This window comes from Molothrus aeneus, chromosome Z (genome assembly GCF_037042795.1).
Source record: "Molothrus aeneus isolate 106 chromosome Z, BPBGC_Maene_1.0, whole genome shotgun sequence".
In the NCBI taxonomy this organism is placed as follows: Eukaryota; Metazoa; Chordata; class Aves; order Passeriformes; family Icteridae; genus Molothrus; species Molothrus aeneus.
This window is the reverse complement of record NC_089680.1, coordinates 11,457,395-11,745,752: the sequence shown is the minus strand read 5'-3', so window position 1 is coordinate 11,745,752 and position 288,358 is coordinate 11,457,395. Positions and strand designations below refer to the sequence as shown.

General features: G+C 39.0%; 3 protein-coding genes across 4 annotated transcripts; 2 read left to right on the top strand and 1 right to left on the bottom strand.

Moving 5' to 3' along the window:
- Positions 1-74,244: 74,244 nt before the first annotated feature.
- Positions 74,245-93,953, top strand: GDNF (glial cell derived neurotrophic factor). The gene is made up of 3 exons (XM_066569329.1): positions 74,245-74,343; positions 75,635-75,733; positions 91,285-93,953. Exons 2-3 carry the CDS (start codon positions 75,661-75,663, stop codon positions 91,767-91,769), a joined length of 558 nt encoding a protein of 185 aa, XP_066425426.1. The 5' UTR covers positions 74,245-74,343; positions 75,635-75,660; the 3' UTR covers positions 91,770-93,953.
- Positions 93,954-120,094: 26,141 nt separating this feature from the next.
- On the bottom strand, positions 120,095-246,676 carry WDR70 (WD repeat domain 70). Its single transcript, XM_066568864.1, has 18 exons — positions 246,636-246,676; positions 246,483-246,545; positions 246,283-246,366; positions 244,132-244,246; positions 240,112-240,340; positions 215,500-215,559; positions 210,092-210,225; positions 204,837-204,990; positions 203,406-203,482; positions 175,414-175,588; positions 154,869-154,968; positions 148,862-148,946; positions 147,709-147,847; positions 133,000-133,100; positions 131,521-131,600; positions 128,708-128,824; positions 128,207-128,369; positions 120,095-120,568 (listed from the first exon to the last, which is right to left on the bottom strand). The coding sequence occupies exons 1-18, from the start codon at positions 246,655-246,657 to the stop codon at positions 120,484-120,486; spliced, it is 1,983 nt and encodes a 660-aa protein (XP_066424961.1). The 5' UTR covers positions 246,658-246,676; the 3' UTR covers positions 120,095-120,483.
- Positions 246,677-257,834: 11,158 nt separating this feature from the next.
- Positions 257,835-287,985, top strand: NUP155 (nucleoporin 155). 2 transcript variants are annotated; one of them, XM_066568870.1, is made up of 36 exons: positions 257,835-257,922; positions 258,910-259,047; positions 259,364-259,460; positions 260,475-260,545; positions 261,383-261,475; positions 262,252-262,418; positions 262,843-262,948; positions 264,909-264,982; positions 265,288-265,379; positions 265,507-265,604; positions 265,689-265,841; positions 266,127-266,227; positions 267,610-267,780; positions 268,814-268,924; positions 269,798-269,892; positions 271,604-271,692; positions 272,963-273,025; positions 273,982-274,041; positions 274,139-274,289; positions 275,119-275,185; positions 275,963-276,081; positions 276,287-276,390; positions 277,638-277,771; positions 279,507-279,698; positions 280,326-280,464; positions 281,135-281,270; positions 281,694-281,847; positions 282,108-282,212; positions 282,309-282,463; positions 282,891-283,020; positions 283,283-283,396; positions 283,851-283,971; positions 284,426-284,536; positions 285,325-285,461; positions 286,095-286,195; positions 287,416-287,985. In XM_066568870.1, exons 2-36 carry the CDS (start codon positions 258,930-258,932, stop codon positions 287,552-287,554), a joined length of 4,068 nt encoding a protein of 1,355 aa, XP_066424967.1. In that variant the 5' UTR covers positions 257,835-257,922; positions 258,910-258,929; the 3' UTR covers positions 287,555-287,985. The 2 variants fall into 2 exon arrangements, with proteins under 2 accessions (XP_066424967.1, XP_066424968.1); XM_066568871.1 differs by lacking the exon at positions 272,963-273,025.
- Positions 287,986-288,358: the final 373 nt, after the last annotated feature.

Sequence of the window (288,358 nt, the reverse complement as noted above, 5' to 3'; positions counted from 1 at the left end):
TTTGTGTCAGACCCGTGACCAAGGGGTCAGTAGGACTGTTTCACCCAGATACCTATAAAACATGTATAGAGAAATAAAAACATGAGATTGGGTTGGCACAGTACCAGCCCATTGTTAGAAAATACACTGCATTACCTTATTGAAAAGGCAGAGCACTAAAAAGCTTCAGTGTGATTTACTCTTTTACTTTTTTTTCCCCAAACTGACAGCATCAGTCTTTTTAAAGCAAATCCTTTTCTATTCAGAATTACATACTTATTTTCTGCTTCATCAAAGCAGTAGGGAGCAAACAAATCTTTAACAACATTCCTCTGAGTGTCATAGATTGTTCTTATGAATTTGACATGTCATTTGGCTTCAGGGACTGATTGAAGGGCACATAAAAATGGAAACAAAACCACCAAACCCCAAAACAACAACCCCTAAGGAATCTGTGTTACGATTTTATGCTGCCCAGTATTTTGATAGAAACTAACTCACTGAAATTTTGTCAACAAATTAAAATTGCTTCCTCCGTCAGGGCTCAGCATATTTGACACATTCTATACCCACCTTTTTTGATCCTTATATCGTTTCCTTCCTTCTCATTAGCTACTTACATACATACATATATATATATATATATATATATATATATATATATATATATATAAAGTCACAACTGTGAGTTTTCTCACAGATTGATTCATTAGGCCATTTTTTTGTCTTTCCATCTCCTACCCACAAGTTTATTGCCACAAGTGTAGTTCCTTCCTTGGCGAGTGCCTTTGGAGGCCTGAGTGTGCTATCACATCAGCACACCGTGTTGAGAGCAGGAGCCCCACTGACTCAGAAGCCCATAAGAGGAAGCCCAACATGACAGAATGAAGGCCTCTGACACACTTCCCTGCTTGTTCAAAGAACAGCTAGAAGTGCTGTGAAAGGCTGCTCAAGGATATCCACACCCCCAGACTGGCCAAACTACCATGTCTTAAATAATTGATCCTATGTCCACCAAAGAGTTTTGTTTCAATACTTTGAAAGAATATTACTTCTCATGAAAATAACAGGTGTCTCTGCACCCTCATCATGCCTGCTCTGTAGCTAAAGTTTCTGCACATTTGTGCCCATTCTGCATGGGCTTTCACATGCAGAATGGAGTGAGTAGAACTTAGTAACCTGTTCTTAAAAACTTCACTGAAAGACCTAACAAAAGAATAGAAAGAGTTTTGTCTTGCAAATCCCTGATGCTCCCTCTAGCAAAACCTTTAAGCAAATTCGCCTATCAATTTTCCAAAATCAATTTATTTATTCCCATGCCTGAGATTAAGTAAGTACTTTAAAATCCAGCAAGGTTGGGTGCTTGGAGGGTAGAGTTTTGAACATGTTTTGCAAAGCTAAGCTTAAAGCAGGCACTTCTCTCCCCTGAATTTGCAATTTTTTCATATTAGAAAGACAAAACTATTTGGGCTTGCATCTCTAATTATTGCACGAATTTGGCATGAACTACTCATAGAAAATCTGATACAATTGTTATTCATTATTCTAGAAATCCTGAATGCTGATGTAATGTAGCAATGTACATGTTTTTTCATGGGGAGGGGATGTGAAAGGGGGAAGAGGGCTTAACCTCGCAATATTTAAAACCAAGGCTGACTTCTAGTTCTGTAGGGAATTTAAAGGATGTCTTTGCTAAAAGCAGATGCGTACATACATATGTGTTTACACATATGTTCACACAGAGTCAAGCTTGCTGCAGGACCTAAAGGAATAGGATTGAATTTGGATAAGAGTCATCCCATAATTATTGAGGAACTGGTCACTCAGGCAGGAGTGTCAAAGGTGCTGACTGTGGTCCAAACCACATGGCTGTGCTTGGTTCTCTGTGGAAACCAAAAAAAAGATTAATAACCACATTAGTCAAAAGGATTCTTAGGTCAAGACAGAATAACCTTTGTAAATCCTAAAAGCAGAGGATGTCCTTTCCAGTTTGGTTACTGGAGAATGTTTTATAACTATTTGGTCATAGGATCAAAGAATGGTTTAGGTTGGAAGGGACGTAAAGATCACCTTGTTCCAACTTCCCTGCCGCCATGAGCAGGGACAACTTCCACTAGATCAGGTTGCTCAATGACCCACTCAACCTGGCCTTGAGCACTTCATATGCTATTTCTCTTGGCAACTGTGCCAGTGCCTCACCTCCCTTCTAGTGAAGAATTTCCTCCTAATATATAATACAAACCTACCCTCATTCTGTTTGAAATTGTTACCCCTCCATGAAATCTTAGACCACCATGCCCTTGTAAAAAGCCCTTCTCCAGCTATTTTTTAGAACCCCTTCAGATACTGGAAGGTGCAATGTGATCTCCCCAGAGTCTTCTCCCAGCTGAACAGCCCCAACACTTTAAGCCTGTCCGCATAGGAGAAGTGCTCCAGTCCTGATCATCTTCATGGCCTCCCCTGTGTCCTTCTCATGCTGTGGATCCCAGAGCTGGATGCAGTGCTCCAGGTGGGATATCGTCAGAGCACAGCAGAGAGGTAGGATCACCTTCCTCATGGTCACACTGCTTTGGATGCAGCCCAGCACTCAGCTAGCTTTCTGGACTGCAAACACACATTGTTGGGTGTCAGCTGTATTCCTTAAAAAGCAATCTCCTCTCTGCTCCTATGTATCTGCATTTTATAAAAATGTGTGGCCAGAGTTAAATATGTTCTCATTCGAAGAAAGCAAATATTAGGTCCCAGTATTATGTTCTCAGAATACTTTAAAAGATTATATAAACTTATTTCAGTTCCCCCCCCAAAAAAGTATCAATTTTAAAATCTGCAGTTTGTACCGTACAGACACACATAAAATTTCTCACAAGTGCTATCAAATATTGAGGCTTCTAAACAGTCAATGGAACTTTAATATTTGCATTTATCTCTGCTTTTCGTAATGCATTCCTTCTTTAGAGGTGCTTGAAGCTGCCTTCCCAACATCCCAGAAGTCAGATTTACAAGCACAGCTACAAAAGATGCACCTGCAAAATCAGTCTTTACTGAGCTCTATGGCAATTCAGTTTTTACCAGCCTGGAGTGAGAAAGACAGCTCTGATTAGATACACAGATATGGATTTGTTCCGGAAGCCAGAGAGCCTTTATATTCAACATCTTTTAGTCTTTATGCAATACTTGCTGAACAAACAAGTAATGAGTTCACTGGAGGGGAAGAATATGGTAACAGATTTCTGGAAATGTTCTGTCAAATGCTGTATAAATTAAGGACTTTAGACTAAGGCCAAAGAGAGATGCCAATGGAAGAAATTCAAAAGGAGCAGGTGCAAGTCAGAAGTGACAGAAGAAATAAATTTACTACTTATACAACTAGAACTAACCAAACAATAAGAGCAGACATACTAAGATAATCCAAATTTCAAAAAAAACCTCAAACAACTATGGCAAAAGCCTTAACCAAGTATGCCTATAAACAGGCTGATAAATTAAGTGCATGCTCTTTCTGTATTTTATAGAAGGAATTTTACATTCGAGATAACAAAGGGTGATATGTTCCCATTTAATGTTGATATTCTGCTGCCCTCCTGGATATGCCCTCTCTTCCCATCTATTCCATCAGTTTCATATCTAAAGACCCCATGCTAGGAATTTGCCTTTCTTTTTTTTCAGCATCATAACACATCCAGGAATTTCAATATTCAGACTATTGTATCAAATAGAATAATTCACAGAAATCAGCAACTTCAGTAAACTTCTTATAAAACCTTGGAGTACTTTGCTTCTCTAACCAGTGTCTTGAATATTTCTGTTCCCAACTCACGTCTGATGATCTATAGCTTTGCTTCCCAATCCCACTGTCTGCTCTGGCATTTGGTACACCAGCTTCCAATGTGCTCACAGCTGCCCAGCATCTGCCACAGACTCTGCTACTGACCAAAAGAGTTGGAGGGAGGTCTGGGCCACAACTTGACTGTTCACAAACTTGCCACCAGACTTCAGTCAAACTGTAATTATTCTGTTCCTGACTTTCAGCTGTGCCATCTAGTTATTTTTCAGCATCTCTTGAAGGAACTCAGATGCAAAACAGAAAGGTATTTTTGCCTTCTATCCCAAAGAAGTTAAGAGTATCAAGCATCACTTAGGATTTTTCAGCTGTAAGTTATCTGTATGGTTTGGAGCTACTGGACTTAGTTGGTGTCTCTTTTTCCTCTGTTCAGTCTGTGGTAGTCATACAGGCAACTCACCTAGGTAGCTAAACACACAGATCCAAAAGATACTTATCTCCTCCTAAGGAAAGTATCTGCTAGTGACTATAGAGGGAGCCTAACTACTGCCTAAGCCTGAATGCCTCACTTCTGTGTAGCTCTTAGGTGAGAACATGAAGCCACACATAGTTCCTATATGCAGTTAGAGGCATAACTTGAACTGGAGGTTTCAAAAACAGAGAATAGCTCGTATATGATGATTTTCAGAAAAATAAAATGACATAGATTAAGGAGCATGTAAGAATTCACAGCCAGTGATGCTTTAGCTGAAGTGGTGTCTAACCAATCTGCCATACAGCTGCTGTGAATGGTACTGATAGTCAGTAGTAATGCAAAGAAAACTGAAAACTGTAGATCAAGACAGACCCTGGTATTCAGACAGAAAGAGGTTTGCACATCACAAGATTGTTCCTTTCAACAAAAAGGTTGGGGCCATGTTCATGGCAATCATCATCGGTGGGAGACAGATATCAAGGTATCTCTGAATGAAGGAACTTCTATAAGTGGGAAGATCTGGATTTTTAGCCTGGCATCAAACAACTGCATAAATGGACCTTCTAAACCTGTAGTGACTCATGTTTTGCTGATTTGTGATCATCTCATGGAGGATTAAGCAGTTGTGCTGAAAATAAAAGATCTTGGATTATAGCTTGCCAAAAGATAGTTTGGGGTCTGGGTGATCCTATCATAATTTAAAACACAGGTCAAGCTAAACTCTCATTTGCATCACAGCAACTAATTTACACCAGAACACGTACAGTCTGAGGATTACTGGGGCAGTTCAGCCAATACAGGTCTTCAGACTAAAGGGAGACACAGGGGATGCATAACATTTCTAAGAGTTGGACATTCTGTGTCAAATAGCTGCATCCCAACCACTGCAAGTCTGCTGATCACAAGCAGCCTGTTATCATTTCCACCAGTACTACCACAGTGTTATGCTCCTGAGGTACTCAGTCCTACAATGTGCTCTCTGTCTCAGTAACAGACTCAGCTCAGAATGCCTTGTGGCGCAAAATTGTTTTAGCCTGTCACCATCTCTTAATTCTCAATAACTGACAGAAGAGCTAAGACAAAAGATAATTAAGTTCCTGATCCCTTGAAATTTCCAGTTCAACATTGCCCAGAGATCATTTGTGAAATGTTGCCACCTTGATAGACTGAGCATATTCACAGTCCCACAGGACTACCCATATTTGTGCAGCGCAGTTTGCAAATTGCATGGCAGAAACAAAAATTATATTCTAATACAAATAAAACAATATTCTAGGACTCCCTCCAGGGCTGTTAGGACTTCCTCTGCTCAGTTAGTTTTGGCTTTGGAAAATTACAATAAAAATACATGCTAACTACAGTTCCACTACTTTCTCAAGTGTGGGAATTCCAGGGAGTACAAATCTAAAAGGGGAAAAAATGTTATTTAAAATTCTTCATGTACCTACATACATATGACATTCAAAGTAAGTTTTAATGTATTTTTAATTACATACTGGTCTGTCTATTGAGATACATATTAATAAACTTCACAATAAACCAAAGATGCAGACACTTGAAATCTTTTTCACCACCACATCCCTGGTACTCAAAAGTCCCCTGCCTGCCTGTTTCAGGCCTGAGACAACAGCTCCATCAGAAATTCCTCTGATGTACCACAGCTAGATCAATGGGCTACATCTGTAAGAGTAATTAAAAGTTCCATGATCAAAGCTGAGACCAGCTAACATGTAATGGCACAAATAAGTTTGCTATCAAACTCACACTGCCTGCAGATTGCCACTGGAGTTACCTTGCTCTTGAACAAGCTGCCAAACCTTTCAGAGTTTGGGAGAGGTAACAGAGGTAAAAGATCAAGGTCCAGGGCCCAGCACTCTTTAATCTTCTATAAAAAACAATGGTCAGATCTCACAGAAACATTAAGTCTATACCACTGTCAATTTATTACTCAAATTTCTGTAGCAATACCAACTCTTCATTGTCATTACCCTGGTTTTACTATCAGAGTAAGATCTGATTTTCTGTACCACCTCCACTGGTGCATTCCTTGGCCTGAGCCCCACTGATTAGAGATAACAAAAAGCTCTGTGGTTTCAACCCGGGTGAAGTGAGTACCCAGAGCAAAGGAGGGCCTCCTAGTCTCCAACCCTATTTCTGAATGTAAGCTTCCAATTTCTGTCATAGAGACTTGGTCCTTTCTTTGGTGCCCAGGTCAAACCAGAACACACCACCAATATGCCCTAGCTAAGCTACATATCCTAAGGCCTATTTTTTAAGTTCTTTTTTCCTTTTTGGCAGTCAGATGCAGAGAACTTCTAACCACACTTTTAGAGCTGGAACACTGCTGAAATAAAAGGACCCAGTGTGTTGAACTATGAGTAAGATCCAGTCCAGGTCTCATTAATGGTGCTGTTAGGTTCTGGTCTTGCTTATGACCCACTAGAAGGGAGACCAGAAGTTCCATTCTTAAAAGCCTGCCAATTCTTTTACTCTTAATGGCAGTTCCTCTGCAAGCAAAAAAAAAAAAAAAAGCTACAGGCATGGAGACAGACAAATCTGTGAGTCGTTCACTGACTGGACTTTCTTTGGAGGGACATGGCACTGGAAATTGGGATCTGAACAGCAGTGAGATCACGCAGTCAAGCTTCTGATCAGGGGCCACCGCGATGCAGTACCTAACCCTGCACATTGCATGCACAGCCTGGCTCAGACACAGAGGACCTGGGAGTGGGCTCTCTGTCCTGCAGCAACTGCTGCCCTGATTCAAACTCACCCAGAGGGGTCACTCACCCAGGGAAGCCACTGCTGCAAAGAAATTATGTAGTGCTTGAAAGGGGGTGCAGATTAATTGGGTTTTTTCCCATTAGCACTGGGCAATGTCTTATGCTGCCATGCACCAGATGATCATTATAGAAAAGACTTCAGAGATCTGTGGTAACAGATATCCCCAGATACCAGACCATGAGCACTACAACACAGAATCGTGCTGCCTGTTGGCAATGAGCAGTGAGTACTTGAATCTATTTTAAAGAAGCAAACCAGAGATGAAATCAGCTGCAGGCTCTGGAGAACTGGAAGAAAAAGCTTCCCAAACACAGTCCATGAATAGATAAGTCCCCAGAAGTCAAGGGCAATCCATTCACCACTAAGAAATGCATCCCAGGAACATTAACTTCCTGAGAAAATTAAATATGGGGAATATTTTTGGCACATACTAGAAAGCTAAATATATTTCCTTAACTGCAAACAATCATTTAACATAGTAGGTTATACAAATAGATAAAAATTTCATAACTTGTTTTATCTGTGCTTTCAAAAATGTTTCAGTATAATGTAGGACTTCCTTGCCAGTGCACAGGGTTTTAAGGCACCTGCATTGCCTTTAACCACTTCAGCAACTGACAGTGCTGTGCCATATATGTAGGAAAGACAGCCTTTCCTGTTGAGGCCATTTCAGTGCAATTTATTTCTGTACAATGCTGAGCATTGTAGGGATAGTTTCAGAGGAGTGCAAATGCAGTACTAGTGCTGCAGAGATATTACTTGCTACACTAAACTATATTTGACTACTGACAAAAATCCTCCTAAAGTCAAAAAATCAACCCCTTCAACATCAGCAGGAAGTCTAGTGCAGCTGGAGCCATTCCCTTGCATTTTAAAGATATCTAATTGAAAAAATATAAAAATCAGATGAAACCTTACATTTAATAATAATGCTTGATTCACTCCTGATAAGTTTCCTTCAAATTGTATCTCAACCTGAGAGGGAAAAATCCAAGACATACTATTTCTAGACACACTGAAGCTCCAAACCTCCCTGTGTCTCTTTGATTTTGTGCCATTAATGAAGATCTACTTAAGGAACTAATGCTTCCTTATGTTGTAAAACACTTTCTTTCACTGTAACCAAGGCTGGTGACATCTTATTGCACCAAGTACCAAGTACTGGCAAATTCAGTTGCTTTTACTTCAGTTAGTGAACTGTACCACTGTGCAGTCCACCTGCAAATGCTGTCTGCATTTACCTGCTTGATTATGATCTCCATAGCACAGAATATTTGTCCCAAACCAAAGATCTAAGTTGTGACCCAAAAAAAAAGGTCCTGAGGTAGAAATCCTACACTGAAGGTGAGAGAAAGCCCCCCAGAACTGCACTTTTACTGCATTTGATTCTACTTTAGTACATAGAATACAACTTTTCAAACCTCTGGCACTCTTCTGTCCTTCAGGAAGAAGCAACAATGATGGCAATGATGGAATCTTTAGCAACCAAAAAAAAAGTTTGTACGTGAAGGGCTGCAAATCATGTTCACGTTTTGGGAGGATATGTAAGGAATGCACCCAAAATACTGTCTATTTATGGCACCCCAGAGGTTTTCATGGCAGTCAGGGTTTTCCCCATTTTCTATTCCCTCTTTCACTTTTGGCAAAGAGCAGTAATTCTACTGCCAAAACAAGTCTCAACTCATAACCTATTGTCTTGAGAAAAAAAAGCAGCACAGTTGACAGCAGCTTTTCTCCAATTCAGATGTTCTTCTTCAGTTTCTGAAGAGCCAGAAAATATGGTAATTTGGACTATTGAGATCCTTTTTTTTCCCATGGAGATACTGACATTGATTTTAACACCTTATTGATTTATTCCTGAGGATATGAACCAAAGAGAATTGCAGCTTCTGAGTATCAAAAAAAACCCAAAAAACAAAAAAAAAAAAATCAAAACAAACAAAAAAGCCCAAAAAGAACCAAAAAAAACCAACCAAAAGAAATCCCATATAACAACAAAAGAAAACAAAAACCATGAAATGAAATAACCTCTACCCTTAACACACTATGTTGAACACAGAAGTTCAGTTCATTGTGTCCTTTCAAATGTTTTAGAATGAAAAACTAAAACATTAGAAGATATCATGAGTCAGAGGAAGAGACAAAGTATTAGTTGTCATAGGAGACCCACAGTGCTTCCTCTTTGCTGTTTCGCTACTTTAAATCATTTTATGGCTCTCTTCCATACTAGGATTGTTCTTTTGGAAGTTCATTCTATTCCTAATTCCATCTTCAAATGCAGCTGGCTAATGCTGTGTGGATGTTCAGCTGTCTCCTCTGGGAGGGACTCCTCTCTCTAACCAAGTCATGCAAAAGTTTGACAGAAAACATGAAACAAAATTCCACCTAGTTTGTTACCACAATGGTTATGCGATGTTGTCTGAAACTAACAACAAAGATGCAATTAGGGTATTAAGTGTGGATGCTTGCATTTCAACCTGTAAATAAATGGGAAAAAAATCTCAGGGAGAATTTGTTTTGATTTAAGAAATGAGATTCTGCAAGGAAAAAAGCATTATCAGAGATTTTCACTGTGTTTCAAAAGATTGTATTGCACAGGGCACACCTGATGGTAAGGCCAATGTGCCACAAAACACAGAGGTTTCTCAGCCACCTTTTGAATAGAAACCTACACTCAGATACATACACTGCTATCAGGAAACAGAAGTGAACAATGAGAGAAGAATACAAAAAAAAAAAAGGTAATGTACATTTGGACCTCTTAAATATTTACATTTCAGTTATAGATAATTCTTCAAGGTTCATGCTGAAAAACCATGTTTCAAAGGAAGTGATATTTTCAAACTGGCATTCCCACCCTTCTTTTTTACTCACTGGCTAACACTCCCTAACCAGATTTTTAAATTAGAAAAATAAAATTAATACAAAATTTAAAAGCTAAAAATTCATATAAATAGGATAATATTTATCTCTGCTGTGGTGTTTTGCTTTTCTATTTGTCCATCTCCCATCTCAAATTTTAGGCAGTAAATTGTCTCTGCCTCCTGCTCTGCTTGTTCAAGGCATAACACAATCTGAATTAACAATACATAAGGGTTTGCTTTTTAACATTTCAGACTGTATTTGACCTATATTTCACCAGGCTGTGCTTTGCATCAGAAAAGCCCTTGTGAAAAGAGACAAGCAACAGAAAGTTATGCTGTAATGAACAGCATTAGAAAATAACCATTTATTTCGGGAGAGAATAGAGCCATTGCTGCTCTCTTCAAATGCCAAAAAAATGGTGGACATGTAAACAAAAATGTTTTGAATTTGTTTTGTTTGATCTTATCTACAAATTAAAATGTATTGTGATACATAACAAGGTTTTTGGCTTCTGTTAATCTGCTACAGTCTGCTTGTGTAGGAAAGAGAGAGACAGTAAGGGCAACAAGGTCAGTTGGGTTTTACAGTCTATCCTCATGCTTCACTTGCACCTATTTCCAGAGATGTCTGTATCCTTCTGGCTGTCTTAAATGCCTTCCCAGTCCCTGGTGCTCCTCACGTCTATTTAAACACCAAGACTGGAGCTACAATCAATGAGATGGAAGACCAAAAGTCAATACAACCAATACTTCAAGGTAAGAATCAAAAATCAAAATGATGTATAGCTAATTAAGGCTTGACATTTATAGAGAAGAACTATGACCTTTTGATGGCAGGATTTAGAACCTCATCACATATGAATTTTCTCCACTGAAAGAAATATTGACTATACACATTAGCAACAAAATTATGTAACAATATTCAAAACCAATATGTTTTGTGATAGGTACTTTTTGTTTTCCCCAAGAGTGGAAAAGATTGAAGATCTTAAAAATTTACTTAGTTAACACAGCTAATAGAAATGGTCAAAATAATGGTGTACATTGTGTTTTTGTAACAGATGGAATTGTTGGGCAGGATGTGTTTCATTGACAAAGTAAACTGATAAGCCTGTTTTTATTTAAAAAAAATAAAATTAAAAATGTATTTAGTTAAATCTAGTATAATTCACAACAGCAACAAAATACTTTGCATTTGTTTTCAGTTCCATCAGAAAACAGCTGATCATATTGTACAATTAATCTGCGATGTTGGAAGTCCTAAAAAACCTTCTTGTTCTCAAATGCCCAGCTATTAGCTCTCTATTGTAAAGAGCACATAGAGTCACAGAAACACAGAAACACAGAATATCCTGAGTTGGAAAGGACCCATAAGGATCATCAAAGTCCAGGTCCTGGCCCTGCACAGAACCATCCCCAAGAGTGACACCAGGAAGCTGCCTCAGAGCATTGTCCAAAACACCCCTTGAACTCTCTCAGGCTTGGAGCTGTGACTGCTTTCCTAGGGAGCCTGCTTCAATCCCCAACCACCAGGATGAAGAACTTTTTCTTGATATCCAGCCTAAACCTCCCCTGACACAGCTTCAGACCATTCCCTTGGGCCCTGTCACTGGTCACCACAGAGAAGAGATCAGTGCCTGCCCCTCCTCTTCCCTTCATGAAGATGTTGTAGACTGTGACTTCTAAGTTCTGCCTTTAGTCTGCTCTCCTCCAGGCCGAACCGACCAAGTGACCTCTCCTCAACAGCTTCCTTTCCAAGCCCTTTATCGTGCTAGTGCTCTCCTTTGGATGCTCTCTAATAGTTTTAAATCTCTTTTATATTGTGGCACCCAAAGCTGCCCCCAGCACTCGAGGTGAGGCTGCCCCAGGGGCCTGATGCCCCCAGGACAGGGTTGGCCCTCCTGGTTGCCAGGGCACTGCTGGCTCGTGTTCAGCTCACCACTGACCAGGAGCCCCAGGTCCCTTTCCATGGCTTTGCTTTCCATGGCAGTGCTTTCCCAGCATCTCCTTCCCCAGTCTGTCTGTTCATCCAGGGCTGTCCTGGCCCAGGTGCAGAATCCAGCCCTTCCCCTTGCTGAGCTTCATGCAGTTGGTGATTGCTCATCTCTCCAATTTGTGAAGGTGTCGCTGCAGGGCCTTGCTGTCTTTGAGGGAGCCAACAGCTCCTCCCAGTTTTGTATCTTTTGTGAACTTACTCAGTGCCCCGTCCAGTCCTACATCCAAGTCATTTATGAAGATGTTGAAGAGAGCTCAGAGCTGAGGATGGAGCCCTCAGGAACCCCACTAGTGACAGGTCACCAGTCTGCTGTCACCCCATCCACTCTTTGTAGGCCACCCATGAGCCAGCCGCTCACCAATCACAGGATGCTTGTGTAGGTTTATCCAGCTGGGGACTGGACATTTGTCTGACAAGAGTGTGGGAGAGAAAGAGTCAAAAGCTCTGCTAAAGTCCAAAAAGATATTATCAGCTGGCTTTCCTAGATCAGCCACGTAGGTTACCTTGTCTGAAAGGAAATCAGGTTTGATAAGCAGGACTTTTCCCTCAAGAAGCCATGCTGGCTGATGACTCTGTTGTCCATCAGGTGCTTTTCAATACCTCCCAGAACAATCTTCCTCACAACTGTCAAACCACTATGGCCTTGCAGCCTGAGGTAGGGAAGTGCACATTCCTGAAAACAGAAACAGATCCATCTGAAAAGGACACTGAACAAAAAAGCAAGGTTTTATAGCAGCAGATCCAGCCCTAAAATAACTTCCTGTTCACAAAAAAGTGAAGTAACATAACATTGCCTTCACCTCAGCTCCCCAGTCTTGATATGGAGACAACAAAACCCATTTATTTTTACATGCAGCCCCCCTAATTCTCAAGGTTAAAGGTCCCAGAAGAGGCCTTCCTACGATTCCCTTCTTACTAACGCAGAAAGGTTCACTTTCATCCTGGTTCCTAGCTCTGTAACTGCAAATGCATGAAGAACTGCTGTTACGTATGCAGAGCTGCTGACAAGGCTGGGTGTTATAACAGCCTTGTGTAGTGAGCACTTGCACTTGAAATAGGGCCCATGCTCATAAAGAAGATGGCATAAAGAATGAAACACCTGTTTTCCATGTTCAGAGCATTGGATACATAGAAAAATGTTCACCCACTGTAATTGATGTTGCTGTGTAGAGAAAGTAGAAAATATCATGATTCATATTGTGATTTAGGATATGTATACAAGTTGCACAGACCTGAACATACAGGACTTAAATTAATTCTCCATTGCGTATGGTAGGAAATTCATATTTTCAAAAGATGGGCTAATAATAAATAAATTAATTAATTTAATAAAACTAAGCTCAGAAACTTGAGGAAGTTTCAGCTGTCAGATTTCATGTATAATTTGGCTGCCTGTTCTGGCAGAGGAGGAAGCTTCAAATGAGATCCTTGTACTGTGGCAGTGAGGCTATGGTTTGTCTTTGCTTTGGACAGGGTGAGGACAGGCCCTGCCCAAAACGCCCTGCCTGAAAATAATCTCCAAGACAAACAAACCATCAAAACAGAAACAAACAAACAAACCTTGCCCAGACAGTGCACACATGGAATTCATATCCATTATAGTACATTAAAGCCAGTGGAAGGCCAGCAAACTCCCTGAAATTAATGGGAAAACCAGACCTAGTGACAGCAGCCAAACCAAAGCTGACTGACCACACTTTTCTACACCAACTGAAATGACTGTGCAAGATTTCCTTCCAGCTCAGGGTAACATAGCTGATAATAAAGAAGATGATTTTTCTTCAAACAATAAACACCTCCAGAGGTTCAGAAGGCAAATATACTTTCAAGACAGCTGTAATATGGAAGACAACCTCTCCCCTCCCTTTAGTCACTTTTCTCAGTGCCATTTTACTGCATAGACCAAGCATCATTCACACTCCTATTTAAAGGACACTCAACAAGCAGGATGCAGGAAAACCAGTGTGAAAGTTTGAGACCTGTTTTGTACATGCTACAGGCCCTGCTGTGGGAGAGGATCATGCCAAGCACAGGATCTCTAAGTTATTGTATAGCTTGGTTTCCCTGGAAGCTCCTGACAGTCTCATGTTTTAAATCAGCTTCCTACATTTGTCATTGTCTTGTCTCTTCCCTGAGATGCTCAAGGCTGTCGCTGACACAGGAAGAGATCTCTGAGCAGTGGATGGATTTTCACCTTCAAGTTCTCTGCCACTTCTCCCTTCAGCTTGTAACAAGCGGAATAAACCAATTAAAAAGCCATCCTACCCTCAAAGCAACTCACTGTTGATACAGAAGACACCCTGGTCAGCTTCAGCCTGGACACAAATCTGTCCTTTGAAATTGGAGCCTCTTCTTTTAGGAAAAGGGGATATTTATATGTATGTCTGCATTAAACATTACTTTATTAATTATTACCCATTTTTTACATACACAAAATCAAGCAATAGTGAATACAGAGAGACTGTCAGAGTAAGCAGAAGACTAAAAAGGCCATGGCACACCTGGAATTAAATATGGCCAAGAGGGTCAAGGATAGCAAAAAACACCACCAGCAAAATACACCAATAATAAAAGGAATACAAAGGATTATGTGGGCTCATTGCTAAATGGAGAGGGAAGCCTGGTAACAGAAGACAGAGAGAAGGCATAGTTATTGGATGACTTCTTTGCATTGGTCTTCACTGATAAGACCAGCCCTCAGTGATTTCCAACCCAGGAGATCAGGGTAAAGGAATCTTAGAAGGAAGACTTTCCAGTGTTAAAGCACTGGGTCAGAGAACACCTAAACAAAGTTGACATCCACAAGTCCATGGGCCCTGACAGGATGCATCCAGAAATGCTGAGGGAACTGGCAGACGTCACAGCCAGTGGAGTCATGATCAGGTTTGAAAGCCCATGGAGATCAGGAGAGGTGCCTGAGGACTGGAAGAAAGCAAATGTCACCCTGGTCTTCACATCAGAAAAGAAGGAGGACACAGGGAACTATCAGTCAGTCAGCTTCACTTCAATCCCTGGAAAGGTGATGAAGCACATCATTCTGGAGATCATCTCTATTCACATGGAAAACAAGAAGCTGATCAGGAGTAGTCAGCATGGATTCACTAAAGGTAAGCCATGTTTGACCTGCATGATTGCTTTCTACAATGAAACAGCTACCTGGGAGCTGGGACGTGAGGGGAGAGCAGGGCAGAGAGCAGTTGTCTATTTCAACTTCAGCAAGGCTTTCTGTGCTGTCTCTCGCAACATCCTCATAGACAAACTCAGGAAGTGTGTCATTGGATGAGTGGCCAGTGACATGGATTGAGGAATGGCTGAGTGCCATACCCTAGAAGGGTGTAATCAGTGGCACAGGGTCTAGTTAAAGACATGTCAGTATTGGTGTCACCCAGGGTTCAATTCTGGGCCCAATCCTGTTTAATTTGTTCATCAATGTCAAGTTCACTGACAACACAAAGCTGGGAGGAGTGGCCAATAACCGAGAGAGCTGTGCAGGCCTTCAGAGGGATTTTGAAAGGCTGGAGAGATGGGCAGAGATGAATGTGCTGAAATTCAACAAGGAAAAATGCAGGGTCCTGCGCCTGGAGAAGAATAACTCCAGGCATCATACAGACTGGGGACCAATCTGCTGGAAAGCAGCTCTGTGGAGAAGGACCTGGAGGTCCTGGTGGACAACAAACTGTGCATGAGTCAATTCTACCATGATGATTTTGTTAGCTAATCTTTTCAGGAACATTTATACTGTGGATGTTTTTCTCCTCTGCTCTGAAGACATTTGTGATGTACAGCAAGAGTTCCCTGAATTTGTTAGAGGACAGTGCTAATAGTTAGAAGTCCATGAGTTTCCATGCAATGGAGAAACTTGTCAAACTTCAAGATGTTTTTCAGTGCAATTAATTTATTATGTTTCATTTTTCTTAGGTGACATGGAACAAATACATAAAGACCATAAACTTTTTTCGCCTTCTGGGAGCGCAGCCAACAAAGAAAAGAGATAACTGATATTTGTCACTCCTGTTTTCTTTTGGATAAATTTCTAGCCCTTGTTTTCTCTTTGGAAGAACTCCCTAAGATCATCTTCCAATGCAGAGTTGAAACACATCTATAATCCCACAAACAGTTCCTCACGTTCCCAGCTTGCTCCATAACCAGCTGCAATCCAGATACCATGTGACAACATCAGTGTAAAGTTGAGTCCAGACTATAAATTCTGCCTTCCCATGAGCAGACATGCAGCTGTCTGCACCATGCATGAGCGTCCTTGATGTCTCAGGACTAGCTTGCCAGTAAGCCAAGGACACTGAGGGATCCAGCGGGTGTCAGCTCAGACAGACCTGCCAGGCAAGGGAGATAACATTACAGACAGGGTTATCATCATGCCAGCAGTGCAGTTTTCCCCCAAATTCAGATATTCCCTGGACACAGATGCCCCTCTGTGCACAGCCTGACCACTGCTGCTAGCCCAGGATGTGGTGTGTACACCAGGTGAGGTGGAAGGGGGGGAGACTAACACCCCTGAGATGTGTTTGAGCACAGCACACTTCAGCCTGCTGCTTTCTCTAGACCTCCTTGAGTAGCATGACTGGATCATGTCTGGGCTTACAGTTCTTCATATCCTTTGACCGAAGAAGCTTATTTAAGTTACAAAGCCCAGACCTTCTATAATTATCCTTAAGTGTTCCAATTCTGTATATATTAAGTCCAGAAATATTAATGGCATCACAGACTGAGCTTGAGTGTATTTGAACACTTGGTTAATTGGAGGACTTGGTCTCTCACTGCTCTGTATCTCACAGGTACATGGGAATTGCCACAGCCACATCATCTGATTCACTTCTAGTGTGTAACAAGCTTAACTTCAACGGTTAATTTCTTTAATAATAACCTTCAATATTTTTTTTCTGTTACTAGACAGAGAGAGAATTGACATAATTGGCTCTTTGCCTTCCTTTGGCCCACACTTGTTATTTCTCACAGATCTGTCCCTTTCCACCAGCATGCATTTGTGCCATTACAGAAAATTCAGAATTCATCTCAGCTCTGCTAAGGCTATAATATTTATCTGTGTCTCTATTAGAAATGCATTTCATTGCTTTGTTAGCAGACATCAGATAATCTCACTTGTATCAGGATAGTATAAAATCTTATCAGTCTGGCTATCTAAGACACAGTACTTCTGCTGTCCAATGTTCTGTCTAATAAATGTACAGCTGCCTTAAACTGAGCTGCCTTAAACTTGCAGCAATTTAGGTTTTGAGAGCTGTTTTAGACTAACAATAATGAGTTTAGAAAGACATTTTCAGCTGTTCCCCAAAGATGTGCAAACTACCAAGATCAAATAAAACTCTGTTACAATACAGGCACAATAGATTAAACATGTTTTTTGGGTTTAAATCTTTTTCCAGCGGTGACGTTGTAATCTGCAAGCCAGAGCTATATGAAGATCATACACTGAAATATTCCCAACGGGAAACAAAAGAAAAGTACGCAAAAAACTCACTGGAGCCTATTGCAATCTCACAGTCCTGAAATAAGTATTTCCCTCAGAAGTCAAATAACTGTGCAGTGGTGGTAGGGTTATTCTACGTTTTAGTTACAGCTGTGCTTCATTGCCTGTATAATTGTAGAACATAAAAAGGAAGGAAGCAGGGGAGGCATTAAAGTCTCTGAATGTTTTTGATGGGATCTTTTTCTGTCCCAAGCGTGGGAGGTGAGAAAACATCAGAACTTTGGGTGTAGTAAAGGCAGCTAATGACACTCAAATGGATGTGAAAAGTCTTTCATGGCGAGTGTAGAAATATGGCCAGGGCAAACTGGTTTATGGGCAGATGGGCAAAAATTTCTTGGAAAAAGTCCATGGCAGCAGAGTCATCCTTTAAAAATAGCACTAGTGGGGTTTAGTTTTCATTTTAGCATTAGCTCCTTCTCCATCCAGTTTGTCATTGCAGCAAAATCTCTGGGAATACCAACATCAGTGCATAGAAAGGTAAGAGGAGGTTTTCTGTACTTTTTCAAAGGCTACTGAGGTGATTGGGAGTTTTCTCTTGGATTTCTGAAACTTCTATGAGACCCCAAGGAGAAAAGGGGGCTTTTCTACAGAAGTACATCATACTTATGCTATATTGCAAACATTGATTTATTGGACAGCAAATGAATACCTATGTTTCTCTGTCCACAGCATCACAAAGGACTTCAAATTTTCACTGACAGGCTCCTCTCTTCTATCTTTATATGAAGCGTGTTCAATTTTTTTGGCAGGGTTGCATTTACTCCTGCCATTTCTATTTCTTATCCTACCATTATCACGAGTTCAGTAGATTATGATTGTTATCATTTTTATAATTTATTCAAGCAATTTATACTAGTAATCAAGTAGATGTCTGAATAACCTAGCTCATAATATAGTGCTGCCTTTTTGCCATAAGGAAATTATGTTTATGTTGCCATTATATCTGTATGAACATCTATGCATCTCCCATATCCCCCCTAACGGTGCTCAAATCCCTTTACCAATTTCAGTTGAATTTAACTGAAAGTTCAGCACCTGCCATTCAGCGAGGGAAATAAAGACAGATTTGCCACTACTGCCTCTGCTGATGGTAAGACAAGGTGCTCTCATTCCTTATCCACTCAGTCCTGCTGGGCAGGGTGGGCTGGGCCACTGAGCAGGCACGAACCCCTCAGACAGCACACAAGGTCACTGACCCATCAGTGAGATGGCTCTCAGGCCATAAAGATGGAGATGGGAGAGGGTCCTGAGGACATTGGTTGTGATGAGGATCTGAGAGGGGCTCAAAGAAGTAAAGGGCCAGGGCTGTGGGTATTAAAGGAGGAGGTAGTGGGGAACTGGGCAAAACTGAGGGCATGACAGTAATGTTGTACAAAGCAGACAAGGAGAGAGACAGATGTGGCAGGGAGAGGAAAACAGGGGTCCTGCAGGACAGCCTGCATTGTATGGATGACAGATCAGGAATCCATAGGTACCCTCAATTTCTCTGTTCAGGGAACAACTTGTTATGATCATGCCTGATAGGATATTTGGTGTAAGTCTGTTTACATTGGCACCATACCAAGTCTGTGGGTTTGCTGGTATTCTCTGAATTCAAGGGTAGGGTGACCTTCTATGTCCTGTGTTTTCCTTTGTATAAATTGAGATGTACCAACAACCAAGTTCACAGGAAAAAGTTCGTCTTTTCAGTGAAACCAGAGATTCTAGTATAAAGGTTAAAAATGACTTCAAAAAACCTGCTTCTTATATTTTCTTAGAAATCCTGCTTTTTTACAACTAATAATACCTTCTCTTCATTTTCTGGACATATAAACAAATTATTTTTTTAATTATAGAAACATTGAAGACCTAATCTCAAGTTTTTTGAGGGGTTTTATTTGAAAACTTATGATTTTGTAAGCCTAGGTCAAAGGTTTTCTTTTAAAATGGTTGCTCTTGTCACTACTTAGAAGCAGTTGCTGGGGAGAGATTCTGTTCTCAGCTCTGCCAGTGCTTCCTCATGGGACCATGACATTTAAATTTCATGCTTTCTCACCCTAATCCATCTGTAAAATGAATGTAATAGGCAACTCCATGAAGTTGTTGGGAAGCCTCTTTAATGCTTGACAAGCATTTTCATGTCACCCTACAGTTGCTTGTATAAGCAGAGTATGGTAATTGTAAGTGCCTTATAATTCCTATTTCCTTTTCTCAGCCTAGTCTTGTGTCTTTTTGCTGCAACCTTGTCACAAAATACTCTGATTTCATCCAGTGGAATTTATCTAATATGTGCTAGATAAGGACAACCCAAACAAATGGGTTTGTCTTTTACAACACAGATACAGTACTGTGTGTTTTCTAAGAATGTATCTCCTCCACAATTAACTTCTTCTGGCATCTTAGCAGACTTTAATGCTGTAAAATTTAAAGAAACTGTAATCCACATTGTACATGTATACAAATTTCATCTAATTAAATGGAAATTACACTGTACTGACTATTTTTCTCTTAAAAAATATTGTTGGTCCAAGTTTTGAAAAACACATGAAAAACCAGTCTTGAGGTAGATGGAAAGCAGGATCCTGTATTTCAGGAACCCTTTTCTGTGCAACTTCAACTCTGTATAATTGACCCATCTTCATTAAATTAAATTTTAAATAAAAACCAAACCATACAGTATAAGCGTAGCTGAACATGGTGTAATTCCACATTTTGATACCAAGAATAAAAGTAATTTTCCTGTCACAGACAACACAAAAGCTATCCTGGCTAATGATACATCTGTGACAATCAGAGAAATCCAAGAAAATATGAAGTTAATGCTGACATTTTCTTCTCAGTGCTTTTCAACACATCATTCTCCTAGGAAATTATTCTTTGACTTCCATGGAAAGATTTCCAGGTGTCAGGGTGAAATGAAACCTAAAACATTCAGTGAGACCAGCTTCTTCCTTCTTTCTATGCAAGTCAGAGTGCAGGTTACAGCCATGAGCCTTATCAGAAGGACAGAACCTTTGCCTGTTCAGAGCACAGCTGATACAGATTAGAACAGAGAACTGTGATTTAAAGCATTAATAAAGTGGTGGGAAGCACATGCCCTTTCCTCCAGATCTGGGATTTCTACTCCCTTTGGGAGCAAGGCAAAGTAATATACTTTACATTATTTGCTCCTTGTACAATATGCTGACTTTAAAGCATCCTATCTTAAGTCTCAAAAGTTATGTACTAATGGAATAACTTAATATCTATTGTACAGTCACTTTAGATACTATACAACCACTTCTGATTTTATTTGTTTTTAATGGTTTTGTACTGAGGCAAATGGAACAAGAACAAGAGATCAATACTAAAAATGTCATTTAGTATCTCTAAAGTACCATCTCCTTCACTATCAACACATCAGTATCTACCTCCAAATTGCCCATATTGTCTGCCAGAATGTTTTGTTAACATTTCTAATGTCTTTGGTATTTCCCTGGTAGTGCATTTCACACAGACTGTAAGCACCAGCCAAATAACCCATTTTTCCTACCTCAATTCACTGTATATTTTATATATTCTGCCAAAAGTTTGATAATAACAGGGCTTAGGGTAACTGGTGTTCTAGGACCATAATTACCAGCTTGTTCTTTGTTTTCATTCTATATTTAAATTTCAGGTTTCTTTGGTACAGAGAGGTTATTTCCTGCTTCTGCAGCATGTAACAAAATAAAATCCTACTGACTGACTAGGGATTCTAGCTCTTGAAGCTTAATAACACCAAGCCCTACTCTTATGTCCTCTAAGAAATGTGTCAGAACCATGGAACTCACAACATTACAACACATTCATGTTCACACTCAAATGAATTAGAGATGGGTATCTACACGCAAAATTTAGGCCTTCTGTCCTCTGTTTACCATCTGAAAGTATTCTCCTTTTGGCTCAAAAACAAAGCATGTTGCTGCAACTAGGGCATTAGCCATATCAACTACCATGCCTGGGCACAGGAGAGATGCATGTCTGTACTGGCCTGTGTATGCTTAACCTTAATTTTTTCACCAAAATATCTCTTAGGTAAATTCATTTTTGCTGCTGGCCACAAAGCTGTAGAGATCATGACCTGTACTGTTCAGCTCAGTTCCTGCCCCAGGCTTAAACCATGGTTTAAGGTTTCATCAAGGGCTTTCTGCATTTTAAGGAAGAAAAATTCCTGTAAGTAGTTCACCATTCCCAAAATGGCAGACTTCATACCAGAACCACCTTCTTATTTTTTCTTGGAAGCCTAAAGATTTACAATCGACCAAAGCACTCCCTAACTGAAATACAGGCGTATAAATGAGCCAAATTCGAGGCCATGTAAGGTACAAATTGGAGCAGAGATCTGAAGATGACTTCCAAGAAAATGCTTTAGCTACCAGGCTATTGAGCTTTTCAAGGAATCTCCTCTCTCCTGTTGAAGAGGTTGTGATGAAACAAGTGAGAACTGTGCAAATACCTGATTTGGGATGGTTTACTGAACTGAAAGACCACCAGACTAAAGCTATTTAATTACCTATTTTTGCATAGATAACTAAATAATCACTGGAGCAAGAGCTTGAACTTAACGCTTCTTTATTTCAAACTGATCTCTGCTGACTGAGCTGTTGGCCAGAAGTGAAAATGCACCACACGTTCTTTCCCCTCCTCCTATTCCAGCTGCACTTTATGTGAGAAAGTCCTGGCTTCCCACCTACTTGCAGAAGAGGATTCATGGTTGTCAATGCTAAGAAGAAACAGAGGCCCCTTCCTTCAGAATTAGCTGCCTGAGCCTCTTTGAGAGACAGAGTAGGATGAAAGGTTTCCCACATCCCCAGGTTCTCTGGTCAGTCCCTTTCTTGGTGTCCCAAGAGAGGATTTCTGTCCTTTCCCAGTGCTAGGCAGACATCCCTAGCTGCCTGCATCAGGACTGAAAATTCTGCCATTCAGGACAATGACTGAAAGCTCAACCCAATGACTGACAATGACTGGAACCTGAACCCAAACCCAAACAGGTTGACGTTGCCCTCAGAGATTTCTCACCAGTGCAAATTTCTGATCTTATTTTATTTGAGTGATGCACACAAATGAGAAAATTTTGATGACTTCCAGACATATTTGAGACTTGTGCTGAACAAAGCTAAGTGTGTAATATTAAATAATTCTTACATGCGGCTCCAATGCTCCATTTTGGCCAGGCATTATTAAATTAGAATAGTTTATTACCAAATGGACATTGAGATTACGGAATTACAATCCACTCATAAAATCATTTTGCAACACTTATTCAAGCCACCCTTCACTAATTAAATTCCTATCAGAGAAAAACAATAGGAAATAAAAAACAGACTAACGAATCAAGATAACCTGCTCTTTAACAGTTGTCTTTTTCTTATTTTGGCCAAAATCTCTGACCTAAGTTATGGACCTGTTATAGATCTTGCAAGCCCTTAATCAAAACCAAAAGGATTTGTGTGATATCAAAATTAAAATCAGGCTGAAAATAAGTAATGTTCACATTGATATTGTTTTTCATTAAAGAAATATAACTGATTATCCAGAATTAATTGTAACAGGTGTTCCAAACAGAAAATGTGTTCGCTATTGATTTATGCATTTTTGCCCTGAACCATGAAAAATTCATATTTATAATGCAATATGACATTTGTTATCCATCAATTTTATTGCACATTGTTTCACACGCACTCAGCAGACCAGGCACTGCGCAAGCCACAGTCAATGCCTCTACATTCACTTTTAAAGATCTGTTGGGGAACAGGAGGGTATTGCAGGGTCTCTAAAGTGTATCCAAATACAGACCCACAGTCAGCCTATGGACTGCCTCCAAGCTGCCCATCTGAGGGTACCCATCTTTCATTTTCCAGACAGCATTTCCAGTTACACATTCACCTTACAGAGCTTGCTTTCGTTTACTTTCACTTGCTTTCAGTCAGGTCCTGGAAACGGCTGCAGATACCCTGTAAAAGCTAACCTAGAGCACCTTAGAGAAAGATAACCTTAGCTATGAAAACACAAGGACATGATGCTTGCTTCTGCAAGGACAGCATGCACACATCTCTGTGGCATGTTACTGCAGTAGGGCTTCAGTGCAGATGGATGCATCTGCCTTTCCCAGAGTGCAGCAGCAGGACCTGTGACAATTGTGACAAAAGTGAATAGATCAGACTGAATAACTGACTTAGGAGAGATGAGTAAACCAAAACCCCCAACACCCTGAGAAAAACCTTCTACTTTTATCCAGCAAAACAAGCAAAAACATCTCTCACATGATGCATTCCATTGGCAAGAGCAGGGAAAGCTACCTTAGAGAGGGTTTCAGTAAATCCATGCACATTACTGAAAGAAATACACCTCACTGCTGATTATTTTTTCTGCTTAAAGATACCAGACTGCAGCATTTCAATCTTTTTTTTCTCTCTAAAATACTTCTTTTTATATATTAAAAAAATTGTTGAATTCTAAACAAATTCATAAATAATTTCCAGAAAACTGAAATTTGATCTTAAAAATGAATTTGATAAACAACTATCAATGATGGTGAAAAGCTACCAGGCACTGCACCATAGGATCCTAAAGCTGTTGAGTACCTCCCAAGAGGCATTTGGTTCTGTACAGACTCAGGTTTTTACAGAGGCAGCCTGAACTTGATGTCTCCATGGATGAACTTGTTCCACAGCACAAAAAAGAGATCAGTGACTAAAACATCCAGTTCCCTTTCAGGTAATGTGGCAAATACCCATGTGACCCACTGAAGAAAACAAATAAAGGCTGGCTTGGGCACTGAGAATCATGCCTAAAGTGTGCAAAGTTATAACCAAGTTCAACCATCTTTTGTACATTTTTACCATATTGTGCTAAAATTGTGCATTCCTATTATTATAATATTTAATATTGTTGCTTATTTGGAAGGATACAAAAACTAATTTTCTAGAAAAAATACTGTTTTCAAATATGAAGAGATTGAAAATGAGACCTTATCCTTTATTCATGAGAGACAGATGTTATTTTTGGCTTCATGGTATAATGAATACCATATCATGTTCTTTATAACCTTACACCAGAAATAACATACTTCTAGTGCTCATGAACTTCGAACCATTATCAGTAAAAGCTTCTATTAAAATCCAGAACTTCTCTCAGTTTTCACTGCAAATGCTTTAAGCTGTCAGCTACAGTCCCTATTATGGCAGGATTTTTTACCCTGAAAAGACATAATCCTTAGCAGTGAGCTAGTTGAGATTGAAAGCTGCAATATTATTCCTATAGTCTTTACTGTATTTAATTTACTTATTTAATGCCTTGACGTATTTTTGTGTTTGCATTTTGGTTTATGGTCTTCTGAAAGTAAAAATACTGCATCCTTTTAAAAATGCTGTTACACTTCTGTTTACTTTCACTGATTTGGAGCAATGCCTGCCAGTAAGTATGAGCTGAAACTAATTACCATCAGCACAAAATCTCCAAGCTGAACTGGGATGCTGTCAAAAATGCAACCAGAAAATGAATAAAATGCTTCTTGGGAAGCACAGATCAGTTTCACCAGCCAGTGACTACAATGAAAAATAAAACCCTGCATACAGTTATTCTTAGCATTTCATTTCTGTATGGATAACTTTCTTCATACAGTAAAGGTTGTGGCTAAATCTGCTTGGTTTAAGCCAGTTACAAAAGATTTTGTAATGCCTGTGTCAGTGTGTACAATAGGATTTTTCCCACTGCATCTAATACAATGGCTTGAAACAAATAAGGCTGTTCTAAGAAAGATCCTTAAAATCTAAAGTTTCAGGCATCTGTCTCACCTGCATATGCCAGAATACAGCAGTATATCTCCCAAACAGGTAACCACAAAGCCACCCCAAGCTTCCTGGGCCTGAAGTACAAATCAACATAGCTCAGGATTCAGGGCATGGAAAGGTAAAATACCCTTGTGGCCTAACACAAACTCAGGCTTTGTGAACAGATCATCTTTGGAGGCGTTCAAATTATCACTTATGTTCTCACAGCCACAATAAAGCCATTCTAGCAATTGCAGATCCTGAACACTACAGCTTTCAGCTACAGCAACCTGCTGCTTAGGCTTCACACAGGAACCCACCAAGATTGTTGAGGTCAAATGCTGATTCAAAAGCTTTACTAGGAAATATCAAGCTGTCAAGGGACATCAAGAAACAGGAGCAACACAGGATTAAACCAAAAATCAAACTTATGAGCAGACCATGCCTCATATTGCACAACTGGGCAGAGCAGCATTTCCACGGCAGGGGAAGACAACTATCTGGCACTCCAGCTCATGATCAGCCTGGTTACAGCACAAGTCAGCACGTCACAGAGCAAAAGGGACATGATGAGAGTAGATCCCATGTTGTTGCTGTTCCCACAGAAGCCAACGCTGTTGAAATAAAAAAAAAGATTACCCAAAACCACATTTCTTCACAGGGCAAACAGAGCTGCTAGATGTGTGGAGCACACCCAGTGACAAAAGCCATCTGCAAAGACTCACAGCAGCCCACATGTACCAAATTCTGGGAACAGTAAGGAGAGCCTCAATTTACACAGACAAATATAAATTTATGGCCTAGTGCAGGATGACCATTTCTGCTGGGCACCTTACCCTCCTTTACTTTTTTTCTGAACAAAGGAACTGCCACAACTTTAGCCAAAAGTTCCTGCTGCTCTGTATCTTGTCTCTGATGATAGCCCAGCAATCAAGAAAAACAGAGTAGCAGTAATACCAGTAATTATTTGCATTTGCTGTACTATCAGTGTGAAAAGGGAGTCAAATGTAAAGTCCGACTTACCTTTAGGAAATCCAGACACTTAGAATAATTGTTTGGCAAAAGAACGTATCTCTGAATGCATACATGAAACCCATCAAAGGAAACGAAAGTATTACTGGCAGCAAAAAACACAGGTTAAAGCTGCAGTCAAGTGACTTTAATGCGGCTGAAGAGAAGACAATTTATGATGTTTAGACTACACCAGTGCTGGCATTGACAAATTGTCTAAGTAGGCCAAAAAAACACTCAAAACTTGGGTAAATTTAAATATATCTCCACATGCACATGAACGACTTCGAATGTTTTATTATAATTCCTTTCTTTCCTTTTTTGATATATCATACATAATATAATTCATCCTTCCTGACCACTGACCTGGAAATTTAAATAATGAAATACCACAAAATGCTTTGAAGTTTTAACATCAGTGAGAAGTGCTCATAAAATATCTTCAACTTTTATTATTGTTTGTGCTCTTTCATCTTAAAATCATCAAACTGACTTTTTCAGATACCTTGAGATTTCCTTGTGTTTCCTGCACTCTGTTCCTGATCGTCAAGTTTTATCTGAAAAAAAAAAAACAACACTTTTACGGTTCCATTAAAATTAGATAAAAGTCAGAAGCATTGGGTAAGGTATGCTGATACAGAAAAAATTCAAGTCTCATAAAAGGGAAAAACAACATATTTCTGTAGATACTGACAAGGAAGAGCAAGATACTGAACAGGCAACACCAGTATTGTTCCTTCACAGCGCTGATTTGCATCAGATGATCATTTGTCCCCCAGGTTTTTTTCCTATTACATATTTTCCTTTTATCATAGTGCTCAGAATGTTTGCTGGAAAAATGCAAGGTGCAGGAGCCAAAATACTGTCTGGAGAGCTGGCGATTCCTTAAAACATTTCATCACACTGTCTCCACTTGGGAGACTTGGGATAAAATTCTTCCCTGGTTGATTGAGCTGATGCAAGGATTAATCTATCAGTAGTTTAGGTATTTTCAAAAGGACAAGTTCCATACAGAGTACAGTCCTCCAGAAATCCAATTCCAGAGCCTGTGGCTTTTACTTTTTAGGCTATATTTTGTAAATAGTATAATAGAGCTGCTCTGTAGACTTAGATAACTACATATTAGCAAGCCCTATTGTGTGGGGCAAAAACTTGTTATGAATCAGTGGGAGGGAGCCCTGCTCCTTCAGGACCAGGCTCTAACAGATGGGAGAACAGCTTCAGCACAGAGAGATTCTGCACACAGCTAGGCACTTAATTCTCAGTCGATTCAGGAAAATGGGGATTACATTCACATGGTACCATAGAGAGTGAGGCAGAGAGCTCAGAGTTAGAGCCAAATGTGCTAGCATGTATTCACAGAAAGGAGCGAAGCTGTGCAGAAACCTTGGACCCTCAAACCAGACATGTCCTCAGCATATCATGGGCCTGATACTAATTAGACTGGCTGTGAGGCTCATAGCCAGAATGTGCTGCATTATGCCAGCCATATTGCTTCTGACTGCAAAGTTTCACAGTTCACTGCCTGAGGCAGAACTTTAAAAGATTCTACAAGTGCCTCTCAACATCTCTAAGCCACATACCCAGGCTTAAGTAAAGGGTAGTTCCAGGACCTCTACTAATGCTGCTCCTTGAACTTAAGTCACTCCAACAATCTGATACAAAACAGCTGGAGCAAGGACTGAGGCTGAAAGGAGAGGTAAGGATGGAAGATGACAGACAAAAGGGGGAAAGCCAAGTCAGTTTTAGGATCTGGAAGGAATTGGGAACTGTATATCTCAGCCACCTGCATCTTTGAAGCAAAAGTTCTAAACCCAGAAGCTGTCCTTGATGGATGGACAGCTACGGTGACTGGAAATGCATCCCACAACAGCAGTTTCATACTCTCCCTTGGCAGCTGTCTTTTTTGTTCTATTCCTCTAACAAACCCTCCCTGCTCAATTCATATGTTTGTTCCTGCTCCACCAATAATTACTTCTACCATCCTCATGGATTAACATGAACAATTATGCTGCTTCTACTTGTAAGACTGTTTTGATGTGAGATAGTCAGGTCCCATGTTCCCATCAGTCATCTCTGCATTACATATTCTCACTTCTTTTCCTCACAGGTCTTCATTTCCAAAACATCTATCACATTAGCTGTTTTCCTTTGATCTCTCTCCAGCTTGTCTGGGGCTTTTTTAAAACACATTGCCCAGAATTGAACACAGGATTATAAATCATGTGTTGACTACAGCAAGCTAGGAACACTTGCCTCACATGTAATACTCTTGGTAGTTCAATGAAGTACAAGAGTAGCTATTTTTCTCATTAGTACTGCACTGTTTACCTATTCAAATCACCATCCGCTATAACCCCCAGATACTCCTCTATGGGTTAAATACATATCCCAAAAGATCTCCCTGATTCTATATTTATCTTTTCTTATGTGAAACGTGCTATTGTTTGCATTTAAAACTTCACTTGATTGATTTCAGTCTGCTTCTACTGTTTTCTTTGACCTGTGTTCTACTGCATTCATGACTCTTTTCAGACTATTTTTTTGAAAAGGTAATCATGAAGACTCTGAGAAACATTTAAACCTCCGTGAGTACAGAGTCCTCACACATCAGCATATCCTGGCAATGAATAAATAGCAATTACTGGTTATATTTGTCTAAACTAACTTTAGTCAGAACAGACTAGAGTCTCATTATGACAGCTATAGCTCTGCCACATACCTGAGCTTTTCAGAGGAAAACTTCACACAAGAAAGATAACCACCAAACACATAATTTAACGGGTCGTGAGTGATTCATAACAAACCCACATTATCTTCTCTTCATTGTCTTACTTTCCTCTGTTAAGATTTCCCTGTTCTCTCTGTAACTGTAGTATTTAAGGACACCAGTGAGAGAGAAAAAAAAAAATAGTTTTTTTTTTATTCTGTACAAATCAACAGGAAGTGGGTTCATTAACCCAAAACTTGGTGTGTTTCAGTACCTGAGCTAACATATGCAAAGCTACCTCCAATCTCTACATTGCAGTCAAGCCTGGAACACACAAGAGGAGCTCTTGTTATCCTTAAGTACAGTCACAGAACACAGAATAAAGCAGATTTCTGGCAATCACTGATAGATAACTGAGCACTCCTAAATTAAACATACCTCCTGCTTCTCTCTCCTTTCATTATGATCACTGCAAATTTAAAGCCTCCTTAAAATAAGAAATTTTGTAAAACATTTATAGTGTTTCATTCTGTATCTGCCAGCAGAGAGGTCCAGCAAAAGAGAGGCTTTGGAGTCCAGACTCTTCTAAAGCATTTGTTGTGTTCATCAATTTTCATTTAATTCTGGCAGAGAAAGCTAACTATGAAACAAAGCTTAAAAAGTGGAAGGAGTACTAGCAGATAAAAACAAACATGACAGATGTCTGCTGAAACAAAGTGTGGAAAGAAGGCCAACTGATTGAAGAGTTTGGGAGTGATGTAAAACTGAAGGACAAAATACTCATATAGACAAACCAAGAGGAGAAAGGAAAACAAGCTGGGTCAGTAACACAAACCAGACCTTCATAGGATCAAAGTCCAAAGCTCTAGGAGACAGATTAAAACCTTTGACAAATAACCCTTAACAATGCTGGTATGACCTGCAATTTGAACAAAACTGTTCATTCTGGAATGAGGTGGATATGGCTATTGAACAAGAGACATGATTGAACAAAGATACTACAGCTGAACAGAGTCTGCACATCAAATTAGATGAGTATGCTTGAGGTTCACCATGGTAGAAAACAAGATCACTAGCAAGCAACACATCCTCATCAAGGTTTTGTGTTTTCAGCCCAGACAGGCATATGCTACTAGAGTTTAGGCAATATGCTGTTCACATCTTCAAATAAAGAAAGCACCAAAAATCTTGTTTTGTCCAAGTTGTCAGGCATAACATTGGTCATTAGAGACAAGAGAGTCTCAGGATACAACATAATTCTCACAAATAAACTCCTTGTTTTCGAAAACCAGCAGTGCTGGGTGATTACATGTGTACTTCAGTCATATCCCATAAGAACCTAACTAGATTACAGGATGCTCTTTATAAAGTTCGGGAAGAGTGAGAAATACTGAATTAATCTAATATACTGGCCTGAAAATGCTACCAAAGAGCTGCATCAAAAAAAATGCTAGGAAAAAAATGTGGGAATTGGACTAGAAATAAGTAAGCCCAAAAGGATGCACTGGAAGTAATTAGTGATGAATGAAATTACTGACTATTCAAACCCTATCTCTTTAGAAACCTTCCAGAAGAAAAGTCTTTGGCATCGAAGAATAACTGGAACTGCCAGAACACATAACTTCCTTAATCTTCAAATGGCAGGAAGAGGGACCTCTGGGCATTACAGCTTTCAGTGACAGAAAAACCCTAGACCTCAACTTAGATATGACATTTTCTTTCCTATTGTTACATTTACCCTGCCTACCATTCTCTTGACTACCTCTCCTTCACACCTTGCTATGATTCACACCCTTTGCTACGTCTCATTTTTTAGCCATTTGTTTTGGAAAAGTCCAATTTAGATAGCCCAGAGTTGTGTCTTAACAATTTAGATGGCCTCATCCAGTATCTTCAGAGGAAAATAAAAGCTGTGATGAGTGAAATATTGAGTTTGCCAAGTTCTGTAGTGACTGTAGCTCCGTTCCTCTGAGAGTCAGAAACTCAAGAGTCCATGTTTGTTATTTCTATGCTCGTTTCTGCCTCCTTCACTTGATTATCTTTCTTTGCTTTCGGAAACAAAATCAGGTTTTAATAACGGCAGAAGCATCAGGTCTGACCACAGAACCATATTGTGTGTTCTTTTTCCCAAAGTGGAAAGGTATTACATGTCAGATTTGAAAGATTATTGAACAGAAGATTTCCTTATCAATCATCCTTATCAACCAAATTCAATCATCCACAGTTTGAGGAGGAAATAATCTCAAGGAAACAAAGCTTTCTTCTACTTTTAAGTAATCTATCTGTATCCTTTTCTATCTTTTAAGGTTAAAAGGATTTTGAGAGGCTCTAAGGGATAGCATCCTCACACGACAGCCTCATGGATTTTAGGAATCTCCATCCTCAGCAGTGAAATACAGATCTGCCATGGATCCACATTGGTATAGGCTAAAGGTAAGTGCAGCACCAGTTATGCTAGCTCAGTCCAAGCACCCCAGGGTGCTGCTGCTCCACAGCTAACCAGCCCTGACTGTCAGCAGCATCAGGCTAACATGCTAGCGTGGGTTCACATTAACCCAGTGCTGTAATTGTGGTCTGTCTCCTCAGAGCTGTCTCCTGGGTGTCCCTGCAGTAGTTGCAGATCTCTGCAGAACAGAGGTGTATAAATTTCTTCCACATACCTGATGCTATTCAGAACCAGCTGCTGCTGTACCAAGAAAAGATCATTTTGCAAACATTGAGAAAGGAGAAAACGTGGGTATTTGCTGATGGGTCATCATGATTGCTACAAATAAAACTCAGCTCTGCTCTGTCTCTTCTTTGGATAAATTAGATTTTTATGTAAACAAGAGATTGATTCTCTGAGGCTGTCTCCACTTTAAGTTAACCTTTAGTTCTGATCCTGTGGTCTTATGTAGTGGTTTTATCCCTGTAATGAAGGGAGCTGCTCAGAGAGGTAGAGTGCAGAATCCTGATCCCCTTTTTAAACTAAAATTTTATTTCAAAGTATTAATCAATTTCTGACTATCAGAAAACCAGAAATTTTCATTTTTACTGCCCTGACATCTTCTTTTACCAGTAGCATTTCCTAGGTAAATTCAAAATCCTTCCCTCCTACTTACTCCAAAATCATCTGGAATCAGGCCTCAGAATTAATATCTCAAAATCACAATGTAGATCAGTGTTCTGCAACACAAGCAACTTTTAGCTGTCACGTATCCTGTGCCCAGCTCAAAATTCTGAACACCTTCTGACAACCAGGGCAGTTAATATGAAGAAAAAATCTTTGCAAATGAGTTTATTGCTATATTACATATATCTTCAATAGAAATACATTGTAACTGTTGCAACCAAGTTATCTCCTGATTTTTTCACTACAATATCTCATCTACTGCCATGGATCAGTAGTCCAGAGGTTGTTACTGATGGTTTTATGTTTGTGTCTAAAGACTGGAATGGATACAGATCCTAATCGAAACCTCACTGAAGTTAAAGAGATTCTTTCCTTTTTTGCATTATTTCTGGAGCAGTGTCATTACTGTGGCTTTTATGCTAAGATTTCATCTTTATACAATAGGCCAACAATAAATCTGCTGCAAATAAGTATAATTCTTATGATTTTATGTTGGCAACAAGATTTAAAGCATTCCTTAACATCACAATAATCACTGAATATGATGCAAGCAAATGTGTTTATTGGTCAGGTTGAGTTTCCACAAACTTGTGAGATCCATGTTTTCCAACTTGTGAATCCTTTATCTTTTAAAATGAAAGGAACAGGGGAAATTGCAGTTCAAGAAAAAAAGATTAGCAGAACAGCTTGTGCAACTGTTTCTATGATGCACTTCAACCTCCTGAAGAAAGGTTTAGATAGCCATCATTATCCAACTTCAGGAAATAAATCTAAATAGAAACTCAATAATTATATTGTATAATGAGTTGTACCATAAACTCTAAGCTAATCAGAAGATTTGGTTTCTAATGGAAAACATTCCACTGCTGCTTAGGATGTGAATAAAACCACGTGAAAAAAATAATCTCTTAGATGTCACATAAAGAGTAAATGGTCTAACATAGGAGATGGAAGAGTGAGTGAAGATTTCAGACTCTACATGACAGTATCCATGTTGTGAAACCTAAAAAAATAGTTACCCACTTAAATAAAAAATTCAGTAAAAGTCAAGGAACTTCTGTGACATGCTCCCCAAATGGCTGAATATGAAATCAAAACCTCTCTTCTTTATTTCTTATCATCTGCATTACAACTCCTGACATTATTGCTCTAGCAGACATTTAAAAAAAATATGAAAGATAGATATGTAGATAGATAGATAGATAGATAGATAGATAGATAGATAGATAGATAGATAGATAGATAGATAGATACTTATTTTGGAAAACAGCAGAATAATTATAAGCTTCAGTTATGAATCCTTATGCAGTTACTTTGTTGGTATCCTGACTACGAGGAGAACAAAAAGAAGAGAAAGAATTCAATTCCTTGATCATCTTTGTGTAATACTGAATATTTCTATAATGACATTCGTTTGAGGCTTCTTCTAGCTGCCTGAAATGGTCATGAAAGTACTAGCTTCCACTTTTTTATAAAATTTGACATATTTATTCTTTTCCCTTAAGTGTCTCAAAAAAATAATATAGACCAAGGCATTTGAAAGTGGTATTGATTTTGTACTGTTACAAGATCTAAATTCAGTACAGGGTGTGTGCCTTGTGGTCTCTGATAGAGACAGACACACGGACTAAAAAATCTTCTGGGCTAACCATTTCAGATGTGGTTCCCCAGCCCTGTGGAAGTCAAGAATCAATGATACAACCAGTGCCTTTTGTCCATTCTGTATTCATGTCCTCCTGTATCTGAGGATACTGAAGGACTTGTATTAATATAATAGAATCACGGAATCATAGAATACACTGAATTGAAAGACACTGATCAGGATCATAGATTTTAACACCTGATCCTCCCCAGGACACTCCAACAATCACACCATGTGCCTGAGAGTGTTGTCCAAATGCTTCTTAAACCATTTCTGTGGGGAGCCTGTTCCAAGGGCTCCCAAAAACCCTCTGAGTGAAGAGCCTTTTTTGATATCCACTCTAAACCTGCCTTGATTCAGCTTCATGCCATTCCCTTGAGTCCTGTCACTGGTGTTAAAAGCAACAAAATGCAAAATGGAGGAAAGAGGTAAATGTAGTGAAAATAGTATTTAAAAAAGCCTACTGGCTATGTGTGTATGTCCTGTGCAAGGCAGAACCTGATGGTGCAAAACCAGTTCCAAATAATTTGGCCTGAGTTACAAATCCCATTCTGGTGCAGTTATATATAGCTTATTAGAAACCACAGTAGGCAAAGCAAATCTGGGTACCTATTGCATGGTCCAGTACAGCTATAATCTGAAAATCATTGTGCTGAACTTCACAAATAGCACTCACCCAACCAAAGATAATATTAAGAAACACAAAAAAAGGAGTGGAAAATAGTGCTGAGTATATTGTAATGCTGTAACATTTTAGTATGACATGCCCCTAGCTGGAGTACTGTCTCACAGATTTATGTCTTTGGCTCAAAAGGATACCCAGGATTTTATAGCCCTAGAGTTCAGCTAATGAGACCTAGGTGACCTGGCTAACAAAACAAATCAGACAGTTCATTGCCCCACAGTCTGACACAGCCTCTCACACTCCTCCTTTGTTTGGGGTTGGAGGGTCGCAAACTGAGACTCCCATACCATCCATTTTATCACATCTACAAGCCTTAAAGTTGTTTCCAGAAGGCCTTAATCACAGTACATTTCAAACGTTTAACCAAATGCTGCTTTACATTAAGATAAACTTGTGAATCACTTCAGTCATTTCATAACATCTCGCCTTGAAAAATAGATGCTGCAAATTGACACCATGTCTAAGTTTTAGATAGAAATAATAATGGCAACCTCTACATTTGTCAAGTCAAATCTCTTAGTCAGAAAAGCTCAGTGTTCCCTGTTGAAAAAGTGAAGATCCTGTCTGTCTACCAAGAACAGAACTCCTGGGAACTCAAATTTCCTCTTTCCCAGGTGGTTCCTCTGGACCCACCCAAAAGCCTAGGAAAATTTGTCCAAGACTGTCACTACAACTGCCTTATCTGACCTGGGCAGCAGATTTTGCATTGAGCATGAGGTGCTCAAGCAAGGTGTTCCTTAATCAACACCACAAGTGAGAAAGGAGGTTTCCAGGGATAGGACATCCACTGTATATATGGGCAAGCTGTGTCAGGTTTTACCACACTCATTGTAAAAAACTTCTAATGAATAGCTAATGTAAATCGACAATCCATCAGTTTAAAGCCCTTACTTCTTATCCTAACACCACAAGCCCTGCTAAAAAATTATCCTTGTCTTTCTTATCGGCCCCCTTCAAGGTGCTATCCAGTCTCCCCAGAATCTTCTCTTGAAGGTGCTATCCAGTCTCCCCAAAATCTTCTCTCTAGAAGGTGCTATCTAGTCTCCCCATAATCTTCTCTTCTCCAGGCAGAACAACCTCAGTGCTCTCAGCCTGTCCCCAGAGAAGAGGTGCTCCAGCCCCCTGATCATCTTTGTAGCCCTGGACTCACTGCAAAAGGACCACGTCCTTCTTATGTTAGGTGCACCAGACCTCAATGCCGTGCTCCAGGTGGGGTCTCACAAGGGCAGAGCAGAATGGGAGAATCACTTCCTTCAGCGCTGCTCTGGGAGCAACCCAGGACACGTCTGCTTTCTAGGCAGCAAGTTCACACTGCAAGTTCATATCCTCTCATCCACCATAGCCCCAAATTCATCTCCTCAGGACAGCTCTTCAAACATTCACCCCCTGGTCTGCATGGATACCAGGGGATCCTCAAGTGTTCCACGGTGTCCTCCACAGGACGACTTTACTTCTTTTGATGTGCTGTAGCCCAGATCAGCTCGTGCCTGGCCCTGTGCCTGGCATGGAGCCCTGCACATTTGTCAGTACCACAAATCCCAGCCCAGCACATGTGTCAGGGGGGTGGTTTGCACAGCTCAGAGTGGTGATGGTGACGGGAGGGCCTGTGCAGCCCTGCCCACTCTGTGTGTGCCTCCTGTGTCAAGGACACTCTGGTGCAGGCTGTGCATTCCTTGGTGCCCTGGATGGGCGATCACTAAGTGGCCTCGGGTGACCTCAACAGGCTGTCTGCAGGCCCCAGAGAGCACTCAGGCACTGTCCTCTCACCTCTCAGCCCCCAGTGAGAGGCTGGGGGGTTCCTCCACAGGGAAGTATCAGTGGGACATTTTCTAACACCTCTAAGAGTATTAAAAAGCCACCACATGGCTACATGCCTTTCTAGTGGGAATGGGACTTCTCGACCATTCTTCATGTTCATGTGGGTTTCCTGCAGCAAAATCCACATCTCTCTTCCTCCCAGCAGTGAGGCAGAAATTCTATTTCTGTTTCCTATCAACCTTGGAAAAGGCCTCAGGCCACAACCTCCCTTCACTTTGGAAGGGGGCTTACAGAAAAATCAAAACTATCAGCCCCAGTAACAGAGAGGAAACAGCACTCTGCCAAGTGCAAAAATGAGGAGCAATTTGACAGACTCTCATTTCTACAGTTGCCTCCAGGTGTGGGTGGATGAGCAGAAAACCACGTGGTGATGTGAAGATTTTGCTGTTCTTCTCTCCCTATTAAAGTCACATTCTGTCAGCCCAATCATCAGCTCCTGGGAAAAAGTCTCATTAATTTCATTTTCAGAATATAAAAGAGCAGATAATCACAAAGCAAAACTCATTAGTGAAGTTTAAAAAGGGAGCTAATTTAAGCTGCATTTACTTCTTCACTATGCAACACAGTTCTTAGTCTTACTTGGTTCAGAATTAGGGACAAATGAAGAAAATATTTCCAGTGGTGAAGAGGAGTTTGCAGCATACCATTAAATTTGCCTGTGGCATTCCAAACCAAAACCTTTTGCTTGATGTATACAGCTTGCTGAGGGCTTATCACAGGAATCCCCATGCATGCCTGCACAAAGAATTGCCGTGGACCTATATACGTAACTATTTAAAAATGCATGCGAGGGGGTTGTGCAGTTTTCCATTTCCTACACCATCTAATTGGAGCTGTGATCCTCGAGGTCAAATTATTGTAGGTAGATCCAATAAGAGAGTTAACCCCCGCAGATCAGGCATCAAATACCTGGCCTCTTAGCATCTGGCTCCTTCTGTGAAATTCAAAACCCAGAGCTGGGTGCTAAGCCTCCTTTCATTGAGCACATGCAGAGTTAGACCTCTCAGAAGGGCCATCCAAGAAAGCACATGTAGAGCGGGAGCCACTTGGAGCTGGAAATGTTAATTGCAGGAGCGTGGCCCGAATTCTTGTACCCTCTCCAGGGCTGTGGCATCCGCCCATGTCAGAGCTCCAAATAGAGCCTGACCCTGCTCCCTCCCACCAGCAGGCAGCTCTCATCAGGGTTCTGTTTTCTTTCTAAAACCCAGGCAGAACACTCAAGCAGTGTGGGCATATGTCACGCCCTGGAGCTGGTAGCAGGGTACCAGAGGGAGGCACGTGAGTGCATGGGCTCCTCTATTAGCTGGGGGAACATCTTCGGCCTCCCAGCAAAGCTGCTTCATTGCAGGTGTCTTGGATCACGTGAATTGCACTTCCAGAGCTTTCCCTGGAAATCCCAGCCTCTATGAGGACTCTAGCAGCAGGCCTTCGCACTTTGGGTGTCTACGATGAATATGGGTGGAGTTTTAGCACTTCACAAGGACTGATTTCCTGTTTAAAAATGTATGCAAGGGGGTTGTGCAGTTTTCCATTTCCTACGCCATCTAATTGGAGCTGTGATCCTCAAGGTCAAATTACTGTAGATAGATCCAATAAGAGAGTTATCCTGATATTATCCGAGACTACTGCAAAATTTCATTTATTCCTTTGGATATCAGATAGGCCATCCTTGCAAAGAGCTCTCTACCTGTATTGCAGGTTTCCCCTGCTTGAAATCAAGTGCCCTCTCTTTGAATTTTGTTGCATGAAGGAATAGCATTTATTGATGATTTGGGACAATTCATCCAAACACATTGTGATTCTTTTCAATCTTCTCTTGCCAGTTGTACAATTTTCCCTTTTGATCACACACACACACACACCTGTGCAATAATTGTCACTGTTTTTAAACAGGAATATATTTTATTACATGTAACAGAGTTGAGTTACAGCTAACCTGTCATAAGATCTGAGTTAAAAAAAGAAAGATATATTTTATAGTGATATTTGATGTTAAATGTATGTCCTTAAAACATATCACTTCTTGTGAATAAATGTTTCTTATAGCAGTGAAATTAATTTTCATCAATATTATCTCTGAATCTGAAATAAATAATAAAAGGACATGGTAATCTTTTTGCAAAAAGTGAACTACATGTCTATCAGAATTGATGACCACAGACATTAGTGGTAAAATACTGCTCTGAATTGTGACTCCAACATGCATGTATGGTGACATCATATTTCTGTTTTTTACGTTTACTTTGAGCACCTGCACCCAAATTCCCTATTGTGAAATCAGCTGAAGTTGATATAACATAACAGATAATTATATTTAGGCTTAGAAGAAAAATACTGAGATTCAGATTACATGGCAGAAAATAAGAACTCCCATTAGATCTAAATAATTTTTAAAAAAAGTTGACTTCTAAAGTCTTAGGGCATGAAAGTGGATTACTGAGAGACCTTTTTTGCATCTGAAAATACTACTTAAATTTTTTAAGTGTTGCTTCACTGGAAAAGAATCCTGGAAAGTTAGTGATGATTTACACCCTGCAGCATTTCTATAAATGAATAGTTCAAGAAGTTCCACAGAAACCCCAGATGCATAATTCTGAAATAAATTGCATTGAAATGGAATTTAGCAATATATGTTCCCTGACATGTGACAGGAGAGAGCACACTCCTTTAAACTCCATGCTACTTGCAAGTGAAGAGTCTTACTTCTCACAGAGAGGTACTGCAACCCCTTGCTATTAAACAAAAAGAAAAAAAAGCTAAATTAAAACCAGGGGCAGAACGTGAAGAAAGATATCCTTGTTCAATTTGCCATAGCAAACCCAAAAGGAAAATGCTGGAAAAATCCTGAAAACTTTGCAGTACACTGAAAAGACACTGCTGGGGCATGGACGCAATAACCCTTTAGGCAGAGCAGCCATCTAGAGAGTGTTCCCTGCCACCAAAATGTGGCACTATGGCTGGGGAAAGATAGGAGACAGGAGACAAAAGTTTTGGTTTTTTCCATGAAATGGCATAAAAACAAGCTTATAACAGTGGAGCAAATGAAACCATTACAACCAGCACATCTTCCAGAATAGAAGAGCCCATTTTGCCATTGTTCAATCCTTATGCCACTATGAAAAAATATCCAAGTCCTCTTTGCTAGGCAGCTTCCTGCTGAAGTCCTATCAATTTAATGCTTTCCACTACTCATGTCTGCTAGACTTTCCTTATCTGAAGGCCCCCTTTGACTGAAATGGAATGAAAGAAGAAAGCCAAGACACACACAGGATGTTTCTATCTGAAAAAGTAGGAGCAGGTAGATAACTTCTATCACATATCCAGGCACTGAGCCAAATTTTCAATGCATGTAAACAAGCATAGCTTCACTGAAGCTTGTGGAATGCTGCCAGTAGAAAACTCACTTGACTCTGTCATTCTCTTTACCACTGCACCAAATAGATATCCTAGGATGAAACTTGAATTGCTTTAGCCAAAAATAGATTTTTAAAAAAATCACAGAAAGCAAAGCTGTTGAATCAATAAGTGCCTGAAAGAAAATCAGATACCTGAAAGTGTAAGCTTTCATTTTAACTGTGATGTAATCTATTTAATGAATATTACATTTACCTCCAGAAGTTTTAGACAAGGTAACAGGCGATGTTTCTGTGCCTGTTAACAAAGTCACAATACTGTTAACAGTCACAGTACTTTTTTCACTCTGGATGAACTAAATGATTGATTTCTTAAAAGTAGGGTTGAATTTCTCAGGACAGCATGGCTAATTCATTAAAATCACACTCGTGCACTTAAGACTCACTTCAAATAAATGAGGACAGATCTTGAGTTGAAGTAAATTGACCCTGCATCTTATTTCCAGAAAATGTAAGCACTTATGCAACTCAAGCTTAAATATTGTATGTCAAATGATCACATATGCTGACAAGATTGCTAAATAGCAAATAGATAAATATACTCGTAATAGAAAGGAAAACCTGTTGCATGACTGTAAGCACACAAAGCTTAAAAACAAAAGAAGATTACAAAACTTTGTATATATACTAAGTTTTACATATAAAATATGTAACTACCGTAATTTCAAATATTTGGAATTTAAGTCCAGCAGGTCATGAATCTCAGTAAGAAATTTCAATGTGAGGATTAATGGTATATATTATTTAGTAATCCACTGTGAATCAGGGCGGGAAAATTATATTTCTGGCTATATTATTATAAATTCTTTCAGCATTCATGGGAGCTTCTATTAAAAGAAATTAAATATTTGAGGTCTCAGTCTGAATAGACTTTGAAGAACTGCAGTGGATAAACTGAAATATACTTTATGTTAGGTAAGATTTTGGGTTTTCCAGGGCATAGAATTCTGAATACACCTCATCACTTATTATATATTGTTGCCCCTATTGCAAATATTAAAACTTGACTTAGAGCTAATCAGTGTGGGAAAACACAAATCAACTTGTAATGAACTTAAACTATCTTTTTTCATGTACAAGAATACTATCTGAGCAACATTCATTAGCATCCCTTTCATCTATCTGATATCTGCCTGTTGAAGGTGCAGAAATAGATGCCTAATGGTCTAGCTCACCAGGTCTCCCAACAACTTCCATTCTGGCACAGGGAAGTTTATATGAGCAAAGGCCTCATGTGTCTTTAGGTTTTGAGTCAGATTTCCAATACAAGGCAGTCCAGCCTTGTATTGGAAATGCAATTTTGAGAAATTTGTCCTTTTTTTTGTCCTCTTACATTGTTATTATTATTTTCATCATAGCAAATGTAACACTTTTTAATAATTTGTGGAATTAATGACACTTTAATTTACATCTCTCCAATCTCCTAAGTACAAAATAATGATCATACTCAGGCATAAAGCACAGGACTTTTCTGACTCTCCCTCCAAGTCCATTTATACGGGTTTTTGTTTCTACTAATATTTTTCACAGAAAGAAAAATAAATTCTACCGAATAACGATTGATACTGCAGTTTCCTAGAATAATCTTCAAAAAGGAAAAGGCATTTCCTCCCTCACAAATCCCCTCACTCCATGCACACACAACAGTGTGCTCTGGATAGGATGAAGAAAAATTAGAGAGGATATGATTACTTTACTAGAGAAAGCTTATTCCTGCCGTGCCAACAAGATATTATAGGTCAAGTCAAGTAAGGTCAAGTGAGTTCTTATCATAGCCAAGATCCCTGATTTATTCTGTCAGCTGTTCACTGTCATGCAGAACGATGGGTTGAGTGTCAATATTGAGATAGTGCAAAGCGACTGGGCAGGTTGATTTAGACTCGGTGGCTGATGTTAGCTTGAAACACACAATGAGCCCTGCTGGGTGATTATGGACATCATGGGGAGTGTGGGATGAACAGTGTATTAGTACACATAATTTATGTGTGGGGCTTTCTTTGCCTTTAAGAGCACAGTTCCTGGGACAGAGAAGTCCCATGGATTCCTCCGAGTTCCGCTATATCCTAACAGGTGAGGAAACATTAAGGAAGTAAATGAGGAAGAGCTGCAGCCAAACCCCCCATTTCTCTCAGCAAACCCAGTCAGGTCTGTCAAAAATACATCTAGGATCCAAAACCATGAGTTCCTGTTTGCCAGCTTGATAGGTTGTCTTACTAGCTCTTTGAGGTTATATTTCCAAGGGCTGAATTTCAGCATTTCCATTGAAAAAGCAGACTGTATATGCAGCTTATAGTGGTGGTGTTATGCAAGTGAATGATAGCATCAAACCTGCAACTTTTTTCTTTATACTTTACCTTAATTGGTAGGCTTTTATTTTGTCAGTACTATTATTACAGGTTAGGCATATTTGTTTATGCTGATCTTTCTCACTCCTTTTTTATTAATACACATTTTCTGTAAGCAGAATATAAAGTAGAACAGTTGCCGAAACAGATGTGATGATTATTGGAACATCCTGATCTTTCTTGGAATCACTAGTTTTTGATAGCCTCAGACTTTATGGGCATGGGTTTCAACATTGCAGGAGTCAAGGGCCTCTCATTGAGAGGCAGCTGCTGATGAATGCAGTCATTCATCAGATATGGAGGCAGAGGTACCACAGTTAGATGCAATAGCTGTATTGCTGTCCAAAATTTCAATTCATTATAGCATATGAGTACTGGATGTAGACACTTATGTATACATAATGCCTTAGATTATGCAAAACCAGAATCTTCTACAGAGTTTCTTTAATAAATGTGGTTGCACTATACTGTAAACCACCCATAAACTAGATTATGTAGAAGTCAGGTTATGAAGAAACCTTATCTATTGTGGGCAAAACCGTACCTCAGATGAATTAATTGGCAAAACTTCATTGACACCACTGTATGTAACATTCCTCACTGTGAAAATGTTATGAAGCAGGACTTAAACAACAGCAGTATGAAACAATCAACTGCTGTCAGTCATATGCCACACTTTTTTCTTAATGACTCTGGTCTGGAGCAATCCATAGCCTATTATGTTTCCACTTCCCACAGTGAATGCCTTTTTCACCAACCCCTCAATGCCAAAGTTTACAGTTCTGCATGACTTTCCTTGGTAGCCGTGACAAGCCATGAGGCTGGGCTGATGCTTTGATAAACACACCGAAAAAGCATCTGCTCTGTGGACCAAGGGAAAGGGAGAGGAGGTTAAAATAACAGGAAACAGTATGAAAAATTACTTTTCTTTATAGACCTTAGTACTATTGGAGCCAAAGGAGCTGAATACTGTCAGGTAAAGCAGATAGGACTCCACAGTCATGCTATGTCTTTGGAGCCCTGGAAGTATTTCCACTAATTTCTCTTCAAAGAACTCAATTTCATTTTTAATTTCTGGTTTGCGAAAGAATTTCCAGTTTCTATTTCTATTCACTTCCTGAAATGTCCCACAATTCATTTTTTTTCTGATATAAAACCTATGAAATAATCATGGAAATCCCTGTTTCCAGACCTGCTTTTATTGGTTAGGATTCTGAACAACAGAACATCAGGCACACACATAACTTCAAGCAAGTGAGTAATCCCAGCACTTTGGGCTACACCACTGAAGGGAGTGGGAGTCTTGCCATTGAATTTTATAGGAGCATTATCAGACTGTAAGTGCTTTGCTGGTTGAAGGCCAATATTTTCTCAGACTTTAGAGGAAGCCAGATTGGGCCCAAACTCTACACAGCTTCTCCCAGAAAGACCAAAATAAAAACAAATGATACTAAGCAACAGGAATGCACATTGCATAGAAGAAAGGAGTGTGGAACACAAGACAAGACAAAGGAGCATTACTCATTGTATAGGAGAGAGTGGTGGCAGGCTGTTTGATTCACAATGTCCTTCCCTCCCAGTTTTGCAGACAGAGAGTTTATCCATTTAGCAAACAAGCATCTGTCCAACTGAGATCCAGAGAGACAAATAAGCCTGCCGCAGAGCCAGGGATGCTGCATTGGTTAGAGAACAGGCTGTGCAAAACACTGTGTGCACTGATCATCTGTTTCACACACCTATGGCAGCAGTGAATAGCACAGACCCCAGCTACAGGCAGAGCAGACAGCTGACTGCACCCTCCAGCAGAACAAGAATGGCCTTTTTGCTACTTTAATCTGTACCTGCAGATCTGAGAGCAAGAGGGGCAGCCACTGCCCTGTGGTCAGGCTGTCTCCTCACAGCCAGCACCCTCACATCACTGCCACAGCAACCTAAACCACAGTCCAGAAACGTCCACATGTGCCACTGGCAGGAACAGCCTTTCTGGAGCAGCAGCAGCCAAGCTCTGAGCCAGTCATGCTCCAACACCTCTGTAACATTATTTCAGTGAAGTCACTGCTTCCTTATTGCAGAGCCATTTGGCCTAATATAGCACTGTTCAAACCATGCTGGTGCTATGACACTCCCTTCACATTAAGAATTTCTTCCATTTTAAGAGCTGTGTAGACACCTATTTTGTCCAATGTGTTTATCATTTATGTGCACTCAGAGATGGAGATATTATGTGCATGACCCACTGTATGTTGTAATGTGTCCTCCACCACATGGACACACAGCCATGGCCAGTGATCACATGGCTTCTCTAAACCAGCAGAATCCTGCAAGAACAGTCTCTCAGGTCAGACTCTTGAATTTGGAATAAAGCAACTTCAGGGGGTATTTTTTGTTCTAAGAAGTGAGGGGCTTTTTCCCCTCCTGTGGCTGCATTAGAGAATGCCTCCTTAAGGAAAACTAGCAGGTACGCCCTTTGGTTCTGATTCTCTTACTCTTTTAGGAATAATTCAGTGACGTGCTATTACTCCCAATGAAGTCTGTGTGATTATTTTTGTGGGTAAGATTTATTCTTCTAAAGCCACAAAACCTAGACTCTTGGTTTTCTGCTATATTTTCTTCAGTAGGAGAACATTTATTTACTCCACTCATTCCATTCAACCACACAATTAGTCAACTCTTTCAGGCATGTGTATCTTTTTATGAAATAGAAACCAACTACCAAATGCTGTGTTGTTCCAAGCCAACTGAAATCTATGCTCTACAGAGCACATGAACAACTCAGCTTCATTAAAGGCACATACCTCGAATCGCTAACCAGCTCTGGTTAGACCAGAGCATTTTAAATGACAATGTCACATGCAACTTGTGAGTGAGTAAGAAGCTATGCCACTGTGATGTCTCTGGAAATAAGTGCTACTGTTTTCCCTAGGCACTTCATGACCTTGTGCGTGTTGATCTGAGTCCATTTTCCAGGACTGTAAATAAGAGCACTTGGAAAAGCTTTTCTGTTCACACATTTGTAGTTACGAGGGAGAACTCCTGAATGGAAGCATGGCATCCATCAGGCAGGCACAGCAGGTGGCACAGGACAGACTGCATTAAGCAGATGCTACAACTGGGACTTTGACAGAATTTTATTATGGCAACAACTGAATATATATTTATCAAAAAAAAATTAAAAAGAAAAAAGTCATTCCCTTGCACAGAAGTAATCTGGCAAGCTTCCAGTTGGCAGTTTTACTGTTGGCAACACAAAGAAGTCACTTGCTGGGGTCACCAAACTTCTGGAAGTCTGCAATTAGTTTTATCATATTATGTCATATATGTTATTTTATCATATTATTATATATTATATTATATCATATTATTATAAGGAACTTTGTTTAAGCTCCTATATACATCTGGAATAACCCTTATTTGATGAAAATATTTAAGCTGAACAGCTTCATTCATACTATTGTAAATGCTATAAAAGTTACTTTCTCCCCTTTTTGAGTTTCACAGGCGGTGATATTTTCTGCTATCTCTATTAGTTTCTATTTGTATTATTCTGTTCAGGGCTATCCATACTGAATGATTAAGCAGCAAGTAAGACTACAAATTGGCTTTTATATTGTCCATCCTAGAACGCATAGGAAAAATGTTGCCAGCAAAGCATCTGGGTGCTGATATGAACTGGCTTTAACCCTAAAGTCAGAAAAGAAGCCTGGGGAAACTCAGGAAACCACAGCCATTCTACCACTTTCACACAAGGAAAAGAAAACCCCAAGATGGAAAATGACATCTGCAGGATAGCATATGTGCTAAACATGCTGCCAAAATGAGGAAGTACTAAGTCATCAACACCTGTACTTACCAAAAACACGAATGCAATTACAGTGAGTGCCTCACTATTTTAAAAGAAAAACCTCTAGTCTCTCATTTCCCAGAATCACCTTTAGTAATTTCAGACACATAGAAAAGAAGAAAAAATAGAAGCAGAAATAAGTAAATGGGAGACAGCCATGGTTACTGGCAGCTTCTGCTGCTTCCATCCTGTCATCTTTATGGATTACATCACCTACACATTGTTCTCTATATGTTCTATATATAGAACATATACTATAGATATCTGCACTTGCAAGGCCAAACACTGACTGGCACAATCTGCCTGGGGAGCTCCCACCCAATATTTGAGAGGACAAATGAAACACAGGAGATGGGCCCATTTCAATGGCCCCATTTCCAGCTGCAATAATCTATTACTAGATTTTCAAACAAATACCTTCTGTTTTTACCAAGTTGGTGCTTGCACTTGGGAGCAACTACAAAGACTGTTGTCTTTCAAATTCCTTCTTAAAATTTACTTTGCTAGTGATGTCAACCAAGAGCTGACAACAGCAAAGTGCTAAAATTACTGTCAGAGTAAAGCTATCGTTGAAGAGGAGTAGTATAAAAGTACAGAGGACAAAATCCGGCTGCACCTCTTCACTCTCCAGGTGCAGCCAGATTTTGTCCTCTGTACTTTTATACTACTCCTCTTCAACGATGGCTTTACTCTGACAGTCAGTAGAACTGAGAAATTTGGATATCTCTTCCTTTCACAATATCCATTTCTCTTCACACAATATTCAAGGGTTTAATTAAACAGATTCTAGCCTGTCAATGGCTTTTATAATTGCAGAAAGCTCCCTGACTACCAGAGCCCTTACAAAAGGGAGAAAACTTCTCATACAGGAATAAGGAGAATAGGACTGAAAACACAGCTTTTTGACCTGCTAAACAGAGTACCAAAAAGTGCATGTACTAAACTATCAGGTCTTCAAATAACAAAAAGTAAATTTCATTTAATGCAATATGCATTAAATATATTTTATAATATTCCTTCTTATTAAAAAAAAAAGAAAGAAAAAATATCAGAGGTTTTACCAGTAATTACTCATTCTCTGAAGTTGAAGAAGAGAATCTGTGCCAGAAAGAGAAGGAGGAGGAAGAGAAATTGCAGAGATAAGCCAGAGAAAGTCTTGAAAAAAAATGCAAAGGAAGTGGTAAAGAAAGAGTTTTCAAAAGGATCCTTACACACTTCCCTGTAAACATCTTCCTCTTTGTTATTATTGGCTAAAAACTGACCCCAGCCCTGTAGTGCAGCATGAAAAGATGATGAAGAATTATAAGACAAAAATTGCAATGAAGAAAATGCAGAATTTCAAGTAGGATTCAGTCTAAATAGAAACATTTTCCTCTCTGATAGGTTTAAAATTTTATCATTCCATGGCCTTACTAACACTTCAGCAATGTGGCAATTTGTGCCATACTTAGTAACAGGGCAGGAGGAAGGAGGCTGCCAGTAACAACACTGAAGAAAGGACATGTCTTTTCTCAAAGCATCTGGTGCTCAGAGTTTGTTTAGGACCTCCAGCCAAAGTCACTTGTGGCACTGAGGTCCTGTCTATCAATGCCATTAGGTTTCTGATCTCTTTGGGGAAGGGAGACTGGCAGTCATTTCTAATCCCTACCAAAGACATGTTTTCCTATGCAGCCTTTTGAGCTGTCAAACCCTGAGCCAGACCTCAGACCTTTCTATAGCAACAAAGCACAGTAGGAGTCATGCCTTCTGGAAGCTTGGAAGGGCAGGAAGAGAGATATGCCAGTGTCTCTCTATTTATACCTTTAAAGCCTATGAGGAGACTGGCGGGGCACGAGGACCACGGCCAGCTAGGGATTCCTTGCAGAGCTAGATTGCTAGCAACTCTGGACCTAGATTTCTCTGCCTAAGCTAACTGCTGCTCTGTGGAAACTGCAACTTGTGTACTTTGCCAATATTTTAAGGCAGATAAATTAAGATATACGGGAAGCTAAGGGATCATGTGTTTTGTTAATCAATACAGACTACATGGTATTTTCAATGGCTTAGTTAAGCAACACAAAATAATCCAATAATTGTGCAGTTTAAAAAATTCCACATGTTCCAGCCTGAAACTGCCGGAAACCCATTGAAGAGGCTACCAAAACTGCCCACAGAAATGGACAACTAAAGGATGACCAGCTGTGTGCAATAAAGGCATGTATTTTATACTAACAAAAGCAATTTATTATACAAGGGAAAATATTTATTTGATCTAGATCTGCATAACATCTGATAAATATTTCTTTGTACATCAAGTTTTTCCCAAATGAGTCAATGTTAAGTGTTATTAATGTGCATAAATACCATTTAAAAAATCAGATTTGTTTCTGGAAGCCAGGAAGGGAAAAAAACCAAAACAAGAACAATCCTTTATAAAGAGAAGAACAACCTGTTTAAAGCATGGCTCAAGATCCAAGAAAAAGAAAATATATTTAATGACAGGGCAAATCTGTTAGCATTTTATTGAGATAAAGCAAAATTTACTTCTATACCTTCCAAAATGTGAATATCTCTTAGGTAGGTCACTAGAAACACTGAAAAGTAGTTCTAACTTTACTTTTGGGGCATTTCTTAATTTTTCCCATGGAAAAATATATCCTTTCAGTTTCTGAGATGTTTTCAGCAGGTTATTTAATTTATATTTCTCTTCTTTAATGAAGCCCAAAGCAGTCAAACCTAATTTTGCGCTCTCCCATTTCTGGGAGCTTGACTCAAAGAGCTCTGCAGCACCTCAGAACCACTGTATTGCCACACCTCAAAACAGTCATGGATCATGCCCTCATCCTAGACTGCCCTCTGGAGAAAGGCAGGGTAGTGAAAGGTTAAGTCAAAGCTGGGTTTACGCCTTTGTATTGACAAATTTCAGAGAGCTCTGAATTAAGCTCTCAACTGAAATATATTTCTGATTAATTATTACTAACTTACATTCTTCCTTCATGTGCTCATTTTTTAGATATTCTCTGGCAAAAACTCGGTATCTCTGATCTGTGGATTCACGAAGTTCATTTTAGTTTTCATTTTTCAAATCTGGCTGACGGCTGTAGAGTTTTTCCTAGGAAAGAAAAAAAAAAAAGGATTGTCTTTAAAGAGGACCTGGAAAAGTTGCCAATGGATGAGTATGTTGGCCCCATGAGCAGCCATTATCCTCATGAATGGCTCTTGAAGTTTGGTCCTACCCATCATGTTCCCTGCTCTGCCTTGAACAAGTCCAGAACTACTTGCTGTAAATGCAAGAGTAATAGCACAGCAGTAGACAGATGGAGGCATGATCTACTCCTTATGAGAGGTCTTATTCCAGTCCATAATTGTTAGCAGAAATAATAAATATGAGGCTATTTATTACACAATGTAGCATTTTGTCAACCTAAATCTTTTTCTTTCTTTTTTTTTCCTGCTTCATCTTAATTAGTACCTGGCCTTTACCATCTGCTGAAGAGAGATATGACAGCAAACACCAGATTATCTTCACAAGTATCTGATACAGCTAACTGCTTCATGTCAGAATTGCCTAAAATGTTTTTTCTCTGAAGGAAATGATAAATCACAGCTCCTCATTTTTCAGTACACGTTCCAAGGCAATGGTTTCCAAACTGTTTTGGACCTTGCCCCATTGTTAACTCTCAGCATTACTTACACGCCATCAATCGCCATTACTGTCAAACACTCCACCGAGCTCCCAGGGGAGCGTGCCTCCGTGTGCCAGCTACACTCCATGCCCTCACAGGCCACCACGGGGACAACCTCCCACAAACCTGCTAGGAAACAGGTTTACATGCACAGGCCACAGAACAGACAGAATCAAGCCTCCCCTCACCTCCTAAGAGGGAGATCTGAGGCACAAGAAAATTTCTGTCTACCCTTAAGTCCCAAAAGAAGACAAGGAATAAATGACAGCCCAGCATTCAGAGAAGCTCATTGACACTTCCTCTTCTCATGCTGAAAGATTAATGACAAAATGCTTTTGTTCCTGCAGACCACAGTACAGAATCATAGAATTATCAAGGTTGGAAAAGCCCTATATTATCAGTGAACCATTAACCTATCAGTGCCAGGGCCACCACTAAACTGTTCCCCACCTAGACATTTTTCGAACACTTCCAGGAATGGTGATTCCACTGGCCTGTTCCAATGTCTGACCACCCTCTCAGTGAAAAAAATTTTCATAACATCCAATCTAAACCTCCTCTAGTACAGCTTGAGACCATTTTCTCTCAACCTTCCCCTTGTTATCTGGGAGGAGAGATTGACCCCCACCTCACTACACCCTCCTTTCAGTGAGTTATTGATTGATAAGGTCTCTCCTGAGCCTCCTCTTCTCCAGGCTAAATACCCCCAGCTCCCTCATCTCCTCACCAGACTTGGTCTCCAGACCCTTCCCCAGCTCCATTGTCCTTCTCTGGACTCTCTCGAGCCCCTCAGTGTCTTTCTTGCAGTGAGGGACAGAACTGGACAGGGCTCAAGGTGTGACCTCACCAGGCCTGAGTACAGGGGGACAATCACTGCCCTGGCCCTGCTGGCCACACTATTGCTGATCCAGGCCAGGTGCCTTTGGCTTTCTTGGCCACCTGGGCACACCCTGGCTCATGCTCAGCCACTCTCAGCCAGCACTCCCAGGTCCTTTTCCAAGTGGCTGCTTTCCAATTGCTCTGGCTGAAGCCTTTAGCATTGCATGGAGTTGTTGTGACCCACAACAAGCAAAAGTTCAAAAATTAGAAAGCCTCTGGTAGGAGGAGTCTACCAAGGTAGTCAAAACAAGGGTTGAGGTGCATGGAAGGGACATAAAGAGTACATGTTTATACACCTTTCTCGCATCTCCCTGCATGCTTGCAAAGCTCATGCAGAATGTGTACTTTTTTTAACCAACAGGAAGTTTCCAAAGTTGCTGGTTTGTCCCAGACACTCAGCCACTTTGATGAAGCATCATCCCCATCACAGCACTGGCCCCAGCTGTCCCACTCCTGCACACTGTCCCTTCTAGGACTGCACTTTCCCTTCATGGGTCAGTGCCAGCAGCTACAAGGAGGCAAACAAGACATTTGATTCCCTTGATTCAGTGACCATGAATGTCCTCAAACTCCTGGACCCTACCCTCCTGTCACGGAAGTCAAGGGGTTGGTGTTTGAATTCTGTGAAAACACTGAAGTCTGCTCAAGAGTCTCAAACCCTCCTGACTGGACTCGTGGAAAGATGAAGCGTTTGCATTATGTGCCTGCTTTATGGCTAAAACCCCAAATTTTGTTTCTACCAAGCTTTCCCTAACAGGTCAATGTCAAAACTTGAAAATTATGTATACGCTCAAAGAGAGGAGACACAGGGAGTTTCTTTACAGCTGGCTGACTGAGGATTTTAACTTTCTGGCCTGCAGTCAACAGAGCATCTACCCGTCCTTGTGAAGCTATAAGTGTGTCATCAGGATACCACATGCTTTGATAATTACTCTAGTGGGTATTAAAGTTAATCCTGGGCTGTATAGATCACTTACAAAACACAATAACTGAACCAGAAATCCTTATGTGAGACAGTAATGAAATCAACGTCTCAAAGTGCCAGCACGTCTTTGACACGTCCGGCATAAACTGGAACCCTAAATTCCTGCCTAGAGCAGCCAGTCAGGAATCCAACTGTTCTGCGATTATGAAATCTGAGGCATGGCAGAGCAGCTTATGTCAGATCTACTGCGTACCCATAAGCCTTAAACCAAGACTTGTGAATATAACCCGTGCCTTTCCAGGATTGTGAGAAGGGTCATGAGCAACTGGTGAAATTTCAGACTGAAATAGCTAATGCATCATTCAGTGGATCCAGCTCTTCTTCCTTTAAAGACCAGACACTCATCCCAGATGCACTGGTCCTACTCAGTTATTTTCCCAGCATGAAATCTCCTGTTCTGCAGAAAGCCTAGCGAAAAAACGTTTTAGGTTTTCTGAAACTTGTCTCAAGGAAGGCACAAAGTTAAAGCCATCTCTATGAGAATGGTGCAGAGGAAAAGATATCTATCCTTCACACCTTGCTGCTCTCCTTTGCTCCGTCCCTGCAACAGCTGACATATCATTGTGTTCTCACAATAACTTCTCACTATATTTTCCCTGTTTTACTGTGAAAGTCCCAAGTGAACTAAATAGTAGTTCTCAGTTTAGTCCTCAGTCAACTTAGTCCACAGTGAACTAAATAATAATAGCAAACAGCATGTCCCTTTAACACCTCCCTTGGATCAGTATTTTCTCTATCTTCCCTACATCTGTGTATTATTCTGCACTGGATATTATACTTAATACAGAAGCTGACCTCTAGCACTGAGTAACAGAAGGCACCAAGTATCAATACTAGATATGAGCACCTACTGCCACCACAGCTGTCATGTGCTTGGACAACACTGGCTTAAAAGCGAAGAACTGTAATAACTAGGTAGCAATGCTAGAAGGTAGCTTTATGCATCCTGAGTCATCTGCAGACATGTAATTATCATCTTTGCTTAAAGATTCCCAAGCAGCTGCCTCTGCTGTGCTGGATTCACCATGTGCTCTGAAAACAGTAGTCAGTAATAATCCTTTCTGTATCCCTGGTTAGGCGCAAGAACCTTCCCTTATTTTCAGATGAAAACTTCAGCTTTTAAGTAACAGTCTGTAGCCCAAAGTAGCACAAGATGTTTGGAGGGTATCAGTTCTATCTGTGTTTAAATTGGCTCAAATCAGCCCCAACGTCTTGACCACTGTCTTTGAGACGTTAATTTTGCCTAAGTCCAGGAAATATAAAATGCTATGAGTTAAAGGTAGGTAGGAAAAATTTCCTCAAAGACCAGAAGTAAAATCCTGGGTACCTCAATACTCCCTACTCCACATATATGGCTCTTTCTCTGGTCTTATTCTCCCCATAATTAAACACACAGAAGTATCCACACCTTAAAAAAAATATATTTCCTTGCTAAAATAAGGTATTTTACAGGAAGAGTGTCTCATCAAACAAATAAAGAAAACATAGCAGAATCTAATTTCAGACAAATTATGAGACTCCCTGCGTAACACAAGATGGAACAGAGTTCACCTAACCCTAAACTCTCTTAGAACCACAGGAGGCAAAGGTCAAGCCCAAGCCCAGACTGTGGAGAAGGTGAAGATATGGAGAGGACACAGCTGTCTTAGCAGCAGCTGGGGTAGCTGAAGCATGCAGTGCCTTTGGGAGCAGAAGAGGAGATGCATTATCCCAGTGGTGCAGCCTGTTGCTGTAGGAGCTAGTAAGGAACTACAATTTCCACCCTAGGTTATATACAATGTGTACATCCACCCTTATCTAGCAAGCAAAAGTTGTGTCCTTTCAAAAGTGATCCATTCAATATGCACCCAAGAAGGTAGACCTCTGTTTTTAATATTTAAATTCTTTTTAAAAAGAAGTGTGATTCCCAATTTCATACATGGCTCCAAGAATTTAGAAGGTTTGGAGTTTTATTTCTTCTATTTCATATGCAAACAGGGGTTGGAACAGGTTTAAAATTTTCTGTTTGGTTAAGCCTAAGAGTCTTTTAAACCATGTCCCCTGACAGTGTTATTTCCACTGCCTTTAATAATTTTAATCAGGCTGATTATCCTATTCTTCAGATTTGAAGGGGAGGTAATTCTCAGTGATCTCTGAGTTTCAGTGCCACTAAGACTAAACAGTTATTAATATTAATCCAAACAAGCCCTAAAGCCCCTTCAAACTAAGCTTAAATCCACAGCAAATAGACAAATTAGCAGGAACATTGAAATTAAATGGCTATTTTGATTAGAATGTCAAACTGAGAGGACAGGAAATAAATCTTCATAAATCCTTAAACAGGAAGTTAAAAGAGTTATGTAGGTAGTTACAAATCATATGAGCAATTTTTTGCCTGCAGCAGTAAAATCAAATTTCAGTTGGATATACATTTTAGTACTGAAGCAAATTACTGTTTATGTCTAGATCACAATCTCAAGGCTAGCAAAGGCTTCCTCCCTACATTTCTGTTGCATGAACACTAATCTGTTTCCTTCTGCCTCCCCACAGAAATTATAGACTCCAACAAGTCAATCTTTGAGAGAAATGTCTAGCAGTTTGCTCTCCCAATTGTACATGTATGTGTGTGCATATATATATATATATATATATATATCACAGCTTAATTTCTCTGAAACCTGTCAGAAAATGGAACATGAAAATTTCAGTCTGAAATTAAGCCTGTAGAAACTAAAGAGATTAACCTTGCTGCCCATGCAAGGTTTTTGCAGGAATTTGTAGGCTCAGAACAGCATCAAGCCAGATAGCTTTATTTCCCTTCCCAAGAAAATATATTGTCCTAAATATCAGGCCTTCAGCCTGTTTGCCCTCAGCTGTCCTCTCTACAGTATCTCTGTTGGAGGCTCCTGGAAGTGTGAAATATACCTTGGATTTGTACAAGAATTGTACAATCCAGGCAGTTTCCTAAAAACTGCTGAGCCAGAAGTTACCCTTAAATAGTACATGTGATCACAATAAATGCAGTCAAAGCAATAGAAAGGAATTTGTGAAGGCATCTCTGAATCCTCCCCTCTGGAACAGGTGAACAGAGCATACATTTGCTATTACCAACAACTGGTAGAATTTCTAAAAATCCATAATCCACAATTCTCTTGGCAACCGCATTCACACATCCACTTTCTCTGGGCTACCTGTGCCAGTGTCTCACCAGCCCCACTGCAACAATTTGTTCCATATGTCCAATCCAAATCTACCCTCTTTCACTTTAAAACTATCGGACCTTGTGCTGTCACTTCAGGCCCTGATAAAAGTCTATCTTTCTTATATGCCCACTGTGTTGGCTGAAGAGCCTCTCAGCCTGCCCACCTTTGCCCTTGCCTGTGCACCCTTAGATTACTTTGAGGAAATGATTATTCCCCTCCTAGCTACAACTGTTCTCCTGTGTAGATGTGACTACGTATATCCCATCCCTCTCACGCACCACCCCAAAAGTCAAACTCTGATTCATATCCTTTCCCAGGGGCTACTTTAAAAATTCCTGGCCATGATTGCCATGGGAAGACTGTTTGCCTTCAGGCCATGAAAAAAAGCTTTGTTACCCTGTGTATTTTTACATGGTATGCCTGCCTGACTTTTGGAAATAATAGCAATCATTCACTTTGGGGCTGCTTCACAGGAAAATAGTTTGGCAAAAGTAAGTACCAAGTGGAAAACAGATGCTAAAATTGGTTGGCTGGTTCCCCAGCCACCTATGTCTCCATTAAAAGGTGCACATAGCTGGTGTGGTCATCCTTGTAGCACTGGGGCTCTGTATCAGTCCAGCGTAGCCAGCTGCTTCCCTATTTTCTACACTTGTCAAATCAGAGTGCAAATTTGTCTCTCTCAGGGCTAAATAGACAGTGTCCTGAGTCACTGATGACTGAGACCTTTCTCCAGCTTACTGTAAAGTGATGAGTTGTAAAGATCCAAGCAAGATTATTGGAGCATTATTACTGTATGCAGATTATTTCATAAAAGTGAAATCACACTTAAAAGTACAGCTACTCATGTCCTCCTTTGCCAGCTCTCACTCCATTCAGTTGAGTTTTGCATACAGCAGGAAGTGATTCAGAAAATAATGATTTTCTGTGGTAACGTGATCTGGAAAAGCATCAACTAAATTATACCACATCAGTCAGTGCTCATTTACAACCTCCCCAAAGCAGATGCAGGCAGAGGCAAAGCACTCTGCTCTGGAGGAGTTCCTGGTACAAGACTTCATAGGAAAGCAGCAGCATTGATTCCATGGTCTGAAGCCATCTACTCTGGACAATTTTAGTTTTATCCTCTTTATTTAGTGAGGGAGAAAAGACACCCAGCTGACCTCTCAGTAAGCCAGGAGAGGCTCTTTCTTACCCCTGCAGGAAGGATAAAGCTTTGCAGCATGAGAAACACTGCTTTACTTATGTCCTTCTGCATAAATTAAAAGAAAAATGTTATGCAAATACATCCTACACTACCACAGATATAACCAAAATATAACTTACTATTGGAAGATATAATTTTAGGTCTTGTACTCAGCATATATTAGAACATACAGTTCTGCATATTTTCATCATTTTCTTGATTCACAGATGAACAGCAAACTTCAGAAATGTTATTTTTAGGGGGAAGAGAAGCAGACAGACAATTTCACATTGATCTGTAGAAGACAAAAATACATTCATGGCTTTTAAAATAATTATCTAAGTATTACATCTGCTCTAAGTCCACAGTTAGGAGTTAAGGGACAGAATCGCAGTTACCAGCGACTTCCTAGTAACTGAGGTGACTTACACTGCTTATGCAGGGGGAAGAACTTACATTTCTTTGTGTTTAGATATAAGGAAGGAAGGATGCAGGCTCTGGCAGTTCTTTGTACTCATCTACTGCTAAGATCTAACCCAACAGCCAGCAGCTAGAGCAGACAAGGTAAAAAATCTTCAAGAGTGCCACACATGCAAGCACTGGGTGCCCAGACTGGGATAACATGAGAAAATTACTTTTTCAGCTCATACAGGTCTTTCGTCTGTCTTTGCTTCTCAAGCTAGTCTTGGCTGCAATCTTAAAGATTATGTCATTGTAGATTCTCATGGAGTTGTCTTTTTCCTCCCAGCTCATTTTTTCATTAGCCTTGTTCGTTATCTACCATCTGTCTCTTCTTTTTCCTCCTGATCTGACTGATGTGGTTATTACTAGAAAACTTCTTCATTCCATAACAGGCATTTGAACAATTGTCTGCATTATTTACTTTGGGAATGCCAGTAGTCCAAAAATAAAAGGATCAGATTCTGATACTGGCTAAGCTTATGTAAGCCTGGAATAACTCCACTGATTTGAGGAGAATTTGCCTGGATTTACATTGGTATGAGTAAGATCAAAACCTGGCCCAGAGTTTCTATTTCTTCAGTCACATTAGAATTCAACAATCAGGCAACCCTGGATGCTAATAGTTTGACTAAAACTGGAGACAGGGTTTTTCACAGAGGCTGACACTTTATGGTCTTTTCCAGCTATGGAATATCAGCTGTCTCTCCCAGGACACTTCTGTTGTGTGAAGAAATTTAAACTTCCAGCTTAAATTCCAATTCAAAAGTTAAAGCTGCTACTAAAGTGCTGCTATAATTTTTTAATCAGCAGCCTACTACTGGTTTGGGCTCCAAATGTCTTTTGTAACAGCTATACACCGGCTGTAAGTTTTGCTGAACTTGCTCTTTGAGGAACACTTGCAACCACCCAGGGGGTGTTTATATTCCAAGGGCCACAAACTGGCTTTGCCATAAATAAGAATTGGGCACTTCACATGCAGCATTTATTTTGCTGTTTATTGTCAGCAATTCTCTGCAGCACACTGATTTCATCTTCTGGATGAGCTGCATGCAGTTTCTGGCTTCTGCTATTGAGACTTTTGTCCTCTGCTGACTTTACTTGTCTCAGGGCATGCTACTGTGGCAGTGGCACCAGGGGTGCATCACCAGCCTTGCCTTGTGGTTCCTCGTCACACACAATTTCCCTCAGGGCAGCAGAAATTTTCCTGCAGTGCTGGCTGTGGACATCAAGGGCTTTCACACTGCGGGGTCACTATCCACCGCAGACTCTAACACTGCACAATTGAATGCCACTGGAGCCACTGGAGCACCATCAGACTGTAGGTCAGCAGAGTTTGGGTAGCAGCTCATTCATCCCATTGCATTATGTAAGGCATGGTGGCTGCCCATCATTGTTGCACTGGGTGATAGACCCTGTAAGAAAATTATTTTACTCCCTGCTGATTTATTCAAAGCACTTTGAAATCAGTGGAAAACCAATGACACCCTGCAATTTTTATTTTAGCTAACTGGCACAGCCATCTCCAGAGTTTAAATCAAGAAACTTACTGTAGCTGAAACTAACTAAACCGAGATCTATCAACATGGTAATATCATTTTTAGCTTGCTGCCTGAGGGCACATAACTGACATTTTGTCTATATAAAGTATTGGCGTTCCTCATATGTCAGAGTTTAAACCACAGAAAGAATCTTCTGGCAGATTCTAACAGAAGTTCCCAGAGGCAGCTGAAACAGTCTATTATCTGTGCGTGCCTGTGTTGACTAAAAGTTACACATAGGCTGCACTCCACTGTCCAGCAAGCAAGACACAATGCCAGCCTTATCCCTGCAGCACTACAGAACAGGAGCATCAGGGCTGCTTTCCCACATCCATCACAGGAACAGCTGCCCTCTGCCAAGCCCAGCAGGAGCTGCACAGGGAGCATACCCTCACCACAGCTCTGGAAGTTCACCACACTGCTCCAGCCACTTGACAAAAGGAGCTAGGATTGTATGGAGATGGGAGAACAGCGTGACAGGTCACCTAACAAATTATTTTAAAATGTTAGGGACTAGTAGAAAGTCCATGAAGCAGCTTGTGCTGGAAGTACCAAGTATGCTCCTAACATTTTACACTTGATTTTTTTTTTTCCATTCAAAGATAGCTCAAGGCCTGGGAGGAGCGGAATTTTTCATCTATACTGGTTTCTTAGGGCTGCTTGAATGAGCTCTTTTTAGAGTTTGGAGCTTGTTTTTCAAATCCTCACTTTCATACTTGTAAAGTTAGGATGTAAATAATAAAAGCCATGCTCTGCTCTCACCAGAGAGAGCAGTGTTTATCCTTGCGCTAGTTTTTATAGAAAGAGCTTGAATGTCTGTTTGCACTAGTAAGTTCTGTGATTTTAATTATGAGAAAACTAGTCAATGTAATGGCTCATTTTGGCTCTTCCATTTAGAACCCCATGAAATTAAAATGAGCAAAAAGTGTCTGTTTAATTAAGCCTTTTCCCCAAGTCAAAACAGCAATGTTTTAGAACAAATGGATCTCTGTTATTAAGACCAGAGTTTCATTAAGGTTTTTTGTGTACAACATTTTAAGTCATACCAGAGCTCTAGCTACTGTTCTTCTGGCATTAAAAACAAACAACAAAACAGTCTTACAGTTACCCTGAATTTAATTTAGATACAATATAAATTATATTTGTGTTTTCAGTGAGGTTTAATGCCAAGAAAGGTTTGCCACCACTTAGTCCCTGGCTCATGGTTGCAATCAGTCCCTACAGATAAAGCAGTTAAGAATGTGGAAAGCTTAGCCATAGTCATTGGGAGGAGACGAATGCTTGTTTGTGCTTTGCTCTATTTCTTTAATATTCATCAGATTCATACTTCTTAGTAGATATCTTGTTTCAAGTTTTAGGCGAACTTGGCACTGAGAAATTTCTATTTTACCAGGTAGTTTTCCATATTCTGGTCAAACACACAAAACAGTGTGATAACTTTTTCTGTAGGTGTATATCTTCATGTGCAATAAAATACTTAGTTGAGATGCACAGCATTTTTCCCATTGTTCAAAGCTGTGGTTCTGTTTTCTGCCTGTTCCAGTACTACATAGCTGCTGCCCTTCCTCCGCAAACATTAAGTTCATCTTGAGGGTAGGCTCAAGTGGTTGACCTATAACAAAGTAAACACACGTAGCTCAATCAGATGAGCTCAACGCATGCTTGTGTGAGGTTGCTTGACAGTCTGGGGTCTGTGAAACAAAATGTGTAGCTGCAGCAGTGCAAGCTGCTCCAGAGGAGAATAGTTTACATGAAGGCAAAGCAGAATTTAGATTAATATCCTCCGGGGTACATTGATGTTGCAACCTTGTCCGGGATCACTCACCTCGCAGAGCTTCATTTCACAGCCCCCAGGGTGGTGAAAACCACACTGTCTGCTCGCTTGAGCACTCCTTCCTTGCTCATCTTTAGGAACTATCCTGGGCTATTTCCTGCTATAGACAGGTTCTCAGCAGCACCAAGGCTGGGCACATAAGAGAGGGAAGAAATAAAAGTTCTAGAGGCTGTCCGCAGCATCACTCCTTACTTCCACAATAACGGGGAGGACATCTCCCAGGGTCTACTAGGAAATATTCAAGTGTAGTTCCACTTTTCTCTCCAAAGTCATTGGCTCAGGAGCAAAAACACAAATATAAAAAACTGTAGTATAATGGATCCACACAAACAGTTCTGTGGCTAGGCTGGAAGTCCCCTGCCCAACCCAGTTTGGCCCTGCGCTCTAGTCCCACCTCACACCCATTCCAGCTATACCAACCATGTGCCTCTTCTCAGCCATTCCCTTCTCCCCCTCCCAGACACTCCAGGTCTGGCTTTGCTCCTGCCACAGGGACTGAACACCACGGTTATTTGCAGCCATGGTAGTGTTCTCCCCACTCCTTTATCCTCTCCTTTTTCCCTTTCTACCTGTATTCACCTGTAGCATCTGTGCCATGTTGCAAAACTCAGTATTCATTTTGGCGCTTTTAGCATATGAAAGTAAAAAAAAAATTCTGCACACACAATGGGACAGTTTGAAGAGACAAAATTCAAATTGCACCTGCATTTCATAAAGAGCCAAATTTTCAAGTATCAGTTTCCTCTGCCATTTCTTGGGTAGGAAACCAAGTACACAAGTCACTGTCTGCAAGGCAGCACATGTCTAAGCACATCAAGCTTAGATGCAGATAAGAATTTACTCCAAGATAGTTGCAAATTAAAGTGGAAATCTCTCATGACAAAACTAACTCCATTTCTTATATGGCATAAATGATCACATCAGACTCAAAATTTGTTTACAGTAATTCAACATCCTACATACTGAGTGATGACTGTACCTCTGGTAAACTTGAAAAGGAAAAGGTCAGTAACTTGTATGAAATAATTATTCCCTGCATACAGAAAACAGCTGTTTTCACCATCTAGAGTCAATACATGTCACCGGTCCCTTGTCTGCAGAAGGCTTTTTTCTGTATATGGAATTGATCAAAATGCAGATGTGAACACCATTCATATCTAAATGGAGCTTCTTTTTATTTTCATTTCTCTTTTCCTTCAAGAATTTCTCATCACAATTTAAAATTACTACGATATGATTTCTGGTGGTATAGTATTTCAAACCCACCAGAAGTTAAGATTCCAGCTCAAAAGAGAATCTAAGTTAATGCATTTTTGAAACAGAGCTTTTCTGACAGGAAACCTTGGGGTAAACCACGGGCTAATGACCACAGCCAATAATCAAGGACTCCAGTTTCTCTAGCACACTTTTCAGGGCTAGCATTCAAAGTCTGACTGGAACTCCTAAAAGAGAACGAGTTCTCTATTCAAACACACAAAACATATTGTTAAGTTAAATACATAAAAGTCGACAATATCCTAACAGCAGCTATATTGTCTGTCTCATCTGCTTCCTATGTCTTCATGTAGTAAGAGAAGCCTGGCCCAGGATGAGAACTCCAGTGCTCATCCTGCACAGGGAACAGAGAGTCCTGCTCCCACAGCAGTGGGGCAGAGCAGTGCCCTTCAGGTGCTGTTTACTCCTGCTGTCAACAGCAGCAGTGGCACGCTGACAGTGTTACCAAAACTGTTTTGACTTGCTGCAGAAGGAATAAACAAATTCACTGGATTGGGAACTACACCTCTCAACAAAATCCATCCTGCAACTCCTATGGCATTACCAGGCTCCTCTCTGCACTCCTCTGTATTTTAGAGGGAGGGGGGGGAACACGTGTGTGAGCATGTGCATTATTCTGGAATTTAGGTTCAGAACACTCAGCAATTCACATTGTCACTGGAAACATAACTGTTGAATTTCTAACAGCTTGAAATCAACTGAGCGTTAAAGGTCAGTTCGTATCAGGTTTTCTCTTTAATGAGTAAAACTTAAGTGCTCAAAAATATGTCTCATCCAAATGAATGTATTAAATCCAGCAGGTTTATTTCAGAGCAGTGATGCTTTGAAAGCTATAAGCATGATAGTTACTGTCCTATCATAAGGAAAACAAAACCCAAGTGCTGTCCTGAGAGGTTTTCAGGATTTTATCACCTACACATAAGTCAAACATTCTTTTAAAGGAATTGCCTTAAAAATAGAAAAGTTATTTTAATCAAACTCCTGGACTGCATTATCTTGTCACCTGTGCCCAGCAATAGAACTCTTTTTTCCTTTAATAGCTATTTTTTCTTAAAACATCCTGATCACAAATGACCTTTGGTTTTTTAAGTAAAACACAACGGAACAACTTAGTCCTGTTCCTCTTCAGGTCAGTGGGAAACCTGCCACTCCTTGCAGCACAGAGCATCTCAGCCTGTGACATGCACAGGCTCTACCCTGCAAAGCCATTCATTTCACCCCCCCAAATGGAGTTCATGGACAAGGGGGGGCTCTTAGTCCCTCCGAGGACCAGGGCCAAGAGATGCTTTCCAAATGATCCACAATAGAATAGCTCGGCATGCAGCAGCCAGCTGACAGACGAGAGTCCTGTGGGAGCGAAGCTCTGGGTTCTGATTTACAGAGTGAAAGGGCAGCAGTATCTCTGGCATCTTTGGGCAGGGACTTTCAGGGATGAGGTAGCAGCTGCCCAGTCTGCATAAATTTATGAACGGGTGAGACAAGCAGGCTACTATCTGCTGGCCCTTTGGAGAATGAAAGGTGTGACCAGATTGCACAGAGAGAAAGAGCTCAGGTTCACACCCTGAAGGGCTGCATAGAGTCTGTGGAAAGCAAATTACCTCAAAGGATATACTGAAACCTAATGTAAGCAAAGATGTACAGTAGTATTCAGTAGTGGCTGGTGGAGCCCTGGAAGCATGTGCAAAACAAATTATGGCCATTTTTTTCTATGCAATAAACCAGCATGAAAGGCATTACAGTTTAAAGTGTCTATAAACAAACTGTTGTCAGGGAAATGTACACAGGCAAAATAGCTTTTTGTTAACTCACCTTAGTCTAGAGAATATATCAACTAGATGTTAACAATATCTCAAAGAAGTCTAAAGATACTTTGTGTCAATAGCTATGAGAACCCTATACTTTTGGAGTTTATTTTACTTGCTTTGATATTTATGTTTTACCATGACACTTTTGCACAAAAACTACTAATTAAATCTCCTAATGCAGTAGCTAGGAGATGCAACACTTACTTAACTTGCAGAAATTATCAGATACTGAATATAATTTAAAAACATCTAATCAAAGAATTTACAATTGTATTGTAAGGAAGACACTTCAGCTAGCTCAATTTATTACAAGATAACCAGACAAAATAAATGTGCAATCTAGTGTTTCAAATGGCAGAGCTGCAGGTCCAGGAAAGGCAGTGCTGATACTTCTGAAAAAAAGTTAAAGGTTAAAGTTAGAGCTCATCCCAGGAAAAAACAATGACATTAGTTTTTCAGTGGTTTTCATTGGTTTTTCAATGGTTTCATTGGTTTTCTCAAACATTCACTCTTGCCCCTGCAACTATGCTTCTCTGGCAAAGTTTTCTTAAGAAACACAACCTAAGAGAGAAGATGGGCAAAAGAGTGAAGATTCTCAAGCAATTGCTGAAAGTGTAATCAAGAGTAAGTTTCCAGATCATCTAGTCACTGATACAGCATAGAGGAAGAATAAGAATTTAAAAACAAAGCACAAAACACAAAATATTCCTGTGAAAAGCAAGAAGAGATGTAAAAGCAGAAGCCCAAAAGACACACAATAATCTGAAGTGTGACCCCCAAAGGAGATCTTGAAAGGCATCAAGGGGATGAAGGGGCTCAGGTGAGCAAGGATCCTTGAGCAAGTCAAGGGGCTTCAAGATTTTCCACATTCAGGGTAGCAAAAAAATTACGTTCCAACCCAGAGGAAGTCCTAGACCACAGAGAAATAAATGTAACTCACAACAAACAGGAGGCAGCTCTTCTGAACACTGTCCCAGGGCCCTTGTGCTGTCTGTCTAAACTGAGTCATTAGAGACTTAACAATTTTCTACATTTCAGGGACTTAATTACAGTCTTATTCTCTATGCAGAAGGCTAGGATTAGGTGTTTTCCCAAGTAAAATACCATGAATACAGCTGCTTACCATGTTTTACACTAGGGTTTAATATTATCATTAATGACCACAGATGACAGTAAAAACTTGCCTATTAACCAAACTTTCAGATAATTTCCTGAAAATAATCAGCCATTTCAGACAGATCATTATCTTTGCAGTCACTCTCCCTCTTCACAGATTGCAAGTCACAGAAAAACTCTTGCATGGAGGACTGCTCAAAATGTGTGTGCCAAGTTAACTCTAAATCTTTCAGGAAAACAGATATAGCTGTGATGAAGCCAAGGGGGTGAACTACTCCCATGTGTTTCTCATTTCCTAGTCAGCACAATCTGCAGTAGAAACACAGAGAACAGACAGAAAAATGCAGAGTTTGTTTCAGCTTTGGTGCTTGTACAGACACTTATTGGGAGTGCAGCTGCTGAAAAATGAAGGCATTTCTCTTCCCTTTGCCTGTCAGACAGGTGATGACATCCCAAGGAACCTTACCTGAGAGATTGCACACTCATAACACCACTATTAGCATTTGTCTTCTCTGGTGTCATCGGCTTTGCAATAATTCATTAAACTTGGTGATCATTAAAAGCTTTCTGCTATGCTCAGGGCCTTTGCTCTTGCCTTTTCCCATGCACCTGTGCTGCCTTTCCCCTGGAGCCAGGGAGCAAGCCAAGATCCACGTTTCTCCTTAGGCTATATCTTCTTCTGTGAGAAGCTGCCTGTAAATTTCTGCCAAGAAAACCTGGCAGAACTGAGACCAGAAGAAGCACAACTAAGTCGCTCAAGCCTTTGTACTGTGGGGAACTACGGAGGAAGGAATATCTGTGTATATGCTGCATATGTGTGTGCAGGGTAGGCACAGAGCAAGGGCTGGACAAGAGGAGCATTTATCCCAGGCCACTGCTCAGAGGCAAACACTTAGGCCAGAAATACCTCAGAAATTAGGACAGTAAGTCATTCCCAGCAGTGGAAGTTTTGGGGAGGGAGGGGCTTTCTGAACCACAGGGCACTGAGAGTCAAGTGTGTGTGTTTCTACAGGGATGCAAGTGTTTATAGCAGACAGCCCAGAATGCAGAACCAATGCTGTGTGTGAAAAACAAGCCTCTGAGGACTCTGCCAACGTCTATCCAAGCATGGGAAAACAGGTCCTCTCTATCCTGCCTTCATCCAAGCCTGCTTAGCAGAGATGACTCCTTCATGAGGCAGCTGAGGTCACCTCTGGTTTCCTCCAACACCAGTGATGACACACAAAGCTGGTGCTCCTCTCTTGGGTAGGCCAGATTGCTCTCTGGAGAAGCTGTACCCTTCATGAAATACTAAAAAGGCATCTGGCAAACTGGTTTCTCACTTGGGCATCTAAACTCCCTGACAAAACTTAGGTGGAGGGGGATTAGCTCAGAGTACATTTCCTAATGTGTTTCAGTGGGAATTTCCCAAAATAAAGCAACATCAAAGGGGTAAGAGGGTTCAAGAGGATCAGTGTTAAGCATCTGTGTGTATTTACCCTAATTCCATTCCTCTGGTCCCTCTCTCTCACACACACACAAAAAAACAAAACAAAACAAAAAAAACCTCATTAAGCCCTATAGCCACCTTGCTACAAAGTGGGGAATGTGCTAAGGACTATTGGAATTTCCATAAAGGAAACAGAGATGAAATTATGCGTTCAGGAGATTCAGTACCAAACAGTTATTTGAGTTTGGGGCTTCTTTTTCATGCCTTTTTGTTTTGGAGCAACACGTAAACGTCACAGATTTGTCTTTTTATTTGAAAGGTGGGGGAGGGCAATAGTGAGGGTGTTGGGGTTTTGTTTTTGTTTAAATTAGTGCTTTGTCTTACATTGCCAGCACAGAGGTAAGTGCTGGAGCTGTGAGCAGAGAAGAGTGGTGCCTGCACCTCCCATTCCCGTGATCCAAGGAGCAGGAGCCCCCAGCAACAGCCCTGCTGGCACCCAGACACAAGCCCTTCCTGTCTCTGATGAAGGCATCATTGAAGACCAAAGGCTGGCAGAGGAGGGGACAGCAGGTTTTAAGCACAGCAGAGAAGCTACAGAGTGAGAGGTGAGAAGCAGTGGATGGAAGGGGCACTCAGAGTGGGTGGCAGGGGCTGCTTGCAGCACATGGAGAGAGTGAAACAGGGAAAGCTGCAGTATGGAAAAGTGAGAGCTGCTGTGGCCATCCTGACACAGTCAAGTGTCAAGGAGCATTGAAAGAGCAAAACATCACTGAAATTTTGACAAGGTACTGGGACCAGAATTGGGCTTGTGTCCTGGGTTGTCAGGAAGAGAAGGTTCCTTCACTTCAGGAGCAGATGGTTTGGTACCCTGGGATTGTTTCTGAATTAAGGATTCTGTTGATGTTTTGGGATGAACTGGCATGATGTCAAAAACTACCTTGATCAAATCTTCCCCAGATTTTCCTCATCTGTTATACTGTTCTGACACAAGACCCCCATTCCTATAGCAAAAGATGATTCTGAGTTTTTTCCCTAAACAAACAAAGCAAGTGTTCATTTCCACTTTAAAAATTCAAGTCTGGCCTTGAAAATTCCAAGAAAAGAAACTAATGGATCTGAACAAACAGCCTTTAACAGCCCCCACCATAATGTCACACATTCTCCCTGAGGAGACCTGCCAGTTTTTCCCCAGGTCCTTTCTAAAGGTCCTAGAAGAAAAATGAAAAGGGAAACATAATTAAAGAAAGCTGTGGGGAAATTACCCTTTTACCAATTTCCATCAAAATTAATTCCTTGGCCTAATAATTAGTGACCTAATAATTATATAATCTTTATTCCTGCACTGGAGTGAACATATTCTTATAAAAATAAAGTATTTATCTTTGTTTCCATGTCTCATTTCCATTCCCCCAAGCAAACCATAAGTTCTGAAAAGCCTGATACAGACTCTCAGGTGAGATTCTTTATGGAAAGAGTGATGTTGGGAGAGGATCTGAAAACAGGCATTTGGGAAGAAAGGGGTTGATTTGACCAAAGGCAATAATAATTTTGCACAGGAAATAGTTTGTGTACAAACTGGAGCTATCTCTCATCCAGCAGCACACACTGGCTCTGGAAGCAACCAATCACTCAGGAAATTGACTCAATGAAGTCAAGGAAGTACTGCTGGAGTAAGAATAGCAGACAGAGCTCCCAATATTGATTTTGTATTAACTTTTATGGGAGAAGATACTGCAAAAACTTAGAGGGAAATTTACCAACAGTTATCCAAGAAACCTTGTAGCATCCTATCATCCCAAGACAGATAATATAATTTTGGGGCTTCTTGCAAATTTTAATGTTTCTGCCAGTTTTTTGGACTGACCATATCTTACTGGTAAAAATGGCTAATCATACTTGGGATTCTTTCATACCTTCCCTCATTTTCCACCTTCCATCATGACTCACCTCTACATTTCTCTATTTCAGTTTGCTGATTAGTACTGTCTGTTCTTTTCACTTCCCCTGCACAAAAGCAGTGAAAATCTAACTTCACGCTGAGACACACAAAGATTCAGGAACCAATCCTGCAAGAAGCTTCAATGTGTCTAAGTATGCATGCTAGCCATCCTTGGCTCAAAGTCAACATTTCACTTCAATGCTGAACTGAGATCCTAACCCTAATCTTCAGATTGACTTCTTTGAAGCTCATACACACCATTGCAGTTCTGACTCTCACTAACTGTGGGGAGCTCAGGGGTGTAGGCAAGATCATGTAGGTGCAGTTCCCCCATGCTCTTCCTTGCTACGGGAGAGAGAGGTCTATGCACAATTCATGCAGAGATTTCATGAAAAACAAGGCAAGAGTGCTCTTACTGAGTGATTGTAAAAGTAGCCTGGTATAAATAAAATGTGCCAGTTTGCATTTTCATCCCAGACTACAGCCCCAAGAACTTAAGGACTTTTTTTGCTAGCTGCTGAAGATTTTCATATGGGTAAGTTCACAAATTCATAAATCATTGTTATGCTTATTTTGCCTGTGAGCTATTTTCTCAGAATTTGTAACAAGACATAAAGTTTCTGCTCTGTTGAAGTGTAATCATAAATGTATCTTTCCAAACACAGAGACCAAATAAGTGCTTCTAGTTTCAGCAGTAGCGAAGTTTTCCCAATATAAGCCAGTATGGTAAAGCAATACAAGCTCATAACTAGCACACAATATAACCAGTTTATTTAAAAAATAAAACAAACACTGCCATAACTCCACATTTGCAAGGAGAAGAAAAAGTATCTGTTAATTGTCACTACATGATGATTTACATATAAGCAAGAAGCTGGAGATTTATAGCCCAGTTGTTCTCATAACCAACCCCAGTGACAGTGTCTCTCTGCTCATCCTAACAGAAACATCTGCCTAGCCACCAGAGCTAGGGACAACCACGGCTATCTGACATTCCAGTGGTTTACAAGGACAACGCACTCACAGCTGCAAAACTGCTACAAGCAAACAGCTAAATAGTCTGCTGAATGCATCACAGCCATTCAGACTACTCAGATGTTTCCTTCTATCCTTAGTAACAAGCTAACATGGATCTTGATCCAAAAGGATCAAGCTTCTGCTCCTTATCTCATAAATTTGATGGGGTTTGGTGTATGGGTTTCTGAGGCTTTTTTTTTAACAGCTTTTCCTGGCAGAACTTACTAGCTAACGAATATTTCTAAAAGACCTTCCTTGTGCCTTGTGCCAACACCTGACAGCAGAACTCAAATTCAGAAATACAGAAAAAGCCCTTGGGAGAGAGAATCCAAAGAGTAAAGCTCACCACTTTTGCAAAGTGTCGCTGCTGGTTCCACTTCTCCCTCTGCATGGTTTGCTCCTCTTGGCTGCTTTCAGCACAGATTAGTAACCTTCAACCCTGACAAATATGTTGCCCTCATGCTTTTATGATCTCATAATCTCTCAGAAGGTGCCACATTCTGAGATTAAATACACCAGAGTCCCAGTGGCAGCATAATAGAGATGCAGCTGTGATTAATGCCAATTAAAACAGTAGCAGCATGTGACAGCTGTTACAATTACTGTTAATTAGCAAGTTTTAAACCCTCTCTTATCAGGCTCCACTTCAAAGCATGCGACTAGAATAGGTCATGAGTTCATGATTCCTTAGTCCTTTGAATGACTTTCTGCTAAAGAACTACTACATGAAAGGCTTTACCAGAAAAGCTTTGCATGATCTGTTGGTATTTCCCTGGAAAATGGCTCGTAAAGAATAAAGGAACTTCAGCTATGGGGCGAATTTGGGCACAGGACACTGCCCAGATGAACCCTTAAGCAGTTTGCTTACAGTGTTCCCCACAGCATGTTAAATTCCACCTATAAATACACAAGTTAAACAATCTAAGCAGGACTCTACAATAAAGTTGCTCAAATATCAATAGAAAGAGAAGGTTGCTCTTAAACCCTACTTGCCACATCTCACACCAATTTTAGAAACAGGGTATCTTCTCCCCTTCTCCCACCACAGCAAGAAGTGAGCCCCTGCTTAGGATTTGTTTCTATTGCACTGGGAGGTCTCCCTGAAGCACGTGCAGACACGCTGGCTGCACCTATCCCAGGAAAATAAACACTGCAGGGATGCTGCCAGGCCCAAACATTGATGCTATCACCCTGGTAGAACAGTCACTGGCATGCTGGGACCAGGAAACATCATCCCACATGGGTGCACGAGTACACAGGGGCCAGGAGCCACACCCTGCAGCCAGCCCCTCTGGCAGGAGTGAGTAGGATGTGGTCAAAAGGCAGCAGTTAGCCCCCAGGCTAAAGAACAGACCTTGGCACTGGCTCACAATAATTCTAATAAATACAGCAATTAGGGATAGCTTTAACTATATTGCATGAGCAGGTTATCTGGGCTCCAGCACAAGGTGGGCACATCTTAGGCCCCAGCAAATCTGCCCTAGCTGGGCAGCTGCCACATTTCCACTCAAGTTGTTACCTAAATCAGTGTCTCACCTCTTGTCTACCAGTTAAGTCATGATAATACATGTCCCATGGGATGCAGGAAAGGCAGGTACAGTGTTGGATGTCAGTGCAGACCAGAACAGCCACCCATGTCCCCAGAACGATGAATTCACTACAAACCTTAATCATCTTAAATAAAGAAAGGTAATTAATCCTCAAAGCTCTTTCAGGCAATGGCCAAATGCTGCAGGGATCTCCTGCAGGCCTAGGGATGACCAAGGGCATTTAACATCACACCGGAGCAGGCAGCTGTGGCCCACAGCACAGCTGCTTCCTCAGGCCTGCAGCCACTTGGTGCCTATTCCTGGCACTTAGATGACTTCCGAGGGCACTTGCTTCAACAACAGCATGGTCTCCTCTGTTACCAATACCAAAGAAACCACCACTTACTGCCTGAGCAGTCATACTGTGACTAGGAAATCATGTTTCATACTTCAAAGGTAACTTAGAAATTACAGTATGGAGCGCTTGACATCCTAAGAGATCTATACATCATGTTGACACATATAAACAAAAAATGAGACCATACTGCATAATGTCAAGCAGCTTTTTAGCTTGTTTTAAAAGAGGGAACCTTTACAATGTAAAGACACACTTTATTTCAGTCTGAATGGGTCATTTTTCTCTTCCTGTTTTTTTTTTTTTCCTGACAGCAGACATTCTTTTTTTTTTCTTCACCAAAAAGAGTTTTATCTCAAGCAGCTCCAAAGCTCATGATCTGTATAGAAAAAAAAATAATCAATTCTGAAGTTTTTGTAGTTTTTGTTATCTTTTAATAGAACTATGGAAATCTTTCAGCAGCTACTCTACTTTCCATCAAGAAAGAATGCACAGGGCTCTCAGTAACACTTCTTACCAAGAGATTTGTGCCGGCAGCACAGGGAGAGGCAGGTACATTATTTTGTGATTAAGAACTAGCAGGTTTGCTCTCCATTTATTTCAACCATCCTATTAGTGCAGCTAAGACATCTGCCTAACATTTCCTTTCACTCTGGTTCACATGAGCTAAATAACACATAAGCTAAAAAATGGGCTTTCAGCAGCCTTTAATAGCAAGGAAAAATAAACTCCTGCAGTATTATAGATGGACAATCTCTGTCTTGGTTTCATTACCTTCTGTTATTTAAAGAAAATTAGTGGCTTTGCACTGACAAAACGCATGCAAAAGAATAATGTGTTGAGCTCATTTTGTCCAATATGTGCAGTAAAGTTTCAGTTAATGATCTTCCACTTAAAATACTAGGACTCTGTGTCACCACAAACGGCATAACCAAGGCGTTCGTTTCAGCATGCCAAAGTCCCCAACCTTTAATGGAGGCATCACATTGTATCCATCCCTCTGCTCTGCTCAGGGTGGGAGCCAGGAAAAGCTTTTTGTGCACAGAGCAATCGGTGTATGCAGTGCTTCCATCCAGCACCCATCTCACAACCACACGTCAATAATTTTGTGAGGGAGGTAGCACAACCTGAAACAGTATCACTGAGCCAAACCAAGCACTGCTTCTTGTAACGCTTTCTCCCATCCCCTCTGGGGTGCACACACACAGAAACAGATGCATTTATCAGATGCCTGTGTCTTTATTGTACAGATACCATATACCCTTTTCAATCTGTTTCTTCTCAACAGACTGTTCTCCCATTGTCCCTTTGCTGCCTGCAAAGAGGCTGTACTTCAGGAACTTTTATTCCAGGCACCTCTTACTAGATTGTCTGTACTTAAAAAAGTCAAAATTACTTTTAAGCGAACATTTACATTTATGTATAATGCTGTTTAATATTTCTAAAGCAGATCACTTTGGGGAGTATTTTACTCTCCTATACTAAGAAGAAATCTCTTTCATGCAAATTACTCTTTCTTCAAGTGGCACAATTAGGAAAAAAAAATATCCTGAAGTTAAAACAAAATCTAATTCTTTCAGACATTATTTCTGAGTCACAAATCTGTTGCTTCTGCAGATATGGGGACATGGTCCCAAGAAAGGCTGACCACTTCATCACAAATGCCTCATTTAGCAGAAGATAGTTGTGAAATTTCCCCTCAGCAGACAGATGACTGCAGTGATGGAAAAGCCATGCTGCCCAAAGGGCTTCACAAGAAATTTTGTGTTTGTCTCTCTGTCTTGGCATCCAACAGAAATTTAGAAGATGCCTTCTTCAGAAATATTTGTCCTGGCAGCCCATCCAGACAACATTCAGCAGACCCCTCCAAATTTCCAATGAACATCTCAAAAACCTTCACTAGTCCCCTTGACGTCACAGGGATTGATTCTCATTCCCATTCTACCTAGTGAGTTGATTGTGACCCCCTCTACTGCGGTACAGCCCCTGGCCTGAGATCTCCTTCAACACTAAGAGCTTGGAGGGTTATGTACATTTCAGACTGATGGAGAGCAAACAAGGGTTGTTGGCGTGCCCGCACTTGGCTCTGGAGCCCACACACACGGTCCTCACCCCATTGCCTAGACAAGGACAGCAGGGAGGGTGCAAGTGGCGCGGGATGGGCTGTGCACAAAGCCTAGGGCATGCACCAGGAGCTGGTCTCACTTGCCTCCTGCATCCTCTCCCTGCAGGGCCTGGGACTTAGGCGGGGGAATGGGAAGAGGGAGAGTCGCGTGCAGCAGACGAGGTGGCGCAGGCGATTGGGCAGAGCCGGGATAGGCAGCCCACGGTGCCGCTGACGGTGGCAGTGTCCGGACGGGGCTCGGCGCCCCTTTCCCCCCTTTCCCCGCCCTGCCGGACCTTCCCTCGCCCGGGGGTGCCGCCCTGGCCGCCGTCGCTGCATCAGGCAGCCGTGCCCGCGGGGTCTGGGACGGGCGGCGGTCACCGAAGGGACGGCCTGGGGGCTGCTGCCCTTCCCCGGGGGAGAGAGACGAGCCGGTGCGCACACGTATGAACGCACAGCCGCACTCACACACATACGCACACCTGGGCTGGAGGGCGTACGAAACAAACCCGCAGCCAGGTGTCAGCTTTAGGGGCGGCCCGGCCCGGCCATGCCCAGCGCGGGTCCCTCCGTCCCGCAGCTCCGCTGCTCGGCGCGGGGGCTCCGGGACCGACCTGGTCTCCTGCGGGTTTCCCTTCTCCATCCCATACCCGAGTGCCTTCCCTCCACAACAATTAAATATCCAGAAGCAAAGACTATTTTTAAAGAGAAGCCGCGCGAGGCGGAGGCAGCGGTCTCCGGACCGCCCGCACAAACCCTGCGCTGCCCAGCCGCCCGCCGCGCTAATTCCGCAGCACCGGAGACATGAGGATCTCATACCTCCGGACAACTGCGTGAGTCATAAATACACGGCGCAGGGCTGAAAGTCGACACTGTTTACAGCGACTTTGCCGCGGCCTTCGGCGAGTCAAACCAGCACCACCACCCCCCGCGCCGGGGCCGGGCTGCGCGGAGGTTCCGCATCCCGCGCCCCGCACTGCGGCTTCCGCGGGGGACTCGCGGCGCTGGCGGCACCTGCGGCCGGCGAGGGGCGAGGAGGGGGCGGCCTCCCCGCCGCCGCCAGCCGTCGGTCGGTCCGTCAGTCCGTCCGTCCGTCCGCGCGAGCGCGGCGAGCGGCGCTGGGGAGGGACGCGGTGTTGGGTTACCCCGGCCCGGCCCCGCCGCCGCCGCGGGGCCAGCGGGTGCCGCGGGGCTGCGCCGGCGGCCGCGCAGCCCACGGTATGTCGGGCCGGTGACTTCAGCCGGGAGATATTTGGAGGCTCCGCGGGGTCCGGTGCGGGGGGCCAGCGTGTGTTTGGGTCTGAAAGCGAATCAGCGGAGGGCGCGTCACTGCCAAAGGGCCCTATAAATCCATCTGCGGCGCCGAGTCGCCCTGGCAAAGCCCCCGCGTCCGCACGTCCGGCTCCGCGCTCACTCCGTCCGCGGGTGCGGCGCCCCCCGCGCCTCGCCCAGCCCCGCGCCCCCACCCAGCCCCGCCGGCGCCCGGGGAGCCCGGCGCGCCCAGGCCCAGCCGGAGCGGGCGCTCCCGACACCGGCCCAGCTTCCCGCCGCGCTCCCGCTTGGATCTAAGCTTTTGCCGCGACGGGACCCCGCTCTGGAGGAGGAAGCCTCACTGCTGCTGCTGCTGCTGCTGCTACCGGCTCTACAAATCCCAGTGCCGGCCTCTGATTCTCACAGCAGGCTGAGGGGGGGTGGTTCGATTTTTATTTTTTAATCGTTTTCCCCTTCCTTCCTCCGCTGGGGTGGGGTTTTTCTTGGTTTTCTTTTTTTCTTTTTTTTTTTTTTTCTTTTTCTCCCGCCGTGGTGTGCGTGTCCGAGCGGTGCGCGGCTCCCGGCAGTGCTGGACGCGCTGGCGTTACAGGAGCGCTGATGTCTTCATCTGACTCCCCGCAGTTGTTGATGGAGTGTCTTTCTCAGATTTCCAGGCAGGGTCCCAAGCGCAGCACCCAGCGCCAGCTCCCGCTGCCAGGCGGCGCTCCCCGCGGCTCGGGCCGCTCCCGCCGCTGCTGAGCGCGGCCCCGGGGCCGGGGCGGGCAGAGAGCCCCGCGGCGCCGCTCCTGCCGCGGGCACAGCACCTGCGGCGGCGGCGGCGGGGGAGGCCGCCGGGGACTGTGCTGCCGGCTCCCCGCTGCCTCCATCCAGACCTGCGACCTTACACCCCCTCCTCCTCCGTACGAGTCCCCCTTCCCCCCTCCTCTGAGCAAAGAGGGTGCCGGCAGTCGGACCCCGAGCTGCCCACATGAATCGTCCGGCCGGCTGGTTGACTCCGCGGCGTTAATGTCCATCTCGGGTCCGACGAGACCAGCTCAGAGGTGAGGGCGAGGATGGGTGCGCGGGGGCAGGGCGGGGCGGGCGGGCACTGTCTCCGGGGGCGCCCCGCAGCTCCCCGAACACGGCGAGGTGCGAAGGCAGCGGCCGGCGGAGAAGGCGCGCACCGAGCGGCAGCCGCGCCCTAAGCCCCGCCGCTGGACCGGGACCTCCGCGGGTCCTCCCGGCGGGGCTGCTCCTCCCGGGCCGGACACTGCCCTGTGCCGCTGCCCGGGCCAGCCGAACCGGGCCGCGGGCAGCTGCTACCCCGGGCGGCGGGCAGAGGGCAGCGGGTACGTGCCGTGGCAGACTTCGGGCAGGGCGGCCGCGGAACGAGGAGAAGAAAAGGAAAAGACACAAGGGAAGGGAAGGGAAGGGAAGGGAAGGGAAGGGAAGGGAAGGGAAGGGAAGGGAAGGGAAGGGGAGAAGGCAAGAGAACGGAAAAGAATGAGGATCGGTGAAAAAAAAGAAAAAGAGAGAGAATGAAAGAAAGACTAGGGGAGGAGAAGAATACAAGGAGTGGGAAATGGGAAGGGAAGAGGAAAATTAAAGGGAGATGGAAACAAAGAGGAAAGGAAAAATGAAAGTGGAAGGAAAAAAAGGAAATCTTGAAGTAAGGGGGAAGGGAAATAGGAAGAAAAGAGGAAGACAATAGGGAGAGAGGAAAGAATGGGGAAAAGGAGGAGTATAAGGAAAAAAGGTGACAAGTGAAGATGAACGGAAAAAGGACAGAAAAAATTAAGAGCAAGGGGAGGACTGGATAGTGGAAGGGAAAGGGTGGGGGGAAGAAGAAAGGGAATAAGAGAGAGAAAAGAGGGAAGGGGAAGAGAGGGAAAAGGAAAGGAAGGTTTGCTTGTAGCACATCAAGTCTGCACAGACCAGCACCCCAGATCAGCCCAGTCCTCCCCGGGCCAGCCTGAGAACAAGTGCCCTGGTGCTGCCCAGGTGCTCAACAAGCACAAGGTGACCCTGCCTGCCAGTGAGCACACGGCCATGGTCACACTTTCTGTCAGATAGACTCGTGGGGCCTGCATGCCTGCCTTCCCCAGTGCAGCTTTCTCAGGCATAAAGGGACTGGAGGCCATCCTGTGCCTCCCTCTCCCACACCACTTACTGGCTGGGGAGAGCCCACCTCACTCCTCTGGCTGCACGAAGAGCAGTTGTTGTTCCATCCAGGCCTGGCCTGGGTGACCCAGTGTGATCTGGGGTGCAAGACTGCTCCGCTTTGTCTCAGGGCTGAGGCAGGACTGGGGAACATAGCAGCTGGGAGCTAACCCTGCCTCTCCTTTCTGCCAGGGGCCCGTGTTGGAAGGAGATCTAAGATGAAGTTATGGGATGTTGTGGCTGTCTGCGTGGTGCTGCTCAACACGGTGTCCACCTTGCCCCTGCCCACCGGTAAGACGCCTCCCAAGGGGTCCCCTTCAGTGGTAGAGGGACCTGAAGATGATCTCTCCCCCATCAGCCTGCTGCCTCCCTATGCTGTGCACAGTGACTGTAAGAAACATTCCCCTTTGTAGCAACTGCTGTCTGTCTTGCTAAACTCGCTTCCCTTTGCTCAGGCATCAGGGTGAGGAGAGGATCCTCCCATTTTGTGCCCCTGTTTCTCCACATGCAGTGTCATTGGCTTTGGTCTTGCTTGAGCAGCTCCAAGCTTAGTCATTCTCCAAAGCTGGGGGTTGACAATTGCAGTTGCAATGCCCCCTGCTCACTCCAGCCCTGCCTTCCTGGCAGTCTTAGGATCCCTCTGGTTGAAGAACGTGGGGAGGCGGGTGGTACAAGTTTGTTGTATGCAGAGGAGCCGAGAGGAGGATCTGGTTCACACCCCTCGCAGCGCAGGCACTGAAACTCCTTCTCCAGCGCCTCAGCCTCCTCTCCCTGCTCAGACCTGCCAATGCAATTATTCTCTGCCTGTAGTGGGCGCAAGTCCTGATGGAGGTTTGGCTCCGTGATGGGAGGCACTGTACACATCCTGGAGTACTGCTGAGCTTCATTAAATCCTCCTTGGATTCTGATCTCGAAATTAGTGTGTCCACATGGAAATTTACGGAAGAGTAGCTGTGGCAGGGTTAGGAGCTTGATGCAGAGCAATCCACATGAGCTAGCTCACAGTAAGACAGTTTACAATCCAAATGACAGATAATAATGCCTTGCTAATAATAGGTCCTGTACCTACAATAGCAGGTACAGGATTTTCACAGTGGTATGTGAGCGCTATGTTAACTCTGGTGGCTTTTTAAAGAGAGAGGTAATATGACTCAGTAAGGAGTGGCGAATACTCACATGAATAGTGGAGACGTTCGCTTAGCAAAGGCGCAGACACAGTTTGAAGGTTGCTTCTTTTGCCCTTGCTCATCCCCCTCTCTGTTTAGCTCGTTACAGGATACAGACAGTATCCAGTAATTGGGATTCATTTCTATCTCCTTTTCTGGAGGCATGTCCTTTCCCTGCGCCTGCCACCGCTCCAGTCACAGGCAGCCACACTCTGGTTTCTCTGGGAGCAGCCAGGCTAACGCAGTGAGGAGGCACCAAGCATTTGCTGTGACTTCACTTTGACCCCTCCCGAACACCCGTCTCTTCCATACACACGCATTTATGCCCTTGCCTGTTTAGTCTTCTCTCTTCCCTTCTCTTGCTAGTGTTTCCCCCCTGCTGGAATCTTGCCTGGGCTCCCGCCTCCGTGTGTCCCAGCCTGGGCTCCTGCTGCTCACAGACTGGCAACCCTAACATCCTTTCAGCCCCTCCACAGAGGGAGATTGGCCAAAAGTGTTTCCTCAGAGGGCTACAGCCTGCCAGGATCATGGGGCTATCACACAGGGTGATCTTCTTCTCCATGGCAAGCCATGTGGTGGATAAGTGCTGTCCTGCAAAAGGCAGTGATCAGCTTTTCAGGCCACTGTGCTGTTCCCCTCTGCACAGGCTGGCTGAGGTGCTGGTGCAAGGAGAGCATTAGGGAGAAAGAATCATTAGCCAGTTTGTGGCTCTCGCATAAGCTTCAGGGTGGGAGAACATTAATGCTCCATCTTTCCAGAGTGATAGTATTTGTACAATGCCTCCTTTTATCTTGAAACTGCCTTCTGGGAATATGGTCCCTGGTAAACTGATTCCTCTACAGCAGCTCAAGGGGATAGGCAGAAGTTGTGGTTCTCTCAGTTCCTAGTATCCAAAACTTCTCATCATTGCATCTTCTTTTTTTTCTTTCCTGTGGATTGGATAAACAAGAAGCAGGAAGAAAGACAACCTGTGTTTTACCTGAGCTGTGGGAGTATCAATATTATCTCTGTTTCCAGGATACAGACATGGGCTTAGCCATGCAGAGCTGGGTGGAAGGTTATTGCCCAGGATAGTCATTTGAAAATGGACTGATAGTTTGGTCTCGATTTTTTAACTCTGTGTATCACTAACAAATGGTCCTGGCTGCAAGAGCAAAGGAAGCAGTACTGTTCTTCACATCAGAAATTGAGGGAAACCCAGGGCATTCCTGTGATCTTTGTAGGGCAGCACTTAACACAACAATCGAGTCTGAAAGTTAGAAATTAATCTCTGTGTTGCCAAGTCAGATGAGTCAGAGGAGACCTGCAGAAAGGTGACTGTAAGAGAGCAGTGAAATACTCTGGTGCACTTTTATGCTCTTTGTTGATTTAAAAGTGTGCAGTGTCTGGCAAACAGTCTGCAAACAGGCTGTGAGGCTGATCCTTCCCAGGCACATCACTGCCTTCCTGCCACAGCAGCCTTTTGCTTAAGTCACCCTCATCAGTGCCTTTGACACATTTGTTCTCTCCGCTTACAATTTGGTGGCATGCACCCTTCAGCACAGGAAAGACAGAGAACTAAGTACACAATAGGAATCAGTGTCTACACCATGTACATTTCCCTTTCCACTTGAAGGCTTCTCTTGCCATCAGAGCACAATGTGCCACAAGCACAGAGGTGTGCTTGCAGCTCCCATGTATTCCCTTCTCTGTGGGTGCTGTTGGTCAGCTGCTTTGCTAAGGGCTTTGGCAGGAGACAGCTCACAAAGTGGTGGGAGCACCATCATTGCCTGTGTTGCCTCATATGCACAGGGCAGTGTGTGGGCCCTGGGTGCTGTGTGCATTCAGAGAGGTGCACTGCTGTCCTCTAAAGCAATCCCTTTGTAGCCATTTTGCTCCAAGGTCCACTACTCTTACTCCAGGGAAGTTGTGTCTCCCATACACCACTTGCATCAGGGCTTAGTAGGATTGTGAGATCAAGTCCAGTCCTAAGGGCAGGCCAAACAGCTTGCCTGTTTCCCAGGCCCTTGACACCTTTTTGTGTTCTTGTTTGATGGAATTGCTTTCTCTGCAAAGTACTCTGAGGTCACCTGATGTTACCCCATCCCTTTCAGGTTGGTTTGAAACCTCCCTTCATTTCAGGCTCCGGGCAGGGTTCTAACCTCCTGGGCTGATCAGGTGTAATGTGCTGACCTTTGCTGTTCAGGGCAGTAATCAGAGATGGCAGAGGGTGCTAGCAATTGCAATCTTCTGCATTTTTAATTGGACTGGAGGCTGGAGTATCCTCCACAAATGCAGTGCATTGGAGATGAATCCAGTATTTGTAGGTGTTTTAGCATCAATATTCATGGGATAGCTTATTTCACACCCACAAAAACCAGAATAGATGTAGAGTTTGTAACTGTTTCATTGTTTCCCTTATGCTACAATCCTCTGGAGGAAGAACACTATTAGCTTAAATGCCAAATGCAAGTAGAACAAATATAAACCACATTATTATAAACTAAATACTAAGTCAGCAGCCTCAAAAGCATGACAGTGCAGAGGGAGCCAAACGCTTGTTTGCATTATACACAGTCGCCAGTGAATACGTCTTGTAACTGCTTGCTGTTGGATGCACATCATCAACATGTACGTGAGGACTGGAGTGTCCTAAAATCCATGGTATGATAGGTATCCTCTTGATCAAGTGAGAATGTTTACAAAGAGCTAGTGGTGAGCAGGTAGAATTAAATGAAACATCTCCCCATGGGATTTTCCCCCCTAGTAAGAGGAAAAGATAGATTTTGCATCATGGTGTCTGGGTTACTCTACAGCTACTGAATGGTCATTCACTGTGGGAGCTCCTTTGGTACGTGCTGTGACACACCATGGTGTGTATTTGTGTTATATCTCTGTTAAAAATTTTTCTTACTCCTTCGAAGGTGTATTTCATGTTGAGTTACTGGTTTTAGATGCAACTTTATTAACTAATATGGAAAGTATCTAGAAAAAAATAGTGGTATTGTAGGGCTCTTTAAGGCAAAACCAGTATTTAATTATGCTTCTAGCTGAATGCATTTCCTTCCCTACAATATTTATTAGGCCCATTCAATGTCACAAACTGCAACTCTCATGTTTCTGCCCAGGCTTTCCTGCTCAGCACACCTACAGTGTGGCGTATGTGCTTTGGACACCCAGGAGCTGCAGGGGTAACCTGCCCTGCACAGTAAACCCAGTGCCTCAGGGAGGTATCAGCCACCCCGAGCAGGTGCCACCTTGTGCCATCTGGTCTGTGTGTGCCCAGCACAGCCAGTGCATCCAGCACAGCCAGTGCATCCCGCCAGTGCCCATCCTGGGTGCCCAAGCCAGCACGTGTATGTATGTCCTAAAGTTTGTTTGCACAGGGACACCCAGGTTATCTAGGCTTTCAGAAATCCCAAGCATTCAGATTGGTCCATTCATGGGCAAAATTCTAGAAAAATAAAGAAACCAGTCAGATGTGGTTAAATCCACAGGCATGTAGCCCTAAAAGCAAATTCCTCTGCAGTCTCAGGTATAAATGCTGAATATACTCCAGTGAAGAACACTCTGTGACTTAAGGAAAAAAAAGTTCTGAATTACAGGATAATAAAGTTCTGTTTCTCATTTTGAGTTATCCTTTGCTGAAAGTGTTAGTTCTTTGCTGCTTTTCAATTTAGGGACCTCAAAAGATTGCCAGTGAAACTGTGGATGCTGTTGGATGTTTTGCAGGTGTTTATTGACAGATAACATACCTGGACATACTTTTCTATGTTATCTTTCATAAGACTCTTCAATATATTTTAGAAATATCCATGTTCAGAATTTGCAGATGAAGAGCTTCAAAACATTCCTTGAAAAGCTGAAGAATTTGGTTGTGTTAAATATTCATTAGACTGTCACTGAATTCAGTGAAGGAGTCATTGTCCACCAGTAGAAGATCCTCTGACTGATAGGTTGTAATGTCTTTGTAAATTATACAAAGACATTGCAACCTATGGTTAGTTCCTGGTTAGTACTGCAAAAAGCAGTTTTAAAATAATTAAAGTTACAAAGGCTTTGAGAAGCCATTTGGGTCATCAAGTTCCACTGTGCCACAATTGCAGGTGTTCAGAGGTGAACATCTAGTGCAAATACCCAGCTTTCCTCCCTCCCCCCACCATTATCTAGAGATTACACCATAAAACTTGCAGTACATAGGCCAAACCCTACATAACTACATTTGTTGTGGATTCCCATATTTCTGAGGCAGTAAGAAATAATTAGAAATAAGTAGAAATAAACAAGCAATACAAAATACTGCAGCATAACCATGTCCAGGATCATCAGACATCTAAATAGGCCACTGACACATTAGTGATGGTAGAGTGGTTAGCACTGCAGAGTGGTCATTTTTTACAAAACCAGCTCAGTTTCTGATCAAGAAATACCCTTTGGTAAAGAGAACCACAGGAAAGATTTCAGTTCTTGGAATTTCAATCATGATTGCAAAGAGATGAAAGAAAATAGGATCAAAAACACAGCTGCAAATAAAATATTAAGACAAAACTGTATGTTAGAATATGTTTTAAGATCAAGGACTTAAAATTAATTTTGTGAGGTATTTCATGTAGCAGCATTTTTTTTTTTAAGGAATAAAGCCATTCGTATGACCTAGCAGAAGTTTAGGCTCCATTATACATCACTTAAACTGAAACCTGCAGGTACATTTCTTTGAAGTCTTTAGAACTTGTGCAAATACTTTAAAGATTATTGCACAGGAATATTCTTTAAAATAAGCAAACACTGAAATCCATGTATTTATTTTCCTGTGTTGTGACTGGGCAGTGTTATAGCAGTATGCCAAAACTTCTCTGGTGGCCACGCTTTTAGAGGCAAGCTGGTCATATCCCCTTTGAATAAACTGTGTACAAACATCTGGACTATCTCTGCTTCCATCCAAAGCATTTGTGATTTCTTTGGCAAAATCAGCCATTACTTGGGAAATTTCTGAAGGGATGTAGCACCCAGTGTAGCAGTTAGGAAGGACCTTGCTCTTCTGAGCACACACCAGCTCTATCTGGCAAAGTGCCACTCCACACTTCCCAGCAGAGCCCTTCTGCAGTGGAGCACATGCACCTGCCCTAGAGCCAGGGACTGATTACTATAGCAATAACAATTTTCAACTAGCAATATTAAAACCTTCCATATTGTTTCTTTTGTAAACACATTGAAATGCAGGCAATTGAAAGGCAACAATGAAAGATCATGTGTTATTTATAGATCAGATCACATCTGATAGCAGCAGAGATTCCTACAAGAGAAACATCAGCCAAGATTTTGCCCAGACTGCTCTGCCAGTCTACAGCCACAGGAAAGAGACTGGGTTAGGGTCCCTTTGGAGTCTGTTCTTCCTGCTTTGCTGCATGTCTTTGTTCCTTGGGGATGCTCTAAAACCCAAAGGGAGATGCAGCATAAGAGCACAGGCATTGTAGTAATAGCTGATGTTATTGATTTAAGCGTGTTCTTTCCCTTCAGTGAACTGTTACTAAAGAGGGGCTGGGTTAGCATCGTGGGCTTTTACTGATGTCATAAGAGAGCGGGGCTGCATCAGGGATGGTGAAGAAAATACCATCAGTGTTTCCTCCATTAAAACCTGAATGCTTGCCTATTAGCTGGCTGCATGTGTTCATGCTAACAGAGGTTGCAGGTTTCGGGTCTCCCTCATATATACTCATCCAAGGCTCTCACAGGATTTGAGGTTCTAGCTTAACAAAATATTGGGAGTAAACCTAGGTTTTACTGGGAAGCTGGGTATTTACTCAGCATGGTATGGATGTGGGAGAATACTAGGTCTTAGGGAGGAGTCAACAGGTATGTGTCTTGTCCTTATGTTTGGCTCCTACTTGGTTGGTGGCTTCAGCCAGGATACTGGCACTTTTTCTATCTTCCCCTTTTACACTCTTCGTGCTGTAACTTCTTCTGATGCAGGGATGCTCTGAGGGTGCTCACGTACCCACCATCCCTTAGGATAAGGTCCTAGCGCAGATGGGCTCCTGGCAGCATCTGCAGGAGATGCCACAAAATCTCAGGTGCGACTGCTGAAAAGCCGACTGCTCTGTGGTGCTCAGAGCTGGTGATTCAAAGCTCTGTGCCAGAGGCAAGATTGCATCCTCCTGTTGCTCCTCTGCTGCTTGACTGCTGGGTGAGATGTTCCTCTGCCCACCCCAGAGAGGCCAGAGGTGGGGGTGAGCAAAGGAGGGCAGCCCAGCATTGGGCACTGTGAGCAACCTGCCTGGACCAGGTGAAGAACAATAAACTCCCGTGAGCAGGTCAGCTCATGACTTCCCCTGCTTCACACAGCCCATCTGACCTGGCTGTTTCCCCCCCATGCTCAGGGACTTCCCACACTGGCAACAGCTGTGGTGGTCCTATTGTCTCCCCACTTTCTTCCTCTGTTGAGAACCAGCATTTCTACCTGCAAGAACGCAAGCAAAGTACAGAAAGGGAGGCACTGCCGAGCATGGCAGAGTGAAAATACAAAGGACTCTGTAGAAAGGACTCAAATCCACAGACAAATCTGTGGATTTGTCCTGATCAACACGTGGGAAGCTGCAGGGTTAGTGAGTTAGTTAAATAGCTAGTGAGCTACAAACACAGAATTGACTGCTCCATCAGGAGCAAGAACACCAGGAAGGTCAATCCTGTGCCTTTTACCAGCGTTGCCTCATTGTACCTGAGTGGTGTGAGTGGCCCTGACACCGCCCACCAGGTTATTTAGCACTTGCCTTGATGAGAGACAAGTGACACCAGGAAGAGGCTCCATTTCTAAGGGCTCTCTGAGTCTGAGGGGAGCCACAGGATGGGCTGGGAGTGAGGTGATACAGAACTGTATTAAACATTTAAGGATGAGCTGACCCTGGTTTGTTTGATGCTCTATTTCCTAATGGATGCAACCAATGAGTTTCCATTTCACTCTTGGTCCCATGGATTTTCAGGCAAGGCATGATAGCAAAGTCATGCCTCAGAGAGGTGGTATTTTAATTGTTTAATTACCAAAACCATTTCAGCATACTATTTTTAACACCCAGCTTCACTTAGATGTGTGATATAATATTGTCTTTTTATACCAAATATTTCATTTTCAATAAAACAAATGTTTTATCCCCAACACAGTTGTTACTTTCTCAGTTTGTAAAGCAGAATGATCATCACATTGGTATTTTTAACCTGAATAAGGTTGCACTTCCACAAACAAATTGCTCCAAATCTCTCTTAAATACATCCCTGTGGTGTGAGATGGAGGCATTCTGTGCTCAGACAGGCCATGACCTCTCTAATAAGCACCTGAAAACAGTACTGCAAAGCAAGTTAAATATTTTTTAAAAAATTAAATCATGATTATGAAGTCAAGTAATCATTTTTTATTTGGTTGATTTGGTTTGATTATGAAGGTCCCAGATTAAATACCAGAACTGTTTTTGAAAACGGGCCATTTAATACTTATGCAGATCTAGATGTAAATTTTCTAAATATTCCTTACCATTACAATGAGCTGGACCAAATCCCTAGAACTTTGAAATCATCCTTCAGGGTCTGATCCTGTTGTTTGAAATTCTTTAATTGAAAGATTGTGCTCAAGTGAAATAATTCAGTTAAGTGTTTTGTCCAATGTTTTTATGTGATGGCTATACACACTGTCACAAAAGCAGGCATAAAAACTGCAATCTAAAAGCAAAACCTAATTTTGTAATGTTTAATATGCCTTTTGTGACTTCTGTTACATCACTTCAGCTCAGGGTTTGTAAAGTGCCTAATAATGTGGCAGTTTTATGAGGCTGAAAAAAAAAAGGAAAACCCACCTATATAAATCATTCTTCTGCAATATACAAGGTTTAATCTAAACCATCAGTTTGTAATCAGGTACAAGCTGAGGATTTCTTGCTTTATCATGCCAGGTTGCTTCCACTGCACATAGGGGACTATTCAGCTTTAAATGAATCTGTTGATAGCAAAATCAAATTAATAGATTTTTTAAGTGTAATTGTGATCACATTTGAACAGATAGAAATAAATTGTGCCTTTTTACTTAACGGAGACTGGTTTTTTGATAATGGGGTGTATTTGGTGTGAGTATCCATTTAGACCTGTTTCATGTAGAGGTCTATCAGAAAACTTTATAATTTATCCTTCTAGGAAGCACAGGGACCAGATCCCAGTCCTGGTGTCACATGGTGTCTCTAATTAAATAAAAATGAAAGGACAGGTTTGCAGTGGGGTTGCAGTGGGGAAGATGCCCGCAGGAAGGCACATTTCCCTGCACTCCCAAAGCAGAACTGAGGACTGGATTTCCCCAGGGGCTAATGGGGAGTGCCATGGCTGTTTGGCTGCAGGACCCTTCACTTGTGTGTGCCGCCAGCTTTCTTGTGCCCAGGGGACAGAGAGTGTGCTTGGGGACAGGCAGGTCAAAACTTCAGGTTCCAGAGAACATCAGTGAGGCAAGAATTTCAGTTTGCATTACAGAAGGATGTTCCAAACCTAGGAGTCTGGGTCAAAGCTATGATCTGACTGTGCCCTAAGTGTTTAGGAAACAAGCAAACAGCTTGCAAAGAGCAAGCAGATGATGCAAATATTCTTTGTGTTTGGGGTTTTTTGAATTTTTTTTTCTTGGTTGGTTGGTTGGTTGGTTGGTTTGGTTTTTAAATTAGTATTTTAAGTGAGTCTCACTCTGTTGAAGGTGTTCACCAGCTGTGTCGTCAGCCTGATCACTCTGCTAGATTTCTATTTGCATCAGTCTTGTGACATTTCATTCTTTCTTTCTTGCTTTGCTTTTTTATTCATTTTTCTGGTTATGTGAGAAAATCTCCACAGATCAAGAGCCCTTGTTCAGCTGGACAAGGGATACAGAGAAGGTGCTCAGAGGCACAGTGGCACATGGACTGCCATCAATACCCAACAAACTTGTACTCTTGTTGCAACCATAGGAAAAGGCTCTGCCTGTTCCTGCCTGGGTGGCATGGTGATGAAAGAGGGAGCATGGAAAGGAGCTGCAGGAGAGTGAGCTGAGCACAGCAGGACACACGTGGTGGATGCAGTTCCCTGCTGCCTCCCCAGGCTCCTGCTGCAGGGACACCAGGCAGGGGTGATGCAAAAACACCTGCAGGTGCCTGCACACAGACTGCCTCCAAGAGACTTCCTCAGGGAGCTGGACAGTCAGGAAACAGCTTTGAGAACTGTGACATAAAACCCAAACAAAACCCAAACATAAAACCCAAACAAAACCTCATGACTTCACACCAGTGTATGGCACCATAGTTTAAGTGGTGGGGCTCAGCCCATCACACCCAACCAAAGGGGTCTGTGAGCCTTTCTCCCACACTCTGAGCAAGACATAGAGAGATCCCGTGTTCCCTAAGGGAGGATTTTACTTTTGTAGGACATACATTCCTTTCCTTTGGGAAATACATGTTTTAAGGTGCATCACACATGCAAGAAAACCTTTGCAAACCTGTATTGAGCACATGCTGCTCTGGCTGTCCTATCCTATCCTATCCTATCCTATCCTATCCTATCCTATCCTATCCTATCCTATCCTATCCTATCCTATCCTATCTTGTCCTCTCCTAGGTGGCTTTCAATTTTTAAATTCTAATTCCTTCACACCCTGGAGCTTGAGACTGGGATCTCCTCAGAGATCTTTGCTGCTTTAATGCCATTATCCCAGCATTTTCTGCTGGCACATTGCACAACGTGACAGGCATCTGTCATGTGTTTGTTCTCTCAGCTTTTCCAGCAGAAGGCAAGTGTTGTCAGTAAACTAGTTTGTTTTGAAAAAATGTGTGCATGTGTGTGTATAATTAGTTGTGTTTGTGTGTGTCTATGTGTAAATGAAGCACATATACACACACATGCAAAATGTGTATCTGCTCCTGGCAGGGGTGTGAAACCCCCCCAGCAAACTCTGCTGCACAGTCAAGTCAGCGCAGTCCATGCAGTGTGAGAGAAGCTAAGATGCTGTGAGACTATAAACATTTTCTAAACAACGTTGCAGGCAGAAGGGTAAAAAAGTACCCCTCTACCAAAAAGCTTTATTCATCTTACAAACCATGGCTGCTCGCTAAGGCAGCCCCCATGAGTGCGCTGATGTTCCCAGGCCACAGCTCTGCTCAGCACCCCCACTGCCCCCAGCAGAACTTAAAACAGTGCACAGACCAAACAAGCACTCAGCACGTGATGTCTGTGGTGCAGAGAAGTCTCAGCATCCCTGGAGCACATCTACCACGTGCCCACCAGGATGGGGACATCCTGCAGTCAGTCTTCTCCACCTCCCCTTCTGTCTATTAGCCTTTTACGGAGTTTAGTCACAGAGCTTATTGCTTATCCATGTATGATGTCTGATGGAAGCTTCCTCAGCATTCACCTCTGGTTTCAACGCATCATGCCTGGTGTCAGTGCTGGTGTTTCCACTGGATTGCTCTGGGTCCTATTTCAGCAGTTTTTCAGAGTTTTGTTTCAGGCTCTAGGTCTTCACACCCATGCTTGTTGGAAAGCTGAATATCCCTATGGAGCCATGGCTGGCACCTCAGCACAGCGCTAACACAAGTCTCCCTTCACTCCTGGTTGTCAATCTTTCTTCCAGACCCCTGTGATCCATTCCTAGTGACTGCTTGTAGTCACACTGATGACTGATTTATTAAGCAGTAGAAAATTGGCTGATTGCAGGGATTGGAGCTGTTGCTAAGACTGTTAAATTATGGAAGCAAACCTGGGGTACCTTGGCACTGCGTTGGAAGCTGCCAAAAGAGCATTGCTGCATTGCTCACAACCAGTTTGGGGCTCCTCAGGCAGAGAAGAGTGTTGCTTACAGAAACTCGCAGGGTCTCACTGAGTAGCCCAGTAATGCAGCTGCCACTGTGTTGATTTGATGTACTCATATAGCCTGTACCAGCACATGTAGTTTAGGTGGGCAGACAGTGACCAGGATGACCTGCACATTTTCTCAAGGGGAGCTCTGTGCCCACTGTTCCCACCAGCTTCCTATTATCACCCACAGGCCTTTTGTCTCCTCCAGTGATGTAATCTCCAAATATTGTGGGCCACTGCAGGAGTCTTACTGGTAGATTTAGATAACTGCATGGGATAGTTTCCAGTTGCCTGGGCTGAAGAGAAAGTCCACACTGGAGGCAGGAAATTGGAATTCATCTTACAAACAGTACTGGCATTCCTCCCAGTGAGTCTCTAAAATATACCCTGGTGTTGCAGTAGGGCATGAGCAGAGCAGGGATCCTCAGCTCCATTAGGCACTTGGAACACTTCTTGAAAAGTTCATGTTAGAGCCTAAATGACATTACCAGGACCAGTCTTGCTGCCAGTGACCCCATTTTCTGGGTGCAGCTTGTCTGTGTATATAAGTAGGACTTCTCTAGTTGAATGCTGCTGGTTTGATTATTTGATCTACTTTTTGCCCTACTGCTCGCACCTTCTGCAGGGTTGACAGTGCATGACTGCATCACCAGCATTGCATGGGGCTCTTTAGTGGCATTTAGTTTCCTCAGCCTGAAATATCACAGGCCACTCGCAGTGCAGAAAGCTTTCAGTGGCATTACCTCCCTTGGTGCAGCTGGGGTAGGAATCACACATGAACCAGGATAGATCTCAGTGTGCACTTTTATCAGGAACACAGTCCACCACATGGGTCTGCCCTCCTCCTATCTACTACCCTCCAGGATATAGTTGCCAGAACAGTGCTTGAACCCTGTAGCTGTCTGATTGGTATTTAGCCAAAGAACACTCCTGCCTATAGCACTCTCACAGGGCTAGGTGGTATTTTTGCCCCTCAATTGCAAGCCATTTACAAGTGATGTGCCAAGCTGGATTATCTCTTCAGTTAATCCATAGTTTTCTTTCTCCCCTCTTAGGAGAAGGAGCTCTCACTGCCCTGTCAGTGTGCCACGCTTGAGATAAGCATAAGGCTGAATGTTGCAAGCAATAATCTCTACATATAGGTTGGCTTTTACTATAGCTGTCTCTTGTCCCCTTCTTGATGGTTGATCACTGCATTAATTTTGTTAAGCCCTCGTATGTTTCCCTACAGTTGTGTTTCACTCTCCATAGCCAAGGTCTCGTTGCATCATACTGTTGGTACAAAGGTTGTGCTAAAGAATACATGAAGGGGGTGTGGGCTGGGGTAGTCACAGTGGTATGAGAGGAGGGCAGTTGGAGTTCAAGGTGAGAAGGGCACTTCTAGAGCCATCTCCTCAGGGCTACATCCTTCTCTAATTTGGTTATAGACTAAGAAAACTAGTTTCTGTGTAGGAAATCTAGAAACTACTCAGTCCCGAGCAACAAGTGCCTTCTTCCAGCTACTTTCCATCTGTATCTGTGTCAAGGCCAAATTTGTACTTCAGCAATGGGGGTTATGTGAGCTCCATGTGGGTCATCTTTTTTAACTGAGTCTAGAAAGATGTCTAGCCCTTGTTGCTTTAAAGGAACATAGCCCACCTATTGCCTGGACCTGGTTCTTGCTTGGTTGGGCAATACTTGTACAGACTAGGCAGACCAGTCTGTTCTGCAAGGGAGCTGGTTGGTGCATCCAGTGGACACATCCATCCAAGCAACCCTCCTCACAGTGTGTATTTTGTTACCTGCTACAGAGATAGAGGAATGCAAGAAAAGTGTACTTACCATTGGTGTTGCAGAGACATGGGACTGGGTCCTACCTTGTTCAGGCTCCAACTAGCTGTATAGATAGCAGCCATCCCTCTTTTGTGTCTTGGAACATGAATACTGCTCTCTGGCATTGTTGTTTTTAGCATGGATAAAACAAAGTGTAATTCACTTTTTTCAGTTCCAGACTCTACAGTTTATAGCACCCTGTTTGCCTTGTATCACCCTCATTATGTGGAGGTACAAGGTTTCCAGCCTCCATTACTCTTTTTTCAAGCTAAACTGTTTTGCTGGGTCCATCCATCAGAAAACATATACCTGTCACTATTGATGGATGGAGGCCTCTAGGATGTGGCTACTTCAGGCAGCAGTCCCCATTCCTGATCATGTGCAGATGCTCTCTGTTTCAGCAGGTTTTTGCACTGGCAGAGTTAGGATCCCGCTGCCCCCCCTCTCCTCTGTTTTTGGTGTTTCTACTGAGGATATGAGCATGCACTTTTGCTAGGTAGTGGGGATAGCCTCATGCCTTCCTGCCTCCTGTTAACAGAGTCAATGCTACCCTGTCTGAGCTGGGTACCTGTTCTCAGTCACTCATTGGGATTCCTATCCTACTGTGCTCGTTAGGGAAATGTGAGTAAATGGAAATGGAAGTAATGGAGTGGAGTAAGTGGAAATGCTGAGCTTTTGCCTAAGGAACCATTCCAATCTCAGCACCTCACTGAGTGGGAGCCTTTGTGTAGGTACCAGCTCCTGACCAGGTGCACTGCGCTGGATATTGCCTCTCCCAATGTCTGGCATTCCTGCAGTACTTGTAGGAGTATTGGAGATGGATATTCCCATATATGCAAGACTGGTGTAACACAGTCTGTTGTGTGTTGGGTTTTAGGAGTTAAGTACAGAGAGGAGCATTCTCTTATGACTTAATGGAAAGCAAGAAGTCTGAATTTTTGGGGCAATAAATCAGAAAAAAAGATCTTGATATTGCAATATAGTTTAAGATATGGTCATTAATAATGCAAGGTAAGGGCATCCACACACAGGGTCCTGGAAGCTGTACCCTCTGTTAGTTCTCTGAATTCACTAAAGCAGGTAATTTTGAGGGATTTAGTCCATGGGAAGATTAAGGATCTTAAAATGCTTTTTTTTTTTTCCAAATCATGATGAAATGGCAAAATTTATAAGAATTTCAGAACACATTTAATTTCACCCTTCCTGAAGAGGTTCATTCTGCTAGTATCAAAACATTTCATTGACTTTGTAGTGCAATTTACTTGAGTAATTCATCTCAATGATATACCAAGTGATAAATCAAATAGAATAAAAATCAAATTTTTGTAAAAGGAAAATGCATTCATAACATTTCCCTAAAAAATTAACATAATACTTCTATTCTGACCTATTTTTACTCAGTGTGATCAGCATCTTGTGATACAAAACACTTACATGAGAAATTTTTCAAAAGCTATGAAAATAATTATCCCCTAGAAGCAGTAAAAACCCAGGCATTCATCCAGGAATAATTTCTCAGTCTGGTACCCCAGGAAATCCTCCTTCTGTCATGCCCAAAAACCTTATTGACAGGTGGCTTTGGCAATACTAACTGCTGCTGGTGTGAAAAGAAAATAATTAACAACTATAATGGAAAAATTGCTTTAAAGAAACCTCTTCCTGTTGCTACTTTGCTGGGAAGAGTCTGTATAACCTCTTTACTGGTGGCTTCATCCACCTCTTAACTAATATTCATACCCTGATATGTTTTTCCTTCCTTCTATTTCCACAGGGCTCATTCAGTATTAAAAGATGTGCTGAAATGATACCAAGCATCAGCAGACACACACAGAAATACAAATATGTCTCATTTATCTTTCCCCAAATGAGTTTCTGCGATGACCTAAACCATTCCAAATTCTCCTTGATTTCTGAGGGTCCTGGGCATGTGTTCTGAAGTGATGGGCAGAAAAGCTTGCATGTGCATAATATCTTTGAGCTGTGAATGGACAAACTTTGTGATAAGTGATGTGTGACAAAGCCTTTTCTCTCTTTCCCAAACAGCTAATATGCCAGAGGATTATCCAGATCAGTTTGATGAGGTAGTGGACTTTATTCAAGCCACTATTAAAAGACTGAGGAGGTCACCAGATAAACAGACTCCGATTTTCTCTAGGCGGGAGAGAAACCGTCAAAATGCAGCCACAAACATAGAGAATTCCAACAAAAAAGGAAGAAGGAATCAAAAGGGCAAAAATCGAGGATGTGTCTTAACAGAAATACATTTAAATGTGACCGACTTGGATTTGGGATATGAAACCAAAGAAGAGCTAATTTTCCGGTATTGCAGTGGATCTTGTGATGCAGCTGAGACCACCTATGACAAAATTTTAAAAAACCTAACCAAAAAGAAAAAACTGGTCACTGACAAAGTGAGGCAAGCCTGTTGCAGACCCACAGCCTTTGATGACGACTTGTCCTTTTTGGATGATAACCTGGTTTACCACATACTGAAAAAACATTCCGCAAAAAGGTGTGGATGCGTCTGACGGCTGCATGTCGAGGCGGCACCAGTTTTCCATTCCTGCTATGCTGCAAAGAGAGGGACCAAGGTTCCCAGGGAAGTGTCTGCTCCAAGTGAGGAAAAAGGACCAAGAACACAGACTAGGGAGCCATGAGAGCCTGGGGATAAGGAGGCATGCGGCAGAGTAGAAGGATGGAGACTTCTGGCGTCCTATGGGGATTTAGATAAAAGCTCAGGTGGAGATGACGATGGATGGATGATGTGCACGCTACCTTTCCTGTTTGACTCAATCCACCATCAGTGAGACTCAATCCATGAGGAACGTGCTTAAAAACACAACCCTGCCATACCACGCTGTGTTGTAGTTATGCCATGATATACCAGTTATACCAAGAAGCTTAGCTAAGAAGTAGCTTAGGAGTCCCTTACTAATCCCCTGTGCCCTCAGCTCTACTGAAAGACACATTGTGCTACTGCTCACTGGAGGGCAGTTCCTGAGTGCTTAGGACAGCTCCTAGGCTATAAGATTACCCTTGTAAGTAAGATGATATTGGGCAAATATCAAAATGACCAGGCTCAAGTTCTTATGAAGCAAAACAGATCCGCTTACTGGCTAAGTTTGGTTATTTCCATCTTTTGTTTCTTCAAATTGAGTGCAGGATTTTGTTCTTCTGCTACCTGTGAAAACAAGTTGAGTTTTTAAGCACTTCTTCCTAGTATAGTAAGAGAAATAACAAGCCCAGCCTACACAAAATGCGTTTCTTTAGGTTTACAAAGGACTAATGTCACTTGCATAACTACATTTCTATTTGGTCATTGTGATTGAAAGAGACTACTTGATGCAATGCATCCCTTCAGAGACATAAGTATACAGAAGATATTTATTGAGATTAAGTTATTGTTATTTATTACAGTTCAGTAATGAGTCTCCTTATTTATTAAAGTGTCTTTCAAAGGTGCCAAAGTAGATGGCACTTGGGGATATAGAGAGACAAAGACGTTGGGAACAACGGTCCATGCTTTTGATTGAAGGTGTTAACTTGAATGCAAAAAATCACTTACTTTACCTTTTTTACTTTTAAACAAAATCTTGATTATCTTCACAAAAGGTAGTGCTGAAGCCTGCAGCCCTTATTCCTGACACTAAGCCTTTTGAAAATTACTGCAGTCGTGCATGTGCAGGAGCAGCAATGGCTCTGGACGAGTGAGGGTCGCAGGACTTGGCTCAACATTAGCAATTTGTTAGAAAAACTAATTTTAGTCATATTTTAAATGTAGCCACATTTTTTTCTCACACTTTATGCCAACTGACCTCATATAACCATTGACAAATGGAAAATAATCACATTTAGCCTTATAATTTCTAGTTATATTTATTTAAGCTTTTCCTTCCATACTTCCGTATAGAAGAGGTTAAATCCCTCTTACTAGTTTTTAGCCCTGGATTTAATATAGCCTGCAAGTAAACAGTTGTGTTAAATAACCAGAGTGTTTTGTATAATTTGCTGAAACATTACAGGATCATACCCATGCACCAGAACAGTCCAAGTTTCCTTAGGAGGAGGGAGGTTGTACAGCAAAGGTGTTTGTACGTGACCGCTAACACAAGCTCTCATTCTGGAGACATTTTTCCCAAAAGAGCAGGAGTGCAGGTCACTAGACATACCTGACAACCAGTGAAGCATCAACTCCCACAAAAGCAACATGAAAAAAAAATCCTTATTGAAAACCATGGTCCAACCTTTTATCTCATGCATGTAATGGCTCTCCATACTCATTTTGCCCTGGGCCCCTTGGGGCACCACTGAAGAAGGGTCTAGAGGTCAAGAAGGACCAGACCAGGCATAGAAAGGTGTTCCAGGTGTATGGCATGTAACCCATCCCCGGCTTCCGCCGCTTTCCCGGGCGGATAGGCCTGGAGAACCAGCCTCAGGGTCTGTTCTCACACTGCCACGGGGACACTGCCAGCCCCTCCGTGCTGCTCGGGGGTGGTGACACCACCACGGTGGCAGAGGTGGCACCGAGCGCCGGCCGGGCACCGAGGCTCAGCTGCGCTGCCGGAGCTGATCGGCGACAGCGCTCAGAGCTGAGCTTTCTCCTGCCCCAGCTGATGAAAACTTGCCTCAAAGCATTTTCTGTGCAGCTTGAAGGGGCTGCAACCAAAGCAAATCTCTATGTTCAAAATACAAAAGGGTAAAGTTTGTGATTTTTTTTTTTTTAGGTTTTTGGTTGGTTTTTTTTTTTTTTTAGTTTTTAGACCTTACTGAAGACAGGAGTGTGCTTCTCTGGATTTTTTTACTTCACCTGCAATTATATGTCTCAGTCATTTGTGTTAATCAACCAAAGTTCTCTACAGACTTTATTTTTGTACAATATTCATTTTATAACTTTTTACAAAATAAAATTCATTTCTATTGTTACATGGTTGTTGTTTGTGCTTCCCCACCATACAGTTTCTAAGTTACAGTGTTGCCCAGTTTCCCAATCTGCATGAGACAATGCTGCAGGGCCAGAAGATCCTCCATGGAGTGGAGCCCTCCTCTCCTGTCTCACCAACACCTTTAATGTGGATCAGAGGTGTCTGTAGCTTCTTCGTGAAACATAACTGAGTCACTGCAATAACTGACTTGAAAATGCATGGTGAACGGTGACAGTAGTCTACACAGGGGCAGGCTTCCAGCCTGGGGTTACTGAAGCTGCCCCTGGGGTTACTGAAGCTGTCCATGTGGCCTTGGCCATTCATGACCACAATTCCTGCACTCAGAGGAGATTGCATTTTGATTTTCTAATCCAGGTGTCACATCAGTTGGACTAAATTCCATCTACCTTGTCAGTTCTTTTTTTTTTCATCTTCAAACAGGAAAATAAAACTCAAGGAATTTTCTTTTCCACCATGATTATGGAACAGATGAGGACAGGTTTTGTGGCTGTGGCCAGCCTGTTTCGTGTTAAGCTTTGCAGTTCCCATCACAGGGCCCATAAACACACGCAGACTTACAGGTTTCACCGCCGCACTCTGCACTGCTGCAGAGAGGAAGAGGGAGCGTCTGACGGCGAGCCAGAGTGCAGGAGATCAAACACTCCTAATGCACAGCATATGGATGCCTTGGTTTCATTTGTGCTGGCGGGGACCCTGCACGCAGCCCTGCCCCAGCTGCTGGAGCGCACAGCAGAGCTCACAGGCCCGGCTTTGGAAGCGCACACCACCAAAGGCATTCCTCCTCACATGGCACTGCCTCCACAAGCCCATCCGTCACATGCAAAAGCTGGACACATTAAGTGTTTGGCATGGGAATGACCTGCAGGTCCACATTCAGAGGAGATTGTGCGCTTTCCCAAGAGCTGGAGGGAGTGTCTATGTCAGACACAGCTGTGAGGTGCTCCAAAGTTTAATCTCTGTTCTTACAGGCCTTCTGTCTGCTATTACAGGGATGGAGAAGCAGAAGGTCAATGCAAATGCCTTCCTTGGTCCTATCAGGCTCTGAGTGGGCCAGCTGGCAGGAGCAGTATTGCTTGCATGGAGCTGTTTCACCCTTCATCCCCAGCTTTCCTGGTGAAGACAATTTGGAGAGAACTAAAGAGGTTCTGCTACTGCAAGAGCCAGGCTTACCATGGCTGGGCTGGCAGCTGCAGGCTCCTTTCCTGGTTAAAGTGAGGCTTGAAGTAGTTTGCTGGCACCCTGTATGTGTTAAAGCAGTTTGAAACCTTCAGCTGACAGGTTGTGTAAAAGATTTCAAGAAAGGACTTAGATTTTCATTTGTACCTGGGAAGAGCCAGTTCTGGGCTAGACATTATGTTGCTGCTTGAGTAGCAGACGGCGCTGGATCACTTCTAGAAGATAAAACATGGCCCAAGATAGATAAAATTTTTAAAAGGGAGAGGATAAGGCAAGCATCATAACTATTTACACTTACTGAAAATCAGGATGTTAAAAGCTTTACTACCCAATATCTTGATTTTTTTTTTCCTTTTTCAATTTTGTGTTGAATTTTCTTGGATCAGTTAGCATAGTGCTGCCAAACAAGAATGATTGGCTAGACACTTAGGACAAACTATGGCTGTCTAAGGAAAAGGCAGGTATTTTGCAAGGAGGGCTTATTTACTGATGCAGCTTGGAAGTCTGTCCCTCAGTGAGACCCCCTCCAGCAGAAGGGATTGCAGCCGTGTGCTTCCCACAAGCAGGACATCAGGAGAGAAGCTGTCATCACAGCAGGTCCTTCTGCCATCTCTCCATCCCACAGCAGCCTGGTGCTGCTGGTCTCAGTACAAAGAGGATGAAGTAGGCAGAACTGTGTCTGATTTTGGATTGTTTCACCTCTATCCACAAAAGTGGAGAAAGACAAAGGCAGCCAGTGCCTCAGTCTGGGGAAGCACAGGAGGAAACCAGAAGCAACCTCATTCATTGCAATCTGGATGGCAAACTAAAAATACAGAGGAAAATATCAGGATGAAGAAAACAAATGGAGCTGACACATTGTATAAATAGGTCTCCAAATGTCATGCCTGGCTGGAACAAAGATGTTTTGTTTCAAAGCAAGAGACAACTTGAAATGGCTCAGTAATACACATTGAGAAGTTTGCTTATTTGGAACAGAGCTCTTCTAATGAAAAGGTTAATTGTGTTGCAATGGAAAAGAAAAAAGGCAAAGCAGAGGCCAGGCCTGCACTCCTCACCCTGACAAAATTTCCCACTGGCTCAAAGTGAAGATTTTTCTATCACAAACATCACAGGACTGAACCACTAACACTCCAATAAATTATAGAGTAGGTATATTCATGGTCAGTAGGTATATTCATGGGTCAGTAAGAATAGCTAAATAAACCATATATTCCAGCAGCATAAATCCCACTGGCTTTCAGACAAGTTGCAGCAGAAGCCAGTGAGGGAAACATGGTGCTCAGCTCAGCCTGATGAAGGGAAGTTGCTTTGTCAGGCACTGAGCTCCAGTACTCAAGGTCAGCACTGAGATGTCTTCACTTGCCATTGTTTCTTTCACTGCTGAAAATGTAGCATTTTATTCACTTTTCCCCAAAATGTTCACTCACAAGTGAAGAAGTGAAGAAAAAACAATGGGCTTTTGAAGGCTGAAAAGGGCTGCTGTAATTATCCAAAGAGCTGATGTTTTGTCCGCAACTTCTCCAGCTTTTTGACAGCAATCTGAGCTCTACCACATGCACAGGTTTCCTCCTTCTGCCCCAAACCTTTGGGTTTTTTTCTGCTGGCACTCTTGATGAGGAAAGCTTCCTTCTCTGTAACCTTAGGAAAGGCACAAATATTAGTCCCTGGTCCAGACTTGCACACATTATCCCCAGGTGGTCCTGGCAGGACTAAAGCCACGAACATCCTCACCAGCACTACTCCATCAGCTGTTGTGGAGTTACTCCAGCTTCATAGGAGTCTGAAGAAGCATATCAAAGCTGGATACTCTCTTAGCAATATTCACATACAAATAGAAAAAGTTTATCCTTGTACAATCCCCCTACTCCTTCTATTTCTGTTTCATAAAATCATAGAATGGCTTGGCTTGGAAGCAACCTTGAAAGTGACCTCATTTCAACCCTCCAGCCACAGGCAAGGACACCTCCCACTAGACCAGGTTGCTCAGAGCCCCACCCAGTCTGTCCTTGAGCACTCACTGGGATGGGGCATCCCCAGCTTCTCTGGGCAATCTGTTCCAGTGCCTCACCACCCCCACAGTTAAGAATTTCTTCTTAATATCCAACCTAAGTCTACCATATTTCAGTTTGAAGTCCTTCCACCTTTTCCTATCACTACATGCAATTACAAAAAGTCCCTCTCCAACTTCTCTGTAAGCCTTTATTTACAGGAAGACTGCTATAAGATTTCTCTGAAGCCTTCTCTTCTCCAGGCTGAACAACCCCAGTGTTCAGCCTGTCCTCAAAGGAGACGTGCTCCAGCCCCCGATCATCTTCATGTCTTTTGAGATTTCCAGACCTTTACCACATTTCACTCTGCTCTGATCATGTTGCTAACTCCTCGGGTTTTTTTCCCACTGGCACTCACCCACAGTTTTCTCTTCCTGGAGAGCCTCATGACTCATACATTTAATCTCTGGCTTCACACATGCTGTAAACGTGTCCCATAATTCTTATTTCAGGTTAATATCATTTTCCTCTGATCCAAACAGGGTCAACAGGCACTTCTTGTTAACATTCAGTATTATTTCTAACACAAGTTTCTATCTGAAAATGAATTTTTTCTTTAAAAAACTCACAGCTTAGAGATCAATTTTGAATTACTATATTTTGAAAGATACAGAGACTCCTTTCCATTTTTTTGCACAGGACTAGGCAGGATCTCTGAGGGTGAAAGTGACTGTACAATCAGGGTAGGATGAAGATCTCAGCACCCCATTTCTTACAGTGGCCCTCAGCTGAGAAAGGAGCAGAACAAAAAAGCAAACTGGGAGTGGTATTTTCCCTAAGAATCCCATCTCAGACCCAACAGTTCACAGTTCAGAACATTCTGAGCCATATGTTTTATTGGTGTCCAACAATCCTTGGCAGGTCTGTGTTGCTGAGAACCTGCCCAATGTGAATTAGAGCTCCCCTGTACTCTGGGGCAACTTAATTCTGTGCAATGCAAGCAAGAGTTCCTCTGCTGCCACTGAAACTCCATTTCATCAGATACCTACCCACTTTGGTGTCCCACTGAGTTGCCTTCATAGTCCATGTGGATCTGTCCAACCTGAGGATCCCTCATATCTCTCACCACCCAGTCTTTTTCTCTATCTTCCATCTGGACCACAGGGAATAAAATGCTGCCTTCAGGATACCGTGCAGGAGCAAACCCTGGATTTCCACAGAGGCACATCAATATTTTCTTTTCTGTTTTCCATTCTGGTTCAAAAATTCCTTTCAGGTGCTGGGTGAGGAACTCATTAGCAACACATTACATCTATTTGGGAATCCCCTTTATTTAACACAGAACTTTTTGCCAACTATCAGGTCTGAACCTGACTAACTCCAATTGTGTTCACTCCAGTTGTGAGCCTGACTAACTCCAATGATACCTATACAAGTTATCATGTGCCAGCCAAACTAAGGCTTTTTTATGCTGCGGTGAAAGCAGCGTGAGCAGTGACCAGGTGCTGCTGCACAAAAGGGGCTCAGAGAGAAGGGGGCACAAGCCACCCACCCCCACACTGAGACAATCAGTGGAACAGGGTTTCTGCTATGCCAGGAAACAAGAGGGTAAATGCAAAAATGTATCCAAAAAGGAAAGTTTCTATGGCTCACGCATGGACAGGGTGCCTACCAAAAGAAAAAAATGAAGCCAGTCCAAGGGGCTGTTTGGGAGGAGCTGAAGAAAACCCTGCAGCAGATTTTTTTGTGTTTATCTAGGACATCAAATTCTGCTTACAGCACATGTTTTCCTGTCAAGGATATCTGGTTTCATTTCAGCTACAAATGTGAATCTCATTTTAAAAGCCAGAGCAAGTCAGCGATAATGAGACATTTTTGCAAGGAGTACAGAAACCTCCCTTTCTGATTCTGACAACAGTTCTCTTGGAACTTTTTCTGCTAATATATTAAGAAGGGCTTGGTCACACCCTAGGCTGATTTCTTTGTGTCAGTAACAAGTGACCAGTGCAGGACAATGCAGGTAAATCTCAGTAGCAGACTGTGTTTGTATTTGACTGTGAATGTGTATCACGTGCTAGTAGGAACCAGCGAAGCACCTCTCTTTCATGTCATCTCTTTAAGATAATTACTCTGGGAAGATTGTTTTAAATACCTTTGCATTTTTGTCTGTTCTTTTACAGTAGATGTGATATTGGCCATATTTAATGTAAAAAGATCTCACAGTTTTTTCTTACGTGACATTGGTAACATGGTGTGATATTGCCCTACATAACATGCCCTTTAGCAGAAGGTAAAATATTGCACAGCCTAAAATTGTTTCATCATCCTCTGAAGGATAAATGAAAAACATGAGTGTCCAGAGTCAAGGCCACAGTAGTGTTATTGTATTTAGGTCAAGGAAGTTAACTAGAAGTTAATATACTGGTTTAACCTGTCTCATGATAAAGCATAGATCTCCCCTATATTCTCTGATAACTCCAAACTCAGAAGTGTACTTTAAAATTACTCTGCGTGAAGACTTTAAAATAATAATGATAAAGCCTTGCTTTAAAAACAGGAAAATCCCACATGGACTTATTCATGTTTATGCACCTCTTCCAGTGTTATAACTCAGTAAATAGGACAGCCATTAAATGTATAGTTTTATGGCTCAGTCTACTCTCCGGCGCTCATTAAATCATGTGTTTTATTGTCAGCCCTTCTCAGACTGTCAAGAGTTGTTCCTTATATGCTTTCTGTAACACATATTCCCCTAGTCCCACTCATCATTTGGTACTATTGCCTTTTCTTTAGCCTGTTGATGACATTTATAGCTGTTTTTTGGTTTGGTTTTTTTTTTCCCAAGAAATAGCATATTTTTACAGCAGAGCCTCTTTTTCACTTTTTAGTGCTTTGGCTCAGTAATTTCTCACACACTAGAAGTAGTACAGTTGATGTCTTGATTTTTATATCCATCGCCATCCAAGAAACATAAGTAGCAGTGAAAACTCAGTGTGGTGATTCTGCCTTCCTTTGAGAGGTCGCATGGAAAATCTCTTTCCTGCTCTGCTTAGTAACACAAACTCAGAAGCTGCATCTGCTGTGGTCCATGGCACTGAGCTCTGCCACCCTCCCTGGGCACAGACCTGTAACCAAGGGCAACCAGTGCAGAGCAGAAATACAAACATTTGTCCACATTCACACCCAACAGAGCACCACAGTGGCATGGCACTGCCAACTGGTGCTGTGCAAACATGTATTGGCCTCCACTGTGCACGGGATTTACTGATGCTGTGGGGCTCTGTCCATACAGAGACTAGAATAGAATAGAAGAGTGTTTTCTGTTGGAAGGGAGATAAAAGGATCATGTAGTCCAACTGACTGACCACTTCAGGGCAGACAAAGTTAAGTCTGAGTCACATCCAAGGAATAGCACATAAGGATCAAGGAGAGTGATGCTGCTTTGGTGGTTACCAACATCATTTATACTTACACGGTTTCACATGGATAACTGTTTATTAAGGGGGAAAAAGCAAATACTCTTCTCCTTGGGCTTTTATGCATTTCCAAACACAAATATTTTAAGAAGAACAGTAAAGATTGGCTGTTTGTCCTAGGCTTTTTCAAACTCAGCAGTTTCTCCACCAGAAGAAGTCAGCTCAGCAAAACGGAAACCTTTTGTGACAACTCATCCGTTCAGCCAATGCTTCCTATGGCAAGCCACAAAGGGAGCTCAGCTCACCTCTTCATGGACCCCACACAGCTCATCAGGTGGTCCAACTAAGTGCTCTGGCATTGCAGGGACAATATATCCCACCAGGTTTTGAAAGAAATCCTTAGCTACCAGCTCCTGGCACTTCATTTCCAGCACTGGTCTGCAAGTATATCTGTCCATCCTGACAAATCCCATGAACAGCCAGACAATGGGATGGTAATCAGGGTAAACACACACACTTTATGGGACATGGTGAAACTAAAAGCCAATAAAAGCTACTCCTTTCTGAAAACTCACCACCACAAAACCCTCCCCATGAAGGCAATGGAAGATAGCAACAATCCTCACATCATTAGCTTTACAGGAAAAAAAATCCCTGGAAGAGATAGTCCTAAGACTGCATTAAGTCACACAATTTTAATCTCATGTCCCATGTGTTTTCTAAGTGTTCCCCAAAGGCTCTTGCTGCAGGCTGCTTGTGTTGCCAAAAGTGGTCAGCAAACAGGATGAAGAGAATGCAGGGAGAAAGCAGAAAGGTGCTTGGAGTTGGGAGGCTGGGCTGCAGCACCACTATTTCCATCCAGCTGAAGAGAGCCTTCTTTTTGAGATCTCACAGAGAGCAAAGCATGTGTGTTTCCTGACCTCGGCAGGGGTCTGGCTGAGAGGAGCCATTTCAGTTGCTGGCGCAGTTCACATCAGCTTTGCAGATTTGCCAGCACTCCCTGCAAGATGGCCAGGAACATGTGTACACATGGTATCTGGCAACAATAATTCAGCAAAAATGAAAAATGCTTTTCATTCATTGCAAACAAATGGGTACAGTGCAATCTCAGGCAAACTTTCCCAAAGCAGGCAGCTTTCTGGGTTAAAAAAAAACAGAGTAAGAAAAGAGTTTGGGGGCCTGGAGGGCCCTGGCAGGAAACGCGTGGGAACGGTTACTTCAAAGAGTAGAGTAGATATATAGGAAAAGAACAAGTTTCCAAATGCAGCCTTTGCTTTCTGGTCTGGGAAAGCAGAGCTCTTGCCAGGTACAGCATGGGCAGTCACAGTTGTACTGCCAGGGCTGCAAACTTGGCCACCATCAGTGCCCTGACCATTGCTCATCACCAAGCTATCCCAAAAATAGCTGCTTCTGGCACTTTAAAACCCTGTGACTCTGCAGGCCTGGGCACCTTCTGAAAAATAAACAAGGCTTCATTTCCTGACAGGTTTCTTCCTTGCAGAGGCCTTGCATGCCAGGACTTGTGATACCAGCACTCAAGACCACTGGAAGTGAAAAACTCAAGGCGAAACTCTAGGGGACAGTTCCAAAGCTTATCCTAACAGGCATGTTCCAGATGAAGGCATCAGTGCCTTCATCACAGTGAGAAACAACTCAGATCAGGGCAACACGGTCACACAAAATTTGAGGAAACCAACCTGCATGTTCACCTTTATATCCTCCTCAATCTTTGCTGACATAAAATGGGCAACTATTCAGAAAAAGGCTCTACAACTATGTGGAGAAATGTGTGGCATATATATCACTACTAAACATGGAAAACAGTACCTAACTGCAGTACCTAACATAAGTGAGCAAATAAATCACTTGTAAGAAGAATACTACAGGAAAATTAATTTGGATTGTATCTGGTGAGAAAGTTAAGGTACATTACTACACATAGATAAAATTTAATTCTCTCTTTACTTTTGGCGTACCTGCATTTATTTTCACATGTCAACAATGTATAGAGTACAGCATTCATTGATTGTCTCAGTGATGGGACCTCAACACAAAAATGACTAATTTCATAGCCAGCAGTTAAAATGCTTAGACCAATAGCTCATATGATCTCTCCGAATCAATCATAAACTGATAGATTCATTATGGACTTTCTATTATCATTGGTTCAAAAGCTAAAAAAGTCTTTCCTGAAGATTTACAGGGAATAACAGCTGGCAGCAATGTCACCTGGGACTCTGGATGGGAGACCTCTGGTTGAGAATTGCTTTGCTTCCCCTCATAAAACCTCTGATGTGTTTACTTCATTCAAGTTTAATCACTGGCTATGATTTCATGGCTGCTGAATTCATGGTGCCTCTTGGCCAAGCCATAGCATAGTGACTCAATAAAGATGAGTGACATCATTAACCCAATACAGTAGCTATTCAGATGTATGCTGTGGTCTCCTTACATAACCACCTAATTTTAGCTACTGAGAGAGCTGCATACAGTACCACAGTGTATTATGAACTCTGAATAACTGTCTGATATCCAGATGCTTTTTCCAACGTTATTTTATTTTCCTGGTTTAAAATCTCTAGGTGCGATTTTATTCTCCTTGCACAAATCTCTAGGTGCTATTTTCCCTTAAACAAAACCCCTCTTCAAAACAAGTTCAAGCTTCTGCTGCTCCTGATCACCTTGACACCTCGTTAGCTGGTCATTATGGTTGTAATGTGCTCATGGCACTACTATATGGCCAGGACCTTGGGACTTCGTAATGACTGTCAACATGAACAGCTCTAGAAAACAGTAAGTTGATACAAGCCTTAATTCAAGCTCCAGACACACACACACTTAACTAAAAGCACTTGGTTTGCTAAAAGTGGCTGTTTCTTGTCGTTTTACAAAACATGTATGAAACTACTTCTTAAACCAGAAATTTTTTTGGGCCAAGGACTTGTTTTTGCTACAGGCTACAACAGGACCATATTGAAGTCCTATTCTCTGCAATGATTTCACAGCAAATGTGCATATTTGATACTATTTATTGGTCCAAATTCCAGATACAAGTTTAACGTGATAGCTTAGACATGCTAGCAGCAGGATTGGAATTCCCAAGGATGGAGGCTTCACTTCAGAAGACCAAGAAAACAGAGCTCTCCTTGCAGGAATCCCAGGCATAATGTGCGCCCAGGCAGTGTGTGTGCCTCCCAGATATGTTGGGTATTGTGTGCTGCAGGTGCAGGCTCGACTGATCCCACCACATACAAACCCAATGGTTTTATTTCATCCAATTTACCTTTCTTCAGCCTTTTGTCTGATATTTTTACACAACTGTGCTCAAGCAATGAGAATTGTAGCTTCAAAATTCTCCCTATTTTTGCAACGTTTGTCATCTAAATGACTTAAAACACTAAATCTCAGAACCTGTAATTCATAATTGCTCAGACATTCCTCTGCCTGTAGGAACGTATTAAAAAGAGTTGATAGATTACTTTGCACTTACTTACATAAAATAAAAGACAGAAGACTCGCAGCAGTGCTTATAACAAGATATTCTCATATGGAGTGTGCAGAAGGAGATGCTGACTCACGGGTTACAATTCCTAGACCACAGCTCTGCTAATCCCCACCACCCTGGGACCAGACACTTGACTTTCCCTCTCAGCACACATCACTGCTGCCTGGAGCTGTTCTCCAGCCAGGATTGCTGGCAGCTGGCTCCTGTCCCTTGTGTAACCAACTAGCTCACCTCAGAGATATGCTTGTATTGTGCTGGTGCAGACTCACTTCTTCCACTTTGCAACACTATGATCTGCAGATAGAACTCTGGGCTGGCTTTCTGTCCAGTTAAAACTAGTGTCTTTGTGGCAATTTCTGGAAAAACAAGCAGGCTAAAACTTGCTGGCAACATCCTCTGCTGGCTCAAGTCACAGCAGCTCCTTAGTGCTCATTCCCATTGGCAGAGGTGCTGGCTCCTGAATTCCATTTCGCTCTGTGCTACTGGCACAATATTTTTGATTGTGGAGTCCAACAAATCATGTTACTCTTGGAAGATGAATGTTAAGCTGCAGAGGGCGATAGCTGAGCACAGCTCCTCCCCACCCCCCACCACCCTCAACATTGATACCATGTCTAATGATACCATGTTCATTAACAATAAAAATTATCTATGTGGTAAATATTGACTATAAAAATCCCTGGTAAAATAAAAGAATGCATTTCATCACTAGATTAAACCAAATCCCTACTGTGCAAAAGTGCTGAGTGAAGCAAATGGGAATGCTGATCTTGCCTTGTGACAAGGAAGAGCCTAGCTGTCCCACTGGGGTCCTGTTTGTTGGTTTAGGCATTTATAAACAGCATAAGTGAAACAGCAAGGTTTGATTCTGCCCAGGACTGTTGGAGTGCAGCCCCTGCATTCATTCTGGCAGGCAGAGGGCCCTATGTTTGAGATTCCAAACATTTTTGATTTTAAAACCCCCTGGCTCGCAAGCAGTGTAGTGTGATTCAGTAATAAACATAATCAATGCCGAGACTGGGCTGTTGAGACCCAGTGCAGCATCCTTGCTTCCCAAAGGAAGTGCAGCATTCCTCGGCTGAGCACACGGAGCAGCGCACCAGGAGTGAGTCAAGGAGCAGAGTAGAGGCAGACACACACAAAACATGAGCTAAGAGGAATTCCCTGGTTCAGAAAGCTGGCTTACAGACTTTGCTGCAGCAGAGATATGCTATTAAAGAGCACCAGAGGGACGCTGAAGTAGTAGTAGAACTATATTCCTAGATCTGCCACTAACTTGACTTTGTTTAGCTCTCCCCATCTTGTACTTCTATTCTTCAATCCTGCTGCAATGGTTGTTTTTGCCATTTAGATACTTAAAGTAAATGATACCATCTCCAGGTGGATACCAGCAGGTGACATGCAAGAGGATTAGAGTTTGAACCATTGGGTTAAGTCATATAATTTTTTGTCAGTGTTACACAGAACATTCCTTTCAGAGTAATTTTCTAGACAATCCTTTATGTCCAAGGATTATCTGTCTCGTGGTAGTCTCTGCAGGAGGAAGAGGAAGAGCCTCCTGTGAATCAGGAGCCTACTGCACTCATACTGTGCAAACACCAAATTTTACAAGGATCACAGACCTGGAAATCAATCATAAGTTTGAGAAGAACTTAACAGGCTAAAAGTCTGAACCTGAAAGAGTTCTTGTAGCAAAGCAAGAATTCAACTAAATTACTTCCCTCCCTGTTCAAAGAAAAGCAACTTCTCTTACAGACCTGTTTAAACTCTGTTGCATGCCAGAGTAGAACACTATTCTGACAGTAAAACAAGTGGTTAAAAGACACAGAAAAAATATATACCACCGTGGTACCTATATAATTTCCAGAACTATTTGTTTTTGTGCAAATGTGAGCTAGTAGAAATTAACAAAGGAATCATACAAATTGGCATTTCACAGAGCCTGAACAAACAAAAAAATTATCACCTTGTGAACAGCAAAATCTACCATTGTGCTTGGGAATGTGATAATTATCTTTATTGAAAGCTTCTTTTTCTATCATCTTTCTTATTAAAGGATGATTTTGCAACATTTTTTGATTATTTAATGGAGTCTTTGAAAGTTGACTCAATTTTCCAACGATCATGGGTGTGATGTATGGGTGTGCACCATATTCATCCCCCACCTTCATCCTACAGCTCACCTGGAGTGTCCATCTGTCAGTCCCATCACTCCTGGAAAGGTTTCCTAAGGCAGTGGCAGTGCAATGGCATCCCACAAGCCTGAATTTCACAGCAGAGGGTAATTCCCTAATGCCCCAGCACTAGGAAAAATCTCATCAAGAAGAAAATTTTCAGCGCAATATAAATCTTCTTTTGGGATTTTTAGTTTGTTTGTTTGTTGGTTTTTGTATGTTTGTTGGCTGTTGTTTTGTCTTGTTTTGTGTTTTGTGTTTTGTATTTTGTTTTGTTTTGTTCTGTTCTAAGAGCTACTCCAGTACACTGTTCTGTTCTGCAAAGGGTTAATATCAGCATTTTGCCTAAGCATATTCCAATGGCCAGAGGTTCACATCTCTCAGACTGAGACTTAATGCAGATTCTTCCACTTGTTCCTACAAGCTGTACCTTTCATTGATTACATGCCCAGCTTCAGTTCCCCCGGCCCTCTACATTTCATACAAGACACTGCCTCAGTTAAGGTGAGTATCCCCCTAGACAACTGCTTGTCCCCATAAATAAAAGAAATAATATATATACACACCCATTTGCCACATTAAACACAACTTGATCTCAGGTACTTTAGCAGGTGACATGCAAGAGGATTAGAGTTTGAACCATTGGGTTAAGTCATATAATTTTTTGTCAGTGTTACACAGAACATTCCTTTCAGAGTAATTTTCTAGACAATCCTTTATGTCCAAGGATTATCTGTCTCGTGGTAGTCTCTGCAGGAGGAAGAGGAAGAGCCTCCTGTGAATCAGGAGCCTACTGCACTCATACTGTGCAAACACCAAATTTTACAAGGATCACGGACCTGGAAATCAAGCATGGGCTGTTTTGTAAATTAAAAATGCAGGAACTATTTTCCACCTGACTACATATGGACAATTTATAATGGGCTAGTGTGCTGGTTTTGGCTGGAGTAAATTTTCTTGACAGTGACTAGTATGAGGCTGTGTTTTGGATTTGTGCTGAACACAGTGTTGATAATGTAATAAATAAAATAAATAAAAGGGTTTTTTATTGTTGAACAGACGTTACCCAGAGCCTTTTCTGCATGTCAGACTGCCACACTTGCAGAGAAGTTGGGAGTGGTTGGAAGACTGGGAGGAGAAACAGCCAGGACAGGTGACCCAAACTGACCAAAGGGGTATTCCAGACCTGTGACATCCTGCTCAGGATATAAACTGTGGAGAAAAGGATAAGGAGTGGGATGTTTGGCATAATGACATTTATCTTCCTAAGTAACCATTACAACTGATGGGGGCCTGCTGTCCTGGGGATGACTGGACATCTGCCTGCACATGGGAAGTGGTGAGTTAATTCCCTGTTTTGCTTTGTTGTGCGCACGGCTTTTGCTTTCTCTATTAAAGTGTCTTTATCTCAACCCGTGAGTTCTCTTTCTTTTACTCCTCCTATTTTCTCCCCCTGGTGGGGGAGTGAGTGAGCTTGGGGCTTGGGGCTGAATGGGGCTTGGCTGCTGGCTGGGCTTAAACCATAACAGCTGTCAAGTCCAATATTAGGCTTAATTTTTTTCATTATTGTGTTTCCTTCAAATCCCTATACTTTTTTTACATGGGGGGGGGAGGATGGGGGGGGGAGGGAGGGAAGAGATCAAATCTCAAAATGTTTTAAGATTGATCTTTAAGGAGAAAAGGGAAGAACGTGCTCCCCAGTCTGACAATCACAAGAAACACTAAAACAGAGAACCTGAAGCACATGCATTTGGGTAACAGCATGACTGGGAAAAGATCAGCAGAATTGCTTTCTGAAATGTGAAAATTTCAACTAGAAAGAGTCTCTTCCTGCAATTTCCCTTGAAATCCCTAGGAATTTGAAGATGCAAATAACTGTAATTACAGGCAGGAGAAAGAAAGCAGTTCTTTAAAGCTGATGGGAGACAAGAGTTTGCCTCTCAGACAGCTGAATTTGCAAGGCTGCAAACACAAAGAAGCACTTTTAATTTGCAGTACATATGACATCAGCACCTGGTGCTCACAGAAAGAGATGCCTCTGTACTGGATTTACCAGGCTGATTTTCAGAGGAAAGCCATCCCAACCACCTTTGTACTCCTCAGTGGCTGTGAGACAGAAGGTGCAATGTTCCCAGCCTGGGTGTCACTCTAGCTGCTCAGTCAGGAGCAATCCTTTTGGCAAAAGCTGCTCATGCATTTTTTTTGTCTGCCTTGTCGGAGGAAACTCAGACACACAAACTGCCATCCACTATCTCTGGTGTAGCTGAGAGTCATCCCACCAGAGAAGAAAAAACAATCTGCCTTTTGAATAATCATTTTCCAGATGTACTATCTTGCGTTTGTCAGAGTGGCTTCTTGTTATTTCCTGCTTCTCTTTTTTCAATGGCATTTTCAGTATTCTTCTGTATCATCTGTTAATTTCATTAACACACTGTTTGATGATTTTGAAGGGGGTAACCTAAAATTATGTTACATAAAACCAGACACAAACTCCCTTTTCCTGCAGCATCCCACCACTTACCTCCCACGCATCTCTGTGCCCTATTACTTAGCATGACCTCTTTCCTCGCCTTCTGCAAGAGCTCACATTTTGTTCATACAGCATAAAATTTTCAGGTGAAAATTCCTGAGCTACTGGGCATTGGTTTCTTAGTCTGGAATGACTTCTGTTTTTCCTTTGACTGCTACATGGTGAATTTAAAGACTGAATTAAATTTCTCTGAACCTTTGCAATAGCAACAGTTTTGCACCAGTTCTGAGATGCTCTAGTAAAATATGGGGACATGCCTACAGACACTTCTTTATTACAAATTATAGTGGTATTACTGTAACAAAGTAGATACTTCATATTCTCCCAAAAATGTTAAATTTTCTCACTATTAACTTTGTTAATTAATATATAAATACATATGTATATACACATTGAAATTATTTTATGACTAATCAAGGAGATTGTACTGGAAAAATCTTACCATGAAACCATAGAGCTATTGATGATAACCCTGCCTGCAAAGGCTATTTTGAAGACACTGGTCTCTCTGTTTGGAACATTCCTGATATTTGTTTAGTCAGGTAATTTTAGATTAAGAGTCAGCTGCAAACCATATATAAACTTACTTACAGAGGGGATTCCTTGTTGATGTTCAAAGTCATAGTTTTGAAATTTATTGTTAAGACATATACTGCATTAGAATTACACAAAGTCTTTTGTTTGCATAACCATTGCAAACTTAGAGTTCACTGCATTAGGGACATGTCAAGTGGCAATGGACAGGAACAAGACAGGAAGAGGATAATCCTCAACTGGCTTGGCATGGCTGCTCTCCCACTTGTGTAGTTTATGTGGGATGGAGAAGTGTGCCTATATGTGGGAAGAGATGGGATGGAGTTGAGCTGTGGGCTGTGGGATGTGCCTGCAGAAGCACATGGCAGCACAGAGAGGCTGTCTCTGCAGGACCCTGGGGGAAGGAGGTGCCACATGCAGACTCTGGGTGATGGTAAACTATTTAGGCAGCTAAAGATATTACCTTGCTTATTTTTGCTTGGTAGTGCTTGTTTTATTAGATGCAGTGTTTCACTGGGTTGAAAAATGTCCATGTTAGACGTGGACAAAAAAAAAAAGAGTGTAGAAATGGGATATACACTCCACAAAAGTCTTATATGTTCTTAATATTTTGAATCATATTCAGAGTGACCTAACTCCCATCCAACGGCATTTTTGTAAATTTCAAGCTCACTTAGACTTACTAAGAATCTTGAAAATGGGAAATGGGAAAAACCCTTTTCATTGATAATCCAGAGCTGAAGATACACTTGTGTTTCCACAGATCCCAGTCCATGATGGGTACCTGCAAGAATGATCCAACCAGCTCTATCATCAGCCTGTGGGGAAGCTGAGGGAACAAGATGAACGGAGCTTGTTTGGTTCAGGCAGTGGGCTAAACATGTTCTGACATTAGAAGTGTTTTGTTTCATGATTCTTGTTTATATAAAACAAAAAAGGGGGAGTTGTGGGAAGAGATGGGATGAAATTGAGCTGCAGGCCATGGGATGCACCTACAGAAGCACATGGCAGCACAAAGAAGCACACAGGTGGCACAAAGGAGCACATGGCAGCACACAGAGGCACATGGCAGCAGAAAGAGGCACACGGCAGCACAAAGGAGCACATGGCAGCACAGAGAGGCTGTCTCTGCAGGACCCTGGGGGAAGGAGGTGCCACATGGCAGACCCCTATGGGAACTGGAAGCTGACAGGTGGGTTTACAGGATGTGATCACCCCACAGAAGGACATTCAGAGGCACCTTGCTGAGGTGGCAACATGGGATAGGTTACGTAGTGAGAGTTACCATGCAAGGAAATACTGCGCTTGAAGAAGTGTACAAAACCAGCTTGTTTCTCTGAATAAATGGTTCAGATTCCTCGCTGGTCTGGGCCCCGTGCTGCAGTTGTTACGCCCAGACAGAATGCTGCAAAAATAAATACTTCAAATAAACAGATATGGCAGCAAGAGCAGCTCAGGCAAAGGTGCTGGCAACCCAAGACAGGTGTGGTGGTCTTCTCTGGAGGTTGTATAAAGCAAGTGCTTCCAAAACCGAGTGTCACGTTCCTGACCCTGTTACTTGCACTGGTGCAGTTATTTCATGTGTAACTGCAGTTGAGTGTTGTGAAAACTTTCAGTGTCGATCCTGCTCCCAGCAAGGTCAAAACTGAATGTCTGGTCCAGTTTCTGCAGAGGCACCTATGAAGTTTTCTGTAAAAAGTTTTCACTATCCAGCTTGTTTGAGCCTTGTATTGCAAATGTCACTAATCCTTGTTTTATAGGTCCTAATCCCACTAAATCCAGAACCCCCACTGCAGAGCTGCTGCCTACTCAATTCACTATCTAGTCCTTATGTATTATTCTTTGAATTTTGTTCTTTGTGCTGAACTTCACAGTGAAGACTCAGGCAAAGAATTCATTGAGCACCTCAGCCTACTCTGTATCAGTTGTTATCAGTTCATTCTTTTTGTTTACCAGCAGGGATACAATTTATTTGGCCTATCTCTTCTGATTTATATTCTTACAGAATTCCTTCTTGTTATTCTTTGCATCCCTTTCCAAGCCCAGTTCCATCTGTGCCTTGGCTTTCCTCATGCTGTCCCTATACACCTGAATCATATCCCAGTACTCTTCCAAAGTCACCTGTCCCTCCTCCACTGGCTGTGCATTTTCTTCTTTCTTCTCAATTTGAGGAGCAGATCCTTGCTCAGCCATGCCATTTTCTTGCCTGCCTGGCAAGATTTTCTACACATCATGATGGTGAGCTCTTGCACTCTAAGAAAAATGGCCTGAGAGTGCTGCCGGCTCGGGTCAGTCCCCATGTCCTTAAGGACAGTTTCCCAAGGCATCTCATTCACCAACTCCTTAAACAGTAAAAGTTTTCTCTTCTAACCTTCAGGGTCCTGACCATTCTCCTTGCCAGGCCCACGCTCCATGAGATCACACATTTCACCAGGGCATGGTCACCACAGCCCAGGCTGTGTCCAGACTTGAACCCTCAAATGAGCTCATCCGCATCAGTGAGCACCAGGCCCAGCCATGCTTCTCTTCAGCTGGTCTGGCCAATACCTGGACTCAAAGTTGTCCTCTGCACACTCCAGGAGCGTGCTGGATTGCTTACAGCCGGCTGTATTGCTCTCCCAGCAGATGTCTGGGTGGTTGGACCCTCCCATCAGGATGAGAGGTGGTGAGGATGATGTGCCCTGCAGCCAAACCAAGAAGGCCTCATCAACAGGCTTCTCCAGATTAGCCTGTAGTAACCTCCACCACCAGGTATCGTTTCTTGGTCCTGACCCTGTTTTTTAGCCATAGACACTCAACCTGTCCGTGGCTGTTTCCCAGACACAGCTCTTCACAACCTATCCCTTCCTTGATATAGAGGGCAACATTCCTGCTCCTCCTTTCCAGCCTATCTTTTCTGAAAAGCTTGTACCCTTAATTACAATGCTCCAGTTATGTAACTTGTCCCACCATTTCCATGATAACAATTGAGCTACAGTTTGCCAATTGCATAATGGTTTTCAGCTCCTCTTACTTGTTATGCATGCTGTGTGCATGGGGGTAGAGGCCTTCAGCTGGGCTATTGACCTCTTCAGCCTTTGGCAGGGGTCCTCATCCTTCCTTTTCCTTTGGGAAAATTTACAGGTACTTTGCTGCTGTTCCTTAAAGTCCTACTGTTTCCTGTTTCCTCACTGATACTTGCTAGAGCATAATTTTCCCCACTAAATCTAGTTTAAAGCTTGGCTGGAAATCTTGTGAACGTGGTCCCCAGGCCACCCTTACCCTGGTTGGTGAGGTACTCCACACCTGGTGCCCAGTCTCTCCAAGGCACATTCCAGACCACATCCTCAAAATCCTAAGCACAGCATTGTCTTGCAGCCAGTCGTTCACCCCATCCACTTGTTTCACTCTGCCAGAGTCCCTCTGCCTTACCAGGAAGGTAGAGGAGAACGCTACCTGTGCTTCCAATCCTTTCAACTTCTGTCTGAGGGACATGAAGTCCCTTCCAATATTTTGGAATCTCTTTGTCCCAGCATCATTCAGTCCTACCAGAAGGAGTAGAGGCAGATTACAGTCCTCAGCTTCCAGGCTAGGTAGCCTCTTTTCAATGTCCTGAATATGGGCCCATGGTAAGGCAATTCCATTGTGTTTTCTCAGAATGTGTCATTGTTTAGGTCAGATTATTTTGAATTTTCTCTTGCATCTAAAGTGCTGCAAATTTTTACAGCTTCCAGTTGTAAATGGATGTAATAAATGTAGTCCTTGTTCATTCAAGTAAGCTGTTACTGAAGTTGGTGGTTAGTAGCAGATCCAAGAGGCTTCCCATATGTGTGGGAGGGAAATGTTTCATATATGTTAATTTTCTTAAGGGTTCATAAACTTTTAGTTAATGTACTCGGAAATTTTTGAGGAAACAGTTGGCTTTCCTAGAAATTACTGGATAATTCCCTTAAAGTTATTTCATTTCAGGATTTCCCAGTTTGTGTCTAGTGGGAATCCTTCTGACATTATGAGTGTTTGATGTGGAAGACCACAAGGCGTCCTTGTGCTCAGCATTTCAAAACTTATCATTCTAAATATATATCCAGCCTGTGTCAGATGTTTTGATCCTGAATTCTCCCTTACTTTGATTTTCCCAAAATAAAAAATGCTATAATTTCATGTAATTTGTGAATCAACAGTAGGGCCAGTCACACCCCCACAGGTGTGCACGTGTTCTGGTCTATGATAGGACTGTCTGTTTTCCTACATCCATGCCTGGCAAGAGCTGTGATACTGCAGGGAGATCTGCAGTTGCCTTTTTTTGTGGGGATTGTGTTGCATGCACATGGACTTTCCAAAACATTTTACTGAAAATCATCATCTTTAGGCTTTCTTTTAGCCTTGGCAAATGCTTGTCAATATCACCAGGACTGCAGTGCAGCTGATTTAAGAAGGTAGGAATGTACATGACAGCTAAGAGCTTGTTGGTGTTGGGTGACCCTTGGTGTGCAGGTGTCCCTAGTGTGCAAATGCTGAGGATCATGGAGTTAGAGATTTCTGGAAGTCTGTCTCCAGGCACTGTCTGTACTGCTATTCCTTGCATGCTACTGACCACCTAGTATCCCTGTTTCTCTCATTCTCAGAGGCAGCATTGTTCCTAGACTGAATATTATCTTTTGTTGTTGCTCCTTGATTTCTGCAGTGTGCACCTGCCTCTGAAATCTGCATTTCTGGTCCATCCCTGTGCTGCGTTACTACTCTGTGCAGCTTGGGATGGCCTTTAATACAGAGTTGGCATTGCTAGTAACAGGTCAAGGTACATGTTAAGCTAAAGGCCTCAGGACGCACCTGGATCAACACTGAAAGTTTTCACAACACTCAACTGCAGTTACACATGAAATAACTGCACCAGTGCAAGTAACAGGGTCAGAAATGTGACACTCGATTTTGGAGGTACTTGCTTTGTACAACCTCTAGAGAAGACCACCACACCAAGAAGCCCAGGGCAGTGAAGGACCAAAGATCCTTCCACTGCATCCACAGTGGTGACCATCTTCTGCTTGCACTATTTATCTCCTTCCCTTTACACTTAAATGTTACCAAATAAAGTCAGTGTTGTTGAATAGGCATTTGGTCTTGTTTGCACTTCACTTTGGCCAGAGGATTTTAAAACTGAACACGTCCTGAACACAAATCTGTTTGGCCAAACTGAAAAAAAAAAAAAAAGCAACTATAATGAGACATGCAAACATTTTTCCTGTTTACTTAGTAGCGCTAAAAAAGAAGCTTAATTTAAAACACTGTATAAATTATGGGCAGTGCACTTCAGGAAATATGGGCAATCAGAACAAGGCAGAGAAAAGTAAATAACTGATGATAGGCCAGGAGACATAAATAATAAAGTAAAACTGAAAGAATAAGAGAGGACACGAGAAGATAATAAAGTTCAAACATAATAAAAAAGCTGCAGCAAAGAGGATCATCATAAACTGTGTTCAATGACTGCTGGGAACAGGATAGGAAATAATAGTCTTAAATTGTTGCAACAATGTTTTTCTTAGAGACAATTAAAAATTTTCTAGTGCTAAGAATGAAGCATTGGAACAGATTGCTTAGGGTGATTGTGCAGGGTCTATCATGGCAGCAATTAAAGGTCCAGTATACATTCCAGACCTTGTTCAGGTACAGATGAGTTGAGTCAAGGATGGACTACAGAACTTCTCAAGGACCCATCTAGCCCTTGTTTATCTACTGTAGGTATTAATCTGTTGCATCTTCTATTTCATGACAGAACAAGGAAATAGTTCAGTGCCCACAGGAATACTTTGAAAGAGCAACAAAAACTGCACTAGCCTGACACACAACAGCCTCACGGGACAGCTAAGACAAAAAAAAACCTGAGATACATACTGGCTGTGCTTTCTCAATCATTCTTGTTTTAAGTCCTCTACCACAGAACAATATGAACTGTCTGATCATCAGCCATTAAAAAAATCACAAACTATTGCCAAAGGTGCTGTAGTTTTTTGACACCAAGGTTGTGAAGATTCTAAGAAGCTGATCTAAGACTCTGCTGCCAAAGTGGGAGCCAATACCTTCACATGTAGGATGGGAAGCAAGGAGTTATATGCTACAGACAAATATCTACATTTCAGAGCTATCCAGATTGCATGAAGCAATTAGGTGCTGAAGTCCCAGTGGATGAAGTGCATATTGAGTGCATATTGTATCCAAAATTGAGTTTAAATGGGATTAGCTAAAAATCCTAGGAGATTTAAAAACTGATGTAATAAGATACATCTATGCTTTAATTCCAGGCAAGCGTGAGGACATCTCTGCTAGCCAACTATCCAACTCTTTATTCATGTGCATGCATGAAAGTCTGACAAATGAGAAGAGCCCAGGGATTAACAACAGTGGACAGAACCTCCTGAACTCCCAGACTGCCCATGGTAATAAGTCAAAACAAAACTGCTAATTTTTAATGGGATAACTGTAGGACTTCCAGTAAATTCCCATTGCTGAGATACAGGCTTAGAAGGGCATACAGGCATTTAACATGACAAAAAACATAAGAAGGATTCTGCAATACTATTGCGACTAACAGGTCACATCAAAATTCCTATGATTCAGTATTAAAGGAAGATGTGAACTACAAATGTCTCAAGCTGAATACCCCTGAAGTCATCAGAGTCCAAAGAAACTGGATAAACAGCTAACCAAGAGGATGGTGCTTCAGCTCAGCAATGCAGAACACTCGTCAGGGTCCAGCAGAGATGGAAGTGATAGGAGAAGGGATCATAGTTTCTTTTCCCATAATACATAGTTTTCCACAACACAGAAAATGCAGTTGGGAAAAGGAACATGAAATTAGGCATGAATTCATGAGAAAGGAGCCAACAACTGGACCCTCTGAGGACAAATTCACATTTCTTGCTATCAATCACAAAAACTAGAGGCAAAAGCATCGTCTTCAGTAAGTTATAAGTCATAGGAAGGAGACCAGAGAGGAACTTAAAACAGTCACCAAATAGTTGCAATCAGAGGAGGCAGAGGAAAGTGCCAGGATTTGTCAATCTTTTCACCTGCTGCAGAGGACTTAAATAATAAGATAGGAAAATAAATAAGGAGGATAGGACAAGGCAAAGGACTACAGTTAAATTCAGATCTCTGTAACAGTGCAGCAACACCAACAAGGAGTGGAAAATGGGGCTGACTGATAGCTGGTGGGCTGCAATGGTCTGGAGGGAAATGCCTTGGCCCTGAGGACAGGTAAGAGGTACCTAATAGCTGGTCTTCAACTGTCATTAGCACAAAGGGATAAAGACCATAAATTACTATAAAGAATCATCCAGAAGCAGCACAGAAAAATCCAGGTTTGGAGAAAGCACCATGGAAGCCTTTATCCATGCAGTGACTGTGGTAGTGATGCCTTGAGAGGCTACCTAGAATAGAGGCTGGACAGTGTTAAAGGAATAAAGTAGGTATTTATTAGAAAGGCCTTCAAAGGATACCCCTTGGGCAGTACAAGGGCCTGGCCAAGGCTACACCCAAGATGGACAATGGGTCACAAGTTTTCATTTTTATAAGTTTTGGTCCATTTACATATTGGGGTTAATTGTCCCATTACAGCCTCAGGTTATGAAGTCCCATTCTCCAAGATTGCTCCCTTTAATTTGCTGTTGTTTGTACTTTTTGGGCCGGAAGCTGCAACAGTGTCCTTGGCTCTCAGGCTGAAAAATGATTGTTTTGTCTAAGTAAACTGTGAAGAGAACTTGCTAACACTTTATGTGAAATTCAGAGTTAAGTAGTAATGCAGGACAGACTCTGGATAATACGAAAGCTAAAACTGAAGGCATCACTACATCCGTAAACAATTCTAAGGAAACAAACAAAATAAGCCCACCTTGTTTCAGTAATGCAGAAACAAACTCCCCTCTGGACTCTGACCACTTTTACACTAAATACAAACACATAGAGGATTATAGCTTGGCAATTTCTAAAAGCTTTGAGAAGCTTATAAGAAAATTAGATTTTTTAAAAATTAGTATGATAGAGTTCTCATGTTCTAGTTTGCACCTAGAGTTCCATCTGTCATAGCAAATATTTATTTGTGTTGATATTTTTAATGTTAAAGATGTTTCCCAAGACAACCTTTGTTGGTGAACATCCCAGGAAATCCAGTTTATGGGCTATGCCAAATGAACCAATCCAAGAGTTGAAGTATAAATAAAACTTAAGTTATTTTTAAATACTTTTAATACATATCTGCACAGGCACTGCTTTAAATTCTAGGCTGCTAGAACAATCATTCCAGACAATTACTGTAAGTAACGATGATGAACACTTAAGAGAAATTTCAACTGAATTTTTCCAGAACTAATTATTTTAAGAATTAGGAAACAAGATCTAGCTGATATGAATAACAACATAAAAGGAGAAATTCCTCTCATTCTCAGAGAACAGCTGCAGCATTTTTCCTCATCTGCCTTTCCCTGCAGCCCTGCTGCCTAAGACACACTGCCTCAGTTAACAACTAACAAAGGAAAAGATAAAATGCTAATATTCAGACTAAAATGAAGAACATACTAATTCTTTAAAATTATTAATTGAGATTTTAGAGAAATTTCTTTGAAAATACTTTATTTTGTAGGGCTATAGTTGGATGAAACATAAGACAAAAAATAGCCTTAAAGGAAACAATGCCATCTTATGATTTCTTTTGTTGCAGAAGTGCTGTATAGGGAGGTCTTTAGCAGGTTTTGTTAACAACTCCTTCTCTCCATCTGGAATTTCCCTCCTCCACTTACTCTCCACCCATCTACTCAGTCCCTCATTCTACATATTACAGCTGCAATTTTAAATTAAACATTAATTTGCTATTATACACAAGTAAGTATTAAAATAATTTTGCAAGGGTCAAAGACAAGCTGTTGACTATGTACCTGAAGTTCTTCTCTCACCAAAAGACTACAGTACTGAAAGCAGTGGAAACATTTTGTAGTGGGTATTTCATGCTTCTCATTATACCTTTGAAAGTCAGACTTAGTTTTCACTCAAGTATAAAAATAATAATTGAAAAAGAATGATAAGCTTGGAAGAGGAAATAATATAAAGAAACAGTGATGTAGAACAATGCTTAAATAAAAAGTCTAAGCTCTGTTGACTATCAGGACCACCGTCTTGAGGTTAGGAAAGTGATTAAGGGCTTTGCTAAATATAGTCTTAAAATATGCCTCCAGGTTCTATTCATAAATAAGAAAGCCTGATTGCTTATCATGTCCATTACTCTCTACTCTTAGTGGAAATGCAGACTGCTTGTTATATTGTGTATTATTATAATCACAATCCTTAGCATACTGTGTATTATTATAATCACACCATAAAGGCCTAAAACTAACTTGGGTTCTTTATTCTCCTCTAAAGGACATTCATTCGTTTTAAATCTGTCCTTCCATTTATGACACTCAGAACTGCAATTCTGTGTTAAAAAATGAGAATCTTCCATATTTAGACAAGCTATTTTATAAAGAATAGTATCAGAAAATAGTATCAGAAAATGTGAGGCAGGATATACATCATTCAGGTATACAACAAAGTCAATACACACAAAGACCCGGTATTAAATACATGTATCTGCTCTATCCTAAAACTTATCCATACAAACTAAGAGGGATAACAAACTTCAACGAAATTTTGCATCAACTTGGCAATAAGCACAGTATTTTTACTACACTAAATTACGTAGCTGTCCATTGCAATTTCACATTTTTTAAAAAATATAAGCTGTATACTGTTGCAGTGTGATGCCATTTCCTGTTTCAGCTATCCCAGTAGTTTCCCAGGTGTGGCAATACCTTCTCCCTTCCCCTCCCCCTTGCCTCCTTGCTAAGTGCTGTCAGTCAATCTTATCATTCCAGCAGGGGCATGGTGTGATTGGCAAAAGTTCAAAAGATGCCCCTCAGCCCTGGGGTCATTGGCTTGTCCAAGTGTCATTGTCCCCTGAGCCTTCCCCCCTCCCACCTGGTTGGGGGCTCACCTGTCCCTTCCCTCCCCCTGCCCCCAAGCTTAAAAGGAGACGAGACCATGTGGTTGGGATTCTGTGGAGCTGTTACAAGATTCAGACATATGTGACTTTGGAATAAACTCTGGATTAAACCCCCTGCAGAATCTGTCTCCTTTTCCTCTTCACCTAGCCTGGAGCCTTTCCACCAGAGGTAAACTGAGTTTCTACCATGCCTGGACTTGTTCCGAGTGCCAGCTGCAACTCTCAGCCAGCCAAAGGTGTCTCTGGGGTGAAACACCACAGCTGCCGCCTTTGGCCCAGCAGCAAGGGTCAGACGAGCCCAGGCACGTCCCACCTGGAAATATTGGGATTTTATTCCAAGAGTATACAATGCTACTGTAGATACTACACATACTGAAAAGGAACATCATGCAATGAAGTACAGACATTAGAAAGCATGTTTTCTAAGATTCACACAGAGTGTGAACTGAATTGTAACTCATGTGAGCAAACAAAATTAACTGAATTTGAATATACACAATAACTAAATCTAAACTTTGTTTCACTTGCAAAGCAGTAATCTGTTAGCTCTTAACTGGAAAAAAAATAAAAAGGAGTCTGAGAAATTGTACTGTTTTATTTGGATGTTTATATTAATTGAACATTGTCATGACATGGCATTTGTAAAGTTGGCAGTAATGAAAAAAACCCCAACATTTGGCAATATAATGAATTCACTATATATAAAGAAATATTTTTCACTTAACTCACAAAGCTAAGTAACTGACATACAGAAGTTATTTGCACAATATAAGTAATTCCTTATTACAAAATTCAGATGTGGGATTAAGCCACTGTAATTCAACAATCCCTTTTTATACTGCAGCAAGTTTTATAAATGGAAGTAATATCTGCTTTCAAATTTTGACCCACTATCTCAAAAAAAGAAATAAATGTTTCATCTTGTTTCAAATGCTCCAAAATGATTCTTTAAACAAATTATTTTTCAAATTTTACGTTTTTTCCACTCTGGCTTGTCTGTTTCATCATCTTCTGGTTCCACTTCTGCAAAAACTGTTTTTGGCTGCGTTCTAGAAAACATTAAAACGATTAAAATAATGGTCAGACTACAATACTTCATCAGAAACTGTGTTAGACAGGCACTAGACACCAACAAAATAGATACATATAGACACTTTCAAAAAAGAGCATACTAGGCTTAACCATTTTTTATTTTTGACAATAACCTTCTCAGAACTGAAGAAACCTGCAGCTCACAGACAAACAAGCACAACAAACACACGTCTTACAAGTATTATGTCCTCGTTAGCTTACAATCAGTATCTGTATATCCCATGAACAAAATTAAGACAGAACTGAGGAACAAATGCATTTAATTCCACGCTAGAAAAGCAGAGCCACTGGCCTCCTCAATCCATTACTTTTTGAAAAGAAACTTCCATTTTGATACACTGTAGAACAACAACAGCTAGTAAGTGAAAACAGAACAGCTGAACCAGGTTTCTGGCTAAGGCTATGCATGAAAAAACAGCTTCTTCCCCAGAGACACTATCTAACACTACTGTAACATAAAAAATGTAATGATCTTCATATGAGAACACAGTGTATCTGCCAGTCAAGCTTGAAAGTATCAATTCCTCCACTCTTTGTGCGAACTTTAAATACCACTTAAACATTACAAAAGTAATTACTGATTACTTTCTAAACGAACACAGTGTTAAGTATCAATTCAATAAATTGTTTGGACATTCAGTTCCCTTGTTTTATAGTTTAACAACTGCCTGGTCCCTTTTTCCAACTTAATTCTCAGCAGTCACTGCAGAGCTGAAACTATCAGATTTCTGATGCTGGTTGTGCTCAACTTCTCAACATGACAATGTATAAAATGCACCCAAGGCAGTCATCATCTCATTACTATATTAACTAATGTTTTCATATCAGTCTAAAGATGTGAAGCGTTATTATTATAACAACTGTTATTTGGCAAGCTCTACAAAAAGCATAAAGCTTACCAAGACTGTGCCTGCCTTATGCAGCACAATAGGCAAAATCCCATGTTGCCTCTGACTTGTAATAGCAAGGCATCAGCTCTTATGGAGCAGGTTCTCCACTTGTTAAATATGTGACACAAATAGGTTCAAAAATCACCAAAACTAGTTAAAGACAAGTCCCCTTACATGCACAATCTTTCTATTGCCCTGCCTCCCCTCCATCCTCCAAGCTTGCCATGGAGGAAAGGGTCATGCTGGTAATTCCAGAGATGGCCCTACTGAAGAACTCCGACTGGCACATGGTCCCTGGGTACAGGCTGTAGCAGACCTTGCACCCAGATGAGGACCTATCCTGTGGAAGTTACATGAGTCCTTCTACTGCCCATGGAAAGCATAAATGAGATTAAAAATATTTTCCAGTTTTGAAATTTCATTATAAAATACCTATATAAACTCTACTTAACCATTGCTGAAGAAAGAAGTTAGGGGGAAAAAAAAATCAACATTGAATCTGAAACAGACACCAGGGATGAAGGCCTTCTTGGCTGAATACTGGATTTTGCTAGCCTCTGAAAAGGAAGAATGTATGGAATCTTCTCTTTTTTTCCGACAAACACATACTGACAAAGGTTTATTTAGCCCATTTTAGCAAAGGACCTTCCTTTCACCACAATAGATGAAAAGCATCTAAATGTCCTCTAGGATGACCTCTGTATTAAGTGTTTCATTAGTAAAGCACGATAATCAAGTGGAAGCCCATAATTTCTGACCACAAACCTGCAACTGTCATAATTCAGATAAACATTTCCAACTTAGAGGAATGAATAAATTTGTGAAACAAGCAGCAAAATTTAAGTTTTTTCCAAAATATGAGTGGCACTGAAAAATGTGCAGACTTCAGAAAACGTCATCTGAGTACAGGAAAGCTGAGGAAGGGGAAGAAGGAAAAAAAAGGGAAAAAAAAAAAGAGAGAAAAACCGTACCATAATCCAGAGCTATTCAGCTAAAGCAAAAATATGCAGAGGAAGCCAAGTTTGCTTGCTACCTCACTTTTAAAAATTACCATGAAATAGCTATAGCCTTAACTGAAATGTAAACTGTTCCAGCTCCACAATCTACATAGCAGTAACTGAGGCACCTAGGGTTATTCATATGCCTGACCATTTTAAAACACTGTTTTTGTTATTGCTTTATCAGCAGTGATCATTTAATCTAATTTAAACACAAATTTTTTTTCTGCTTAGTTACTACAGTAAATGTAGGAGTTTGCTGTATGATTAAAATTCTTACAAAAAATTATCAAAACAAGTTTCCTTCTATTAAGTATTCTTATTTCTGAGGGCTGTGTTCTTTTTCCCCACCGAATTTCTCAGTTTTATTTATACTTGGTCTGGGGGTTGATTTCAGTTTGTTAGGGATCTGTTTGGTAGATCCCATGCCAGAATACTATAGAGAGCAAAAGGGCCCAAGGAAAGCTGGTTGATATTTGAGGAAATCTCCTCAAAACAGATTACATTTCATCTGCAGAAAGTACAGCCTGGCTGTAGCCTGGCCTGGATGCATATGGATCTGACTGTGGTAAATCACAAACTCCAAAAGGGAAGAACACAAAGGAGGCAAGGGTACCCTCAACTAAAAGGAACAGAGGCATTCCCTGAACACAGAGGAACAGAGTCAGGGGAGCCAAAGCTTAGATGGAACTGAAACAGAAAAGAAATGTGAGAGGCAAGAACAAAGGATTTCTACAGCGACACTGACAGCCAAAGGAATGTGAAGGAAAATGTGCTTTATTGAGCAGGTAAACCACTAACATAGCATATGGAAAAAGCCAAGATACTAGTTGCTTTTTTTGGCTCCATTTTCCCTAAAAAGGTCTGTCCTCAGGCCTGCAAGCACTCCTACACTATAGCAGAGTCTTTGGTAGGGACTGAGACATTTCCAACGGGAAGAGGAAGACACAGTTTGTAGCTCACAGGACATTTAAAAATCCGTATCAGATGGGTGGATTCAGAGGTACTAGGGGAGCTGGCTCGTCATTGCAAGGGCACTCTGTCATCACTGAGATGAAATGGTGACTGGGAGAGGGTCTCAATGGCTAGAAAAAGTAATTATCATCTTTGTGAAGGGCAAAAGGAGGATTTGGAGAATTACACAACCTATGTTTGTAGGAAAGCTATGTAATTAATCCCAGTGGAAGGCATTTCCAGATATATGAAGGATATGAGGTGGCAGGGAGCAGCCAGCATGGACTTACCAAGGGCATACTGTGCCTGGCAACCAAATTGCAAGAATGGGCTGCCCAGGTGTGGGAATTTCCATCCTTGAGGATATTTAACCTTGGTTGAGCAAACCCCTAAACAACCCAAATCTAACTGGATCTGAGCAGTGAACACACTTTAAGCAGGAGCTTGGACTAGATGACTTCAGGCATTCCCTTCCTACCTAAATTGTTCTATGATCCTGTGTTTCCACATGACTGTCAGCTGAAACCAGTATCTCATACACTGAAAAATGCATTCCTTTTGTGGGTTATGGTAACAGGCTGCAAACAAAAATAGGAAAACAAACTAGCATGATTTACTTATACTATGTGCTTCTCTTTACTTCAGTGGTTTTCAAGATATTCAGATATGCAGACCTCTAGAAAATTTCCAGGGGCCATGAAGACTGCTTTAGTCACCATAATCCCTCTGGTTGTGGGTGGTTTTTCTTAATTGCTTTTCAGGGATCCAGTAAAAGTAGCTCATTGACATGTGAGGATAATAGACTAGCAGATAAATAACACTGCAGCAGCACAACCAGCTGGACATGACAACTGCATATCACAACATGTGACTCATGTCAAAGTAACTTCTGAAATTTGTGTTTATATTGCACTGAAACAAAGAAAAAAGATTTTCAAGTATGCATGGAAACCAGAATAATGTCATAAAGGTCACTTCCAGACAGAAAAGTTAAGGTTTCACATCATCAGGTTTTTCGTTCTTCATCCCACCAACCAGCTTGACTCTTTTCTAAATCTCAGGGGCTTCCCTCTCAAAATTACCAATTTACAAAATAATATTTAGGATAAATATAACAATGCATGCCAACAAGGCTGCTATTACAAGACAATCTGCTTAGTCCTGATTTTTCATCTAACGATACTCGAGCCGTTACATGACTAACACTTCACAGACCGGCAATGCCCTTGAGAAAAGGTTCAGAGAACAAAACACAGCTATAGACTCTTGCTTCAAGTCATTCCCTTTTGACAGTGACAAACAGCAATGAAAAAGACTGCAAAATAGGGGTAACATGCAAGGTATTTTCCCTAACTCCAGTTTACCTTGTTGAGGAGGGAAATTTCACCCTTACTTTCTCTCTGGTACAGAAGAAAGCTGCATCTGATTAGGCATTCAGCTACAATGCTAAGTAATTCCTGCTGATCCTTCAGAGGGACATCTGAAGTCATTATAGTATATCTGTACAGCTGTGTTAAAACAAACAGCTCACAAGGAATGTAATTTTCAAACATTTACAACTGATGCCTCAAGTTCCTTTCCTGTAGTTCTTTACTTGAAATCTTCAATCTGTCCTTCCTTTCCTTTCACTCCAGTGGAATGGCTCTTGCCAAGGACTCTAACAGGCCTTTTCCTGAGAAATCTCAAGATCTTTTCCTTATCCTCATCCATTATGACTTTTCTGCTGGGTTGATCATATCTTATTTGACACTTTATTCACATTGGGCTTCTGTGACATGTCATCTCCTGATTCAGCATGTACTTCTTATCACCCCAGTATCCTTTTCAGCAGCATCTGTTTTTCACCAATTCTTTTGCCTCTTACGTACTTCCCCCTCTTATTTGGCTCAAATGTCAGGGGGAGCAGAAAGGTCAAGCTAATGATAACAAGCTTAAAACATTTTTCAAGTCATAAATAATACAAATGAATATTCAGCTTCAAGAGTAAATTATGCACCTTTAACTCCAAAAAAAAGATATATTTTTACATAGAATGCATAAAACTAACAGAAGTCATGCATTTCTTAGAAAATTTATTGAAGTGAAAATCATAGAATGGTTTGGGTCAGAAGGACCCTAAAGATCACCCAGTTGCAACTCCCCTGCCATGGGCAGGGACACCTTCCACCAGACCAGGCTGCTCAGAGCCTCATCCAGCCTGACCTTGAACACTTCCAGGGATGGTGCATTCACAACTTCTCTGGGCAACTTGTTCTGTGCCTCACTACACTCTGAATAAAGAGTTTCTTTCTAACATCTAATCTAAATCTCTCTTTTTTTAGTTTAAAACTTGTCCAGTCACTACCCCCCCATGCACAAAAGTCACTCTCCCTTATATACAATTTAAAAAGCATTACATCTATTAGCTGATTGAGAATGATGTAGCCACTATGGATCAGGAACAAGCAAATCAATCCAGTCATCATATTCCAAATGATGAAAATGGATTAACCAGAAAAGAGCATTTCTTAATCTTCTCAGTCTAAAACTATTCAGTAACTATCACTGGAGAAAATGAAGCAACAATAGTTTCCTTACACATTTTCTGAAGAAGGAGAGTGAAAACTTTATGTGCATAGACAGCACAGGACCAAAAGCCTTGTCAAACAAAAGATATATCAAGTGGATAGTTTTATACCATGTTTAAGTAAGAATTTACTACAAGAAATGTGGAAAAACTGGTAGCAGAAGAATAAAGTAGTAAAAGAATAAACACTATTTAAAGAAATGAAACATACTGGATGTACGGCTTTTAGGTCTTAAGACAGTGTATGATTTTTAAAATGTATCAGAATATCACCTTTCCTAAATCTATAGTGTAACTAAATCTACAGTGTAACTAATGCTATAGCTAAAGCACCTGTCCTGTATACAAACCAGTACCGCATGATAATTTGGATCAATTACTTCCAATTTGCATATTTTATTAAATCTAAGTCTGTAAGTACATCTGTAAAATGCATTTTATGTACAGGTTAAATATCCATGCTTCATAAAATCAGATGCAGGATATAATTATAATAGCATATTATATTGTATTGTATATATTATAATAGCACAGCTTTATTTGGCTGTGCTATTATATAGTCCTGAATATAGTCCTGAATTTCTGAAAACTAAGAACACGACACAATCAAGTTTCTGCATTTCATTGTATTAGATATTATTAGCATTATTATTAGTGCTGGTATTATTATTATTATTATTAGTAGTAGTAGTAGTAGTAGTAGTAGTAGTATGCTATTGTTGTTATTGTTAAAATGTTACTATTGTTTGGGAGTTTTTTAATGCTCTTTGCAGAGAGTGTATCTGAAATTGAAACTTTTAAAGCAAGGATAGTGGCTTGAGGCTCTCATCCTCACCAGGATGAGAATTATCAGCTGACAAAGCCATCAAGGCAGCGTGCTGCTGGCTGCAGTCCAATTCCCCCACATACACATCACCGTCTGGTGTGTAAGTTAATAGCAGTCTGGATTTGCATCCTGCCCACTTCTCAGCCAGCTCTCCTCTTCCCCTGCAGCCACATCTTTAACAAGGAACTGTAATGAGATCTGGCCACCTGACACAGTAGGCCTCCTCTAACATAGCTTTGTTTTAAAACTTTCATGTTTACTACATTGCAGGTGTTAGGGATGAAACTTAATATACAATCAATGAAGTTAGTAAGCAAAAAATATGCAGAAGTATCTATCTACCTGATGGAATGTGTGGTTGTACTTACTTTTGAGGATGGATTCCTCAAATAAAGCCAGATGCCTACATACTCCAATAATATTTCCTCTCTTGCAATCAAACAATTAAAAATCAATATTTAACATATTTATTACAACAACTGCTACAGAATTAGGCTTTCAAATATCCCATCTTTGGTACCAAGAGTGATGCTCTATAATGCATTGGGTTTGATGTATAACACCAAATGCCATACTTATCAATTACCAGTGTACCATACTTATTAAATTACCTGCCCAAAGCCAGGCTGTGTCGCTGACATTCTCAAGCTGCTTTAGAATTGCTATTTAGTTATCTTTGTGAACATGTGGGTCAAGTCAGAAAACAAATATCATCATCCAAAAACTGAGGTTATGTGGATTTACCAAGGTTTTACCACAAAAATCATGATAAGGCGTTACTTATGTAACACCTGAAAACTTATTTATTTATGTTGAATTTTTGGTAGGAGATTTTATCAGCTTTTAATTTTTATCAGCTGCAATTTTTAATATTGCTGTACCAAGTTAATTCAGACAGTTACTTGGGTCCTCATGTAGGAAAAATTCAGATAAAAACTTATGATAGTTGAGAAATCATCTTATCATAACACCACATAAATATTTTGAAGGTTTAACCTAAGAATCAGTCAGAACTAGAGAGTGTGTTGGAAAATCATCTCAATATACCAATGGGACAGTACCCTATTAAAAGGTATACTGCAGTTTAAGACACTGATTTGGAGAAGATTCTAAACTCAAATCAACTTTGAAGGCTTTAAAATAACTTCTAGCACTGGCAGGTATATTTTAGAAGCGGAAATGAGAAATTTCAAAAATTTAACCTCCTGGAAACTTGTATCTTTATAAAAGAGTATATTCTTGGTTCAGATATTTGTGGCAGCAATCCAAAAAAGGCAAAGTATAGCATTAAAAACATCTATTTTAACTAAACTCCTACTGGCCTCCAGAAATATGACTTGTACTCCTAATTGTTTCCTTACTTAGCATATGCTGGAGCCACCCAGTATGGATTTTCCTCCGCTTCCTTCGCGTGACGTAGAATGGCCTCTCGAGGATTGCTGTCATCTGTCTTGTCCAGGGCAATGTTCTTGACTATATATGATGACAGGGTGACCCCGTGAGTCCCAACACGGCCACCACGACCTGTGGCATGAAGAGAAAAATAGTTAAGAAATATGCAGAGCCTGCAATGGTGACCTGATACAAAGAGGTTATTTAATGCTATAGAAAGGTTTTAACTTACGGCTGCATTCAGGTGGGTGTTTTACTGACTATGTAACTCAAAGCAAGCCATTGTAATTACTGATTTTTTGCAGGCAAGCACTCCAATGAGACATCAATGTCTTAAAAGTGCTGGACACTGCCCATACATCTACGGAGTAGAGTCACCACCCAAAAAATGCAAATCCAAATGAGTGTAGAACCAAAACATGATGGCCCCTTTATCATACAACAGTTCAAAATGATTATGCCTAGATTACCTGCTCCTGCTACTGGAGGTTCAGGTTTGTGAGACTTCATGGGGTCCAACCTATCCTTCTCCAGCTGTTTCCTCGTGCTTCGCTGTCGTGGTTCACGGAACATTGGAAGTGCATGGGCTGAAGGGTCACAGTTTGGACAAAATGAAATGTTAGAAATTCCATTTCCTTTTTAACATTTTAAATACAAAGAGTTGGATTCTTCCTTGCAATAGAAGAGGTGTCAGGAGCAGTAATCTCATATCCAAACAGTGGTTTACTGAGTTATATTTTCAGGCATTTCTTTCTGCTGAATTTTTAGCAGATGAAAACAGTCAGATATCAGGGTTCCTTCAAGCAGGAGCCTCTCATCTGAAATACTGTTTGCACAGTTTATGCATATTTCATTCATACCCCTGTCAACATTAGCATTGTGTGACCAATCAGTTACTCTCTTCTGAACTTCCCATGTTTCTTCAGCTTTCTCATATTCTAAGAGCATGACAAGGCTCTTGATACATTCTTGGATATGAGAAAGAGTGGAGCAGAAGCCCCTCAATGATTCCAAACGTAACTTTATGCACATGAAGTCACAATCATGTTCTTTCTTAAATAATACAATTAATCACAATTGGAAAAATATCATAACTGTGAAAGCCTGGCTAAATTGTCAGGATTTAGATCTATTTCCTCATAAAAGATCTATTTCCTCATATCTTGAGTCACAGTAATGGCTTTGATCCACTCAGACAAGAGAGTAATTTGTCAGCAACAAAGAAACACCACGTGAATGGGCATGGCTTTCTTGCAGAGTGGCTTAGATGTCACATGCAGGTAGGTGTGCTCATTGCTGTTGTTTCCCCAAACCTGGGAAATTATGTAGCAGTCAAATGATCCAATAAAGACAAAAAATAACCAAACAAATCATATATTTAGGAAGATCATCTCTATACTGAATTTAAAAAAACCATCAGGGAGCATTCAGGCACTTATCAGCTTGAGTTTTCAGCTTATTTCTGTAAGCCTGTTCAATTTATTAGACTGAATGAAGTCACAGCCTGATGACACAGAACAGATCTTTGGAAACAAATGTTTAAGTTTTATTTTTGCAGATTTCATTAAGTATGAAATGCCAGGGACAATTTTCTGGCAGGCACTAAGTTTGATCAGTTTCCACAGAGCATCTGAGGTGACTAACACACAGATCCAAGCCTTTGCCATTTGTGGAGTCAAGGTTGTCTAAGGGAAAACCATGCTGTGTATTCCTATGTTTTAAAAGTGACACTTAATCCCTTAAAACAACATTCCTGCATTTTAAGTAGCCATTATAGGCAATTCTGATATTAAAGAGCAACAAGAAATCTGATCGGGAAAAAAAAGCTAAAAGAAAAAAGAGGGGAAAAAAAGAGAAGAAAAAAGGGGTCAGTTCACTTTGCAAAAGCACTTCAGAGATCTTCAGGTCTTCCCAGTTCTATCTGTAACCTTAAAAGACAGATAGCTAACCTCTGAAAAGTTTCCAAAATATGGAAAAAAAATTAAAAAATTGCTGAGCAAATCCTTACAACGTTTTTCTGCATTGATGCATATGGAAGCATCTTTGTTTAGTTTCAAAATTATGTGGAAGAAACAGCTAATCAGCTAAAACTCAGTGATAAAATCCCAAAAATTTGCATAACTGGGACCTACATATTTCAATGACATTTATAAATGCCACAGAACACACAAGTTCCACTGGATTTTAAGCAGACTTTGCTTTTAAAAATTATAGAAATTCTTAGAATATAAACACTAATGACAGTGCACACAAAGCATTACAATGAAGGATGCATTAAAAGCACTCAATGAGGATAAACACCCCTGATCTTTGGTAGTTGCTACTTAAATTTAAGGTCCCAAAAACTGTAGCAGTAAGGTAGGTTGGAGACAGCTGTGGATAGAAAGTGCCCAAGATGGGAACCTGGAACCAAAGTACCTTGATATGTGTCTAGTTACCAAGACTGCCCAAACTTCCTCATTCTAAATCTCATTATGTTTATTATGCTGCCAAACAACTTGTTTGTTTTATAGAGAAATGGTTTTAGTATGTGTAAAACCAAGACTACTAGAAATCAGAACTGAACACCCTGAAACTGGAGGAGGATGAAGAGAAGCAGGACACCACAACCACATGACTGCTCTCATTTCACATGAGGAAACACTTCACAGGGCAATGCTAATGGGGACAGCCAAGATCTCTCAGTTAATTCCCTCATTCCATTGTAAAAACTGTCATTGGGAAAAGGCAGATCATTGAACATTTTATACTAGCAATGATAACTATTTCTTATCTGTCAGTGATCCCTACTGCAAACATAAGTGCTAAAAAATCCCCAAAGCTAGGGATTGTTAAGCTATTTTAAACCCTGTATAACTTCAGTAAATTATAGATTTTGAAAAATCATTTGTTATTTTTTCAAGACCTATCTCCCATCTCTGATTTTGTCACTGGTATTGCAAAGAGGCAAAATTCTTCCTAAACCCATCTGCATTGCACCATTAAGTTATGGAAAACTAAAGCTGTAAAAATGCTCCAAAATTTTTGAGGTTTTCAGGAGCATCGCAACCAAGAAACCAACCATTACTAACAACTTTACAGAGCATACAGATTAGATATACCTTTCTGTTTGTGCAATGCTATAAACATTTGTATGAAGCACCAATATATGACACCAGTGATCAATGCTTAATGAAAGACTGGTTTTTAGAGGAAAAAAAATAAAGCTAAACAATCTGAAAATAATTTGAAACCTAAGAATGAGCTAAGGATTCTACTACAAAGATATGTTTAAATTTCTTACGTGTTATAATGTAATCCTGCGTGAGAGTCTCTGCTTGTCTCTCTTTTCGTTTTGTTTTGACCACACATAATTTTGCTCCCCTAGGAGGAAACAGAACAGTTCAGTTAGTCTGTTTATACCAAACAGAAACCAGTTTTTATTCAAGATAGTCTCAACAAAATTATACAGCACTCTAAATATTCATGAATGTGTGTATCTTTGCCTGTTCACGCTCATGTGAAGGAGGGTAGGGAGATTACAGTGTTTCTGTTATAGAGCAGTTTATATGACATGCAGAAATAAGGGTGGAAGATTCATTTCACACTTCATTTGTCCACAGTACTTTAGTGTGCACATTGGAAGTGCTGCTCTCCAAACTTGGGCACTCATTTGCTCCTGATATAATTCTTCCTAGGCAGCAGAGCTGGCCATTATCTAACCAGAGGCGCCTGTAACACTGAGGCAGGAAAGACTGCATAGCCTGGCTGCATCAAGATTGATTTAAACCAGTGGTATTTACCTCCTCATGGTAAATACCAGGAAATAAACCAGGCACAATACTGTGCTAGGACTCTGTGGTCCAAAAAATGATGACCAACTCCCATGTTCTCTAAACAGCCAAAATCAGAAAAATAAAATTTCTGATAATCTTGTAAACCAGAGTTTATTTTCACACGGAAGTGCCCAGGTAACATTAAGTACCCAGAAAACATGAACTCAGTTTGGTTTAGGATGGCAGCAAACCACATACATAGGAAGAACATCTTATTTATGCCAGTCAGTATCAATGAATTGTACATTTCCTCCTGGCTGACAAGAAAGAAGAATGCCCCACTTCTCCAGCCAATCCAGATGGCAAAAGAAAATTAATCACAAAACAAGTATTTATAGGCCCTCTACTTAGGCCCTCTTTGTCCTAGGTTGGCAAGTCACTGTCTGATAAATCAGTACCGCCTTTCCCTTAGATGTACAGACAAAATCCTCATGTGATAAATGAGGGTGGTGAAGAAGACTAAAAGAAAGGTGGGGATGTGTTTCCTTGCTTTGCACATTGTCAAATTGGGTCTTCCAGCATTAATTCATTTGCACTGAAGTCTGATGCTTCTAAACAAGATTTTTACCTCAGGATGAAAACATGCATTAAGAAACCTGAATACAATACAAAAACCTAAATACAATAAATACCGACTCAGTACCACTTCCTTGGCAACCTCCAACAGACAGGATGAAAGGTTCATGCAATTAAAAAATGAAAGCACTTGTAAATTCAGGTAGAACAGCCGGCATACTGCAAAAGGAAAAGCCCAGTGGAAAAAGTGCCACTCTTCATAAGCAAATATTTTAGGATATTTTTTTCTCTTTCTACTGCTGCTGAATAAGTAGAACTCTGCAAAACAAATGTTACCAAACCAGTTCTACTCATTTCTTAATATAATCATTGAATCACAGAATCAGGCTAAATTTGAGGAAAAAACCCCATAATAAATCATAATTACATACCTCTGGCTTTTGACAGGATCATAGTACACTTTGGCTAAACCATTTCCAGTACCAACCATGATCTGGTTCAGCTTGGGATGCCAAAGGCAACGCACAACACTCTGAAATAAAGTGAGATATTGACAGTTAGTTGGTCACTCATCTGGATCTTAGAATTAATATTCACATTGTCAAAGAAAGCATCACACTGGAGCAGGACCAAGCTTAAACATATGAATGAACATGTGAATACGTGAATGAATAACTCCTGAGTAGAATACAATGTAAAAGGAGTGACAACACCAGCATGTAGGCAGGGAAGGAAGTAAAAATTGGTGACAGTGTGATAACCAGTGGTTTCTACAGACTATTTGCTGCCAGGATCTTCATGGGCAAAATAAAAATGGAAAGTTAAAGAGGGATTTGAAGGAGAACAAATAAGTGCTTCAGATAAGATATAGCGATTCAGGCCCTCATGACTTTTGTACTCTTACTTTTAATTCTTAATTCTTCCACTTCATTCATCACTTTATCCATTTTTTCCCTTTTTGTCATACACTGTTGACCTTTTCACTTGCTGACTGCAGAAACAGAAGAGATGCTGATTTTCACTTACACTTCTTTCTTCCCCACAACACTAAGAACTTGGTATTTGAAGCCAGTGTCTCACAGTACTGTCACCCTTCTGTCAGCAGGGAAACTCATTTTCAGACATTAAGAGTATTGTTCTACATGTGACTTTGAATCTCCATGTGAGTACTGTTCCCAGTCTGATTCAGCAGGACAGCACAGAAACTCTAAGACTCAAACTTCTGACTCCAGAGAGCCAAAGTGGGAACAATCTGCCACAAAGGACAACATATCTCATCAAAAACACAAAAGAAAGTATCTATTTTTGACACACAGTAATGCCTTAAATGGATATTGTCCAAGGCTGAAGTTGGTTTGCTCCACTTATGTAACAAATGTATCCAGAGCTAGCAAGATGCGTTATCTTGTTAGTATTTCAGGGAACAACGCTCCCTTTTCTAGCCTTCCCTTTCTTCTCCCTCCAACTTCCCAGTGTATGTCCCATACTATTTCTGGTTTGGTCCAGCCTCCACTTTTTTGATGCTAGCAGACACATAACATTAAAAATATTAAAAAAATTCTGAAGCCCATTCAGCCATCATGAATCAGAACTTCATTTTACCACAAGATAATGCATGACACTCTCCTAAGCTGTTTTTTCTGCTTTGTATTCTCTTTTAGGAAGAAAAACTGAGTGAGACAAAGTTTCATTAATCAAACAGCCATTCTTTACAAGGCTCCCCAGCAAGGCATCCTCCTACATATACACAACACACAACATTACACTTTCCCATTTACTTACAGATACAAATAAACTTGGTTTGCTTATTACAAGAAAACTCCAGAACAACATTTTTAGAGGTAAACCCGAAGTACACAATACAGAGTTGCTAATAAGTTGTTGGATTTAAGTAAGAGTCTTACATATTGTTATGTAATGCTCAAAATGCTAAAGTAACTCTAAAACACCAGAGCTAGTAACAAATATTGAAGGTCAAAGGTGGGTGGCCTTTTCTTTTATTAATATTTATTGCATGTGGTTAGCCAGCCTTTTTAAACTCTGTAGTTAATGTGGTTCTCCACTTTCTTCTGTCAAGTAAATGTATTTTATAGCATGGTAGTGGATACCAGCCAACAAAAACAAGCCTGAGACAGTGTGGCTCAGTACTGATGGGGTTTGCTGAGTTTTTAACTTGTCAAACATGCACAGCACACTTAAAACCACCACGGCACGTGCTACAGAGCAGGCAAAAGAAACTGCCATTAAATGTAGTCCTGTAAATCTTTCAAAACCATACAACGTTCCCAGAATATAATTTGTTAAAAACTAAACAAACTCAAGTTCTGAACATGCAAGTAATTTTATCAATCCACTGGTATATAAACCTACTTTATAAGAAATAATAAAAATTACTTCTGTGTTTTTTAGATTATTTTAGAAACTGACAATTCTTCAAAAATACCAAAATACTGAATCCCTGAACTATATCCTAAAAAAATTTTCCAATCATTTAATCCTAAAGAAGTCAAAATTCTAATTAACTGTACAACAAAGGAATGATTGTAGGCTAGGTCTTAATACTGAGAGAGAAGGGTAAGGAGAATCTTTATCACATAAAAATAATTAACACTTAAAGAGCATTTATTCTTTGATGCCTCTAACTTCTCAACTGCTTCCACCTAGAGTAACTCAGGTAGACATCTTTATCACTGGAAATGCTAAATATCAAATTCCATCTCAAAGAAGGTCCTACCTACACCAGGCAAGTGAGTATGTTAATTGCAGATAAAGAACTGTTTTCCTGCCTTTGCCTACGTGCACATGTAGGTAGGTACCCATCTACTGATAATGAATTTTTCACAACTCTAGAATGGTTGTGCTTGGAAGAGAGCTCTGGAGATGATGAATTCAACCATCCTTCTCCAAACATGGTCAGGTACTACAGACAGCTCAGGATACCACCCTGTTTGTTTTTTAACACTTCCCAGGATGGAAATTTGAGAGTCTCTTTCAGCAACCTGTTTCAATGTACAACCAGCCCTACTATAAAAAAAACTAAAAACCCATCCACAAACTGCAAATAATTTTCTTCCATTTAAAACAAGAAAAACCTATGTAGATTCTGAAAGGAATAAAATGTCAGGTCATAGCTTAGCAAATGGAAAATGTCTTGCAACAAAGAAGAATGATAAAATGCAGAATGCATCATCACACAAACATCTTCAACATTTGAAAAAATGACTTCTGTGATGGCTGAATGTTTTGGACACTATGCTTTTGGAGCATGAAGTCCTGGAAGCCTGTCACAAAAAATCCTGAAAATAATTTTTCCACAGACTGATGTGGCCAGCTTTGTGATTATAAGAAAATTACAAAAGATAATTACTAGTAATGATTTAAAAGTTGTTTTGCATTTTTGCTATGGCAAAAGCATTAAGTTCTTCAAATTAAATAACTCTGAAAAGCTTTTGGCAATGTCTATGCATATACAAACACAGTAGCTTGCATTGGGAAATACTGGGAAAACACTGTGAAAGTATTTTTGTGAAGACAGACAGGGAAAATATTAAAAATATTACCCAAAAGAGAAACACTGCAAGTTTACCCTCTTGATTCTCACTGTGAAAGAGGTTAGAACAGATTCAGTGGGTGGGTGTCACTATCTGTAGGCAGTTCTGGGGTGTTTCCCAAATAGGCTCATCCCTGTCAGTCTGTTCTCAGCTCTGTACTTTGAGTCACATGAACAGAGCTGTTGCTGCAGGTAAACAGTAAACAGCACCAAATAACTTTTCTGTCAGGTTATTCTCCATCTAGGTGAGCTCACTAGGCAACTACACATACAGCTTTTCTGGTACTGAACAAGTAATAGTGCTTTGACAAGACTTAACAGCAGTGTCTCTAAATGAGAAACTGAAGCCTCATTTTCTGTAACACAGAATGGGACACATGCTGGCCTAGGAATACAGCCCTGTGTTTAACAGGCACTGTGAAGAATAACTAAAGCAGATTTGTCAGCAAGCAAGAGCTAATTACCTCAACTGAAACTTTCCAGAGTACTTGGGCAACACCCTGACAGGAGTAAACAACACAGAGAGGGCATTTTACAAGGTCAGCAAGAAAGGATTTAAATGATTTGTGGCATAGGAGTGGAAAATTTACCCCCTAAGATGAAACTATGAAGCTGGTAAGGTCGTGAAAACTACAGACTGATGTCAAGGACTGGAAGAATTTTCCTGGATCTTTGCTTATAAAGGTGGTTTGAGACTGCAGCAGAAAAGGCAAAATTCAGTGACCACACTTCAGATAAAAACACACAGTTTTAGAGAGTGGATAGAGCTGATCCAGGAAGGGAAGTAGAGTCTCAGAGGGGTCAGTACAGGTCAGGCAGGAAGGTTAATTACTTCTAGTAAGAGGTACTATGAATGGTTAGAGATCACACACTGGCAGTGATTATCCGGATGGTGAAAAGCTTCGGAGAGGATGCGCTGTGATAAAACATAAAAAGAGAAAAACCGTAAGTGCATTAATTAATGCTGCATCATGCAGCAAGTATTCCTAGTTCCTGTGAATTACAGAGTATATACAGTCTTCACATAAATGTTACATCTCAAACCTAAAAGATTTTTCTGAAGCATTTCAGAGCCTGAGCAGTCACTTAATCTTATTAGGATCTTTTGAATCTACCAAAACGGTTGCTTATAATGAGGTTGCTCATTATGTAACAAAATAACAAGAACATATATAAAGAATGTCACTTGAAAGCATTATTCACCTCTATCCTCCTTCACTCTGCTGCAAAAGATTAAAGGAAGATTCAGGTTTCTGTCTATCACTGCCTTCTTGAATTCCTATACTGACATTTTACATGTCTGTGAGCTGATCTTGTATAAAAGCATTGAATTGGTTTTTATTTGGTGCATTTCAGCTGAGATTCAACATCTCACTTTTTATGCAAACAAGCCCCATGATAACAGTTAATCTTTTTCTGTTAGCAAAATTTTATTAAACAGACATGTATGCTTGTACGCATATGGGGGCCATAATTGCAATAAGACTGGCATGATAATAATTTCACAATTTTCCAAAAAATTCCAAGAACGTTCATATTTTGGACATAAATAGGAATCACCATACACTTCTAGAGCACTTAGGTTAATAGGACTATATTCTCTCCTTGCTACTGCAAAATGAAAAATAAATTAGAGGGGCCATATTTTACAGTGATGTTTTAACTTCTTTTCCCTCCTTCAGGAGGTCTTAGTGCTTCTCAGTCAGGCACTGTTTTCTTTGGAAACTACCCTTTCTCCCTAAAGGCAGTTAAGTTTTAATGTTAAGTACCATGCAGTTATCTTTGAAAATGAACATTTCATGTAAAGTGTATTTTCAGATAACTCATGATAATGTATCAGCTTTTTCAAGTTCATTACTAAATCTTCTCCTGTCATGCAGGTAAGAGGGAAGAAAAACGTGCTTCCATATCAGTTATGCACTCTTGGAATAAGCATTTTCCATTTTTCTTTCTTTTCACTTCAGGTACACATTTTCACTCTTCTCTGGCTGTTCTTGACTTTCAACTGGCTTATACATTTGCTCCAAAACACCAGATATGACTAATCAGTTAAGAGCAGCTATCAGATGTTTAGGCAAAATCCACTGAATTAATGTCTCCTCCTATGGCTGTTAGTGCAACTATTTAAATGAAATCACTGACAACAAATCTGCTTTGCCGACTACATCTATCTACTTGCATCCCTACACTAAACTACCCTGAGAAACTGGAAATCTCTACTGAATGATCTGACGTACAGCTAATATTCATACTTTCCCTGTGCTGAATGTGCAGTCAACATTCTACCTATAAACAGAAAATCAAAAGTGATCTTCCAATAGCCACTAGGAAAAAATACTCCTAATTTAAGATAAATACTGAAAATGGAAAGGAAACATGCTAATCCTAGATTTTCACACATCTCTAACCTATGAGACAAGAATTCATGAGCATTTGATGTTTCTTTAAAAGCCTTACACTTTAGATGAAGTTCAGTAACTCCAAGGTGAAGCTGCTGATGTTTTGACAGTTGTTAGGAAATCAGGAGCAAGTAAGAGAGCGTAGGCTTCACTCTCAGCTAGCACAAGCCTTTCATAGACTGGCAGGCTTTTCTCCTGTGAAATGCCTACAGTCAAAAATTCTTAAATCAACAGAAATGAATGCAAAAGTAACCAATTATCTCCTACTTTGCTATTGGCAAGGTCAGAAAACAAGAGATTAAATGTTCCAGCACGTTAGTAGAAGACAATAAACACCCACGGAGGGAAGTGAAGAGTTTAGGTGGGACTTGTTTCATCAAACTTAACATGTCTACACTTTTAATCATTGGAGATCTATTCTTTAAATCTCTACAAATGTCTCCCTTTAAAGTTAACAGAGAGAAATAAGCATTTTACAGTGGACTTCAGCTAACCTATTTGAGAGATCTATTTTAGGACGGGATAAAATCACAGTCTGAATATGTTTATTTTTCTCTGTTGATTAGAAAAGGAGCCTAGGGTGACTGGATCAGCTGTAGACATCTATATTTGGTCAGGTGAATCCCTACAGCCTACAGTGGCCAAAACAGCTATAAAAGAAAAACAGAAAACTAAAGAGGATCTATATTAGAGCCTGTTGTGCTACTTAGATGAAACTCCATAGTTAAAGATAAAGAATCCTGGTACCCATATTGAATAGTCCTAGTGCAGAAAGGATACACCAGACACAAACTTCTAAAACTGCCCAACAAATCTTGAAAACCTTAGCTTCAAAGATCAGGTGTAGCTCTGGAGATATTTAAAAACTGAATAGGGGTTAAACAGAAAAAATTGTATATTTGCCCTTGTTGCTTACCCCTTCCCTAACCTACAATCTAATAAATAATTCCTCAGAATCTGTTCTGAAGCTACATAATAAAAAAGTGAAAGCAGGAGCTGCTGACCTAAGAAAATATTTTCCATCAGAAGAAAAACCTAAACAAACCTTCTCTCTTTCCCATGTGAAAGCTTTGCTTCAGTGGCTGTGACGGTATTTGATGGGCTCTGTTTGAACAGCACTGCTTGGATTCACTGCACTTGGCTGTCCAGGCAGTCAGATGAGGGACATGTCAGCAGGGAAGATAGCAAACATGTAAAATGACATTCTGACCGTGGTCGAGGATTCCATAAGGACAGGTGACCCCAGCTGTTGCTAAGTGGGGCTTTTCTGACTGAACTGAGTCTTTATCTTAAATGCAATCACTACAAATTCCAGTCTTTCTGAAAAAAGCCCTGTCTGTCAAAATCAGTGCAAGTATGCATGCAACTAGTTTATTTAGCACATCTATTCTGTCCTTTCTCCTACAAAAATGTCCTACATACTTAGAGTGAAGAACCACTTGCAGTATCTTTTGCGCTTGCAGCACAGGAGCTCAAGTACTACTTAGGAAGCTTATAATAAATTACCTTCCAAATTAACATAATCTGTTACCTAAGCTTATATTATATTTGTATTTGAGAGGGGTAAGCAATTTCAAACTTGGGCTGGATAGAGGGATGAAATCTCAGTGTAGCCTTCCACCTTTATCTTCCACAGTTCTAGGACTTGTATATTAAGTCCTTCTGACTTTAGCAATATGTCTCCCCATAACAGAAGGGAAATGTACAAACTTATTTCAGGAAAACACCTCCATTTATTTAATACAGTTTCGATGTCTTTGAATAAAACATCAAATGTTAAGATGCCAACTGCTGAAGAGCTTCCCACTACCACAAGATTGTTCCCCATTCCTGTTTGGTTACTACTGCTTTTAAACAACTTCTGTAATTAGGAAAGATATTAAAGCAGGGGCTCTCAAGCTTTTCCATTTTACAAAAAGGTGTGGAACTATTTAGAAACTTCAAATATTTAGACTGCTGTGCAGTGGATATGAATCTAGTCTTTGTACAAACTTTCACAGACATGTTTTATGTGGCTCACAGTTTTCACAAACCAAAAAAAACCTCTGTCATGTTTTATTTTATACATCTCAGCAAGAATGCATACACTACTTAAGAAAAGAGAGGAAAATTAATCAAAATATGTGAAAAGTCTCATGATGAGGAAAGATCCATATGCATTCTAACATAGAGGCAGTGGAAAAGATCTGTCTCAAAGATCTCAATGCTTTAAAAGAAAACACTTCTCTCACACATACTCCATGAAGTTCAGAAGCAGGCCCTACAGACTTTTAAGCAAGTGTTTCAACACATTTTCATCCACATTAACAAATAATATTTTTCCAGCTCTAAGCAATTGGAATTTAAATGAAAAATTTTTTAAAAAATCAGAAACTTTAAATTCTAATCCGTAGATAATAGCAATTTTATCTGCAGAAATACCATCATTTCTATACAATTATCAAAGATCATTGACAATGATGCCAATTCCTACTGCACACTCTATAATCTCTTTCCACTGGTGTCTTAGAGCAGAGTGGTGATACAACAGCCATCTACCTGGCTTGCCATGCTGCTCCACCTGGAAACACCTGGTCAGCCTCCTGGAAGCACCAGAAGAGAGGATAAAACAGTGTAACTCTTATAAAACTGCTGAGTTTTAAACAATAATAAAGAAGTTAAGTAACAGATTTAGAAGTATGCCATTTTCAAATGCCTGCCAAGCTGAATAACAAATGCTTCCATCTTGTTTCTTCTTTTGAGCAAAAATACGGTTAACATATGTTCATACTATGTATGCTCTGATTTAAAAAAAGGCTGCTCACATAATAGAAATGTACTAATATTATATTTTTAAATCTACTGTAAACCTCAATTGCAAAAATCTTCACATTCAAGATTCCCCTGGAGCACTTCCAAGGAAAAGAGCCAACTACAATAAATAAGGTGGGAAGCTAGGGAGTATCTACAATGTAGTGACCTGCTATCATTAGATTCAAAATACTCTTGAGAATACAGTAGTGGAGGAAAGAATACTAATGTTTTTCCCTTGTGAAACATGACTTAGAAAATGTGTGGAAATATTCAATAGAAAATGGACCAGAAATGGATAAAACTTACAATTCTGTATGTAGAAACCAGAAATACCCTAAAAATATTTTCAGAGGCCATTATTTTAAAGAAGGATTTCAATACAGAAAACATGGATAACAATGCTCTACCACTCAACTTTCAAGGTACAACTATAAAATATATTTTTACAAGAGCATGGAGCCACTGGACAATATTTTACTCTTTTCATGAATAAAAAAGTAACTTAATCAAGGTGGCAACCTGTTTCCCTTGTAACTGCAATGTCAGGATTGTCAAACACTTGGTCTGTTAAAATTACAGCCACACTTTCATATATCATAAAATTAAGGAAGACAACCTTCATGTCCACTCCCACTCCCTGTTACAGGGACAAAACCCTCACAGTTTATTACTTTGCATACCTCAAACCTCTAGTGACATCTCCCCTAAAACAAAGTACATGCTGCTCCAGGATACACAAAAGGAAGGACCACATTGTTCTTATATATATGGAAGCAGAAAATAAAAATTGACAGGTTACCACACTATAAAAGAAAACACATTCTTGTGATTCACCTCATATACTGGAGGGTGTTTTTGTTCACTTAAAAAAACACATAAATTTACTGGGCCTTAAATATTGTATTAACTTACATATTGTGGAAAATATGGATTTTCCATAAACATAAAACAAATGGCTTTAAAAACAGAAACAAAACAGAAGTTGCATGATGATTTCTTGCAGAAGTTAAAAGAATTTATTTTTCTTAAATAAAGAAAAGCTTTAAATCTCAGTGAAATGGGCCACAGTGGAAAAGCCCTTTACTATATTACTGCACCTTATAAATAGTAAATGATATTGTTTAAGGTCAAGGAAAGAAATACTGCAATCCTAAAGCAACCACACATAAAGGATGCTGGAAGGTTCATATTCCTTATTCTTTCTTTCCTTTTCATTATTTCATCTAAAAAGAAGCTTTATTTATAGCTTGTCTCAGAAGACCTTCCTGAAACATCCCTTAGAGGTATTTTCAGAAGTATTTAATAATTTAACTTTTGCTTATATTTGAGAAACTAAGAAAATATTGCAGAGTCCTCCTAACAGAAACAGGTTTCCCAAAACAACCATAAATCTATAGTTTTGGACTGCTGCTTATCTACAATATTCTGTGGGATATTTAAAAAACTTGTGCATCTCATTTTTATAATGAACACAAACTCAGAATCTTGGCTCACTCTTATATTAAATTATTACTTCAATTTACATTAAAAATCAGCAATTCCTGCAACTATACAACTACTTTTTTTTTCTTTCTTTTTTTTTTTCTTTCTTTTTTTTTCTTTTTTTTTTTTTCTTTCTTTCTTTCTCAGTGCCCATTCTTGCTTGGCAGTAATGGGGTGTAATACTTGTCCCTTCCATATGGGGAAAATGAGTACTCTACTCCTGCCAAGATCAATCTTGTCTGTAATAAGGATAACTACCGGGTGATCTGCTGGAAGTAGCCAAATGAATGACAGACATGTGAGAGTGATTCAAGTGCCTATCCACAGCTATTTAAAATTAAACTGACACTGGGGGAAATGTTGTGTACCCATTTCTTTTTCCCATACAATAGGTATTTTTAACTCGTTCCCATGAAGATCTCATGCTTACATAACCAAAGCAAGAATTAGGAATAAGACCTCCCTGGCCTTCATCTGGCAATGAAATCTCCCTTCCATTCCAGACTGCATATCCCAAAGGTGGGACCTCATTCCACAGCAGCTACAAGTCTTCCTGCCTCTCACACTACCTGACAAAAAGAAAGGGAAACAGCCCCTGAGTTTCTGGACTTAAGCTCTGTACCCCCATATTCTGGCAGTATTGTTTCCTGCCATCAGTTTGTCTCTTTAACCATGTAAACCGAGTAAAGAAAGGCTCTGTGCGCAATTAATATTTCAGATTAAATAAGCCTCTAATACTCAAATTGATAAAGTTTAATAAACCTATTTTATTATGAACATTTGACAGGGAGCAGAAGAACCTTTCATAAATAATACTGTCAAGATAGAAGAGAAAGAGACAGAAAAACTATGAAAACATTCATAACAGAATATTTTCAAATTCCATTAAAAAGACAGAATTCTCTACAGTTTAGTAAACATGATCACTGTCACAGTACAAAGCCCTCAAAATCTCCAATTTTACTTGTATACACCAAGCCAGAGCAAGGCTGGGGCACTGCATACACAGCATCAGCTTTCTTATGAGAGTACAGAGGCAGGAGTTCCAACCCTGATGTTATTTTGATGTAACCTGCAGTAAGTAAAGGACCCTGCCATAACCTGCAGAATGGGTGATTTCTCTCCTTGATAAACTCAGGGAAAGAAAGAAAGAATTCACTGTGTGCTATTAACTGCAAAATTCCACTATCTGCATCAAGATACCACGAAAACAGCAGTCACTGAAGTAGAAATGATGGTCAGAGAAGAACCAACAATTTTGTCTTTGTCCTGTTCACACCTCCTCCAGCTACTGGCCCAGAGACAGAGCCTGTGGTCTCCAGCTCTTCTGACATTAGTTTTCTTCAAAAAGCATTGCTATTCATCTAAGGAGCTTGAATTCTACAGAAGTCCAAATGCCTATATGGTGGGATGGCATTCACAAGTGTTTGATGTTTGATGTTTTATTCAAACAGCTGTTTAAGCATAGATTGTGGCTGAGAAACAAAAAACCCAAAACACTAATATACGAGGAAAAAAGCAAATTAATATTCTGTACCCAGCCACAACAGCAGAAACTAATCAGACTGTTAGCCCATTAGTAAAACCACAAGTTTCACTCCAGCAGCTCTGAAACAGTAATGGATTTTCCCATGAAAACTTGAAAGAAAAGGTGAAAAAAGGTTTGTGTGGTATGATGGAAAGGAATGCCAAACAGCTTTGGTCAAACATTCCCATTAAATATTTCCTCATTACCCACCAAGTTCACTCACAGGCCAATTTCACTGGCTATTTACCAAGGAGGTTTAAGAAAATGTTTACTGCCCCTTACTGCTTTTCAATTTTCTAGGCTTGCTGGCATTTCCCTTTAAAAAATCCTTGTGGAATTAAAAAAGTAACACGTGAATAGTTTATACTATACTGAGAAAATCTCAGTAGATTTTCTGTTATTCTGATTTTATACATTCTACCACTAAACTTCTATACTATTACCTTCAAAAAGTTACTAAAGATGCCTTTTTTCTTTGGCAATATGGACTAAATCTCACTGAAATGATTTCATTAGAAATGAGAGCACATCAGGCTCTTTGCAGAGACAGACACTGGTGCACTTGTGCTTTTATTACACATATAGCATAGCATAACTTCAACTCTGTAATGCCTAAAAAAACCCAAAACAGAAAGAGTAAAATTATGTATTTCAGCACTAGGTAATATGGAAAATGTAAAGAAGTATAACACTTAATTGCAGAAAACAAACTAAAGTCTTGCATAACATTATGTGTTTATCTTTAATTACACTAATGATAAATGCTAACTGCTATTTTTGAGAGTATAAGGAAAAAAATGGAAACTAGGAAAGCAGCCGGCAGAAAGAAAGTAACTACTGCACTGCTGAAAAAAATACTTTGATAAACTACACACAAGATATTAATCTCCCAGTTTACAGACCAATGATCTTTTCAACAAACAGCATTTACTGCTTACAGAACATAAAAGCCAGCTTCTTGAACATTCATTTGCTTTTAGCATGCCTTTATGCGTTTATATTCCATTAAACACAGTAATTTGAGAAGAACAAGTAAAGAACACTAATGAAAAGGCCAAAATCTACAAACAGTAGAAAGACCTTGAAAAAATATACTGCTTTTATTTTGTACGACCGCTTATAGGAATTTTTCTTCTTTTAGATTGAGATTGATATGCTAAACTGTGTTTTCCTTAGATGTGTAGAGTTAAAGGTATAAGCTAGACAGACTTGTACAGGTATTGGTAGTGCTGACTCACTGAAAATTATGTCATAAGATCAGTATTTGTCTAAATTCTTCACCTTTTAGTTCCATTATTTTCACTTCCACTGTGCAAAGCAGAAGAATGACAGTCTTAAATTTTATAACTACAAATGAAGAAAGCCAGCAGCACTAAAGCTCTATAGACCAAAGTGATTTACTACAGTCTTAAAAAGTACTATATAAATATCAGCACCTATACAAATTTATAGTATAAAATTATGAACCTGCTTAGACTTGTACACATACTTAAAATTTTACTGTATTAGTGGCCCCAATGAAATTGTTTATTGACAGTTTCTTACTGTTGGGTCTCCGTTTCATGTCTCTTTTGCATTTTTAAACATAAAACAGAAATTTAGCTGTTGATTCTAAGAGAGACTGAGAGCAAAGGAATCTTTTGTGGACTCCCCTGTAGCACGATATATCTTGGCAGGTAAACAGACCCTTAATTTTCAAGACTTAGAAGACAAAGTTACCAAATGAAAACAAAAATTTCTTTGAATGCAAAAAAAAAAGACTGCTGAGCAGTATTTCTCAATATTTAAATGGTTTTGGAGATACAGGATCCACCATTGACAAACTTTTCCCTCTTGCAGCCTCAGAGCTTAAGTGAAGTTTCTGCACACTGTTACTGACCATTACCAAAAGGAGAAGCCATCATGACCACCTCCAAACACTCAGGTCTAAGGAGTTCAAATTCATTATGAATGGAATTATGAAACTGTTTTGGTTTTGGTGCCCACAGGCAGGAGAGCTCCTAAAAAAAATCTACTTCTTGCACTTTATCGTATGTAGCTGTTTTCCTTTTCTCTGTCATGAAGTTTCAGAAGAGATACTGAGGCATTCATGTTTTCTCTCAGAAAAAAGTTATAAATACTTGGTTATAAGGCTTCTATCAGAAAATAAAAATCCCCTAGAAATTCTCATGAGTTTAGCTTGGTTTGTGGTTCGTTATGTTCCACAGGAGAAAGACATAAAAGCCAATTTCTGCTGTATTTGGTGAAATTATTTAGTAGTAAGTAAAACTTCCAAAGTCATATAAAACCCCTTTCTATTTAGATTATATGTTTAAGATGAAAACAGGTGTTCTTCTGCACTAGGAAAAAACATGTGTTTTCTGCTTTGGTAAGAATTCAGCATTTTTAATTTCCGAGACAGCTGCCACCAAACTATAGATGTAAGAAATCCATCTGTAAGCAGATCCCATTTTGCCTTGGGATGGACTAATGGAGAAAGCAGGATTCGAAAAGAAAATACAAAGCTGGTGGTGTAAAAACACCATCCAGCAGAAAGAGGTTTGGTCTGCTGTGCTAGGAAAACCTGTTGTGCTTGCTTAAAAAATATGCAGAAGGAGAAAATGGTATTTTGAAACAAAGTGACAAAATCAATAACCTGAAATACTCCAGCAACTAAAGGGACATAAGCATACATTGACATACTTATCAGTGGCAATTCTGTTGTAATTTCACCCACTCCTATGGATGAAATAACACACCTTATGGGTGTTTGTTATCACCCGTAAGTTTACTTGTGTATCACAAGAGTAAAAGGACTTTTTCACCTATGGTATTGAGCTTTACCCTTCTGCACAAGGGAATATGTAGCCAGTTCAAGCCATGAACAGACTCTTCTGTATAAAGGTTTACAGCTGTAGGTGTTTGTAGTAACTGGTGAGAATGGTGTTTTTGATGGATTTCTTAATAACAACTTCTTTTTGTAGCAAATTGTTGCATTTAGACAAGCTAGAAACACATTCTAGAGTAACCACTAATCTGGTCTCATGGACAAAAACTAGTTTTGTCACAATAAGCCATTTCATCATGATAACTAGTGAAGTAAACAAACAAACATCTACATATTTTAGGATTTGTGTCCCACTTCACAGATCTAGAAGGGTTCACAGAAATTCTTGAGAAATGCAATGCTAACACCAGAGCAGGGAAGCTCTACTGCTTAAACACCTTGTCCTAGGATTTCTTTTTATTTAATTGAAACAATTATTCAGATTTCTCTAGCCCTATCTCTTAATCATGGAATAGGAAAATCAGAATAATGTTAGTAGGTAATGACTTGTATAAGGAAAAGGCAGCATATGAATATGATTTCATTCATATTTTGAAGCGATGAATAAACTAAAATACATACCGCATCTGTAACTTCTATCTCATACAGCTTCTGGAAGGTATCACGATAAAAGAAAAACAGCTTCCCACTGCCACCACCCTTCTTGACAGAGGTGCCTGTGACAAGGATCTTATCATCTGGACTGAAACAACAATCTGTCCTGTTGAAGAAAAGAAAGAATCTCACAGGGCAGATAAATAATTAACATATCAAGAACTTAGATATAAATTGCACTCCCTAAAACAATTTTTTCTACTTTTTAGTCCTTTCCAGACAAAGCTTGAAAAGTATTTTGTGAGCCGTCACTTATCGCTGTAGTTATCAATTAGAGTTATCTGTTACAATTGTTATTACAGTTGTGCACAAGATGTGCAAAACTGGTAGATTCAATAAAAATCCTCCTCCCAGCAAAATTCTCCTCCACTCAAAAGTCTTGCAAGCTTTTCAGTACAAGAAACACAAAAAAACCCCAGTACTTTAAAATCTGACTGTCATCGTAAGTAAAAAAATGTGCTAATCATGAAATCTGGTTTTGCTGATGATACATTCTTCAGTGATGCAAGGTGGTGTGTTTATACACTGGCCAAAAATATTTTTCTGTTTATTTTTCCTCTGTGTTACAAATTGCAGTTAAGATTGAGCTGTCCATGACTTGTCTTTCTAAGATCTTATTTCAAAATTACAAACTGTCCTTAGGGGATTTGGCTGCATTACAGCAATACAAATGCAGATCAGACCAATAAAAATATTGAAAACAATACTTAGCACTATGCAGCAAAACAAAATCAGCATTTCTGACACTGTAACCTGAATTCATATCATGTACCTTCATGTTATGTCTAGTTTTTCATTCAGCTCTTTTTTTTTATTAATTATAGACTAAATAAGAATAAGATTTATATCTATATCTCATTACACACATAAGGGCCTCCTCCTGAAATCTTACTAATCTAATTAGACTTAAGACATATGAGGCTGAAATATCACAAAAGTAAGATCTTTTAAAGCAATGTGAATCCCTAAAATGGACGAGAATTGTCACTTCACAGTTCTCCTTGTACAGTCCTCTCCGCACAACTGTGGACCTAGTGACAACTGAGGATAAGAACTACAGCAGAACCCTTCAGCAAAAATACTGCTATTTCTGCTAATTGGAATAAATTAGAATACTTACATTGGAAAGAAGCTGGGCAGTCCATCTGCTGAATTAAGAGGTTTTTTAAATTGTCTAATATCCCATAGCTTTAAAGTATCATCTCCTATGAAAAAGAAGAGACAAAGGTTAGCAATAAAGAATTCAAGTCAAGAACTTACACACATCAGAAAATTTCACTCTCTAATTCAGAGAAAAGGAGAACAAAATTACATAATAGAAGCATCCAAAATGGGAACAATTTGTAAGTTTTTCCTTGGTAAGTGACTATGACAGTCCAAGGTTGAGAAGCTCAATATGCGGCACTGCAGTATACCAGAAACTTCTCCTCAGTGGCTCAATTCTATTGTGGTAACCCCTCCTATCAAGAACCACTATTCACAATGGAATCATATTCCTCAATCACTAATTTATTCTTTGTTTGTGAGCATTGATGTTTTGCTTCTAGGAGCAAATTTCAAGATATCTAAAGAAATTAAAAATGTTGCCATGAATGGTCTAGATCAAAAACTAAACAAGTTTTATATGTGTGGTTTTTACCTGTCCTGAAAATGCAATCAAGAAGAACATGAAAAGCACATGAAAGTCTTCCCCCTCCTTTAGCAGGCAACAAACTGCTATCTCAGTATGGAGAAGAGGCCTGGAATCAGTCACAAATCCTTAGGGAAGGGGGTGAAGGGAAGCAAATGAAACCACACATACTGTAATGAAACATTTTCACCACGCTACCTTTAGCTATAAAAGCCAAAATCAAGGTTACAAAAAGAGATTTGTAGCAATTTTCATCTGTGTTTGATAAACATGGTGTGACTGCAGGCCAGTAAAAGTCAGGCTGTTTATCCCTTTTTGAAAAGTTATGACATATTAACAAAATGAGAACAGGGGTAAAAAAAAAAAGAGATTAATTAGCTGTTCTCAGAGACATCTACATCTCCTCTCTGATTGTCCTTCTGGAACACATATTTCCAGCATGAGATGAGCTACAGAATTTGAGCTTTGAAGTACCTCACTCAAGCACCTAGACACATCCTAGCATTTGACAGCAGTGCCTCAGCACTTTCAAGGGTAAAAAGAAGGACATTTAAACAACAATTCCCTTTAAAAATATCCACACAAAAAGTTACAAAATCTTTCTGACCTAGGAGGCAAGACCTGCTTCCTTCCAAAGTACAAATCTTGCAGGGAAGTAATTTGGTTATCTACAAGTATTTTGTGGATTCATAGCCTTTGAGCTCAAGAGCTCAAAGGAGGCCTTGATAATAAAATGTTTTTAAAAGAAGTAACAAAGGAAATCAAGGCCAGCAGTGCCCTTTACAGGGAAAGCAGTAATGTGTGGCCTCGTACATCATGTATGTTTATATTAAAATCTAGGATAACTGCTTACTACAAAATATTTTTAAGAAGTGGACAACTTAAATAAATGATGTCTAGAGTAGAGTATATTTCTGTTCATTGGGAAGCTAAAAAATGACAAGAAAGAAAAATGTTGAGTCCCTGTTTTGGGAATATGTGTTTTCTTATTGTTTCCCAGTAGATTCCATCCCAAGTACTTCAAAGCATTTAGTCTTGTAAAATGAGCCCTCCCTTTTCCCTCCCACCCCCCAAGTAAAAAAAAAAAATAAAAACAAACCCTTATCATCGAGATGCTACATCTAAAGCACCAGCACTTTATAAATGTATGCAAAGGACAGCATTTGGCCACTTTGCAAATCTCTTGGATAGGGACAGATCTACGGCTAGCAGCCAAGGCTGTTCTGTTCCTAGTGGAATGAGCCTTGACATGATCTTCAAGCTGTAGTCCTGCCAGGTTTTAGCAGGAGAAATGCAGTCAGACATGTAGCTATAGCTCCTTTGCTAGCAAGAAAATGTAATGGGATAGTTAAAAAAATTAGAAGACTCTAGCAGAACTCAAATTTAGGGTTGATTTCAAGACAACATTGTCTTAAATTGAAATAGTTTAGAAATAGAAAAGTAAGTATTTGGAGAGGGGAAAACGCTAGTAGAATGACTTGACTTGCTAATGCTGTGAAACTTTACCATCATTAACAATTTGCTCCAATTCAATTTTCCTAATTAAAACTCCCAGTGTGCAAATGCTAATTGGTTCCTAAATCTAATTTGCATTTCAATTTGAAATCACTGTCACCAAGATCACAGAATCTTGCCTTTCCTCAGCACCAAGGATTTTTCCCAGTAGGATCCTTCTATCAATGCTTAGAAGGCAGCTTTAACAGAACTGCAGCAGTTGTGATCTGTTTTTAATTACTTTATACATGAACAAAAATAGTTATGCTTAAACAAAAGCATATAAACAGAAGTTATGCAATTCAGTATGAATATTAAAATAGTCTACTCAGATCATTCGATATTTTTTCTTGATGGCAGACTTCTCCAAAGCCTGGCAGGCTTATTTAAAGCTTTTATAGCATTTTTAGTAGCATTTCAAATGCTATTTTTCACCATTTTAATAAGTATACCAATAAACAGGCTCAAGACTGACACAATCAGGTCAAGACACTCTTACGCCAATGGTATTGAGCACTGGATTTATCAAGAGGTAACAATTAGCTCCTAGAAAAACAGTCTTTGGTGAGCAAAGATAGGAATTTTCCAAATGCCCTTTAGTCAAAATAAGACTGAAGCACTAATACTATAAAGATTTTATATGATTTTTTTCTTTTCTTTTCAGAAGATACTGACCAGGAAGACAAGCACATGAATGCGCATAGGCCCAAAAGAAGCAAAGTGCTGCCAGGAATTCACAAAGACTACAGTCAGCAGCACTCTGTTTAAAAAGAGGGAGTCCTCTGCTGAAAGCAAAGCTCGATGACAGAAATTGTTCACAGAGATCAATGAGGCAAAGAAACATAGGAAATGGGAATTCTAAAAAGTTACAGCTTTGGGAACACATAGCATAACAAGCTTACCAGAATATGTTTATCTATCAACTCTGAGCCTTTCTAGGAAAGCTTACACTACATCTGTGAGAGACAACCTTACAGAAGAAGGTACCAGCTTCTGCATTCTGTACTGGTTCTACAGGAGGAGCTGCAACAACTACAGAGCAACCTTTGGAGGCATCAAAGATTAGCACCAAAGCCAAAGATCCTGTGAAGGAAGTCACAAATCGAGGAATATATACCTACATTTGGAACGCTTCTCAGCATCACCTGCATCCATACCAGCCTGATCAAATAAGTGCATCATCCGCTCTAAACATACGGAATGTACATACAAACATACGGCAAGAAGGATACCAGAAGACTTTCATAATGCCATTTCAGCTCTGAGTGTTGCGCTTACCTGACTATGCCTATTAAAACTAGTAAATGTATTTCTGCCATGGTTAGCATGAACAACAGTGTTCAGCTTCTAAGGAATATTACTTGACAAAAACCCATCTGATTTTTGAAATGCCAATGTTTGGATTTACTGTGAAGAGCAATATGTTACTACACTACACAAAACAGTCTCTATACATGCTGCTGCATAACCCTTGAGCATACACGTTTCTATGTTTTAAACCAATTTCAAAATGAAGAAAGAAATACAAGTGAAATTAAAAAAGAAAAAAGACCAACAAAAAATATCAAGAGTCAAAAAAAAATTTTAAAATTTTTTTACAGTAAGACCTCAAGTCCAAACCTAATTCTTATCTCTCCCCTGCTAAACAAAGAAAATGTTCCACAAATACTACCCTTTATTGTTTCAAGCATGCAGAAATATCACTTTCTTAAGTTTCTGTCAAGTTACTACCTAATATCCAACAAGAATAGCACTGGAAACTTTCATAAGCAGCTCCTTAGGTTTTTATTTTCCCTTGTGCCTGCAGCTGAGCCATGCCTCATCTTCTCATATCCAACACAGATCTACATCAGATGCAGCAAAGTCCATCAGGCTTTCAATGAAAGTTCCCATGCCCCAAACAACTATCCCCTCTTTGATCCTCAGCACTTGGCAGGTGTGTTAATCTACAAATGCTGGATCCACATCTGCTTTTGTTGGTACAGATCCAAAGCAATACTCATATTAAAGCACTAACCAAACAAGTCAAAATAAGGTATGAATCCTCCTTACTTTCTAGCATAGTGCATACAGAGCTCTTTTTTTTCTCCTAATACACTAGACAAAGGTAGCACTTTTATCCACATTGAGTGGCCAAAGTTCTGTGCAGTCTTACATTCTGCAAACAATCAATCAACATTTTATACAGCTTAGTGCAGTGTGTGGAAGATAAAACCTGAGTAAATGAAAGTCTGTTTAACACGAGACAAAAACTGGAGACAGATGAGGAAGAGCAGGCAAGTAAAAGTGCCACAGGCAATAAAAATAGGAAAAGGTCATTTATGTGATCTAGATTCATAAATGTGAAACAGAAGAGAATTTGCATAAATGGAGGTTTCAAGACAGCAGTAGTGAATACCCTCACTAAGTAATAGCTTTGTTTGCTGTTATATTTAAAAGCACACCAAGGTTTTTCCCTAAATTTCCTGAAATATGTTTGTGTGAAGTTTTTGGGGGCAATCACCACTGGCAGACACAGTGTTTTACTTCGTGCAGAATGGAAAGACACACAGTTCACATATTTTCCAAGCAGGACAAAGTCCACACATAACAAAAGTCTGGTTCAGTAAGGACAAAAAAGCTTGAGAGCTTTTACCTCACCACTTACAACCCATTCATGATGTGGCAGCAGAACTCTGAACAGCAGTTCAACTCAGGACCCTGAACAGCAGTTATAAAACTTGACAGCAGTTACAAAACTTAACTTAGTGTCCATATGCCTAGGGGCTTCCAGGATAAGACTACAAAGTCCTTACTCTGAAAGATGTGTTCTGGGAAACAACATTTGGAATCTTTGAAATGTGGCAAGATGTACAAAGAATCAGTGAGGCCGCACCCAATATCAACTGCATTTCACTGTACTGACACGCACCGGGTCAGACACCCTTCAGGACAGGGGCATAGGGAGGATGCAAAGAAAATACAAGCTACTTGGCTAGGAAACACATCCACTGCTTCAGAGCTTTTTTCATCTATGAATACCTACATTCTGGTATTTTGTGTATGTAATCTCATTCTGTCTATGTACCAAACTGACCAGATGTTCTAAACATATGTTAGGCACAGTGTTAGCCAGCATTAACGTATACTGCCTCTCCCTAGGCCTGTTTATTTGGCCTTGGGGCAATGCTAATGCATACACAGAGCTTCTGGTTACAGCTGTTTTCTATCCAGACAGCTTGGCTTGTATGCTTGCACCTGCCTGCAAAGTACTGGGCAGACAAATTTCTGCAGGAAAAGCTGTCTTCAATAGACACCATCCTCTCCCAGTAATGAAGTTAATGAGTCCTCAAATACATCTCTGCCTTCTCAAGTCTTCTTCTATTATCTAAGACTCATTTATAAAAGTTTTATCTGAAGTTTACAATGCAAGCCTGTTTTCCCAGTCCTGTGGACATTCTGAATTCTTTTGCCATTGAAGTATATTTTGAAAAGTCAATTCCAGTCATCAACTTTTGAGGTTTTCAAAACAGATTAGATAAAAATTCCAATGAGGATAGCAAATGATGTTGCTTAAGAAAGGTGTATGAGGAATTAACACCTACAGAGAAGAGACAGTGTTATTGAGAGGCACTTATCTTCCACGGAAGAACTAAGCAACAAAACTGGACTTTTTTTATTTTTAATTAAGCTAATGATTTCCTTTCAGTGTATTATTAGTGCTAGATGAGAACACAGATCAGGAACTGTGTAATACAATCAGCAAAGTTGCCTTAAAATATTTCTTAATTGCAGTAAAATTCTCTTTCAGGAACACAGTATTGCATGGTGTATCAAATAAAAGTAGTAAACTGTGAAATACTTCATATTTGAATCACTAGTATCTGATTTCACTACCTTACCTCCACCACAAACATCTACATCAAACAATTAATGTGATCTATGTGGTTTGTTTAATGAACCATTTCATTTCATTGAAAACGTGTTACATTCAACAAGTCATAGGGTTCTTTCAATCACCTACCTCCTCTGCTGGCAAGGACAGTACCATCATAGGAAAATGTCAAACATGAAGTGTCAGTGCCTGAAGCATGGGCTTGTCTGCAGTGGAACTTTGTATGTACCTGTTTGCCAAACAAACAAAACATTACAAAATCAATTACAGTCAAGAATCAAATAACAAATGAAACAAATGGGACAAACATTTCTTCATAGCATTTTCTGTGCTCTGCTGCTATTCATTATTCTCAACAGAAACCCCTACATTTTTAGGAGGTACAGTAGCTAAGTGCTTCCAACAGACTTTTTAAAATGTTATTTTAGTTTTAAAATATGCTTTCATAACAAGAGCTTGAATGCAAGATTTGAATTCTTCATAGGTTTAAATATACAGTACAGATTTACATAGCATCAAAGCTCTTGGAAAACTCCCACTAGCACTGAACAAAGGTAGTTATGCCTAGTTAAGATAAAAATACATTCCAAGACAGTTCTCAACACTCCCCTAAGCAGGTTTTTAGTTTCTCAAACTACCAAAATACAGTGTACATACTTTGGAAAGGACTGAAAAGGACTGAAAGAATTTACTTTTGCCAAATTTAATCCCTGTCAGAATTCATGGCTTACAGAATAGAGCAAAGTGCAATTGTGAGGTTTGTGTTCCATTTAGGTACTGTAAAATTCAAGTACGGGAACGATGTATGTTTTATTTTAATTATTCCTATTTTGCTGATAATCCTAAAGAAAGGTTGAAATTACCTTCAAGTTCACAATTTGTTCTTGCATGGAGATCACTTCTTATTTATTAGGTCATTATTTAGTAAAATATCTAAAAATTCTATTAATAGGGAAGGAACCTCAAATTAAATTTAAATGGTCTTGTCAAATCAATTTTTCCCACTTCCCAACCTAAAACAAGACTCTCAGCTAAGATTCCAAGACAGGAGGTGGAAACACAGGAAGGGAAAAAAGGAAAAGACAGAAACAGAGAAAAAAACAATTTGAGACAGGTTGATTCCTTTTTTAATACCTAGGTAATTATGCTTCTCATTTGCCCTCTTTTTGTAAAAGAAAACTAATTCACATAGTTGTAAAATTAGGGATTCAAGAGTTCAGGGTTTCCAGTATGACTGTATCTAATCTTCCCCTCTGTAAAATGAGGATTAAAACACAGAGAAGAAAATGGCAAATAAGTGACCTTGAAGACCTTTATTTATGGATGTGATGAGCAAAACAAAATTCACGCATATAAGCATATCTTTTCAGATGAGAGGTTGAACAACATGCAGCAAAATCAGACCTAGAATCCCACCCTGACAGTAAGAGGACAAAACAATGAGCAGCTGCTCAGTGATTTTTATCCAAACTAGGCATTAAAATAGATGCATTTCTACAGAATAAAAAGAGAATATGATCACAAAAGGAGAATGTGATCACAAAATGCAATCACACAGACTGATTTAGGCTTGCAAAGGAATCCTCAGTAAATTTATCTTTAAATTTTTAACTATGCACTTTACTAAGACTCTTTTAATGGGTTATTTTGTAAGTAAGAGCCACAAACTAGTGAAGTAATTAATGTTGTTTATTCTTAAGAATAGTTGTTCTAAATTTGGTTCAAAAGCTAGAGAATCTTTGTGTGATGATGTTAATAATTATTGCAAGCTTATTTTGATGTGCAGATTTGGTCAGTCATTAAGAGGAGTCACGTGAGGCGTTCCCTCCACAAATGACTCTTCAACAAACAAAGGGGGACTCCAAATACCAACAACATGCTTCTTACAGTATTTGAACACAGAATGCAATGGCCTACACTTAGCCATAGTAATTGTTTTGAAATTACTGTCACTTCCAGCCAATTATGTATACCCTGAAGTCTATGAACAGACTGCAGTTTACAACTGTTTGTCTTTGATGGGAGTGTTTATTAATATGAAAAACATATTTTGTGCATCCAATAGCATAAAATTTTCCAAGTATGTAGAAATGTGTAAAGAATAAAATGTAAATTGGCTATCAGGAAATAAATTTTCTGTAGTATTTATTAAACATTAACAAGCAATTAAAACTGTGTATTTTTTGTGTAAGAAATACCACGGACACTTTCAAAAACATCATAAATGGCTAATATTCACACTTTAAAAAAATGACAGAAAGAATACATTACGATATTAAGCTAATTCAAACAAATTGAAAAAACTTCACTTGGGCTCCATAACATTCCCATCCTTCCAGGCAATGTCACACTGATGTACAAAAATTAAAATAACATTTTTTTCACTCTGCTGCCCAACTTATTGTAAGAGTGTAGGGTTTTATCCTTTCATTTCATCCTCAATCTGAAATTGTTTCCTCTTCCTTCATGTTGGATCCAAATTAAAACATAGAATGAGATCTGGGGTCCAACAAATGCTTTTTCTTTTATGCTTTACAAGCAAAAACCCTAAATGCCTATAGATAGATAGCAAATCACATAACAGTCAGAATTTGTGTTATTTTCCTATGGTCAAAGATACTGATTTTATTTAGCATTTATATGTGAATCCATCAATAAAATTTAAACTGTGTCCTTCAGGAATCAAACAACTCATCTTAAATTGGTCCCAAGTTGTGCCAGGAGAGGTTTAAATTGTATATTAGGGAAAATTTCACACTGAAAGAATGGTCAAGCATTGGAACAGGCTTCCCAGAGAAGTGGTTGAGTCACCATGCCTGGATGTATTTAAAAGACATGCCACTTTGGCACTAGGGGACATGGTTTAGAAGTGGCCTCAGCAGAGTTAAGGTTGTATATAAGGTTGTAAATAGTGGGACTCGATGCTCTTCAGGGTCTTTTCCGAATGAAATCACTTTTTTACTCTACACCATGCACTATAGAGCCTTCTCAACTAAGTACTTATACTCTGACCAGTTTTTGCCCCTTTTTCAACTGTCCTGTAGAGAAAGGAAAACAGCAACATCACATATAGAAAACATATAGATGTCCAAAACTGATATCATTTGTCCTTTAATGACAAAAATTAAACCAAAAAACCAAATTTTGCCCAACTCTATCCAGCTTCAATACTTTAGGATTTCATGTAAAACCAGGCTTGACTGAAAGAGATAGTAAGATTGCATCAGCAATTCTATGTCTTTAAAAAGAAATTTGCTCAGTTTACCAGTAAAAGATTGTTTTCCTAACTTTGAGCTCTGCAAGCTTGCCCTCCATATATTATTCTGCAAAGGAATATAACCCTGAATTGTAGTAGTAAATCAAATATTCTAAAATGATTGAAGGTTGAAAAGAAGTTTTTATGCATACTGGCAAACATTCATTGGAGTTTTCAAAGAAAATAATGTTTCTGGCCTCTGACCTCTTAGTATTTTTAACAGATGTCTAATCTTGCTAACAAATCATTAGCAAAAAAATTGTTATCAGAATGTTTCTAGCTGGAAAGACATGAAACAACAGAACCAATGTACGCAATTACAAAATTTGATTCAAGAAGGGAAAGGAAGAGCACTGAAACATAAGATAAAGATGTCAAGATAATTAGGGCAAAGTGTATCTACATATCTCCTTCTTACCCTTCTCCTTTTGTTGCAGAGGTGCCCGCTATGATGTAGTAACAAGTCATGTGCCATGCAAAATTTGACAAGTTCATCAGCCCTTACATTTATTAAAGGTTTAGTTACTTCAGCAAATTCTGCAGTAAACCACTAGCTTCTGCAACTTATTTAAAGGCTTTCTAACATATAACTCCACCAATGTAAGCACTTTCCTCCTAGCTTTGTATTAGCACGTATATTTTTGTTAAGCAATTACAGCTGACTGTACTTGTGTGCAAAATGAGATGACAGGCATAAAACATGAAGCACATGTGAGAGAGGACACAGTTGCATGTATCAAAAAACCAAAAAATAACAGATAAATGTCAGGGGGGTTGCAAGATTGCCACAGTCCTCAAGAGCGAATGAGAGCCAGAAGACAAAAGGAAACCAGAGAAGGGACTGGGAAAAGGTGGGACTGGGGGCAAAGGTACATGACTGAAGGAGCATCAGCAATGAGTATCCCTTGTACAAAAATCTGTATGAGGACTTAAGAGGACCCATACAGAAAGTGAAGATGACAGTGGCCACATGAATGGTTTACCACAAAAGAATGACCTACAACAGAGCCACATGGCTGCAACTCTGCATCTCACAACTGCTCTCCTGTTCCAAAACACTCAATAAAACTTGTTCTAGGAAAAAGACAGACCTACCCAATTTGTTCACCTTAGAAATCCAAGCCACATCTATGAGAAAAATAACAGTATGTCTAACTGATGGAATTTTTTAACTTCCCACATTGTTTCTGGGACACAATATTTCACAGTAAGCCGACACTTTCCCAAGATTATAATGCTTTTCACATTCTGCCCCCCCCCCACCCCCTTTTCTTTTAACAAAATATTGAATGATTGAATGTCCCAGCCAAGACATTCTTCTTCCTTCTTATTCCTAACATCTTCTAGAGTTTTTTTTTTAAAGCAAAGGCAGTAAATCAAGGCAGGCCTTGGGGAAAGTGGGACCTACAAAGACGGCTATATCAATCCTTCTCTGTTTTACAGATGTATAGCAAAATATTACTTATTTATTAGTGTGAACACAGTCAACCATAAAACCACAATCAAGATTTATGCTGATTTCAAACAGGAGGCAGAAGGGCAGGACAGCTCAGCAGAGATGCCTGACAAGCAAGTCCCAGACCAGCTACTTGAGTTTTAAATTAGTCTTTTCACCTAAGATACTTACAGCAAAATAAAATAGCTCACACTGACAACATTCAATTGCAAATGTTTTTAATTTTTAACAAATATAAAAGCCTTCCAAGATGACATGTTATCATAGGCCAGGCTCAAGGTGATAAAAGTATCAGCTACCAAGCTGCAAGATGAAAACAAACAAACAAACCAGAAATCTCCTTTTTAGTCACAACTGACCAAAGCTGTCTGGGTCTTTGTTCGAAGTGATCCCATCAGAAACAGACAACATCTCAGAGCAGTGATCACAGCTGACAAGGCAGACAGGTTCCCAAGGCAGGAGTTACACTCTCCAAATGTCTACTTCCCCATCCCCCCTTCAGCCACCTCTACTGAAGGGAGCCTATCTCCTTTGCTATCAATTACAATCCACAAAAGAAATCTAAGCATACATTCTGGGTTTAGTGTATCAATTAAAAATTGTGAGGTCTACATATGTCCGCTGAATTCAGGAATTTCTCAATATTTTCCCTGAGCAGGCAGTTGCAGGCTGTATCAGATGCTTTCCTTAAGTCTCTGTAAACATGATCCCAGGGCTTTCAGCTTATGTGACAGCTCTTCAATACCACTTCCTGTGGTGTAGAAATGGATGCTGTTTCAGTAATGAGCACACTGATGCAAAACAAGATTAACTTGTGAAATCTGAGGTTTTCATGTTTACATGATTACACTCTTACATGATTTCCTCTTCTCTGTGACTTTCTAACTCAGTGACATCTACACGTATAATTATCAGACCTGAAACACTCCTTGTTTACTCTCAATCCTAATTAATCAGTTATGAATTCAGTAGCCTAACCTTACTTACCACAATCAGGACATGTGACTTATAATTGTATTTAACTGTCCTCTACAACCATTATATTCTCATCTGCTGCAACTAAGGCCTTTTATCTGGGTGACAAGTCTTCAGGATTTATCTCTCACATCCAGCAGTGGTTCAACACCCGTCAATAATCTCTCACAAGTATTTCACTGAGAAGCTTACCTAGTTATTTGCAATTACTGAACAAATAAAAGACTTGGCTCTTTTTTTTTTCCCCAAATATTCTGTAGTTTTTCTTGAGCAACTACATTGCAATGAAAAACCTATACAACTGGGAGTAGAAAAAAATTGGTGTATAATTATTTTTAAAATTTATGGAATCTTCAATGCATCATGCATTATATTATGCAATTGTGAATGAAAATAAAAACACAAGTATGAAATACCTAGTCAGAAAATGCTTGGAAGTTATGGAAAAGAGCAGTCTAAGAAGCGAAGTCATATAGTGATGTAGCCAGGCAAGGTGAAAAACTAGTGTTTTGTCAATCGCAATTGATTCAAAAACTTCATTTCTATTAAAAAAAACTAAAACATTTATGCAGAAGGCAATGAGGAAAGCCACCTGATACATTTGACTATATATTTAGGGTTTAGGCAAAACAAGGAAGCAAGCAGGTCAGCTTGTCCCAGAGATGTCTCAGATCCATTGCAGAGTTATGAGAAAGCCTTTCCTATCTGCCCATGCTTCATTCACCAGGAAGAACATTCAGCTTCTAAGAATATTGCTGACCACAGAAACAATTTCTTCTTGTTTAAGCTTATTCATCAAGAAATATTTCAGGAAACCATTTTAGAAAGATAGCTTCTTAACAGCATTGCTAAATACTTGCCTAAAGGTTTGAAAATGAAACCCTAGCTGAATGTTTGGCTGCATGGTCAAACTTTGCATTTGAGAAAATAACCTATCTTGGCCATAAAAATGATACATATTACTAATAAAAATAGCTTTTGGAAACTTTTCAGTTGGCTTCCTTTGGGGATTTTTTACACTGCATGAGAAAAACACACAAGGATGTAAAAGGAACTTTCTTCTGTATCTTTTCATAACTTATCTAACCCATCTCATCTTATCCTAGCAAATTTACATTTTTCCTCCTTTGTACTATCATAAATATGGCTTTTGTGAACCAAAAAAAAAACCACCTATCTAGAAGTTAAATTGATCATTCTTAGAGTTGCCCAGCTGTTGAAGGTTTCTTTGTCTTCCAGAAAACAATCAAATGTGATCAATGATATTCTGCAAAAATCTCATTAAAGATTCAGCTAAGATACAATAGAACTCCACTGAAAACCCACAGATTTCTTCAAACTCATCTATGCCAACCCTGGATGTTTCATATAATTTAAAAGTAGCTTTTGGTTTAATGGCAATAAACAAAAATATAAACAGAAAAAAAAATTATAAAGAAGCTACTAAGTAGCCTTCAAAAGGCAACTATGACAGACTTATTCTCAGCTTATTCCCATATAGTCAATAAAATTTCTCATATTCTTTCAGTGTCCCCAAAGCTTAAATCACTTCTTAACAGAGGCACAAAGTAAATAGAGTGAAATATGACTGAAAATACACAAAAATCTGCATAAAATTAACATTTCTGGTTCAGTAATCCTTGAGCCAAAATGGTGTAATTTGCAGTGAGTTATCAAAGATGGTTTTATAATAAATCCATTTGCTTTCTAGAAACAGTAGCTAGCATGCGTAAATTCTAAGAGGATGGGTGTATTTCTCTAGGAAATGAAAGCATTTTCACTAAACTTCTTGTAACATACCAAGCTATTCTTTCTTCTACATTCTTTGATTTCTTTCTGATAAAAACACACTGTAACCATCATGCCATATTATCTCTCTGCATATTATTTAAAATTACATCTTTTTTTAAACTATGGATTTGGTTTTATTAATTCAGATGGAACAATGAAAATGGAACTATGCCTCAGTTGAAAAAGTGATATTTTTTCCTCATGCATGTCAGTGATAAACTGAGCATTCTCAAGTAAATTTCATTTTCTTTTCATGCAATATTCTTATCTCAATTCCATAGTTCCTTCTTTGATGTTGCTTTTCTCTCACAATAGTTTTATATATTTGACTAGCTAAATAAGCAAGCAAATAAAACCCCCACATATGCAAGCAAAAAACTGGCAAAGCAGAAAAAAATTTAAAAATTGTTTATAGTGGTTTACACTAACAGAACAGTGTTCCATGTTAGCTTTCAGAGCAGCAATCAAGTACCTAAGCACTAAAGAGAGAGAAAAAGCTTGTAATACCTTTTAGAGAAAAAGCTGCTTGCTATTCTACAGTGCAATTTCTGATTAAATTTCAAACATGGGTCATTTTTAAAATTAGCTTTCTTTTTTAACAGACATTTAAAAAATTACTATTTTAAGTATGAAAGAATTTTTTTTGCTTGCAATTAACATCTTTGAATCAATTAATCCCTTCTGTCTCATGTAATATAAATGAGATTATTATAAAAGGTATGGAAATATAAAAATGTCCAAATTGATATCCAAGAGTCCTTCAAACAGGCTGCAGTACTTCTATGAAAATTTGTCTCTGAGGATTGAGAATTGTTACAGAATTTTTCATTCAGCAAGTGGCCTTCTCCTCTACCATTAATGTTTGCTATTTGCTTCAAACCCCTCTTTCCTCTTCTTTTTCTATTACATCTTTCATGATGCAATACCTCTTTCTGCTGCAATTCTCTTTGGCCACTAGCATCCCTAGAATTCTCTTCCATCCAACAGAAAGATGCCTTTCATTCTCTCATTCTAGCCTCCTAGTTTCACTACAGCCAAATACTTCACACTTACGACCAGCAACTTCATATTTCTTCTCCACCAGCAATGGCATCCTCACAGCACAGAGAGATACAAATTTCAGAAGCAGCAATTCATGTATCTTGAAATCTTATTTGCATTACCCAGTTTTCCCCAAATAGCTCCATGTTCCTCTCTCTCTTGCCTTTTCATCCAGTACTGCCTTCTCCTCCACCTTCACTCCTTGTCAATTCCACTACATTCCATGTGAGAATGCTACTTAAATTCCATCCTGAGTCTCAGGATTATTCCTGACAAATCCAACATGGGATGCTACCCCACCCTTACTGCTACCCCACCCTTACTCCTGCACACCATCTACATGTTGGTTCCCTTCTTCACTACTCCCTCTGATACATAATTATCTTTCTGTTTCTCTGGCTATTCACTGCTACTCAATCCCCTTGGTCACTGAACTTCTACTCTACAGTGTAGTTTTACACACCTTACTCACAACCATGACTCCCAAAATTTTCGTGCCATTCAACTGCCTTCCATCATTGTCTCTCTGCTGAACATCTCAGTTCACCTTGACGTCACTCAGTGGATGTTTAGCTGCCAATACAAATTCAACATGATGAAAGCTGTTCCTGATTTTCTTAAGTGGATACTATATCTTCTCAATTTCCCTGGATGATCTTACCTCCTTTAACCATCATAAGAAAAATGTTGTTATATGCATCCCAATGTGTCATCTCCTTTGTCACATATTGTAAAACACACTGTAATAAATCCAACCAATTACCCACTGCCAATATCATTATTTAATTGTTTTCCCTTTTTTGTTTCCTTGATAATGGTTCTTTACTTTTAGAGGTCCACTCTTGCCTCATTTTGTCTTTTTTAACAGCTGTATTTCACCAATGAACTAAATACAATCTTTCAATTCACCCATTCACAAAAAGGGTGCAAAGGAAGATCCTGGTAATTATAGACCAGTCAGTCTGACCTCAGTACCTGGTAAAATAATGGAACAGTTTATATTAAGCGCCATCACGCAAAATTTACAGGATGGCCAGGGTATCAGACCCAGCCAGCATGGGTTTAGGAGGGGTAGGTCATGTTTAACCAACCTGGTCACCTTTTATGACCTGGTAACCCGCCTAGTCGATGCAGGTAAGGCTGTAGATGTTGTTTACTTGGATTTCAGCAAGGCCTTTGACACTGTCTCCCACAGCATACTCCTAGACAAGCTGGCAGCCCGTGGCTTGGACAGGAGCGCTCTGTGCTGGGTCAGGAACTGGCTGCATGGCTGGGCCCAGAGAGTGTTGGTGAATGGTGCTGCATCCAGCTGGCAGCCAGTCACCAGTGGTGTTCCTCAGGGTTCTGTGCTGGGGCCAGTTCTGTTTAATGTTTTTATTGATGACATGGATGAGGGTTTAGAGTCCTTTATTAGCAAATTTGCAGATGACACTAAGCTGGGAGCGTGTGTGGATCTGTTAGAGGGACGGAGGGCTTTGCAGAGGGACTTGGAACGGTTGGAGGGATGGGCAGAATCCAATGGGATGAAGTTCAATAAGTCCAAGTGCCCAGTCCTGCACTTTGGCCACAATAACCCCCTGCAACGATATAAGCTGGGGACGGTGTGGCTGGACAGTGCTCAGGAGGAAAGGGACCTGGGGGTGCTGGTTGACAATCGGCTGAACATGAGCCAGCAGTGTGCCCAGGTGGCCAAGAAGGCCAATGGCATCCTGGCCAGTATCATGAACGGTGTGGCCAGCAGGAGCAGGGAGGTCATTCTTCCCCTGTACTCAGCACTGGTGAGGCCACACCTTGAGTATTGCGTCCAATTCTGGGCCCCTCACTTTAGGAGGGACGTTGAGATGCTTGAGCGTGTCCAAAGGAGAGCAACGAGGCTGGTGAGGGGCTTGGAACACAAGCCGTATGAAGAGCGACTGAGGGAGCTGGGGTTGTTCAGCCTGGAGAAAAGGAGACTCAGGGGTGACCTTATCACCCTCTTCAACTTCCTAAAGGGTGACTGTGGTGAGCTGGGGCTCGGTCTCTTTCTCCGGGCAACAACCGACAGAACAAGAGGACACAGTCTCAAGCTGCGCCAAGGGAGATGCAAGCTAGAAATAAGGAGGAAGTATTTTACAGAAAGAGTAGTCAAATACTGGAATCATCTACCCAGGGAGGTCGTGGAGTCACCATCCCTCGAAGAGTTTAAAAAAAGACTGGATGTGGCACTTGGTGCCATGATCTAGTTGAGGTATTAGAACATGGGCTGGACTCGATGATCTTAAAGGTCTCTTCCAACCTAGAATTTCTGTGTGAATTTCTGTGTGAATTACAGATCTTTCATTTAATCTGCAAGCACATCTGTGTTTTTCTCATAAAAAAGAAAAGAAAACCAAAATCAAACCAAGGAAAACCACCACTCCTTTTTCTGCAACACATGAGGACATACAGTAAATTCCTGGGTAAAAATTATTAAAAATAAAAGGGGGGGTGGGAGACACATAATAATCCAATTTGCACATTGCCTTGTTTTTGTTTGCTGGTGTAAACCTCTTACTAAAGGATGCATTTTCTGACACAGCCACCTTTGGTTAGGAAGGAAGTCAAAACTGAAGTTTGTTTTACATATGCAGACAGACAGCACCACATATTATTGCAGCCCTACCCTGCCCTCCCACCTTGATGCAACAGCCAAGAAACAACACTGACCTGTCTGGAATACAGAAAACATTCCTATACCTCTGCAAACACCTACCCATAACTTCAACACATCAAATATTGAAATCCAGCAGCCATTTTAACATTTGTGATAAGTAACAAGCCAATGGTTTGCAATGCAGTACTTTCTGCTGACTGCAATAGTTGTCCATCCCTGTTTCTGAAAAATCACTCTGGCTCTTCAAGGCAGTCTTGAATATATGCCAGTCCTCCTGTCACAAGGGCAGGGATGTCCTCCTTCTGCTCTTGTGAGCCCTGGTGAAACAGCATCTGTAAAGGCCCACACAGTGTGCTCAAATGGCCTCAGCAGGATGAAGTTTGTTTACAGGTCTCAGACTCTCCAGGTGAGACCACAGAACTGCATGATGGTGAGGACAAAGAGCAGACTAGGATGCAGAGCCAGGATGCAGAAAAATGCACCAAATATAAAATAAAATTTTTAGTGCTGATTATGGGTGACTCTTTTGAGCACAAAACAGGCACAAGCTGAATCTCAAAGTGATACATTTACACAGTGCAAAGTGAAATAGTAACCATAAAGGAATTTGTTTAATCTAAATGAAAATTACGTACATTGAAATATCTAAGAATGGGTTGTTTAAATTACTGCTTAAAATGGCTATATACATTCAGAAAGTTTACTGAACTAGAATGTCATTATAAGTCTCTGGACATACTTAGACAAATTGTATATTTATTTACACATAATGTGTGAAACACATAGGTAGTCATATCCAACTCCAAGTCTAGTTCTCTATCTCATGAGAAATCTAGAACTCAGTTTAAGGAAAGCAGCTGTTTCATGGATGTATCTGATTTCAGTCTGTATAGTATCACTGCAGTCATACATTAAATAAAACACAGCTGGACAATGCTCCACCTATTTCACCACCCTCTCTGCTAATTGTTTAGCACTAACATCTGTCGAAAACAAACTTTAGGAATAGTAAGATCATGAAAAAAAACCCCTTTATTTTAAAATATTTTGCCCTGGGAGAAGTTTTGCTTACTTATGAAAGAAGCCTCACATATATTCAATCAGGTTTTAATGATGAGATATATACCTAGAGCTGCAAGAAACCTGCTCACTGAAGCTGTCTTACAAAAAGTATGGTATTATTACAAATACTTATGATTAGTTTAGTTCTGTACCTGCTGCCAAGATATGTTTTAGCTGTGCAATTAATCTTCTCATTGATAATCATGAACACAAAAATACCTTGTTAGACTTACAATCTTATTACAAATTCTCTAGAAATGCCATTCAAATATTTTCAGTTAAAGTTAACAAGACTTACATTCTTTAGGAATTGAGTATAGTCTATAGTGTATTATGGCCAATTATTTAAACTGTATCCCCACAGAACTGCACCTTTTAATGGATGTAACCATGAATCAACTGTTCTTTCTGTAGAGAAAAGGTTGGTTTTTTTCAAACTTCCTGAGTTAAATGTATGTAACGTGATGTTACATACAAAAGCTATGCCTCAACTTATCTCCTGCAAACCTGTATGTTCCATGGCTCAGAAGCTATTTCCTATCTTTTTAGGTTTTAATTCACTTGTTCAAGCTGTAATAGCTTTCCTTTTGCTGAGTATTTTAAAATGTGGGAGTCTTTGGCTTCTCTAATAAAATTAATGATCAAGAGCTGCACCAAAAAAATCTGCAGTTTTCATTGCTTTAAGGAAATTCACAACATAATCCTCCTGTTCAGCTCCTGTCAAGAAATAGTGACCTACTACAAAGCACAGTGAGATACACTGGGGGGCAAAACTAGCTTCCTAATATACACATCAAGCACAACACTCTTTTCATAATTTACAAATCCTATCAGACTCTAGACCACTGAAGTGTTCAGCTTGCTTGAGCAATGCATATACTACAGCATCTAAAAGCCATTTCTCTGATAAGCCAAACCACTCTGGAGTTCATTTCTTTTTAGATCAGAATGTACTATTTGTATTTTCCACTTTTTGCCTCTGCAAAAATAGGAAAAATTTCACTAAAGTAACAAAGCAAGATCAAGAAGGCTCTTTTATTTTTCTCCATTATTTTTTATTATTTCATCTTTATATTTCTGTAACATTATTCATGTTATATTAATATTAATAGAACTACAATATTAATAAAGCCAATCATGTTGCTGTAATGCCTACTCTTCTCAAATTGTAATTTTGAAATTATTTCTGTAAGTTCTACTTTTAGTTTTCCAAATAATAAACCAAAGAGAGATATATAATCCTTGTGGGATAAGCCTTTTTCCTTAACCATACATGAATCCAAAGTGAAATCCTTTAACCTATTTTCCTTGGGGTGTGACAGACTTCGAGATTTAGAATTGCCTTTCATCACTATATTAGATAGTGCAAACATTTAGATAGTTCTTAACTATAAACTGTTTATTACATAAGAGAGAAACGCACTTAGAAATACAGCAGGGCACATTTTATCTCAGCATATGATTGTCAGATTCTTTACTGTGGCTGGCTCCAGGGTACAGATAGTGATGTACAGGCTAACCCAGACGTATACAAAAAGGAGTAATATATGAATCTGTTAATATTTGCTGCTGGCAAGCTTGTGTGTGATTTCCAGTTTCTGGAACAGAGGTCTGGCACATATACATATGGAATGAAAGGCTGGAATATTATGGATATGGAAAACTTACCTTAAGTTTGAAAGGGGAATATAGTATATTTGGATATCCTTCATCTCGTATTTACACAAGAAATTTCCAGATGTAGCCAGACTGCCCTCTTCAAAGCATGAAGCATGTTACATACTTGGGGGAAATTGGAAGATTTCCCTGCTGTTTAGCTGTAGTAGTGATATTCAGCAAATTTAAGAACAGTCATTATAAACTGTTCCTATTAAATATTGACATTTCACTGGAATATTTTTAATGATGTGGAGATATCAATATAAACATTGAATTCTATACATAAAAAAACATCCAAATAGGCAAGTGAACATTCCATGGTGAAAAAAGAAGAATAAAACCTAGCTGGTGTGAAAAAAGCATAACTCTCTAAAGCTGTAATGGACAGGATGCCAAAGCTACATAATGAACAGGTAGAAACTGTGTTTAAAAAGGCAAGTATATAGTAAGGCTTTCTAGTGGACAGACAGACATTTCAGGAATCAATTACTGAAAGCCATGTCTTTTGCATGTCAACATATGCAAAATAAATCTTGAAAATGTGCAAAGATTCAAGAACCTCTTCCTAACACAGGGGTATAAATCCCCTCAAAGGACCTTCCAATTAATGGAAAGCATTTACAGCAAGTCTCAGATCTTACTAATAGTTTTGATTACTCCGTCTTGGCAGCATCAGCTGTAAAATCTGTCATGAACAGCAAAATAAAGTTTGCAAAAAAAATTTCCAAATAAGATCTGGACTTAAGATTCCATTCCAAGAAACAAAACAAAACAAAACATACCATAGGAAGTTTTTCACATAAAAATTTTTCATTATCTAAATCTGTGTCCTTAGTTGTACAGTATTTTTTCAAAGTGGCTTCAGTACTTGCAAAACTTTTCGTCTCTAAAAACTCTATCTTAAAACTTCCAACAGCACACCACAAAACTAAAGCTCACAGAAACCCTTTCAAAGCAAACCATCACTAAATATAGAAATGTATTTATCTTACAGATGTAAGATCTATAAATCATGCAATTATTTGGAAAATACTTTTAACATGACTATTTTTAATTAAAATGTACAGAGCTTAGATCTGTTTAATTTCAGAGCATACTGTGACATTCCGCTTTACTTCCCCTTATTTTTTGAGGATAGGGTGGCTTAAGGGCATGTTGAAAACAAGTTATTGGGACTACCACTTGATAACACCACATTTGGGAATATTTATCTGGGCAGTACATTATTACAGTATTGAATTTCAATATTATTGAGAATTTTTAAGTTCTGCAAGTCCACTTTGAGCTTCAGCTAAGTAATTTAAACTCATCAAAATACATAAATTATTCCAGCAATTTAAAATCAGAGTAAGGTTTTAAAACAAGGAGAAAAGAAAGGGCTAGCAAAGCAGTAATTCAGCTGTACTGTATCAAATACTCACTTTTGTGCTGAGTAAGAACAGAGTTAAACCTACGGCTAAGCCTCTTATGAAATAAGAAAGTAAAAAAATATAGGTTAACTTTTATAGCTCACTATAAAAGTATTTCCATGAGTACTGAATCAATTTGCTTAATGAGAATTATGCTGAAAATCACAAAACATTCTATCTTTCATGGTCAGATTTGCACTATATAAAAAAATAAAACCTATTACAGATGTAAAAGACAAACATATTACAGAGGTATTTGTCCAAACTAATTCTTTACTACTTATAGTACAGCCAGTAGATAGGTAAAAGCTTATAAAAACTACTCAAAGTTTATAACCAAATTTAACATAGCTATGAAAAAAACCAGACAAGATTTTGAGTGTACAAGCTGTTTTCTCAAAGGTACTTCAAATACATGACCACTTCTCTTACAAACTCTATCTCCCCAACATCCTTACTAACATCTTTGTATCACAGCTGCAATGTTATACCGTAAAATAGGTGATGTGTGAAACTGCAACATGACTCAGCCTGTCATACACAGAGAAGTTGTTTATGCAGTCCTGTGCTGAACACACCCAGGAAAAGCTGGAGGAAAAAATTCACATAACAGGTAGCCTCATCAGGTGGTTTGAAAGATTACGAAAGGCTAATTAAGTCTAGCTTTTTTTACCCCAAAAAAGCCTATTTGTAACTAATGAAAAATATCAAGACAATCCTGCTTATTGTGGAAAATAAGGGGAGATTTTCTGTTAATTGAAGAGATTTCAATTTTAACTCATAATATACTTCAAAAATGACTTCATTCCTTCCCTATCTCTATGAATGAGATACTCACATTCCTGGACAGAAATATCAGGCACACAAAGGTTTAGTGATGGCAAGACACTGCATTTTGACACCAAAGACTGACTCTGTGGATCAGTTTGTTCAGGAATATGTACTACTACAGGATTGCAAAAATCTCTGAATGGGCAAGTGCAGGCAAGATGAAGAATTTGAACTCACTAGAACTGCAGGTAAACCTAGTGCTTTTACTACACTGCCCTGTGAACCAATAATTTTTGAGGCCCTTTCTTATTTTGACCACTAATGCTCTTCAACTCTCCATATTTCTCAGACACTTTTCTCCACGTCTCAGAACATTTGAATTGAGAGTGTTCTAATATGTTGTGTTATAATTGACTATTTCACACTGTTGTTTCCACTATTCATTCAAAGTTTGAAGGAAGTTATTTTTTATGTCCTTTGAAGCTGTTATTTTAAGCCAAGTTGACAGTGTTCATAATATTTCAAATAGGCTGACAGATTACTCTGCTAATGTGCACTGTAAATGCACATGTACGTGAACCTTAAAGAAAAAACATGCACTGACAAAATAACATACGTGAGAAAATAACACAGATTTATGACAAAACAAAAAAAATCCTCTGAGGCAGGTGATTATAATAGATCATGATCCTGCTGAGGAAGTTTGGAAAAAGGCAAGGTAGAGCTGGAATGCATTTGGCTAACTTCAGCATTAGCAAGTTACCAATGTCAGTATGAAGGAAGAAAAAAATCTTCCTCCAGAAGTTCCAAAAGTGTTTTTATTCTCACTGCATACAGCTGGAAGATTTGGAATCATACCAAAATAAGAGTGGAACTAAAAAACTGAATGAAACATTCATGGTGTTCATTACTAGTCAGAAGTGAGTTGATCACACACCAAAATCCCTCCCTAGGCACAGCAACATAATTTAAATTTAAGGGGAAGAAAAAAAAAAGCAGATACTGAGATGCTTCAAAAGTGGCTTCGAAAAAAACAACTAACTGATGAAGATAACTTACAACAAACAGCTACTTTGACTTCACAGAAAGATGGATATAATATGACATAGAGATCTTGTCTTTCTCTAAATTAAAAATCAAAAATTATTTAAACACACCATTCTACACCAAGATCTACACTGTGGAGCAGTGTAGAACACAGGTGATGTGTCTGTGGTGTGAAGCAGAGAATGAAAAAACCCTACACTAGCAGTCAGAAACTATGACTACAGCAGCAAAGGAGATTTGTGGGGAGATTTCTGTCTTGCAAAGTGGTACAGTATGGCTTCCCACCAACACTGCCCGATTGTGCCTGCTTCTAATGAGTGCCCCTTTTGCTCTTGGAAAGGGCATCATCAGACCCTCTTTCCTACTGGGATACTCATTTCCGCCCTTGGAACTGCTGCTTCATACTTTAATAGGACAAAAGGCAATGGGCAGGAACTGATGCACAGGAAGTTCTACCTGAACATGAGGAGGAACTTTTTTACTGTGCAGTGCCCAAGCACTGCAACAGGTTTGCCCAGAGAGGTTGTGGAGTCTCCCACACTGGAGATATCCAAGAATGATCTGGACACAATCCTGTGCCATGAGCTCTGGGATGGTCCTGCTGGGATGGGCAGAGGGGTTGGACCCACAGTGGTCTTTCCAATCTGACCCATCCTCTGATTCTGTGTTGCACTGATGAGCCTTCTTCTGTGGAAAAGCAGGGACTTTACATTTTCACTGAAGCAAACAGAAAGCTTCCCCTCTAGTAGGTCTGTGTTTGACAGTAGTTGTACTCAACTGAAAAATAAATGCATCTAAAAATCTTCACAGATGACCAGGACAACAGGCACTATGTGTGGTGTATCTAGTGTGAGCCGTAATATGTGGATGGACAATCCTTATGGATTTCATTTGTGCTGTTACTGTCATATGCAGGAGCAGAGGTTTAGGCACTCAAGATCAGGGTTGAAATACCATTTACATTCTTGCACAAAGGCAAAATCAAATTCAGACAGTCACAACGGGCCTTTATTGGGTCAACTCTTCATGACACTATGGTGAAATAAGCAACAGTCAATTTTAAACACCTTGCTGAATCTCTCCTTCCAGCTGCATACGGACCAAGCAAACAGCATAAATAGTGATGCCAAAATCATCCCAAACTGATGAAGAATAAGAAAATGTGGCAATTATTTTCTGCTTTCAAACACTAGTTAATTTTGCTACCGACTCAATAGAGCCTTGTCAAGATAAACACAAAGACTATCTTAATTTTGACTTGAAAGCCGGATGTTACAGCAGCACAGCAAAATCTGTATATATATATGGCTCTACACTTGTTTTAACAGAACCAAATGACATTTGCTGGATGGGAATTACAGCTTTCTGTTCAAAAATCAGAAGTTAATATTTCTAACATATATTTCTTCAAGAAGTTTAACCCTCACACCTCGATCCTCCACAGCTTTACCCATTTTCCTGTGTCACACAAAATTTGTACGCCAAGAATTGCAGAAGAATTTTATAAATTAGCATTTTCTTGTTTGCCTTTGCAAGCATCCCTGTATCCTGTCAGGACAGTTGGTGCTTTCACCATTCCACTGCAGGAGTCAGTCTCATCCTCTTCTTTCTAACTGTTGTGTTGAACACATGGTCCATTTGAAAATTTTTTTCTTAACCTTTCCCCATCCCCAAACATAAGATGAAGGCTTTTTCTAATTGTTTAAGCAAGATGCGTTTTGAAACACTTGATTCTAGCTATACACAGGGATCTCAAGAGGACACCAGCAGTCTTAGGGGAGAATACCAGTAAAAATCCAATTTACCTGCTCCTTTACCCAAAAATCTTGCACATTTCTTAATGAAACCAACAAAGCAAAGACAAAAATTCTTTAGACATTAAAAATACAAACCCAGGTACACCACAAACTTAACTTCCACTAGAAAATCACTTTAGTTTTGCCTTGTTATACAGGGGTAACCCATTGGAAATTGCACAAGATGCACAGGATATATCTTTAAATTACTCATAATCACCTTAAACTGCACTCAATCAGTATTGCAATATGTCATCTTACAGACACAGGAAAGTTCAAAAGGAAAAGCACATGAAAAAGCAGACTACCAAGAGTACTATTGTTAAAACTACACCAGAAAGCTTAATATTTCAATACTGTATATGTTAAAATAAACAACATACACAGGTGATGAAAGCCAGTCTCTGAAAAATTTATTATTCTGTTAGAACAAGTTTACACTTAGGATGAATTCTCAAGCTTTGTGCCATTAGGAAGTTTTACTAGGTTTATAGTGGAAATAAAAACAGAAATAAAAATAGATTACAATCCCAAAATACAGGCTGTACTTTAAGTATTATCCACAGGCTTTCTTTTCCTTTTAAATCTATACATTTCCTCCTGCCTCCAGCATCAGATCTTTTTAAATCTTTGTAAAAAGCTGCCCAGATTGTCTGTTATCCTTTTCAAAATCAAATATTTTGAAATATGAAGTTGAACAGACTGTAACCTGTACTAGTTCAGTTTTACTTCCACAAAGCCATCCTACTGGAGTTGTACAGCTTTCAGAGATTTATGACACCAGTTTCACAATCCTGCTCTTCTTGCCTCATTTACTCTGTATTCTCATTTTGGCTTTAAAAAAAAATGGACCTTATTTCCATTTTCTCCTCCAATGCATGCCATTGGTACTTATCCCACTGAATCTTCTTCGCTTAAGATGGGCATAAAGAGAGGATATGGATGATTTACTAAAATGATTATTTTTCAAAGCAGTAAGGCTTAGCCTGGTGAATTTGCACTTGACATTACATAATTAAACTCTTGGAACTGGACTGGTTTGTAAGCTATACTACACAAACCAACAGTGAGCAGTGAATGCTCTAAGCTTCAAATTATAAAGTAGTAGCAAGAATTATACTTGTCAGTTCAAGTCATAACTACGGGAAATTGATTGTTTAGTTCAACATGAACAGAAATATTTCCTAATTTTGGTAAGTTTGAAATAGTTTTCATTCTAACTCTTTCTGACCAGAATGCATTTACATAAATGGTTCCAATTTGCCTCAGTGGTAATTTTTAAGCATTAGACAATATAACGTTTGCCATTTAATGTGCAGCATTGGCCATATCTTCACCCACTTGGATGCTATTTTTCTCTGCCTATTATATGGATAAGGACTGATTTCAGTATCAAGTTTTAAGAGTTACTCCTCAATATATTCAATAAATCAAATAAATTATATAACAACAACAAATTACAGCTTTTCTCATGAGCATTCCATCTTAAATAAATAATAATCTAGATACAGATATGTGGTCTTTTTTGTTGTTTTTTTTTAAACACAGATTGTCAAGAATTTTCCCAAACTTTGAACTTAGTAGCAGCACACTTAATGATCAGTTGTGGAAAAGCAGAAGAAATATTAAGTCACGCCTAAAAGTTATTTGGTTTTCAGGACAGAGAGGAGAGGAGGGGAAATAAATAAAAATACGGAAGTGCCGAAATTGATTTTATCTGCTTCAACATTCACATTCGAAATAACAGAAGCATATATTGTTATCAAATACTGGACTTACACTCATATTCCTGTCCCAGATCTGGATAGAGCCATCTTGACAGCCAGCTGCAATAAGTTTCCCATCTCTGCTGTATGTGCAAGTTGTAGGAATCACTCGTTTACCTTGAACTGATCGTGGCTTAAATACGCTTTTGTGCTTTTTTTCATTGTTAACATCCCAAGTCCTCACAGTTCTGAAAAAATAGTTGAAATAAACAGCTGGATTAGATAATGTTAATATATATAAAATAATTCTTCTTGTGATAAAACCAAACACCTTTTCCAGCACAGATGGCATATAATATTGTTCAAATTAAGCTGTAATGGCAAAATAGCATTTAAGCCATAAGGACAACTTTTCAGGTAAGAAACATCATGTTCATTAAGCAAAAAAATCCAAAACCAAAACACTTTTCCCCAAAACTCTCATGTAAGTAAGTACATCAATAATTTGGAATTTGTAAGGTAACAAAAAGTTAATACACAGGTACTACATCATCTCCACTGCTACTGGAAGTCAGGAGGAGGAAGTATTCAGTCCTCTACAAAGAATTAATACTTCAGGAAATAGGCATGAATGCTTATACAAATTCGTAACTTAAACAGATTTCTTAACTATTTGGACATAACAACAACTGAATATTCTACTTTTAACAGGCTGGTTCTTCTTCACACTTCTAAAAGGCATTTTAAACATTATTGTAATATTATTGTAGTTCTTTCCACTAATCCTGAAGGTGTTAAGAGTTCCGTTACAAAAATGTTCTTCAAATATTTTAGAAAGACTAATTTATTGTTTTTTCAGGTTGAGATTTTCCCACATTATTAGCAAAACAAATACATCCTTTCTCTTTTTATTGGAAAAAGAGTATCTGCCTGGATCTTCACTGTTCCTTAGATACAGAAAAACATCCAAATGAGAGAGAACTAAAACACAAGATACAAGGTGGACCCTTTAAACTGTCTTAAATACAAATGTTTTCTGTCCATTTAATAAGTTGAGGTCTTTCCATATAAAAATTCAAACCTCTTCTGGCATCTAATGCAGAGAAGAGTTTCAGAATTTGGCAAAGGAAGGAAGATCATTCATTTAGAAAGAAAAAGTCTCAAGGTTCTCAAGACAACCTCATTTGTTTAGACTATACAAACATTGCCTATGATCCAACAGCACATAATTCACTGGTCTCTAGCAAAGCAAATACAACTTTAACAGAGGCTGCCATTTCTCCAGAATGAGACAAGATACCACAGAACAACATTAGAAACTTCCATCAGAGCTACAGGACCAGACAGGCCACAGAGCTGACATATAAATAATCCTAGAATAAAACAGACAAGAAAATGAGCTAGAAATACCTCAGAGACTTTACAATCAACTGCATGTTTAATGACAGTAATGAGGAATCAGTAACTGTAAATTAGATTGAATAAGTAGAATTAATCTTCAGTTTTCCATAAGAAAGTCAAGGTTAGTTTCATTTTTAAAAGTCTTCAAATCTCTTATGTGTAAGGCATCACTTCACTGCTGTATTTGGAGCTCTAGCACAAGACATTCAAGTGTTCTGACAATTAGTTTGGATTTGAGATTTTGGCAGGTTTGTTGTTTGATGGTTTTAACTATTATTTTTATTTTAAATTACACACTATATTGCAATTATGATTAGGTTTATTAGAATATCTTCAGATGTTGCTTTCATCCTATGATTCTGACATTCCCTTTTTCATCTTCTTGTGCGGTCAATAGCCATCTCAGTCTCCTGCCTTTCATTCACACTTTCTCCCACTGTGGTACTTGCCCAAAACTTGAGTATTTTTCCATTCCCCTTCCTTTATAAGACTCAATCCCTCCAAAATCTCATTTGAATGTTCTGCACCTTCAGCTTCTCTTCTTCCTTCAGGGATGACCATCTCCTACTGAACAGCTCTGTCCTCTCCTACAGTGCAAATTCCCAAGGGCTGCCTTGGCACACCCCTTCTCAGGTGGTGAGCCTGGTAACACAGTTATGTGCAGGAACTTCAGAGCCCTTTCCTTCCAAATGCCTCACAGCATCTCAGATATAATTCCAGAAACAATCTCTTGAGAATCCTTTACCATCCTAATTCTTTATTTCTGCTGGCATGGAATGACTTTTTTAAACCCTGCAGTTTCCTGTTTTTAGGGCTCAATGTCCTGTCAAAACCTCAAAAATTGGCTACACTAAGAGCATATTCAAACCTTTTTATGATTTTACATTTCCACTGTAAAGGAAGAAGAAGCACTTGTATACTCTCATTCCTTATAAAACATTAAAAGAAGTATGAGCCCTAAATCAGCTTTAATATCAGCAGGTCAGTTGAAAAATCCAAAGTCTCTGAATTGCTGCTTCCACTGCAGACAGCTGGCCATATTCCCACACATGTGAGTTACATGCTCCGTCAAAAATGCCCACATAGTACATATGTGTATTGATATACATTTATATATTTATATTGAGGGAATATTTAATATTCCCTCAATTTTTTCTTAATGTCCCCACACTAAGCATGTTTTTACTGTTGCCTTGCTGCTACTGGATTTAATGAAAAAAAAATGTATACTAAAGCAAGTATCTTTAAGAAACCACCTATACATTATTTGTAACCACAGTTACAAATTTGTCAGTCACTCCCAGAGAGCCTTAATTCTTGAGCTAAGACTGAGTTCTTTAATGAAGAAGTTAAAAGATCTTATTTCACATAAGATCTTTTAAGTCTTTTTATTCTTTATGGAAATATTTCCTATTTTAAAATGGACAATATATTGCAAACATATCTTATAATACTATGTGCAAAATTTCAGCTTAGCATGGTTTCTGACTGAATCACCAGCAACTAAAACACCGGGAGTCATCTATAAACTATGTATGTGTTTTGTATTTTCCTTCAGACTATTGAGATACTAGAAGCAGGGATCACTGAAAGACCTTGGGGACATACCTTCACTGGAAAGAAAGGAGGTTTAGGCTGGACATTAGGAAGAATTTCTTTACAGGAAGAGTGATTAGACACTGGAACGGGCTGCCTATGGAGGTGGTAGAGTCACATCCTTGGAAGTGTTTAAGGAAAGACTGCACATAGCACTAAATGTTAAAGGGAAGACTGCACATGGCACTGAGTGCCGTGGTCTGGTTGACCATGGTAGGTCACAGGCTGGAATGAATCCTAGAGGCCTTTTCCAGCTTAATTGATTCTTTGGCTGTATATGCCCAGCTGCGGGCACTCACAGCCCAGAGAGTCAAACATGTCCTGGGCTGCATCCAGAGCCCTGTGGGCAGCAGGGGAAAGAGGGGATTCTGCCCCTCTGCTCTGCTCTGGTGAGATCCACCTGGAGCACTGCATGCAGCATAAAAAGGACAGGGACCTGTTGAAGCAAGTCCAGAGGAGGCAACAAAGAGCGTCAGGAAGCTGGAGCACAACTCCTGTGAGGACAGGATGAGAGCTGAGTTTGCTCAGACAAGACAAAAGAAGGCTCTCAGGAGACCAAAAGCAACTGCAAGTACTAAAAAGGGGCTTGTAAAAAAGATGGAAAGTGATTTTTACACAAGCAGATTGTGATAGCAAAAGGGGGAACAGTTTAAACTAAAGGAGGAGAGATTTAGGATCAATATTAGGAATGAATCCTACTGTGACAATGTGAGGCTCTGGAACAGATTGCTCAGAGAAGTTGCGGATGTTGCATCCCTAGAAATCTTCAAGACCTGGCTGGACAAGGATCTGAGCAATCTGGTCTAGTGTGTGACATCCCTGACCCTGGCTGGAAGAGGGGGACTTTGGAATTAGATGACCTCTAACATCTCTTCCAACCCAGCCCGTTCTGTAGTATTTTGACTAACATCTAACTCCTCCCATTCTAGCCAGAAGGAGATAAAAAGGAAAAGCATAGAAACCCAAATAATTTACCTTCAGGTAATACTGTCTTTAAATTTGCAATAATGGCAAAAATATATGGACTGCTTCCATATATTCTCTCCCCTTCTGACCCTCAATCATCATACCACATAACAGTACGCTCAGGGTACATTATGTAATTATGACTCCGGGGTTTTTTTCTGGAATATTTTGTACCATTTAATGATTTCCTCTTCCTCAGACAGAATGAAAAAATAAATAAATGAGATTGCATTACAGAAGTTCTATTTTCACTTCCTAAGTTCTCTGAGCTCAGCCTGTTGTTTGTGTTGAAATGAGTAAAAAACTTTTACCTCTGCATTAATCAGATAATTTCCAGGGTACTCATTTTGTTAAAAAAACTCTTCTTCCTAAGAGTATCTCCTCAGAAGTAAAAAAGTGGGAGATGAAACAATAACATTGTTTTGTGCTCTATGTTGCACCACTTAGGAGAAGTATAACATTAATATTTATCTGTTGATAGGCAGAACCAAGATATTTTTGAACTCCAGTGAAAACAAAAGAAAAGCATTTCCTGAATGAGTCTTTTTTTCTACCTGAAAACAAACTGTTTAATGAAAATTTGTTCTTTAGTAAAAACTAGACAGAGGGATTTTTAAAAAATACTATACTTCTAACATATACTGTTGTTTGCTCATTACATCAAGTTTTAATATATTCATCTCATCAACATTTATGATTTCTCTTTCATAAATTCCTTTTCAATTCAAATATCCATGAAGAAGGCTTCGCATACACATGTTTAAATTTAACTTCTTAAATGATGGATTCCACATCTGCAAAACAGATTTTGCAAAAGTGATTTTGTAAAGTTCTTATATTTGCCAAGAGCAATTCAAAGCAACTTAGAAAAGGAGGGGAATGTTCTTTTGGAAAGGTAATGTAGGTATTTTCATGGCCACTAAATGACACACAGTAAACAACTAATTTAATTACTGAGGTTCAAGGGGAGGTAGGATTTTCCTCCCAAAAATATTTTTTCTCTCTTTTTCCCCTTTTTTCTCAAGTTCTTGTGATGTTATTACTAAGTTAAAATTTCTAATAAAATTAATTATTGGCAATGCTGCTGCATTACACAAATTATTATAGCTATGTAGCTGCATTTCCCAGACTGCAAGCACAGAAAATTTCTCTGTCATGAGTCAGCTAGACACTGCCCTAATACAATCTGTTGAAAGTCAAGAAATGAACAAATGTTAACTTCAAAAGACCTGCCAAATTCCACTAAGCTTTTTCGTCTGTCCCATCTCCTCTGTTTCTACTGGACTGGAAAACTCTATTGCACAATGTTGAATGTTATTGGCATTTAATATGTTAAGTCGTCTCTGAATAATGAAGTCTACTCTTATCACTTGAAATACAAAAGAAACTAAGAATATGTTATTGTTGAAATGTATTGTTAAAAGTACAGAACAGGCTTAATGTTGTACATCTAATAACTTAATTATAGTGTTCACCTTTGCAATGTATTATAGTGCCTACCTGTGTAATACAAGGTGGCAAAACTTAACATACTTCAAAATCATCATACAAATATGGTGGTAATGGATTTGATCATGCCACCATACATGTACGAGATGACCAAGTCATCAGTGATAGAAAACACATTTTTAAATTGTTAAATTAAGACCTTTATAAACAAAAAAAGCAATTGATCTTACAATAAGGGTTTCTTTAAATCTCTTTTATCACATAAAACAAATGGGAATGGAATTAAGAAACTTATTAATACAGTGGAAAATCGCATAAAGTAGAATATGCAAAGAGGTTGGTTAAGAAATAGCTGCAAAGCTCTGTTAAGATGTACTTCATGCATAAGGAAGTGCATCATTATGTCAGCAAGAAAACTTTCATTATTGTGTTCTTTTTGCCCTCTTTCAGCAGAAGTAAGTTACAGTCTTCTTCTGTTGAGCACATGGGACCCAAGAAAGGTTGAGTCACCTGCTAGACAATGAAAACATTTGTACACATAAATGGATGGAGAAATCCAGAGAAACTTTCCATTCTTGTTTGGCAGAAAACATCTTCTAAGAAACATCTTCTAAATAAGATACTTACTTCCAGCATTTGAACAGAATTAAAATAATTTGAACCAGAATACAAGAAAGTCACATCCAACATATGTAAAATCATAATTACAGAAGGAACTGCCAAAAATATGTAGACAACTTAGTAATTTATAACAGCTCTACTTTTCTGTCACTTAAATAAACTCAGAATGTAAAAAGTTGTAGAGAAACATTTAACAGAGTAAAAAAAAATATATGTGATACACAGCAAAGGAGCTAAGCAACTAAGAAACCAATTTTTCTATATTTTCAAATTAAACTGGTAGCCTTTTTTGACAGGAGAAATTACCATCATTTGTACATACAAAGTACAAAAGTACAAAGTACATCATTTGTATGCACAAGAACAGCTGAATCTTAATTACTGGGGTGGAGTAAATTAAAACCTAATAACAATGAATGGGAACTGCTCCCATTCTCCAGTGTGAAGGAACCAAAAAGCAACCAACTCAAAATTAAAATGACACATAAGCATGTCTGAGAGAGCATGGAGAGAAGGTGTTCTGAATTATTAAGCAAAAATCCTGCTGGTGGCCAATATATGCAACATTTGGGGAAAATTAAATTAGAAAAGGAGACAGAGAAGAACTGCAGGAATGTTAGCTCAGCTAAGAAATCAGAAGCTATGGAGTGCTGTGTAGCATGTTCATGGGAGGAAAAGGGCAGCAGCAGATCCTAGTGAGTTATGACAAACAATCCCTTCTGACTGAGAACACTGTCATTCAGACACAAAGGGTGACCCACCAACGCATCTCTGTGACCCTTTAGAGGCTATATTGTAAAGACACAGTAGAATACCTATTGACAGAACCTCTTACTTACGGCATAAAGAGTCTGTTTTTAAATAAATCAAAAACCACAAGCTTTCTGGATAGAGTAATTTTTGCTTTTTCCCAGATTAAATCACTGGGCCAGACTAACAATACAAAAAGGTACTCTTAAGGTTAAAATTTCAAGAGTAGAAACAAATTTCCTAGAAACAAGTAAGCAAATAACATAACACAAGTCTTTGACTTTTTTTTTAATCATCAGACACTGTATATAAAGTGGTATCATATTTGCATATGGATTATCTATTTCATGTGTTCCCTTCTACATACCTCTCCAAAGTGATGGAAAATACATAATTTGGAATTTTGCACTATTTCTTTTTAAGTAGTTCATTCAAAACCTGAAGATTCCCTCAAAGATCAGTTCATCAAAATGACCAATTCCAAAATTCAGTCATCCTCAAAGATTACAGCAGACATATTTTGCATATCATATTGGAAGAAAGAAGGAGTGACAAAATACTACGCAGTAAAAACCCAATTCTACATTTTAAGTGCTGCAATTTCTTAACTATCACGAACAGCTGTTAAGTCAAAGCTCAAGAAAGAGCATCAAGTCACACAAATGGAAATATTTCAGAATGGATCTTAAAAAAATTCCAAGATCCTGCTCTATGCTGTCTTCCACCTTCACTGTGAATTTCCCACTGAATTCCCAAAGTAGAATTCAGATAAATACCTTGCTATACCCAGTCTTCAAAGATTCTGAATGCTTTAATTCAAAACAGTAAGTTTCATCTGGGACTTAAAAGTTTCACAAGAATTTTTTTTTCTTTATAAAAATTCTAAGATAGCCACAATTTGCTTTGAGTGTAATTGCTACCTTGGAAGATAGTATAATATATTAATACATAAATCATATATTGGGAAAGGTCAAGATCAAAAGGAAAGTAAATTATGGAAATTTTTCAATAAAAACAAAAGGACAACAATACTACATGTCTATTCCATTAACAGTTAATAGTAATTTCTGATGCAGTTATTAATGTTCAGCAGAACTTTCCTCACATCAAAATAAATACTCTGAAAATAAATATAACAAAAGGTTTTGTGGAAGAAACTTTATAACCTCGGAAGAAAAAACAAAAATAGCTGTTATGGGAAAGAACACACAAGCAGAATGAAAGGCTGAGAAGGAATAATAAAAAGTGAAAAGTAGACCAATTGTGTAAAACTAAAAAAAACCAACTAAGATGACTGCTGGACAGAAAGCAGTACTTCAGAGTATGCAGGCTTGCGATACCAGTAAGAATTCCCACTTCTAAGCAAGGAAGATTAATATTCAACATGCATGATATATTCAGGGCTGCTTAGAGTACAGAAAAATAGAAGAAATCTAAAAGCATTGATTACATTCTGAAGACAAGATAATTGTTAGGGGATGAGGTGGAAATGGGACAAACATCCCTTCCCCATCTCACCAAATCAAACCAACAGCTTCAAGGACCTATGCACAAGAATAAAATCCATGGTAAGGAAATTACGTTATTGAGAGGACATATTACTGAGAGGATGTTGTACTTAAATAGAGTCAAATTCTGTAGAAGATGAATTGGAGGCAAATGACTGAGGTATTAAAAAACAAACAAAAACTCCAAGAAGACCACCAAATTAAAAAACCTCAGTCTAAAAACCAACACACAAACATGCTCCAAAGGCTGTTTAAAATCCCAAAAGAGTGACACAGAAAAAGATCCCTTCAGCCTAAAAAAATGGTCTCCAAGTTAAAGGCATATACTGTACTGAAAACAAAGGCTGCAGTGCTAATACTGTGATTAAAAATAATTCTTTTAGGAGTTTCAGTCTGTATTGTTGTGATGGATTCCATCTCAAATAATTTTTTCTTAAGTTTAACTCCTGGAGTCAGTCTGTTTGCCTCCCTTCCAATGGCCAATATACAGGCAAAAACTGAACATCATTATGCCTGAGTATAATAAGCCTTTCTCCCTTAGTATTTCCTTAAATATTAAACTATTTTTCCTTTCATATTTTCCTGAAACACTGACTGTATTTGATTGTGATAGTGATAAATATTTGGGCAGCTAAACTGCACTAAGAGGAAAAAGTCTTGCTGGTTTTGAATTCCTTCTCACTGGGACTGACAGCTAATTTGCTTTGTCTCTTGTTGATGATGTCTTCACATACAAATGTGACTGAAGAAAAAGGTGTTTATCTTTGCATCAACCATTAAGAAGGCAGTAATTTCTCCAGTTCAAATCAGCAAGGTACCTAAAAGCAAGTCTTTAGAAAACAGTGCACTGACTAGATTAGAGAACTATCCCCTGAAGATACTTTCTTCCAACGAGTAACAGATTCAGTGATTCTAATGAAGGATACTAAGCATTTTAAGAGTCAGTATGCTTTTGACTTAATAGCGATTCAAAGTGTATGTTCATGCTGTGCTATTTAAAAAACCTGAGCACTAGTATTTTCCTGAGACTGTGTAGCACTTTACGCATAAGAAGTCCTTAATTTACTATTCCGGCAACATCTAACATCAATATTATTATTTCTATACAGAATAATAGATAAATTACAGATATTATGGGATTCAATTCTGAAAGTTGTGACAGTAAAAGCAGATACAATTTTATGTCATTTTCCAAATGGGGCAAGCAGGCATCTTAAATGAACTGAGATCTCATCGCCCACTTAGGAAAGATAAAGTGGGATGTAATCAATCTCCCTAGGGGGTACACCTGATTAAGACCAAAGTGGAAGACTTCTGGTAAAGAAAATCTTGGCAGTTCGAGTTACTGTCACCTGCATGAATTGAAATGACTCAAGAGCAGTCTTGCATGATACTGCAAAAGGAGGAGGGGTTAATCACTAGGAAAACAGGATGCTTTCTAAAGAGCTGATTAGTCATGGCTATAAAATAGCTTAGGCTCACTTAGATCTCAAGTTTTTTTCACTCCATTAAATAACTTCATTGGAACTAACACTCAGCTGAACTCTTTGTTACACCACTGAAAAATCAACTGAAATTTAACAGTCAAGGATTGAAAAGCTCTCTGAGACAACACCTCAGCTGACCCTACATGCATTAGTTTTAACTGCTTTTTGCTGTCATCTTAGATCTTACTTAAGACACTTTTCTGCAGGTCCATTAGCAATGAACTGCAATCTAACAAAGGTAAGTAACTAAGGGAGCAAATTGTAAGCCTTAAATGTATTTTGGTTTCTGAAGTTACAGAATCTGCTCTACACAATGCAAAGTTTGACTCGGCTGCACAGATTAACTATGGAGCTTGGGCTACAGAAAATTTTAAACATGAGTTTTATTTTGTCTTTATGTATGAAGTACCAATCTTCATACATTGCACAGTGTAATCACATAAAAGCTTATGACCTACTTATAAAGACCAGGATAAACTGCAGCACATAAGGTAAATGGAAATTTAGGTATTTGTACTTAGATTTTCTGGAATATCCACCAAAATCTAAGACACTTCCCTCATCTGCACAGGAATTCAGAAAGGAAAAAAGCATCTCTTCAAGAAAAGAAATGACAATTCTTAGCCTCAGAACTCCAGAGAGTCGTGATAAAGTCACAATTCTGTCTGATTAACCACATGGGACATTTTTTCATATATCATCATTATGGTCCACTCATATCATAACACTTACACTACTGAGGAAGCCCCTGTGTTCTTTTCTTACTTTTGTGTGAAGTTAAAAGTTTAAAGCAGTAGATTAGTAGATAAAATAGCATTAAATTTTATGACTCTCAAGGATAAACACTAAGGGACTCCCTTATTAATTATATTCTCTATATGCAGGAAAATGGTGGGGATTTTGCTGAGTTTAAAATGTGTAGGATTAAAAATAGGAAAGGCAGAACATAAATAACTAAGAAAATGCTTCTAACAATCTGATTTTTCTTTCAAATTAAAAAAAACAGCAGAGAAGTGACTTGTTTCATAGCTTAATTTGATAAAAATATCAACTAGCTCTAGAGTTGCTGTTACTTGCAGTCCTCTAGTTTTCTCTTTGCTTGAAGCCCTGAAATTTCTGCTGTTCAGAAATTCACCTTTTAGGTCACTGCACAACCTGAGCAACTTGATCTGAGTGAGCTTTGCACTAAGCAGGGAATTGAAACAGATGACCTCCAGATGTCCTCTTCAACTAAATTATTCTGTGACTACAGACAACTCAGAAGGGTACTCTACCATGCATTTAGAACATATAAATATTCCTGGCAGGGACACACACTTCTTAATATCTAGAATTCTATTAATTCTATGAGAAATCTGCTCAAAAGCTAATAAGAACAGAACTAAGTCCAAAATCAAAACAAAGACATACAAATGTCACCAGCATCTCCAACTTTAGGAGCTACTGGGAGACAGAAAAATCTGAGACTGACAGAGACTGGAAAATCTGCAGAAGCTCCAGCTCCAAATTATGTCCACTGTCCTAAATGTTGTAAAGACATGACTTGTCTCCACTTTCTAAGTGCATGCATGAACAGTTAGAAGTACTCACTGACCTACATAGCAATCAAATTTTAACTTGCAGCTGAGAGCACTCGTACAGAGATCAATCAAGTAGCAGGAAAATTCTCTAGTAATTTTTTGGTTTTTTTTCCTCAGCTAGAATTCATGGATGCTTCCTCAATAATTCAGCCATTCTTTAAGTGAGTAGAAATGCCCAGCTCTACCCTTTCTTTTTACCTAGGGCATTAGCAAAATTTTTAATTCTTACTTTCTTAGAATCATAGACCAGAATCACATAATATCTCAGAACAGATGAGACTCATCAGGATCATTGATCCTTGCAGATCTACACAAAACTAAACTACCTGACTAAGAGTCTCATTTAAATGCTCCTTGAACACTGCCAGGCTTGATGGTGGGAACAATTCCCTGGGGAATCTCTTACAGGGACCAACCACGTCCTCAGTGAAGAACCTATTCCTGATCTCCAGCCTGAACTTCCACTGATGCAGATTCATTCCATTTCCTCATGTCCTGTCACTAGTAACCAGAGAGATGAGATCAGCACTTTCCATCTGCTGTCCCCCAAGAGGAAAGTAAACATTCCTCTATCCCAGGCTGAACAAGCTCAGAGACTGCAGCAGTTCCTCCTAAGTCTTGTCCTCAAGACCTTTCTCCATTTTGGTCCCACCTCTTCTAACACACTGTAACAATTCCATGTTCTTATCTCCTTATCCTGTGGCACCAAAAACTGTCTCCAGGACTCAAGGTGAGGCCCCACCAGTGCAGAACAATAATTTAGCATATTTTGGTCCCAAAATTCCTCTGCATTGTTGGAAGTTTCCCATTTGATTTAAATTTTTAATTCTTAAGATGATCTACCTGAAGCTGTATCCTTTAAAAAGGAAGTTATGCCATAAAAATGTCAGTTGAAAGAGCCCTCAAATGTAAGCTCTTACCACCGACTGCGTATCTTATTGCAGCAGCTAACATTTGAATCAAGAAAAACTTGAGAAAAAATATTAATGTAAACGCACATAGTTTATAAAGACAAAAATAGCTTTACTAACCCTTTTGTAAACATACAGCTTTCAGCAAGGGCTGGTACAGTCATTATTCAAACTCTTCTTAACCAGGCCTGCTCATTTGCTGCACTCTCTTAATCAGCTCTGCACTGCGTTGGTATCTATAAACAGATAAGTTAGTGTAGGAGAAGCCATCCTCATGGATCTGTAATGGACTTCACACCTTTAGACACAAGACAAAAAGCAAACTACTATGCCAGTGCAGTGCAAATTACTACACACCTGTGAGATAACCACACGTTTTTGATGGAGGCACTCTTACAAGGAAGTCTCCAGAGAAAATTTTTCTAAACACTTAAAATTGTGACTTATCAGGAGATTTTAATAAGTGACAGAACTTTAACCCACAATGATCCCTCTTCCTGCAGAATACCATCGTTCTGCATGAAAGGATGTGAATTCTGCTGTTCCAAAGACAGAAGAAAAAAACTCATCAGAACTTAATTGATACACATAATTCCTAAGCCTCACTGTTTCAAACAGCTGAATTGCGATGGCTGACATAATAAGTAAGACATCAATTTTGAGAGGATAAATAAAGTAGATATAAAAATCGCCCTAATTTGATCTTCATGAATGCCAATTCTGCTTTATTTTTACCTCCTGCAACTCCTGAGAACAAGTTTTTAGATAATCTGCGTGGCATTTCAATATCAGTATTTAAATAGTAAAAGATTCTATAAAATACTGGTTAAACCAGATTTGCGTGGAAGCAAAAAATATTTTATTTACATGGGTGACCCGTGAGATAAAGACTTAAAACCTCTAACTGACAAAATATTTAAAAATCACTTTAGTAAAATTACTTTATTTTGGGACCAGGTACCAAACTATTAGTTCCTTACTCTTGGTGCTCACTTGTGTGCATGCACATAAACATCAAGTTTCTCTTAAACCTCTTGTTAATTCTTGTTAATAGCTTTCCCCTTGTCTGAATTTTATGAATGTTGCACTAGTCACATACGTTTGATATTTAGTCCTAAGTAGTATTATCTGTAACAGTCTGGGAGTGGCTTATTTAAGTAAATTTCTAATTCACAAATAGTCATAACAAGAAATAAAGCTTGTTAGGCTCACTGCTTTAAAGTCTAGCTACATTATGGCACCAAAATTACATGGAATACATTTAAGTTATATTCCATAAAATGACATGTTTCAAAAAAAAAAAAAAAAAAAGGGGCGACTTCCAAATCCCTAACACCTTCAGAAACTTTGCAGTATTTTCTATTTTTCCAACAACTTACACTCTTGAAACTGGTAGACTTCATGAGTATGTGAGCTTTCACTTGAAGTATTATGCAAGTTCCAACTAGAGGCTCGGAAACAAGAAAAGCAAGTAACCAACTTGCTAAATATTTTATTTATTTGCATTTTGAATAAATGGATGTTAGTATATATCTACTTGAAGATCTACTTGGCATTGTCCAATAAGTTACCATCTGTTTGTTTCATTGCTAAATCATTCATTTGAATGTAACCTGAGGAAGAGGTTCTCCAAATCAAGGCACTGTCTTTCTAACAAAGCAGATAAGGAATGTTCACAATATTCATTCCATCAACCCTGTCATAAGAGTGCTAGCCTTCAGAAGAAATCTTAAACAAAAAAAAAAGGAGTTTGCAAGCCAAACAGCAAATTTAAAATTACATTGATTTTTCCTCAAAATATCCAAATCTGTGAAACTAAATTATAATGCTATAATTTTTCATGTACAGTGCCTAACAGTCTATTATCTAGATCATCTAGATCCCTCTAGATGGGTGTTGGGCTCAAACTCAAGCCATTCTAGAGTCACTGTGAGACTTGTTACTCAATGGCCAACATTCATGTAAAATAGAAGAGACATCCTTCATTTACTTGAAAAAGTTTTTAGAGCAAACAAATCATGGCTATGGACTCTGGTCCTCTGAAGTTGTCTCACTGTATGAAAGAACTGGGAATATATATTCCATTTAAATGGCAATTTTGATTTAGTGGTCCAAGAAGACAACTATATTATGTATTTTTCACAGGCACAACGTTCAGTTTTCTTGAAAGACTAACAAAAACCTTTCAAAGGAAAAGCAGTTCATGCTGTGAGTAAACAGATGCTGGAATGACACATCACTTATAGATAAGTAAACTAAAAAATTATTTAAAAAAATCAGAATTTTATAGTTTGGATGAACTAAAGTAGGTTTTTTTCTACAAGAGTTTTAAAGCTAAACTATATCTCAAACCAAATCTGCTTTAAGTTAAATTATTTGCTAGATTTTTTTTAATAAACGTGCTGATAGAATAATTAATTTTTAAAGCCTAAGTGTATACCACCAAAAAAGGGAAGACATCTTTTTTCATCTCTGAGACTTTTCAGTACCTGCTATTCTGCTATCCATTTAATTCACTGTGAATTACACAACAGAAGAAAGCTACACATGAGTATAAGTAAATTATTTATTTTGAAAGGAGGAATGTATATGGTCTAGTAAGTTTATGATGACAAAAGAAGATCTGCATCTTATCTCACCAAAAGTTCATCCTCAGGAGACTGAAATGTTTTCCAGCATGTTCTAAATCATACAGACACAAGTGAATGTGGATCTTAATTGTAGAGATTAGATGACCAGAAGTTTCCACTACCATTAATGAGCTAAACTGAAGAATATCAGAATATGTTTTCTGTCCTAGCAAACTGAAGATTTCACAAATCACATGCCTGGAAAGATTTCAAGGAGAAGAAACATTTACGAAACCAAACTAATCCCTCCCAAGAGGAATGCATTTAATATAAAGCTTTATTAGAAAGTATCTGAATGACAATATTAGCTTAAAAAATTGACATTATTGCCACAAAACAACTGCAAAATTATCTATTGGGGAATGATTTGGAGACAGAATGGGGGATATGAGCTAAAAAGTCAATGAGGAATTGGTTGATAAAACTGTGAAAGCAGACTCATTTTGGAGAAAAAAAACCACTCAAATAAAACAGGAATAAAGTCTTGCAAATAATGTGCTATGGTAACAACAATTGGATATATCTCCTACTGGCAGCTCCACATGGACAGTTCTGCCATCCTCAGAAGGACTATATATGGACTTCTTCCTACCCTCAAAAACTGAGTACCTTTAACAGACACTAACAGCTCAATACCAAGCCCTTATCTCTAAAAAGCTAAGTCATATGAACAGCTTGATTACAGTTTTTAACACTGAGAATCCCCAGCCTGTTCCAATCTCAAATTGATTAAATGGTTGTTCTTTTTGTGTTCACTGGTTTGTCTGATGACTGAAAGAGAAATTTCATCCATAATTTCTGTGTGCAAGCTACAACTTGTAAAGAATTTACTGCATTTCTTCCTTAATAATCATTCCACATAATCAGTCTTAATAATCAGTCACATAATACATCTGTTCATAAAGAAATACTTTCATTCTCCCAGACATATCTTGCTAGCTTTCAATTACTGAGTCAACCTACATCTTTAACAATTTAAAGACTTTTCAAATGTTGGACATTTAATCTCTGTTTCAATTTTTTTTTGCTATTGCCAAGTCTCCTAGTATCCTATTCAATAAACTGAAATGTATTCAACTTCCTGAATACTCTTGAATTAAGTGAATTTGAATTTCCTTTTCGTCTTCTAGCATTCTTTTTAGACTGCTGTCATTGTAACTAGACACAGAACTCAGCGGGTATTGCTGAAATATAATATTAACATCATCTCCTTTACCAATGCCATTAGTAGAAGTTCATTCTCTGTGTAGGCATGGATTTTTACAGGATGTGTATCTGCTTTTCTGCAGCCTCATACTACAGAAAAAAAAAGGTTATACATAATTAACACTACATAACTTTATTCTCTGTGCATGATTTCCCATGCTATTGTTTTCTAACACTAACCAGCTCACTAACCAATCTGCTCTCAGAGTCAGTGGCTAATACTAATTGTTCAGATTTTACTAGAAGTATTCACACTTTCTCTGATAAAATATGCTTTAATTAAAATAATTTATAAAAATATAGAAGTTTTGAGGAAATAGTTCAGTCTTATGAAATTGCATTAGAAACATGTTGTTTTGATTACTTCGGATTATCAGTTTTAAGATCTCTTCCTATTAGCTAGCCCAGTTGATAGATGACAAATGTCTCACATGTATTTACAAGATTAATCCTTTAAAAGGCAGAAACAAAACTTATTGGAATTAACAGAAAAAAAATTCAAAATATTTTGGAACGTAATTTACTGCTTATAAGTTACTAATGGATACTATACAAAAGGTTATAAAAGGCTTTATTAAATAAACAAGAGAAACTTCTTTCACAAAAACCCATACATAATTTCCATGGTATTCAATCTCACTTGCGAAATGGGATTTATTGGCCTTAAACAGAATTTTCTGAACTGGAAACTTTTTCAGGCTTCATCATCTTCCATGAAGTGAAACCATGCACCTTTGAAACCAGTATTAGCAGAGAAATGTAACTACAGGCTGTTCCAATTCATTCCATGAAAAATGAAAACCACCCTACATACATCTCTAAACAAGCAACTTAGCAGGGGGATTTTAACTAAAACATATATTTATATAACATGAGGACTCTGATAAGAGAAACAACTTAAAATTACATTAGTCAAACAATGAAATTACCTGCAATTCTAAACGTCAAAAATCACAAAGCAAATATTTTCACAGAGTTTTGATCTATAGGATATTAAGTATCATTAGTCATTACTTTGTAGCTCTAATACAGAATCAGATATGAACATTAATCATTGCAATTTAATTTTATTTTCTTAGATATAATGCATATTTTATCTTTGTAAGGAAATGTGCCAAAATAAATCCTTGTCTACTCCACTTCCTTACTATCAAACAAAAACACTTTAGTTTAGTTTACTAAGTCGATTGTACTTCCCATTAGTGCTAGAATAAGCAAAAAATTCTGGTCATTTGAATAAGATGCATATCTCATGAGAAAATAGTCCTTTATACTGAGTTATAGTTTAAAATTATCACTGAATATATGAGAAGAAAGGTTCTGTATTCATAAAATAAAAGATGTGATACATTTCTTAACGGAGAAGACAGGAGAGGAAATTACCAGTGAAAGATACTTGTGGAACAAAGTCACCACAATGGAAGCATTTGCCCAGCAACCTGGGCTGACCCAGGTATATGGGTATATGGTATATGACCCTAAACCATGGGAAATTTCCTATCAATTTCACAAAGAGCAAATTCCCATCTTCTTCCCTATCTGATATTAAGTTGAGCTGATAGAAATACTAAAATTTCCAGTTTCCCGTAATTTGTATTCTTCCAGAAGTTACCCCACAGACCAGCTAAGAGAACTGCACAAAAGTATTCTCTTTTCTCAGTCAAGGTGAGCCAGGACCAGAGAAGATGTAAGAGAAAAGCTTTTCCAGTCTGACTGAAAGGGGTTAGGAAACAAACTTTCAGGGAAGCTTATCCATATGACCCAAGAATTACACAATACAGGTGAGAAGTGAACTACCATGTGTTCTGGGATAAAAGAAGCAAATATACACACTAAAACTTCTGCCTTCCCATCTAAGCTAAGAATGTTGCAATTGCCTAGCAAAAGCCTTTGAAAAGACTGTCCTTTCTTGCTCTACTCACTGCACTGTTCTAAAATAAGCAAACTCTTCAGGAAGTACTGAGCTACTGTGAACACTTAAATTCTGTGCTTGCCAGATAAATCAACCAATTTTTTAAATGTGTACTTTCTTATGATGCACAAAAATACTTTCAAGTTTCTTGCTGTAGTAAAAAACTTTACCTTGGTAAAATTAAAAATAAATCAGTTGACAGAACTGTATTCCTCTATGTTCTATATTAATTCTGAAAATTTTCCTAAACTGTAATATTGTACTAGGAATAAAAGTATCTCATAAAATCTTGAAGAAACATTTTCAAACTTAATGATTTCCCTTTCAATATGGAATATGGCACAGTAAGTGAATGTATATGTGTATACACACCTATAAACATATGTGCTTGAAGCAATTTGGCAAGAGTTATTTCTTTTTCTAAGATGAAAGTCCAAGTAATACTATACCTCTGGCAAATTCAATAAATTTACCATAATGTTATTTGCATTCCCTACCCTATAAAGTAGTATGATGCAACTAGATATAATTCAGGGTGATCTTTTTGGTGAGTAGGTACTTTGGACCCCAAAGCAGGTCCTACTCTGTATAACATGCAGGTTGTTTTAAGAAATAAATCTAGAAAGTGGAAGCAAAGCCTAAGACAGCAATTAAACATTTTTAAATGATCCCCCAAATGAAGGTAAAACATCAGTAATTATTTTCAAGTATGCTTTTTCCAATTAGCCTTCAAATCTGTGAAGACAGAAGCAGTACTGAAGCTTAAGTTGCAACTAATATTTGTACAAATATCTTGGTAGTAGCCCTGCAATTGCTATCTTACTGTTCTCAGCAGTTTTCGAAGCTGCAGATGGGTCAGTGTTAACTGTGTTTATTACATATAAAATGTTTCAAACACTGAAGGTGTTAGGACTATTAATACTTATTCAAAGCTTGCTTCAATGTTGTACTTTGGGGCTTTTAAACAAAACAAGGACAGCCTATGTAACAAGCTTTATCATTATATTTCTTCAAATACATTATTCAGAAAAAATCTATAAATTCTGCAATTAAGCAAGACAAAATAACTACACTTACACTAAACCACACAAGCCCAAATTCAGCTCTCCACTATGTTTTCATATGCACTGTATTCCTGATATGTAAAAGCATTAAAGAAAAGTAAAAGTATAGCTTAAGTTCTCGAGTTGTCAACAATGCTGTTCCAAGCTTTAGCAGAGTTCAACCAACTCAAGGGTTGTATTCACTTTCAGTGAAATCAGCTTAGGCTGAGCTGCTGTCAACCTGGAGTAAGCAGACAGTATGTAACCTGAAGCTTAGAGTCTATAAATCTAAGGAGAAATGCCATATAATGCCATAAATGCCTATCTTCACAGCCAGTGGAGGTGTCCTTCACAGTGCAGAGCCAAGCAGGCTGGAGATACCAGATCTTGTGCACTCCTGAGAACATACTAAGTATGTGATCTATAATAGGTGACTTGGCTCTTAAGCTTATGGGGCACAGACTTCAATTAAAGAAAAACAGAATCATCTGGGCTGAACCTCAAGACAAGCTGAACAACATCATGGGAATAACTGATTGTTCCATGGGCAGTGAAACTAACTGCTGGCCATTTTCAGCAGTGCTATTCCAGACCTGCTCAAATCTCTTTTCTGTCAAATTACCAGGTTAAATGCTGTTCTGAGCCTAATAAAAAACTAGAAAACAGCTATCTATGACAGAGAAGTCATTCACTGATAGCTCCCACATACAGAGACAGAAACAAGGCAGCTAATAGGAGAAGATGAGACAGCAGGCATTCTAGATGCAAACTTAGTTAACAGGATGGAAATAGTCAACATATGAAGACTGAAAGGTAAGCTGAGATAAAAGTCATCACAAAACAGCAGTGTTCACTAAGACACGGCAAATTTCAGAAGTCCCTAGTAGTGTCTAGGACATAACAGCCATCCTAAAGAAAAATCATCTGAACAGCAACGGTTGCAAACAGCAGATACATGATATGCAACCTACTCATCCTTCATTAACTGTATTTTGCTGCTTGAAATTACAAAAAAAGACACAGATAATATTTAGTAAGCAACAATATATGGTTAAAACAAAAGTTAAAAACCATATTCCAGAGAGCAGAATAACTCCATATTTGAAACATGCATTTGACAAAAGACTAAGAATTCAATTGTGCCTTAAATACAAAATTCTGTTTCTGAAGATTTGAAGCTACTTGACTGAAATAATTAAGATAGATCTGCACTGAAGTTGTCCCTAAATAACTTATCACAGAGGTCAATTTGTGATGGCAGTAAATACTCTCTAGGATACCTTTTAGAGAGTAGGAACCCTAACTTTACTTACTAGAGGATGAGAGAGGAAAGACTTGTGAGAAGAATGCTCTACAGTAAACCAGCTGTTAATCAACCATAACCCAAGCTGCAATGACAGATCATAAAGTTCACGACTGCTAAATTTCAAGTTTGGCTGTGATTCTGCTTCTAAAAGGAAAAAATATATGAGAGTAAGGACACCGAACACCTGTTGCTGGAACATTTAACATCACTGACCTCTCTTGCTTATTCTTACAGCACTACCTATCACATTTGCGATAAGAAAACATCCAAATAACAAAAACAACATTATCCATTTCCTCTTCCTTCTTTGTTATTACATAGACATCAACTGATATTTTGGAATAATATAAACAAAGAGTTAGTTATGTCTTAAAACACAGGGTATTTTTAAAGGTCATTCTGCTCAGGTGTATTTCTAGAGAATAAAAAAAACTTTTTAAAGACAAGAATAAAAAACTTTTTAAAGACTTCCTAAATTCCAAACCTTTTTTTCACTTTTAGGCAATTTATAAATGTTGGAATTTCTGTTGCTATCACCCTTAATGCTGTTCTGTACATTAATCCAACATACTGCTGCTAAAATGAAAGATCCTTGCCTTAAGATGAAAGATCCTTCTCTTCCAAATAAGCCAAATAATGTGGCAAAGGATCTACAAGAAATACAAAGACAGTGTTGATCACACACTGTATCTGAACCTTATCTAGAATGGCAAGGAGTACATGCAATGGAAAGGGACTGATCTTTCAGGAATAGTTGTTGCATATTTAAAGTTCTAGGCAATATATAGCCATAAATGAAAAGAGATAGCTTGTGCAAGAAAATGGCTCAAGTGAATATCAATACTGATGAAAGCATTGTATATATACTTTTAAAACAGTGAAAGGTTGATTATAAATTAATTAATTAATAATTAGTCTCAAATTCATTAAAATTAAAATTATCTGTAATGCAAACTTGAGAATTACTGCAGTTCCATGGAGAAGATAATTGCTTTTCTATGTTTGTCTTTTAACATAATTTTGTTCTAATCACATGAAATATTGACTAGCTGAAGCACTGAGAATATCAAAATTCCCACATATGAGAATCTGTGGGAGAATCTGGTGAGAATCTGCACAACATTTATTCTCATTTAAAAAATGCACTCAAATAAACACCGACTTCAGCTAAATCCCTAGGCTAGTGTTATTCATTCATATACTTACAGTTAATCACCAGATTACTGACAGAACTGACAACTTTCTTACTTCTTTCTGCAATTAAAAGCCAATAAATGCTTAACAACCTGTAAAACCCCCAAAAAATTATTATTCATCTGTAATCTCAGAGTAATTAAACTATTTGTTTAAAATAAGACCAAAAAGAAAACCAAACCTGGCCATAACATGGAAAAAAAAAAAGAGTATAGTATTACATGTTTCCACAAGCCATCATCTGGAATATTTTCAAGGAAAATAAAATGAAGTGAGCTTACTGAGATGTGTATGTATCCACTAACAACTGCATAAGTGGGCAGGAACTTGTACAAGTTAAGGGGAATTTTCAGACTTATTCCATAACTGCTGTGTCTAGGCTGTGACTCATTTCAGGGTGCAAGCTGACCTGAGAAGATGATGTTTCACAGAGAAGTCTGATGGACCTGTGTCATTTTCTTGTGTAGTTTTTCCTGCGCTCAACATTGTGCCCTTGAACAGTGATATAAAACTCACTGAGACTCCCTGCTGGTAACCCATGTATCTGCAGTCTGAAGTAATAAATTTACAAAAAGCCTAATAACTGCACATTAGAATATTTTATCATCAAAACCTATTTCTAGGATTTTTTTTAAATGTATAGCATATTTGAATGCCATGCATAAGTCACCTTGGTATAAGAAACAGATCACCTTTCAAAATATTTCATTTACAATAGCAATTTTAAGAGCTTTCATTTGCATTACTTTTTAGTTCAGACTACTACTACACTCTTAGTCATATGAAATCAAAAGTGACTGTCACATACATATAAAGACTATCCCTAAGTGAGTATTTGAGCTATAGCAAGTTAACATCAAAAGAAATATGGATTTAAAATATTTGAAAAGCATTTACTTAAAAAATATTTAAAATGTGTTACTTTCATTTGACACAAGACCACTTGCAAATTTTGCTTTTTAACTTCTTTATGCATTATGAAAACTTCTGTTTCAACATGCCACCCAGAAAATGCCATTTTCTTTTCTTACTTTATTTTTAAACTGTATTCAGGTGGCAACCATTCAACTAAAGACAGACAGTGTAAATGCTACAGGAATCAGATAAAATACAATCTACAACTTGCAAATACTCATTCATTTGGTTTATGAGTGACTGTTTTCTCTAGAGGAGGTATAAATGCTATCTAGAGCCATACAATACAGAATTAGGGTTTAACAGTATATTAACAACCCTCACTTGCTGTCCTGTGTCCTCCTTCAGCCTCAAACCCTGCCATTCAGTGTGCCCCAAGGAGCATGACACAAATGCTTCAACCATTATTTTTAGCATCTTCCAAACTCCTGGAGTATTACTGAAAACCTTTAAATCTTTTCTTGCAAGCATCTTCAAAAAAAATTATGGTTCTGGCAACCAGGTCTGGAGTACACGGCACCTCTCTGCATAGAAATACTCATCATGTGAGTAGAGAAGTCTCTGTTTAAGAGACAGCTATCACTGTGCTTTACTGTTCTGTGTGATGTCCAACACAGATTAAAACCAGCAAAAAGAGAAGATCTTCAGCTTTCCTTCACAGCTGTTAAGAGCATCCCTGGTATCATCTTCCCACATCCATAAAGCATGACCCTTTAAAGGATCCCTTTTTGGGGCTTAGTGTCAGGTGTATACTCCCCCACACATGCCAGTCATGATAGTTCCTCTTCTCAATGTGTGGATTAAATCAAAAGTTGTAGATACATACACAGTATCAACATTCTCTCTTGAAAGTTTCAGAGCAGTCCCTGTACTTAAGGTAATTTACTCTTACACCCATGTCTAGTAAAAATCTTAGAACAAAACTAATAGTAATCTATGGCCGAATTTCCAGAGCTTGTCTTCACTTTATACAAGATCAGTGGTGCACTCAGAGTAAAAGACGAAGAGTAGATGTTTGCACCTTTTCCTCTGATATGCAATATTCTAAAGCTTTTAATTTCTCCTCTTATGAGTATAGATGGTCTTCTTAAATTACGTGAGAATGTAATATGTCAAGTTCTATGAACATCAAAGCACATTAATGTATCATGTCAGGAATGTCAAAACTGGGTACAGGCAGGTCTCCTGCCTTGTAAAAAGTGTTGGGGTTTTTTGTTTGCTTGGTTTGGTGTTGGCTTTTTTTGTTTTTTGGTTTTGGTCTTTTAGGGGGTTTTTTTTGTTTAAAACTATAAACATTCGTACCAAAAATCTCTATGCACCAGAGCCATGTAAAGCTAGATTGGGCTTTGTCTCACCACTTGCTTGAGAGAAGACCTTAGCAGTTAACTTATTCACACGAACACCACACAACTCCAGATATAAAACCATTGCAAAAGTATGTACCTTGAGAATCCACACACTACATTATCAACAGTAATGCCATATGAAATTACATCTTAATTATTTACTGTCACTGAATAACATAAAGATATAAGAAACATCTGGCTACATCTGATCATAGGTTCATTTAGCCCTGTATTCAGAGTCTGGTCATTACAGTTAATTCCCTTCATTTCACCTTACTATCCACAACTGTCATATAGAAGGTATTATAATGCCTACTGCATTTCCTATCTGTTTATAAGTGCTTGTAAACATGTATTTTTCTCATCCCTTTTTAAACTTGCCTCCATGTTCTCCTGTGACAACACCTTACAGAATAAATCTGAGCAGCACCCAATTTTTCTTTTCTTTTATTAGTTCTAAACTTTACTATATCTACTTTCAAGAAATACCTCTTAGGTTTCAAAGAGGTTTTCAAAAACAACAGTTCCACATTCAGCTTACCTACCATCCTGGACATTTCACAAACTTTGATCACATACTTCCCTACTTAGACCTCTCTTCCCTAGAATAAAGACTGCCAGTCTTTTGGTCTGACCTGAGAAGCCCACAGTCTTCAAAATTCAAGTTTTCTTATAATTATATTGTTTTCTTTGCATGTAACATAAACCAAGTTTTATGCTGGTTTTCAACAGTTTCAACAGTTTCATCTTTTGGCCAGGATTTAACCAAGTGCAAATCTATTGGCTTGAACAAAAAAGCCAGCTTTACAAATTGATGAAATACTGTTCTTTAACACCTAAGGGTCAAGTATAAATACTGAAATAAATGTAAAAAAAAATTAGACTAACAGATAGATACAGTTACAACATTTAATGACAACCACAACTCATTCTATGCAAAATGTCAAATAAACAGTATTAAATGAAAAAAATCTGGTTTCTAGAATGCTTGGTACAAATTGCATTTACTTAAAATTCAGAAAACCTGTTTCCTTTAAGCAAAACCAATAAAAGTTTAAATTATATCTTGCTGACACAGACCATTTCTTTCTTTAGATTTAAACTCTCTGCCTTGACACGTAAGTACTCTAGTTACTCTCCGACACAAAATATTCTCTGAGAATACCATATTAAAGCAATCTTACAGAAGTTATTTTTCCTCATTCAAAAATTACCACCAAAAAGAAGTCAGAAACTCACATGATACTGGTTAAAATAGCTGGTATAATTCCAGCAACTGCTGTCAATTAGAATCATTAAAGTTGGAAAAGATGCTGAAGATCATTGAGTTCAACCATTAACCTAAAACTGCCAGATACCCCACAGATACATATACCTAATCACTTCCATGAATGGAAATTTCACCCCTTCCCCTGGGCAGCCTGTTCCAATGCCTGACCACCCTTTCAGAGAAGAATTTTTTTCTAATTTCCAATCTAAACCTACCTTGGTGCAACTTGAGGCCCATTTCCTCTTGCCCTGTCTCTTGTTACCTGGGAGAAGAGATAGACTGACACCTGGCAACACCCTCCTTTCAGGGAGCTGTAGAGAGTATTAAGGTCCCCTCTCCCCAGTCTCTTCTTCTCCAGACTTAACCCCAGTTCTCTCTGCTGCTCCTCATCAGACTTGTGCTCCAAATTTAATAATGGAACCTATATTTTCAAAGGTGTGCTACTCACTAACTCAACTCACCTTCACACAACATCGTTAATGAAAATAACATTACGGCTTTTATTATCTCTTTGAATTAATTATGTTTTAAAAACTGACTAGATAGTGCCATGATCAGATGACCTTCCCTACTCAGCCTTTTTAGCTCTGTAGGCTTGCTGTGGGTCAGCAGTGCCCGGGCAGCCCCAAGGACAAAGCCCATCCCAGAGCACGGAGCAGGGCACAGCCAAAGCCCATCCCAGAGCACCGAGCAGGGCACAGCCAAAGCCCATCCCAGAGCATGGAGCAGGGCACAGCCAAAGCCCATCCCAGAGCATGGAGCAGGGCACAGTCAAAGCCCATCCCAGAGCACCGAGCAGGGCACAGCCAAAGCCCATCCCAGAGCACCAAGCAGGGCACAGCCAAAGCCCATCCCAGAGCACTGAGCAGGGCACAGCCAAAGCCCATCCCAGAGCACTGAGCAGGGCACAGCCAAAGCCCATCCCAGAGCACCGAGCAGGGCACAGCCAAAGCCCATCCCAGAGCATGGAGCAGGGCACAGCCAAAGCCCATCCCAGAGCACGGAGCAGGGCACAGCCGGCCCAGGGAGGGGATTGGCCTCGCCTGGGGCCTGCTGGGCCCTGCTGGCAGAGAAGGATGGGAAGGTCCTTCCGTGCATCCTGAGGAGGGAATCAGAGCTGGAACCTCCAGTGAGGAGCAGCTGAAGTCTTTGGGCTTGTCCACTTTGGGGAAAAGGAGGCTGAGGTGTGACCTCACTGCTTTCCACAGCTTCCTGAGGAAGGAAGGGCACAGGGAGGTGCTGAGCTCTTCTCCCTGGCATCCAGGGGCAGGATGCATGGGAATGGTTCAGAGCTGTGCCAGGGAAAGTTCAGACAGGACACTAGGAGGCATTTCTTTACTGATAAGGTAGTTCCAGACCAACACAGGCTTCCTGGTGATATGGTTGATGGGTGATTTTCCTTAACAACAGGCTTTAACTTCTGGACAGCCCTGAACTGGTCAGAGAGTTGGATATCATTCTAGGTCCCTTCCAACTGGAACTATTCTTTTCAATTCTCATTCACAGCTCCAATCTTAAGATGGATTACTGATTAAACTCAAGAGATTTTAGTTTCTGTTACTATTAAATTTCACAGACAGAATAGCGTGTTCAAGCCCTGTGGGGCAAATTAAGCAATACAAATTGTTTATTTTCACAGGACATATCCAAATCCTTGAAAGACCTGTCACTAGCATGAAGCACAATGCAATCAGTTTAAAATACTTTTGTTGCAATTTCAGCCATGTAGCATCTGTGAAAATGCAATTATGCAGCCATTTATAGTAGTGTTTATTGGGTTTTCTCTTACTTGTCCAGACCATTTTAATTCACAGCAATTCAAGTATCAGGAATGTACTGAGTGCATTTTTGGTATATTAGTTAGGGGACTTGATTAGATGGGAAAAATTAGAAATCTTCATCATTTATAGTATCTTAATTTGTTTTTCATGATCTACAAACTACCCAACCTAATAAAGAAACCCTACTAATGTCTAACTACATTCAAAATATCAACAAACTGTCTAAAGTACTGACTCTAGCATTTAATAATAATTCCTATTATGGAAGTAGTACCTCTCTGCCTAAAACCTGGAACAATATACAGTTTGCTCAAGTGTATTTTTAAAACTTAATTTCTCCATAAAGCACAATGTAGTATTCAGGCTTTTCTCCTTCTGACATGGTCTTATCAGAAACTGTGAATTTTCCCCTTAAAATAATATTTTCATGTACCCATGTAAGTCAGTCCCTTTTGGGAAAAAAAAATGTTATTTAAAGAAATGGATAATTGAAGTCTTCTTTTTACAGTTGACTACTCTACAGATACTTTAGTGGGGAAAATCCTTACTGCCACTCTAGAGTAAAGGAGATTGCATATTTAAAACATCAGTAAAAAATCATTCATGAACCTGCTACTGACAGCTGCAGTAACTTAATTAATGCAGATGTCACATGACATTTTGCCATTTGATTCTAACCATGTGATATTTTGCCATTTGCCATTTGATTCTAACCACAAAGATCAAGACTGAAGCCACAAAATAATTTCTAACAGTCTCTTTGACACTTGTCAAACAACACCCATCAATATTCAGTTACACCTAAAGTGAAACTTGTAACTTCAAATTGAAATCCTCAATCTTCCTAGTGAATTCAGTTACATTGAGTTTCTCCACAGGAATTATTTTACTCCAAAGGAATACCAGATAAAGTAAAATTTTGTCCAAGAATTTTTGTAAAAAACAATTAACCAACAACTTTCATGAAATATTATTAAAAATTATTTCAAGTTACAGAACTAAAATAATACAAACAAAATACATTTATTATCTAGAGGCAAAAGGAATATAGTATTTCCTTCCAGATCTCACTATATTAAGTAGTTACTAAAGATTAAAAATAATTATATTCAAAGTAAATTAAGGCACAGTAAAATACAAGAGCTCAACAAGCCTCCCAAAAAACAGTGAGAAAGATAGACCTTAATACTTACCCATCATTAGAACATGTCAAAAATTCTTCCTTTATCTTTGGATGCCAACAACCTGAATTGAGCATTGCTGTGTGACCCTAAAGAAATAAACATAGAGGTCTTTAAGGGACTTGCAAGCTGTAAGTCCCTTTAAGGTTTTACAACTTTAAGTCCCTTACAAGGTTTTACAACTTTTACTCCACATCCTTCAAGTGGAATCACATGAAAGCTGAGGCACAAATTTGGACCCTTCTGACTGACATCAGGATGATTTAACAGATTGTATGTACTCCATCCATTTCATCCCTACTTGTTTTCATCTCTGAATTAGAAAAACCCTTACACTCTTCCACTATTTTTTTTCCTTTCAGAAACAAGCACAGAATCACACTTCTTTTTCTCTTGGGAGAATTGTAATGCAGAGTAAGGATGAAACAACAGGCATCACTACAGTTTCACACAAACTTTTTCAAGAGACAGAAGAGTAACAGAATTAACAGTAACAACAATACTGACACAATACACCAGTGTCAATCTACACTAGCCAAAGATCCTGTTGGAGAAAACTGAGGAAACAGAATTTCAGAATCAAGAGGGGTTTAATCTCAGATGAGTTTTTCATAAAATACTGAAGTTGCAAATTGACTAGTCAGTTGTTTTCCTTTAAGACAAAAAAACAGAAGGTGAGTGTTTCATGCAAAGTAAGCAATTGCCATTATGATGACTATGAATATAACTATATATATATAACTGAATATAACCGGATTTATATATTGTCCAGTTGGCTTTACTTCTTTGAAGTACAGGCACATGCTCACTGCCTACATTCAAAGAGAAATTTGGAAACTACTCTTGAAATGCTGCAATGACTTCAGTTTGTTTTAGGCACAAATAAGGAGAGAAATACTGAAAAGTTAATGAGGCAATATAACAAGTATTTTAGCATTTTGACTGTTGGACTACAGTATTGTAGACATTTACAAGAGAAAGAAAATCTAAATTATTTTTAAGCAAACTAGAACTAAAGCAGATGTTATTTGATGGTTTTATATATGTATCACCAGCCAAAAGAAATAGTCATCTGACAAGAAAAGCTTTAGGCAAAACAGCATTAAGCTTAGTTATTTGGCAATATACTTTACAAGAAATAAGTAAATCAATTTTATCATCAGTCTGAGCTTTAGATTTTATCATTACTTTTTAGGCTTAAGCTATTTTAAAAACTGACCAGAATTTAAATTATCTAGGTAAATAGAAGCATTGTATCAAAGTTTGTGAAAATACAAGGGCAAAGTGGTCAAAACACAACCAACTGTGGTTGAATCACTTCAGAACTATGAATGAACCCTTCTTCATTTGCATTTTTAACTATCATTAAAAATATACACATTTTTGCTTATTAGTGTTATACTCACAGCATGCAAGTAAACAACCTCCAGCTCCCAACTTTACCTTTGTGTTTGTCATATCCACAATGTACTGGTCTCCCTTTATGCATTCCATTACTGGGAAGCCATCTCTGTCAAGAACTTTTGCCTGAGAGTTACCAGAGACAACGAGAATGACATCTCCTGTGCTGCTATACTGTAAAGACTTGATTTGGTGACTACAAAGAAAGAAGAAAGAAAGGAAAATAAAAAGGGAGAAATAAACCATTTCAGTTAATGTTCCCATAAACTTACACTAAAACTAAAGTGTCAATGGTGAGAAACCATATTGCAGAAACAGATCTATATACACTCCTATATCAGACAGGCAGGAGGCAGAAAGTCTTTTACTAATGGAATAGTTTTTTATTCCACTGTCGTATGTGTCGTGTTTCTTTTAACCACATATAGCTTATCAAACATGTAAAATGTCATTTCTGGCAAACATATTTCTTTAAGAATGCTATTATAACTCCAATGGAAAAATAGTATGTGTCAGATTTAACTACCTAGAGATGAAAATTCTTTTTCATCTTCCCAAAAGTAGAATGTGGAATTACAGTAATCTGTAAATTACTATAACGGGATGTTGTAGTCATACATAAAACTTCATTGTACCTCACATACCAGGATATTAGTCATAGGTCAGCATTCTTGAATCTTTTTTTGTGGTTGGGGCTTTAATTTCATCAAACTTTAGGATAAAGCTAAATAACACCATCAGCCTTGGAAACATGACAATAGATAACCATCTGTCTAGTTTACTATGTCTTAGGTGACTGTTCATTTGTTTTAACAGTGTTCTCACACACATGTTTCATTGATTGAGAAAACCTGCGGCAGAAACCATGGAATAATAGTATCAAGATGACAAAGATGAACTGAAAGTGCAAAGCTGACTGATGAATGAAAAGCCCAATTCCAGCTTCAGCATATTATCTCAGCAACTTGAATTATGAACAAATTTCATGGCTCTTGTTCTATCTGAAGCAGATATCCCTTTGATTCCCTATACTTCATTATAAGGATAGCAAAGAATGCAAAGCATTCTATCCACTTCACACCTGCCAGAATTTATATCCCAGCACATTAACAGAATGTGCAAAGTAACATTACTTTATATTAATACTTCACCTCTGCCTCTAGATTAATCTCAAGTACAAGATTGGAACACATTTGCCAGCTAGATTTGGATTCTCATGGCATCCAAAATATTCCCAAAGAAATCTTCTTATTGCTTAAGAACATTACTGTGTGCATTCAAATCCTAGCACCTTTCAGGAAACTACCTTTTAACACTATTTCCCATTAGTGACGTTAACACTCAGATGACCAAAAAAACCAACTGTGCAACTTCTAATTTAATATTTCAGCATTTCAGTTCTTATACAGTACTGACTTCACATAATTTTCTCAGCAGTAGCTATTATCTATTAAATCTGTCCTCAAACCATGACTTACTACATGAAACACTTAAAATATTGTAATACTTTAAAAGTTCTTCATTGATCATAGTAATGTAAACTAAGCTTAAGTTTCTTATTCAAAAATGTTTGGCAAAAATGATTACATTACAATTCAAAAGCTAAAAATTGCTTCAAGCACCCTATTATGCAATACCAACTGGCAGCCAAATTGGACTGAGTATTATAAGCTGATTTTTAATAGAAAGGAGACATTCAAATCTGTGAATTTCCAAAATAGATCACAGTCAATGTCTGAATAAACATTCTGATCCTCAAGAGAAAAAAATGGATACTTTCTTAGAAAAGAAGATGGCCAGCCACATTAAGCTCAGAGGAAGCACTGAAAGAAATTACAGGAAACCCACAAGAGAAATAATATGTAAATGCTAGAATATTCTCTGCAGACAGCTGATAAACCTAGACTAAAGAATGCATCAGATTCAGTTTTTGCAGAACAAACACATTAGGAATTTAAAATTTTTTCTCAGTTGTACTTCCAAGCTCTCTTGTCCAATCATATGATTCATACAAAATATTCCTAAGCCCCACCTGAATACTATATACAGAACAAAGTACTCATTAAGTTATATGTCTCATACTCTAATGCTGAAACTGGCAAAAGAAAACAGCCAACATCTCCAAAGCACTATTCTGCACTTATCACAGTTGAAATGTAAACATAAAAAGTAAACATTTAAAAACTAGTCTAAAACATATTTTCACTTGATGCATGTCTCGTGCATGAAAAGGATCTGACCACTACGTAATAACAAACAGCTCAGAAGTAAAATCTGATTTCTGAAAGAATCCACAATGCATAAATGGCCACAGAGTCTTCTGAAAAAAAAAAAAAAACAACCTGTTTTCAGACAACAAAATACTAAAAGTCAAACTACAGGCATTAATACTATAAACACTGCAGTGTTCATAATTCAAACAATGTCATCTCATTGCTTCTCAGTAGTTCTTTATCAGCATGTCTGAACAAAGTTTTCTTTTGTCTTAAAATTTCTCCCAGTAAGAAAAGCAACTGATTTTAGAGCAGCTAGCACAGTAACAAATTATTTATCAAAAACATAACAAATTATTTATCAAATCAGTCTTGTGAAAATATTAGCTTTAGGGAAAAGATTTCCATGACTTTTACCTAATGAAAAAAAACCTAAACCCATACCTTCTTGACTGTGCAATGTGACTTCTAAAATTGTTTCTATAAGTAGAATATTTGCAAAGTCACAGAAGTTACCACTTTTCTGATGTTTACTGGAACATGACCAAAAGTGAGGCTCTACAAAGGCAGTTCTTTAGGAAAACACTTTTGGTTCTTATTAATGTTATAGCAAAAGTCTTGGGAAACTTATAAAAACAGTTCCTTTTAATAGCATTAATATGAGTTATTTTGGTTTAAAACTGCCAAATGTGCACAGCACTTTGTACCAGGACCTGCAGAACAGAGCTACATACATGGGTAGAATTATGACACACAAATATTTTCTACACACATAAAAGCTTTGCCTTACACTTCCTTTTGGCTTTAACACTAAGGTATGGCTTGAAAGTACTAGCTTTTTGTCAGGCTGGAGGTTTTTTTTCAGTTTACATCACAAATCCAAGGAGAAATTAAGAGAGTAACCTGATATTATGCTACAAAATGGAGCCTTGACAATACAGAATTGATCTCAGGCCCCTTCATTTTTAAAATGAAATTAAATTTATGGCTCCAGATCTGGATTTCTGCTAACACCTAATGTTTCCATACCAGAACTCCTCAGAATTCTTTGAAATTCAAGTCTGTGAATGCTAATAGCCCTTCAATAATAAACTTCACAGTGAAAAAGTAATATAAGAACATATATACACCTGGACACAAGTTATATAATATTCCTTATAGTGTTCACCAGCTTGTCTCAACATAAGCATGAAAGAACTTGAAGTTGAATCTTTTTACCAGACAGAGATATAGTTCCAGTTTTATGTTTAGAAAAAGATAGAGAAGTTATATTTGAATAATAAGTTTTTTGAGCCCCCAAAATAGTTCATGGGACTTGCACCATAAATGTAATTTCCAAACTTCACACCAGTCAAGTCTATTTTTAATATTACTTCATGTTTATGTTTTAAATACTTTATTTATACATCAATGTACTCAAATCACAAGGATTTCACAAAGAATATTTATATAAAAATACTTGTGAGATCCTTGCAACACACTAAATTAACAGTGTCAAGAATAACAAGTATTTTAAGTTTATATTTTACGATTAGTTTTTTGCTAAAAGGAGCTTACCAATTTATCTGCAAGTTATCCCTGAAATAGAGCATTAACATATATTCTACTTGTGATTTTTCTACAATATTTATGTTTTACACCATTATTAGCAAGTACTACTAAATTTGAACGCACTCTTCTGCTAAACTTGAAAATGCTTTATTAAAATAATTTCCCACTGTGGGAGTAAAGACAGTCAGCTCTTTCTGCTCAGTGATACCAGAGGAAGGACAATACCAATTATATCCTGCTAACTAATCATGTAAATGAAACTCATGCCAGAAAGTCTGAACATGTCACTTTACATGTGAAAACACTTACCTTTTTTAAAATTTATTTATTTATTTATTTATTTACTCATTCTTAAGTGGCATGTTTACTTAGTTATGTTTTCAAAGTAAATGTATCATTTGTCAGCTTATTCTAAGAAGTCAAGATCTGTCTAAGAGATTGGAATTGCATAATGCATTAAAGCACACTTTTTATTTTTCCAATTTATCACACTTCAGACCAACAGTAGAATTCCTTTCTATTTTGTTCCTGTTAAGGATAACAGTCCAAACTTCTTCTCATCTTTCATTATCTAGATTTTTGGCAAATCTGTAGTCAGTTATACGCATTCTAGCTTTCCAAACTGACCAAAACTCAATTGTAGATTTTTAAGATAGTAATGGTTAAAAATAGACATTCTAAGTACGACTTACTCTGTGTATAATAAATTTCAATCCCTTTTTTAATCACACAAAAGTACCTTATAAACTGTACTACATAAGCCAGACATCAGAAAGTACCTTGCTAAAACCATTGTGTTTTATTTTATGCAATATATTTTTCAGAAAGCTCAGTGTGCACTACTGTTGAAGCAGTTCTTTATTCCAGTTCTCTGGAATAATTAAATGAACTCACTTCACTTACTTTTTAATTATCAGTGAACGATGGTGATAGTATGGAAAATAACTCTCTAAAAATGGTTCCTGCATTTTCTTTTCAATTTGTAGGTATAGAAACATAGAAATAAACGTAAATAAGTATATTTTTTTCTTTAAGAAAGACACTATTTCACACTATGTTGTTATTCAGCAATCACTGCAATGCAAAGGACCAGTGGTTTCTGAAACAGAGGACTTAATGAATTCCTTCCCTTCAGAAATCCTGGCAGGAACTAGAGAGGCTCCCCACAAAGGGGTCAATTGTTTTAACTTGCTTCTTCTCTTAATTAGTTTTATGTAAGCAGAATACATATAGAAAGTGTATTCTAATAATGTCAGTTACAACTATGATAGTCAACTTGTCTTTGAGTCAACTTGTCTCCTTTTCTGATGTGCTATTAACAATTGCATTGGCAAATCCACCTGTAGCTTTCTAAAAAGGGAAAAGATGCAAGTCCCTGCAAAAAGCAGGAAAATAAATAAGCAGCCTAGTTCTTAGGTTCACATTCCTTGGTATTCAAGAGCCTTTTAAACAAGCTTTCTTACAAGGCTTTTGTGCATTCTACCGGGAGCTTGACATGAAACATAAAGTGCAAAAGGCGGCCTTCGTGCCTACCATTCACAAGGCTGGAGTGACCGAAAAGCTTGGAGAGAGGCATCCATTCCAGCAAAATCCCAAAATTTTACATCATAATCATATCCACCAGTTATCAAACGAGCACCTGAAGGATCCAATCCCAAAGCAGAAACCTGTAAAGAAAAAAAAATTATAATCTTAATCATTCAAGCTTTTTTATTTTTTCCACAATTCTTCAGGGTGTCACCAAGACATAAAATGCTACTAATGTTAAAAAAAAAAACCAAACCCAAGCTTCAAACAACACAGAGCACTGGTTTCTTACTAAAATATCTTAGCTATATTTTCATTTTGAAATTTCACTACCTTGAATAAAGTGTTAAAGTACTTTTGAAGCAGTAGTAAGAATGGAACAAATACATCCTCTGAATAAACCACAGAAGACAGCTGAGAAAGAAATGGTTTACAGTGTTTACTTCCTAATCATCTCATTGCAAAATGTGGCTGAGTGTTTCTATGAAGAAAATTGTACTCTAGACTTCTATCAAAAGTACAAACAATATTTCCAGCAAGGTAACAAAATGGTGTTTAACATTCACCAGTTTAAGATTCTAAGTTTATTTAAAACAGCTCTTGTGCATATATACATTGCTTAGTTAAATTTCTCTTCTAAAAAAGGAAAATAAGAATAAATTGGGGTATAAAATTGATTTTTTTTTAAATCATGATTATACAATATACAGTATTATACAATACTACAATATACAATATACAGTATTGTATATTGTACAATAATACAATAATACAATATACAGTATTATATTGTTACAAATATAATACTGTAACAAAACAGGTCAAAATAACTTAAAAGCAATTTCTTTTATATACAAAACCAGCTTCTCAGAGCTATTAGAAATTCTGAGGAAAGAATGCTTATGCTTATTATTCTCATCTGTTATTCTCAAATCACAGATCAAGTAAAATGGAAATTTTACTGAAAATCTATATTAATTCTCTATTTGAAGAATGGTAATGTTCTATAGTACAATAAATAGTATTTCATATACTAAAACAACCAGTAGTGTTCAAATCACTACATGGAGAAATAAGGTAACAGAAGGCATTTCACTAGAAATTTAATAATTATTTAAAATCATTTACCTTCATAATTATTTCTTTTCCTTTCAAATTTGTAAAAATATCATATTTACTACTATGGTTTCAAATATTATTGGAAGATTAGCTGGAAAAAATGCTAAATTAATTTAGATACCAAGAGATTAATTCTAAAATAATTAAGTTATCTACATAAGAGAATGATGAAAAGTTCTATCAAAAAACATAAAACTAGAGTATTTTTGGAATTACTCAAAATTACACCTAATATGAAATGTTAAAATGCCTGAAGAAGTTTTCATTAAAAGACAAAATTCATATGGAATTCATGCTTACGTTTTAATGGAGCCCATGGGTAAAACCTAGACTATAACCAGCAGATTACTTTTAACAAAAACAAAACAAAAACATGGGTCATCCCACATTTATAAGATAGATAATCATCACACTGAAAGACCCTTTCAGTAAAAAGAAAGACAGTCTCCAAGACAATAAACTAGTAGTAGTAGTACTAGTACTAGTAGTAGCAATGACAATGGTTATTATAATGATAATGATAACATTCTATAAAATGTCAGGAAAAGCATTTGAAGCAATAAACCAGGAAATTAAATTCTGAAGGAAAAACAATCCACCAAGAATATATGACTTGTCCAAAACCATGTGGAAAAAAAACCCCAAATCAAACAAACACACTGGATACAGAATAAAAGGCAAAAAACCCTTCATTTCTGAGTGGAGGGTAACACCTGAGAATAATGTCATGACTACAGGTTAACAAAACCGAATTTCTTCAGGGAAGAAAACAACTCAGGGAATTACTTTCAGATGTCTAAATCAGTATTAAAAATTCTAGATATGGACGTACAAAAACACCAAGAATTTTACACAGAAGATACTTACCTATATGTATCTTCTTTACACATATACATGAGAAGTACTGACAGGAACAATGATTTAATGCAGACACACAGTAATACCACCAAAAAAAACTTGTCTCAAAGATATATCAGTCTACTACTGTACTTTTTTTTCAAAGCTTTAGTATACATCTATATACACTGTGTTATGGACACTTTTAAAACCTATGTAAACTGTTGAATAGTTCCCACAGAAAATATTTTAAAGCATGGAACCAAGTTCATGAAAAAAGTAACCTACAGAAAACAATTGTCCCAATAAAACAGCCTGTATGAACAAAATTTATTCTTTAAGATGGACAATTTGCTTCCCTAGAATTTAGATTTCCTTACATGAATTAGTATGGGCTTCTTTTGAGTTTTGTTTTTCCAGTTTCAAGGAGAAAAACTTCACTTAGCAATTCCTTATTTTACCAAAGACTCATTTTTAGTCATCTTCTCCTTCAGGTTCCCACTGCTGCTGACCAGCTCTGTGCTGGACACTTTAAGCATCACCTCCTAAGGCAGGAACAGGCTATTCCCCAATGCTGGAAATCAAGCAGGTGAGGCAGAAGCCTGGCTTGGCTGAGCAGGGATTTTCTCTATGAAGTAAGGGAAAAAGAAAGGTATATGCCCAGTGGAAGCGAAGTCAGGTGACATAGGAAGAATACAGAGATGCTGCTTACTACTGCAGGGAGAAAATCTGTGCAGGCAAAGCTCAGTTGGAGTTGGAGCTGCCCAGAACCATGGAGGAAAACAAGAACTTTTTTTTTTTTTCAAGAATATTAATGGTTAAAGGCAGTGCAGAAATAATATCAGCCCATTACAGGATAAAGATGCATACTTCACAAAGAGGTCAGAGACAAAGCAAATGTTTAAAGCTTTCTTTGCCTCTGTCTTTTGATGGGGAGGGTCAAAACCATGACTGTGAAAATTATCCCAGCCAATCCTGAAATTGAGCAGGATCTGCTGCCCTAAGTGGATCCCTACATCAGGCCATAGAGCCTGATGAGATTCATCTGAGAATCCTCAAAGAGCAGGCTGATGTTATGCCAAAGCCTTTCTTGATGACTTTCAGGCAGTCTTGGGAACATGGAGAGGGGTCCCAGCTGACTGGAAACTGACAAAAGTGGTCCCAGTTTTCAAGAAGGACAACGCTGTCATCAGTCACCACCAGCACGGCCTCATGAGAGGAAAGTCTTACTTATCAAACCTGATTTCCTTTTAAAACAAAGTAAGCCATCTAGTTAATCAATGGATGCCACTTGATGTGATCTTTTTGGAAATAAGTAAATTGTGCATCTCTCACAGAGATGTAATCCTACATCTACTCTTATATCTCTCACAGAGTCCTTCTTGATGAAATGTATTAGGAAAAGGTCCTTCACCCAGAGGGTGGCTGGGCACTGGAAAAGGCTCCCCATGGAAGCTGTCACAGCAGTTGACAGAGTTCAAGAAGTGTCTGGACAATGCTCTTGGGTACATGGTGTGACTCTTGGGAATGGTGCTATGTGGGGCCAGGAGGTAAACTTGTTCATTTTTGTGAGTCTCTTTCCAACTCAGGAAAGTCTGTGATTCTGTAACACAGGTGCCTCACAGTATTTCAAATATGCAATGCCCTAGTATAGCCAAGTGTCTGAAAATAGTACTTTCAAGAAAACCAAGATGTGGCAGAAATGATGATACTATTCACCAGGCAACTGACTCCTCCTTAATCTAAATGTTGTGCTGTAATTCAGAACATTTCTAAAAAGAATATACCCCTTTTACAACTTAAATGGAAATTCTGAACACTAGCTATTTCATTAATGATTTCTGACATGCAGAAAACTGGGCATATCCATATTAATCAGAATACTCAAGTGTTCTATTCAGTAACTTCTATATGAGGGAGCGGTTGTGAAATGAGATATTAGAAAGCACATATTTAATATTCTTTTTCATACCCACCTATATATCAAAAGTATCATGAGAAATAAATAATATATATGAAATTTCATTGGGAACAGTAATTCCTATTACAGTGTACAAGCAATACAACTGGGAAATTAATCAGTTTTCTGGGAAGACTCTCTAGCTTGGGAAATCTTTCCTGTGATTTCTCAGCTGCACAGGAATAGAGTCATCATCAAATCCACATTCACTAGATTGAAGAGGTACAGATGGGATAAATAAGCTTAGCTGAAATACAGTACACTGTATGAACATAATGAGGAGACTGTAGAAACATTAGGGCAAAATACCAAAATCAAGATATGAAGTTACTCCCATCTTTATGTGTCTAAGGTCAGGGGTAAATGGTTTCACTGTTCTAAAACAAACAAAAAAACCCCCAAAAAGACAGCCCTCCTACAGAAGAGATATTTTTTTCAATATGTTTAATTTACTGCGTCCAGTCTAATCCAACTGTGCTATATATATCCCACACTACAATTCACCTCTGTTCAAGGTGATGACAGCTGCATTCTCCTGCAGTCAAAATATCTCAGAAGTCTTCCAGAACTGTAACTTCCACTTAACAAGGCCTTTTAGTTAGAAATAACATGAGCTTACTCTTTAAGAAGCCATGAAAAGATTTACTGGTTTAATATAGAAAAAAAAATAAATCAAAAAAAATTACCTAACAAAGTTTGTTAGGACGTGTATTCAAGAAATTTACTGCAGAAGCAGGTGGTGTCACATGTAAAATGGGAAACTGATTTGCATTAGTACACTACTCTGCAAAATCTAGTATCCATAGAAATTAATATGCAAAGCAGTTGCGTGCATTGTGTGTAGAAAAATCCACTCTATTTTGTTTAATGTTGTGCAATGCATCTTTTACAGGTCAATCAGCCCACAAAAACAATTGAATTTATATTGAAGATGTGATTATACAGAGATAGAAATACATAGAGCAAAGAAAGATACTTCCAGGTTTGATTGTGGTTCTTTCAAAAAAAAGCAAAGGAGCAGTAGTGAAGATAAAAACTAGAAAAGATGCAGTGAAAGACAAGGAAGAACAAGATCTCAAGAAATTGAGAATGGTGTATAAATAAAAGACTGAAGTAAAATGAAGTACTTGGCTGCAAAGAAGTCGTTGGCAATAACATTCTCCTTTAAACCCATGACCAAAGAAAGGTCTAGATTAGACCCATGTCTACATATTAGGAAGGTCTATCCTAGAAGAAAAGCTCTAACAATTACAGAGAACATACTTGATGACAATGACACTACAGTTGAGTCAAATGGAGCCATATTTAGGTTATTACAAGAAATTGAAGAGGTAGTCATGAAACACACTTTCAATTGCACTAAGAAAAGAGACCAACTAAAATAACAAATCAAGGAAAAATATGCTTCTTGAACTTTAGCTGATAAGTATTTCTTAACCTATTTCACAGACTGGCATAGTTTAGAAAAGCATGAAGGGTTGAAAACGTTATCACTTACTGTCTTTGTTCCATGCTGGAGTGTAATTTCATGAGAATCTGGGATTTTCTTGACAGGGTTCTGGAAAAAAAGAAAATTCACCTCTGTGAAAACACTGTTATCCCAAAAAAACACACTAATGCAATATATATGTAAAAGTAAGAAGTCTTCCATCATACCAGTTGTAACATGAGGAGAAGAAATGGGAAAATCATAAACCAGAGACTGATTTCACATTTTTATTTGCATGAATAGACTCCCAAAAATATGATAAATAATTGTTTTTAAAATATGACACCATCTTAAGACTAAAACACAAAATATTTTCTTTTTTTTTTCTCTTCGGAAGATATTAGTTCACACAGACAGAAATGTAATGGAAGTACTCAAGTACTTTTGAACAACTTTCTACAAAGGTCTACAATGTGAATCATTACCCTCAAAATGCTTCTTTATCTGGCACCACTCCAGTTTCCCAAAGCAGGCACTATCTATCCTCTTGATGTCTAACATCTTTGCTATAATTTTCTGTCGCTAAGTATGATTTTAAAATAATTTTAGGCACATTTTATACTACACAATTAAGCTCCTGTCTTATCCATCTCTGCCAATCCCTTCACTATTTTTCATGCTTCACAGAAACATCTCTATAGCATCAGGCTGATTGCCTTCACACTTTTTTAATCTTCTTTATCAGTTCCATCTTTTATTTCTCTGATAAAACTGAAACTTTTATTATCTTTGGTTTAGCCACACCTACCCTTCTTCTAACTTTACTTAAACTACAAGGCAGTACACTTAGATTAGACATTATTCTTTACTTTGAAGGTTCTTAGGCACCGGCACAGGTTGCCCAGAGAAGCTGTGGATGTTTCATTCCTGGAAATGTTCCAGGTCATGTTGGATAATGCTCCGAGCGACTCAGTCTAGTGGAAGGTGCTTCAGCCCATGGCAGGGGGGTTGAAATGAGATGGTCTTTAAGGGGGGGAGGACATGGAGGCTGTGCATGTGCTTTCATAATTTGTCTTCCAGAGCAACCACTTTGCTCACTGAAGCCCAACTGGGATGCAGCAAGACATCCCCTGCTAACAGGAAGTAGAAAATAAATCCTCTGTTTTCCCTTGTTTCCATGTTCAGACTTCACTTTTACTTCATTAAGCTGCCTTTATCTCGATCCATGCAATTTTTCTCCATCTTCCTCTCTTCTCCCACTCCATCCTGCTGAGGATGGAGTGATAAAGCAGCTTGGTGGGCATCCAGCCAAGGTCAGCCCACCAGAAGGTAACAGTAATGGTTTACCAGTAACTACACCACAACCTAAAAGGCATAGCCCACATGGAACCAAGTGACACTTTCACAGATTCTGTGGTTTAGAAGCTGAGAAACATTTGTAGCTCAAAATTCCCAAGCAAAGCTGTGATTATGAAAATGAGTTTATTATTCAAGGGACACTATAAAGCACACAAAGGTATCATAATAATACAAATTAAGTTTCCAATGCTCCATCATTCCCTACACTATAAACTGATATTCGTTGTTCTTGGAATGCAAAAAACTGCTCAACAGCCATTGCCTGCACTTGTCATCCAAGTACATTCCATAAAAACCCAAATGTGAAAAGCAAACAATTTCCAAGATTCATCCACAACATACATCACACACAATAAAAGATGTACTATTTTTGTGAATCAAAGGCTTTCACAGAAACTTGCTGCATTCTTACCTTAATCACTGCCAGGTTGCTTTTCTTATTGGAATATTATAGAGTTCTCCAGTTCATGTAACTTACCACAAAGGTTGGTATTGTATGTCTATATTGTGTCAGCATTGAATTTCATTTTCAGAGGGTATCTTAACTACTTTGAGAGGTCTTTCAGTAAGTCAAAGAAAAAATAATTTATTAATAAACAAAATTATCTAGAAAAAAATTACCTTATTTTAATTACTAGCTCCCTCAGGTGACAAGAATTAAATCCCCCTTTTTATGAGAAGAGTGAAGCACTAACATGAAAACATTCTTGCCTTACACCACATTCACATTGAACAGTATTCTGGCTACTCATTTTAGGGAAGAAAAACAGACAGGAATATATTCTGCCACCTGATAAATCAAACATTCTGAGCCTAAAAGTCAGACACTTGGCAACTGCTACTGGTGCTAAGCTCTGCAGCGTCCAAGGGATGCCTGACAGTTAAAGTAACTGTTTAGACTATTCAAAACAAAAATTAAGATAACAACATCCAGGAACGCATCTTGGCATAACATCTTAAAATTAGCTAAATATTTACAAAAAACCAAGGTGGCTTATTCTATTTTAGTTAACCATGAACTTCCTAAATAACTCAGAATGCTGTATTTCTAATGTGCTACAGCACATTAGAAATATATATGCACACAAGATAATCAGGTGCAACTACCAGCACTATTGCACTTTTCCAATTATTACCCTTCAAAGAATAATGAATTAAATCCTTTTTTTTCACACTTCGAAAGGGAAATATAGCTAATACATTTAGGCTGATTTGAACATCTGGATATCATGTACACTGGAATATTACTGTAAGTGTGGAAAAAAAAAAGACAAGATAGAGTTTGCCTGAAATGTACCTGCACTTCCAGATCTTCAGCTATTGTTTGGATTTTAGATGTTAACTTTACACTATATGATTTCACTAATATTGTTCTGCAAAAGTTGTATAGTGATTAAAACTACAGGAGATAAAATCTTTTTACACCAGGATTTCCAGGGTGGTTTTTGTTGTTGCTGTTGTTGTTTTCTTTTAAAGCCCAGGAGGAAAAGATAATATTTTAAATTTCTGCTTCAGCAGAAACAGAGGAAAATAGTTATGGTGTTGACATATCTCCTAATACTTTTACAAAAATTCCCAATTCCATGGCTGACATAAGATTAATATATATTAAATCTGTGAAACAGACTATTCTACACGTTCACAGGTTTTTGTCAAAATGAACAGTTTTACCTTAAAAGCAATTTCTGCAAAGGGGACATTGTAAATCAGCACCACATCTGCAGTATGGAGTTTCAATTTTTTCAGGGAATTTCAACCCTAGCTGAGTTTATACTCCTGGGCCTAACAACAATCTTCTATTTACTGAACCACTTTCAATAAATATTGTGGATTTTTTCCCCTTGTTCCTTTTGGGAGCTTCCTTATTCTCAAACAATACTCAGAAAATATGCCACTAGCAACCAGAGGTTGAAACTAGATTAGTCTCCCCAGAATGTCTCGAGAAAAATCAGACAAAAACAAAAAATCAAATAAACCAAAATTACTCACTTTTTCATGGCCCAACCAGAGAAGGGAAAAATTTAGGCACATTTATACCTAAAAAGAACCTCTGCTGTTCCTTTTCCAGAGGTTTGTATATAAATGGAAATTGTATTTTATGAGCGAGATTTGCAAACTATAGGAAATCTTTCACACATCAGGCCTTTAAATAGGAACTTTTCTGGGTACCTACAATACTATAATTTACAGAGAAAAACCATTTATTTTTTCTCTGTGTTTGCAATTGCCTTTTTTGAGAACTTCAAGATCATATGCTGCCCTGGAAAAAATCTGGATAGCTCCTTTGTTCCCAGTTCTGTCCTGAAACACTGGCTTCCTGAAAACTTGCAACTATCTATCATTTGTGAGAGCAGAGCTTTCTCTCAGAGCATTTTTGTCTCATGGCACAGCATGGAGAAAAAAAAATGCAAAACTATAGCTGGTTGAACTAAAAGGTGAGCACTTTCCCTCTCTTGAGCAAGAGAAAAGGTTAAAGAGAGCCTTTAAATTGATCAGGGAGCTGGAGCACTTCTCCTGTGAGGACAGGCTGGGAGCATTGCTCAGCCTGGAGAAGAGAAGGCTCTGGGGAAACATTATTCCTGTATCTGAAGGGGGCCTCAAAAAAGCTGGAGGGACTTACCACAAGGACATGTAGCATTAGGACATAGGGCAGTAGGTTTAAACTGAGAAAGAGGGTAGGTTTTGATTAGAGATTACGAAGAAATTCTTTACTGTGAGGGTGGTGAGGTACTAGCGCAGGTTGCTGACAGAAGCTGTGGATGCCCCATCCCTGAAGTTTTTTAGACCGGCCTGGATGGGGCGCTGAGCAACCTGCTTTAGTCGCAGGCACATTGGAATGAAATGGGCTTTAAGGTCCCTTTCAATCCGAACCATTCAATATTTCTAAGTGATTCTACAATACTAAAAACCCCCTTCTGCTCCAAGTGTACATACACCCTGCTCTTTCAGGTCTCTGGTTTGATATACTCTACAGGGAAGATGCTGTCTGTTCATGGGCAGGAACGATGAGAAGGAGGCAAGAGCTACACTTCACAGATATTTCTCCATTGCTGGTGAAAATGCAGGTTTTGCAGAACAAGTATCACAAAGGTGGTCTGACACAGATGATTACTGCCTTATTTGAAGAGAGATGGAAATTACTGGAATAGTAAATAGACAACAGGAATAGCTGGTTCAAGTGGAAAGGGAACAACAAACCCTAGCAACAAACAGTAATGCAAGTACCAGCATCTACTTAAGAACTTAGCTCCCCACAAAAAAGGTCCCCCTACAGAAGGCCATGTTTTAATCATTCAAATCTCAGGCCTTCTGGCAATTTAGAAAAAAGGACTTCTTATTTTTGTGCCTGTTGTTTAAATACATAATGTCCATGTTTTCTTGCAAGTTTTTTTAAAGCTTATTCTCTTCCCATCCAAAATTACTGATTTGCATGGAAAAGCAAATGTCACACTGCTGATAGGCAAGATGAGGAGCGCAGGAAAATTTGAGACCCTTTGAAAGACTTTTATTTTGTACACCAGCATACAGACTGACAAGGCTGAAATCTGTCTTTTGATCAGATACCAGCATATTTACCCCTCTGTTATTTTCTTCAGCAAAGCATTCAAAACCGTAAATGCAATTAAGAAAGTTAAGCAAGATGACAGGAAAGAGTTAAAAATAGAAATGTAATATCTTCTTATAAAAATGTTCATACTTAAAACATTTTTAGGACAAAAATATGGGCAGACAACTCATCAACAATCACAACAGAAAAGACTGGATATCTGACACAGTAATTCCCAAAGCAGACAGTTACAACAGCACAAGCTCTTCACAAAACCATGGAATGGTCAGTGTTGGAAGGGACCTCTGGAGATCATCCAGTCCAACCCCCTTGCCAAGGCAGGGTCACCTGGAGCAGGTGACACAGAAATTCAACCAGGTGGGTTTTGAATATCTCCAGAGAGGGAGACTCCATGGGCAGCCTGTAACGTTCAGACAGATAAAATACCACAGAAAACCAGTGAATTCTGGAGAAAAGCCACTGTTTATCGTGATCACCAAAGAAATCTGGTCCAAGTGCTGCAGTATCTAGGCACAACCATATGTTAATACGAATAGCAGAAGGCTTCAACTCATGCTTGTTATTGCTTGTCTGTATCAAAATGTGTTTGGTTTACAGGTCAAGTATTCCCTCTCACACATCACTTCAAATACACCCTAAACTCTTTTTTCAGTGTAAAGAAGTTCTAGAAGTCCATAAAACTTCAGAGGGGATACTTGCATAACCTTCTTGCATTGGAATTAACCTCAGGCCCACAAAAAAGCAGGTTTTCCCCTTCTACCTCACATCCAACTTCAATGTGCAAGTGAAGGAAATTAAGAGACTATTTTAGTGATGATGAACAGAGAGAAAAGAACCCTGTTCTGTTCTTCAATATTAAGTCTGAAACATTATTTGAAGATAAAAGGAGGTTAAGGGGAGTATTTCACAAATCTGGAAGAAAACATCCCTCATTCCTCTTTTCAAACTAGATAAATGTTTTCAGCTGTTAGGCACCCAGATGAATTTTCCATGACAGCAGTGAAAGGTGAAGGCAGTAGTAAGTGTTCTAATTTCTTTTTTTCTGTTCTTTTTTAAACCTGTTTTTCAAACAAACACACAGTGATGTCATGTTTTGTTCCACAATCATGCACTGATTAAAACCACACTACTTGTAAAATGGGCAAGTTTACCAAGTCACAATTTTTCACTCTTTTCCTCTGTAAACTAAACTGAAAATAAATGTGTAAGATATACACTAAGGTTGCACAAGTGAACACTCAAGAGAAAGACAAAGTATGAAAAATTACAATATAAGAGATGGGCCAGATGCTGTTCCACAGCAACAGAAAAATGTAAATTTTTTTGGGTTTACAGGAGTGCATTACCCACAAACTTCCATGCAGAAGGAAGCATACAGATTTGAAAGGACATTTCAACAACTTTTAATTTCCTCTCTTTTAGGTGTTAGAATTGACAGATGTATTCTCATGCAAACTTGCATGTTATTAAACTCAGCTTGGCCCAGATTCATATAATCTGAGTTTCTAAATGTGATACATCTAAATATGGAAACAACTTTCTTCAGACTTCCTGTACAGTCTTCAAAAATAAGTAAATAACTAAAGAAGAAGAATCAGTGTACCAAAAAAACAAAACTATTTTGAAACCTCTCTCTCTTCATTAATTATTCAGGAAAAGTGCAAAGCATCTGAATTCCTAGCATAGGTGCCTTGATTAAATTGATTAAATTAAATTAGAGCACGCATGCCTGTATTATCTAAATTTCTGGTCTGAAGACAAAGGAAAACATTCTGGAAAACAGGAGGATGTATGCAAACACTGGTATGTATTATCTTGGCTGGCATTCCTACAAAACACCCAAAATATCCATTACTCATGGAGAAACATAGATAACTATAACTGCATGATGAATGCAGAAAACCTTCAAAATTAACAGAAATATCAGAAGGGTCCTACAAAATTATATTGGTTCCCAGTTTCCAGCCTTTAATTTAGGTGAGTCAAAACAGCACAGAATATTTACATCTTGAATTTTAAGCATAGGAAGATCAAGGAGATGTTATTCCTTCCTTTAGTGAATTAAGAGGTATTGCCTCAGTATGCACTCAAGAATTAAATGGTGGTTTAAATAGATGAACTTCCTTTCAAATACCAACAGGAAGTAAATTTAATTATTCAACATGAAAATAGTACTGTGGCTAGTTTCTCCCAACATCATCTAATTCAGAGATTCGTGTAATTTTTCTCTTATGATCTGAACCTTAGTGTTTTGTCAGGTTCGACCAGCAAGGAAAAAGGCTTTAGACTAAATTTTTATTCCAACATGACTGCCTAAAAGTAATAAATTTCTATTGTTATTATAGGACAGATACAACATATTTTATTAGATGTTTAGTCAAATGGTAACTCAGAGACTGTGCCATGACACAACAGGTAACATCAACTAACTCCCCCCTCCCTTTCATGCCACTTATCAGCATATCCCTTTCTGAAAAGACTCCAATGGCTTAGCAGTCTAGAAAAGGTATTACAAATAGAATCTCAGCATGTTTGCAAGCACCATTTTTAGAAATAAACATCATACTTCTGAAGTACAGCAAAAAGCCTGCTTGATCTATCTTCCGGGTGCTACTTTTAGACACATTTCAGGAGGTTGTTATTTTTTATCTAGATTCCTAAATCTCATTCAGATAAATTTCTAAATTTGTAACTAGTCTTTGATTTATGAAGTCATAGTTTATATTAAATTAATTATTATGACATGGGAATTGTTCTCACAATGTATACCAAAGAAATTCTCTTGAGCCTTTTTTAAAACAAGTTATAATCATCGATAAAACTGATTTAAATCTAAAATTGCCTGGAGTCATTCAAGTTTCCTCTGCAGTTTCTGGGAGACAGGTTTACTTAAACTGAGTATTCTAGTTACATTCCACTCATATAACCACCTACCTGTTTCATCTTTATCTTCTCAGCTTCAAATGGGTATAAATATAAATATAAATATAAATATAAATATAAATATAAATATAAATATAAATATAAATATAAATATAAATACTTCAAATTTGCTGAAACTGTATGTACAGCTGCCACATACCACCAAAAAGCACCCATGTTCAGTCAAGTTACTGTTTCACTACAATAAAAAATTACAAAACATTACTGCTACCTGCCATATTAGGAATGAAAAAAATCTCTAGCATTTTCAGTCAGGCATATCCTTTATTAAGGTTATTCCTTAGAGCTGAATAGAGCACTTTGTTTTAACATAATGGAATACTTCCATTTACTCTGCAACAGTAAAACAACTTACACAACCATCGATCAGCAGACAATGAGAAGAAATAAACTCTGAAAGCTCTGTTCAGGTTGGTAGGTTTCCAGACCATAGCTTAATTATAAAATCAGAAAGGACAAATAATTGTGAACTTCTAAGTCTTTAGAGAAAATGTGCCAAATGCTTAGTTCAGATCGGAACAGGCATTCACCTATTTTACATTCAGCTTGTGTATAATTTTGTACCACAGAGTCTGTGTGAGAGTTCAACCACAGGGAATATGCCATAAAAGACACTCATGAAAGAATCCAAAACCAAAACATAGAATGCACAACCAGACTGAACTTAACATTTGTTAACGCATAACATTTTTCAGCCTGCTAGCCAGTTCACTTAATTATTTACATTAAACCTGCTCCAAAACATCTTTTATCTAAACTACACAGACACTTTATCATTACCACCATTTGGCAAACTTTAGAGAATAAAGAGCATTAAGTTCTTTCACCTGACTCACCAAGATAAACCATGAACACTTAGATGTTTTTCACTCTTTAAAATAGCTTTACTGTTCTCTAAATTTAACTGCTGTCAAAATAGAAGTACCTAATGAACTATCTTACAATTCAAAAATACGTACAAAAAAGTTAAACAAGTTTTTTCAAAAAAATATATTCCTTGCCTCTATATACTTAAAAAGTCAACAATATTACTAAGCCTTTATAATTCATGCAGCAAAACCCAATTTTAGTTACATGCACTTCTATGAATGTACATCAGAGGCTTTATTAAATTAAAGTTACATATGCAGTACAATATGCATTAAGGCTTCTTTTGAAAGTTGTGTAACCACTGAAATTAAGTCCATCAACAGCAATACAATCCTGGGCTCATCAAAGCTTAAAAACACAATGCAACCAATATATAATCAATATTTGGAATTGCAATCTAAAACAGAAATAGTATTACCACAACTGAAATAAAATCCATTTTTCCTCTTATCAAAAAGAGCCTTATTTAAAGAGCTCATTTTAAGACTTCTGGTGAACATGTAAGCATGGAATTTAATAATCAGGATAATACAACCTCTATACCAGTATAATGACAACTTCATTAGCAAGCCCCCTTTTTTAAACTGTGTTTTAATGACCAAAATTGGTGTAGACCAATCCTTAACCTTTAACTGTGCTATTTATTTGACTTCTACATACCTCCATTTCCTCACCTGAAAAAATGGGAATAAATAACACCTATTTCAAGGAATCTGCTATAAGGTTTTCAGCAATGATGGTGAAGTTTTTCATATTCCCTAGGGGTCCTGTTGGTCTTAGCAAACACTACCTTCAGCAAACCAAACCATTACAGCTCAAGAGAGAGAGAGATGTCCACAGATTCCACTTTTCAACAGTTCTACAGCTGTTATTGTGAAACATGCTCATTCGAAAGTTTACTTCAGGATCTTGAGAGACAGAAATTTATGTGTAACAACCCACCTAGTGACAATGACAGCAGTTGTCCACAAATTTACCAAATAATTACAGTAAGGAATTAAAAGAGTGTGTAGTGTGTGTGTGTGTGTGTGTGTGTGTGTGTGAGCTAGTCATGTAAAGAAGATCTGCAACACAGGGTGAAGGTAGGGGGACAAGGGTTAAAAATTACAGCATGTCTCTGTTACTGCAGGAAGGAAGAACAATTTCCTATGTAGCTTCCACAGCTGGTTCCAATTCCATTACTCTTTCGATTACTAATTCTCCCATGCCACCCATAAATTACCTTCAAAACATTAACATTTAAGCTCTCTTATAGCAGCACAATTTTATGTAATGTGACATGAGGATAAATTGCTAAGTGACTTTATGCATCTGGAAAGAGGAAAAGATACATTTATATTGCATGGACTTGAGGTCTATGCTTGGTAGAAACACACCTTCACGCTTCACTCAGGTATATTCTTTTCTATTCTATTCTAAAGCTTATGGCAGAAGAAAGCAGTGCATTAGGGCCAAATAATGTATCTCATATTGCTAAAATGGTTGTAACACCCAACAACCCTGCAACAATTTTTAAGATGTGCAAGGGACGTACTAAGCACTAGGTTAGAAATGGCAACCAGTGTGAATATCCTGGCTTTATTTGGAACCATAAAGCAAATAATTGTAAAATGTTGTGTGTAACAATTATGAAACATGCTTGTCTTCTATGCATTTATATGGTGTATTTAACTAAAATACCTATAGATGTTGAAATCCCTCCAGCGTATTGTATCAAAAATATTGATTTCCATACATGTACTCTAGTCTGAAAATTCCAAATGATTACAATTAAACGTGACAGGACACACAACTTGACAGAAAGCCACTGATTTCTACGAAGCAATGAAACTTAACTGTTAAGTATGGCTCCGCTCTGGGTTATACAGGAAAAGAACAAAGACCTTAACACAGCTTTCAGTGGAATGTCACCCACGTTAAATCCAACATTTATTATAGTCATTCTTTAAGGAGCCTGAAGTATACGAGTACACAGAAGCAATGCTTTCACTTTTTAACCCAGACTAAGATAAAGATCCATTGTCTTGACAACATGAACTGTTGTGCACAGAAAAAGAACACAAAAAATCAACATCATACCTTCCTGAATACCTCATTTCAGATTTTTATTGACATTATTTAAGATGTCATACAACTTCCTTCCTTCCTAACACATAAAAGACATAGATTAGATACAACCTATGATACCTCTCCTTATTCAATAGGTTTCTAGATCTTCACAAGGAGTTGCTCATGATACTCCATACTATACAAAGATTACTTGAGTTACAGGAAAAATCTTCCTTTTACAATCTAAAGTTTAAGTTTGGATTATATTATTCAAATGCAATTGCTATTACTTCTGCATATAATAAACTTGTTAACTTATCTGAAATGGATTAACAATATGCATCTTCAACTTGGTCATAACAGACAGTTACCATTTTTAGTTCACACCAATCTAGTACAAAGATGGCAACTTCAGATATTTAGATGAAACTCTACAATTACTTTTTTTGCAAGAGTCAGGAAAGAAAAGCACAGTCCATAAGTATAAAGAACTCCAGATTCCAGACCACATATCTACTACATATCGGCTGTAAAATTTTCAATATGACAATTGCTTTTGTGCTTGTATGTTTTAAATAGGATAAAATGCTGATATTCCAGTGAATATAGTATGTTTGTTCATTGAGCTGCTCAGATTTCACTAAGACAGAAATCATTATTAATGCCAATTACTTATAAACAATCACTGAATAGTTTAAGTTGATAGGGACCTGTAAAAGCCATCTAGTCCAATGCCCCTGCAATGAACACGGATATATTCAACTACATCACGTTGCACAGACATCTGTTCAACCTGGACTTGAATTTTGTTTCCAGGGTTGGAGCATGTACCATCTCTCCCTGGGTAACCTGTTCCAGTGTTTTACAGGCCTCAGCATAAAAAAACTTACATCTAAGCTAAATCAACCCTCTTTTTGCTCAATGTCATTACCCCTTGCTCAGTACCTACATACCCTGCTAAAATGTTTGTCCCCATCTTTCTTGTGGGGCTGCTTTAGGTACTGAAAGGCTGCAGTAAGGTATCCTCAGTGTCTTCTCTTCCTCAAGTCCCAATTCTCCCAGCCTTTTTATCACATGAGAGGTGCTGCAGTCCTCTGAGCAAGGGCCCTGTGGCCCTTCCCTGGACTCACTCTGAAAGGGCCTTGTCCTTCTTTTTTATGCTGGGAGCCCAGAACTGGATGCAGTGCTCCAGTTAGATCTCACCAGAGTAGAGCAGAGGGGCAGAATCCCCTCCCTCCCCTGTTGCCCATGGGGTTCTGGATGCAACCCAGGCTTCCAGGGCAGCAAGCATATATTGCCAGGTTATTTCTAGCTTTTCACTCCCAATTTCTTCTTGGCTGCTCTCCATGCATTTGTCCTCTAGGGATGTAAAAACAAACAAAAAACCCTCCATAAAAAAGGGGGGGAAATAACAAGCTTTGTGTAAAATGCTTATGTTAGAAGTGCAGTTTTGATGTTGAGAAAACAGATCCATGATATTTCATACCTCCTGGCTGACTGATTGGTGAGGTTCCTAGGGAATGCATGATTCCATAACTACTGTTTCCATTCAAAAAGCAAACTCTATCTATAAAAATCCTCTAGCAGATCTTCCCCTGTAATAAGCAAGTCCAACATGCTATTCTGGCAAAAAAGAAACAAAAGTACAAAATACGCCAAAAATGTGCGTGAGAGAAGCATAGAGCTTATAAACACTTACTGGCTTTTCACAGGAAAAGCTGAAGTGGTGGGCAGGAACATATGACCCATAAAATAATCTGAATCAAATGCAGTCCAAGATTTTCCGCTCATATTTGTTCAAATTCCCCATTATGGACATATTCCAGACAACTCATAAGGAAGCCAAAACAAGGATTCCCAATTTTGCATAGTTGCTGCAATTGGGCAGAATTTAACTCCTGCTTCTGGAATTCATTCTGTAAGCCCAAATTCTTCACATTAACCTCATGTTTGACATCCCTCTTGAATGTGTGACCCACTAAATGACATGGTTTGGTTCTGAAACTAACGGCATCTCAAGTAACACCTACTGCTGTCCCAGCCTTGACTGCTTCCCGAGCCTCTTAAGACCTTACATTTCACCTCTTGGGAGCCACACAAAATGGACAGTAGATATGCTTCCAAAACAAACTGTTTCACAGTGAGTTTTTCAGTGCCATTATTCTGTTTACAGAAAAATTGCAAAGTGCAGGCCATTTGAAGACACTTCTCTTTACATGCTTGCTTTCAGAATTTAGTGGCCTTCCATATCACACATTTCAGATACTCTGGATCTTCAGTTAATTTAGCTACCATAAGTAACAACCAGTCTGAGACAGCAAAAATGGATCTCTGTGTAGAGAGTGATGGCAAAACCTTGTCTTTATGTTCCTCTCATGAGATCTAATAAACCACTACAGACAGGAAGAAAGTGCCTTCATTTTATTTAGTGAGTAAAATTACGGAGTTTTTACTTTACATTCTTTCAGAAATGACTGTGTAGGACAATCTATTAAAAGGGGAAAACCTTTTAAAATACAGAAACCCTGACACTGGGTAAATTCTTCCTACCTGCGAACCACTTACCCTTAGAATTTCAGTGTAATACAGAATTAAGGAAATGGAGAAAGCAAAAGAATCCTGCTTTTAAAACAAAATCATCAATTTGAGACAAGCAGGTACAAAAACTATTAAAACCCATAATAAGTTACTCATGCATTCTGAAATCCTCACAATCACTATGATACCGAACAATTTCAGTAGCATGGACCATAGGTGAGGGAACAAGCTAGAAAGAGTGAGCAAATACATATAAATAGATTTTTGCAGCTGGTTGTGGATATCAAGGACTTACAAGTGTCTATTAATACTGACAGGGACTGGGCAGACAGAAATTGCACTATTAAAATTTTGCACAATAAAGGGAATGGAAGAGTTCTGGCTAAGACACTGGAATTTTTCATAAGGTTATGTATTTGCTCCAAATGATATTTACTGTTCTAGTGTCCACAAACTTGCACTTAAAGAACTCAAATAACCAATAAGCTATAATATGAACTGCACACAATTTAACCCATCCACCCCAAAGGATAAAAGACCTGAGATGACCTTCTTAGAACTTGCAATTACAACAAGGTATGGCATGTTAAGCCTCATGCTTACACAGTAAGCCCTTCTCACTGTAAAAGTGCCAAGCTGAGAGATTACTGTCAGTGTGCCTCCTGCATGCCTTTTTAGCAAGAAGAATGGCACACAGCAAGGTCAAGCAGTGCATTGTCAGGGGCTGCCACACAGTATTTTCAAAGCGCCAACAAAATCTAAAGCTGGGTTGTTTTCTTTGATGAAAGATGAGCTGTTACAGATTAAAGATAAATTAAATATTATTCATTCAACTTATTTCTAATAGAAACATTCTGCAAGTTTGGATTCTCATCAGCTCCTGGCCTGCAAGACAAACTTCCAAACACAGAAAGCCAAAACCTACCAAAGATCTTTCTCTAAGATGATCTGTCGCTCAATTACTCCTGATTTAATTTTCTTTATCTACAAAAACTTCAATACCTACAAGGAGCTTTGAACCGAAACCAAAGGAAGTTCTAGGAAGTTTCAGTTACTGGGAAATTGTCCTGCTCAATTTAGTTCTGAAAATGAGCCATACCTTAGTAGCTATGTAATCATATGAGAAAACACAGCATAAAAATACTTTTTAATTTTAACATAAATCTGGTTTAAAATGCTCAAAAAAAAATCACTAATTAATATTCCAAATTCCTTACTATACCTGGAAACCAAGTAGGTTTGATAAATACATAACCGCCAGAAGGAAACACGAATCTGCAATCCCAAATTTTTAATTTCTTTTATTCACAATGCTTTGGAAATTTTCATCACTTTAAAGCATTACTGAGAGTAACATGAACTCTTCTTCAGGCACCCACCCACAAGATGCAGCTAGACACAAAATTTTACCTGTAAAATTTTGGGTAGCTTCTGTGGTATTTTCCCACCCACTCAAACTTGTTTGCAGAGTCCCTCATGAGGATACTCCCTAAAAGTACTAGACAGAGTTGCAGCTTCCATTAATTCCTACACTATGAGATGATTCTCAAGGGGTAAACTAATGCAAATTGCATTAAACTACAGAGTTAAACTACAGCTGACAACTATTATATTTTTTTACAGGATAGGACCAGTTTTCATAACTATCATGTGAATTGGGTAGATGCTTATTTAAAACAGCCTTATAAATAGCATAGTTGTAACTGATTTAGATCTAGTGACATTCATTTTACTCAGAGGAATTAATATATCTGCTGAAAATGCATTGAATTATTTTACTACTACTCATTCATTGAAAAACAGAATGCAGTTTCTTATTTGGAAAACAAGACTTTGAGAAATCACAGGAAACTACCATTAGGCTTCCTCATAAATTCACTGTCTACTCAATGTATCATAATTGTCTTCCCTAAGAAAAAAAATTTATGGACAAAAACTGGACTAAGTCTTACACTATTTATTTAGAGATAATTTAAAGAATCTGCCTTTAAAATTGCAGTTGTCCAATGCAAAAACTTTACTACTGACAGGCTTGCCCAGTCACAAATATAAACATTTGTTGTTATAAAAATATTTTTCATGAGTTCCTTTACAGAAAAGAGAAAAATATGAGTCACAAGAGACAGGGATACAAGCAGGAATGAGAAAGAGAGGATCAACAGAATGCCTGATCCCTAGAAGGTACCTTAGGAACAGCCATTAATTATGACAGAGTACTGGTTTGAAAAAAAAAAGGAAAAAAAAAAGAAAAAAAAAAGTCCCAAACTAACTGGCTGTCCTCACCAAAGAAAATGCTAGATAAGGCAGCATTTAATCATGGAACAGAGAAACAACTCTGAAGGACTCTGAGAAAAGAAATGTAATAAATGCCAACTTTAAACAAATGAAGTTATTAAAACAAGTATTGACAGAAATCCATGTCAGAATTCTTAAACTACTTTCTATTGAGATGTACGAGATGTACTGTGAAGTTTACTCTCACATTGTTATTTCTAGAATTTAAATTTGGATTATACACTTTTAATGAGTCAAAAATTACCACACTCTTATGTGTGACCCAACATTTAACCTTGCGTGCCTGCACACCCATGCACGTCATCCAAATGAGACAGCATTTTTGTAACACAAGGAAAAGTAAATGTTTGGAAAAAAAACAAGTGATATAAAAGAACAAAAAAAAAACAGTACATGGGGGTTTACAGCTTCTCCAAAATTTTAATATTGTCTTTAGAAAAAAATTATGGAGATAAAAACCAATTTATTTTCAGATGGTCTTAAGGCATCTAAAAGAATGCTCATAAAGACCAAAACTTTACACTGTACACCAAGCAGAGGTTGTCCTTAAAATGATTCAGCATTCTGTGTCACAGTGATCTTATAAAACAGGCATGTGCTGTTTGAAGTCACTGAGGATGATTAAGCTACTTAAATTTTTCTTCTAAATTTCCATTTCTGACATTTTTGGTACTCAGTAGAAAAGGTAGCAAATTAACTTCAAGAAGGAATGTCACTGAGAAATATCTTTATTCATATATTTAAGACAAGATCAGTTACTTTGTGGCATCAGTTTTTCAAGGGACATACACTGACTATTTGAACTGCAAAAAGTTACAAATCTGGTGGCACTGAAAGCCAACTGATGCCCAGAGATACCACACATCTGCCTTCTTTGCAGAGACCAGCATGTTCCAAAACACCCCAAGTAACAGGCTGGTTAGAAAAAGACACCTTCACAAATCCAGACAATGCATGAAACTTTTAAGATTACTGAGCTAAGAAAGAAAAACTTCCACTGCTGCATAAATCCTAAGTAACTTTTCCATCCTCCAACTAATCTTCCGGAGTTAACAAATGCATTTTTAACATGAGAGAAAAAAGGAAAGGCTATATGTATAACTTGATTTCTTTATTTTTTTGCTTCCGCCTTTAAATTAAAGTATTAAATCCATGGTTTGCCTGTAGTACATAATAGCAAAAGAACAGCAAATACACAAGCTAATAGAAGCAGACATTAATATAAAATTTTTCCTCATTCATAGGACATTGCAACTCTAATAAAGGTTATCAGCTCTTTCTGACACCTGAACTGCTCTAGAAATATACAATCTGCAGTAAGGGATGGGAAAATACCACTATATGTGCAATATCTGTGAAATCCTTGACTGAGAAAAACAAGCCAGAATTTCTAACATTTCCATGAAAATAACTAATATCAATTAAAACTCTAGCTTCTGCTTTCATTCTAGATATTTGAATTCATTAACTGAGTAAGATAACTCTTCAAAGCTATTTTTTCCACAACAGAAGTTTTGGCCACATGTAGAAAAATAAGTTCTATTCCTGATTTCTACAGCTCTTCCAGAATTCATTTCCTGTATTGTCCTGGCTCCAGCCCAGATCAGCACGTGGGGGCATGGACAAGACATTATACTACTCAGTTACACCTCATGTGAGTGCCAGGGGCAGGGAAAAGGGACTCTTCCAAGAAGGGTGTTCCTTTTCCAGTCACCAGAAGTCATTCAACTTTGCTTAACTGTTCCAGGTGTGGAGACCATTTTCCATGTAAATTACCCTCTTTGCACACTTTGGCTATTAATATTCTTTATTAATACTGTTACTCTTTGCTTTCATATCCATTGCTGAATCCAATAAATTGTTCTTATCTCAACTCGTGATCTCTGCCTTTTGTGTCTCCCACCAGAGGGAGGGATGGGAGCAGCTCATGGTCTTCTTTTTAATGGGAGTACTAAATTGGGGAATACCATTCCCAAAACATGACATGGTTCATACTCATTATTATATGAAAGATGACCTAAGGGGCCTCTGTACTGCAAAAGGTCACTATGACTGACTGAGTTCAACCCTTATTTAAGCCCTTGTGTTTCACCACATGAGAATGTTCACCGGTATTAATCCCACACATCCAAATAATCCTAAATCTAAAGTCTTTCTTCTTTCCGTATTTGGTTATTTGAATATTTATTAATATTTAGTTAAAATTGTATGTCAAATAAACATTCATGAATAGTGCACAAGGTAATGCAATAAAATACTATCCAAGATTCTAAGACTTTGAAAATAATTTTATTAGGCTTTAAAATACAAAGAAAAGGATAAGCAGGAGTAAAGGAATAAAGTTCAGTGTGATTGTTGTGTGATCTGGATACTGTTAGCAGCAAGTATGTGTAGTCCCTATATAGTGCTAAGTGCTCACCTGCAAATAAGAGATGCCATTGCAGCAGTTGTAAAACAATATGTGTGGTAGACTCACATTCATAAAAATCCAAAGCCGTCTTTTAAACAAACAGCAGACATTCCTAGAGTCAACAAAACTGCTCTCCAAGGATTCGATTGGAGTGGTCCGCAGTTCCAACAGTTTAACATAAATCATTCATTCATCAAAAATCTTGTGAAGACTTGTTCACAGGAGAGGAAGTGTAACTGCATGTCACTTACACTCTCCCTTCAAATCCAATCCTTTTAAATTATTTATTCATCCTCATCATAAATATTTCAAATACTTGTTATCATCCACTTCATTTTCCTCTTGATTCAAGCAAGAGTACTCTGTACCTGTATTTCCCATTATTCTGTTTAGAGCACAAACAACTTTTCAAAAAGATAAATAACACTGACATGCCAAATAAAGAGAACCAAATAAACCTGTTATCTTCAATTTGTGTTTTCCATGATAATGCCAACAAAGTTCAATATAGTGTGGACATTGCTGTTCCCTGGCCAAATTTAAAAAGATTTTATGTATTTTAACACTGATAGAAACAATACACTATTCGTGCTTCTTTTTAAAAGTATATAGGAAATTTGTGCAATGGTCAAAAAATGCATCAAGGCATTGTAAAAGGCATGTAAAGAGGCAGTCACCACTTTGTTATTCTCAAAGAATAACTTAATTTCAGTATCTTCACTTCCAAATATCCCAACTCCTACTGGAAGTAAAGAAAGTAGTAAAAACATGAAATATTCAGTTCAGAATATTCATATAATATTGCATGTCCCAATGTTCAGCATTGTATTGCATTTATCATTGCTTGTACCATTGCAACCCATTCTTTTTGAATAATACCATATCAAAATATTCACAATACAGTCTTGTGACAGATAAACATGCAGGGTATGTGCTTAGAAAGACCTAAATTATTTTTTTTCTTAAAGGGTAGGTCACAGAACTGTACAGTCTCAAGGTTATGCATGCCTTAAAAATAATTGGCAGAAAGAAAACCTAGAAGTCTACTATCCCTCCAAGCACAGTAGAGGACATTAGCTTCCACAAAATCTTGTGCTATAAAGAAATCAAGGGTCTCAGAGAGATGAGGTTGAGGATCCCACATTTTAACTGTGGAAGATTTACTGCCACAGCAGATTTGGCCTTGAGATGAAGAACACCTTGCATCAGTCTTAACACAGAAATGGTACCAGCAGCTCCTAAAGAAGGCTTTCTACAGGCTACACCAGCTAAAGCTGACCTGGTAAAGGGTCTCTAAAAGAGCTGATAAAAAGTAAAAACAGGACATAAGAAGACCTCTGAACTTTGTTAAAAAGGGCAGTAAAAATTATAATTATGTTCTGTTTCATGTTTTATTTAAGCACCTCACAGTCAACAAATACATGCTTCTTAATGTTCTCACAAAATATTTCTGGAAACAAACTCATAGTTTGTGAGTTTGTACCTATCTGTAGGGGAAACATTCTAAAACTTTTCATATTGTCATATTACAAATCAATTAAAATCCGTGTCATCCACCAAAAAGCATGGTTGTGATATGGAGCAAAGAAGGCTTGGCCTTACTAAGTTCTGCAGAACCAAGCAATAGAGATCTTGCAAGTACACTCTAGGAACAACTGGTAATCATGAACCCTGGGGCACTCAGTTGAAGAGGAGATGAGCAAATAATCCATGCCTTTTTAGCGAAGACCAATATTCCCTAAGGGAATTACCTTGTTAGCTTGCTCTCCATATGATGATTTGTTTCTTAAGTTGAGTATGCCTTTCTTTACAGCTTCTGTTTGATTCTCTCACATTGGAAGACAGAAACCAATTATTTTGTTTCCTTCTAATTTTTGCTAAGTTAGCAAATCTGTTTTAACTCACTTTGGATATAATCCTTCTCAATGTTTGCACCACATCAAGGATCCTTAGAAAAATGCCACAACTTGTATCAAGTTTAATATCAATAAAATACATTTACCTATTTTTTGTTGTTAAGACTTAAAACTATCATGCATATATACGAAAAAACTATTTGCTTCATTTTTATATAGGAAGGTAACACACACGCAAATGTAATGTAATGGTTAACTTCTACCTATTTTTTTCTTAATAACTAGAAATATTTAAAAGATAATGCCTCTCACCCTCAAAACCACACTTTTCGTTGCATTCAAAAAATTGCTTTGTTCAGCTTACTATACTTTTTCCTCTTTAGAGAAGGTGAAACACGAATGGGTAAGTAAGTTACAGGACTGACAATTCTCAGTCTAAATCTTACAAATCCTTAGGAAGACTAAAAATTCCCACAACATTTATTTATTTTTACAACACTATAATTTTTAGTCTGGTACCATAGCCAAATTCTAATTGGAGCAATTACGGTCTACTTAAATTCTCTATCTAAATCAGCAGGAAATGGCTTCCTTCAATTCTGAACAAGTATTACTGGTATGTCCTGTTAAACTTCTGAAAAAAAATTAAAATATCTCCAAATAATTCTAAAACCTGAAATACAGCAATGCTATCATTTTGGAAACAGGCCAAATCAGAGTACAGCCTTGGGCTGTGAAGAGGCCCAAGGCTGTACTTGTTTCAGGGACATAATTACAACACGATTAGTATCCCTTTGGTGCTGCAGGGAGAAACAGTTCTCTGTTCCAAAGAAGAATGAACTGTAACTCAGCTCCAAATAGAAGGTAAATCCTTGCAAATCCATCTCGCAAATCATTTAACAATCACCTTTACCTGCTACCTCAAGCCAGAAAAAGTGTCACAAGATGCTAACACTACATTAAGTTTTGTTAAAGATCTCAGCACATTTTCTAATGCCATGTAGAACAGAGGATTGACACATACACACTCTGTTACTAAAGTCTTCTAACATATGTCATCCACTCCCTTGAAAAATGTTTATGGTCTTAGATTTAAATCTGTCTACCTACCAGTCCTGACACAGCTGCTATTGTTACTCTTTGTCCCTCTTCAGACAGGTTTTGAGTGCACAGATATCAGACAGATTCCCAACACATTCATTTTGCCAGGCAAAAAAGCTGGCCAAGCTTCTACTATATTTCCCAATCCAAAATTTACCACATGTAATATTGCCCTCATTATTCATTTGCCCTCTTGCAAAATAAACTGTCTTCTCTTTTAAAGATTTTCCTGAAATTTTCCAGAAATGTTTAGATCAGGATAGATCAGACCTGAAAAACCTCACACTAGAGAAGATGCTCTGCTTCCTCCCTCCCCCTCTCAGCTTATGACCATGTGAAAAACATCACACCAGGTTTTTACACCACAGAAGAAAAGGCACCACAGAAAAATAAGTTCTGATCATAGCTCAAATAGCCAATTTGATGATCACAACCCAAACAGTCAAACAGCCAACTCAAATAGCTTTAATTTTCCTCACTCCCTAAATTAATGCAAGCTTTTTATATAAAACAGGATACTAAACCAAGAGGAAAATATCAGAGGGAATTAATACCACATCTACCTATTATCCTTAAAATGTACTTGATAGACCACTATTCCTTACACTACTACAAAACAAGCATTGTAATGCATCTGGATAAATACTCACAAGCATCTTGTGGTTTGTTAAGTACCGTGGCTTTTGACACAAATGGAAGTGAATGATACAAATTAGCAAGTCATTTAATCTAAGTATTTATCTGTTAAATGTAACTAATCATCAGTATCAACACAGATTAAAGAAACACAGAAAAATCCTTTAAAACAGCACCGCAAAGACTTGCAGATATCAAAATAACTTACATCAATTTGGGGAAAAAAGTACTGCAAGCCAGAATTCATACATTTAATACAATATCTAAGGCTCTGTTAAAAAGTTGTGTTTGGTTTGTATCACAGGTGATTTATGCAAATTACAAAAATGCATAGTACTCAAAAAATACCAGTGCCAATTCAAAACACTGAGCAATTAATTGCTGTTAGTCATTTTCCCATAAAAACACCAAGAAGGTATGAAAAATTCCCATTAAAAAAAAAAACCACCAGCTACTCCTTCCACCTTAATGTTTATTTAGTAAAATAACTCATGTAAGCTGGGCAGTCCTGGGCCAGCCCTGGACTCAAAAGTTGTCAGCCTCACAGCAAGCCAAATTTGACAAATGTCTCTACTGACAGTCTGTCATAAGTAAGCAAAAACAACTGAACAAGCAATAGTGAAAAAAAACCAACATCTAAAGTCAGGCTTGAGAGACAGTGGGAAAATGTCAGGGTGAAACCAGTATTTTGGTGTATTTTATCTGTCATACAAAATTCACAAGACTTCAGATTACAAATTATATACCACAACACCTAGTACTAAAGAAAAATTTGATTCCTTCAGGATCAAAACCACACATACTTGTGTTTTCAAAAAATTACTTCAGCAGCAAAATATGATAATAAAAGAGAGAGTCTCACACTATATCTGGGAAAAAAATACTGAGCTTTCAGTTTCTTCTGTCTCAGTTCTGCACCCATGCATACCAATCACCAGCTATGTACAAGCAAGAGAGAGGAATCACAGAATTCTCATAACTGCAACACCTGCCTTCCTTGGGGCTTGCAGGATCATACTGTGATCACCAATCGATCAACAGGAAACCAGGAAAGCACAGCTGCTTCCTGATTCCCTTCACAGGAAAGAAAATAACAGTTCATGAGCAGCAGTAAGGGAAGGCTCTAGACCCCAAAGGCCTCTGGCATTCACACTGACACAAAATCTCCCCAGTTATAAATTAACTGTTTAGACTGAAAACCCACAAGTCTCATATTTCTGCTGCTCTGCTTATTCTCAACCAAATCTATTCTAGACTGCTTTGTAACTATTGTCTTAAGTTCAGACAAACTTAAATCACACCAGACTGCAAGTTACCTTTCTGTCTGAAACTTTTCATTAGGGTCTTTTAACTCTGGTCACCAGTAACTTCCCTTCATCAAGCCAGTTGTAGCATTATTCAAATATGTATGAATAAAAAATAAATACTAGTATCTTGTTAGAAATTAAAACAGCCAATCAGCACAGTGATTACTGAGAAAGACAGGGTAAAGTCAGCTGTTTCTGCAAATTGTTTTGCCTTTGGAGAAGTTGGCAGCAAAGAAACAGTGATTTTAATATAATGTGACCCATAGCAACTGAAACCTACTGAGTCTTATCATGCCCTCAGGAACACAGACTGACTCCACAGTGCCCTAACAGCAGAAGTTAAGAGAATTCCTGACACAGATCAACAGTGAGTAAACTTAGGGCTTATGCCATTCTCAAAGAAAATTCCAGATTTATCTCTTTGTGGTTCCCTGAGACAGAACAAGTCATCTGTGGGGTACAGATAAGATGACAGGAGATACGGGACAAAAATGTACATTCTGATAATTATAGGAATCCATATGCAACAGTGAATAAAGCGAATCAGACAAAGAGATATAAATACCTAAGACACCAAGATTTCCCACCACCTACCCCCTATAGGTAAAGAAAAAACCAAAAAGAAAACTTTGTCATCACATAAGTTTAGGCTTAGTCTAAAAATTAGTTATGTCATGGCTTAAAAAGCTCCTCTCAAGCATTTAAAATGAGTTCTCTAAACTTTAAAAATATAAGTTCAAAACATGCAAGGTAAGAGATGTTACAAAAAAGAAAAAACAAACTGAATCCCGAGTAAAAACAAGAGAAAAATCAATAGGAAAATTTTGGGACCCCTGGAAATTCAGAGTTTTTTAGTTTGGTTTACATTTGTGTAACAGGACATACAGGTCTTTTTCTGTTATCAGATGGTTCAATACAGCAATAAGTAAGGCTGTTTTCACAGGACTTCTATCATTGCTGTTACACATGGAAACCATCATACCAAACCCAATGCCACAAAATATTCGATCCAGGCAGTTTTGAAGAACAAACATCAAAACTTTAATCTTTTCACAAAATCATCAAATAATCAAGGTTGGAAGAGACCTTTAAGATCATTCGGTCCAACCCAGCACTACCACTGTACCCCTTAAGCCACTAAACCTCATCAGTGCTAGATCCAGATGCCTTTTCACTAAAGAGAGGAAGGCTGTTTAACTGAATATCTGTGATACCAAAGTTAGGCTGTTAGGTGTTGTCTTGGTCAGGCACTTATTTAGAAAAAAGCAAACCAAAATAAACACAAGTAAACAAAACCAACCAACAAGCCCTCAGTCACCAGACTTAATTTCCTAAAAACAGTTTTAGCACAACTGCTCTCCCTAGATTCAAGCCCACCTCTGCCTCCTCTTTCTCGTATAAAATTCAACATACGTTTTAGGAAATAAACCATTTAAAATAACTGTATTAAATATTTATTTCTCTAGTTCTTTCATAAAGAAAACACATGAAAACAAAAAGTAAACAATATACACTAATTGATGTTGAATTACCCTTGAGACTCACATGTGTATTTTTGTTTTAAATCCTGATATTTTTAAATTATGATGAATTATCATTAGAAAAACAGAAAAAGTGCAAGAAAAACAGAAAACCTGCATTTTGAACAAGTCATACATCACCTGGGAATTCCATCAAAAAGGAATAGCCCTTATACAAATCAGAGCCCACTCAAAGGATTAAAACATCAAAGAGAAACAAAATACTTACATTATCTTCCTCCTCTGTATCATCATTGTCATTGTCGTCATCACTATCCTTGAACCCAGGGGGAAGTGGTGGCCCAATGAATTCTTCATCATCCTCTTCATCATCATCATCATCATCATCATCATCATCACTATCCTCAGCTGGACCTTTAGCAGAACTCTGGGATTGCATAGAAGGACCACTTAACGCCTCATTTGAGTTGTCCTCACTTTCACTACACACTGCCTCTCTGCAAGAAAAATTTAAAACCTTACTATTTGAAGAACATTGTCACTTCCACTGTAATTTTCAAATAAAAGATGTTGAGCACTCTCATAAATCAGTAGACACCAAAATTAGCAGTAAAACGCACACTAACTTTTATTAACAGCATGTAGGCCCACCATCATCAAAGTTACATTAAATTACCATTCTGCTGTTGCCCAGATCGGTTCTGCAAACACATTATTTTGGCATATGGAAATTTCTGAAAAGCTGAGTTGTTCTGTAGTTTATTCAAAATAGCAGCGCTCCCTCTGCTGGCAGTTCCCAAGCCACGCACTCGAACGGGCAGAAGGACTATTAAGAGACAGAAGCTCAACTTTCAGGACTTCGTTTGGGAGCTTATATTTTCAGAATTTTTAAGTGAGCAGGCTGAAAAAAATAGTCTTCTTTTCCTGTTTCTTTTTTAAACTCAGTGGTATTGTTTTGTTTGGGTTTTTTTTTTAGTTTAGGTTATCACTTTAAGACTATAATAAAAATCACAAAAGTTTAGGAACATAACAAAAGATTAAGAAAATTGACTCTGACCTATACAGCTGTACAAGCAGGTACTAAATTGCACAGGAAAAAATTTTGTTGGACAAGCAATTGAAACTGTGCTTCAGGAAGAAAAGAGAATAAACTAAAACCAACATGACTTAGGTCATCAGATGTTACAGTGAAGAGCAGGCTTTGTATGCCTGATAGCTTGTCTAATTTAAAGACCAAGATCAGAATATGACTACCTAACAAATCCAACACAAACATAAAGAGCTTCTCTTACTCTACAATAATAGGGCAATTGATACCCTTTTACCAAAGGGAAGGTTTTCCAGCATGTGAGGCATAGACTGGGATCTTCAAAGTTCTTCAAGCTATCCTCAAAACTAACTCCCTAATACTAAATGCAAAAGAGTTGTATTTTGAAAGTTAATATGCATTCCTACACTAGCAAATAACACATCTTTTTCCCAAAAGCCAAACTATTTAATTACTTTTGGAATGAAACTAAATAGAAACTGTGCCAGTGATAAGGATGTATACAACATAATGATTCAAGGAAGCCATTCCAATCCTTGAGTCCCAAATTTTCAGACAACCAAGAACAGTATTGTCGCAGACATCTTTTCACTAAAAATCCTTTCTTTAGGATTTTTCCTTCTGAGAAGCTAAGAGGCTTCAGAGACAGAATGTAAACAATGGTTATCTGCTGCTGTAGAATGCACAAGTCCACCTGTGATTAGCCCATCTTAAATGTTTATAATTAATGGCCAATCAAAGACTGAGCTATCTCGGACAGAGTCCGAGAGAGCTGCCTTTGCTATCATTCTTTTCTAGTCTATTCTTAGCTTAGTGAGCTTCTGAGAAAACCTTTCCTTTCAATTTCTTTTTAGTATAGTCATAATGTAATATATATATATCATAAAATAATAAATCAAACCTTCTAATCATAGAGTCAACATTCTCATCTCTTACTTTACCTGACAACCCTTGTGACCATGGTCACACATTATCTACCTTCCTTTCTAATTACCTTTATAATTCTCTCATTTGCTGGGAAGGAAATTGATCAAATCAAACATTTCAGTATTCTGAGGGGCAGCACAGCCATTCTGCGTGTGATGTGGCCAGAGCTGCAGTGCAATTTTTCACCACACTCCAAGCACAGCAGGGAGAGCCAAATACTCCAGCAACAGCTACAGGTATCCTCTGTCCTGACTGGGATACAAACATAAGAACACACCAATGCAGCCGGACCAAACACCCATCTACCTTGGATGCACACCGAGAAGAGCAATAACAAAAAAATCCCGGGAGTTGTGCAAGTATGTGGGCATAACCCCCCCATGTGTTCATTCTCTGCACATCACTCAATTTTCTCAGGTTTTTCCTTTTCATATACTAACAGATTCTTTCACTTCTCAAGGTGTAATTGTACCTACACATAAATTATGTACCATAGCTATTGTAAACATTTCTCTACAGAAATGTTTACTAAATTATGTACCACAGCTATTGTAAACATTTCTCTAGGTCTTTAAATTAGACAATAGTTCAGGAGAAAAAATAATCATTAGGTGTATTTCACATCATTTTGGAGCGACTTTTTAACAACTGAAAAATTAGTATAAGGGCTACTCTGATAATTTAAGAAAAACTCCAATAATTAAAACAATTTAAAATTCAATAAAGTGTTGACATTATCAGAGAATAACAGATGCTAGGCATATTAGATCAATATATAGTAACAAAGATCTTTGTTATAAAAAGAATTAGAAAATCCTGTATTTCAGACTAAAATTGACAGTTGCAGGATTGTTGCTCTGAATTAAGACTGAGTCATAATTGCATGTCTTTCTAGTTTCATGTTTTTACTTTTAAGAACTAAGCTACATATCCTTTTCTTACATGGAAATATAAAACTTCCAGGAGAGCTTTATAAGATAAGCCTTTCCTTCTTAATGCTTAGTAAAAAACAAAAACAAAGAAAATTTACTATGAGCAGAGCTCTGTTAAGTTATCAGAGCCTACCTAATAACTCAGCATACTGAAACGTACTTGTTATCTTCCTTTATATTAAGGCTCTGGATGTCTCTCTTGTCAAGTTAATTAGGAGAATGAGATAATTATAGAAAGCCTCTGTATTACCTGACCACTCTCCATCTTATAACTTGTTTAAATTGCTTATGTATATTTTAGTCACCATTTACAATACACAATCATGCTACATTTAAATTCTTCATTATGTCATCAAACGGGTATATAAGATCATCAGAACCAAATGGAAGTACAGAATATTCTTCCTTAAGCACAAGACATACATAGGATACACAAAGTAGTAGTATATTGTGCAATCAAGTACCTTATTGAGAGTGTCCGGGTTTTCCAAAGACCAACAAGCAAAACCAAAATTTTCTAATAAAAATTTGTTCAGTCTGAAACTCTACAGGTTTGTCTATAATAACCTACCACATATAGGCTCATATAATAACCTACCACATATCAGCCTCTAAAATGCACATATAGAGGCCTACTAGAGTCTTGCATGGGTTGTTAAACTTCCATAGATACAGGAACCTAAAAATGTACAACATATTCATGTCTGCCAGCCCTGCCAGACAATGGAGTTATGTGCTCCCCATTGCCCTCAGCTACTTCTGATTTCCCAGAATTTCAGAATCTAAACTGCAAAATCCATTGAATATATTGCTTGACAGTAACAGACAAAAGTTTAAGAATAAAACTTCAGACTGAAGTTAAAAAAAAAGCTTTCTCTACCTCATCATTACTCCATAAAATCTGCACACAGAGGGAGGCTATCCACCTACTTTGCCTTCTTTTTCATCAGGTGTGAACAAGAATATTCTATCTACAGGTAGGCATAATAGCTGCTAATAAAGTCATCACATGTTGTCACTGTATTTGCCCTAATATTTTTGAAAAATACGTGGATAACAACATTGTTCTTATTTTTAAAAAAGTATGCAGAACTTATTTTTAAAAACAACATTGTTCTTATTTTTAAAAAAGTATGCAGAAAAGTATGATCAAGGAGGAAGCAGAAAAATTGCCTCTTAAATTTACATAATGTCAATATTTGCAAATATTAACATATCTTTAAAAAAGAATTTTTTTAAAAGTTTAAAATCAGCATTCCCACTGAAATACTTAAGATAACAAGACCCATTCATAGAAGCTAAATGATAGTCATCAAAACAAGTCAACACCCTCCTGAGATAAGAAAGCTGCTGCATGGAATCTCCCACCGTATCTAATTACCTTTCAGTTAATGCGGACCCAGGTCTTGTTGCCCTGGATGCTGAAACTGATGAGGCAGCATATGGAATTCTAAACTCCTTTTCAGTCTGGTCTTCTTTTTCTCTTTCACGGGCCTCTGACCACAAAAATAATAAATTATCAAATAACAAATAAATTACTAAAATTACTGGCTTGCTAATGACAATAAGACAGTTTTTTTCCACACCTAGATGAAATACTTGAAAAGGTAACAGCAATTAAAGGATTTAAGATACTTTTTCATTTATATTAAATTTCCATTGCTACTGCAATGGTCACTCAACAAAACATCCAAAGGACAATGTAAACACCTCCCTGTTGTTCATTCGTACATGTTATCAAACATAAATTCATCATATAAGGATGCCAATATTTCAATTATTTTCAACATTATACTGAAACGGTACGATCACTTTAAAGAAATGTTGATGTTTTCATAGCACAGTGTTGTGCTATGAAAACATCAACATAGTGCAGTTAAAGTATACAGATGTGTAAATAGGTGAATTTTAAATAACTTAAGCACACAAAGTGTTGCTTACATTAATAGTTGATTCTTACTGCACTCATTGAAAAAGGATCCCTATGAAACACTGCAATAAAATCAAAGCAAACAAAAACTTCCATCTCGTATTACATAAGAAACATTGTGTTTCATCTCTGTTAAATAAACAAAAAAGTAAAACATTTTTTCAGCAAAGCTAGGAAACACTTTCCACTGAAGAGAAACACAAACAGCTGCAAGATACAGAAGCAGGAAAGATATTTTGATCTCAGCTCCACAAATCAGGTAGTGGGGTTGACATATCCAAATGTTATCATAGTCATTCCAAAAAGCTGAAAAGCAGAAGTGTATCTCAAAAAAAATCAGGAAATAGGTGCTCACATTAAGCCACTCCCACAACACATATATATTCTTGATTGCTATAGTCTCAATACTAAAATTTGTTTCTAAGTTAAACAACTAAATTACATACAAACTTTATAATTTTTGGCAAAATTACCAACTTTATAAAAAACAAAATGCTGTGTGTTTCTTTTATGGGTATAAGCCTAGAAACGTGGGGATGGGCTGGGATGTGGTCTACTGCAAGGTAAGGGAGAGGACATACTCAAGATAGAGGTCAAGATATCTTGACTTAAAAACACTGTATTTTTGCAATCACTTACTAACTTTCCCTATTAAAGATACATATTAAGTAAATAAACAGCTCTTCATAAGGAAAGAGCTCAACCTGAACAAGTCACAAAATGTTAATAAACATTTTAATAAAAATGTTTCCAACATGGACATACATTGCTGTGTTCAGACTCAGTCAACACAAAAAAAAAAAAGTCTGAAATGTATTTTGGAATCCCTTATATATCTGAATTTCACAGTGTCATAAAGTCCAAAAAGTCAACAAGCCTCAAAGAGGTCGGATCTGGTTCTGTAGAGAATCAGAGCAATAAAGAACATGGCATCACAATAAAACAAAAGGCATACATGCTCCAAAAACTGGCCAAGGGGAAGGAGAAAGCATGAATAACTAGGTTGACAAAGGGATTTGTAGAATATGCGTGACTGCTCTCAAGGACCTTGTTTGAACAGACGTTCGCTTGATTACAGGCAGCAAATGATACCATTTTCTCCATCTCCCACTCCTGAAACAGCACCCTCAAGACATGCCCACTCCCAGAAGTGCCCAGCAGAAGGCACATTTGTGAAGCAACACATTTGTGGGCTGCTATACAACCTGCTCCTTAGTCTTAGACACACATTTCTTCACTACTCTGCAGTCTCTACATTAAAGCTGTCTATACCAATTTTTCTTCCAAAATAAATACACAGCTAAGGAAAAGAAAAAACGAAAAAGTTTGTGTGTTTTTCCTGTATCTGCAACCTATGCCCCACAACAGGAGCTTTGCACATGCACACTGCTCTAACACCCTCAGACAACATCAGCAAATTAGTAACTTTAACATCGAGTCCCAAGATGTTCAGGGCTGCCTTCCTCGAACAAAACTGCGTTTCTGGTTTCTTTTTCTACGCAGCCAGTTCGAGACACTTCAAACATCTCCTTGAGGGAGCAAATCAAAATTTAAAATAAAATGTTTTAAAATGCAAGAGCCAACGACACTCGCACTTCTTACCCAGGACTTTCCTGCTCCTCTCCACTGCAGTTCTTCTCGTTTGCTCAAACATGGCTTCGAGGTCGAAAGTCCGAGCCTTCTTCCCTGGAAATGAAGCAAACAGAGACTGGAACAGAAGCCCAGCTGGGGCTGACAGGCCCCACGGCTTCTCCCCCGCTCGGCCAGCCAGCCCCGGCCACCCCGGCCGCATCGCCACGTACCGAAGCCGGAGAAGCCCATGGTGGACGCCAGCTCCGGGTCGGGTGTCCCCAGCATCTCTGCATCTGCAACGAGAGGGGAGAAGAAACCACGGGGGTGAGCGGGGTCCGCGGGTGAGCTGGGCCCGCCTCAGCCCCGGCGTCCCCGTCCCTCACCGCCCTCGGCCGCCGGCTCCATGCTACGCCTGCCCCGGATCCACAATAGCGCCGGCAGGAAGCGGCCGGGCGGGGACAGTCGAGCTTCCTTCCTACCGAAGGAGAGCGACAGCGCCCGGGAGTCGGAATTCGTGCTCCTCGCAGCGCTGCACAAAACGTTTCTGCGCGTGTTGTGCAGATGCTTCTTGAGCTCTGGTGCCCTGACAAATTATTCCCCGTGAAGCCCTTTCCAGGGACCGACCACCCTCTCAGAGGGTGAGACTTTTCCTGATGTCCAACCTGAATTTCCCTTGGCAGAGCTTCATTCTGTTGAAAATGGGACCAGACTCCCGGTACTAAAAGTGATTTCAGCATTTATTATAATAATAAGGCCTAAAGCAAGAGGGCCCGAGGGCCGAGCAGGGGCGGTCCCTTCGAGGATGCTGCAGCGCCGGCGCTGCGTCTTCTTGGGCAGCGATGTCCCCGATGTACCAGGTGGAGCGGCACAGCTTCCCTGGGTCAGATGCCCCTTTTTATCCTGGTTTTTGTTGTTGTGTTGTTGTTTGGTTGTTTGGTTTTTTGGGTTTTGTTTGTTTGTTTGTTTGTCCCTCTGGATTGGTTTCTGTTTGGATCCTTTCATTTGCATGAAGGTTTAAGGCGCTTGATTGGCTCATTACAGTTCTGTCCAGGCTGGCTCGTTTCGCTGCGGGGGGCAGGGGGGATGGTGGTGCACTTTACTTAGGTGTAATAGAGTACCTTGAGTACCGTACTCCTTATAACTACCCTTTAAACCCCTTTTACAATATAATAACCAAACTAGCAGTACATGCTTAACAATTACTAACTATTTTACAATAGCTTCTAACCTATTTTTAACTCAACTTCTACTTTCCTCAGTTTCTTGCACTGTTCAAGCATATTTCTGGCATTCTGATCACTCTCTTCTTTTATTAACATTACTTTTTTGCCATTTTTCCTGTCTATATTACCTTGTAGCACGATGCTGCTTTGGACAATGCTGGTTACTATCCAGACTAGACATGGAATTGCACATGGTAGTAATATTACACTTGCTAGTGCACACACACCACAAAAAAGGCCAATTTCTTCCACCATTTAGCGTTCCAGGCAAACAAGTTGTCCCACCAATTGGATTCTTCAAACAAGGGAGTCCATGTATTTTACAGTTCCATGAGAACGCTTGGGGGAGGTAGCCCTTTTTCCTTAGTTCTTCTTTGGTTGTTGTTACTGTTTCTATGTATTTTTGCACTGTTCCTGCCTCTAGATGTTCCCCAATACTGTATAGGGTAAGCAAGAAAGGCAGCCCAAACAACATTTCGTAAGGAGAGACCTCTAGATCTGTTCTGGGTCTCGTTCTCTAGTGGTAAACATTTGACCCAATTCCATTGGGTTTCTAAGACCAATTTTGTTAAGATATTCTCCAAGGTTTGATTCACCCTCTCAACTGTCCCAGAACTCTGAGGGTGCCAAGGGGTGTGTAACTCCCACTTTATTCCCAGGGCCCTGATGACCTGTTGCAGAACACTGGATGTAAAGTGGGGGCCACAATCTGAATCAATAATATTTACTAGCCCATATCTCAGAATAATTCTTTCCAAGAGAACTTTTTCACAGTTTGGGCTGTCTCCCTTCTCGTGGGGAATGCTTCAAACCAGTGTGTTTGATAGTAAACTACGACCAATAGGTATTTATATCCTTGAGCTGGAGTTAATTCAGTAAAATCAACCTGAATACTCTGGAAAGGTCTTATGGCTAATTTCCTCCCTCCCAGAGTGGCTTTTTGCAACACCTTTTTGTTGACTTTTGGCAAGTTAAACATTCTTCTGTGAGGGATCTGGCTATTTCATATTCCCATTCCCATGTAATATTTCAGGAAATGATCACATATTCCTTGTGTTCCCCAGTAAGTTATTTGGTGTATCTCTTCCTCACTTTTCCAGTTATTATTCAGTTGAATACTTGTTGTCCATCTGGGGTCCACCACTTTCCATCCTCTTTTTTTACCCCTCCCATTTTCTCTATTTCTTTTAGCTCCTTGTTATTGAAAATTGGTACCCCCTCTTTCTTTATTTTTCCCTGATCTTTTATTACCCTTAGGACTATGACTGGGTCCCCCATCCCTAAGGCTGCTTCTTTGGCTGGCAGGTCTGCTAATTTGTTTCCTTGGATTTCAGGGTATTCCCTTTTTGGTGGCCTTTAATATGGACTATGGTAATTTCTTTTGGTCCTCTGAGAGATTCAAGTACTTCCCTGATCAGACCTTCATGTGCCAGACTTTTCCCCTTTGAGTAAGGCATCTCCTCTCTTGCCAGATTTTTCCAAAGGTATGAGCTATCCCAAAGGCGTATTGAGAATCCCTGTAGATTGTCCCTATATTGTCTACTAATAAATCTAAACCTCTCTTTAGGGCATATATCTCATAACTTCATACAGACCAATTCGAGGGTAATTTTCCTTTTTCTTTGATTTCCCCTGCTTCAATAATGGCATATCCTGATGCCCTTTTTCCCACTACAATTTGAGAGGATCCATCTATATACAGGGCCCTTCCATATGGTAAGAGGTCTTCCTCTAGGTCTTCTCTTACTTTTGTTTCTATCTCAATTAGCTCTACAATTATGGTCTAAATTTCCCATTGGTTCCCTGGTTAAGAATTGAGTAGGATTTAAACATTTTGAGGTGACAATCTCTAAATTCTCAATATTCATTAGGGTTATTTCATACCTCAGGATTCAGCTGTCTGTTAGCCACTGAGGAGCTTTTCAGCTTAACACTATCCTCAAGTCGTGGGTGTGTGTACTTGAATCCTCCCATTGAATGTAAGCTTTAGAGTATCTTCTAATAAGGTAGCTGTGGCTGCCACAGCTTGAATACAGGCTGGCCACCCTCTTGCAACTGGATCCAATAATTTTGACAGATAAGCCACTGGCTTCCTGCTTCCCCCAATCTTGAGTTATTACTCTATATGCTATCCCTTCATTAACATTAACAAACAGATCAAATGGTTTTCTTAAATTAGGCAGACTCAAAACTGGGGCTTTTGTTAATTGAGCCTTTAAGTCTTGGAACCATTTGGTATCCTCCAGAGTCCAGGCTACAGGTTCTGTGCTTAATAATTTTTCATACAAAAAAATCTACAATTTGAATATACTGATCAATCCATAATTTACAATTTACAATACATTAGACCTAATAGCTTTCTTACATCTCTTTTAGTCTTCAGTGGTGGAATTGACAGGATCCCCACAACTCTTTCAGGACTGAGCTTTTTGTAACCTTTTCCAATTAGATGCCCTAGGTACTTTACCTCTTCTTCTTTAAATTGGAGTTTTTTCTTTGATACTTTTAATCCTTTTTCTCTCAGAAAATTTAGTAAACTTATACCAGCCTGTTGGACCTGTTCTTGATCTTTGCCTGATATTAGGAGGTCATCCACATATTGCAGAATTTGTATTTCTTCCCCGGGTACAAAGGACCTTAAAAGATCCTCTAAGGCTCGTCCAAATAGGTTAGGGGACTCTGTGAATTCCTGTGGAAGGTGGATCCACCTAAGTTGTTGTTTATGTTTGCACTCTGGATCTTCCCATTCAAAGGCAAACCAATTCCTGCTCCCCACCTCTAATGGACAGGCCCAGAAAGCATCCTTCAAATCTGTTACGGAGAACGATGCATGTTCCCGTGGAATTTGACTGAGAAGAGTACATTGATTTGATACTATTGGATATCTGGAAATAGTTTGTTAATTTCCCTCAAATCCTGCACCAATTGATAGGTTCCATCAGCTTTTTGACAGCTAGAATTTGTGTATTATGTGGTGACATGCATGGTTCTAGTGCGCCTTCTTCCACGAGCCCCTGTATCACAGGTGTTAGTCCTCTCTGGCCTTCAGGGGAGATGAGATATTGTTTTACCCGAACGGGGGAATTTCTGACTGCTTTTCTATCTTGGGGATATTTAGCAACCCTTGCCCTCCCCCTTCTGCCCAGGCTATTGGGTTAATTTCTCCCATATCCCATTCAGTTAATAACATTGTTTGGGGTACCACCCTCCCCTCCTTTGGCACTACTCCGATTCTCATATTTACTTGCAGGTCCTGCCCCAATAAGTTACAACCTAGTTTCAGGATATAAAGGAAGTCAGCGCTGCATTCCTTTGAATTACCTTTTATAATTATGCTTTCTGTAACCTGGGCTCTGAACAGTTCCCCTTTTGCTCCCTGCACTTGGCAGATCCTTGTGCTTAGCTGAGCCCCTCTAGGGAGCTTTGTCACACAGGATCAGTCAGCACCTGTGTCCACTAGAAACTCATATTCTTCACTCTGGGGGCCAATTTCTAAGTTTACCAGGGGCTCTATCTGGTGTCCGATCTCATCACCCAGAGTGTAGAGATCGGACACCCCTAATCATCATTCCCTCTCAGAATCTTCTCCAGGGTGTCCTGTTCTCTCTCAAATGCTTCATCCATTTGTAATTTTTTATAGGACCGCTTAATGTGCCCTTTTCCACTGCAGTAATAGCAATATACATCATCTAATGGTGGTCTTTTCCATTTACCCAGCTTCCCTCTATTTTCTACCCCCCCCTCCACCCCATTGGCTCCCCTCTTCCCATTTCTCCACTTTCTCTTGCTACCGCCACCATAATTTTTGCTTCGGTTCTGTTCTTCTCCTCATCTCTCCTTAAAGAAATTTTCAGAGCTTCCCTTAACAGATCATTATTTCCCCTTTCTTGCCAATTTTTCTAGTTTCCATCTAATGTCAGGCCAAGCTTTGGTAACAAACTGTACTTTAAGTAATACTTGGCCCTCTGGTCCATCAGGATCAATGTTGGAATGTAGCTGAAAATTTTGTTTTAATTGATTTAGCCATGCCCCTGGGGACTCATCCTTTTCTTGACTCCCATCAAATGCCAATTTGGTATTGCTGCTTTTGGGTACATATTCTTTTATGCCTCTTATAATTAGGGTCCTGTAGTCTTGCATGTTTCTCCGGCCCTCTTCCTGGTTAAGGGAAGAGAGGTCCTAATACAGGGAGTTTTTGCTCACCCAGGGGTCCAGTCCGATTCTCCTTCTCCCAGATCTTTATCCCTGCTGATCTTATGAGGCGTATCTCCTCTGGGGAGAAGAGGATGTTGATAATAGAATGCAGGTCCCCCCAGGTATATATATTGGGACCCAGGCACTGATCTGTTTGCTGTGCTGTGCCAGTTGGGTCTTCTATTAAACTATCTCTTTCTTAAATGTTCTTACTTCAGAAGCTGCCAGGGGTGCATTTACAAAACTATTCCTCCTAACCCCCCACCTAGTGGAACTTCCCTCAGGGGAAACAGCCTGTCAGGATTTACCTCTGGCCTTACACCACTTTTTGATCTGGTGTTACAGTAAGGGCCAGCATCTGGAGGGTCATTTCACTGACTCACTAATTCTTTGTTATCATTGTGGGAGGGATCAGTTGTTAGGTTGGAGGATATATCCAAAGGTTTTTTTCTCAGGGAAAGGTGTTTTATTCTGACTTACAGGTTGAGCAAGCTGCAGGTTAGTGGGGGTAGGAGGCGACGGGGAAAAAGCATCAAGGGGTGGATGTATACAAGGGAGTGGGGTGGTTGGATGGGGTAAAAATGACATAGAGATTCCATGACGAGATAAAGGAGAGGCAGGGATCATTGGAGGGGATAAAGATAGGTTTTGAAAAGCCGGAGGCTGGTGTTAAGTGTGTGTGTGGGGGGGGGGGGGGGGGGTGGCTTGATAGTTTGGAGGAAGAGTTGGTGCGGAAGGGCCTTGAATCTGGACGCCTCTGTTGTCATCAGTTCACCTGTGAGGCTGTCTGCGTGTCACTCAAACCTTCCCCGCAGCGCCCCACACGCACAGGATGCTGAAGCTGATTTGCATGTGAGTTTCTCTCTTTCACCACGGCTCCCCACCCTCCCGGGGAACAATGGCTACTTTGCAGGTCACTAATACCTTTTTCCACAGCCCCCACCCGCCCGGCGAACAGTGCCTTGTCAGGCTTTAACAGGGCCTGCCCGGGTGCCGGAACAAGGAGAGCCGGGGGGCGCCTCACTCCGTCTTCCCTCTTTTTCTTCCCTCCGTTCCCAGATGATCTCCTGGCGGAGAGCCAGAATCTTGGTGTAGGAGTTCCTCATTCACTTCGGGGCTCTGAGCCGCTTGAGCTGCTGGTCGCGTCTCAAACACGCTCATACACACACACACACACACACACACACACACACACACACTCGCCCCCCGTTCCCTCGGGCTCTCCCCCGGCCGTGCATGGGTGATACGTACCCGCTCCGCTGTGCCTCACATGTGCCTCAGGCCTTTTTCCCCGGATACCGACTGCCGTGGAGGACATGCGGCAGTCCCGTCCTTCGGCTGGGCGAGGTCGTAGCAAGCGGGGCGAGGGCCGAGCAGGAGCGTTTCCGTCGAGGATGCTGCAGCGCCGGCGCTGCGTCTTCTTGGGCAGCGATGTCCCCGATGTACCAGGTGGAGCGGCACAGCTTCCCGGGGTCGGATGCCCCTTTTTATCCTGTGTTTTTTTGTCCCTCTGGATTGGTTTCTGTTTGGATCCTTCCATTTGCATGAAGGTTTAATTGGCCCGTTACAGTTCTGTCCAGGCTGGCTCGTTTCGCTGGGGGCGGGGCGGGGGGGTGGTGGGGGTGGTGGTACACTTTACTAAGGTGTAATAGGGAACGTTGAGTACCGTATTCCTTATAACTACCCTTTAAACCCCTTTTACAATATAATAACCAAACTAACAGTACATGCTTAACAATTATCAACTATTTTACAACAGTTTCTAACCTATTTTTAACAATTCCATCTCTTTCTGTCGTGCCGCTGGTCACCAGGGGGAGGGCAGCATGTCCCCGACCACTGCTCCCCATGAGGAAGGTGTCCACAGCCTGAGGCTCCCCCTGCACCTTCCCCAAACTCAACAAGCCAAGTGACCTCAGCATCTTAAATCTCGGCCTCAATACTCTTCATCATCTTGGCCCCCGTACTCCTGACACACTCTAACAGTGTGATGTCCTTAAATTGAGGTGCCCAAAACTGCACATAGGACTCAATATGTGGTGTGCAACCCCACAGCACAGTGAAGAATGGGAAAGTAACCTCCTGGACTGGCCAGTGGTGCTGTGCATGATGCACTTCATGACATAGTTGGCCCTTTTGGCTGTCACTTGTGGCACACTCTTGACTCATATTCGACTTGACATCAACCCAAAAACTCAAATTGCTTTTAATGGAGATGGAAGCCAGCCTCTCATCCCCCAATTTCCCTGTGCAGCCACAATTTCCCTTTCCCGTGTGGAGAATCTGGCACTTGTTAGATTTTAGATGATTGGTGATTGATCAGGTCTCTGTCCAAATCTCTGTTAGGCTCCTCTACCATCAAGGGAGTCAGCAGCTCCTTCCGGTTTAGTATAATCAGACTTAATTCCTGCAACCAGATCATTTTATAAGAACATTAAAAAGCACTGTCACTAAAATTGAGCGCTGCTAGTGACTAGGCACTAGCTTCTTAATCTCGAGAAGATAGAGAATTTCCTCATTTGCCATTATGCTGGTTTCAGCTGGGGTACAGTTAATCTTCACAGTGGGTAGTACAAGGCTATGTTTTGGATTTGTGCTGAACACTGTGATGATAATATAGAGATATTTCTGTTGTTGCTGGGCAGTGCTTGTACAGAGCCAAGGCCTTTTCTGCTTCTCAAACTGCCACACTGGAAGGGAAATTGAGGGTGCATAGGAGGTTGGGAAGAGACACAGCCAGGATAGGTGACTCAAACTGGCCAAACAGATATTCCAGACCATGTGACATCATGCTCAGTATAAATTGAGGGGAAGAAGGGGCGAACATTTGGAGTGATGGTGTTTGTCTTCCCAAGTAACCATTATGCATTATGGATCCTGCTCTGCCAGAGATCACCGACCACCTCTCTGCCCATGGGAAGTGGTGACTTAATTCCGTGCTTTGCTTTGTTTTTGTGTGTAGCTTTTGCTTTTCCTATTATACTCTCTTTACCTCTACCCACAAGTTTTCCAGCTTTTACGCTTCCAATTCTCGCCCTGATCCTGGGAGTGGGGTAGTAAATAAGCAGCTGCTTGGGGCTTGGTTGTTGGCTGGGGGTTAAACCTCAACAGTGATGTAAACCCTGTAGGGTTTGAGGTTTAACTTTATAATCTTAATTTGGAAAGCTGAGGTTGAGGGTGGATTTCCTTTCTTGTGCCATGTGCCTCTGCCATAAGTGAAGCTTTCCAGAATGGATGCTGGACCATTTGAGGAGCAGAGAGTCAGTGCAGTCTAGGCAGCAAACATCACACAAACAAAACCCCTCTGGAAACCCAATTTTCTCCCAGTCCAAAAATATCCTGTGACATTTTGCAAATGCCAATGCTGTTCAGAGCAGACACATCCCTTAACAAAACCTCAGCCTTGTTAAATTAAAAAACTGATACAGTCACATTGATGTGTCACCCCAGATTCTGGAAAAACAGCAGCTACATGAGGCCAGTGCCATGCAAAGGCTGTTTACTCTGCTTTTACACCTCAGCTCTGGAAAGAGGCACTGTGCATGCCTTGGGAGTCCCCATGTTGTCCTGAACATGGGCTTGTTACCCAGTATGCAGTTTGCACACTGAAGTGAGGCATTTCTATTCCTGTATTTCTTTATTCTTGCTTGTGCAGAGTAGGGACGTGAGCGTTAACTCACAAAAGGCTGGCCACCTGATAATCAGAGCTTCACACTATTTATACATTTTAACAAACAAAGGTATCAACACTGATCAGTTACAAATTACATAAATTTATTGACTACTATTCAAACCGCTATTTGCTGGTTGTATATCTCATTTCTCCTCGTTATTAGTGCAGGTGCTGTTCTTCTAGTTGAGTCTGGCATCTCTTTTGAGTAGGTGGCTAATGGGACATGATCACTAGCTCCTGGAATCACCTTTCCTCCAGTTACTGCTCAGTCTTGCTGACTTCAGTTCTGGTGGTTTTTGTTCAGCCCATTCACCTTGGGATTGTCTTCTCTTTTCCTCAAAACAAAAGATTAGCCAAATGTACAATGTTCACAATGCAACTGCACAATCATTACTGTCCAGCCACTTAGATGATCAACCAAAAAAAAAAAAAAATTGCAAAGTTTGACTGAAGCCTGTATTCAGATCTTGAGAGGCTCCAGTCTGGAGGAGCCTGATGTAAGCGTGGTTTTGGCTTGTATCAATGCACACAAAATCACAAAATCACAGGATTGTTAGGGCTGGGAGGGACCTCTTGAGGTCTTCTAGTCCAAGCCCTTTGCCAAGGCAGGGTCACCTGAAGCAGGCTACATGGGAACATATTCAGATAGGGTTTGAATGTCTCCAGACAGGGAGACTCCACAACCTCCCTGGCATTCTGTTCTCATGCTCTGCCACCCTCAATGCAAAGAAGTTCATTCTCATGTTGAGCTAGAATTTCTTGTGTTTTAGTTTATGGCACCTCATCCTATCACTGGGCATCACTGAAAATAATCTGGCACTGTCCTCTTGGCACTTGCTTTTGAGTTATTTATATACATGAATAAAATCCCCTCTCAGTCTGCTCCAGACTGAGACAGGCCCCATTCTCACAGGCTTTCCTTGTAAAAGAGATGTTCCAGATCCCTAATATTATAATACTATCATTATTTTATTCTATTATTTATTCATTCACATTAGTAATATAAATTCTAATAAATAATATAAACATTTTTATTTATAAATAATATAGAAATTATAAATTTTTAGAAATAAAATATTTTATTGATAAAATATTTATTTATAAGATTCATAAATAATAAATATTATATTCTATTAGTATATATAATTGTTAACATATATCTTACATATCTAAATTATATACATGATTTTTAAAAATTTTCTTGTGTGAGAATAATTAATATAATAGTAATAGTATACTACTACTACTGCTATTATTGTCTGCTGAACCTTCTTCAGGAGCTGCTCATCTCTCTTGGATTTTCTTTCCAAATCTGCATGTCTATATCAATCTGAGCTATACTGCCATTTCACACTACCCCATCAGGCTGGCAGCAAATAACCACTGAATTATTTATATTGGAAAAGATCTCTTGAGACCGACAGGTCCAACCTCTGATTGATCCAGCATATATGTGATATATGTGTGATTCTCGACCCTGTCTTTGATGGGCTGTCACAGGGGCCCAACCAGAGCTCTTGTGCCTGCAGAGCAGGCAGGGAGCTGCCCAGGGCCACCTTAAGGGACAGGAGCTGCCTCCCACTGCTCTTCTTGGGGCCACCCTGTACCTTTGAGGAGCTGCAGAGCAGACTACACCTCAAGTGGCCCTGAGGAGGCCGGTGATGCACACAGCCCCAGCCAGCCTGTTCGAGCATATCACAGCTGTGATGGGTCAGGTTGGAGAGACCACTGTGGGTCATCTGGTCCGGCCTCCCTGCTTAAGCAGGGCCATCCCAGAGCACATGGCACAGGATAGTGTCCAAACAAATGGGGTATCGCCAGTGAGGGAGATGCCACAGCCTCCCTGGGCAATCTGTTCCAGTGCTTGGGCACTGCACAATAAAGAAGTTCTTCCTCATGTTCAGGTGGAACTTCCTGTTCATCAGTTTCTGACCATAGTTTCTTCCCCTCTTGCTCAACACCACCGAGCCGAGCCTGGCACCCCTTCCCCCTCTTTAGATATTTAAGCACATTGATGAGGTCTCCTCTTGGTCGCCTCTTCCGCTGATCCTCTCTGGCAGCGACCACCTCCCCTCCTCGAGGCGCTGCCCGCCGCCTGTCCCTTTCCTTCCCTTCCCTTCCCTTCCCTTCCCTTCCCTTCCCTTCCCTTCCCTTCCCTTCCCTTCCCTTCCCTTCCCTTCCCTTCCCTTCCCTTCCCTTCCCTTCCCTTCCCTTCCCTTCCCTTCCCTTCCCTTCCCTTCCCTTCCCTTCCCTTCCCTTCCCTTCCCTTCCCTTCCCTTCCCTTCCCTTCCGCTCCCGCTCCCGCTCCCCGTTTCCCGCCGCCGGAAGCGGCCTGGCGCGCGGGGCCTGCCGGGATTGGGCGAGCGGTGGAGCGGCGCGAGAGCGCGGCCCCGCCATCGCCGTGTCGCCGCCGTTCGTGTGTCGCCGCTGTCGCCTCCTTTGCGATGCCAGCCGCCACGAGCCCGGCCGCGCCTGCTGCGCAGGAGGCGCTGGAGATCGCCGGCCGCATCATCGATCGGCAGATCCAGGACGACCGCTGCTACCCGGACTTGTCGGAGCTGCTGGCGGTGCCGGCGCCAGGTGAGTGGGGAGCGCCCGCCCAGGGTCTCTGTGGCCCCGGGCCCCGCCGCGGGGTGGCCTCGGCCGGCATGGCACGGCTGGACACGCTCGGGGACTGGGGCCGGGTGTGAGGAGGCGTCTCGGTCGGGGGGTGGGGTGGGGCCGTGCGGTGTCCGCTTCAGTGCGCGGGGGAGAGTTGTGGATGTGAGGAGGCCAGGACGGCTGGGCTTCAGGTGCCTTCTGTCCCTCTAAAAGGTCACGGAAACGGCTCTAATTTTCCATTCTTCCTGTTGGAAAGTCCCGTGCAGAATGCTCCTACGATAGCCATGTGCCCACCACCATGCCTAAGTTGCACGCAGCCTGGAAAGCTCTCTTAAGCTTGACTTTCTTTTTTGTCTGCAGCTTTGTGTCACGCTTGCAGTATAAGATGTACTTCCTCCCACCAAAAATTCGTTTTGTTCACCTTAACACGTGGAGGCAGCATTTCCTTCTTCATAGTGCTGACTGGCTGGCAGAGTGGGCTCCGAAGAGGCATTCTAGTCGTATATATGCAGAGGTGGCTGGATTTAAACAAAGAGCATCTGCGTTCTGCTGTGCAGTGATGGCATGGCCACAGTGTAGCTGCTCTGGCAGCGTCGTGGATACACAGCACATAAAACAGTGAACGTATGTAGGTGTTTTAAGTCGGTCCTGCGAGTACAGGCAGGTGAAGGAATATGCTTCTGGCTTGTTCATGTGAATGTCTGGCCATACAATGAATAAAGCACTGCAGGGTATCACAGAAAAAAGGGGGTAAAGAGTAGGCTGGAGTCCAGGTGAGTTATTATAAGAGTTTGCAAATCTGTTTGCTCTTATCTCATTTGAGACTTAGATTTATTGTTTGTGATTTTGCTCATACAAAAACCTCTGTCCATGTGTATCTTGTAAGTAGTGATACTTACATGTTTAAAGTCTCTGCAGCATCAAGGCATTTTATTTTGGGTTTTTTTGTTTTGTTCTTTCTTGTAGGTAGCCCTACTGTATCTGGCATGTCAGATATGGATTATCCCTTACAAGGACCAGGTTTGCTGTCAATACCCAATCTTCCAGAAATCAGCTCAGTCCGCCGAGTCCCACTTCCACCAGAGCTCGTGGAGCAGTTTGGACGTATCCTTATGTAATCAAATGTCCTATGTTGTGTAAGAAGTAATATTAGAAACAGCTTTCCTCCATATTTTTCATCCCCAATCTTTTTGTCAGACTCCCAGCAAAAACTTCAATGCTGTTTGGGTTCTCTTAATAGCACTTTAAATGGTAACAAGGTGCATTTGTGTAGAGTTGTTGGTGGAATTGGTTTCTAAATGAAGAATAGAAGTATACAGTTTGTGCAATACTATATTTTAATTTTTTTTTAAATGCTTTGAAGAGGATTTTGCCGTTGCTACCCCAAATGCATTTAATCCTTACATCAGCAGTGCTTCAGATATGCAGTGCAATTGTATGATGGGAGTATTTCCAGAGATAAGCAGAGCTTGGCTGACCATTGACAGTGACATCTTTATGTGGAACTATGAGGATGGGTATGTAGAGAATGCATTCTGATGTTGTTCTGTTGGTATTATACCAGAAGTAAGCAACTGGAGCAATGGGAGATTGTTTACTGGAAGCATGGAGGTTTGCTGTTCAGTTTAACTGATCTTAATTCCTTTTAGGCATTACTGAAACTTTTGAATAGTAAGCGTATAATGATCTGTAAGAGTTAGTAATATTGCTGCCAAATCATCCACAGGTGAGAGAAAGGAAAATGTATTTGCTTTGGGTCAGATATCTCTAATATCCTAAAGTTACTGCTCTTCTTATGCAAGGGCTTTGCTTGTGCTGAAAAAGTAGATAAAAATCCCTCTAATTGCCTAACTTTTATAGGTAGATTTAGTAAGTACTGAGATGCATGTGCAGTGACAAGTCATTGCTACAATGGTAAGTAATAGGGCATCCTTGCTTATTTTATGGATGCATAAAAGTGAAAATAAGTTCAGTACATTTTGAAATGGCATTGATCAGTTTATAGTTTGCATGTTTGCGTCTTTATTTGCCCACATAATAGGCATTTGCGTAGTAAGAATTGCTTTGTACATATTGTTGCATTTCCTAAGAAAAAAACCAAAGTTCTTTGTGTCAGAGTGTATGAAATACATTCCTCAAAGAAAACAGCACTGCATGGTGTTAGTGGTAGATAGTGGGGAAGAAGCTGGGAATTTTTGCATCAGATAATTTTCATGGGGAAAAAAATCTCATGAGATTTCCTTCTCTTGATGTTAATCAGTATTGCAAATGCTTCATTGTGTAATTCAGAGTAGACTGTATGAATTAACTAAATCCAAAACCACAAAATGCTGCAGTTGGATTTGCTTTGAAAATCAACTGTAGGAGCTTCAAGGATCTCAAATGACCTGCTTTCACTGGAAGTGAAAGATGGCTTCAGAGTGTTGCAAAGGCATTAATAATTTTTAAATATACATTGGGTTTTTTTTACTTTGTTATTATGTGATGTTAAATGACAAAATTCATGCAGTTTTTTGTGTATTTATTGACAGAGGAGATCTGGCTTATTTTGATGGCCTCAGTGAAACTATTCTTGCAGTGGGCCTTGTAAAGCCAAAGGCAGGTAAGGAATATTATGAAGAGATTAGAATTGGACAATACTGAACCTGCTGTGTATTTTTTCAGTCTTTATGTATATATGCATTTGTATTTTATACAAATAATGCAGTGTAGGGTAATATAAAAGCCAGAATATGGTTTTTTTTTATAGTTAATATCTATGAATAGATATTAACATGCATATGTATTTAATGCATGGATGTGGCACTTGGTGCTTATGGTTTAGTTGACATGGTGTAGTATACAGTCTCAAGGTTGGATTCAGTGGTCCTGGAGGTCTTTCCCAGCCTTAATGATTCTATGTTATGTGTAAATCTGTGGTTTGTATGTATATATATATGTACACACAGACTATATGGGTTTGTTTTGATTTTAGAAACATTAAAAATGAATTATGAGCCAAAATAATGTATAGTTTAACAATTATTTTCACTGATAAGCTTGCATTTTTTTTGCCACATCATGTTTTAACGTTTGTACTGTTTGTAAATTTACATATTCAAGTGATAATTTCCATGAGATTCTGGTTTCTAGCCCTCCCAGTTGTTTCAGTATCTACTACTAAGAAAACATTAAGGTCAAAGTTGAATTGGCAAATGAGTTGAGTTTAAAAGAAGCATGTTTGTAAGAGAAATGTTGTTGTAAAGGTCCTGTATTTCATGAAGTGGAAGTTGAGCTGCTGGCTAATACTCCTTTCTAATTCTAGAATTCCACAAATCATTAGGCTTAACATGTGACTGTTCAGTCTTATCAGTTGATGTGGCTTTCCAATGGATTTATTTGCTTACATCATTGTGATCAGAGAAGCAGGTGGAAACTAAAACTTTCTTTTTTTATTTAGGTATCTTCCAGCCTCATGTACGACACTTACTTGTTCTGGCTACTCCTGTGGATATTGTGATTTTAGGGCTTCATTGCTCTAATATACAATCAGGTAATACTCTCTTCTTCCCTGTTCCCAGTGTGTTAATTCCCATGTGTATTTACACATGGCAGTTTCATTAGTAATCATTCAAAAAAATTAAAAAACCCCATGTGCCAAGTGCCTTGCTCATTTTTAAACGTTTAAATCATGTTACAAGCTGGGAAGATAATTTTTATGGTGTGTGCACTTGGTGGATCATGGACTCCATGAGAAGCATTGAGTTTCGTTACTCACCTATTTAATGTAAAAAAAGCTTTTCAAACGGGTGCTCCTGTTAAATAAACAGCATGTTGGAGCAGGAGAGAAGATAGGTACATGAATCTTGAAACTGTGAATAGAGTTTGTTAACTTTGTTGGCATTTGTATTCCAACCACAAAAATTGAGAACCTGATAGCATGTTTTTGTAATATATATACTGAGAGAAAAAATTGTTTGGCGAAAGTGAGAGAAGTGAGAGAACCATACTACTTTTTTTTTTTTTAATAATGTGTCAATATGAAAGAGAAAACAAGTAGAAACCTGTGTTTTGGACTTGGTGTGATTTAGAGGAGAGAACAGTCTATAGAAATGAAAAACATTGTGTTTCCTTCCTTGAAATCTGCATAGAATGGATTTATTACTCTGCAGTTCACATTGGACAAAAGCTGTTAGAGAATATTTTCATAACTATGAAATTTTCGGTAATTTTTTCTGGTTTCTGCAATATTTCTTATCATAGACCTGTAGTATTTATTAAAACAGCTTAAAAACCAAAGAGGATTTATGTTCTTTTTGTTTACTGAAGGTGCTGGATCACTCAATGACAGCATGTCTGGAGGAACGCAGCTGCTACCAGATCCTCTGTATTCGCTCCCTACTGACAACACCTACATCCTGGCAATCACATCCACTGATAACGGCAGGATCTTCCTGGCAGGAAAAGATGGCTGCTTATATGAAGTAGCATACCAGGTGACTGTTGTTTTTACACACAGGCTTTTTTCATTGTTTCGCCATTGTGGGATCTCAGCAATAATAGTTGTAAAACATGTCAAGTTTGCGGTCTCTTTTCTTCTGTAATTGTGTTGCATGTCTTGGTTGCACAGCAGCTTAGGGTAGATGCATTTTCTTTGAAGAAGAAGTGTTTATGAGGGGAATAGCAGTGCAGTTTTGGTCAACTTTAAAAATTCAAATTGCATTATCTGCACACGTTTTTTAATGCAAAATTTTCGTTTTAATGATCTCTGTTTTCTTTCCATTGAATAACACATACTTGTTCAATTAAATTAAAGTTTGCAGTTAGATCTTTACTTTACTTTGAATGACTTTTAATATTGCTCCTAGTTCGGTTTTGTTTTGCTTTTTCTTTCAATGCTGTATTTGTTTTAAATTGTAGGCTGAAGCAGGCTGGTTTAGCCAGCGCTGTAGAAAAATTAATCATTCAAAGAGTGCGCTGTCTTTTCTTATTCCTTCGTTGCTACAGTTCACATTCTCAGAGGATGGTAAGTACTGATATCAAAGTTGTTTTTAGCCGATAATTTAATGTAACCTTTTAAATAATGCTACCAAGAAGTCAGTCTGAATATTTTGCTTACTCAGAGTACTTGGTTATTGACAATAATACTTGTAGTGGTTCATTATTATAGAAGAATTCCACAAAGGTTCTAGATGACTGGAAGCTGGCCAATGTGATGCCTATTCATAAAAAGGGCGGGAAGGAGGATCCTGGTAATTATAGATCAGTTGGCCTGACCTCAGTAGCTGGTAAGGTGATGGAGCAGTTTATATTGAGTGTGATCATGCAGCTCTTATAGGATGGCCAGGGTATCAGACCCAGCCAGCCTGGGTTGAAGGGTAGGTTGTATTTGACCAACCTGGTCTCCTTTTATGGCCAGGTGACTGCCTGGTGGATGCAGGAAGGGCTGTGGATGTTGTGTACCTGGACTTCAGCAAGGCCTTTGACACTGTCTCCCACTCCTGGAAAAGCTGGCAGCCCACAGCTTGGGTAGGAGCACTCTGTGCTGAGTTCAGACTGCCTGGATGGCCGGGCCCAGAGAGTTGTGGTGAATGGTGCTGCATCCAGCTGGTGGCCAGACACCAGTGGTGTCCCTCAGGGGTCTGTGCCAGTCCTGTTCAATATTTTTATTGATGACATAGATGAGAGTATTGAGCCTTTCATCACTAAATTTGCAGATGACTCTAAGCTGGGAGTGTGTGTTGATCTTTGAAAGGTATAGGACTCTGTAGAGAGACCTGGAACGGTTGGATGGATGGGCAGAGTCCAATAATATGAAGTTTAATAAGTCCAAATGCTGAGTCCTGCTTTGTGGCCACAGTAACCCCCTGCAATGGTATAGGCTGGGGATGGTGTGGCTGGACAGTGCCCAGGGGAAAGGGACCTGGGGGTACTGGTTAACAACCACCTGGACATGAGTCAGCAATGTGCCCCGGTGGCCAAGAAGGCCAAGGACATCCTGGCCTGCGTCAGGAACAGTGTGGCCAGCAGCACCAGGGAGGTCATTCTCCCCCTGTACTTGGCACGGGTGAGGCTGCACCTTGAGTTCTGTGTCCAGGTCTGGGCCCTCAGTTTGGGAAGGACATTGAGACTCTTGAGCGTGTCCAGAGGAGGCAGTAAGGCTGGTGAGGGGCTTGGAACACAAACCCTGTGAGGAACCACTGAGGGAGCTGGAGGTGTTCAGCCAGGAGAAAAAGAGACTCAGGGGTGACCTTATCACCATCTACAACTCCCTGAAAGGTGGCTGTGGTCAGGTGGGGTTGGTCTCTTTCTCCAGGCAGCACTGACAGAACCAAAGAACACAGTCTTAAGCTGCACCAAAGGTTGGATATTAGGAAAAAGTTTTTTATGGAAAGAGTGATAAAGTACTGGAATGGTCTGCCCAGGGAGGTGGTGGAGTCACTGCCCCTAGATGTGTCTAAAAAAAGAGAGTGGATGTAGCACTCAGTGCCATGGTTTAGTTGAGGTGTTAGGGCATGGGTTGGACTCTGTGATCTTGAAGTCTCTTCCAACCTAGTGATTCTGTAAAATCAAGATAGAGTGTGTGTTTACTTCAGGATGTACATAGCAAAGCCTGAAAAAATTGACATTTCTTTGACATTTCTAACTAAAGTGAGTGATATGTAGCACAAAATTAATAGGTGCTTAGTGGTACTACCATGAATATGGAAAATGTATAAGTGACTAATCTTACCTTCTTTCACTGTTTAGTGCAAAATGATTTTGAAATTACAGTTTTTTTCTCTGGGATTTTTTTTTTGGTTGTTGGTTTACTAGCAGTTGTGTTAGTTGATTGCTGTTTTAAATCACTTAGAGCAGCAGTCCTGTATGAAAGTGCAGTTTTTGTGAACATACAATTCATTATTTTATAGACATTCTGTCCTAAACTTGCTTTCCCAAGTCCAGTGTTGATTTGCTGGTTCTCCCTTTTTTTCCTCTTCCTCCAGATCCTGTAGTTCAAATTGCCATTGACAACTCTCGAAATATCTTGTACACCCGCTCAGAAAAAGGAGTCCTGCAAGTATGTGACTTCTTATGACTCTTTGGTCTGTTATTAATGTGTGTAATAATGTACAGGTACCTCTGTAAGTTTACTTCAATGCCTGAGAATTCTCTGTAGCTAGGTCAGACCCTTACACGTTTTTATCTTTTTGTAGCAATGTGCATGCTGAAGATTTGAAAAACTTCTTTTCTAAGGAAAGAGTAGCCTCAATTATATATAAGCATAAGTACAAAATAAAAATACAGCTTGAGTTACTTCTTGTTTAGTGAGGCTGAATTTATTAATTCATTCATAAATCACTAAGCCGTGTTATTGAATTGCAGGTTTATGATTTGGGGCAAGATGGTCAAGGAATGACCAGAGTTACTTCTCTTTCACAAAATGCTATTGTTTCTGCTGCAGGGAGCATAGCCAGGTATGTTCATGACAGTTAAAATGTATGAGGCTTCTTTTAAAAACCATAGTTTCACAATACAATTTAGAAAAATCTGCATGTTTCTTTGGATTGAAAGTGTATTGGGTTTTTTTGTTTTATTTTTCAGAACAATTGATCGTTCTGTATTTAAGCCTATTATTCAAATAGCAGTGATTGAAAATTCTGAATCCATAGACTGTCAACTACTAGCAATCACACATGCAGGTAAAAAAGCAATGCTAATTCCACTCTACTTAAACTGATAAACGGTATCTGCACAGTTTGTGACCTTTCTTATCTTTTGTTCAGGTGTCCGACTATATTTTAGTACATCACAATTTAAGCATCCAACAGCTCGTCCATCCATGTTAACCTTGGTCCACGTCCGTTTGCCACCTGGATTTTCAGCTTCTTCGAATGTAGAGAAGCCTGCAAAGGTTCACAGAGCTCTTTATAGCAAAGGTAGGCAGTGGCACATGGCTCAAATGAGATTATTTTTTGTGTGAGACAGTCACTATTACTTTGATCCCTATAAACATCTATTTTACCTTTTAGATGGCAAATGGTGTTAAAAGTGACCTTTTGAAGTACCATATGACATACAAATCCAGGAGATATTAGTTGCTGTTCAGATTGTATGATAATGACTTAAAGATTGAGTTTTGCTATCTTAGGAATGACCTAATGGGCTTGCATTTAATGCATGATGACTTTCTAATATGGACTTACTATTGCTGTTCTTGCTAGGGGTCCTGCTGATGGCAGCTTCAGAAAATGAAGATAATGACATCCTGTGGTGTGTCAATCATGATTCTTTCCCTTTTCAAAAGCCAATGATGGAAACCCAGGTATAAAGCAGACTTCTTTATGATTTTGATGAGATATAGGTATTATGTTTTCTTTCCTAATAACAGATGCCTGAATCATACTGTCTGCAAGAAATAAGTAGGTGACAGAAAATTTCATGAGAAGTTTGGAAACTCTACAAAGCTGAATGAGCCTCTTTTAGTAGGGATTCCTACTTCAAGCGTAGTTTTCTAGCTTGATGCAACCTTTATGTCAAAAGCAATTGTCTTAACTTCTAAGACTTGATTTCTAATTAATATATTTGAGAATACTTTTAGTAATGCTGCATATTGTGCACAAGCACAGAAAAACGTGGCTCTTAGTCCATAATGGTGTTGATCAGTATAAAATTTGATAAAGATTTGAAATGTAGATGCTAGAAACTTTGTGATTCCTTATTTAAACATACATGCCATATCTTTAAAATCCACACACGATTAATGTCTTCATTATTCCATGGTGGGATGGTTTCTGACTTTAATTTTCCTGATTGTTATGTAAGTGTGTTTGTATGAGAAGTTTGGAGGGGGTTAGTTGCCTTATGTGTCAGTTCAGGGAAAACATATATTTCATCTCTGAAAGACATTTCACGTCTTCTGCTGAGGTAGAGGAGTGACATGTAACAAAAATAGTGTTACTGAAGAAATATCAGAGTTGGAGTGAATGAAGGGACTATGTAAGTTGAAAGCTTCAAAGTCAGGTATTGATTTATCTGCTGTTAAATAACTTACAAAGGAATTTTATAGTTGTTTTATATCCCTTCCCGCAAAAATTTAGACATGAATATCCCAAGAGCCAACCTCTTTTTTCCCAAGGCATCTGACAGCAACAGCTAGGTTTCCCAAACAAAACTGCAGCCTGTTCTTGAGCAGCAATTCTTTCTGGTTAGCATACATCATTTTCTGGAATGTCTTCACTAGTATATGTCTCTTCCTAAGTTATATTTGAAGTATTGCTGCCAGCTGCAAAGGTCTTGCAAACCTTTTTAATTCAGTTGCAGCTTTTTTTTATTTTTTAAATAAATATTTTAAATTCATGATGCCTACGGTGCTTAGTTCTGTTGTGGTTAGTAGATGGTTGCTGTTTATATTGTAGCAGCCTCATTTTGCAAGTTGTTTTACGTTTAAATGTGAAACAATATCCCGGTCCCCCAAAAGAAGCAATATATCATTCCCTTTCTCCTAAAAGCAGCAGTGTATATATAGCTGTAAATTTGGTGGTTACTTTGTTAGACAGTACAAGAACTTATTTTTGTTGGGTTCTTCTGTGTGGGGAGCAGATTCTGTTCTGTGTAATTTTGAATGGTAAATAGTAAAACATTACCACGGATGTGCAAAACACATTTCTGCTACCAAACTGTGGATAATATCTATCTGTTTTTCAGATGACGACCCGTGTTGATGGACATTCCTGGGCTCTTTCTGCTATTGATGAATTTAAAGTTCAGAAGATTGTAACACCGCTAAATAAAGACATTATTCCCATAACTGATTCACCTGTTGTTGTGCAGCAACACATGCTGCCACCTAAGAAGTTTGTTCTCCTTTCAGCCCAAGTGAGTATTACTTTTCTTGACATAGGTTACTAGAAGAATCAAGTATGAAATTCGACCCTGTACATGATTCATTTTAGATGTGTTTTAAGGATTATATTTTGAACATGAAAAGGAATCAGGAAGAAGATTGCTGGAATTATCTGTACCTATTTTAAATTTACTCAAAGGTTTTAGATCAACTTCTTTTATACAGTGCATTAATAGTTTTTGTTGCTCTCCAGAAATCCTTGCAGATACAAATTTGGGAAGTTCCTTTAGCCTTGGTTATGCTCTTGATTATGTGAAATTGAAACAGTCACTGTCTGCTCAGAAAAATAGTTTAAGTAAATATTGTTGGCAATTGAAATTTGAATTAGTAATTTCCTATTTGTCATAGAAAAAGTCCCAGAAAAGGTTTTTTGAGAGGGTTTTAGGAAACAATAAGAAAGAAAAGAAAGAAAAAAAGGAAAGTGAACTTGCCTATTTTTCTGATTATATTTAGCAATATTTTTGGCACTCAATATCTTGACCAATAGGCTATTTAAAATAGTGTTCAAATATTAATGTCTTGCAAACTCTAGACCTGCAAGCTGCATTTGTTTAACAGCAACTGTTTTGTTAATGGCATTAGTTTGGCCCTTTCCAGGAGTTAGTTTGAATGCAGGGAAGGTGATTAATGTGAAGTCTGAATTCATGCCTTGAATTCTTCAAGCATTTTTTTCTTTCGAGCAGTTTTCAGGATTTGCAAGGTATACAAAGCCTTTCTTTTCTGCATATACTTGCATATGCAGAATGTAATTCTGTGCTTTGTGTTAGGCTAAAAATAGCAAAATTAACTCAGTTTATGGAGAGTTTGTAACCATTGCAGTACTTGCCTGTCTTTCCTTGATTCACTAGTGCTTGGGAACTGGGCTTTGGACACCAGGTCCTTTTTATCCAATGCTGCAGTGGAGGAAGACTCAGAATGCCAAAGATAAATGTCATGGCGATGGCTGTGTTGTGATGAAACAGAGTAAAGACAACTTTAGCCTAACTTGCTTTGCTGTACTTTTAGGGAAGTGTTATGTTCCATAAACTCAGACCTGTTGATCAGCTGCGGCATCTGCTTGTCAGCAATACAGGTGGAGATGGAGAGGAGATTGAGAGATTTTTCAAGTTGCATCAGGTAAGAGCTTTTCACGTGTTACGAAAAATGAAAGACTTGTCACCTTTTCGTTGTTGCTGCAGCCTTCTGGTCAATGTTTCATTAAAGTGATTGGTAAATTTTTCTTTTGTCTACATAAAGCTATATCAGATAGAGAGATAAATTCTCATTTTATGATATCTAAAAGCAAATGTGTAATTCACTTTCCCTGAAATTCCTATGTCTTTTATGTAGAAGTGTAGTGCACTTCTTACTTTAGAAAGAAGTTCATCTGAGAGCAGGAGAGGAAGAGTTTCTAAAAAAGTTGAATCCCTACCACTACAAGGGATTTTTCTGTTTTGAAGGCCAGTAGAAATGTGTGTACTTGATTTGGGTATTCTTTTTTATTAGCAGCTTAAGATAAACAAGAAACAAACAGAAGCATGGTTATTGTGGATTACAATTTTAATATGACAAGTATTGTAGTATCTGTAGTGAGTGTTCATTGTAATCTATTCTCTTGTGCTTGGAAAGGACATAACTGCTATTGTAACAGCTTATTAGAATATGCAAACACTGATTTTTACAAATGTTTTTTCTTCAAACACAATTGTAATTTATGTTTTTGTGTTTGTAGAAATTGCATGAATCTTAGTCATATTTAAATGTCAGGCATTGTTCCCTACCAGTAGTAGCACTGAGTTTGCAAAATCTGTATAGCAAAATCTTACCTAATACAGTGGAATAACTTGCTAGGATTGACTCTGTTTATAATTCAGAAGAGCTGATTTCCCTGACTTCTAAATAAAATAATGCAGAAAGTATTTACCATTTTAGTTATTGAGGAATATAACTTCTATACATTTCTTATCGACTTGATAAAAGACACCACACTAACACTGTAATATGCTCTAGGAGGATCAGGCTTGTGCCACTTGCCTTATTTTGGCCTGTTCTAATGCTGCATGTGATAGAGAAGTATCTGCCTGGGCTACTCGAGCATTCTTCCGGTAAGTTTTAATTCTGTCCATCATTCTGAATGTTATGCTCAGGATCACAGTGGTCACTAAACACGTGTACACTGCTGCCAGTTCAGGGCCTGGTGACTTTTGGTTATAAGTGTTGATGGTTTTGGTGATATGGTGATGGTTTTGGGTTTCATGGCTCTTTTGTTTTGATTGGTTGGTTACTTTGGCTGTGGTTGTTGCTGTTTAGTTTGGAATGTTTTTTCCAGTACAATTTGAGTGATGAATTATGAGCTTCCATTCTGGAGGATTAAATTCTAACCCATGTATCTTAGGTGCTGCATATCCTTGGTATGGTGCAAATATGTGTATTTTCATTAGCTGCCTTAAAGAAGTTGGTCTATACAGAGAGTCACAAAATTGTTTGGGTTGGAAGGGACCTTAAAGATCACTTTGTTTCAAAAACCCTTCTGCCTTGGGCAGGTATACTACCCACTAGATAATGATGCTTAAGGCCCCATCCATCCTGGCCTTGAATACTTTAATGAATGGTATATCCTCACTGTCTTTGGCCAGCGTCTTTCGGTGCATCACCTACCTCACAGTAAAGAAATTTTTCCTAGTACCAGCCTGAATCTCTTTGATCTTTTAGTTTAAAACCATTCTCTCTTGTCCTATCACTGTCTGCTCTTGTAAAAACTTGTTCTCTCTTGATTTTTATAAGACACCCTTTAAGTTGTGGAAGGTGCTCTAAGTTCTCCCCAGAGTCTTCTCTCCCATCTGAACAAACCCAACTCTCCATCTGTCTTCACAGCAGAGCTGCTCCTGCACCCTCATGGTCTTCATGGCCTCATGTGGACCTGCTCCAGAGGGCCCAAAGTCTTTATTGAAGTGAGGACCCCAGAACTGGATGCAGTGAGGTTGTGCATGTGGGGTGTTCACAAGGACAGGAGGAAGGGGAGAATGACCTGACCACTCCTCTATTGATACAGTCCAGAATAGTGTTGGCTTTTTGGGCAGACTGTTGGTTTATTTCCAGCTCTTCATCCATGAGAACCCCTAATTTCTAAGTTTCCCCATAGGACTGCCCTCAATGAGTTTTTTTTTTTCCCAGTCTGCTCTGTAGGACAGTGCCGTGACCCAGGTGCAGCACCTTGCACTTGGTCTTGTTGAATCTCATGAGGTTCTTGTGACCTTGTATTGTGGGTTTCTTGGCTGTCCTACAGGGAGAGAAAAGAGTTCTTGGTAAGATACAGCTGTTCAGAGTGATGATAAAATGTGCAGCTTGGAGTGTTGTGTCCCCAAAGATTTAATAGTTCCTTGCCAAAACTTGTGCAGGTGTTAAAGTCAGTGAGCTGTTTTCAGTAGGTTGTGAATTGTTGTTCTTCATTAAATTCAATCACAAAATCTGAGACAAAATGTGGATTGTAACTCTGGAGTTAGCAAGGGAAGACATAGCAAAGTGTTCATGTAACACTATAGGATAGAGATTAATAGAAATTACTTGTGGATGATAGAAAGACAACCATGGGTCATCTCTACTGTGCCCTTCTTTCCACTTCCCTGTAGAAACAAACTTTGAAAGATGCTAAAGCATAAGTCTGACTTAGGAATTTGTAAATTTCTCTTAAAAACTGTTCTGGGATTTTTATTTCCCCTTTTAAAAGAACCCCAGAATTGCTGTTAATTCTCAAAGGCATGAAAATTGAATGGGTTCTGTAGACATGTTGAGAATTTTTGGTTTTGCAAACTTTAGGTATGGTGGAGAAGCACAAATGAGATTTCCATCAGCTCTGCCTCCTCCCAGCAATGTTGGACCTATTTTAGGTTCTCCTGTTTCTGCAGGTATGTAGCAAGCATTTCATAATTTTGGACAGGTTTTTTTCCTTGAACATGTTGTTTTGTCTTCTCACAAGTACTTGTGTTCTTTTTGTGTGAAATAAACTATGTTTTTCACATACTAGCTAGTTAATGACAAGAGCTTTTTCCATTTCTCTTGAGTGATTTTTTTGATTTAGTGAGGGGGTCCTTATCTCAAAGGATGTGTCCATATGTCATATACTCTGTTAAAACACTGTGAAGAGGGTATACATTTGTTACTTCCAGAGTCATTTCACCAGCTCAAGAAGAACTTATCAATAATGTATTTCAGATTTCATGAAGCTTAGCTGGTTGCTGTGTAGATATAACAGTATCTTCCTAAATTATCATTGCCATGTCTCTACAGATACTGCTTATGAGAAGGAAGAAGAACTTTGATCAAGAAATGAGTTAGTCATTTGGAGTGATTTCTCTCTTTAAAAGCTCTGTCTTAAGCATTTGGTTTCTGCTTCAGTGTTCAGTGCTACCTAAGGAGGAGAAAAATGCTTATCTTTTCTCCTCAAAACTTGGTGCTTGGAGTGAAGGCCTTTTTGTACTTTCAGATTGGCTTAAATTTCTACAATTGCTGTCCCTTAATATGCATTACTCAATTTCAGATTAGAAATTAATGATGATGATTTTGAAATTGTGATTGAAATACTGAATTAAATTAGTTACTGTTTTTATCTAGAACTCATTAGTATGTTAAATCCTCTTCCTTCATCTGACATATGGCATTCAGTTTTACACGACAGACTTGGGAAATAAACTTTTTTGCCTGGAATTCAAGGAAATTCCGTTTCATTACCGTATTTTGACAAGTATCCAAATTCCTAAGTATTGGAGAAAAGTGTGGTGAACTAGGATAAAAAATAGTTAGGAAAAACAGTTGACCCTGTTTTTCAGAATTCTTAACTACTATTAAAACTCTAAAGAGGAATGACTACTTTAATGAATTAGTGGCATTCCTTTCCAACCCTTTTGTTGTGGAACAGTAACAGTGTGGGCAAGAGCTGAGGCAAGGCATAAGAATGTAAAATTATATCTGAGTCTGAGGGAACAGTAGCTATGGGAAGAACAGGTGCTAGGAGCAGACTAAGAGTGAAATGGCAGGAAGCTCTATAGTCAACAAGCAGACTCATTTTAGGACTAAATGTGTTTTTCCCAAGTCTAAATGTTTGTTTATTTTTGTCATTCAGTCATAAATGCCTCTTTCAAACCTAGTATCAAAGCGGATGTTTCCATTTTGCTTCAGTAACAGGTCCATGTGGAAGATGGCACCATTCTTCTCCTACCACTTTCTCGGTTTGCTCAAAGGGTAGAGAACTGTCATGTGAAATTAAGATTCTAGTGTTGTGGATGTCCCATGTGGTGGGTCAGACACTGCTGACAGAAATTCATTCAACCACCTCATAATTTTGCATGTGAAACTAACATAACAATAATGTTAGCATTAAAAGGCCAGGTGCCATTTCCATCTTTTTCCCACTGTTGAAAGTCTAGTCATGCATTTGCATGCTGCTTTTCTGCAATTTTGTGCTTAGCTGTAGCACACATGGCAAGGGGCTCTGAGAATGTATTGGCACTGTGTTATCCTCTGTGCTGTTGTGTGTTGCCAAGTTGAGAGAACTGTAGCAAATTAAGCAAAATTGTATCCTTTGGTAAAAGCCAAATTTTCAGAGTGCCAGGTTTTTTTTACCTTTTCTGTGATACATCACCTTGTTTACTAATGGTATGTGGACATTTTTGTAGATGACCACACATGCTCCTGACATTTTGAGGTTTTAAGTTAGCTATCCAGACTTAATTTGCAGGAAGAGATTCATGGCTGAACTTGAGGCTGTGGACAGTCTCAGACTTAGTGTTTTGAGTTAGCAGTGTTGCTGTAGTGTTTGTACATCTGTCCCACATAAAAACGAAAAGTAATATTACCAGTGTTCAGCATTCAGAAGGTGAGGAACAGCAAAAAAATATGTGGGCAATATTATATGCAGTGCAGACAACAGATGGTGTGCAATAAATTAACACATGAACGCTAGGAAGAAAATGTTGCTTCAACTGCTCTTGAAGGAAGTGTATCCCTTTATTTGACTTGTGGAGTGTTGGTTGATGAGAAGTGAGTGCAACTTGATACTTTACTATAAACAAAACATTGAAAGTATTTTATTTAACAACTTTGCTGCTTTTGCACAGATACTTCACGGCATATATTTAGGAGGGGACAGTTTTGGATTGTGTTTCACAACCTTACCTTTATTTCTTTTCCCTTCTTAGGTACCTCTTTGACTGTTGATAGTCCATATTCTAATCCTAGCATTTTGACATCTGGGCAAGGTAACACCTTCTTCTCTATTTTTATTTATTAATTTTAAGTTTTTAAGGCCTTTTCATTGGCATTGAAATGAGTAATATTTACCTATTTTCACCCTAGGTATACAACCTCCTGCTATGTCAACTCCCATTTTTCCTCCTGGAAATTCCATGTCTCACCCTAGTACATCCATTAGCGGAATGATGGGTCCCGAGATAGTATTTTCTGGAAGACACAATGGCATCTGCATATACTTTGCCCGGATTATAGGGTGAGGTCTTTGTAGAAAGAGATTCTGTCATTCAATTTGTTCCATAGTTCTTCTTTGCACTAATAGGTGCATGTAGGTGGTGCATTCTATATTAATAGCCTTTAAATTGGAAATTAGTACATTTTAATGTTGTATTTATGTAATACCTGTCTATATAAAATGTTGGTTTTGCATCTCTTTTAATTATAGTACATTCAGTGAATGCCTAGAGCAGGAAAGTTGCTTAGATACTGAGCCTGCAATCAAGTGCATTAACAGAACTCTGAAATCTCCAGGTTTATTTTTCAAATCTATGAGTTGTGAGCTGTAGATTCCTACTGAAGGATGAAACAGAAATGCAGAGGGACTTAAAAGATCAAAGTCCTATATTTCAGTAATTTCTATGTTTAGTCAGAATCAGAAGTCAGAGCAATGAAGCATGACTGAAGATTCTCTTACCTTGGAAGCTGAGCCCTAAACAACCCAAGCAAGAAGAGAGTTCTGCATATGTTGGTGATCTGTCTCCATGCTGACTGGGAAATAAATTTTTGTTATGAGACTTGTTTGTTTACACTGTATTTCCAGGAAACTATATTCATCTATAGTATTTGAAAGCATCAAATGTAATTGAATTAAAGTTTCTAGATCTGGAATTTTGCTAATTATTTTTATCTACACTATTCATTACTATATAATGGCTAGTTTTTAGAATATTTCGTTTTCATCCAAAATTAATCCTTTTTTACACTTTTAGCTTCAAAGTTTTACCATTTCTCTTTCAAGAAATTATACATAGAAGACGTACAAAAATGCTTGGTTAAATGACTTGGTTTTTTTGTTTGTTTTGCAGAAATATTTGGGATGGCAGTATAGTCGTGGAGAGAGTTTTCAAAAGTGGCAATCGAGAAATTGTTGCAGTATGTAAAAGATTATTCTGTGTTCTTAAAAGTTTCTTTTAATATTTAAGTCCTTTTTTAAACTTCCATTCTTAGTTATAAACTGTTTGGTACAAAACCAATCGTTTGCCATGTCACTGTTTTCTTAAGTGCTGAGCTCTTAAATGATAATTAGTTGTCCTTTAAAGCTCTGATTTTGAATAATACTTTCTAAGAAACCAAACTAATTTAATCTCTGCTCTTAATTGGCAATGAGCAGTTTTCTCCACGTTTACTGATGTCACTTCCTTGATACCCACTTAGGGTTTGTGCATGCTCCCTCCAGACAAACACTAAAAACAAAATGCTTTAGTGATTTGGGATAGTCACTGCAGTTGTGGAAGGACATAGGCAAATCATGAAATTTTTTTGAACTAACATCTTGCTGTTTCATTTTTTGTCCATGATGAAAATAAAATCTTTTCTGGCGGTGGCTGTTAATAGAATCCAGTGCTCAATCCTTAGAGTTCTAGCTTAGAGTTGGAAGTAGTAAAGCATAGCTGATTTAGTTATTGGGGGCAAAGAAAGTAGCATCTTGAATACTGTGTATCTGCAGAGGACTCCTGCCTCTTCACATGTATGCTGCCTCAATGAATGTGATATAATTATGTTGTGTTCCAGTGATCTGTTACTAGCACACGATTTATTTGTTGTACCCTCTTATTTATCTTTTCAGTGATGTTAGCTTAAAACTGAATTTTTTTGGAAAAGAAGTTTGAAAACCCAGCTTTCTGTAAAGAAGTTTGCTTTCTTTTGTAGATAGAAAGCAGTGTTCCATCCCGTATGCTGGAATGTGTACTACAAGAATTAAAAGGTTTACAAGAATTTTTGGATAGAAATTCACAGTTTGCTACAGTAGGAGCACTTGGAAACCCAAGGTATTATTAATTTTGATAAATTTACATGTGGTATTTAATGTCCAGCTTTTGAAAAACTACCATAGGTGTTTTGCTGAGTTGAAGAGTTTGTATATTTTCCTGCTGCAACATTCAGATGCTAAAAATGAGTTGGTTACATTCATTTTTAAGGGATTTGGTATTTGTAATCATATTAGTGTTTTTTGGTTTTTTTTTTAAATTGCAGTTTCAGCACACCAGCCAATCTACAGCAGAGACTTCTGGGTTTTATGCGGCCTGATGGTGGAAGTTCTCAGCAAGTCCAGCAAGAACTCCAAAGGAAATATCATGGTATGTAATTGTTTTTGAACAGGAGGTATCAAGGAATGGTGCATTTGGATGTTGCCTTTCTCACTTTTCTTGTTAAATCATCTGAATAAAAAGGCCTTTTTTACACACAAATTTTATGTTAAATATCATGACATTGTTTTGAACACTTACCTGTCTCCTTTTTTTCCTTCCTAATGTTCTCCATTATGGATAAGTTTGTTTAATCTCCTCACTACAGTACTTAGTAGCTGCACAACCATTTATATTTACAAGATACCATTTACTAAGCTGTTATTTTATGAGACAAGTGAGCATGATGTCATCTTAAAAAACTACTGTAGTGCAGGTTTCCAAAGGTACAGTCATTGAAATGTCTACAAAACTTTGTTTAGAAATATGAGGTCTGTTACACAGCCCATTTGAATTCTTGTCTTTTTATAGTGCAGCTTTTACCCAGCACTTGCAGGCAAGTTGAGAAATGTTGTTACTGCACATATGGAATTGAGAATGTTAGTGGTCCACATATGTGTAATCCTGGGCTTTTAATAGTGTAAATGTAAACATTTTCTGTAAGTTACTATGTAGGATTTGGTAGACCTTTAATAATTTTATTTTTATTCTTTACCGAGTTCATCAATGCTTTTAGATTGCTGAATGACACAATGTAATTATTTTTAACCTCATTTGTGAAGTGTAAACACTCAAAAGTAAACATAAATTGTTGCAATTATGTTCTGCCTATGTTATAAGTATGAAAACATTATCCTTTCAGTTTGTATAATACATCTTACCAGATTTAAATGTTGTAGTTTTTGGAGTAGTTGTTGCTTTAAAGATAGTGTAGACAGTATTGACCACAGCTGTAAATGGAAGTGTTCTCTTTACATGTAAGTACAGGTAATCAAACAAAAGGCAATATGTATGGGTTTAATTTGATTTCTTATATGTTCAGCAGAAATACATTTATACCTATATTTGAAGCAAAAGTAAAAATTTAAGACTGATGTGTAAATCACGTGCACAGGAAACCATACTTGTTTTTCAGAGAGTACGACTCCTTTGTTGCATAGTTTGAAATAAATGTTAATAGAGGGTTATTTGTTTTGGGGCAGTGTTAACATGGCATTTATCTCCCAACAGAGCTAATCAACAATGGAAGAGAAAAAAAGATAGAAAGTTAAGGATATGGTTACCGAAAAACTTCAAAAACTTACATGCTTTTTTGAAACATGTGGAACAGCTCTTGCTGACAGTCTCTTGTTTTTCAGCTGAGGCACAGCTAACTGAGAAGACTTCACTTCAAGGCATCCAGCAGCTTGTTCGCAAGACCTGCCAGGCACTGGCTTTATGGAAGTTGCTATGTGAGCACCAATTCAGTGTTGCTGTAGGTGAGCTTCAGAAGGTAAGATCTGGATAATACAATTTTAATTTGTTTGTACTAATCAGCTGAATTTTTTTTGCTACCTAAGTATTCCCAAGAGACTGTTACTTAAATTAATTGAGAAACATATGAATTTTAAACCACACACAAATTTTTTTATACATGGTCACAAGTGTTTAAGAGACTGACATGTATTGACACAATTACTCAATTTTATGCAATTGGAAGAGTCACTAACAATAAATTGTTCTACTTTTATTGATAAGTAATACTGAGTTTCATTTATAAATTACTGGTTTTTTACCTTAAGCACATTCTGCAAAATGTTCTGAAAAGAATAGACCAGCATATTCCAGCCAAGTGGAATTCACTCTTTGCCTTAGTCTTGGTGAAAGATGGAAAGCAGTAGGGTAATAGAGTCCTTGCTCTTCTGTGTAAGTAGGGTACCTGAATGTAGCACAGAACAGCTGAGGTTGGGAGGAACCACTGGAGATCACCTGTCCCCTTTGCAGTGGGGGTAATAATCTAATTGATTCTCAAAGCAGGGGCAGCTTACAGGACTGTGTCCAGTAAGGATTTTTATATCTATAAAGGTGAGAACTCCACAGTGTCTCTGAGCAACCTGTTCCAGTGTTGAACCACCTTTAGAGCAAGAAAGATTTCTATTCAGGTGTAATTTCCTTCACTTCAATTTTTTACCATTGTGCAGTGTCCTGTTATTGGTTACCACTGAGAAAAACCTGACTCTGCATTCCTTACACTTTCTCAAAAATATTACTAAGATCCCACATATTGCCCTCTAAGCCTCCAGGCTAAATGATCCCAGTTCTTTCAGGCTCCTGGTTTGTAAAGAAGGAAACTTGTAGAACAAAGGGTGCTATTGCTGTGCACCCTTTGCTGATGTTGAATTCATAGCCAACCATTGAAAAAAGCTATTAATTTGAATACTGGGCATTTTGTCCTAAAATTTGATAGGGTTATTTGAGAAGTTGTATTTTTTGTTCTCAAAAAGAATTATTTTAAAGCCTTACAGAGGCACAGAAGCTGTTGCTCTTCACAGTGTTGCACTGGGGAGCTTTGTGCAACTTTTATTTGTGTTGGACAAGTGGCTAACTAACTGTTTAACAAGTAAAATGTTTTCCTTTGTCTTCAGTAGCTGTAGCTGTATTATCATGCTGTTAGTATCATCTGTCGACACTATATAAACACTACCTAGACCCTACTGGCAACTATGTGCACAAATATTCATAATAAACTTTTAAAAATTAGAAACCTTCAGTGTAATTTAATCTTGAAAAGTAAAATGAGTTCAGACCTTGAACTTTCCAAACTCCTGCTTTTATTGAATCTGTCATTTTTATTCTTCTGAATATTAAAAACTTTGACAGTCTCATAGGGTATGCATTCTGAAAGTGCCCTGTGAAGTAAAAGGAACTGTTAATTCCATTCTTACTGTCAGAGATCTGAAACAGAGGGACATATAGTGAAGATGGTAGAGAAAGTCTGTTAAGAGGAGTTTTCACTGTCCTTAGGCATCCAGCAAGGCCTTTAGTAGTAGCCCTTGCTTTATTATTTTTATTTTGCTATAAAATTTGTATTTTAAATAATGTGTTTCTCTGCTGTATATTGTAGTCATTGGAGTTTTGTATCTTTAATTCTTAGAAACAGTTGATTTTGATGCTGGAACATTCAGACATTTCTAAACAGGGTCAAGTAAAAGATTTGGTAAACTAATAAAATTCTGCCTCATCTTCAGGAACTTCAAGAACAGCTAAAGGTTACTGCTTTTAAGGACTTGGTGATTAGAGATAGAGAGTTGACTGGAGCACTCATTGCCTCTCTTATAAACTGTTACATCAGAGATAATGCAGCTGTGGATGGAATCATTGCCCATTTGCAAGATATCTGCCCTCTTCTTTATAGCACTGATGATGCTGTGTGTTCAAAGGTAAGTGCACTTTCAGATTTTTACAGCACCCAAACACAACTTGAGAACATACACAAATGAGATACATTGGGCAGCTTGTAAGTCATTATTATGCTCAAGTAGTTTCAGAAGCAGAAGAAGATGAAGTTAAGTTGTGGGCATATTTTCGTCTTTAACTGATTAATGTTGAACATTACACAAAAATTATTTGGTGCATTTGCAGTTATTTTCATAGTCTCTTAACTCTAATCTCATCTCTAATCTTAGCCCTGTTTTCTTTATGTTGATAAAATGTTGTCTTATTCCAGTCTTTCTCAGCATAGTATCTTGGTTTTTGTCCATTCCACAGTTTACTGGAATTAGTGACATTCAATTGTGTTTAAGAACTTAGGTCTTTGAAGCTTTTTAAATAAATGTGAAACAAGTAACTGGTGAGGAGAGAACAGGAAACCAGTTGGTTAAGTCTTCAGCTCTTCTAATGTATTGTAGCCTTTCTGCTGGAAACTTACTGACCAGAGAGTGCATTTGAGAGGATGGTCTTTTCTTCTGTTTCAGCTTTGAAATTTAGAATAATAGCTCATTGACAGTATCCATGATCTGTTCATGATGTGCTCATGTTAATAATTTCCATTTTGTATTTGTTTTTAGGCAAATGAACTTCTTCAGCGATCTCGACAAGCTCAAAGCAAAACGGAAAAAGAGAAGATGCTGAGGGAGTCACTGAAAGAGTACCAGAAGATCAGCAATCAAGTAGACCTTGCTAATGTTTGTGCACAGTACAGGCAGGGTAAGAGCCAGTCACTGATCATGCTGAATAATTTCATGGTATGCTTTCATGCCATCTTTTCTGTTTGGGTGGGTTTTTTTTGGTTTTTTGTTTTTTTGTTTTTTTTTTTTTTTGCTAACTTTTTACTCAGTTTTGTAGTTTTTTACGATACACAATTGCTTAATAAATCTTAAAATTAAAATGTGCCAGCCTTTTCTTTTTTTAAAACCTTGCTAGATTTAACAAGCCAACCAAGAAATCCATTTCTATATTAAAATAGTCCCATGTATTTACTTCATATTGCAGTGTCCATTTGTTTCATATATGTGGCTGAAATATTCCACTAGATTCTATGTAAGCAGGTAGCTTTTATACAAAATATACTGTTTGAAAGATGGTTCTGAATCCTAATTAGTGCACTATATCAGTTACATATACATTTAAATTATGTAACAGCTAAGAAATGGGCATCTGCACAGTATTATGTGTTGTGCAGGACATTCTATGCAACTTAGTATCTTAACTTCAAATTTACATATAAATGCCACAGGTGGGAACAAGTGTAGATTTTAAATTATATGGACCAGAGTGAGTAGTGTAGCATTTGCTTGAGAAATGTTTGATGTCACTTACCATTTTGTTGTGAATGTAATACAATAATGAACAGTGATACTTGTTCTGATTTTCCTAGTGCGTTTCTATGAGGGAGTGGTAGAGCTCTCTCTTACAGCAGCTGAAAAGAAAGATCCCCAAGGTCTTGGCCTTCATTTCTATAAAAATGGAGAACCAGAAGAAGATGTTGTTGGACTCCAAGCTTTTCAAGAAAGGCAAGTTTTCAGGATAATTTATGATGATTATATGGTGTGCTTTATTTCAAGTGACTGGGAAAGTAGCTCTTTTAAGCAAGGAATGCAGGGTCATAATAAATAAGCATTTTATGATAAGGGACACAATATAAATACTTTCGCCCATTATGCTCTCCTTGATTATGATTAATATGGCAGCAACTTAATCTGAAACGGGGTAATAGATGCAGAAAACATTGTGATCAGAACACTACAGAAATACTTCTTAAAAAGATGAACAAGAACAAACTAGATTGTGAGATCCAGCTGACAAGAAGCTGACAATATTCTTTAAATCTTAGTAACTATCTACAAAGGCATACAATAACACACTTGAAAGAATTATTTTATAGACAGTTGCAATGAAAATTACGAGGCTTTTATTTTCTTTTGCTCTGTTTACAGATTGAACAGCTACAAGTGTATCACTGACACCCTTCAAGAGCTAGTGAATCAAAGTAAAGCTGCTCCTCAGTCTCCCAGTGTACCCAAAAAGCCAGGTCCTCCAATGCTGTCATCTGATCCCAATATGTTAAGCAATGAAGAAGCTGGACATCATGTAAGAAACTCACAAAAAAGTCATGACTGCACTCCAGAGAACAGTGTGATTTGAAGGGATCTAGAATTTATTATTTTAATGAAATTGTGGAGTAGTTTAGTGAAGTGAAGGTTTGTCATGAATTGGCCTCAATATCTAGAGCACCCTTGGAAATTATGACATTAAAATAATGTGAACCTAAGTATCGTCACATGGTTATTCAAGACTTAAAGTAATGTAACCACTTCTTTAATAGCAGTTCTGACCTTTTTTCCCCTTAGTTTGAACAAATGCTAAAGCTGGCTCAGCGTTCAACAGATGAGCTCTTCAGTATTGCACTTTACAATTGGTTGATACAAGCTGACTTGGCGGACAAGCTGTTACAGGTGAGCTTGTCTATACACAGTGAACTGGGAGAGGTAATAATGCTTAAAAGGCAGGGAAGAGCAAGAGTATAACTGTTATGTTTCTGATGTCTTCAGGTTACTGCCCCCTTTTTGGAGCCCTACCTGGTGCGGATGACCAAGATTGACCAAAACAAAGTCCGCTATATGGATTTACTCTGGAGATACTTTGAAAAAAACAGAAATTTTAGTAATGCTGCTAGAGTCTTGGCCAAGTTGGCTGACCTCCATAGGTATGAATTACATGTACTCTATTGTATATATATTGAGGTAACTAGGGAAAAACTGAAAAAAACAAAATCAAAATATTTTGTGTAAGTACTTTTTAAAAAGGAGGTTTTCTAAAAAAAAAAATAAAAATAGGTGTGTTAGCTTTAAATCTAGGCAATTACTGGAAATCAGTGATAATGTTTATTTTTCTATTATACATTACTTTACAATGTATTTCCTGTAATTACAACTTATTAAGTCGCCAGTTCTTATTGAGAAGTACACTAGAACTGAGCTTGCAGCAAAAGGGTTATGTGGTTGCATTGTGTCATGCATGATTTAGTAAAATCTGGAAAAGGCACATATTACTTCCCAGAGTCTAGCTAGAATATAACTACCCTAAAATAATTATATTAAATACTCATTTTATTATGAATATTTATTTTGCAGCACAGAAATTTCTCTTCAGCAGCGTCTTGAATACATTGCACGTGCCATTTTGAGTGCCAAAAGTTCCACTGCCATATCCTCTTTAGCTGCAGATGGTGAATTCCTACATGAACTAGAAGAGAAAATGGAAGTAAGAGAAAATATTAATCTAAGCTACACTGTAAATGCATTATTTCACTTTGTCTCATTGGCACATAACAGTTTTACTACCAGTTCTGTATAAACGGATTTCTTTGCTTTCATCCTGTAAAGCTAGGCCGATGAAAATAGACTTAATGGTGTAAGCGGCAATATTTCTACATTTAAATAAGCTAAAGGTAATTCTGGGTGTATTTTTAAATTATGATTAAATTAATTCAATCTTGAAATACTGTATTTTCCTCTTAAACAAGGTTGCAAGGATCCAGCTTCAAATACAAGAAACATTACAGCGGCAGTATTCCCATCATTCTTCAGTACAAGATGCAATCTCCCAGCTTGATGCTGAGCTGATGGATATAACAAAGGTGATTAAAATTTCCTTGTGTTAAAGTCCAGTTAATCAAATTTTGAGGAGAAAAAATGTTTTGCAAAGAATGACTAGGAAGAGTAATAGGCAGTTTATCATTCCTGGTCTCAGAATGTCTGTTACCCTGGACTGTAATTTTCTGTACTTTATTAGTAAGATAATACTTTCAATCTTCAGTATTTTAATTTCTTTCACATGTTTATCTTCATTATAACATCTCTTAAATTTCTTCACACACAGAAAAAATTAATGGAAAATTAAGTTTTCATTTCTAATTCATATAAAATTTAGTGTTGTATCTAAGAAATTAAACTAAACTTAGCAAAAAAAAATTTAGTGGTTGCTAACAGTTACGTTGCATATTTGTCTTTCAGACAAAGTAAGAAACAACTGATCTTTAAGACTTAATTTGATCGTATGTGAAAAGTAAAGCTTGGTAATTTTTCTTCCAGTTGTACGGAGAATTTGCTGACCCTTTTAAGCTCTCGGAGTGTAAGCTTGCAATTATACATTGTGCAGGTCATTCTGATCCTATCTTGGTGCAAACTCTCTGGCAAGAAGTCATTGAAAAAGGTAGGTCTTAATAGAGTAGGAGTTCTGATGATCTCTCTCATCCTTTACCATCAGTTAGTAATTCACTCTCTGTTTCTGTTGTTTTTGATTGTTTGGGGGTTTTTCCCCCACCTTGGTTTTTGGGCTCAAGTTTACCATTGTGCTAACAACATTGATCAGAGATCTAAGGGAAAAGCTGTGTGGTAGTGTGTTTGTTGTGGGGTTCTGGAATGTGGTTTTGTTTGTTTGTAGTTTAAGTAGGTTTGCATGGAACTTCACAGAAGCATAAAGACTTAATGTACATGCAAACACACCAGAAAAGGTTGTGCTTTTACTTCCATGTGCTGATTTTTTTGTTGACAAGAGTGTTAAGATTTTCATTTATTATTTATAAATTTAGGTGCCTTAGTGTAATTTTGTATAAATGTGGTACTTCTCGTGAAGTTCTCTCTAAGCATTTTCTTTTCATTTCCAGAGTTGAGCGACAGTGTATCTCTGAGCCCTGCTGACAGAATGCAAGCACTTTGTCTGAAGCTAGCATTGCTTGGAAAGATCTATGCTGGCACACCTCGCTACTTTCCTTTAGGCAAGTTGTTAGCCTGCATAGTAAATAAGCATATCTGTTTGATGGATGAGTTTCAGCTTTTTTTTTTACTCTTAGAAAAAATTTTAAACTAAGAAATGTTTCTTATTTTTTAATCTCAAAAGAAATGGGAAATAAATGAAGTTTAGCTGGCAGCAGCAGTTACTTTTGGATGGCTGTGCAGATCCCATTTTAGAAAGTAGTAAAGTTTGTTTACATCAAAGCACGAAGTACAAAATGTGTATTTATACATTTAAGATTTTAAACAAGCACATTTATCTGCTGTCTCTTGAAATTCTATATGAGCCATCAGCCATTTGAAGAAGTAGATTCTGAAAATTATTCGGGAGATTTCTGGCTAGTTTTTAAAATTTCTGATTTTCTGATGCTCTATGTTTTGAAAATGTGCTATTATATAAAAACCTGGCAAATATATTGTTCAGCAGTAAACCTTATTTTATTTTATAATACTAAAATAATGTGCAACTAACATTAAATATGAACATTTTATGCTGACCAATACCCTGTTAATTGTTATAGGCACTTAAACAAGCTTCAATAGATTTTCTGGCCATTCTAGCAAAGGTATTCATAGTATGTGTTTTGTGTAGAAACAAAAGTTACTGAGCTTTTCTCCACAACATAGTTGCAAGGCAAAACGGTAACAAAATACTAAGTATGAGTAATCCTTGCCATGCACTGCTGATAGTAAATTACTCTTAAATGCCTTTGTTTCATGGACTCCCAGTAACAAGTTGGAATCTAAATGTTCCCTCATTTATGTCCTCCAGATTTTCTAGTGCAGTTTCTAGAGCAACAAGTCTGCACTTTGAACTGGGATGTAGGTTTTGTAACATACACCATGCAAGAAATTGGAGTGCCATTGCCAAGGCTGCTTGAAGTGTATGACCAGCTTTTCAAAGCACGGGTAAGGAAAATTGCACAAAATAAAAATTCTGTGTTCAACTATTATCAAGGTCTCTCTTTAATGGGAAACATGAAATAATAAAAGGAAGGAAATAACAAAATATACATTCAAAACGTTGCTTTCTTTACTCAAAGACTTTTAAAAAGCTGCATTTTCTCCCTGTGAATAAAATCTGTGGATTTTATTCATTTCAGTACCAGAGCATGATGAGGAAATTTGTTAATTCTTTTAGTTCATCTGGAGCTAGTTTAAGATGAAATAGGATTAGAATTCTTATGTTGCAGAAGGAACAGCATATATTGAGTATATTAATTTTATTTGTTTCCTAATAATGATTAAAATTTGTTGTATTACTAAATCTTCTCTGATCTATTAATGCAATAAGCAAAGAAGTTTGACTTTGTGGAAATGGAAAACTGAGTTAAATTTATGTATATTTAGTATGTAATTTAAAACAATGTTTAAATGTAGGCCTAAATATAGATGAAAGTAGAATTCCTATTAATCTAACTTTCTTGATACAATAAGTAAATACTTGCACAGCTGGCAATTCCTGTACACACGACACTTTTTTTTGTCTTGTCTCCTTCAGGTTTGTGTCCTTAATATTTTGTGGTTTGTTTTTTCTTTTAGGATCCATATTGGAGTAGAATGAAAAAGCCTTTGCACCTCTTGGAGTGTATTCATGTATTACTGTCAGGATATGTACAGGATCCAAGCAGAGTACCTATGAGGTAAAAGGCTAGCTATATCCTAATGAATAGTGAAACATAAAATATTCTAAAATACTTCAGTCTAGCAATTCCCAAAGCTTTTCTTCTTTAGGGTGAAATTAATATTTTATTCCCAACACTTGTCATTCAAAACCATTTGGTAGAAACTTGTTGAAGTCTGCCTTCTAAACTACTTCCACAAAGGTAATTTTTGTCACATCACTGAAGATACTTGAGGAACTGAGAAGATTATTTTGTGGTTTTTTGGCAATATACTTTAAGGACTAGTTCAGACAAATCTATTGCAGTGTGTGAAAGTGGGGGAAAACACATATTGGGCATTTTTAAATTGAAACAGTGAACTGTTTCATGTACAAATTCTAGAAGCTCTGAGTTACTCTAGGAAAGAGAAAACTAAACATTGGGATGGATCTTCCCCAATTGTTTATAAGAGGTTGATGATGAATCAGTCGTCAAGACTAAAATTCAGCTTAGTTCACACGAGGAAGAAATTTAGGTGTAATAATAGAGAAAGTTTCTAGCGAAAAAGATAGCTAAGTACTTGAAAAAGTTGCCTGCATATCACCTCTAGCTTTGACAATTTTTATTTGAATAGACTATATGAACTTCAGTCAGAACTATCTTGTCTCAAAAACAAAAACCAGAACTAGGCAAAGTCTTGATAACTCTTCTAAACATAGATGTTGCTGATTCTTTTGAAAAATGTACATAAAATATCCCCTGTTCACATACAGTGTACTTCTATCTTTTATCACTTTATTGGTCTTTTATGGTTGGTTGATTTAAATACTCTATTAGAACTTCAGTGAATGCTGTCTGATTTTAATACTTCTTTCAATAATACATAAATTGAGATTTAATTATAATTTATGACATTTTAACTGCTATCTACATTAATAACTTATACATTGACTATAATAATATCTAAAGTAGTATCTAAATATTTCACATTGCTATAAACTGTATCATGCTTTTAAAGTATTTAACATCAGATAAATAGTAATGAGTCATTTATTTTCCCATTATGCCTTAGTCACAGGCATTAGATTTCAAAAATAAATTTCTCTTAATGAGTAGTTAAATACTTAGAAGTAGCTGACAGATGTCTTACTGATACACTATTCCATTGCAACTCAAAGAATTCTTATGTTCTAGTTCAGATGAATTCTGAGATACAGGATTAAAAAGGAGCTCATTGTTATTCTGTGTTTTGTTTGCAGGCGACGATTCACAAATGTTTGCTTGGATGCTGTTAGTTGCTACCTGGTTGAACTTCAGTCTATGAGCCCTACACTAATGGTGCAGACTACTATTGGGAATTTTAAATCTCTACAGGCCAAGTTAGAAAGGCTTCACTGATTGAGTAATACAAGAACAGAATCATTAGTGCAGGTAATAGAAACTGAAATAAAGGCTCCAATGTTGGCACTGAATTACAAATGAACAAATCCTCAGAAAGAAAATCCTGAGAGAGTTTTCTCCTGCCATGGTTATCAAATGTGTGGCCGGTATTCATGTGCTTCCTAAAAGTATCTACAAATTGTAGAATGTAAATGTGACAAATGGAGTTTCTTTTACTTTTACTACTACTAGGTTTTTTAACGATAAAAAGCTTTTTTTTAATACTGTTGAAATAAAATACATTGTGTGATCTTTGCCATGGGGATAAAAATATTTCAACAATATTTTCTTTTTCTTTGTTTTAAATAATGGGGAAAAGCAAATTATTTCCCCTATTCCATCTTAATTTGTTGTATCTGTTAAAATCAAATAAAGAAGTCAAAAAATGACTTCTGTCTATTTTTATTACATGCACACAAACACCAAATTGTATTCACACCTAGAATCCCCTCCCTCCCCTGCTGCCCACAGGGCTCTGGATGCATCCCAGGACAGGTTTGGCTCTCTGGGCTGTGAGTGCCATGACTGGGGCATGTCCAGCTTCTCACCCACACCTCACACAGATGTGTGGGGGACCATCTGAAAGGCTTTACAGAAGTCCAGACAAATACCATCTGTATCCCTTCATTTGTCCACTGTTGGAGTCACTCAAGCATGAAGGTTACCAGGTTGATCAGGCAAGGTTACCCTTGGTGAAGCTGTGCTGGTTGTCCCAAATCACCTCTCTGTCCTCCAGGTGCCTCAGCACAATTTCTAGGAGAA

Excerpts from the sequence above, each read along its gene's own strand:
- WDR70 (XM_066568864.1), bottom strand. The coding sequence starts at position 246,657 with ATGGAGCCGGCGGCCGAGGGCG. Across the intron at positions 215,560-240,111 it reads ATACAGAGGAGGAAGATAAT|AACCCTGTCAAGAAAATCCC; the intron begins GTAAGTATTTTG and ends CTTTTTTTCCAG. Across the intron at positions 148,947-154,868 it reads TGTCCTTGCCAGCAGAGGAG|GAGATGATACTTTAAAGCTA; the intron begins GTAGGTGATTGA and ends TCTTTTTCATAG.
- NUP155 (XM_066568870.1), top strand. The coding sequence starts at position 258,930 with ATGTCAGATATGGATTATCCCTTACAAGGACCAGGTTTGCTGTCAATA. Across the intron at positions 261,476-262,251 it reads TTGCTCTAATATACAATCAG|GTGCTGGATCACTCAATGAC; the intron begins GTAATACTCTCT and ends TGTTTACTGAAG. Across the intron at positions 280,465-281,134 it reads TTGTGCACAGTACAGGCAGG|TGCGTTTCTATGAGGGAGTG; the intron begins GTAAGAGCCAGT and ends TGATTTTCCTAG.
- GDNF (XM_066569329.1), top strand. The coding sequence starts at position 75,661 with ATGAAGTTATGGGATGTTGTGGCTGTCTGCGTGGTGCTGCTCAACACG. Across the intron at positions 75,734-91,284 it reads CACCTTGCCCCTGCCCACCG|CTAATATGCCAGAGGATTAT; the intron begins GTAAGACGCCTC and ends TTTCCCAAACAG.